The sequence below is a fragment of the Canis lupus genome, chromosome 27, assembly GCF_011100685.1.
Source record: "Canis lupus familiaris isolate Mischka breed German Shepherd chromosome 27, alternate assembly UU_Cfam_GSD_1.0, whole genome shotgun sequence".
Classification (NCBI taxonomy): domain Eukaryota; kingdom Metazoa; phylum Chordata; class Mammalia; order Carnivora; family Canidae; genus Canis; species Canis lupus.
Window position 1 is genome coordinate 30,107,558 of NC_049248.1, and position 245,487 is coordinate 30,353,044.

Consider the following 245,487-nt stretch of genomic DNA (forward strand, 5'->3'; position numbering starts at 1 on the left):
GATTTTATTTATTTATTTGACAGATGGAGAGAAAGAGAGAGAGAGAGAGAGAGAGAGAGAGTGTGTCCAAGCATGGGGAGTGGCAGGCAGAGGGAGAGGGAGACGCAGGCTCCTGGGGGGGTGGGAGGGAGGTGGGTAGCAGGGAGCCGGATGTGGAACTGGATCCCAAGACCCTGGGATCATGACCTGATCAGACACTTAACCAGCTGAGCCACCCAGGTGCCCATTAGTGAATTTTTTAAAAAGATTTTTAAATTTATTTATCCACGAGAGACACAGATAGAGAGAGAGGCAGAGACACAGGCAGAGGGAGAAGCAGGCTCCATGCAGGGAGCCTGCCTGGGACTCGATCCCGGGTCTCCAGGATCAGGCCCGGGGCTGAAGGCGGCGCTAAACGGCTGAGCCACCCGGGCGTTCCCCATTAGTGAATTTTTATTTTATTTTATTTTTTTTTAATTAAAAATTTTTTTTTAAAGATTTTATTTATTTATTTACGAGAGACACAGAGAGAGAGCAAGAGAGGCCGAGACACAGGCAGAGGGAGAAGCAGGCTTCATGCAGGGAGCCTGACGTGGGACTAGATCCCAAGACTCCAGGATCACGCCCCGGGGCGAAGGCGGGCGCTAAGCCAGCTGAGCCACTCAGAGATCCCATTAGTGAATTTTTAAATGCACATAAACAAACCAATGTAACGTGCATTTTCTTCAGTTTGCTAGTTAGCTAATGTAAAACTAAACAACGTATTAAATGGACTGTAAAGCGTATTACCAGTAAAACCCTAAATGTGTTCATGGCGATGGCGGGGAGGTGTCTGATGCTCTCCTGGAAACCTGGGGACGGCTGGCTCCACCTTTCTCCTTTACTTCCCCACATCCTTTATCTTCTCTGGTCTGATGCTTCGGGTCAGATAATTCGATTCGGTGAGATAAGGACAAGACACTGACGCAGAAACCCGAGTAGGGATTCCAGTTCTGCGGTGCTGGGCGCCCCACTTAGGAAACTTTGGTTTCCTGATGAAATACTTAATAGACCGGGTCCCCGTCGGACGTGAAGTAAGATTATCAGACGCGCGCGGCACCGCCAGCCCGGGGATACCCAGAGGGGCAGGTCCCGGGGCAGAGTCCAGGGTAGCCCGCAGGTGCGCGCGTGACCTTCGGGGCGCCCCAGGTGAGCGCTGCAGGTGCGCGCCCGCGCGACTCCGCTCGGCCAATGGGCGAGCCCGCGGGGCGGGGCGGGGCGGGGCGGGGCGGGGCCGGGCCGGCGGGGGGCGGGGGGCGGGGCCGCCCGGAGAAAACCCGCTGGCAGCGGCGGCCGGGGCGCTCGGGTGGCGCGGCGGGTCCGGGGCTGCTCCCGCTCCCTGCGCTCGGCCCTCGGGCTCGCGGGCGCCGCGCGGACGGGCCTCGCCCCGGGGAGGGATTCGCGCGGCGCGTGGCATGCAGGCGGCGCCCGCCGGGGTCCGCTCGCCCCGGAGGAGCCGGTCGAGCCCACACTTGCGGGAGGAGGAGCGTGGGAGAGAGCGCGGCGCCGCGAGCCGGCCCGGCACCATGAGCGGCGAGGGCGGCTTCAACTTCAGGCGCGTGGCTATCCGGAGGAAATCCGCCCCCTTCCACCTGCCGCTGGGGACCCCTCGGCCCTGGAGGCCCTCGTCGCCCCTGGGATGGGCCGAGGCGACCCCCCGGAGGGGCCAGGCACCTGCGGACGGCGCAGGTGAGTGCCTCGCGGGGGCGGGGCGGCGGTGTGGGGCGCGCGGCGTCCGCAGGTGCGCCCGGGAGCGCCGGGGCGGGTTTCCCGGAGGGCTGAGCCGGTCGTCCGCCCTCGCCGAGCCTGTCCCTGCCCCCAAGGGACGCCCGGGTGGCGCAGCGGTTCAGCGCCTACCTGCAGCCCAGGGCGTGATCCTGGGGGCCCGGGATCGAGTCCCGCGTCGGGCTCCCTGCGTGGAGCCTGCTTCTCCCTCTGCCTGTGTCTCTGCCCCACCCTTCCTCCCTCCCCCTCTCTGTTTCTCTCTCTCTCCCCACCCCATGAATAAATAAGTAAAATCTTTAAAAAAAAAAAAAAAGTGGGGGATCCCTAGGTGGCTCAGCGGTTTAGCACCTGCCATTGGCCCAGGGCGCGATCCTGGGGGCCCGTGGTCGAGTCCCACGTCGGGCTCCCTGCGTAGAGCCTGCTTCTCTTCTACCTGTGACTCTGCCCCTCCCTCCCTCTCCCTCTCCCTCTTTCCTTTCTCTCTCTCCCCCCCACCCCATGAATAAATAAATAAAATCTTTTTAAAAAGTGGGGGATCCCTGGGTGGCTCAGCGGTTTAGCGCCTGTCTTTGGCCCGGGGCGCGATCCTGGGGTCCTAGGGTCGACTCCCTCGTCGGGCTCCCTGCCTGGAGCCTGCTCCTCCCTCTGCCTGCGTCTCTGCGTCTCTCTCTCTCCATCTATCATGAATAAATAAATATAATCTTAAAAAAAAAAAAAAAAGTGTCCCTTCCCCCAGAGGACCTTGGGCAGGAGCCCGCAGAGGGCTGAGCTTGCCCTGGAGGTCACTTCTTAGGGAATTCCGGAAGTAAAGGTCTAACTTTAAAAGTTGGGCGAAGAATTGTTCAGGCCCGTGGTCCAGACGCTGCAGTCGAGGTGCCTTCGCCAACCTCGGGCGCCGCGGCGGGGCAGGACCCGGACCCCAAGCGGAGGCGCGGGGGAGCCTCGGACTCGCTGGGCCGCGGGGCCGGTTCTCTCTCGAAAACTACGCTTGGCTCCCACCCCAAGTGTGAAAAGCTGCTCCTCCTATCAAGAAATGGAACAATTATTGCTCTTTTCGTATAGATAAACTCAGCTCCCAGTAATGCGGTGTATATTTTGAGTTCTGAATTCTCATCGATTCTCAGTATTGGAAGAAATCCCCAAAATCGGTTCAAGCCCACAGGTTCTCCTTCGCTCTTTAACATTTCGTTCCTCGCAGGGGAGCTTGAAACCGTGCGGAGCTCTAGGGATTGTTCTCATGATTTTTTTTTTCTCTTGATTTGTAAAACTTGTTTTCACCCCTTTTGTGCTCCTGTCATTCTATAGCCGGAAATGTCTTCTATGAGGACCAGTTAAGAGGCAAAACCCTTATTTAACCAGTAGAAATACAAATACTTTTATTCACTTTCATTTTGTTGTGATTAAGCAAAGCTGTTAGGATGATTTAAGTGTGGAAAGTATTGGAGTTTTAAAATTTCTATCTCAAAAAAAATTAATATTTCTGTCTTAACCGTGTCATGACGTAGTTGTTTGTTTGTTTTAAGATTTTATTTATTTATTCATGAGAGACACACAGAGAGGCAGAGAGACACAGGCAGAGGGAGAAGCAGGCTCCATGCAGGGAGCCCGACGTGGGACTGGATCCTGGGCCTCCAGGGATCCCACCCTGGGCCGAAGGCCGCGCTAAACCGCTGACCCAGGGATCCCCATGAAGTCGTAATTAGTAGTCATAGGGTAGAAAAACATGATGGGTGTTTTACATATTTATAGCCACATCAGATAAGGGCAGATATAGTGATAAGAGAAGATATGTAATCAAGTAACTGGATTATATGTCTTTACCTCTCCATTTCCTCTTTTGCAAAATGAGGACACTGGTGAAATCATCTCTTCTAGATTTAGGTGTAATTCACTCTAAAATGAATGGAAGAGTGTTTTTCTTTTTTAGTGAAAATGTATTGCTTTGTTTTGAAGTTATTATGAATTTTTGAATTAAGCTACCAAATTTCTTTTTTTTTTTTCTTTTAAGTAATCTCTACATCCAACATGGGGCTCGACCTCATGACCCCAAGATGAAGAGTCTCCCATTCTTCCAACTAAGCCAACCAGTGCCCTGAACTACCAAATTTCTTAATCATCGGCTGTTTTCAGTTTTGAGGGCAATAAGATTCGAGTTCTTTCTTTACATCATCATTTTACTTAAAAATCACATGCTTGTTTCCAAACTGAGTAGGTGAACAAAAGATGAAGTGACTTCCTTAAAAGTGGAAGTGAATGGAGTTCTTTTCTGCAAAGCAGCTGTGCTTATAGTTCTTTTTTTCTTTGTTCAGAGAAAATCCACAATACTTTTTTTTTTTTTTTTTTTAAGATTTCTTTTAGAGAGACAGTGTGGGGAGGGAGGAGCAGAGGACGAAGAGAGTCTCGAGCAGACTCCATGCTGAGGATGGGCTTGATCTCAGGACTTAAGATCAGGACCTGAACTGAAACCAAGAGTCAGTTACTTAACAGACTGTGTTACCCGGACACCCCCACAACACTTTTTCTTTCTTTTTTCTTTTTTAAAAATTTTATTTATTTATTCATGAGAGACACAGGGAGAGAGAGACACAGGCAGAGCACGAAACAGGCTCCATGTAGGGAGCCCGATGTGGGACTTGATCCCGGGACTGCAGGATCATGACCCAAGCCAAAGGCAGACGCTCAACTGCTGAGCCACCCAGGTGTCACAATGCTTTTTCTCTTTAAAAATTTTTTTCAAAAGATTTTAGAGCAAGCAGTGGGTGAGGAGAGGGAGGCGTTGAGGGAGGGAGAATCTCAAGCAGACTCCCCACTGAGTGCAGAGACCATCTTGGGCTGGATCTGATGACCCTGAGATCATGACCTGAGCTGAAACCAGGAGTCAGACACTCAACTGTCACCCAGGCACCTCTTTTCTTTTTTTTCTTTTTAAAGTGATATGTAGGGGCACCTGGCTGCCTTAGGCAGTAGGGCATCCAACTCTTGGTCTCCAGGTTGTAAGTTTAAGCTCCATGTTGGATGTAGCGATTACTTAAAAGTAAAATCTTTAAAATAAATAAAAATGATATGTAGCATGTAACAATAAGGAATGCCTGGGTGGCTCAGCAGTTGGTTGTCTGCCTTTGGCTCAGGGCATGATCATGACATCCGGGATGAGTCCTGCATCAGGCTCTTTGCATGGAGCCTGCTTCTCCCTCTGCCTCTCTCTCTCTCTCTTTGTGTCTCTCATGAATAAATAAAATCTTAAAAAAAAAAAAAGAATGTAGCAATAAATTTTCTAGGTCTATTACATTGTCTTAATTTTGTTTACAAGACCTCAGAGTTCCTGCTGCTATTTTCAGAGTTGAAAAGTGAAAAATCACTGTATCTTCCTAGCTAAGGGCGTTCCTCTTTACCATGATATAATCTATAGTATCTACTGGAGAGTGATCCAAGGTTCTGACAGGTAGTCTTAACCTATTGAGTGACCACACCCTATTCAATTAGGTAGTGTAAAAACATTTTAGAAAGTGCTTCTTTCTTTGAATCAAATCTGCCTCCCTATTTAGTCTTATGCAACTGTCATTGTATAAGTAAGATCCTCTCCAAAGCAAAACGGAAACCAGGTTTAAATTTGCAAGAAGTGTTGGTTTCATTGCAGCACCTAGGAAAGTATTTATATAATGAAACCACAACATTTAGACCCATTACATGCAGAGTGGACATTACTCATAATTGAAATATTTCCCTCTTAAAGAAGGAACAAAAACTGAGAGGTCAAGAACTTAACAGAAAGTTGAGTTTAGTGGTATTGTGTTCTATCTGTGATTGTGAAACCCACTAATTTTAGAGTTTTCTGATTTTTGGCCAAAAACAAAAAAGCCTACCAGCTGCATCTGCTGTACATACCTGGATGTGAATCTTTGTCTAGGTGAAGCAGAGAGGTGAGGTGGTTAAGATACAGGCTTTGGGGTCATATAGGACCCAAGTTCTAATTCCTCTTCTATTAACTAGCTGTGTGAATTGGATCAAGTCTTTTAATTTCTCAGTTTCTTCATCTGGAGAATGGAGAGAATAGTACTTTATAAGATTATACAAGTAAATGACACAAAACAAACATTCCAGACAGTATCGTAACAAGAAATCTTGATCCCTTTGTGTCTCAAAGAGTCTGGCCTTATGACACTCTAAATACTTGTTGAATGAATGAATACCCTCCTCCTATAATGTTTATAAAGCATTGAATGAATGCTCTGAATAAGTTCACATTTACTTATTTGCTTGCTTTGTATCTCTAGTGATAAAAACTTAGGTTCATGGATCCAACTGGTGGCAGAAGTGGATGCGGAACTTTTGGGGAAGGGATTAGGGGTCTGCCCAAAGCCCTGGACTTCCAAGGCACTAGATTCACTCCTGGTATAGTCAGGTTTTACTGAAATTCTTCTCTACATGTGTGTGCTGAAAAGTTGTTTGAAAAAGGAGTCAAGGGATCCCTGGGTGGCGCAGCGGTTTAGCGCCTGCCTTTGGCCCAGGGCGCGATCCTGGAGACCCGGGATCGAATCCCGCGTCGGGCTCCTGGTGCATGGAGCCTGCTTCTCCCTCTGCCTGTGTCTCTGCCTCTCTCTCTCTCTCTCTCTCATAAATAAATAAAAATTAAAAAAAAAAAAAAGAAAAAAAAGAGTCAAACAGGATGCATCTAATCTTGTGAGTGTAGTGTGAGATTCGTTAGATTTGGACAGGAGCTCGTGAACCTGAACTTAAAAAGAAAAAAAAAGTACATCAGCTAATTCTCATGATCTGCTTGGTTTCTAAATGTCCTCCTGCTGGCTGCATCAGAATTACCTGGACTGCTAATTAGAAGTTCCCAGCCACACCCTAAGTATGATGAGTCAGAAACTCCAGGGGTAGGGTTAGAGAAGCTGTTTTGTTTTTTTTTTTTTTTTTAAGATTTTATTTATTTGACAGAGCATGCATATAAGCAGGGGGAGGGGCAGAGAGAGGAAGAAACAGACTCCCCGCTAAGCAGGGAGCCCAATGCGAGGCTCCATCCCAGGACCCTGGGATCATGACCTGAGCTGAAGGCAGATGTTTAACCGACTGAGCCATCCAGATGCCCTGAGAAGGCGTATTTTTAACCTGTGCCCCAGAGGATTCTGATGTATAACCAGCTTTATGAACTACTGTGCATTCCCAGACATGGGTAAGACCTCCCTTCAGTCATGAGCACAGGCAACCAAAATTTGCAGGTGCAAAGCAAAGAATGATCTAGATAGCCCCTCACATAGCACATCATCTGAGCCCTCTGTACTTTTCGGCAAACTTTCTGCTCCTATCTGGCTGATTCTTACTTGCAATTTTTTCTTTTTTTTAAGATTTTATTTATTTGACAGAGAGCAGAAGCAGGTGGGCTGACAGAGGGAGAGGGAGAAGCAGTCTCCCTGTTGAGCAGGGAGCCCAATGTGAGGCTCGATCCCAGGATGCCAATCACGACCTGAGCCAAAGGCAGATAGATGCTCAATGGACTGAACCACCCAGGCGCCCCGCTTAATTACATTTTTTAACATCTGTTATAGGTCTTTTCTACTTTGCTCTTATTTCTCAGCTCCATTCCCACTTCAAGTTGACTTTAATTTATGCAGATATCCAATTTATATCTGACTAGATTATCTGATGTGAACTCAAGTGCCTTCCTTTCACTTCAGAACTGGCTTCTAATCTACTCAATAGCCAACCTCTTTCTTATTCTAGTGGTTTTCTCCTCTGTTACCTTCCCTGGGCTGCATGCATTTTTTTTTTTTTTTAAGATTTTATTTATTCATGAGAGACACAGAGAGGCAGAGACATAGGCAGAGGGACCAGGATCATGTCCTGAGCTGAAGGCAGATGCTCAACTGCTGAGCCACCCATGCATCCATGCATGCATCTTTATTATCACTTCTCAGGCTTGTCCCACACCCTCTTTTCCCTTCAAATGAGGTGTGCTCACACTTTACACCTGGTTGTTCTTTGAAGCTATGGCCCAACAGCTTTCTTCCTTAAACTACTCTGTTCTTCCCTTGCTGTCTCCACTTCTTTATCCCTGTCACCCTGTCCTTCTCCCCACTTCATTTGCTTCTTGGCAGCTTCTCTTCCCAACACTGCATCAGTAGGTAATCTTAGGTCAGCAGTGGATTCTCAAGTACCATCCAATAGACTGTTTCTGGACCGTTTTCTTAATTTCTCTGTGGTGCTTGCTTCCTTTTAAAACCCTTCTTGGTCCTGATTATTGGCAATCTGATTTTCCTATTGCACCAGTCTCCAGGTTTCTTGCTCTGGCTAGCCCATTTTTCTTCTTTCTTCCCCTTATTTCCTGCCATCTCCATTCTTTGGTGGTGTCATCCACCCTCTGGACTTCTTTAGCTTACCTACGCTGCTCTGCATTTTCATGAACAGGCTTTTAGCAACTGTTAATGTTACTAAGGGCACAGAAGTGTGACTTCTTTTTCTGCTGCAGTGCAGCTCCTCCTCCTGACTTGGCTTGGAGGTATTACTAATGACCTTTGGGCTTCAATGTTGAAGTCTGCTTTTCTATCATCTACTTGCCAGCGGGTCATCTGCCATTTCTTACTGACTCACCTTCATTTCCTGATGGTAGCCTAGGTCTTATTTCAGACCCGCTTCTCATCAATGGTAGTGTTATCCACCGCAGTCCCTCCTACCCCGTTAATTTTCTTAAATCTGGGTCTTGATCATAATCCTTGCATTGTCAGAAGCCTTCTGTGGCTCCCCAACTGCCTGTTACTGGTATTTATAATGGGATATTCTAAAATGGTCACTTTAGTGACTATCGGTCAGACTCTACCTGTAACCTCTCATTGTGGAGATGGACCTTTTAAAATTTGTGCAAATATTTACTCTTATTTGAACTATGAAAGTTGGACTAGTCGTGCATTGATCACACTTTAGGAACTGTGTTTATTTTCAGGAATAAATTTGGTATGATTTGTAGAACATTGTCTAGAATTAGTTCTCTGTTCCTGGAGTGTAGTTGACAGTATGGACATCACCAACAAGTGTTCTGGCACCTGTAATCAATTTTGTGTCCCCCCACTTATGCAGAAATAGAGTGAAGAAGACAAACCCAACTGCCATGCCCCTCATACCTACCCATACACTGAAACTCTCCACTTCAGCTGTAGCATCTGCAGAAACTAGGGAGCTGCCACCATTCTGGGGTGTACATTGAGCCACAATGCAGTCCTGCTGCAGACCAATACCCCACCTCCTCTACAAGGCTGAGTGGGTCTCTGGGGCCTCTAGGAAGATTTTATGTGTTAGGCCATGTGTTAATTGTAACCCTAAAAATTGCAATGACTTTACAAAAAGGTTATGTATATTTTTTAAATGTATGCTAGTTGAGTATATTTAGAAGGTGAAAAGTCAGTATGTACAACCATATAAGATGCCCTAACTGAAGGATACAGAGGGGTCATGCTTATGGTTTCAAATACAATGCAATATGAGGTGTGCAGGGTTATGAAATTATAGCCAAATTCTGTTAAAAATTTTTCTATCAAGGATTTTTATAAACAAAGTGATCTTCATTTTCCCTGCAGAAAGTTGAGTAACCTATACTTCCCCCCCCCAAACTATGCCACTTAATGATATCCTATTGATGACATACCATATTGATAAATGGTATTGGGGGTTCTAAGATGAATGAGAAAAATGCCTTGCCCTATAGTTATTTCCATCTTAGAAGGAGGGATATGATCTATAATAAACATCACAGTATAAGATAGCATTGTGTATAAGAACAATAACCAGAGTGCTTGTAGTTCAGAGGAAGGAAATCTATAGCAGGTTGGAAAAACAATTTCACCTCCTAGTTCTATTCAGAGCCCTATATTGTTATCTCCATCTATATCTGTTCTCTTTTCAAATCTCTGTATCCTTCATTATGGAGTTTTCCTCCTATAATCCCACTAAAGCTAGGGATCCTTTAGTCCTTCAACAGATGTTTCAGTGGTTACTGTGGATCAGGCATTGTGGCAAGGTATAGAAATCAAGGTGAGAAGAATCCATGTTAAGAGCTGAGTGTGGGCTTTGGAGGTAGACTGGTTGGGTTTGATTCCTCTTCTAGTAATTAGCTGGCTGATTTGGAGCTATTTTTGGCTCTCCTCATCTATAGAATGGGAATATTAATATTACCTACACCATAGAATTATTGGAAGAATAAAAATGGATATTCTTAAAGGGTTTAGAACAGTGCTTTCAAAGTGTTCAGATAACTGTCAGTATTTTTGTTGGGATTAACACGGGTGCTAGCCTCAGTCTGGCTTTCTCTTCTCATTTTATGTATCCCTCTGATCTAGTGCTGTCTCAGAAGATGGTGAGTGGTTGCTTCCATTTGTACCTGTGGAGTGAGTGCAGGCTCCTGCCCAAGGTGCAAGCTGTGCTGGGCACATGTCTTTCTGTCCCTTTATCTCCCCTTTCTGCTTAGATCTCTCCCCCACCTGAGTTGCTGCTGACAGTGCCTCTCACTGCTGGCCTCTGTCCTTGGTCTTCCCACTTGTGCTGTCGTGAGCCCCGCTTTCATGGCCGACTTCCCTAAAGCCTGGATTGCATCACGGAACTATGACCCTCTACCTCTGTTTCCTAATTGCAGCCCTGCCTTCTCCTCTTCACACTGATTCTCTGGTGACTCAAGTGGCAGTTGGTCATCTTGCATGATCCACAGGGAACACAGAGTTGGTCATCTTGCATAATCCTTGTCAAGATGTGAGGCCAGCCCTCCCTTAACTTTCCCTATTTGTCTACTTTGTTCCTAGAAGAAAATCTTCCTGTACTCAGTCTTACCAGCCAACTCAAGTTCTTTACGTTTGTCTGCTGTACCTGCCTACCAGTCCCTACCTTGAGTCATCCATTGCCATCACTCCTCAGGGGCCCTTCAAAAGCCCATTGAGGGCTCGGGAGATATTAAGTAAACAGAAGAACCCAAAACTAGTTTGTTGGTTGGACATAAGAGTTTTCTGGCAATACTGCCAGAAAATGGAATTGGGTTCCTTTGGTGGTTGTGAGCTCCTTATTAATGAGGTTACTCAAGGAGAGGCTAGGTGACTTAGTGGCAATGCTGTAGAGGAGATGGGATGTCTTGCCGGCCTGTGCACCCAGCGCACAGACTATTCTCACATCAGTGCTTCTCTGCTTTTCCTTCTGAGTCTACATGGTTCATATGGTCCTATCAGCAACATGTAGCAGTTTGTGCAGCGGTGTGTTAGGGAGCACGTGGGAGTGGTATACTTCAGTCTTGTTGAGAATTCGTGGACACGGTGTCCTTTTTAGTTTACCGATTGTGCTCATTCCTGGACTTCTTTCCAGTGTTGTGCTATGTCTTGACTAAAGAGAGCATTGGAGTTTGGAGGATCAGGGTTATTCCTACACTGGAAGACCCAGGGTGCTTTGTTGTTAGAAGTTTTGTTCTCTTCCAGCTTTCTCCCATTTCCCATTCCTGCTGTCCTCCTTCCACAGTGTTTTTCTTCTTTGTGTACTAGGTTTCTCACTATGAGGACTTGGCTTTTAAGGTCAGAACTTTTCGTAAAATTTGTCTTTCTGCCCAGATCTTAATGGGCTTGCTTTAAAGAACAATTAGAGTGGTAGATACTAGGGGTGATCAGAAGTAAGGTTTTAGTTTCCAGCTCTCACAGCAAAAGATGAGCTGTGGAGCAATTGATACCTGAATTATCTCCATATTGTTTTCCAGATCTTCATGTATTATCTCCATATTGTTTTCCAGATCTTCATGTATTTCCAGTACAGATCTAAAATGTGTACTTATTTACATTTTAACATCTCTGAAATTGGGATGCTTTCCATTGATGGCATTTTAAAAAAGATGTTGAAATGTAGATTGGCTTGAATTTTAAAATGTAACTGTACAATATTTACTGCCTCTGAATAACAGTAAAGATTATGAAATATATTCCTGGATTATATACCTTGAGAACATCGACTAACAACTTCTCTCTTCCCCTCCTCTAAACCTAGAACATACCGTGCATTGTTATCTCTGTATTTCTACTTCTTCAATCCCTTAACTGTAATTACTATAATAACAGTTACCATTTATCGAGTACTTGTTCCTAAGTCCTTTCTGTGCATAAACTCAATCATCATAAGTAGGACCGGTAATCCCCACTGTTCAAAAGTAGAACCAAAAGCCCAGACAGATTAAATGATTTGTTGAATTTCATATGACTGGGGGAGCCAGAATATAAACCTCTGCTCTTAACCCCTGGACTCTTCTTCTTCTTCTTTTTTTTTTTTTTTTAAACCCCTGGACTTTTCTATCTCCCATTAATTTCTAATTCCCAGTTTTTAACATCATTGAATATAAAGACATTAATTGTTAATCTTGAGAAATGGAGGAAACATTTTTCCCTAATACTTTTATCTGTTTTATCCATAGCATTAAAAACAAAAGCAAGGCTCTGGTCCACTGTAGCTAGCAAGGAAAAAAAAAAAAAGAAATTTGCAAGGAGAAAGAAAACCATAAACATATTCTTAGAAAAGACTCTGGAGGGATGCCTGGGTGGCTCAGTGGTTGAGCATCTGCCTTCGGCTCAGGGCCTGATCTGGGATCCGCATTTGAATCCTGTATTGGGCTCCTTGTGGGGAGTCTGCTTCTCCCTCTGCCTGTGTCTCTGCCTCTCTCTCTTTCTGTCTCTCATGAATGAATAAATAAATCTTAAAAAAAAAAAAAAAATTCTGGAAATGGAAACAAAAAGTGGCTTACTGGTCTTTGCTGTGCAACCAGACTCAGAAATACTCACTTAATACAAAAAAAAAAAAAAAAAAAAAAAAAAATACAAGTCCTCTACTGCTTTCTTTCTAGGAAATTTTGACGAGATTATATCCTATCTTTAGCAGGGTGATAGTTACCTACTAACCTTTGAGGTTATGTGAACGAGATTACCTTCCAAGAATCCTGTTATTTGTAGCTGTTCTGTGAACAGGCAAAACTTCATTTCTCTTACCTAATTAAAGAAATAGAACTATAATATATGCCTATATAGTAGGATATGTCTACTATATATGATGGATGTGTATATCTAATGTTAGTGTATCAATAACATGGGCCTATTTGGTATTTGCCAGCAATTCACTTTAATTTTTTGAAGAGAATTATGGATAGTTTCCTCTCCCTTACTCTTAACATCTTCGTGAATAAAAAACTGGGTGTGAGTAGTCACCCTCAGATGCCCGCTACTGTGAAAGAAGTAGGGAACTGACAAGGGTGCTAATTAGAGCCCCTCTGTAGTCCTTTTATAGAAAGTGGTAAACTCAGGCCACTGGTTATGAAAACAGTGAAAAGAAGGGAAGAGAAGGATTCAGGAGGAAGCAAGGAAGAAACTGCCAATGATGGCAATCATTGTTCTGAAGTCAATGTGGTGCCCAGCATAAGCTCCTTTTCAATTGAGAACTAATGCCCGTTTCCAAGTTTTGGAACGGAATGACCAACTTGCATGTTTTTGTTAACCTGGGAGCTTTGCTTTAACCACATTGTGGGCACTGGGGAGATTTTGAAAATTGAAAGATATTTATATAATCCCCACCTTCAGTGGGTAGCTGTCATTATATAATGTCATGAAAGCTTCTCACAGCTAGCAGGGGTGCATTTGGTGCTTCTTTTCCTCATGGTCTTGATGGATGCTCATTTCTGCAAACTTGAGGAAGATTATATTGCAATCACATGTATCATTGATGCATTAAAGGTCCTTATTCCGGAATTCCTGCAGATCTTTTGTTAATTATCCATTTCTGGCATAGATTCCTGAATCCCACTATTTATATTTTTTTCATTTGGGAAAGGTCTCAAAGCCAGTTTCTTACCATAATCCCTACAAGTGTTATAGTGCTCATTCAGAAAATAGGCTTTTGTTGTGGATTTTTGGAAAAGCTTAATAGTTTATATCTGCTTATTTTCCTTTATCCAAAAATACCCCTGCAAGAATAGATGATGAAAATCATTTCCCTTTGGTTTTTTTCTTCTAATATTTTCTCCTTGCTCTTGTGTTAATGACCAACTTATTGTAGACCTGAAAGTCTTGACTAATAGGGACTTGTCACTTGAAACATTATTTTTAATGCTTAAAAAGTGTTGAGTTCATCAGTTTCACATTTTGACTTAAATTCTCCTTTTCACTGAGGTCACTCCCTGGCCCATCTTTATCATTGGAAGCCCTGCTCCCATACACCTCTCCTTGTTGTTGTTTTTCCTAACACTTGCCACTATCTCTATTTTTAAATCTTATTTTCTGTCCCTCCTCTCCCACCCTGGTACATATACCGAAATCCATGAGAACAGGAAGTTTTGTCTGTTACATTCTTTTTTCCCCAAAGGCGGAGTACAGTCAGGGTCCTCATTATGGAGACTGCCCAGCCTAACTCTGAGGACTCATAAGTCAGGGAGATAGGTGGTGGGTGTGTGTTAGGATTGGGTTGTGGAAGTGAGCATTGGCCAGATCTGAGAGGTAAGGTGGCAGGCCTGGGCCCTTTGCACCAGTACACCAGTGGCCACAGCAACTGAGACACTGTTGGCTACAGTTTTGACAGTAACAGGTGGAGGCAGAGTGTGGGGTCAAACTGATTTTAAGAATAAGGTGGAGGGCAACCTGGGTGGCTCAGCGGTTTAGCGCTTGCCTTCGGCCCAGGCGTGATCCTGGAGTCCCCGGATCGAGTCTCGCGTCGGGCTCTCTGTGTGCTTCTCCCTCTGCCTGTCTCTGCCTCTCTGTGTCTCTCATGAATAAATAAAATCTTTTTTAAAAAAAGAAAAAGAATAAGGTAGAGACAGGACTTGGCCTAAGGCCTTCAGCTGGTCGAGTTGAGACTGTGTACACAGAGAAGCTTTCCTCATCACTTCTTTTAGTAATTAATGTATTGAATCACTTTAAGGTGAAGAATCTTTGTTAGCGTAAGAGCAGGGACTATATTGGTTGGTCTTGTTCCTTGTTATCTCTCTAGCACCTAGAAGCATTCCCGGTTCACTGAGTTTTTGTGAAATTGTGTGAGTGAGAGGATAAAAAATGTAGCACTCAACATAGTATTTCAAAGTACGTATTTTATGCCAGCTCAGTATTTAGAAATCTAGTTAATGCACAAGCTTAAAAATAAAATGAAAAAAAACCCCAAGCTTTATCACCTCTTACCTTAATTGTTTTCTTTCCTCAGTTTCTTTATTGTTCCAAAATAGAGTTCCTTTAAATAAGTTTTCTTGGTGCTGTTGAGAGAGGATTCAATTTAAAAGTGTGTAACTATAACTTTTAAAAGTATATTTGTTTGATGTACAAAGTATCCTTTAATTATAGCTATTGAAGTCACATCTCTGAATTGTTTTTTTGAGACAGAGTTATATCTTTGAAAATCTCCCATGGGTCGTGGTGGGATGTAAGGGAAAAAGTCCATTGGCGAAGCAAAGGGATTAGCTATCTGATAATGTACATTTAACCTGAACTATGTAACCAGCTGAGCCTTTTCCCTTGGTTTTCTAAAGTTTCTCAAAGGACCTAGAAAGGTTTCTCCCTCTTTAGCTCTCTAATTTAGTAGTACATTCTAAAACTTTCCATTTACATTTATATGATGGAGAAAGACCTTAAACCACACTAATTTGTTCTGTGTTAGCTTGTAGTATGTCTTCTTAGCCATGGAAAAGTTGGTTTTTCTTAACTAAAAAATGAGGTGCGGGTGAGCAGTTAATAGTTTGAGTACAAAACCCTTTATAGCTGGAATACTTAAAACAGTTTTATTCTCCTCCCATAAGTTTCATGCACGTGAAAATAATTTTAAATTCATAGGCTAAATTCATTTCTTAGCCCCTTTATATTAGTCTGGCCTTTTCAAAGAAGAAAGCTGTAATTATACTGTCTACTTCCTTCATGTAAATTAGAATTGTTGTGTATCTGGGCCCACTCTGGTTTCTTTATAGGTATAATTAACTTAATTGCCTTCTCAGTGCTTTATGCTAGCGAAATGAGAACTGCTTTAAATTTCTATAGATATTGACATTTAGGAAATGATTAACTTGTGAACAGGGTTCAGATTTATTCTAATGAAAATATACAATATGATGAGGCATCATTTGGTGGTGTTGATCAAATTTTGTGTGTGCACCGTATATAAGTCATGGAGTAGTGGATAAGATTAAAGAAAAATTCAGTGCAATGATGAATGATAGAGTTTCTTTTCTAAGAGGAGTAGCTTCATTTCTAGGATATATATATATATATATATAATTTTATGGATTCCTTGTTGCTTTTTTGAATGTTTAGTCTTTGAGCTGTCTCTTTTTTTAGCACAAGTAAAATATCTTCTGTAGATCCACAATCTTATTACTATTGCACATTATTTCACTTACTTTACATTCTTCTGTTCATTCTATATACTACTGATGTCACCATGAAAATTATTTTTCACAATGTTGCTCTCCAGAGTTGTGGGTAGGAGTATGCAGAAAATGCTCATTTTTCTTCATCTTTTTTGTTGAATGAGGAAAGAACTGCCTGTGTTTGGATTTGTTTCCTACTTGTTTTATGTTGTCATTATTGTGACTTTAAAGTATTGAAAAAGACTCCTATGGCTCATAGAGGGAAGTATACATCATTGTTTTAGCTTTTCATTATCGAAACTTCTAGACTTTTTTTGGTGGGGCATATAATTCTTAGTAGAATGCTAAGTGCTGGTTGAGGAGGAGAGTAGTTGGAACTTGTCTCATTTGTAGCTGGTGCCCTATAACACCTGGCACCCTGAAAACCAATCTCTGTGGATAAGCGGATCTTCATTAACAAAGTGGGGCAGAGTGCCAGAGAATCTACCAGGGAGATGAATGTTCAAGCCTTTGCTCCCTGCCAGCCAGACAGGGTGCTGAGGGCCTGGCTTTCTCATTTTTTTCTTCTTTCTCCTTATTCCATCAAGAGTTCTATCATTTTTATTTTGGTTTCACAGAGACATGAATTGGAGAAGGGGATGGGCAGAAGAACCAGAGAAGGCTGGGGCTGCTGGGAGTGCTTTGAAGGAGAGTTTTGAATAGACCCAGGAACAAGTACAGAGTGTAAGAAGCACATGGGAGATCACAGATGGTTTTAAGAGCTGTTGCTCTGGAGTGAACATTATATTCGTAGCACTTGAATGTCTTCTATGAGCCAGGCATTGAGCAGAGAGCTTTATATATGCAACTTCACTGAATCCTTCCTCCAATTTGCTGAGGCGTGCACTATTCACTTATTTTATAGATCGGGAAATCATGGTCTTAGAAAGGTGACTGGCTTGCTCAAAGTCTCACAGCTATTGAATGGTAGAACCAGGACACACATCTAGGTTAGGCCTTGTTTAAAACCCACAATCAACCGCAGCATTATTTAATACGCTGCAAGATATTACATTTCTATTTTGTGGATTTAGAGGTATGGAACAGTAGAAAATAATTTTTTATTCTAATTAAGCAAAAGACCTAAAGTTACTCTGGACCACTTGGAAGAGGAGAGCTAGAGTGCTTCCTGGCCTGCGTGAGAGCTAGCACAGAACGGCTTACTCCTTTCTTCTTGTCTTCCGGGCATGTGCACTTAGCTTCCTGGTGTGGGTCAGTCATTCGTTAGTCTAGGTGAATGTTTAAGTAGATTATTCCTTTCTTATTTTGGTTGGTATTTATAAGGATAGGGAGGAGATTACATGCATGGTAACTGTTGCGTTTTGGTTAAATAAATGTATAAATTACCCAGACATGTCTCAAACCATTGTTTCTGCCCATTGCCATCTTCATAAATCTCTGGATCAGTACTTAGAGAATTACTTCTGGTGATTATCAGGTAATGAGCTAGTAGCTCTCTGGTTTTATGAACTGTTCTATGATAAATTCCTCTGTTCCTCCTACTTAAAGTTCAATGAACTGTCAGCCCTAGGTCCTGGTCACAGCAGCTCAGCTCATTTCTGGCCCCAGCTAATTCTCAACCAAAAGCTTTATCTTCAGAGCACCACCCTTGTTTGTAAATTGTCATGTTCCTCAGTGTTCTTGCCTTATGACTAAGGAAAGGGTTTGTGAGAAATAGAATGTCCAGTCAAAAAACAAATCTTTTAGAAGTGCTGTAGTACTTGATGGAGGAAAGATGTTAGGGTTCAGAGCCAACGGCTGAGAAAGAATTCTTGAAATGTCTTTGGTGCAAAAAGGTGGCTTTATTAAAGCATGGTGACAGGAAGCATGGGCAGGAAGAGCTGCACTGGGGTCATGAGGAGAGGCCCATTATACACTTTCAAGTTGGGAGGGGGTTAGGGATAGCATAAATCTCTAAGGAATTTTGGAAGAAAGGTTCCCAGGACCTTGAGGGGTCTAGCTATTGTTAGGAAAAGATCATTTATTATCATCTAATAAAACCTTAGTCATGAGACCCTTTAGATGGGCCATATGCTTGGGGAATGGTTGCCAACATGTATCTTGGGGAGTGGAGACAAAGGAAGTTTCCAAAGGAATTTTTACACGTTAAAGTAGATTTATAGGATCCTGGGGGTCAGGCTAAGATTTTTTTTTTTGCCCTTAGCAAAGTATTAACACTGAGGCAGTTGGGTCGCTAGAGGAATGTCACTCTGCCTGTTTCAACGACTTGCCTGGGGGCTGTAGGTAGTAAGGAAACTTAAGTTTTCTTTTGCCTTTGTTTCCACATTAGTACTGGTAGTCATCAAAAAGAATGAAAATGAACCACAATCTTGAAGTTCAGTCTTTTGCATTTGATTGTGGTGGCTGTTTTGAAGGAGGATCAGAATTTGAAAGGGCCTAAAGCCAAATTGAAGTTATACATTGTGAGGTAGTATTTTTGTTTATTCAGTTTTTGTTTTTAGAAAATTGACAACAACAACAACAACAACAAAAAAGAAAATTGACAGACTCTTTTTAAACACTAGCCTTATTGAGATGTAATTAAAATACTGTATACTTTACCCATTTAAAGTGGATAGGTGGGCAGCCTGGGGGGCTCAGTGGTTTGGCGCCTGCCTTCAGCCCAGGGCATGATCCTGGGGTCTGAGGATCAAGCCCCACATTGGGCTCCTGCATGGAGCCTGCTTCTCCCTCTGCCTGTGTCTCTGCCTCTCTCTGTGTGTGTGTCTCATGAATAAATAAATAAAATCTTAATAAAGTGGATAGGCTGACTTCTGAGGTGGAAAAACTGGATTATTTCAATATAGTTCCATAGAGATCTGAATTAGGGAATGATTTCTGACAGGAATTTTCTCTCTTCAAAAGTGATTAATTATGGCAAAGTAAGAGCTAAGGCAAAGATCAAACAAAAAAAATGGATGGCATTTCTTCAGAGTTCAGCAGAAAGTTTTGGCAACCTTTAAGAAGACACTCTGTCCCAAATTTTGTAATGATTTAAGTGCTTTCTTCCAAATTGCATAACATTTGAAATGGTGATTGATAATGTATATAGACATGGTTGGCTTATTAGAATATGTTTTGCAGAAGCTTAGCAAGTTGAGATAAAAAAGCAAAGGTCATTGATGAATAAGTTCCTATGCAAATACGTGCTTTCTTTTACACTTCCCAGTTTAAGACTTTGGGGTGTGTACATGAATTGGCCATAAAAGAATGTGAGACAAATGAAGTATGAAGCTGGTTCCAAGGTTCTTAAAGAGATAGGAGAACCTGCACTTGGCATAATGAGATTTATTAGAAGAAGTTGATGTCCAGTGAAGTGAAATCTATCTAGTCCTTAACAAGAAAAAAATCCTTTAAAAGAATTTAGTCTTCATCATACGGCTCTTTAAAAGTAAGTTTTTATATACTTATTATTTGTAAAAGTCTATATTGAGGTTTTCTTTTCAATTTATTTTGCTATTTCTGTGATATAAAATAGGTATTTAGGAAATTGAACTTTGACTTACATGATTCTTACCCTTTCACCATTGCTTAGGAATGATTAGGTTGCAAATTGGGGGTTGCCTCTAGTACAATGGCTTTTTATATGGGTAAGGACTGAAGGAAACAGCTAGCTCATGATTTCTGTGGGCGCTGAAAATTGGCAGAGAACCTATTTATTGTATTTCATCAGTAGGTCTTTATGGATTAGTTATTTTGGGACTGAACTTAGACGTTTCACGTAAGCAATCACTGAAAATGAGGTATAAGTTGAGACTGGGAGCCAGGCTATACTGTGAATTGTGAATAGATACATATTCTTTCCAAGAGTTTAACATTTCTTTGGGAAACATGGTTTAAAAAACAAAAACAAAAACAAAACACCTCTTTAAGGACCTCCTCCTGTGGAACTTAAGTTTTTCTACAGAAGATCAGAGGCTGGATAGAATTTTATGTAAAATTTTCTCAGTGATTGCAAGTAATTAAAAAAAAAAATGTTACTTTGGGGGCTCCTGGGTGGCTCAGTCAGTTAAGCGTCTGCTTTCAGTTCAGGTCATGATCTCAGGGTTCTGAGTTGAGCCCCATATCAGGCTCCCTGCTCAGTGGGGAAATTGCCTCACTCTTTCTCTGCTTGCTGCTTCCCTTGCTTGTGTTCTCTCTCTCTCTCTTTGTGTCAAATCAAATCTTTAAAAAAAAAAAAATTTCTTGTTCTGTGGGCCAAACTGACATGCTGTTTTTAGCTGTGTGCACTCTCCGGCCTAGGCGGTGTGGGCATGATTCTGTCCTCCATAGAGAGACGGAACAGCAATCCCTGTACACAAACTGGAAGGGTGATGAGCCTGGAGCACACGGACGTGCCAAAGTCCTGCAGAGGGGCAACGAGGAATGGCCCAGAGAGGAAGTGGTATGATCTAGGCCCTGCCAGAGCACAGGTAGGATTTAGAGGTGGCTCAGTGAGGGGGCCACATCCTGCCCAGAAGGGGAACGCACAGGCCGATTATGGGTTATCAGAGTAGCAGTTAGCTCAGTGCGCTGCCAGCCTTCTGCTGTGGAGATGCCCCAGGAAGGGAAGGATAAAACAACGCCCTTCCCGTAATCCATAATCCGTGTGAAGCCCCCAAACCCCCAGCCTTTCAAAATGAATCATATAGTGAAAGTTAAAAGAGAATGTGAAAATTTGAAAATAAGAAAAATCAGCTTTAAGACAGGTCCCCTAGCCTGACCAGATTGTTGATCCTTTTTTTTTTTTTTAAATTTTTATTTATTTATGATAGTCACACAGAGAGAGAGAGAGAGAGAGAGGGAGAGAGAGGGAGGGGCAGAGAGGCAGAGACATAGGCAGAGGGAGAAGCAGGCTCCATGCACCAGGAGCCCGATGTGGGATTTGATCCCAGGTTTCCAGGATCGTGCTCTGGGCCAAAGGCAGGCAGTAAACCGCTGCACCACCCAGGGATCCCAGATTGTTGATCCTTAAAGCCCCTTCTGTGTATTAGAGCTGTTGCTCTTCCATGAATAGTCACCCATTTCTCATCTGGGAAGTCACTGCCTGAAAAGAAAACCACCACACATTTTACTTTTTAAGTAAAGAGGATATTGGCTCAGTACTGGAAGAATTAAAGGCTTTGGTCCTTCACATTTTGTTTTTCCTTCCCTAGACTTTCATATTTTAGAACCACCTTTATATTTCTCAGTAGTTTCCTGAGGTGTGGTTGAATGACTCAAGGTTAATAAAGTTACCCTTTGACTTTCCTGGACTTGAAGTTTATTGTCTTTACTGTTAAGGGTTAGATTTCTGATTTAAGGTGATTCCAGTATGCTATATGAACCTATTGTATTGTATTAAATGAGATTGTCTGTTCTGTTAGCAATATGGGAAATAATCTAACACAACTAGAATTAAATGTACAACTGCAAGGCTTTGTCTTTCTAGTCCTGGGTCATCCATTAACTTAGTGACATAGGGCAAGTCACTTAACCTTGAATGACTTGTGATGTTTTTCATCTGTTATATAGAGATGTGTAGCCCGGTTAAACACTTGTTAGGGCAAGATTTGGACACACACACATAAATGCTGTCCCTCCCCCCAGTATACTGTTTGATTTATTCACCTTAGAATCCTAGTATGATGCCTCACACATAGCAGGTTTTCAAATATTTGTTGGATGAGATCAAAGTAAAAGAGAAAGCTCCCTCCCTCTTGCCCCCACCCCATGATACTAGACTAGAAGAGGAAGAGATATATATATATCGTCATCATTTGTTTTGATGAGTGTGTGTGTGTGTGTGTGTGTGTGTGTGTGTAAAACTCAAAGCCAAACACTTAATAAGAGGGGGAGGGCATAGGTACAAGACAGAACTGTGTGGCAAAAATGAAAAGTGAATACCTCCGGATCTTTTCCTAAATCTTTAGGTGCTGCAAATTGTAACCTTGGCCCTTTTTTTGCTTTCACCTGCTCATTCACTTTGGTTGATTCACTTATTCAGAACTCCTTTATAAGCATCTACTAGGTCTTGAGTCCTGGCTTATGCATGATGGTGCCTAAGATGAATTCAGTTTCATGGCAGCAGTAGACCATCATCTTAATAGAGAAATGAACAGAAGCAGATCTCAGTGCTATATGATGTGTATTATGGTGAATGTATATAGAGGGTATAGTGGAAATGCAAGTAAGAGAGCCATTGTCTTTGAGTGGATGGAACAGAGTCATATGGGCTCTCAGAAAAAGGTGTATTTGAGCTTGGCCTTGAAATGTGAATGTGTGTTGAGTAGGAGGAAGAACAAGGAAGGAAGGAATGGGTAGGGTCCTGGGGATCACTTCCTGTAAGCTGAATTCTGGGGAGAAGGATGTATGGGAGGGATGCAAGGAAAAACCAGGGAAAACCTGTAACCATAAGGTCTCTCCTGACAAGTTTTCTAATGTATGGTCATAAATTTATGTATGTTTATGTTAAAATCTTACTTCCAATATACTGAACTTTGTATTTTTATGTAATTAAATTTTTTTTTTTTTTTTATTCATGAGAGACACAAAACGAGAGAGAGGCAGAGACACAGGCAAAGGGAGAAGCAGGCTCCATGCAGGGAGCCCGACATGGGACTCGATCCGGGTCTCCAGGATCATGCCCTGGGCTGAAGGTGGCGCTAAACTGCTGAGCCACCCGGGCTGCCCTGTAATTTAATTTTCATAATACTCCTGGAAGAGTAGGTAGTATTGTTTCTATTTATAGACTGAGAAACTGAGGTAATCAAAATCAAATGATGTGTTTAGGGTAATTACTAAGTATGAATTCTGTGTCTTTTTAAAATTTATAACAGTATCAAATTTGCAAAAAACTTTATAATATATAGAACTTTCCCCCTCATTGATAGGGAGTCGTCTACCTAAGAGCCCATCATCCCTGAATATTTAACACATAGATATATCTTAAACTAAGGACACTCACCTACATATTCATAATACAACCATCAAAATCAGGATGTGATTTTAATCCTCAGGCCCCGTTCAAATTTCACCAGTGGCCCCAGTAATACCCTCTGTGGCAGAAGGATCCAGTTCAGAATTGCCCCTTGCTTTTACCTGTCCCCTCTAGTTTTCTTTAGTCTGGAACAGAACCTTACTTTTTTCCTTGTCTTTCATGACCTTGACACTGCTGAAGATCGAAGGCCAGCTGTTGAGTGGAATGGCTTTCAATTTGGGTTTGTCTGAGGTGTCCTCGTGACGTGACGAGATTGATGTCTTTGACAGGCGTATCGCAAGACGGATACTGCTTTTCTTCTCATTGAATCAGCAGTCCTAAGATGACTGATTTCACTCTGTCTCATTACTGATGCTGTTCACTTTGATCACCTGATTAAGGTGGTTTCTGCCAGAATTCTCTACTGCTAATTTCTTTGTAATTAATTACACAGTATTTTAGGTCTAATACTTCAAGACTATGTAAATACCTCCTTTCTCATCAAACTTTAGATTTATTTGGTTACAGTAGTGTGTATGCATCATTTCCTCGTAGGTTTTTATCTGTTTCGTTCCTTTCAAGTTGGCTTTTGTTCTTTTTTGACAAGTTCCCATAATTCTTTGGGCACTTCTGGTGGGCGTACGATGTTCCAAGGTCCTCTTGTTCTCTTTCCCCTCAGTACTGGAATTGGTACTGGAATCAGTGATTCTCCAAGGAGACCTGATTCTCTTAATGGAGAATGGTATACAGAAACCAAGATCATTGACTATTGGGATGTCAACTACTCCCAGACCTTCTCAGCTAGGGGAATATTTGCACTTAGGTATGTGTGTGCACGTGCGCACGCATACACACACATTTATACATGCTCAGTCTAAAAATTATGGGCTGTTCATAATGGAGATAACTAGTTCTAATCTGACACCACAGGATTCATTCCAGTTTTCTCCCTTGCCATATTTGCAGCTTCTCTTCAGAAAGTGGGTATTCTGACCCGTTATCCTAAATGTATTTACTTATTTTGTCAGTCCTGCTTTACATACCCAGTCTCTTGTTGCTTCTGACACCTCTCCCTCTGTGCTGTTATCCTCACACCACTTGGGCTCTGATACACTATGCCATGTTGACTCTGACATTTGGATACCCTCTTGACTGAACTTGGGTTTGACTCTATTTTTAAGTGTGGCAAGTCTGGAGGCACTAGGTTTACCTCTCCTGCACTTGAGATAAAGCTTTGTGAAGGGGTAATTGAGATCTTTCCTATATTCTCCTATCTTAAATCATATATTTTTTGGTAAGTTTTTTCATGTAATTAGGTTTCTTTTGTGTTGTACTTTGTACGAAAGCAATGTATGTATTTACATGTGGATGATTCTTGTGTAATGCTTACATAACATTATTATTGGACAGCTTGTGGCATATAATACATAAATGTTGTACCTAAAATATATACAAGTAGTGAAGCCATGTGTTTGTATAGTAACATAAAATGCAAAGATGTTAGAACCAGTTTCATCTATAGTCCTCATTATCATGGATTGCAGTATAAATTAGAATATTGCACAAATTTGTGATCCTCTTTTTAAAAAAGATTTATCTTAGAGAATGTATGAGTGGGGGAGGGGCAGAGAGAGAGAGAGAGAGAGAGGAGATAATCTCAAGTAGAGTCCCCTTTGAGCATGGAGCCCAGCTCTGGGCTTGATCCCATGACCCTGAGATCATGATCTCAGCTGAAATCAAGAGTCTGATGCTTGACCAACTGAGTCACCCAGATGCCCTGTGATCCTCTAATTTTAAAATTATAGCAAAGACATTATTTTTTTTAAAAGATTTTATTTATTTATTCATGAGACACACAGAGAGAGAGGCAGGGACATAGGCAGAGGGAGATGCAGGTTCCCCGCAGGGAGCCCGATGTGGGACTCAATCCTAGGACTCCAGGATCATGCCCTGAGCCGAAGGCAGATGCCCAACCGCTGAGCCACCCAGGCATCCCACAAAGACATTATCATTGGTGTCATTAGTTTCTTTTGAATTATATTTGTGTTATTCCTTAGTTTTTTTTTCTTTTAAACATGCATTTGGAGGAAATTAATAATTAAAGTCATGCCTATGTTTTAAAGATGAGAACAACAAGGTTTCTTACATTCCTGAACTGCATGCCTTTGGAAATCCTTCACAAACAAGTTAATTTGTTGGAAAATAGACTTCCTGGATGTTCCTGTCTTGTGTGCACTTAAGTGTTTTGTAGGAAGCTGTGTAAATGTGGGTACTCTGAAAGTTGACTGATCACCTGATTAAAGAGCATGCTGACATTGAAGTTCTTTTAAATTCTTGCTCCTTAACATTTTCCATTCTTACGTCTATCCTGAAATAACACTTCTGAGAAGACTTCCTTTCTCATTATTCTTCAGTGATTTGGGGAACAATTTTATAGGAAAAGGTTTTGTATCTATGCTCATGGTGCATGGTAATTGCTTGAGGAGTTTGGAGTGTCAGTATGTAACAGACTCTATTCAGATCTCATCTTTCTTTCTTGGTGAATCTAGAGATCACTGTTCATCCGAAAACAAGTTTACAAATTCATCTAACAATGGCATATTGGTAAAAAGAAAGAAAAAAGTGAGAAGCTGTAGATGTTATAAATATAAATGTAGGTATATCAGTTTGTGAGGTATAGTTATACCACAAAGTAATCAGCTGGATTGTTTGGATTTGCTACTTTTGGAAGTTGGATCCTGAAGCAAAAGGTAGAGAACTTCAAGGATCATATTGTGGGTGAACCATTTGAGTATTCTCCTTGCTCTGAATTCCAACCTATTATTGCCCTTATGGAACTATGTGACCCTTAAGAGCTGAAAGTGTATTAACACCTTGTGCGCTAAATGAACAATGTAACTTTTTTTTTAAAGATTTATTTATTTATTCAGAGAGAGAGAGAGAGAGAGAGGTAGAGACACAGGCAGAGGGAGAAGCAGGCTCCATGCAGGGAGCCCGATGTGGGACTAGATCCCAGATCTCCAGGATCAGGCCCTTGGCTGAAGGTGGCGCCAAACCGCTGAGCCACCTGGGCTGCCCCTCTTCATCTTTTATAAAATTGAAACTCTATACTCATTAAACACCAGCTCCCATTCTCTACCCCCACTCTCCCATCACCACTATACTTTGTCTCTATGGTTTTGAATACTCTAAGTACTTCATATAAATGGAATCATATATGGGTTATTTCACTTAGCATAATGTTCTCAAGTTTCATCCACATTGTATCATATGGGAGAATTTATTTTCTAATGCAGAGTAATATTCCATTGTATATATACACCACATATTGCTTACTGATTCATCTTTCAGTGGATGCTTGGCTTGCTTCCATGTTAAAGCTACTAGGAATAATGCTGCTATGAAAATCAGCATCCAAGTATCTCTTTGTGACTCTGCTTTAAATTCTTTGGGTATATACCCAGGAGTGGAATTGCTGGTTCATAGGGTAGTTCTATTTTTAACTTTATTTTATTTTTTATTTTTAAAGATTTTATTTATTTATTCATAGACACGGAGAGAGAGGCAGAGACACAGGCAGAGGGAGAAGCAGGCTCCATGTAGGAAGCCCGATGTGGGACTCCATCCCAGGTCTCCAGGATCACACCCCAGGCTGCAGGCGGTGCCAAACCACTGCACCACCGGGGCTGCCCTAACTTTTTTTTTTTTTTTTAAAACTGCTATGCTATTTTCTGTGTTTCACATTGCTACATTTTCTACATTTCACACTCCAAAAGTACACGAGGATTCCAGTTTCTTTAGACCCTCACTGACACTTGTTTTCTGTTTTGTTTTGTTTGGATAGTAGCAATCCAAATGGATGTGAGGTGTAATATCTTATTGTATTTCTGATTTGCATTTCCTTAATGATTAGTGATGTTGATCATCTTTTCATATGCTTATTGGCCATTTGTCTATTTTTTTTTGAGAAAGTCTATTGAAGCCCTTTGCCAATTATTGAATTAGGTTGGGTTTTTTTTTGTTGAGTTTTGGAAATTCTGTATATATTCTAGATATTAATTCCTTATCAGATTTGTAAATATTTTCTCCCATTATGTGGGTTGCCTTTTTACACTCTTTTGATAGTGTCCTTTATGCACAAAAATATTTGCATGAAGTCAAATTTGTCCATTTTTTTCTGTTACTTGTCCCTTGGCTTTGCTGTAAAGAAATTGTTGTGAATTCAATGTTGTGAACTTTTTGTCCCGTGTTTTCTTCTAAGACTTTTATCGTTTTAGGTCTCAAACTTAAGTTCTTAACCCATTTGAATTTTTGCATGTGGTGTTAGGTAAAGGTCCAAAGTAATTATTTTGCATGTAAATACTTAGTTTTCCCAGCACCTTTTGTTGGAAAGACCATTTTTTCCCCATTAAAGGGTCTCGAGATCCTTGTCAAACATCATTTAACCATATATGTGAGGGTTTATTTTTTTAGTTCTCTGTTCAATTCCATTGGTCTAATGTTTATGACAGTACTACACTATTTTGATTATTGTAGCTTTATAGTAAATTTCAAAATTAGGAAGTGGGAGTTATCCAGTTTTTTGTTCTTCAAAATTATAGCAGCTCTTCAGAATTCTCTGAGATTCCATATAAATTTTAGGATGAGTTTTTCTAATTCTGCAAAAAATGTCATTGGGATTTTGATAAAGTTTTGCATTGAGTCTGTAGATTGATTTGGATAGTACTGACATTTTAACAATAAGTTTTTTTTAAGATCTTATTTACTTGAGAGAGAGAATGAGCAGGGGAGGAGCAGAAGCAGACTTCTTACTGAGCACAGAGTCTGATGTGGGGCCTGATCCTACAACCCCAAGATCATGAGCTGAGCCAAAACCAAGAGTGCTCAACTGACTGAGCCATCCAGGTGCCCCCCATTTGTCTTTTAAAATTTCTTTAAGCAATATTTTATAGTTTTCACTGTACAAGTATTGCTAAGTATTCTATTTGTTGCTGTTGCAAATGTATTTTCAGAATTTTCTTTTCAGTTCATTGTTTACAGAAATGCAACTGAGTTTTGTGTTGTTGATTTTGATGAATTTATTTTTCGGTTATAGCAAGTGTGTGTGTGTGTGTGTGTGTGTCTTTAGGATTTTCTAAATGGCCAATAGGATCATCATCTGCAAACCTAATTTTACTTCTTCCCTCAATTTAGATGCCTTTTATTTCTTTTTCATGCCTAATGGCTCTGGCTAGCACTTCCAATACTGTGTTGAATAGAAGTGATGAAAGCAGGCATGTTTGCCTTGTTCCTAATCATAGAGGAAATGCTTTTAGTCTTTCTTAAATGAGTATGGTGTTTATTATGGCTTTTTAATATATGGCTTTCATTATGTTGAAGCTGTTTCTATTTTTAGTTCATTAAGAATCATCACGGAAATGTATTGAATTTTATCAAATGCTTTTTCTGCATTAGTTGAAATGGTTATATGCTTTTGTTCACCCTTTCATTCTGTTGATGACGTTTTTCATGTTTTGGACCATCCTTGAATTCTAGGAATAAATTTGACATGGTCATGATAGAATTATTTTATTATATTGCTGATCTGTTTGCTAGTATTTCGTTAAGAATTCTCTGTCTGTGTTCATAAGGGTATTGGCATGTAGTTTTATCTTTTTGTAATGTCTCTGGTTTTGGTATTAGAGTAATGCTGATCTCCTAAAATGAGTTAGGAATTATTCCATCTTTGATTTTTTTTTTTTTTTTTTTTTAAAGTTTGAGAAGGGGGCAGCCTGGGTGGCTCAGCGGTTTAGCACCTGCCTTCAGCCCAGGGCATGATCCTGGAGACCCAGGATCGAGTACCACATCGGACTCCCTGCATGGAGCCTGCTTCTCCCTCTGCCTGTGTCTCTGCCTCTCTTTCTCTCTCTTGGTGTCTCTCATGAATAAATAAATAAAATCTTAAAAAAAAATAAAATAAATTTTGAGAAGGATTGGTAGTATTTCTTTAAATGTTTGGTAGAATTCTCCAGTGAAGCCATCTTTTCTTTGTTAGGAGATTTTTGATTAATGATTCAATCTCCTTAGTAGTTATAGGCTTAGTCAGATTTTGTTTCTTTGTGATTTAGTTTTGGTAGGTTTTGTGTTTCTAGCCTTTTGTGCCTTTCATCTAGGCTATCCAGTTTGTTGGTGTAGAATCATTCATAGTACTCTGATTCTTATGTTTGTAGTATTGATAGTAATGTCCCTACTTTAATTTCTGATTTTAGTACTTCAAGTGTTCTTTTCTTCTTAGTTCATCTAGCTAAAGGTTTGTCAATTTTATCCATTTTTGAAGAACCAGCTTTTGGTTTCACTGATTTTTCTCTATTACTTTTCTAGTCTCTAATTTAGCCTGTTCTATATTATATTTCCTGCTTTCAATTCATTTTGTTCTTCTAGCTGATTATGTTGTAAAGTTAGGTTGTTGATTTGAGATCATTCTTGTTTTTTAATGTAAGCAGTTACAGCTATAAATTTCTACCTTAGCATTGCTTTTACTGCATTCCCATAAATTTTAGAGTTTTACTTTCATTTTCATTTTTAAGTATTTTCTGATTTTATGATTTCTTCTGTGATTCTTTAAAAGTGTTTAATTTCCACAATTTCATGAATTTTCTGATTTTCCTTGTGTTGTTTCTAACCTCGTCCATTGTGGTCAGAGAATATACTTTGATATTTACAAATCTTTTGAGACTGTTCTAACATATGGTCTATCCTAGAAAATGTCCCATGTGCAGTTGAAGAATATGTATTCTATTGTCAGAGAGTGTTCTGTATATGCCTAAGTCTAGTTATTGTGTTAAGTCCTTGATTTCCTTACATCCGACTGGTGGTTCCAACTTTTTTTTTTTTTTTTTAAGATTTTATTGTTTTGACACAGAGCACAGGTACCCAAGAGGGCAGGGGAAATGGCAGGCAGAGGGAGTGGCAGGCACAGACTCCCCACTGAGCAGGGAGCCTAATGCAGTACTGGACCCCAGGACTTGAGCCAAAGGCAGACACTTAACCAACTGAGCCACCCAGGTACCTTGGTGGCTCCAACTTTTATTGTAGAACATTTTGTTTCTTCCTTCAAGTCTATCAGCAGTTGTTCCATATATTTTGATGGTCTATCCTTAGGTACATAAATGTTTATAATTGTTATCCATGTTTTGTGATATTGGTATAGTCACCTCTACTTATTTTTGGTTACTATTTGCATGGAATAGATCATGAAGTTTGGAGGATGGGGTCATTTTTGCCCACCATGATTCCTATAAGCTATATGTAAACTACTGCCTGTCACATGGCTGGGCTTGGGGAATAGGTTGCTGTTGCTGTTCTAAGAGCTGAAGTTGACCGATATTGACTGCACTTGACCACCCAAGTCTTCCCTGGAAGTTGCAAGCCTTCAACAGACTCCAGAGTTCCAAAATAGTTAACATCAGAGAAATTCTGCAGAATTGTTGTCTAGGTGGGAAGACAAGATTCCTGGTGCTTCCTACTCTACCATCATCCCAGATCCTCTCCACAGAGAACCTTTTGAAGAGCACAAGATCTTACCATTGGAGCATAAATGGAATACAGCCATACAAGTGGTCAATTCTGTTTGACTTGGTTTATTTTTTATTTTTATTTTTTTAATTTTTATTTATTTATGATAGTCACAGAGAGAGAGAGAGAGAGGCAGAGACACAGGCAGAGGGAGAAGCAGGCTCCATGCACCGGGAGCCTGATGTGGGATTCGATCCTGGGTCTCCAGGATCGCGCCCTGGGCCAAAGGCAGGCGCCAAACCGCTGCGCCACCCAGGGATCCCTTGACTTGGTTTATAATTTGCTTCTCCTTTTCCCTTTTGGATCAGTTCATTTGCAAGTCTAATATTTCAGCTCATATTGCCTTTTGGCCATTTGGCTGTTAGATTTGGAATGTAGCAGAAGACTTCATTAAAATGAAGATATCAAAACGGTGTTTGAGCTTAATTTTGAAAGATTGGTAAAATTTAGTTTGGGGAAGGTGGGATAGGAGTTGGGAAGGATATACTCTAAATCTCTGGAAAGTAAAGAACTATATCCAATTATGATAAAAATAGATGCCTTTTTATGTAATAAGTACTCTGTTATATCTTATAAAATATTGTTTACAACAACTTTAAGGGATAGATATTATTATCCCCATTTTTGGTATAATACTAGTCTTTCTGAGACTCCCATGCTTACTGTATTGGCATCTCTTCCTGATTAGCATTAGTCCTGGATAAATGTTCTAGTTTGGCTGATAAGTCCTATGCTTATCCTATACAGAAGTAAAATGGTATTCAGACTGATTAATCAACTTGCCCAACCTACTTGGAAAGAGCCTGATTTGGGCTCATTATTTCAAATGATAACAAATGGTATCTTCAGAAACTGTTCTTTTTCCCATGATAGTAGTACACTTTATTTTTTATATATTTGCTTATACGCTTATCATCTCCTTTGTTCTCTAAACAGTAAGATCCAGGAGAGCAGGATTACATCTATCGTATTGACTACTGCATACCCAGTACTTAGGATAATATCTGCTATATAATGTTTGTTGAACAAATGAATTACTTTAAAAAAATTTTTAAGATTTTACTTTTAAGTAATCTTTGCACCCAGTGTGGGGCTCAAATTTATAACCCTAAGATAATTGCATGCTCTACTGACTGAGCCAGCCAGGCTCCCCTCAATTATGTTTATGGTAGGAGTTTTGGACTTGAATTCTAAAAACATTTTTTTAAAAGATTTTATTTATTTATTCATGAGAATACACAGAGAGGAAAGTGATAAAGAGAGAGAGAGAGACAGAGACAGAGACACAGGCAGAGGGAGAAGCAGGCTCCATGCAGGGAGTCCGACGTGGGACTTGATCCCGGGTCTCCAGGATCACGCCCTGGGTTGAAGGCGGCGCTAAATTGCTGAGCCACCCGGGCTGCCCTCTAAAAACATTTTAAGTGTCATTAATTAATTTCCTTTCCATAAAACACAATTCCCCATTTTTCTTCATAACAGACTTTTTTTTTTTTTTAAAGATTTTATTTATTTATTCATGACAGAGAGTGAGGCAGAGACACAGGCAGAGGGAGAAGCAGGCTCCATGCAGGGAGCCTGACGTGGGACTTGATCCTGGGTCTCCAGGATCACACCCTAGAAGGTGGCACTAAACCGCTGGGCCACCGGGGCTACCCTCTTCATAACAGACTATTGCCACTAGGGAGGGAGTAGACTTGATTACTGTGGGTGTGTGTCTTTAATAAAAAGAACCTACTAAAGGTGAAATATGAAGGGACTAAAAAATTTTATTTTTTCAGTCTATCAGCCAGTTGCTGACTTAGCATTAACAACCATTGAGGAGAAATAGGCACACTGGTAATGAGAAGTGAAAGATTAGCTCTCCCATGTTCCAAGAACAGAACTATGTAGTATGTATGTTCTTTTCTCTTTAACATAATCACAATGTGAATGAATCATGTGGGAGTGACTTGAGGGAATAAGTGAGTATATGTACTCTGCGCAGGTGTCTTTGCATTTTACCTTATTAAAGCATTAGTGTCACATACTTTGAAATGCAAAATGCCCAAACAGCAAAGAGTGGAAAAGAGCAGTCTTTTCCACTTTGTTCCTTGAGAGAAGTACTTTTTCTTTTAATTGTCAAGTTAGTCTATACTCAAAGACTTTTTTTTCATAGTAAAGAATTGCATAGCAACTTTTTGTTATTGGTTAAAAAAATATTTTTTAATGTGTTTAGTTGCACAGAGGCAACCCAAAGTAGGCACATGTGCCTATTTTCACTTTGAAGTTCATTATTAAATTTAATCCAGGGTATCACAGAAAATGCCGAGTCAGCATAATCCTTAGGGATTTTTTTTCTAGTTAGTTTTGTTAAATCATCAGGAATTGTTAAGTCACTCAATTGTTTCATAATAAAAAAGCATATTCTGAGCTTAATACCTAGAAACAACCTGACCTTTATTTTTAAAATTTTTTTATTTTTTAAAAAAGTTATTTATTCACGAGAGACACAGAGAGAGGGAGAGGCAGAAGTAGGCAGAGAGAGAAGCAGGCTTGCTCCATGCAGGGAGCCCAATGTGGGACCTGATCCTGGGATTCCAGGATCACGCCCTAGGCCGAAGGCAGACACTCAATTGCTGAGCCACCCAGGCATCCTCAAACTGACCTTTATATTATCTAAATGAATGTATCTGAGCAATAACATTCAATATTTCTGAAAATGTTGTCAGCAAATTGCTAAAACTACCACACTAATCATGAGTATAGAGTACTGTTAGGTCAAGTAGCATGAGCCCTAAATGTAATCTCGGATATGGAATTTCCTGTCAAAGGCAGCTTTGTAGATGAAATTAGGAAATCACAAAATCATAATATAAAATTCCAGATTTTGTTTATATTCCCCTTTGGATTGATGTTTCAAATCTTAGTGTCTCCCCTGACCTCTAGATGTATTTATTCCTGTGTGCTTGTCTTCTTTCAGGACTTTATAATACCTAGCTAGCTTATTGATATGCATAATGATTTGTAGAAACTGAATCTGTTCTCTGCTTATGCTTTTATTGTAAAATTTTAACATACATTGTGTTTGAGTGCAGTTAGCAATATTAGAGGTTTCTGTGTTAATTTGGATTCCATTAATTTGAAATCTACAGTGAGTTAGTGTATCTCAAGTCAGGAGGACAGAATTGGCAGCTTTTTGGTCATCTAAGATACTGACATTCAACAGATAAATCCTAAGAAGAAAATAAAAAGCCAAGATATTCAGAGAATAGTGTACTTTCCTTAGCAAGTAATAATAATTTGAAATTAAATTTCTGCATTGAATTTTATCTTTACCATATTTATTTTTAAAAGGAAATGTAGGGAGTCAAAACAGTAACAATTTATTGGACATTGTAGTCTACATAAATGTGAAGGGGGAACTTTTCAGGTACTTAACATTTCTTATTGCTATTTTTATCAGTTTAGTAGATGATGAAATAAGGCAATTATTGGTTATTTCATTTACAGTTTGAATAAGATATTTTTAAAACTAGGCTTTGAAATTTCTATTTTGACAAGATTTCTTAGCTCTTCAATGCACCCTATACTTTTTTAAAAATTGAAATGTAAGGATGCTTGGGTGGCTCCGAGGTTGGGTATCTACCTTTGGCTTAGGGCATGATCCTGCAGTCCTGGTATCGAATCCCATATTGGGCTCCCTGCATGGAGCCTGCCTCTCCTCCTTCTGCCTGTGTCTCTGCCTCTCTCTCTGTGTGTCTCATGAATAAATAAATAAAGTCTTTTTAAAAAATTGAAATGTAGTTGGTACACAATATTAAGTCCATTTCAGGTATATAACCTAGTGATTCAACAAGTCTATACATCTTGCTGTACTTGCCACAAGTGTAGTTACCATCTATCTCCATATGATGCTAGTAATATCACTGACTATATTCCCTGTGCTGTACTTTCCATCCATGTGACTTCTTCATTCCATAGCTAGAAACCTGTACCTCCCATTTCCCTTCACCCATTTTGCCCCTTCCCCACCCCGCTATATTTACTACATAGTCTTAGTTTCTGAGGTTTGATTCATTTCAGGACCCTATATTATGTGATCATCTGTCACATCCCAGATTACCTGTGAACTACTGTTTGTTTAGTGTCTGTCTTCTCTATAGAATTCTAAGCTGCACAAAGAAGAAGTCAAACTCTCCCTCTTCGCAGATGACATGATACTCTACATAGAAAACCCAAAAGCCTCCACCCCAAGATTGCTAGAACTCATACAGCAATTTGGCAGTGTGGCAGGATACAATATCAATGCCCAGAAGTCAGTGGCATTTCTATACACTAACAATGAGACTGAAGAAGGAGAAATTAAGGAGTCAATCCCATTTACAGTTGCACCCGAAAGTGTAAGATACCTAGGAATAAACCTAACCAAATAGGTAAAGGATCTATACCCTAAAAACTACAGAACACTTCTGAAAGAAATTGAGGAAGACACAGAGATGGAAAAATATTCCATGCTCATGGATTGGAAGAATTAATATTGTGAAAATGTCAATGTTACCTAGGGCAATTTACATGTTTAATGTAATCCCTATCAAAATACCATGGACCTTCTTCAGAGAGTTGGAACAAATTATTTTAAGATTTGTGTGGAATCAGAAAAGACCCCAAATAGCCAGGAGCCAGGTTTGGCACCTGCCTTTGGCCCAGGGTGCAATCCTGGAGACCCGGGATCGAATCCCACGTCGGGCTCCCGGTGCATGGAGCCTGCTTCTCCCTCTGCCTATGTCTCTGCCTCTCTCTCTCTCTCTCTCTCTCTCTGTGTGTGACTATCATAAATAAATAAAAATTAAAATTAAAAAATAAATAAAATAAATAAACCATATCTGGGGGCATCACAATGCCAGATTTCAGGTTGTACTACAAAACTGTGGTCATAAAGACAGTGTGGTCCTGGCACAAAAACAGACACATAGATCAATGGAACAGAATAGAGAATCCAGAAGTGGACCCTCAACTTTATGGTCAACTAATATTCGACAAAGGAGGAAAGACAATCCACTGGAAAAAAGTCTCTTGAATAAATGGTGCTGGGAAAATTGGACATCCACATGCAGAAGAATGAAACTAAACCACTCTCTTGCACCATACACAAAGATGAACTCAAAATGGATGAAAGATCTAAATGTGAGACAAGATTCCACCAAAATCCTAGAGGAGAACACAGGCAACACCCTTTTTGAACTCGGCCGCAGTATCTTCTTGCAAGATACATCCATGAAGGTAAGAGAAACAAAAGCAAAAATGAACTATTGGGATTTGGGCAGCCCTGGTGGCGCAGCGGTTTGGCGCCGCCTGCAGCCTGGGGTGTGATCCTGGAGACCTGGGATCAAGTCCCACATTGGGCTCCCTGCATGTAGCCTGCTTCTCCCTCTGCCTGTGTCTCTGCCTCTCTCTCTCTGTGTCTATGAATAAATAAATAAAATAAATAAATAAATAAATAAAGTTAAATAAAACCTTTAAAAAAAAAGAACTATTGGGACTTCATCAAGATAAGAAGCTTTTGCACAACAAAGGATACGGTCAACAAAACTAAAAGACAACCTACGGAATGGGAGAAGATAGTTGCAAATGACGTATCAGATAAAGGGCTAGTTTCCAAGATCTATAAGGAACTTATTAAACTCAACACCAAAGAAACAAACAATCCAATCATGAAATGGGCAAAAGACATGAAGTGAAATCTCACAGAGGAAGACATAGACATGGCCAACATGCACATGAGAAAATGCTCTGCATCACTGGCCATCAGGGAAATACAAATCAAAACCACAGTGAGATACCACCTCACACCAGTGAGAATGGGGAAAATTAGCAAGGCAGGAAACCACAAATGTTGGAGAGGATGCGGAGAAAGGGGAACCCTCCTGCACTGTTGGTGGGAATGTGAACTGGTGCAGCCACTCTGGTAAACTGTGTGGAGGTTCCTTCAAGAGTTAAAAATAGAGCTACCCTATGACCCAGCAATTGCACTGCTGGGGATTTACCCCAAAGATACAGATGCAATGAAACGCCAGGACACCTGCACCCCGATGTTAATAGCAGCCATGTCCAAAATAGCCAAACTGTGGAAGGAGCCTCGGTGTCCATCGAAAGATGAATGGATAAAGAAGATGTGGTTTATGTATACAATGGAATATTCCTCAGCCATTAGAAATGACAAATACCCACCATTTGCTTCAACGTGGATGGAACTGGAGGGTGTTATGCTGAGTGAAGTAAGTCAATCGGAGAAGGACAAACATTGTATAGTCTCATTCATTTGGGGAATATAAAGGATAGTGAAAGGGAATAAAGGGGAAAGGAGAAAAAATGAGTGGGAAATATCAGAAAGGGTGACAGAACATGAGAGACTCCTAACTCTGGGAAACGAACTAGGGGTGGTGGAAGGGGAAGTGGATGGGGAGTGGGGTGACTGGGTGACGGGCTGAGGAGAGCTCTTGACGGGATGAGCACTGGGTGTTATTCTATATGTTGGCATACTGAACACCAATAAAAAATAAATTTATAAAAAAATAAGCTGCAGAACGACAGAAACCACTTTTTCTTCACTTGTATATCCTGATTATCTGGAATATATTAGCTACTTAATATTTGTTTAAAAAACAGTAAATGTCAAATATGACTGGCATGATTTGATAGAATTCATGTGCTCTTGAGTATTCTTTATTATAGAATTCATGCAGTATAGATAGTTTTGGGGATATCTGCCAGTCGCTGAATTGTTTCTTCTCTCCCTCTCTGAATGGATAGATTTGAACTTCTGCTTCTGCCTAAGATGGGATAACTGAATTTACTCTCCCATCTAAAACAAAGCAAAAATAACCAACCAACAAACAAAACAGACAGAAGACATGGCATAAGGTAACAGCAGTGAGCCTGAGAAATGTTATCCCCAGAAGGTGGGAAATAGATGGGGCAAGCCCTAAGATCTCCCAAGTTTTATTTTTTTTAAACTGTTTTTTTTTTTTTTTTTTAAGATTTTATTTATTCACTCATGAGAGACACAGAGAGAAAGAGAGAGAGGCAGAGACACGGGCAGAGGGAGAAACAGGCTCCATGCAGGAAGCCTGATGTGGGACTCGATCCCGGGTCTCCAGGATCACGCCCTGGGCTGAAGGCGGCGCTAAACCACTGAGCCACCCAGGCTGCCCGATTTCCCAAGTTTTAATGCCTTGAGAGTGCCTCTAGTCCACAGCTCAGGGAAGGAGATCCCAGGAGGAGCCCAGAGGACTCTGAGTTGAGAAATCAGGGAGATAATTGTGGTTAGGATTTGTAGGACAGAGTATCACAGAGCAGAGAGCTGCAAAGGGAAATCCTCAGAGATCTGCAGATCCTTTATAGAATATCGATCAGTGCTTGCATATAAGGAAACTACCCAAAGCCTAGGATAAGCCACCCAATATAAGTTATAAGAAGTAATGCCCAGTGCTCAAAAGGAATAGTACTTTTTCTGGGTCATGGGACCTTGGGGAGAATATTGAGAATGACTTTTGCCTTAATAATGCAGAATAAGTAGCCCTAGACTGTGCAATGCCTTGGACATACCTAACAAATCATAAAAGTAAGACCTGAAAGACGGTTTTCAAGTAATTTCTAACTGCACCTTGGAACAAAACTTAAGAATACTTAGAGGAATATAAAAATATCCAATATCCAGCAGAATAACATTAACAATATCTGGCATTCAATCAAAGATTACTAGGCATGCAAAGAAATAGGAACACAATCCTTAATGAGGGGCAGCCTGGGTGGCCCAGCGGTTTAGCACCACCTTCAGCCCGGGGCATGATTCTGGAGTCCCTTGATCAAATCCCACGTCAGGCTCCCTGCATGGAGCCTGCTTCTCCCCCTGCCTATGTGTCTCTGCCTCTCTATCGGTGTCTCTCATGAATAAATAAATCTTAAAAAAAAAAAAGTGTCTGAAAGTAAGGATGGGAGATAAGACTGAGAAAAAGTGAAAAGAGAATGAGTGAACCACGGACAGCTTTAAGTGGCCTGATATAGTGTACTTGTAATTCTTGAAAGGGGTGGGAGACAAAAACATTTTGAAGAAATAGCCAAAAAATTCCAAATTTGATGGAAACAATAAATCCATAAATCCAATAAGGTCAGTGAAGTCCAAGCACAAACACTAAGAAAGTAACAAGCACATCATAATCACATTGCTCAAAATCTGTGATGATGAGAACATCTTAAAAGCAACAAGACGGCCTGGCTGGCTCAGTGGGTAGAGCATGTAACTTTTGATTTTGGGCCTGTAAGTTCAAGCCCCATGTTATGCATGGAGGCTACTTAAATTAAAAAACACAACAAAAAAACAGAGGGTAAAGGATACTATACGTATAAAGGAATAACGATAATAAGACTCTTTGACAGTAGCTTTCATCTGAAACAATGCAGTGAGAAAACAAAGGTGCGACATCTTTAAAATACCAAAAAAAAACAAAAAACAAAAAAACCCACCCCACAAGAATTCTGTATCACCAAGAATATCTTTCAAAAATAAAGGTGAAGTAAAAACATCTTAGACATTTTCAGATGTACAAAAGCCAAAAGAATTCATCATCAATAGATGGGCTTCCCTATATCCTATTTGGGCACAGATGACTTAATCATAAATAGGCAGACCTTATCTGGGCCAATCAGAATATTCTTCTAGGACCAATATTATACTGTATGTTGACTAACTGGAATTTAAATAAAAATTTAAATATATTCTTCTAGGAATGTGAAATTTGAACTGAGAAAAATCATGTTAATATGTGAAATTGGGGATTATGTATAGTAACCCAGGGGACTGAATAAAGAAAGTTTTAGCCCAGAAATAACAGCTCATGAAAAGAAACAGAGGTGAGAAGCAGACATTCCCGTGGTTTTTGATGGTCTTCCAGTTCCCAGTTCTAGTCTTTCTTGAGACTGAGTTGCAGACCTGCATTTCGAGTCTGTGAGAAACCATTTCATCTTTAGAATAAATTTGCATCTTTTTAGTATATTCTTGGATACTTGTCACCAAAAAAATTCCAAATTTTGTTTATTTTGTGTAAATTACACTAGAGTTGTCACATTTAGGCATAAGAACAAAGAAAAGTTAGTTGTGAGGACTTAGCATTTTTAGGCCAGTCATCTATTTAGGATACTCATCATGGTGTTCTGAACTATAAGGCCTTAGATTTCTGTTGAGTCATGTGAGAAAAAAGATGCTATAGCTTTTATTTATTTTTATTTATTTATTTTTTAATTATTTTTTTTAATTTTTATTTATTTATGATAGTTACAGAGAGAGAGAGAGAGAGGCAGAGACACAGGCAGAGGGAGAAGCAGGCTCCATGCACCCGGAGCCTGATGTGGGATTCGATCCCGGGTCTCCAGGATCGCGCCCTGGGCCGAAGGCAGGCGCCAAACCACTGCGCCACCCAGGGATCCCAATGCTATAGCTTTTAAAGTTGTGGTTTCTCACCAGAGTGCTCTGGCAGCCAGAAATTGTTGAAGAAATGAGGAAAAGAGTGACAAGAGCTTCGGAGTGTTAGTGTAAGAAGTCCTAGAGAAATTAGGGTTTTCTATATATACTACTTGCTTTTCTAGGAGCCTCCACAAGATGCCCCTATGCTCTGGTTGTTATTAGATAGAATTTTTGACTTTTGTCTTTTCATTAAATCCTAGACTTAAAAAAAAAAGTTATTTTAATCCCAGTTAACATACAATGTAATATCAATTTCAGGTGTACAATATAGTAATTCACCACTTCCATATATCACCTGGTGCTTCTCACAAGTGCCCTTCTTAATACCCAATGCCTAATTCACCCATCCTTCTACCCCACTATCCTCTGCTAACATCAGTTTGTTCTCTGTCTGGGTTTTTTGTTTTGTTTTGTTTTTCTTCTTTTTTCCCCTTCACTCATTTGTTTCTTGAATTCCACATATGAGTGAAATCATATGGAATTTGTTTTTCTGACTTATTCTGCTTAGCATTATACTACCTATAAGACCATATCATTGCAAATGGCAAGGTTTCATTTTTTTTAATGGCTGAATAATATTCAGTGTGTGTGTGTGTGTATATGTGTGTATGACCTCTTCTTTATCCATTCAAAAATCAGTGGACACTTGGGCTGCTTCCACATCTTGGCTATTGTAAATAATGCTGCTAGAAACATAGGGATGTGTGTATCCCTTTGAATTAGTGTTTTTGTATTTAAATCCTTACCCTTTTATAAGCCTTTTAAGTGTCTACTTCTAGTCATTGGGTTTATTTTCTTTAACTCAATAGGATCATAAGAATGAAAAAAAAAAAAGATCATAAGCATGCTTTTCACCAAGTATTTTGCTGTTAAATATCTTAAACTGACTAGACTTCCAATTTAGAATCTTAGAAAATTTAAATCTTTAAACAATTGCTCTTTTGGGACGCCTGGGTGGCTCAGTGGTTGAGCGTCTGCCTTTGGCTTAGGGCATGATCCTGGAGTCCCAGGATCAAGTTCCGCATCAGGCTCCTTGCGTGGTGCCTGCTTCTCCCTCTGCCTGTGTCTCTACCTGTCTTTCTGTGTCTCTCATGAATAAATAAATAAAATCTTTAAAAAAAACAACCAATTGCTCTTTTTATAATCTTCAATGTTCTTGTTTCTAACAATGTATCTTGTGATATTTTTTGTGTGTTTTTCTTCCCTTTTGGGTAATGTGACATTATTAAAGTCTTTTATGAAGGTCCTGGTGATCCTAAATATTGTTTTGGGCTGTTTTGACCTACTTAGAATGGCCCTTTGTGCTAGAGAGCATGTTTATCCCCAGGGTAACTCTGCTCCAGAATTGCCCCATGTGAATGCATTGAAACTTCCCACTTGCCAGATCTTTTATTATATGAACACACTGAAGCAGCATGAAGCCAAAAAGCCGTGAGGAAGATTGCATTGTTCTTGACTTCCTTGAATTAAGACATTTTATTCATCCAATGTTTTTTTATAGATTGTCAGTAATATCCTGAACAAGGATTTTGCAACAACAGTTGCTTGCACGTGTGTTCATTCTCAGCAAGTTTGCTGTGGTGAGAAATACTTTAATCATTTTAACAAGACATTATACTTTCAGATAAAATTTTACTTTATGCTTCAGCCTTCTTAGGTGTATGGCTCTATTAAATATAGCAGTGTAGTCCTTTTTGATGTTTAAAGATGAGCTATTAGATCATTGTATTTAAGCTTATAGTATACATTTTCAATGTATTAATACTCCATTTTTGTGATTGACAGCAGAATATTTGTCATTTGCACCTAACCAATTCATTTTTTTAAAGATTTATTTTAGAGCGCAAGGAGAGGGAAAGGCAGAGAGAGAGACTCTGAGCTGATCCGGGGAGCCCAACTTGGGGTAGAGCCAAAACCAAGAGTCGAAGCTTAACTGACTGTACCACCCAGGCTCCCCTCCATTTAAGTTTTTTTTAAAGAATGCCAGTATATATTTACACAGAAATGCGAAATAGTCACTTAAAGTAAAAAATGAGCAGGGCATGTTCTGGTTTGGTGGCTGTCAACACTTGAATTTCAGGCTATGTGTTGTTTGTTGAAACTAGACAATTGTGAGGAGTGTAGTATTTTTATGTACCTTGGCCTCTAGGAGGCAGCATAATATAGTAAAATTTCTTCATCCTCAATAAGGAAACTTGGCCTTTGTCACTTTAAGAACTTTTCAGTATGAAAGTGTTTGCCCTCTGATTCATATGGTTACACTGGGAACAAATAGCAACTGAGAATCACAAACTCCTAGAGGAGGAGATTTTGTGATTGTGTTCTCTTTTGTATTTAGAAAGGAAAAAGAATTATTGTGATTTCAATAGCAATAGCCGAATGATTGGGAAAGTAAAGGGATTAATAATTGTAATAGACAAGTACTTTTCCATTTGCAGATCAGTTTTGTTATGTAAATGTTCTGTGAGCACTACTATCGTTAATAGTTTAGGACTCCTTTCTAGCTGGTGTTTTTGCTAAAATACTATGTTAAGTGTTTAAGTATAATTTGAATAAAATTATTGGCAAATGGTATGGCTCTCATAGTTATTAAATGCTATCTAAAATTGGCTGAAATTCAAGAGCTACATTATGTCAATATTTTCATTGTAATTATATACTTTTGGGGGTGATCAAAATGTACTCATGACATACAACTATTGCTGGCTTTAGGAGAACAGGAATTGTGAATGTGCTGTCAGGGGACAATGGGTGAACAACCATCCTTTATCTATTTTGCTTTCCTGTTTTCATGGCCTCTGAATAATTACTGTTTAGTGACTCGGATGAGAATAATATAGTAAAAGAATAATGCCCCTTGGTTTTCCTGGAATTGCTACTTTTAGGAGAATGTATTCTCAAAGCTCAAAAGTTGGCAAAGGAACCGGTGGGAAGATTTATTTATAACCGTATTTATGAGAGACTGATATTGTTATTTTCATGAATTTAATTTTGGATCTGTTTCAACTCATGAAGTTCAAGTCATGTTCTTTTGACCTCGAATGTACTTAATCCAGAAAGAATTAACCAAATACTGAAAGAACTGATGAATGTGAAGGGAAATTAGAGTACCATATATTTTAAAGAAGTCTGGTAGTTCTTTTTGCACAAAAAGATGCAGTCTTTTAAAAATGGAAATCAAAAAAATTTTTTAATTAAAAAAAATGGAAGTCTGAACACAAAATCTGGCATTTTTCTTTTTTGAATGGTCTGAGGCTTCTACCTCCCCTTGTATATTTGAGACACAAAGGTCTTCAGGTATCTATGAGCTGAGCTTCTTTTGCATTTTTTTTAAAAAAAAAGTTCATTTAAAAGTTTATTGTTTCTGGGATGCCTGGGTGGCTGCATGGTTGAGTGTCTGCCTTTGGCTCAGGGTGTGATCCTGGAGTTCTGGGATCGAGTCCTGCTTCGGGCTCCTGCAGGGAGCCTGCTTCTCCCTCTGCCTAAGTCTCTGCCTGTCTCTCTCTCTGTGTCTCTCATGAATAAATAAATCTTAAAGAAATGTTTATTGTTTCTACATTCACAGGGTGATACTTGGGACAAAATGGAAATGGGAGAATTTGAACTGGTATAACCAGTTCTGACTTCTGTAATGAGTAGGCATGTACTTGAAGGAATTAAAGTATCTGGAAATCTTTAGATTTTAAGAAGCAAGCTAGAGCTTCTATCCTCAACTTTTCGTGTATTCTACACTATGTTACTAGAAAGTTTCTTATAAGAAAACATTGTTTCTACCAAGAAAAACAGTGTCTCTTAATGTATTCTATTTCAACATTGCTTAGTTTGTTTTTCTTTTAACTAGAAATCAGTTATATGGAGAAGAATCTTTGTGAAACATTTTATATTTTAGCCTAAGTGTCTCTACAGTTCCATCCTCCATCTCTGCTCCCAGCACCTGGGGTGAAGACTTCCCCTTTTAAAACTGAATAATCAAATGATTAATAATTAAATTCAGTAAGAACAGCATTGCTTTCCTTTCTGTTAGATAATGAATAGCATTTCCTCATTAATTTTTCTTAACTCAAAATTTCTTTTAACCTTTATCACTTCTTGCCATTTACCTGCTTGGGAGTACTAACTGAATTCAGGGTGAAATCTTTGTAGGTATATATGAATGCAAGTTAATGGGGAAAATGCAAACAACACCCCCCCCCCCTTTTATTTGTGGCCTTGTTTCCTCGTGGCTGTAATTTTCTTTTTTAATTCTTTTTCTAATAGGTATAATATATTACATTTTCTGGTAATAAGAGTCCCCTGTGTGTGATAGAACTGAACTTAATTGATAAATCAGTATTTTATCCACAGGAATAATGCTCTACAAAGAGCATCTTGAATTTCAAGTGCTCCATAACCCAGACAATTATTATAGCCAGTGATCTGGTCTTGTGTGTGTTCTTACCAATGAAGCCCAGAGAGATTTAATGACTACATTAAGGTCATCCAACAAAGATGGGTAGGGTTAGGGCTCTAAACATATGGCTTCTGACTTTATGTTCATTATTCTAGATTTAACAGCAGTACTTCACAGGCATAACTTAATTTGGAGGTAGCTTTTTAGTTTGGGAAGTATTCACCTATTTGGTAATATAATCCCCATGTTTACAGATGAGGAAACAGGCTCAGAGTTGGAGAGATTTGCCTAACATTTTCTAAACTTTACTAGTTAGTGAAAAAGCCAAGTCTTCTGCTGAAATTACTGTTCCTTTATTCCTACACCTCCCTCTTGGTAGGAGGGAAATGATCAACAGGAATGATGATGCCTTCAGAAATCTCTTGAGTCACCAATTCATTACAGTTAAGTTTTCAAGGCTTTAGATGCAAAAAGTTCTGGGTCAGCCAATAGCTATTTGTAAGAGATTTGATTAGTAAATTGTCATTATTTGGGGGATTTTGACTATTGCTATTATAAGGACGCCAAAAAAAAAAAAAAAGTTTTTTTTTTAATGTTTTACCTTAGTTTTTAGAAAAGATTTTGTTCTAGAGAAACAGAGCAGGAAGAGGGGAAGAGGGGGAGGAAGAAAGGGAGAGAATCCCAAGCAGACTCTCCACTGAGCACAGATCCCCACGTGGGGCTTGATCTCACAACCCTGAGATTGTGACCTGAGCTGAAATCAAATGGCACGCTTAACCGACTGAGCCACCCCAGGCACCCTGCTTTTATCTTAATTTTTAAATTTTATGCTTGGAAAAATAAACCTTGGAAAAAGCCAGCATGCATTTAAAAATCTAAAAGTATTTTCAAGGAAAAGTTTTGAAACAGAGTATCAGATCAATATGAAAAATTAAAAGATTGATTGTACAGCTGACTCGATTTAAAGTGTCTTATTTGTTCCTAAAATATTTTTCTGCTGTGATTTTTCTATTCTTTGAAGTTATCAATTTGATATTTAAGAGTTGATTTTTGAAAAAAGTTCTGCTTAAAAACTAGATTATTGCTCCTATAGTGTCTGAGTACAGATGTTCAGATTATTGCTAGGCCTTCAAAAGCCTAAGGCTAGGTACTGGTTCTGGACTCTGTCCATTGAAAATTCATTGAGCATGGTATGTGTACTTTCCCCTGTGTATATACATTTCCATAGGTGTTTTATTTATCCACATTTTTAAAAAGATTTTATTTATTTATTCATGAGAGGCACAAACACAGGCAGAGGGAGAAGCAGGCTCCATGCAGGAAGCCCCACGTGGGACTTGATCCCAGGTCTCCAGGATCATGCCCTGGGCTGAAGGCAGCGCTAAACTACTGAGCCACCCGGGCTGCCCTATTTAACCATATTTTTAATGGAACAAATACATTTCTTGAGTGGCTAATCTTAACTTTAAAAATTTAATAGTTGTCATCAGATGAAATAATGATTTTACAGCTTTGCCCAACTCTCTTTGTAACATTTGAAGATTTACCTTTCTACAAAACCTGTATTGAAAATGTCATAACAATATAGCAGTGTTATTTACAGCAGTATGATACAGTGATATAGGAGCTGCTGGGAAGAAGCTACAAAATCTTTACAGGTTAGTTTATAAAGTGAAAATGGACATTTGAACCAAATTTGTGAAGGATTAGTAAGAGGTTATCAAACAAGGAATAAGGGAGGTAAGTATACTCTGGGCGAGGGAGGTAATACCTACCTGATACAAGGAGCTAAAAAGTGTTCTGATCCCAGGTTTTCATAATATTTTGTATAAATTTCTGTTAGAGTATTTTTCACATTATACTGTAATCTTATTTATTTGATTAATGTGCTGGGAGTCTGGATGTTCACAGGCAATGGGTGACTGGGTCTTCTTTATCTTCCCCAATGTCTGGTATATAATAGCCAATAAATGCTTGCTGAACGAGTGAAGGTATGCAAGACCGTGTGTTAGAAACATATAATTTGGTGGGGCTCCAGAATAAGGCTTAGTGTGGATATTGGTAAGAGATAAAGCTGGATATAGATAATATCCTTATCCATATTATAGGCTTTTAATGCAAGGCTAAAGGGTTTGTATTTACCCTGTAAGGAGTTGTAGTGCCACTGAGGATATCTGAGAAGGGAGTGGGTAACATGATCGACTTATAATTTAAAAAGGTAACAGTTTTAAGCCATGTAGAACATAGCCTGGAGGAGGCTGTATTAAAAGTTTAAGGCCAAGTAGGGTATAGGGTGTGTGTGTACTTGAAGGTATGTAAGGCAGTCTAAGTATTGGGAGAAAATATTGGAACTTCTGTTTTTAAAAAATCCTTACCAGCATTTATTATGTATGCTGAAAAATTACCTTAGTTATTACATCTGTTGATGGTGACTTCCTAATCTGAACGTTACATTAGCACATCCCAAGTGTTAGCTAAAACTTCCTGAAAGGAGAAAGGCAGCTCTGTGACTTGAGGATGACAGGGCTTGTCTTTGCTTTTAGTATTTTGCTAAATGTTATAATTCGTATGTGCTTGGTTCAGTGGATTTACAGAATATATTGGCTAGCTTTAAATTCTCACAAAATGCTACAGGAGTGCAAAAATACTCTGAAGGAAACCACAGTTTGAAGATAAGCCTAACAAAATGAGAGTGAACACTAAGTAAATAGTAGATCTTATACTTCTGGTAGCTCTGAGTCACATTACGATGCAAAAACAATGACTGTTTAACCTGATAGGACAAGAAGGTGATCAAAAACCTCAAAATAGGATTATTACAAAGATTCTTTGAAGTCTGGATCTACATCCACTGTGAAGAATGAACTTTGGCTTAGGCTTTTTCAGGCTTTGACATATTAAGTAATAAATACTATGAAGCCAATATTTAAAACTGCTTTTCATCTTTATATCCTCTTCTTATAGCTTCTATATTTGTGTATTTTGTAACATATTAGTGTAGTCGTACGTGTGTAATTTATAAATGCTTATGTCCTGGGGTGCAGGGTCAGACGTTTTAATGGGTTATAAGAAAAAACTTTAGAGGAATCCCTGGGTGACTCAGCCGTTTAGCACCTGCCTTCAGCCCAGGGCATGATCCCGGAGACCGGGGATCGAGTCCCACATCAGGCTCCTTACATGGAGCCTGCTTCTCCCTCTGTCTGTGTCTCTGCCTCTCCCGCTCACCGCCCTCCCATGTCTATCATGAATAAATGAAATCTTAAAAAAAAAAAAAGAAAAAGACAAAACTTTAGAGAGAGGTGCTGGAAAACTAGGGCAAAGACAGGTTGGTTATCTGAGGATCTACTTAGATTCTTACTAGGTACTATAGACCTGATGGTTTCTTTTGTATATATTCTGTGGTAAGTTAACATTACTCCTGTGAAATAGATACTATCATTTTATAGACAGCAAAACTGAGGCTCAGAGAAATGAAATAACTTGCCCAAGATCACAATTACTGTATTACAAATTGAGTATTTCAGCCTCAGTCTCTTAAAAATTCATGGACTTTCTACATATTGTTTCTACTGAATAACTGTTGATTTTAAAATGCTATTGAGATGAAAAAAATACAAGTAACTCATTTTCTCCAGTATAGATTACTAATGAATTTTTTATAAAGTTGTATTTGTAGAAACCCCACTTGAGACGTCTAAACCATATATGAAGTGTTCCTGTCCCTGAGGGTTCAATGTTTATTTATCATGTTCGAAGTTAATATTGATTTTTTTTTCTAAGTTTTTGCGTGATAATAGAATACCCAGTTAGGAAAAATACTTTTTCTTTGGAAAGTCAGTCTTGTTTTGAGTCAAGAACATTATGCAGAAAAAACATAACTGCTATTCAAGCAGCTAAAAGTGATGTAAACACATAATTACTGATGTGTTTAATTAAGCTCTTGTCAGATGAAGGTTTTCGTGGCTCTTTATGTACCTCTAGGCTTGTAATAAAAGTTTTCAAATGATTTCTTCAGTCTTAGAAGCTAACAAGGTGAAAAAACTCGCTCAGAGCTTGAGAGGCTTTTACTTGGTGAGTTTAGTAGTAATATTTCACTTTATTTATCTGTTTCTCCAGTTCTTTTGATGTCTTTTTGTCAGGTACTTTATTTGCTGTGAATTTATACAATGAGCAGAAGTGGAATTTGAGTTCACATATTTGCACAGAACACTGAGAAATACTATACAGCAAACAGAAACCTTCCTGGGGGAATCTCGAGAATGTTGTGTATTTTTAAATGGAAGTATCTACTTGTTCCCAGTTTATGCCCTCTGGCCTGAGACTATTATTATCTTTGTTTTTTTAAAGGTTTTTAACTAGGACCTTTTTGTTATGGGTTTGGTTTGGTTTCTGCATAATGTCAGGTGGCTAATAACAAGTAAACACTGTCAGAGGAAAAGTTGTTACAAAAATTGTTTTTTTTCTCCATGTGGCAGCCTTAAATGCCCTCAAGATTTATGATTTGCCTTTTCTGGTAATTGTTAAAAAGGATAATGCATTACTTCATTTTCTGCATTTTTTTTTTTTTCATTTATGAGGAAGCCCCTATATACTTGTATTTAAAATGAAACTCAGGGCAGCCCTGAGTGGTTTAGCGCCGCCTGCAGCCCAGGGCCTGATCCTGGAGACCTGGGATCGAGTCCCATGTTGGGCTCCCTGCATGGAGCCTGCTTCTCCCTCTGCCTGTGTCTCTGCCTCTCTCTCTCTCTGTGTCTCTCATCAATGAATAAATAAAATATTTTAAATAAAATAAAATGAAACTCATTTTCATCTAAATAGGTTTCCACGTATTTTTAAAAATAGACAAAAGGCTGGAGGCAGTTTGTAAGTACAGAAATGCTTGGGACTCAACTTTGCTCCCTAAAGTCCCCCCCCACACACACACACTTCCAGGTGTTTCAAGAAAGTATAACCAGGGTCCTGATAAGGAAGAGAATCCAACAAACACGGGCCAGGTACAGTGCATAGTTGTTTAGTGCCGTTAAGGCATATATTCTTTCCATTTTACACCAGAGGGAACTAAAATGTGAGAACCTAAATGTGTTTTCAAGGTTATACCCCTCGTAGCTGACAAAGTGGGGATTGATTTCTGTGGTGCCATTGGTTTAATTTTTCTTGAGAAAGATAACCTATGTATAAAAAAGCCTTAGCTTGGTGTCTGTCACGTGGTAGGTTCTTAATAAGTATAGATTCTCCTTTATCGTTTTCTGAACTTTTCTGCCTCTCTGAAACAATAAACAACAACAAAAAGACCCCAAGGAGATTAGCTGCTGTTTCCCCTCTTTGGGGGAAGGGGCAACTTGATTAAAAGAAAGGAGACTTGCTACATAGCTCTATGCTGCTTTATCTCTTTGTGGCTCAGCAAGAGGGGACGTTCACAGAGGGTTTTTCTTGACTTTCTAACTCTTGTTACTGAAGTACAGTTGACCTACAATGTTACATTAGTTTCAGGTGTACAATATAATGATTTGACAACTCTGTTACTCAGTGCTCCCCATAAGTGGAGTTACCATCTGTTACCATACAATGTGATTACAATATTATTGACTGTATTCCCTTTGCTATACTTTTCATCTCCGTGACTTATTTTATAACTGTAAATTGGTACCTCTTAATCCTCTTCACCTACTTGCCTACCCCCCACAGAGACTTCTTCTATTTTGAATATAAGTGGGAGCTAACAGAGTTATATAAAGCTTAGAGGCCACCTGACCCCTTAATAATAAGGATTATTAAAGGTTTATTTGAAGATCTTTTTATTAAAAATTTTTAAAGATTTTATTTATTCATGAGAGGAACAGAGAGGCAGAGACATAGGCAGAGAGAGAAGCAGTCCCTCCCTCCCGATGCGGAACTTGATCCCAAGACACCAGGATCACAACCTGAGCCAAAGGCAGATGCTCAACCACTGAGCCACTCAGGTGCCCCTTGAAGATTTTTTTTTTTAAATAAGCGTTTCTGGAGCTTAGCTTTGCATATAAGGCCAGGCAGCTCCTGATGCAAAGAAGACGTGGGAGTTCTGACAAGTTTTGGTTAGCAAATTTAGATTTTCAAGTAGTGGTGAGTGTCATCAAGGCCCTTGGGCATATGGGAATGGTCCCTGCAGTGCAGTTCCTATATGCTAGGTTGTGAGTGCCCCCTTCAGGCCCCCCAGAGTTGTGCAGCACAGTGGCCTTGAATCTAAGGGATAATTTCTGAGAAGAGATCATTTTCTACTTGTACGGGTCTTTAAATCTCTTTAAAATCCCATCTATATGTTTTACCATTTAAACACATGATAGCAGGGACACCTGCACCCCGATGTTTCTAGCAGCAATGTCCACAATAGCCAAACTGTGGAAGGAGCCTCGGTGTCCATCGAAAGATGAATGGATGAAGAAGATGTGGTTTATGTATACAATGGAATATTCCTCAGCCATTAGAAACGACAAATACCCACCATTTGCTTCAATGTGGATGGAACTGGAGTGTATTATGCTGAGTGAAACAAGTCAATCGGAGAAGGACAAACATATGTTCTCATTCATTTGGGGAATATAAATAATAGTGAAAGGGAATAGAAGGGAAGGGAGAAGAAATGGGTAGGAAATATCAGAAAGGGAGACAGAACATAAAGACTCCTAACTCTGGGAAACGAATTAGGGGTGATGGAAGGGGAGGAGGGTGGGGGGTGGGGGTGAATGGGTGACCACTGAGGGGGGCACTTGACAGGATGAGCACTGAGTGTTATTCTGTATGTTGGTAAATTGAACACCAATAAAAATAAATTTATTATTAAAAAAATAAATAAATAAATACATGATAGCAGGGTGTGCTCCTGGAGTCCCAGGATCGAGTCCTACATCCAGCTCCCTGCAGGGAGTCTGCTTCTCCCTGTGCCTGTATCTCTGCCTCTCTGTGTCTCTCATGAATAAATAAATAAAATGTTAAAAAAAAAAATACATCCCCTAAACACATGATAGCAAACATAGTGGCTTCTCAATTGATGGCTCCTCTGGAAGTGAAGTTTGTCTTAATGAAGACAGGCTTTGTGAGGTAGGAGGCATCTCAAGGCATGAATCCAAGGGGAAAGTCCGTCTCAGCAGGTGCCTGAGGAAAAAACTTGGTTGGCTGAGGGAATGGCTCTTGGACACAAGGAGTCAATATTTGCTCAGGTCCTGTGAATCCTTGCCGCCACTAGGTGGCAGGACAGGCAAGAATCCTAGGCCTACCTATAAGGTTAGGAAGCCAGGTCAGCAAAACCTGCAAGGGTGGGAGAGAGTGCAGTAGCCAATCAAGATGCCACAGAGAAAGAATCTGTGGCCTAGAATTTATGTCTCTGTTACTTATTTTAATTATTTACTTTAATTCTGATGAAGTTTCTGGTGATGGAATTTATTACTTATGTGTCCTATTAAAGACATGGATCATAAAATCTTAGCTGTCAAGCCCTTGCAAAATTCTGCCATCAGGGAGGTAAGACACTGTTATACTTACTATATAGATGCACAAATAGAGTTCTGTGGAGAAGTTGGCTTTCCCAAGATTTTACTGCAAGTCCCTGGCTGTTCTTGCTCTTTGAGTTCTAGTTCTGTGCCAACTAAGCTATTGTTTTAAGTGCAGTTTATTTATGGAGATTGGAGGGTGTTCTAAATTGTACCTTCTGGGGCAGCCCGCGTGGCTCAGCAGTTTAGCACCACCTTCGGTCCAGACCATGATCCTGGGGACCTGGGATTGAGTCCCACATTGGGCTCCCTGCATGGAGCCTGCTTCTCCCTCTGCCTGTGTCTCTACCTCTCTCTCTCTCTCCCCCTCTCCCTCTCTCTGTCTCTCTCTTTCTCTGTGTGTGTGTGCGTCTCTCATTAAATAAATAAATAAATAAATAAATAAATAAATAAATAAATAAATATCTTAAAAGAAAATAAATTGTACCTTCTGGTTACCCATAATCCTGAAGGTAGGCCCTATACTACCCAAACCAGGCACTGCTGGTCAACAGGTGGTAATGACTAAACTTGCCAGTCCTGTGACTATAAGAAATGACCTTCATTAGGTCATTACTTAAAATGCAGAACTCTGAAATGTAGCCACCACATTGTGATACTTACAGGATTGAGTGGATTAAAGAGTGCCCAGCATATAATCTAACACCACCTGGAATTAATAAAATGTGTTTTCCTCTGGACCTGCCCTCTCCCTAGTGATTCTTTTTTTTTTTTCTTTTAAGATTTTGTTTATTTATTCATGAGAGAGAGGCAGACACAGGCAGAGGGAGAAGCAGGCTCCATGCAGGGAGCCTGACGCAGGACTCAATCCTGGGTCTCCAGGATCAGGCCCGGGGCTGAAGACAGGCGCCAAACCACTGAGCCACCCGGGCTGCCCTCCCTAATAATTCTTTTCCTATCTGTCTCTTGACTAGAGGATATATGTTATTTGGGCATATTAATGATCAGTTGGACCAAAATGCTAAAACAGGAGAGAGAACTTTCTTTTTTTTAATTTTTATTTATTTATGATAGTTACAGAGAGAGAGAGAGGCAGAGACACAGGCAGAGGGAGAAGCAGGCTCCATGCACCGGGAGCCCGACGTGGGATTCGATCCCTGGTCTCCAGGATTGCGCCCCGGGCCAAAGGCAGGCGCTAAACCGCTGCGCCACCCAGGGATCCTGAGAGAGAACTTTCTTAAAACTGTCTTATGATAACAATGATCTTTTAAAAACTGTTACCATGAGTTACTTATTTTCAAAAGGAGAGCAGTCAGTAAGTGTGCTTTTGAATAGTGGTTTTTGATCTTATTAACCACAATCCAGGATAACACTGTGTGTACATGTACTTGCATGTGTGTGTCTGGAATAAAACTTACCCTTTCTGTGTGCATATATATTCTGTTTTCTGTCAGACCCACTAATGGGATGAGACCACAGTTTGAAAAATCTTACGCCTTAGAGAAAAATGTGATAAGAAAACATTCTTTTTTGGCAGATTGGCAACATCCAGGGCCAAATTCAAAATGAGAAATTTTAGAAGGTGGGAGAGAGACCGTGAAGTGTCTCTCAAACTGAGAGGGCCCATTGAGACCTGAAAATGAAGCAGGGAATTCCATATAGTTTACACAGAATTTTATTCAGGTAGCTGACACAGGGGGGATTGGGTGGAGGACCATCCATCGCAGCTGCATAGTTATTCTCCACAAAATCCAGACCTTAGTCTACAGGTTGTTTTTTTTTTTTAAGATTTTATTTATTTATTCATGAGACACACAGAGAGAGAGAGAGAGGCAGAGATACAGGCAGAGGGAGAAGCAGGCTCCATGCAGGGAGCCTGACTGGGACTCGATCCCCGGTCTCCAGGATCAGGCCTTGGGCTGAAGGTGGTGCTAAACCGCTGAGCCACCCAGGCTGCCCAGCCCACAGATTTTATAGAGGGAGGGACACACAGAAGGGCACTGCAGTGAGACCAAAATGTTCATGTGTATGTACCTCAAAGGGCTTATGGGCACCTAATTGACAGCTACTCTTTAGTCAGATCTTGTGGCACTATCTGTGTATCAGGAAGGATGGAGGATTGTATTATCTCTAACAGATTCATGGGAGGCCAAAACAAGCTTTCCCCCATCCTGGCCTTGGTGGGCATCTCTAAGGGATGTATACGAATCTCCAAAGGACTGAGGCCACGTAGTGCTAAGAGAGGTCATTGAGTGAATAAGAACAAGTTGGAGGGCCAAGACGGAGTCGGTATTGTCAGCACTTCTACAGAAGAAGAACTTGAAACATGCAAGTTTGGGTCGTAGACCCAACGTGCTTCGGTTGGGGCATTGTCATTTTTATCAGCTCTCTCTACACTTACTTGTGCCAGAGCTATGATTAAAGGCAGTGAGAACAGAAAGAAAATGTAACATAGGTACTGTGAATCACAGCTAACAGTCTTGCTAAAACTTTTACTCACCCTGTATTTCTTCTGCGGGTAGTAGGTTTTAGACTTATTTCTTGCAATTCCTGGATCGATGGGCTTGTGATAATTCACATCACCTAGCAAATCCACTTGAGACAGCTTTGGAAATTCAGGTGTGAATGAGCAGACTGCTGCCTCCCTGGTGCTGGAGCAAGGAGCAGTGTCGACTGGTGCTGCCCTGTTCATAACTTGGTATCTGTGACCTTGTTTGCTCCTCCAAACCCTGTGAGAGAAAAGAGGAAATTGTTTTTGTTCAATATGGCCACCAGTAACCAAAAAAGCAAACAAAACCCAGGGATCTGAAAGGTTACCTGGCTTGCTCACAGTCACATAGCACGTAGAGGAGATGCTAGGTCTGCCTTACTACTAAAAATCTTGATACCAAAACCTTTTATAATACGAAATTGAAAATGTCAACGTCAAGAGTATTTTTATAGTGGGTTAAATACAAATTAAAATACCAATTCTTTGGAAATCAAGTTCAAGAGCATAGCACAAGAAAGTATCCTTCATCTATCATTGTTTAAAGGCAAATAACCCATTCTTACAAACTTTGTCCCTCAGGTATTGAAGATGCCTTCATTGGTAGAACATTGATCCTGTCCCCACAGATGATTTATTTTTTTTACTCTGTGCAGCAAACCTGGAAGCCTGTGCCTGTGTTTTATGATTTGTCTTGACTGTCTTTGTTCTCAAAAACCTGTGCCATAGCAGGGCAGGTGGTATCATTGTTGGCAGTATTGAGGTCTGAAAAGGGTGTGAGAATTTAAATGAGAGCTTGGATCTTATGATCACCTGCCCACTTCTTTGCAGAAGCATTAAACCATGAGGGCAGAGTAACTGAAACTTTTGGGTAAAAACCCAAGGTCTAAGCAGCCAACTCAACATGCAGAAATGTTATTTGAATTGTGATTTTTTTTCCTTTCTGTCCGAATTTTGTTTTTTCTCTTTACTCTCTTCTCTTCTCACTCCATGCCCAGCATGGAGCCTGGGACAGGGCTATGACCTCATGACCCTGAGATCAAGACCTGAGCTGAGATCAAGAGTCAGACACTTAACCAGCTGAGGCACCCATGGACCCCCCAACTTTCTTTTAAAGTTTTGCCTAAGCACATCTTTTCATATGACCCAATAAAGCATGTTATGTAAATAAACACTGGATTTATCAGTGGCTTTTAATTGTAGTTGGCCTTATCCAGCTGAACTTCATGATTCTACAAAAGATTAAAGAAAAAGGATAAGTGTAAGTAGGACATTTAGATCATAACCATTGAAAGACTGATTCAATTATTTAAAAAAATGAGGGCAGCCCTGGTGGCCCAGCGGTTTAGCGCCGCCTTTGGCCCGGGGTGTGATCCTGGAGACCCAGGATCGAGTCCCACGTTGGGCTCCCTGCATGGAGCCTGCTTCTCCCTCTGCCTGTGTCTCTGCCTCTCTCTCTCTCTCTCTGTGTCTGTCATGAATAAATAAATTAAGTCTTTTTAAAAAAATGAGGAGAATAAAGTTTATTAATAGTTTCCTATGTGTCAGACAGTGTTCAAAGTATTTTACCCATTTTATCTTATGAAATCTCCTTAAAATCCAATTGAAGGTCAGTATATTCGGATTTTTACAGATGAGGAAACCAAGCTATTAACAGTTTAGGTTAATAAATTAATGTCTCATAAACTTGAGGGTCATATTGTTGTGATAAGTGGTAGAGCCAAGTATAATCTGACTTGTGATCTTAAACTTTTGGTAACTGTTATATAGCCTCCCCCTGTGAAAGAAATTAAACTCATAGAAAAATGGGTCCTTATTGTAGTTTTATTAATTTACAGGTTGAACTTGTACACCTCACTTCATCTCTTTTTACCTTTGTGTCCTTAGCTCTAAATTGTGCATAATATCTATTCTGCCTACAACTTCCATTTGCAATAGAGATTAAAAGCTAGAATAGTATAGTGACCCTAGGGCAGGACACATTGTAGAAATTAGAGGTGATACAGAAGAGGTAAAGGCAGTAGAAAGTGCTAGAAAGTAAAGGTTTTTAAAGCTTGTATGTAAAATGTTGGTTTTTCTCTCAACGTGGAAACTGTCAGGGTAGCCTTGCAGGTACCATCTTCATGGGAAGATGAGTGGGAGGGGGCTGTAAGTAGAGTGTGGGGAAGTAGCACTGTTAGCGATCAGAGGACAGATGTAGAGGGATGTCCTGTGGGTGCTACTGCTCAGTGGAGGCAAGCCACATTAGACAGCAGCAAGACAAGAGAAGGCTGCAGTGGTGGGGGAAGTTAGGATGAAGCATAACCACAGGTAGTATATTTACAGTGAGTAGCCATTTGCTTAACCAGGCAAATGTTGGTAGAAGAGGTGAGAACTGGGTAGAGGAATTCCATAACTCTTTAGGTTGATATTTGGTAAAACCAAGGTATTTTGAGGCAGGAATGGATAATTCAGTCATTTGTGATGGAGAAGAATGTGTGTGATGCTCTGAATCAGTGGTCGGTGTACTTTCTACCACTGTCTTATTGTCTCCATGTCCACAATGGCCTCAGCAATGATGCGCTGAGGCCAGTTTATCTAATTACGTGATTTTTATATTTGTGTTCTTAAGCTTTGAACAGAGTATAAATTGCCTTCAGGACTCTTTCTCAGGAATCTCTCTCTCTCTCTCTCTCTCTCTCTCTTTTTAAGATTTTATTTATTTGACAGAGTGAACACACAATAGGGGGAGTGGCAGGCAGAGTGAGAGGGAGAAGCAGACTCCCCACTGAGCAGGGAGCCTGATGCACGGCTCCATCCCAGTTTGTGACCTGAGCTGAAGGCAGACGGTGTACCTAGCTGTATCCTATTCCAGGCATATTCATGTATTCCTCAACAGTGTGATGTGCTGGAGAGCACCATGATTGGAAGAACAGCTAGGCATGTCCCAGTCAGGAGAGGCCTTTTTTTTTTCCCCATTGAACGACTCTTCCTGTGTAGATCTTAAACTGCTGGTAGCCAGGCTATGATGTCCCCAAACCAATATGTGTATGTGTGCACATGTATTATAAGGAATTGGCTTGTGTGTTTATGGAGTCTGGCAAGTACAGATCAGCAGTGTGGTCTAACAGGCTTGAGACCCGGGAGAGCCAGAGATGTAGATGAAGTCTGAAAGCAGTCTGCTGGAGACTTCTCTTTTGGGAAGGCTGGTTTTTATTGTTGTTGTTGTTCTGAGTTGTCAACTGATTGAAAGAGGCCTACCACGTTATGGAGGGCAGTCTGTTTAGTCAGAATTCACTCATTTAAATGTTAATCTTATCCAAAAACACTTTCCAAGTGGACACATAGAATTAACCATCACACCCCTCTATTATAAGCAAGGCCTTAATAGGACATTAGAGCCCTTACCACCTCATCCTCCGAACATCTCTTAATTGCCACCATTTTTTGTTCAGTGTGTTTGGTAGAAATCCTACTACCTGTTTGAATCGAATTAATGGATAAGAAGGTACTTTTAAAATTGCTTAATAGTTTACAAATGCCAGGAATTTAGGGAAGTGGTAAGTGGAGAGGGTGTGGGTAGAGTTTAGTGTAAATGGGTGTTTGGCCACCTGTCATGAGGAGTAAGTACAGTTTGGCAAGAGAACAATAAACCTTTGTTTTTGTGACTGGACTTTGCAGTACCATACACAGTGTGTGTGTCAGAGGGGTTCTTTTTAGAAACTTCTCTTAGATCTGCAGGAAAAATCCCATCTTCATTCTGGGGCAGGGAGTCCCATCTTGGTGTGGGGCCTTTAGAACTTTGGTTCTGCTACCTAACCACTGAATTCATAACTGCCAGCCCTGCTGCTGGCTGTCTGAGAGACTCCTTAGTGGTTCTGTGGCTCATGGGTTGAAGAATTGCATAGATAAACACAACTTGATTACATAGCAGCTATCTTCTGGGCCATATTGTCTCATAACCTTCGGAGAATCTAATGATTTGGAGGTCGTGATTTTGTTGCTAATATACTTACATGTAGAGCAACCACAATTTTAATTCTAACAGTTAATATAGAATGGTATTTTGCACCCACTTGCTCAGTAAATATTTGGAAAACTTTATTCTTTTTTCTCTCACTTCTGATGTTCCCTGCAGCTCACATGTAAGTGCCTGTGGAATGAAGAATGCCATATTACTTTTTGTCCTAGGAGAGATGAAGTAAATAGAACTTTTAGATTCCCTTGAGAGAAATTTTAAATGAGATTAATCTTAGTATCACAGTGGAAATAAAGTGCTTAGTACTCAATATTACATACCACCTTTTAGAATGTTTTTATAACTGAAATCTTTCATTTTACTGTAGAGAGTCTTTCTTTCATTTGACTTGCAGAAACGGTGGTAGTTTTATTTTCCAGTGAACTCTTACAACAAAATGTTCATTAATTAAAAATAGCTGCCCATACAGGAAACAGCTCATATAGCAGCTCCTGACACTGTTCTAAAAACAGACATGGGCTGCTCTGAGTGCTAAAGAGGAATGAATGCTGAAGACCATGTGAACAAATTCAGGTAAAAGCATGCTATTTTTTAAGAAGGATCTGTGTGCTTTTCTATTCATGTTTTTCTGGTTATTAGAGTCATGTGCTTACTATTAAAAAAATTTATAGCAATGTATTCTGTAGAAAGTGAAATTTCCACCCAAATTGTGGTGTCTAGTTAGTTTGGTTTCTACCAATTTTTTTTTCCTGTGCGTATACAGACAGTATAGACTTATTTTTTAAATGGGATTATACATTCTTTCAACTTGGTTTTTCATTTATATGTATTGGAAATTTTCCACTTCAAATTTTTCAAAATCCTCTTTCTTTATGTTTTTTTTTTTTAATGAGTTTTATTATTTATTTATTTATTCATGAGAGACAGAGAGAGAGAGACAAAGACACAGAGGGAGAAGTAGGCTCCATGCAGGGAGCCTGATGCAGGACTCGATCCTGGGACTCCAGGATCACGTCCTGAGCTGAAGTCAGGCACTAAACCACTGAGCCACCCAGGCATCCCCCTCTTCCTTTTTTTTAATTTAAGTTAGTATAGTATTTCACTGTATAGCTGTACTACAATTTGCTTAAACCTGTTCTCTATTAATAGACTTGTGAGTTTATTATTCTTTTTCCTTTAAAGTCAATGTTTTTAGGGCAGATGCACTTGCAATTGAACAAAGTTAAACGAAATATTGATAGTATTATATATTGAGACTTTATATTATGTGTGTCTGGAACTTTACTAAGCATTATACTGTAAAAATTAGAATAATTCTGTGTTATGAGAGATTTTTTACTGTCTGCAATCTCGAGTTGCAGAAAGCCTGCAGGATCCTTGGGTGCCATCATGACCATTCCTAAGATGAACTGAAAAACAAGGGTAAAAAGGGGTGACAGGTAGACACGTGAGAACCCTTTAAATCCAGGGGAGCTAAGCACAAGAACAGTAGATGTATCAGCATAAGGGAAAGCAGAGTTGAGAAACTCTTACTGGTGTTACTGGTGTTAAAAATCTTTGCTGGTTGCCATAACAACTGGCTTCAGAAGACCTGCCATCTTAACCTTTGTGACTGTGCTTTGAGGATTTCCTGGCTATCGGCACAGACTGCTTGGTATTTGTGTCCTCTGCCTCTCTTCCAAATTCCTGTTGTGATTTCTGTCTGATACGCAGGGCCTTTGCTCAGATTTGTCTGTACTCCTGGTGTGTCTTGCTGAGCACCGAGAGATGTCAGCTAATGTTGAGATTCCCATCCCTGGCCAGTCCTCTCTGATGGCTTGTATAGCTGCACGTTGCTTTCTACTGAAAGTGGAAACTTTTCAGTTTTTGTCTCTATTAGTGACTTGGACTCTAAGAAAAGTCTCCTGAGACTTAGAAGGTATATTTCATTTGCTTAAATGGCTGTTGCATAGATCCTAGGTATGATAGGTGATAGGTTAAAATTTTAGAGGGGGGAAAAAGTTTATTGCGTACTATAGTTCTTCATAATTAAGTAGTTTAGTGTGACTAGAGAGAAGCTCTAAAGCTTAAAATACCATTGAAAGCAACTTGTTGGGTTATTTATGGCCCTGTGATAAACCACTCTGAAACTTGATAGTCTAATAAAACAGTTTATCTCATGATTCAGTGAGTTGACCAGGAGGTTCTGTTCTCTGTGGTGTCAGCTGGGTGCTGGGATGGCAGTGGTCCTCTGAGGCTTGCTTGGGAGGTGAATGCCCACAAGTGTGGTTCATTGGAGGTGATCGCCAGAATGACGACTTACCACAGTGTGCTCTCTGGCCCCTCACACATGCAGACTAGACTCGCCCCCACACAAGAGTGCCACAAGTCTCACTCCGCTGCTAGGTTAGCTTGAGTCCAGGAGCTCGTCTAAATCAGGTCCAGGTGCAGATGAGGCTCTTTGGGTACAACTAGTCTCAAACCAAATACCTATGAACTAAAGGCACAAGTTATTTGCTCTCCTCCCCCAACCCAACATGCAATGACAAGGTAGGGACAGGAGAATTATGAGAGACACTCCCCTTCAAAAAGGCATTAGACAGAAGAAGTCACAATGCTGATATGCTGCTGGTGGGAAGGTAAAATGGTGCCATCGCTTTAGAAACAGTCTGGTAGGGGCACCTGGGTGGCTCAGTGGTTAAGCGCCTGCCTTAGGCTTAGGTCATGATCCTGGGGTCCTGGGATTGAGTCCCGCAGTGGGCTCCCCTCAGGGAACCTGGAAATATGCTGGGTGTAAGAAGCTAGTCACAGAGCACATAGTAGGAGTCCATTTATATGAAATGTCCTATATAGGCAGATCTATAGAGACAAAGTAGATTAGCAGCTTCTTAGAGCCAGTGGGATTGGGTATATAGGGGATGAAAACTAAGGGTACAGGTTTCCTCTTGAGGTGATGAAAATGTTTTAAAGGTATCTGGTTGACCCCCCGCGTCCCCGGTGTGGCGTGGGGCGGGGCAGGTGGGAACCCCCTGGGCGCCTGTGGGGTTGTAAAAAAAAAAAAATAAATAAAATAAATAAATAAAGGTATCTGGTTGTATCTGTGGATATACTAAAAACCTCTGAATTGCAAACTTTAAGTAAATCGTAAGGTGAGTGAATTATGTCTCAGTAAAGCTGTTACTTAAAAACAAATCAAAAACAGAAGGGGGAAGTGGGAGACACCTAGCAGTCCCTGTTCCACAGCAGTTCTAAAATCCAGTTAGGTAAATGTCAGTGGTTTCTTGTTTAGGGACTAGTTTTTTGTTTGTTTTTTTGGTTTTGGGTAGGGGGAGAAAAGAGGGGCAAAGAGCAGAGGCAGAGGGGGAGTGGGAGAAGGAATTTCAGTCTCACAACTCCGAGATCATTACCTGAACTGAAATCGAGAGTTGGATGTCCAACTGACTGAGCGACCTGGCACCCCAGGACTGGTTTATAATCTGGGTAGTTCTTCATGGCTCTTGTCTGTCTACTCTCTAGGCTCTTGGTTATGTCCTCTGAATCTTACATTTCCATAAGAAATGACTTACGTTTGTAGGCTTTTGCTATCTGAATAAAGGCCCTGGTATTTCTCATTTTGAACTATGTCTTTTTAGTCACACTGATGGTGTTTTTCCATTGATAGGTTTTAGAGTTTTTAGGAGTTATTCCCATGGATTTCTTTGGGTACAACTAGTCTCAAACCAAATACCTGTGAACTAAAGGCACAAGTTATTTGCTCTCCTCCTCCAACCCAACATGCAATGACAAGGTAGGGACAGGAGAATTATGAGAGACACTCCCCTTCAAAAAGGCATTAGACAGAAGAAGTCACAATGCTGATATGCTGCTGGTGGGAAGGTAAAATGGTGCCATCGCTTTAGATTTCTTTGGGGTTTGCAAGTTTAGATTAAAGCCATTCCCACAAATTTCTTTGAGACAGGGGTCTACCTTGAATTGCCTTTAAGTCAGGGCATTGTGTGAAAATACCATTAAGATTCTTACAAGCTCAGGGCACCTGGGTGGCTCAGTTGGTTAAGTGTCTACTTTTGGCTCAGTTCATGATCCTGGGACCTGGGATCGAGCTCCACGTTTGGTTCAGTGCTCAGTGGAGAGTCAGCTTCTTCCTCTCACTATGGCCCCCACCCCGTTTGTGCTCTCTCTCTCTCTCAAATAAATAAAATCTTTATTTTTTAAAATTTATTTATGTATTTTAAAGATTTTATTTATTTATTTATTATTTATTCATGAGAGACACACAGAGAGAGAAAGAGAGAGAGGCAGAGGGAGAAGCAGGCTCCATGCAGGGAGCCCGATGTGGGACTCGATCCCGGGTCTCCAGGATCACGTCCTGGGCGGAAGACAGGTGCCCAACCACTGAGTCACCCAGGCGTCCCGTGGATATATCTTTTAAAAGCAACTCAATGACCTAGAAATAGCTTATATATGTCACCAAAATAAAATGCGGCTCCTTTTTATTTCCTCTAAATTCTTTTTTTAACTCTTTTTTTTTCCTAAATATTTTATTTATTATTCATGAGATGCACACACAGAGAGAGAGAGAGAGAGAGGCAGAGACACAAGCAGAGGAAGAAGCAGGCTCCATGCAGGAAGCCTGACGTGGGACTCGATCCCAGGACTCTGGGATCACACCCTGAGCCAAAGGCAGACGCTTGACCACCGAGCCACCCAGGTGTCCCATATTTCCTCTAAATTCTGCTTGAAAAGGAACCAAATAGTTCCCCTTTTGTTCATTTCACTACTCTCATATTTTATCATAGGCGGCTAACGTGAACCAGTTGGTACTTTCAATATTCTTCCTGAAATTCTTGGATCCATGCGTTCATTAGGTGCCCTGTTTCTGTTTTTGTTAAAGATTTTATTTACTTATTTTTGAAAGAGAGAAAAAGAACAAGCACAAGCCAGAGGGGAGGGACAGAGGGAGAAGCAAACTCCCCATTGAGCTGTAGTCTGATGCCACACTGAATCCCAGGGCACTGGGATCATGCCTTGGGCAGAAGGCAGCTGCTTAACCGACTGAGCCACCCAGGTGTCCCCATTGGGTACCCTTTCTGTTTCCATGTTACTGCATGCTTTGGGTTTGCTAATTATTCTGCTAGCACGTGATGTAGTTTCCCTTTCTTCAGCCACCAGTAACATTTCTTCACTATTTCAGATCTTTATTAACTGTCTCCTCGAGATTCTTCTAACTTCTGACCCCCGCCTGGACCCAAAGCCAGTATATACTTTGAGTTTTTGTTCCAGCCCCTCTTTTTGAACCAAACTTTATTTTGATTATCTATTGCTGCAGAACAAATCGCCCCTAAATTTAGTGGCTTAGGACAGCAACTATTCTTTTGCTCATAACTTTAGGATCTGGCTGGGGTTTGGTAAGGATGGCTCATTTCTGGTCTGCGTGCTGTCTGCTGGGATAGCTTGACTGGGGTTTTAAGATTTATTTCCAAGATGGCGCACTTGTAGGGATGGCAACTTAGTGTTGTCAGCTGTGATTTTAGCTGGAGTTGTCAGCTGGGCCTTCATTCTTTTCCATGTAGGACTTTCTCATGCATGTAGCTATTTGTACCTTTTCATAACATGACAGCTGGACTCTGAAAAGGAAATAGAAATTGCCAGGATTCTTAAATATTTAGCTCAGAACTAGTGCAATGTCATTTCTGCTCTTTTTTTTTTTTTAAGATTTTATTTTTTAAAATTTTTATCTATTTATGATAGTCACACACACAGAGAGAGAGAGAGAGGCAGAGACACAGGCAGAGGGAGAAGCAGGCTCCATGCAGGGAGCCCGACGTGGGATTTGATCCCGGGTCTCCAGGATCGCGCCCTGGGCCAAAGGCAGGCGCTAAACCGCTGCGCCACCCAGGGATCCCATTTCTGCTCTTTTCTGTTGGATAGTCATTCAAGGAGGTGGAGAGAGACCTCTTGGTGTGGGAATAGTAGCTAAGAATTTGTGGCTGTCATTAACTCACTGTAATCTGTTAGGGCTATTTTTCGGTTTTGTTTTTAGTGTTTTTTGTTTTGTTTTGTTTTGTTTTTGTAGTACTGAAAAGACATTCTTTAAGTTACAAGTTGGTGAAAAGTAGTTGTTTATTGGATAAAGGTTCAAGCTCTGGAAGGAGGTTAAAAGAAACATTTACATATAAAGAACCTCTCAATATCTGTTTGTGGAAATTTTAAATGTATTTCACTGTTAGGGCTATTTTTCGGTTTTGTTTTTAGTGTTTTTTGTTTTGTTTTTGTTTTGTTTTGTTTTTGTAGTACTGAAAAGACACTCTTTAAGTTACAAGTTGGTGAAAAGTAGTTGTTTATTGGATAAAGGTTCAAGCTCTGGAAGGAGGTTAAAAGAAACATTTACATATAAAGAACCTCTCAATATCTGTTTGTGGAAATTTTAAATGTATTTCACAGGTGGACCAAAGTCATTTTTTTCAGGTAGAATTAAATTTCTCATTAGCAGAATGTAGTCTTTAGCACCTTTGTTGTAGCAAGATTTGGATGTGACAGGGATGTCTGAATGCATTTATAATTTTAATTGGTCTAAAAACTGAACTGGTTATTTTTAGCAAAGGTTGCCTTATATATTATCAAAGGTAGAGAAATAACCCCCTTCTACAGACTTTCCTTCTTCTGATAGGGACTAAATGCTGTTTAGGAACTGTGGACGATGAAAGGCAGACTGGGTGCATTGTAGGAATGTTTGTGGTAAAGGCAGAAGTGTATAATGAGGTGGAAGGATCCCAAGGTTTTCTACCATTTGGAGCTTTTGTGCGCAGCTGTTTCCAGATTGGTAAGAGAGGACAGAACAAACGGCAGAAGTGGCCTCTGGGTGTGTTTATTCACCCGAGTCTCGTATTAGGTTTGCTCATACAGGCTAGTGAATGGCTTCCTGAACTTGTAAAACACTTAGGTTAGTAGATTTTTCCCTATCCAAATTGGAGGTGTGCTTAAAAAAAAAAAAAAAAATCAAACAGTACTTTATTACAGTAGTGATTCAAGAGTTTAAATATAACTTGTAACTTTACCAAAAGAATCTAGTGTGAAATCTTTGGTCTCTGGTTCCTGTTTTTAGCTTAGAATCATTTGATTGAAAGCTTTTGGTTTTGGTTATACATTATCTGATAGTACTGATAAGATGTTGTTAAAGATAAAATAATTTGAATATTTTTCTTTAATGTGATCATTTGTAAAAATGTTTAGGGTAGCACTAGTTTCCCTTTCTTTTAATTTTTACTCCCCTACATCTAAGTAGTTGTCAGGCTGACTAATAATGCACTTCCTCCTGTTTCTCCCCCTCTCTCCTTGGTTCCTTCTATTTGTTTTTCTTCTTTATTCTCCTCCTACCCTACCAAGTCTGGTGCAGTGACCTATTCAGGAGTGAGATTGTGGATAGTGTGGCTAAGATGACCATGATACATGTATTTTATTCTGTAGAAGAATCCTTCCAGCTGCCAATGTCAAACTTCCCTGGCATAATAATCATCACGACCATGAGGGACGCCTGGATGGCTCAGCAGTTAAGCATCTGCCTTCAGCTCAGGGCGTGATCCTGGAGTCCTGAGGTCGAATCCCTCATTGGGCTCCCTGCAGGGAGCTTGCTTCTCCCTCTGCCTTTGTCTCTGTGCCTCTGTCTCTGTCTCTCTTTCTCTGTCTCTCATGAATAAAGAAGTAAAATCTTAAAGTCACGAACCATCAATTTAGCAAATGATGCTCATGCTCTTGATTTTCAGAAATTGTCTTCCTCTGTTTCTCCATTAAAATTCCTTTTGCTTTGGGATATCCTAGGTACTCATCAATCTATCAAGCAATTATTGTATGTGAACTGATAAAGCATTCTAGGAGACATGGAGGTAAGCAGGAAATGGTCACTGTTAATTGCTCCCCAGTTTCTAGTCTTCAGATTCTTCTTTCTCAGTCAGATTTGAAAGCTAGGCATAGTTTTTTGAAGACTTGGATCATACACTTTTAGAGTGTTGATAGTCTCTGAATTATTTTGGTACTCTTCTACCTTCACAGCTATACTCATCATTAATAGGACCTTACTTATTTTAGGGTTTGTACAACTTACTGTGGTCTCACGATTTTGAACTCCGGTTGTTAAGAATGTATTCTTGTGTATTTTTAAAAGTTGTTCATTTCCCTGGGTGGGTACATAACTTCCTAGTTACCTTAAAGGTATTTTCACTGAATTCTTATTTCTAGGCTAAGTAATTTTAATCTCTTCAAGATTTTCTTATATCTCGCTTTTCCCTGCAGCGTTCATAGATTGTCCAAATAGTACATTTACTATTCGACAGAATTTTTTCCATTTGACCTGCCCTCTCTAGATATCTAAGCAGCAACATTCAAAAAGTTGTAGAAAAGACTACAACTTAATTTTCAAAAATATAATTCATAAAATAATGTAGGACTTGGAGAGGACCTTTGAAAATATATCATTTAGAGTCCTCCTCTTATTCTTATTGCACATGTAATGCACAGGTTTGATACACAGAAAAAATATAATCAAGAAAGGGAAGAAGTGCTCCATGTAACAGGAGGGTATGTACTCTATCCTTTAAATTTCCAATGTGTCCTGTTTACTGTTTTAATTGCAGAATTACCTGTAATGTCCTTTTATTTCTTTGTAAATAATGGGAAGCCAGTCTTCCAGCAAAATCTGCTTATTTGTCCCAAATGAATATACTTGTGTTTGTGCAACTCTTGATTTTTAATTTTAGTTAGCCCAGAACATTTGATTTCCTAAACCTGTTTAGACAATTGCATTTTATTTTGGTGACATATATAAGCTATTTCTAGGTCATTGAGTTGCTTTTAAAAGATATATCCACGGGACGCCTGGGTGACTCAGTGGTTGGGCACCTGTCTTCCGCCCAGGACGTGATCCTGGAGACCCGGGATCGAGTCCCACATCGAGCTCTCTGCATGGAGCCTGCTTCTCCCTCTGCCTGTGTCTCTGCCTCTCTCTCTCGGTCTCTCCTGAATAAATAAAATATTTAAAAAATAAATAAAAGATATATGCATAAAAAGTACAAAGTGCTGATGAAAGAACTAAAAATAATAAATGGAGAGACATACTGTGTTCATGGATTGAAGACTTTTGATACAATAAAGATGACAGTTCATACCTGTTAAAATTCTAGTAAGATTTTTATAGGTATAGATAAGATGATTATAAAATTTACATGGTAAGGCAAAGCAACCAAAACAGCTGAAAAAGTTTTGTAAAAGAAGCATAATGTGGGGAGAATCACTCTAATTTTAAGACGTTATGTAGCTATGGTAATCAAGACTATCGTATTGCCAGAGTGACAAATAGGTCAGTGCAACAGAATTAAGAACCTAGAATTAGCCCCACACAAGCAAAGCCGATTGAATCTTGACAAAGGTGCAAATACAATGTGTCCTTTTTAACAAATGGTGTTAAAGCAATTAGATATCTATGGACCAAAAAAAATAAATAAATAAAATGAACTTCACCTAAACCTTAGACTATATCCATGAATTAATTCAAAATAGGTCATCAATTTAAATATAAAACATAAAACTGTAAAACTTTTTAAAGAAAACCTATAACAGGTGTGCCTGGATAGCTCAGTTGGTTAAGCGTCTACCTTTGGCTTAGGTCATGATTCCAGGGTCCTGGAATTGAGCTGCATGTTAGGCTTCCTGCTTCTCCTTCTCCCTCTACCTGCCCCTCCCCCTGCTTGTGCTCTCTCTCCCTCTCTCTCTGTCAAATGGATAAATACAATCTTAAAAAAAAGAGGAAAACCTATGAGAAAATCTTTTAGACCTAGGACTTATCAAAAAGTTGAGCCATGACACCAAAAAGCATAAAAACCATAAAAGAAAAAAAACTGATAATGGGACCTCATCAAAGTTTAAATCTTTTGGCTGTGTGACTGTTAAAAGAGCAAAAAGACAAGCTGTAGACTGGGAAAAAAATATTTGAGAACTGTATATTTGACAACAGACTCTATTTAGAATATATAAAGGACTCTCAAAACTGAACAGTTAAAAAAAAAGAAAAACCTTAACAACCTAATTTAAAAATGAGCAAGCATCATAAAGATATACAGATAACAAAAATAAGTCCATGTGGACACTCATCATCTAATCTAGCAGTCATACTTCTTGCATTCATCCCAGAGAAATGAAAATTCAGATCCCACACTAAGACCTGTACACAAATGTTCATAGCAGTTTTATTTGTAATTGCCAGAAACTGTAAACAATTTAATGTTCATTAACCTATGAATAGCTGAACTCACTGTAGTACAACCACACTATGGAACTCTACGTAGCAATAGAAAAGGAAGGGACAAAAAAAAAAAAAAAAAAAAAGGAAGGGACCGTTGATACATAACAAGCACTTGAAAAGGCCTCAAGGGCATTATGCTGAGTGAAAAAAGCCAATCTCAGAGTCATGGGTCACATATTGTGTGATACCACTTTTAGAGTGTTCTGTAAATGACAACATGATAGAAATAGAGAACAGAGTAATGGCTTCCAGGGATTAGGGACAGTGAAGAGAAAAGTATTGATGCCTAGAAATGAGTAGCATGAGGGAGTTCTTACTGATGCTGGAATCCTTCAGTGTCATGACTGGTTGTGTTTACACAGGTCTATACAAGTGATAAAATGGCATAGAACTAAACACACACATTGTGCCAATGTCAATTTCCTGGTTTTGATATTGTACTGTAGTTACATAATATGATGTAATCAATCATTTGGGGAAACTGGACCCCTCTGTACTATTTTTGCAATTTCCTGAGTCTATAATTAATTCAGAATAAAAAATTTTTTAAAAAGACACCCGAGGGGATCCTTGGGTGGCTCAGTGTTTTAGCACCTGCCTTCGGCTGGCCAAATGGCATGATGCTGGAGTCCTGGGATGGAGTCCCACATCAGGCTCCCTGCTTGGAGCCTGCTTCTCCCTCTGCCTGTGTCTCTGCCTCTCTCTCTGTCTCTCATGAATAAATAAATAAAATCTAAAAAAAAAAAAAAAAAAAAAAAAGACACCCAAACCTGAGACCTATGTCCATTAGCCACTAGTTCCTTTTAAAGTTTAGATTAACTAAAATAAAATGAATTTTAGTTCCCTGGCCACACAAGCCATGTTTCAAGTGCTCGTGTGAATGCACAAATGGAGAACATTTTCATCACCATAGAAATTCAACTGACAGTGCCAGTTTAGACAAGCTCCTTAGCAGTGCTGATTGCCATATGTGTGGGTACCAACACATTTCTTAGAGAACTGTCTTAAATTTATAAATCAAAAGCTAATGGTCTGTACCAATAAAATTTAAATAGAAGAAATGGATTTAACATGACACTTTTTGTTATACTTTTTGAGGCTGTCTTCCATATCTTTTTTTTTTTTTGTCTTCCATATCTTAATAAGAAAAGGAAAAGAAACTTTCTTCATGTTCGAAATAGGAGTAACTTTTTTTCCCCTTATCTGCCAAGCAGTTATAGTTTCTTTCCATAATCGCAATACAGAATATATAGGAAATGAGCAAATTAGAGGGGAGGGACAAGTAGGGAAAAGAGATTGCCAAAAAAAGTATTTTGAATATCCCATACTTCGTTATTTTTTGTTTCTTAATGTCCAGCTTACCAATGGTAGCTTTACCATTGCAGAGGAAGCGTGGTTTAGCAACCAGACCTTAGACCAGAATTATATTTCTGGCTCAAAGTGACCTTGAGCAAGTGACAATTGTGTACTCTTCTCATTCTCATAACCAACAAGCAACCTAAGCTAAATCAGCTATTGCTGATTGCAGCTATGGGGGGGAATATACAAAAGTAGGATCATTTGTCCTACTTGCAAATACATTTGCAAGCTATTGGCTTACAAGTAGATTAAATACAAAGTTTTGAGGAATCAAAAGGTCATGTGGAGTAGAAAGCAGAAGTTTACCAGGTATATACAGTTTTAGGTTTTGAGTTTGGAGTTAAATACAAGAAAACTCAAGGTGAAAGTTTTTCTTCTCCCATCCAAGGTTAATAACTTTGAGAAAGCTTTGAGAGACAAAGCAGATATTTTGGATTTTAGAGACCAGGTTTTGAAGTTCCATAGTGCAGGGTTTGAATCACAGCTCTGCCTCTTAGTCTCTGAGAAAGCTGCCAAACTTGAGTTCTCACTTTCACCGACAATAAAATGGGAGCTATAATGATGCCTCTTTGTAAGGGTTGTCATGAGAAGGATACAGAAGTAAATAGCTATAGTTACTAATAATTTTATCAAGTCATGGAACAGACTGATGATGTTAGGAACAGAAAAATAGCTTTGTTTACTTTCCTTTTCTAACAGTTTTTAGCCCCATAACGTTTTGAGGATAGGGTCCTAATTTTAGCTTTGTAACAGACTGGTTAATATCATGGTTTATAAAGCTATTCCCAAATGTAATTAATGTATATAGTAGTATGACTAAATTCATTAGATCACTTATTTGGAGCCAAGACAAATAAATCTGTTTATATAAAATCTAGGAGCCTAAACTCTAAGTAGCAAACTGAAAAAAAAAAAAAAACTCATAAATTAAAAAAAAACTCATAAATTTATGAGAGAAATGTTATTTCAGTGTAATTTTTGCAACCCATTTCTGCAACCATAGCCACATAGTATCTGAATGAACAGTGATGAAGAAGCTTAATTATAAGGACAAAAATCTACAATGTACAGAGTCACGTTAGAAAATATTTTATTATGAATTTTCTTTGCTTGCTACACTGCATAAAACAGTGAAAAAGAGGTCAAGAATGTAAGCCAACATGCTCATTAAGGTCCTTCTGGTCCTAGTACTCTGTAGCAGAGAAGGACAGTTGCAATTTTAGCTAATAGTTTACTGGCATGTGATCAGTTTGAAGGGAACCAAAAATGCTGACATCCTCATCTGACTTCATCACTGAAGCCTGAGTACATATAGCAGCACTTCCTGTGTAAAACTTACCCTGACTCTGCCGAGGACACCCCAGCCCTCAGCTGTTGTGGGTTGGAATGGTGGCTTGGATTGGTGAAGCCCTCAGTTAGGTGGATACCTCCGCACTATGTGAACATGCCATGACTGTTTACTATACCTTTCACTTCATAGAGTTCAGCTTTCAAAGTTGATAATAACATTCATCAATAGCAAGAAATTGTTGGCAGGTGGATTACTAGCTCTTAAAATCACCACTCCTTGAAAATCTTATACAAGATAACAGCATGTTTAAGAACTAATTTAGAAATATAATGCTATGGCAATGTCCACAATAGCCAAACTGTGAAAGGAGCCTCGGTGTCCAACGAAAGATGAATGGATAAAGAAGATGTGGTTTATGTATACAATGGAATATTACTCAGCCATTAGAAATGACAAATACCCACCATTTGCTTCGATATGGATGGAACTGGAGGGTATTATGCTGAGTGAAATAAGTCAATCGGAGAAGCACAAACGTTGTATGGTCTCATTCATTTGGGGAATATAAAAAATAGTGAAAGGGGGGGATCCCTGGGTGGCGCAGCGGTTTAGCGCCTGCCTTTGGCCCAGGGCGCGATCCTGGAGACCCGGGATCGAATCCCACGTCGGGCTCCCGGTGCACGAGCCTGCTTCTCTCTCTGCCTGTGTCTCTGCCTCTCTCTCTCTCTCTCTCTGTGTGACTATCTAAAAAAAAAAAAAAAAAAATAGTGAAAGGGAATAAAGGGGAAAGGAGAGAAAATGAGTGGGAAATATTAGAGAGGGGGACAGAACATGAGAGACTCCTAACTCTGGGAAACGAACTAGGTAGGGGTGGTGGAAGGGGAGGTGGGTGGGGGGTGGGGGTGACTGGGTGAAGGGCACTGAGGGGGACACTTGATGGGATGAACGCTGGGTGTTATTCTATATGTTGGCAAATTGAACACCAATAAAATATAAATTTATAAAAAATATGCTATGGAAATTATACTGAAAAAAATCTATCAGAAGATCTGGAATGTATAAACCTTGTCTTCCATATATACTAATATATGTATGGCCTGTTTCCTCATCCATACAATGGGAGGATTTCTAAATTTCTAAGACTTTATGCTTTTAGTGAGTTTCTCCAAGTAGCTCCCTCCATACTTCCACTGGTTGATTCATAAGCTACATTAAATACGTTTTCTATCCATCAAAATTTCCTCAAGTATTGTCAAATTCTTTAAGGTAATGTACTATTTGTCATTCAGTAACATAATAATTTGAAGAAGTAATATAGCAAAAGTGAACTGAATCTCAGTATTAGAGTTTGATTCTGAATATCACATGAAAGTTAGCCTTTGGATTATTATGTAAATGCTGAGTCCACGTGATGATAAAGCATTAGGTGCTTTGAAAAGTCTGTGACTAAAGCACTAACTTTAATCAGTAATTTTCTTTGATAAGCATGGCAAGGATGAGAAATTTGCTCATTGGTACCTTTCCTCCTTTAAAATCCTGATGTCGGGATTCCTGGGTGGCGCAGTGGTTTAGTGCCTGCCTTTGGCCCAGGGCGTGATCCTGGAGACCCAGGATCGAATCCCACGTTGGGCTCCTGGTGCATGGAGCCTGCTTCTCCCTCAGCCTGTGTCTCTGCCTCTCCCTCTCTCTCTCTATGTGACTATCATAAATAAATAAAATTAAAAAAAAAAAAATAAAATTCTGATGTCTTTATAAAGTTATTTGGCATTGTTAGGTAACCTAGGAAGGAAATAGAAGGTCCTTTTGCTTGGGAGACAGAAAGTGTAAACACTATTTCACTGCATTTCGCTATTTAACATTTCTTATGACTATCTGGTCATATATGGTGCAAAAAATCCTAAACCCCTTTAAAAACTATTTTTAAAAGATAGTTTGTTATAAATCTAAAGGCTGTAATTATAGTAAAATCACATGCAACTGACCCCATCCTTCCTATTCCACCCTAGTATTAGAGCTTTCTCACTGCATTTTGAAATACCTTCATGGAATTTTGAAATGCTATGCTTGCGTAGATCTTTGAGGCTGCATCAGTGCTAGAAGAGTTACAAAACCTAGCTCTGCACTTCCCATTAGTTACTCACCATGTCCAACAGAGATGTATGCGTGTCTGGTGTCTAAGTGCAGACTTGTAGGTTTTACCCATAAATCAGAGATCCAAATAATTTCTCCACAAGCAGGAAATAAGTATGATTAATCAGAAGAGTAAAAGGCACTGCTGGATGTTGTTGGAGAGAAATCCTCTATGGGGGGCTGTGAGTATTGTTATTTTTGCAATTTCTATTTCTGAAATATCTCAGGTTAAGGACATTTGAAACTTGTGAATATACAAAGTATATGGGCAGATGAAGTAACTGCCACTTGTCTTTTTGATTACTACTAAATGATAAGTAATTTCTATCACTACTGAAATTATCATGGCTCTTGTTTAGAATGATTTCGTGGTGTGGTTTTATTTTTTTTAATTTTTAATTTTTTAAAGATTTTATTTATTTATTCATGACACAGAGAGAGAGAGAGAGAGAGAGAGAGAGAGGCAGAGGGAGAAGCAGGCCCTATGGAGGGAGCCCAATGAGGGACTCGATCCCAGGACTCCAGGATCACGCCCTGGGCTGAAGGCGGCGCTAAACCGCAGGGCCACCGGGGTTGCCCATCTTGGTGTGGTTTTGGGATGAAGGTGTACTTTTTCTTTTTTTTATGGTCCATGTATGATACCTTGAGGTAATGGCTTTCTCCCTGGGATTCATAGCAAGCATAGCAGTGTTCTCTGAGAGTGGTGAACATGAGCTGTGCTTTTAGTGAAACTGTTCACCTTTCTCATCAGACTTTTTATTATAACCTCTTACCATCTACTTCTAATTTACATTTCTTTCTTTTTTCTGTTTCTGATACATAAAAGCTATCCTCTAATCAATTTCTTAGAACGTGTTTGTATACTTAATATTCTCTTAGTCATCAGTTATTTGGGGATAAAATTCCCTCTACTTCTAAAACATTAGCAAGATACATTGGTAATGGACAGTGTAAGGATTTCTTGAAATTGCATACTAGAATCTGAAGTCTAGTTGACTAGACCTCTGTCATTGTGGCTATAATGTTCTCATGGTCTTCTGTATTTAACTGTAAAGCCTACTGAATGTCTTTATTCAGAAAAACAATTTTAAACAGATTTTTCTTGATTAGTAAGGAGAAAGAAAATAAACATCAAGGTGTAACTAACATTTTGATATATATTTCCTCTTTGTTGAGATCCTATTTTATGTGGATTTTTTTTATCATGCTTCTCCTCTTCCGCATAGCATTAAATTATTTCTTGTTACTAAAAATTCTTAGTGAAAATTCAATAGCTATATGATTCTGTTAAACAGTAGTACTTTAATTTAGTTAACATGTCCTCTATTATTGGATATTTAAATTTTTTTAAGATTTTGGATTAAAAGTAACTATGAGAACACTATTATTTTAAAGACTATCTTGCAAAGTACCTGGGAAGGGGGAAAATCCCATTGTATTTACATTCTTGATTTATCATATAGCCTGATCTTAGAATTTTAAGGACAAACATTGAATTAGGATTTTTAACAAATGGGTGCTATATTGGTTTAGATATATGGATCTCACATTTTTTAAAACTTTTGCTTCTGTGTGGCAGACAGCCTATGTGCTAGCTTTTCAAATGTGGATGAAATTGCTTTCCTTAGAAAGACAAACTGGAGTGGAATCTGTAGAACTTTTGGAAATAAATGGATCATTGAAGAAAACTGAAAGAGGACTTCCCTAAGATTGGTTCTTCTATGCACAACCTCATGTGAATGGAAAACTAGATCCATGCAACAAAATAAATCAAGCACGGGCTGTGAAAATATAGTGCTTGCAAAACAGATTCACAAGGCTTTGGCCAAAGTTTTTCTTTGTTTCATTAGGTTAAAAATGGCCTAGGATTCTCCCAGTAATTCAACCATTAAAGAAAGAAAAAGTTTCTTGTTCTTCATTCCTATTGTATAGAGCCCCTGTGTTGCTGACTTGCACCAAGGTGGAGACTGACCTTTCTTATGGATTAAATGGAACTGAGTTTAGAGTACTTTGAATTATTCATATTCTTAAGTGTATCTTATTTTTTAAATGAGATAGGCCAAGGGATGCCTGGGTGGCTCAGTGGTTGAGTGTCTGCCTTCGGTTCAGGGTGTGATCCCAGGGTTCTGGGATCAAGACCTGCATCAGGTCTCCCTCTGCCTATGTCTCTGCCTCTTTCTGTGTGTCTCTCATGAATAAATGAATAAAATTATTAAAAAAATAAGAATAAAATGTGATAGGCCTGATAAGTGTTAATAGAATAGAACTAGCTAGAGTAATAGGTGTATACAGTCAAAATACGAAATATTGGAGCCTTACTCTTCAAAGAACTATTTTGGATCAGTGAACTTGATTTCAAGATTTCAGGAGATTTATTTTTTTTCTTTGCCCTGCCTCTGCCTTCCCTTTACTAGTTTAGATGGCAATATAAGTTAATATCCTGACTTTCCTTTATAAATGAATAAAAATTTTAATGAATGTGTATTATACTTAGTCATTTCTCCTAATATTTATTATAACTTTAAAATTTGGGATCTGTTGCTACTAAATACCAGATCTTACACACACGCACACACACACACACACATTTTACATTAAAAAGAAGTCAAAGTAAGGGACGCCTGGGTGGCTCAGTGGTTGAGCATCGGTCTTTGGCTTAGGTCGTGATCCTGGAGTCCTGAGATCCAATCCTGCATTAGGCTCCCCACGGGGAGCCTGCTTCTCCCTCTGCCTGTATCTCTGTCTCTTTCTCTGTGTCTCTCATGAATAAATAAATATAATCTTTAAAAAATAATTTAAAAAAATAAATAATAATAAATAAATAATAAATGAAAAATAATAAAGTCAAAGTGAGATTTATTGTTTTATTCTTCAATGACAGGTATGAATAGATTTATTTTTAAGACTAAAGGAGGCTCAGAATTAGGCCAGAAACCACGATAGGACTAAGGGATGTTTGTCCCTATTTTCATTCTTTTGTTTTTCAGGCATCCTAACCTGTATATGCTTCTCTTCAGAGTATGCATAGTGTTTTAAGGATCAACTTTGTAACTGAACCAGTTAGACTCCTGACCAGTTTATGCACTTGTTGGCATTTCTCCTGCCTATTTGTTTGATCTTTCCAACTCGTTTGATCCTCTGGCATTAGAGCTGACAGCTGCAATTGCATATGGGTTTGTAAAGTAGCTGAGTAATAAAATGCCATGACCTGGTTCCTGTATAGTTTCACTGATGACTGAACTGGCAACTTAGAAATGCTACAGATTGTTTTGTTAGGTCAGGTGGAACATTATCTTCACAGAGAGTTTATGTATAAAAAAAGACTGGTATTGATCCTGAGTGGTAGAAGTTCCAGCTCCTAAATCCTAGTCTTACTGTTTACTGAGCACCTATTAGACATAGTGCTTTGTGCTATATGCATATTACTTCTTGTCCTTAGAATAATCTTGTAAGAGAGGTGACATGACCCTATTTTTCAGATGGAGAAAGCAGATTTTTGGGGTTATATACTCATATCTATATATTTAGTATTACATGGTAAATAGCAGAACTGAAACTCATGTCCAAGATCATTCATTTCCAAAGCTTGTGGCCAATCCATTATGCACTGTAGCAGTAATTTTGTTCATTGTGAATAGTAGTTTATTTCCATGTTGCCATTGATGGACATTGGCCATTATTGCTGAAAGGTGCTATGGACATTTTGTACATGTCTTTGGTAGAATTATTAGGTCATAGGGTATGCATTTGTTCAGCTTTAGGAGGTATTAGCCTAAAAGTTTTCCATAATGGTGTAATGTGTGAAAATTCTAGTTATTTCATTTCCTTGCCAATACTTTCTGCTAGTTTAAAAAATTTTTAGCTATGTGGCAGGTGTCTAGCGGTGTTACTTTGTGATTTTAATTTACATATCTGATGAGTAATGATTTTTATGTGCTTTTTTTTTAATTTTTATGTGCTTATTGGGAATCTTCTTTTGTAAAGTTCCCAATCAAGACTTTTGCCCATTAAAAAAAATCAAATTGTCTTTTTTTGTCTCAGTTTTTTATGTATTCTGGATACTAGTTCTTTGAAGTAATGATTTGTTTTTCCTGTAATGCTTTCTTTTTTATATTTAGTGATATCCTTTCATGAACAATGTCCAATTTCAGTGTAATCCTTTAAAGTTAGGTCTCTGTGTTCTTTTTTAAAAACTTTGCCTATCTCAAGGTGGTAAAGATGTTTTCATATAGTATTTCTAGAAACTTATTATTTATAATTTTTTTATCCTTAGGTCTATAATTAATCTAAAATTGGGATTTTGTAAAAGATGTATAATAGGGGTCAAGATTTATTTTTAGTGCCACATGGATCTCATATGGATTTAGTACCATTTACTGAAAAGATTGTTCTTTGCCCACTGTATCTCAGTGGCATTTTTGTTGTACAGTTTTAACTGAGAATTCTGACATTTCCAGAATCCAAACCATCTCAAATTCTTTTCGTTGTTTTCCTTAAATTGCCTCGTGTATGGACCATGTTTTCCATTTCATCATATCTCACCTAATATAGTGGTCTATACACATTGTAGGAAATAGTAGAATTTAACAGTCATGGAAAGGTTTTTATTAATGGAATGGAAGCCACTAGAGTATACATTACTGCAGGGAAAGGAAAAGGAAGTGGCTTTGCATTGCTGGGTGGGAGCAGTATATGTATTTTTGAGGCAAAGTCTTCATAGCTCCACTTTTCCCATAAATTTCTTTACACTGAAAATAATGGAGATTTGGATGATAGTTTTCACTGAATCAAAAGCAAGTATCAAAGGAATCACTCATTGAAGACTCAATTCTTTAGCTGTACTCTCTAATGGGTTCCATATGTACTCAATAAACCTACATGTTCAGCGTAATGGGGAACTTTTCCTCCCTCATTTGTTTTGTTTCATTGCTTTTTAATTTGATTTTTAAGTAAGCACAGCAAGCATTCCATTAAAGACTTTTGGTTCTGGCCATGATGGAATAATTGGGATTGGGATACTTTTCTGCCATAAAAAACTATAAAACTGGAAAAATATATGCAGCTTTATATGCTCATATTAGAAAAGAAGTTTTAGAATCAGTGATCTGAGCTTCTATTTGAATAATTTAGAAAATGAAATTAAACTGAAGGTAAATAGAAGGAAAGGCATAATAGACATAGAAGTGAAAAATATGCAATAGAGAACAGACAATAGAGAAAATGTTTACTTGAAGTATAAGATTGATAAATGCCTGTTGAGACTGATCAAGAATGAAAAACTTCTAATATCAGGATTCTTACAAATATTTTTTTAAATATTTTACTTATTGATTCATGAGAATAGACAGAGAGGAGAGAGAGAAGCAGAGACACAGGCAGAGGGAGAAGCAGGCTCCATGCAGGGAGCCCGATGCGGGACTCTATCCCGGGTCTCCAGGATCACACCCTGGGCTGCAGGCAGCCCTAAACTGCTGAGCCACCAGGGCTGCCCAAACAGCTGAGCCACGAGGGCTGCCCGATTCTTACAAATATTAAAATGATAATGAGTGGTTATTATGAACAACTTAAATGTAATAGACAAATTTCTCTGAAGACAAACTGGCAGGGGCCAGGGGGGCACCTGGGTGGCTCAGTCAGTTGAGCAACTCTTGATTTCTATTCAGGTTATGATCTCAAGGTCCTGGGATTGAGCCCTGTATTGGGCTCTTTCCTCACCAAGGAGTTTGCTTGAGATTCTCTTTCTCTCCGCTGCCTCCCTCCCCCCCCACTCTTTTGCTCTCAGTCTCTCTCTAAAATAGATAGATCTTTTTTAAAAATGGAAAATAGAGGGGATCCCTGGGTAGCTCAGTGGTTTGGCGCCTGCCTTCAGCCCAGGGCGTGATCCTGGAGTCCCGGGATCAAGCTCCTTGCGTGGAGCCTGCTTCTCCCTCTGCCTGTTTCTCTGCCTCTCATTCTTTCTCTCTCTCTCTCTCTCTCTCATGAATAAATGAATAAAATCTTTTTTAAAAAATGGAAATTAGAAAATACTTTAAAAAAAAAAAAAACAAAGACAAGCTAAGGAAACAAATTGTGAAGAAGTAGAAATTTGAGTAGTCCTACAATCTACTAAGGAAATTGAATGGGCAATTGAAAATTTTCTACCAAAGAATGCCATGATTCTGCTGGACACAGGAACCACCGTGTTAGGCTGTGAGATCTATGAGGGCAAGGAATAACTTCCAAAGCTCTTTGTTATTTGCATGTGACATAACATTCTTGGTAAATATTTGTTAAATAGCATTGATTGTATAACCTGGTACTAAGTAGAGAAGTTTCTTCCCTTGAGAAACCTAACAATTTTTTACCTTCTTTCTTTGGTAAGGAATCTTTGATCTTCTAGTTCATTTCAGAAAATGTATACACCCTACTGAAATGAGAGCACTTTAATTTCTCGTTTTTGTGAAACTATATGCAATTAGAAAGGCCTCCTTGGCTAAATATATAAATCATGGGGGGGTATAAGTGTGGGCTTATATTGCTCCCTGACATGGTGCTTTAACGTAAACCATAAATCTTGCGGTCTTATGAGTTAAACCAAAAGTAACATTGATCCTCTTCCTAGCAATGGCAATTTGGAATGTGACAGGGGAGGGGGGAGGTGCAAGGACAATGTGTGTGTGTTTCCTGGCATTACAGTTCTGTTAACACTGTGTTAGTCATTTTTTAAAAAGACTTTATTTACTTATTTGAAGAATAAGGGAGAGGGACAGATGGGGAGAAAGAATCAGTGAGGAGCCTCATGTGGGGCTCCATCTCATGACCCTGAGATCATGACCTGAGCAGAGATTAAGAGCTGGAGGTTTAACCTACTGAGCCACCCAGGTGCCCCTGTGTTGCTCATTTTAAAAAAAAATTTATTTATTTATTCATGAGAGATACACACAGAAAGAGAGGCAGAGACACAGGCAGAGGGAGAAGCAGGCTCCATGCAGGGAGCCCGACATGGGACTCGATCCTGGGTCTCTAGGATCACACCCTGAGCTGAAGGCAGGCACTAAACCGCTGAGCCACCCATGGATCCCTGTGTTGCCCATTTTTAAAGAAAGAATCAAATTGTAACACTCCAATTGCTGCTTAAAATTCATGAGTTTTACCTCGCATGGGGCATTATTCAGCTAACATTTGAAAAATCCTCCAAAGCGAACAGCATTTAGGAGGCTATTAGAAACCTTATTAAAAAGTCAGATAGCAACTCTGCACAATAAATTAGCTTAACCTGCAGGAGAAAATGGTACATCAGCTGAAAATAAGTCTCCTTTGAGTCAGGTGACAACTCTTCTTCAGTGGAAAGTTTTGCTTATTTAAAGAAACTTGAAATGACTGTACTGATATTTATTGGACTGTCACAGAAATGATGCTCCTTAGCAGAACCAACCACTGTAATATGTTAAATAGCTTAATTACATATCAAAGTCACCTCTTTTTTAAAGATTTTATTTATTTATTTATTTGAGAGAGGGCACAAGAGAGGTAGGGAGGAGAGAGAATCTCTGGCAGACTCTGCACTGAGCACAGAGCCCAATCTGGGGCTCAGTCCCACAACCCTGCGATCATGACCTGAGTGGAAATCAAGAGTTAGAGGCTTAACCAACTGAACCACTCAAGTGCCCCATAAAGTCGCCTTTTAAACCCCATCAACCTTGACATAATTGAGAAAAAAATGAAGCAAACTATTCTTTTGAAATTAGTTCATAAAATTTCTTAAAGAGCTCAATATTTAGAAAAATCCCAATCCTGATATATATTATGCAAAAATTTTAAAGAAAATGCATCAAAATATTGATCATGATTATATCTACATGATTGCTTTATATGTGATTTTAACTTTCCTTTATTTATATAATTTCTTAGTTTGTAAAAACGTGTGCTTTTTAGTCATTAAGATATTTTTATTGTTTAGTAGAAACATTTGCAAAAGTTAACTCAGAGATTTTCTCAGAGTATAGCAATTTAAATTAGCTCTACTTCAGGGGAGGAGGGGTTGCCTGGCTCAGTCATAAAGCAGGCAACACTTTTTTTAAAAGATTTTTTTAAAAATTTTTATTTATTTATGATAGTCACAGAGAGAGAGAGAGAGAGAGAGAGGCAGAGACACAGGCAGAGGGAGAAGCAGGCTCCATGCACCGGGAGCCCGACGTGGGATTCGATCCCGGGTCTCTAGGATTGCGCCCTGGGCCAAAGGCAGGTGCCAAACCGCTGCGCCACCCAGGGTTCCCTAAAAGATTTTATTTATTTATTTGACAGAGAGAGAGAAAGAGAGAGCGCGCTTGCATGGGCAGAGAGAGGGAAAAGGAGAGGGAGAAGCAGACTCTCTCCGTTGAGCAGGGAGCCAGATGACGCAGGGCCCCATCCTAGGACCCAGGGATCATGATCTGAGCTGAAGGCAGAAGCTGAACAAACTGAGCTACCCAGGCACCCTGAGCGTGTGCCTCTTGATCTCAAGGTCTTGAGTTCAAGCCTCATATTGGGTATGAGCCTACTTTAAAAAATAGTTGTACTTCCTATTGCAATATACTTATAAGTAGGTTAACATAGTATATATCTGAAATTGCTGTGGTTTGTAGTAAGTAAAGATAAAGCAGGGTATATAATACACTGTTTATGTAAAAATAAGGCATTTGTGATGTATACGTCTATATAGGTATATGAATGTGTAGGCAAGAGTTTGGAACAAATACTCCCAAGATCTTAATCAGTGGTTATCCCCAGGTAGTAGGAGTAAGCTGCTTAATTGCCTTTTGCTTATTTCTCTTATAATCTTTTTATTTATTAATACTTTTGGAACAGACATTCATTACTAGTTCATAAAGTTTGTTAAAATGCAAGCATAAAACTGCTGTTGCCCTAAGCACAGGTAGCCCTGCTCTCCAGTGACAAGGCAGTGAAGGTGGAGACCTATGAAGAGAATATAACTGGATGCCTATGAACTGACCAACTGTTTTAGACTCCCACATTGGCTGCCTCTACTGTTTTCAAGAGGAAAACCCCGTAGTGTGGTCACACTGGAATGGTGTTAGGGTTTAGAAGACTGCCAGGTTTAGGTCGTGAGGTAAAGTCTGGGTCCTAGCCAGAGAGAATGGAGATCTGGTATCAAAGTCACCAGGCACTGTCCAGCCACCCTGTAGGAGAGCAAAGAAATAGGAAAGTGCCAGAAGAAAGTTAAAAAACATTTCACTTGATTTACAGTTTTGCTAAGGCAGATATCTCTTTGTTGCCTTTCCCTCGGAAAGCATCTAGAATATTTGTGACCCCTGTAGGATCCCATATTATCTCCTGGGCTGCCAGCCTTCTTCCCTTTGAGCCCTACTCTCTTGTCATAGAGAAAGTGTGGTGTCCAGATGAGTCAAGTTCATTAGTCCTAGACACAGGCTTCCTGCCTGCTTGTTCAAGACTTGCGAACATACTTGCTGCTTGACTTGCTTCAGAAACTTGTCACTTCCACTCGCATTCGCTCAGATGTGTCGGTGACCTGGCTCCATGGTCACTTCCCGCAGAGGTTACAGTGGTGTAGCCCATGTTTACATTGTCTTCATTCATTCCCTACCATTTTTTTCTTTTTATTAGTTCTTTCAACAGATTTAATGAGCACCTACTTTGGACCAGACATTGGGGATTCCGTAGTAAGCAAGGCAAAGCTCCCTTATTCATGGAGCCCACCTTCTAGGGTGGGAGCCAGAAAATAAGTGGAAAGAACAACATTTAATGTTGGGCAGTGATAAGTGCCATTAAATAACAAAGACACCAAGGTGCTAGGATAGGAGGAAAGTCAAAAAAGATGGGGTTGTGAGGAAGCAAAGAGTCACCTGAAGAAGTGGCACCTAAGTGCAGACTTTTTGAAGTATATATTGAAGCAAGAGGAAAATCTGTAGAAATGTTCTAGGCAGAGGGAACTGCAAGTGCAGAAGACCTGAAACAGGGGTGAGGTTTGGCACCAGAACTTGGTAGGGAAGTATTTAAATTCCTCTGCATCTGTTCAGCAGACTAGCTTATGAGGGCTGGGAAGATCTTTACTTTGACCCACCTCCAGCTATATGCTCAGTACGATATCATTTTCCTTCTTCTCTTACAGCTAGAGATTAAAAGCTTCTAATCTGTCAGTGGAGTTCCATGTTTGAACTGATAACTACATATTTTGCCAATGAATTGCTGTGTAATATCTAAACATTTACTCGTGATGTGTTTTGTGGATGTTTAGTCATTGAACATTTATTGATCTTACCTGATTACTTACACGTGACAGAGGAGGGAGAAGATAGAGAAGGAGTGGCTGGAGAAAGTCTTAGAGAACCAGGAAAGTTGATTGGGAGGCGGCACAAGAGGAAGGAATGTCAAAGGAGCACAAGGTCAGCAGAGTCAGAGGCGCCCGGGGAAATCCAGGGATACAGGAACTGCAGTGAACTGTGGGTTTGGCAACTGGAATGTCCCTGTCCCTGCTAGTCTATGGGAGCAGTGTCAGGTGTGTGTTGGTCAGACAGGTGAGCTGAGGAGGTGGAGGCAGTGATCATATAGTTCCCACCTTGGGAGAAGGATAAATGAGAAAGGAAGGAACAAGATTAGAGAGCTTGACAAGAATATGAATGGAGCAAAGAGGGGTTTTGTTTTTTTACCTTAAAGGAAACTTCAGTGTTTCATTTATTTTTTTATTTATTTTTTTTCCATGACAGTAAGTCATCCTTTGCTATTCTTGGCCCACAAAGTAAACAGTTGTTTGTGCATGTGTGTGGCCCTCCACCACACTTTTAAACATGTTTAAGACTTCTGACAGCTGTATAGTTTTCCAGGTATTCAAAGAGAGTTCACCTATGTGATCTTGATCTTCTTGAGAGGAAGGTACCAAATATTACGCCTGTTTCTTAGATGCAAGTCACAAAACTCAGGTTGTAGCTCAGAAGTCACCCCACTAATAAATTTTGGGGGCAAGAGATTTTATCAGTATATCCCATCCTGCCCAGAGTTTAGTAGTATATATTCACAGCATTCGCTAACCATGATTTGCCCCTCTCTTCAACCAGTTATTCTCTGGTTACCTCAGAAAAGAACCCAGGGCATTTAGATACAATTTACAGCGCAGATGAAGAAGCTTTTCAGAATACACCATTATGTCCCTCTTGCCACACACCATTCTTGCCCACGTGTGCATCCTCATAGCGCCCCCCCCATACACACACCCTCCTGCCACATACAGAACAAACATGCACCTTCAAATGTTCACAACTGAGTATACCTCAGTCCTCGTCTTAAAAGTTCTTGCTCACAAAGCCTGGCTACTCTCTTCAATACTTTCCTCTACCTCGGGTTTGGACCTAGGGTAAAAAGATAAAGTTAAGTTGAGAGAATTGATTTTATAAGACCAGATGAGAGGCCGTAAATAAATTCCCAGGTTTTAACACTAAGGGTTCAGTTGATTGTTATTTTTCTCTCCTAACAAAGGAAACCCTTTACCACTTAAATTCGTTTTTATAACTTTGATCTAAAGTATTAGTGGTTTACATGCATTGGTCCTTCAGGATATTTATTTTTTGAGCTACAAGGATTAACTGTTGAGCATTGAGTTTTATGAGCACAAAACCTGGGTTGTCATTTTCACTCTGGCCTAATCTCAGCCTCTTAAAATAAAAAAAAATGTTCATAATGTTGCTATTTTAATAATTTTTATGGAATGACATTGTGTGTATTATCTTTGCTGCTTACCTAGTCCCATACCTCTATCACTGTTTTATCTTGTTAGCACCTTACCTGCCCCCACCCCTGCACCAGAGGTAAAAGTCTTTGCTTCTTAAAGATAATAAAGCCTCCTCCAGAGGACCCATTGTCTCCTTTTTCTTGTTTATAGAGTTTAGGTTGAGACTTTGCAAATTGCAGAAGCCCAGCATCATGTTTACATGACATTCTTTGTTCTTACCCTGTTTTCTACTTGTTGCACTCTCTTAAACATTTAACTTAAATATATTTACTAATTAATGTAATTAATACATTAGCAGAGATGTTTATTAAGTTATATATATGTATTCCTTGTAAAGAGTCTTCAACTTTCATATATTTTTGGAATTTTCCTTTTTTTAAAACTTTTTTTAAAGATTTATTTATTTGACAGAGAAAGAGCACAAGCAGAGAGAGTGGCAGGCAGAGGGAGAGGGAGAGGGCTCTATACCAGGACTCTATGATCATGACCTGAGCCAAAGGCAGATGCCTAACCCACTGAGCAACCAGGCACCCCTGGAATTTTTTTTAAAGTAATAAGAATTTAAAACATTTAGGTTCCAATTTAAATGAGTAACTTCTTTTAAAAATGTGAGTACAAATGAAGAATGTGGAGAGCAACAGGCTAGGACACAGATGCTTGTATAATTTCCTCCCACCTTTGTTTTAGAGTTAATGTTAAGGATTTGGAAGAAGAGGGAATATTACCCTAAGGAAGACAGCAACAAATAATCTAATGATGTGAAAAATTGGATCCCATTATTCTCATTGGACTATGACATTATTCTTCTGACTTTAATTAAAATACCCCTGGGAGGTGCTTGGCTGGCTCAGTCGGTAGAGCATGTAACTCTAGATCTCAGGGTTGTCAGTTCAAGCCCCAGGTTGCGTGTGGAGCCTACTTAAAAAAAAAAAAAAAAAAATCACTGAGGGATTGTTAGACCTGAGTCTACTTGATGGTTGGTCTTTCATGAAAAATGGCTATTATATGAGACCCCACCCACCCCCACCCCCGACATAGACTTTGCCTCCTTAACATTGTTTTCTTTATAATATGGTACCTGGGCAGGTTCCCAGAAAGTAGTCTGAAATGCTAACCACAATGGAGGAATGATGGGCAATTAAAAAAAAAAAAAATGCTTCTGGGGCACCTGGGTGGCTCCGACAGTTAAACATCTGGCTTTAGCTCAGGCTGTGATCTCAGGGTCCTGGGATGAAGCCCCATGTCAGACTCCCTGCTCAGCAGGGAATCTGCTTCTCCCTCTCCCTCCCCTTCCTCCCTCCCTCCCTCTCTCTCTCAATTTAATCTCTCTCAAATAAATAAATCCTTTAAAAATTTTTTTTAATTGCTTCCATCAAATCAGGCTAGACTTGTTACTGTATCATTTTAACCCCTTGAAAACTGGGCAAAAAAGTTCCACTTATTTCACTGCTTTCTTCTGCTTGTAAAGTACTTTTTACCCTGCAAATACATTTTTTGTTCTAAATCATACTTTTAAAACTAATTACAAAGAAAAATCAAATTAAACACCTTATAGAATGTTAAGTAAGAATACAAAATTCTCGGTAACGCACTACAAAAATCTGAGAAAATACCACCTTTCGACAAGTGTGTTTTGTGTTTCAGTATCCGTGCCTGATTAGCAGTGTTGTTTAATCTGGTGCTTGTTAGATGGACATTATAAATTTAATCTCTAATCAGGATAGATGATTTGAATCTGTTTCATTGTCAGACTCCACCCTGACAATATCCAGTCACTTCATACAAACCAATTGTCCAGGAGTTTTTTCCAAGAGTAGAAAGAGCACAGAAGGAGCGGTGCTGGTGACAAGATCACTTAAAGTATACCCTACATGGGATGTATTTGCCATCTCACATTTAAACCTTTCATCATAGCACACCTAAATTTTAGTATGGGTTTCCTTCTGGAAAATAAATAATTGTCCTGGCTGCCCTAGCCCTTTCTCCTTTTCCTCTGAAGCCAGTAAAAATGAGGAAGAACCTTCCTTCCTCTAACATTCATTCTTATTGTTTTAGAGTGGAAGAGAACTTCAGAGATGATCTAACTTAGCTCCCTCATTTTGTGGCTGAAGCACACAGGATGGAGAGGCCAAAATGGCCTGCCCATGTCATACCAGTAGCTAAACAGAAAGTCCAGTCTTTCTGTCATCAGGCACTACAAAATCTAAGAGCTTAGGGATGCCTGGGTGGCTTAGCAGTTGAGCTCAGGGTGTAATCCTGGAGTCCCGGGATCGAGTCCTGCATTGGGCTCCCTACATGGAGCCTGCTTCTCTCTCTGCCTGTGTCTCTGCCTCTCTCTTCGTGTCTCTCATGAATAAGTAAAAACAAAATTAAAAAAAAAAAATCTAAGAGCTTAAAAACATCATGCCAAAAGATGTGCCTATGCCTAGGTGCTCTGGGGCATAACTACAGCTCACCTGCGCCCTGCAGGATATCTTAAAATTTCAAGAGAAACGCAGTGACATCTGTCAAACACTGTGGGAACTGTTAGCACTAGGCGGTTCTGTCTGAGTATTAGATTGAACTGTATTTCTTCCGATGATGTCACAGTTTTGCAGGGCTGGGCTTTTGGCATTCTTGTGATAGCAAGCAAGTAACTTGTAAAAATCAATGTGAAGCAGGAATGAGGGTGGCAGGGTCTATTATGATCTGTGGCGTAAGAGGTTTTGCAGGGCCCCAAACCCAACAAGCACCCACGTGCCATTAGTAAGTAGTAGTTGTCATTTAAGAGTGGAATAAGAATATTAATTTTTCAGGGTACCTGGGAGACTTAGTCAGTTGAGCATCTAACTCTTGGTTTCCCTCAATTGTAGTCTTGGGATCAAGCCCCAGTCAGGATCCACGTTCAGTGTGGAGTCTGCTTGTCCCTCTTCCTCTGCTTCTGCTTCTTTTCCCATGGGCATGCACACTCTCTTTCTCAAATAAAATCTTAGAAAAATTAAATTTTTTTTGGTAACTGTTTTGTAGGACATTTTCAAATGGCGCTAAGTTCCTGGCTTAGAAGTAGTTATTAAGATGTTTATACCTAACCACTAAGTAAATGATCCTTTTAGGGGTTTCTGTTGGCCTGGAGTCCCATGACAGGCTAAGGGTGCCATAATTCAAAAGAGTTTGGGAATAAAACATCATACTAAGAAAAAGAGAAAGGTCATATAAGGGTGAATGAAGCCAGGTACATTCAGTAGCGAAAGGAGGTTGAACAGTCCTCGCAAGGTTATTTGATCACTTAGCCGCACACTGGCTACTAGAGCAGATTCTACGTGGTGTTGCTGCCTGCCCAGGATATGGAGAAGATAAACAACCGGGCCTCTCTGCTTCCAATGCTTTTTCACCTTGAGAACCTTTCTGGGGATTGTTGGCTCTTTGTCACGTGCCCTACAGCTTACATTTGGAGGCCCTGTTATCAGATCCTGGGCAGTCAGCTGGAGGTGCTGTCATTGTGGACAATGTCAGAATGCCTAGAGGTGACCGTGGCGCTGAAGAGGACACTATTGTTTACGTGCCTTTCTTGCATCTGCCATTGTATTTTCTTTCTCACTTGTTCCTATAGAATCAATTCTCTAGGGATCCCTGGGTGGCGCAGCGGTTTGGCGCCTGCCTTTGGCCCAGGGTGCGATCCTGGAGACCCGGGATCGAATCCCACGTCGGGCTCCCGGTGCATGGAGCCTGCTTCTCCCTCTGCCTGTGTCTCTGCCTCTCTCTCTCTCTCTCTGTGAGACTATCATAATAAATAAAAATTTATAAAAAAAAAAAAAGAATCAATTCTCTAGAAATGGTGAGTCATGTTCTTTTTAGATTTTTTTTATTGTGTCTTGCTACTTAGTAGATCCAAGAACATAGTAGAGTGAACATTGAAAAATATATGTAGTAGGAATATTATTTTTAGAAAATAATCATTCTTGACATTAGGAATTTCGGAAAACAGAGGAACGGAAAATAGTATCAATATTTCTTCCTCACAACTGCTTTATGATTTGGAGGTAGGTATGCCTAAGAATCTTTTCTTTTTTATGTAGTTGTTCATAGTATTCAGGTATGTATGTACTTTCCCCTTTACTTCCAGGAGCTAGTATAGCAATAATTTTTTTCCTCTTTACTTCCCCCCCCCCTTTTTTTTTTTTAGTTCCAGGAGCTAGCATAGCAATAATGACTTAGACCCAAATGAGGTTCAAATCTTACAGTGAGACATAGGACACAGAGCTGAATTTCTAAATCTCTGTTTGAACACCTAAAAAAATGAGGATGGTAACATCTACTTTATAGTCCTTGTGAAGTTTAAGTAAAATATTTGTGAAGTGTTTATTATAATGCCTGGCACATACTATGGGCTCAGTAAATAGTATGTTGTTATTAATATGCCATCAACATTTTCCTTATGCCACATCATTTTTGTGACCCTATTTTTAATAATTGCATGATATTCTATCAAGTTGCACACATTCTTATGTAATCATTCATCTATTATTTTTTTAAAGATTTTATTTATTTATTCATGAGAGACACAGAGAGAGAGAGAGAGAGACCTATGCAGAGAGAGAGGCAGGCTCCATGCAGAGAGCCCTATGTGGGACTGAATCCTGGGACTCCAGGATCACACCCCGGGCCAAAGGCAGGTGCCCAACTGCTGAGCCACCCAGGCATCCCTCATTCATCTATTATTAGATTCTTAGGTTGTCTCTAAACTTGCACTAGAATAAAGAATTCTGCAGCAAGTGGTTACTCATTGCAGACTTAGTTAAGTGCTCACTATACACAAGGACCTTTGCTTGGCATTGGGAGCACAGGGTCCAGAGTTGTAGTCCCTGGCCTTGAGGGGGTTCACAGTCTGGTGGGGATCAGGGGGGAAATAACTGGCCTGTGGTAAACACCATCACAGTCCCCGTTACTGAGAAAGTACAGAGAAGAGGACAAAGTGTCAGACTGCCTGGAGAGCTTGGAGAAGTCAGGAGAGGTTTGTAGAAAAGGAGTTAAGTGAGTTAATGGGATGGGACCCAGGTTATTAAGAGCTTTTTAAGCCATCACACAGAATTAGTGCAATGGGAACGTCAGTTTTGAGAAGAGAATTGGCATTATCCGTTTAGGTTTTATAGCCTGTAGGGGATAAGATGGAAGCAGAGTTTAATTAGGAAGTTATTAAGGAGACCAAGTGGTAAGAAGTGGCCAGATTGGAAGAAATAGCTCATGACAGGAGCTGTCAGGTTGGTTGTGAAGGTGTCAGAGAAGGCTTGGAGGTGGTCTCTTGGGCATTAGATTGAATGATTGCCAACAATGGGGTTGCCATTTCCAAAAACGAGGAATGATGCAGGAGGAGCAGGTTTGGGGAGAAAATCCGAAGTTGAATTTTGGGGGCTTATGTTTGAGATATTTATTAAACACCCAGGCAGAGATGTTCAATAGATAATTAGATGTAGGAATTTGGAATTCAATGAGAAAGAGGTTTTTCTGGATACGGGAGGTATCAGTATATTATATATATAGCATGTTTTACAAACTTGGTATAGTTTTTTTTTTTTTTTTGAAGATTTTATTTATTTATTCATGAGAGACATAGAGAGGCAGAGACACAGGCAGAGGGAGAAGCAGGCCCCATGCAGGGAGCCCGACGTGGGACTCGATCCCGGGTCTCCAGGAACACGCCCTGGACTGAAGGCAGTGCTAAACCGCTGAGTCACCCAGGCTGCCCCAAACATGGTATAGTTTTTTTTACCCATTGTTACTCCTCTCATATAGAATTTTCTTTGGTATTTTCACCTTTTAAACATCCAAATAAACTTCAGAGTCACTTTGTTACGTTTATTTTCTAAGGTATGTTGGAAATTTTACTACTAACTATATGATAATTTTGGAAGACTTGGCATCTTTAAAATACATCTTTGTATTCAGTAACATATTACATGTCTTCATTTCATTTTCCTTCAACCCTTCTGGTAAGAGTTCATTTTTTTCCCCCCAAATAGTTCACACACAGTTCCTGATACTATTCCCAAGAATTGTATACTTTTCATTGCCCTTGTTAGTAATTCCTCTCATTGGTATTCTGATAGTTTTTGCCCTTATAAAGGAATTATATTGATATCTTTGGCCATCTCACTGAGCTTCTGGTACTACAAATAATATCCTAATTATTATCCCTGATTTTTTTTTTCCCAGAGAGAATCATATCATCTGCAAATTATTTTTGTCTTTTTCCTTGCAATACTTGTCTCATTTATGTTCTTGCCAGGAAAAGAACTCTTAAATTTAAGATAAGAGGTAACTGTGGAGGCAATTAATACCTGCTTCTAGTCCTAGCTTACAAGTTTTGCTTTGTTTTCACCTTAAGCTTATCCTAATTATTTCTTTGCTCTTTTAAAAATTTATTTCTGATGGATTTTTGGAGTGTCTGGAGTTTATCTGTTTTAGATTTGTGCATTACTTCTAATAGTTGGTCATGGTGTAAAATAGTATTTGGTTTTCAGCCTTTTTGCTTCTTCAAGGACTTACTCTGATTCCTTGAGCAACATGGGTTGAGGGAAAGCTGTTTTCCTGCTGAATCAGCATTTAAGTTTCATGATTGCAGAAACAAACCTATAGAGAGTATGTAACAGAGATTTCAATCCCATAATTGGGTAGGGCTCTAATGAAAAATTTAAATTCAGTATCCCTCCCCTAGCCTCAAAATCCATAAACACAGTAAAAATGAATGTATATGTTATTTTTAAATGATTATAAACACATTTATAAAATGGTTGGTTTTGAAAACTTAATTTCAAACTAAAGCAGTTTTGCAAATTTAAAAGTTCTATTTGTCAAAAAGAATCTTTCTAAATACAAAGCCAGGTTCACTTCTTATGCGGATTGCAAATCAGAAAATGATTTGCTAGTGCAGCTTAGATTTCTAGGATGCTTTATTTTGAATTTTCAAGTTAACTTTCAAGTTTTATTTTCCATTTGTCAAGTTAAGCCTCTTGTGACCTTTCTTCCTGAATGAGCAGTGGACACTATCTGAAATGTAAGGACTTTGAACCACCAAGGGTAGATTCGCTGAAAAGCTTTTAATTGGCTTGCATTGCCTTGTTTAAATAGCCAAACACCTGCTAGGCAAGCCCTTGCGCATGTGAGTGGCTATATGTTGCTTCCTTTAGGATTTGCAAGGCTGGAGCACAAAGACAGTGATTGTTACCCAATAAGCTGTAGTCACACACTTCTACCAATCGCCTTAGGAGGGCTGGTTACCATGGAATCCACCATCTGTTCACTCCCCGCTGGAATGTGATTATCCTTGCTGGGCTGGGAACTGGGAAGCGTGTGCTGTGTGAAATTATCTGCAATGGACTGGGTTAATGGGAAGCTAGATTTGGCTCGCTGGAAGAACAAATGAAGGGAGTTTTGCTTAAACCATTTGTGACTTCTAATCAAGAGGAAAACATTCAGCCTCTATAAGGTAAGTGACCCTAGTACTGTGTACCCAGTTTGTACTACATTTGGTGTGGGGCACTATCTCCATGTGGTCCAAGGAAAGGGAGCTATAAGCTCTTCTGGAACAAATCTCCAGCATTACACACTTGTGTTGTATTGAATTTAAGCAGCTCAGTTATGCCTGTACAATGACATGTTGGTAGAAAAATAAAAGAATTATTTTTTAATTATTTTAATTTTTTTGTGCCTGTGAAATTGTGTTATGACCTCTGAAAGTGGCAAAGAGACAATCATTTTTAATGGTTTCTAAGAGTGAGTTATACCGATAGTCTTTGAAATACGCCCATGGCCACAACGTGTTCTCATGCCTGTTCGTCCAATAAGAAAATGTCTCAGGTCAGGGACATTTGTAGGTTATGATTTAATTAATAATTATCCTAGCCCACACGGCTGACCTACCATTACTAGCTCATGTTTTGAAATGCGATGCTTATACAGTTTTATTTTGCAATGCTTTTGCACAAGTTTCAAGGGCCCTGAGCATGTGGAAACAATGTGACGGGGCTCTAACGGCAGGCATGCAGGCACGGTGATAAGGGCAGGGGCAGAGCTAGGGAGACCGGTTTCTTTTTCAAGGGCTTCCTTTGTTTTTCTGGTTCAACAGCCCCTTAAAATGTGTGGTGCATATTGTAAGCAGTCGAAGGAGATTTTGGTGCTAACAAATGGATGACTGACATTTTTCTGTGTGGCTAAGAGGTTGGTAGCTCAAACAAGGGACTACTATGTCCTTTGTAAAGCAGCATTGTATCCCCTTCCCCAAAACAGTGCCCTAAAATATAAAAGTGAAAAACAAAAAGAGTGCTGTCTATACTCTAGATACTCCTTTTGTGTTTTTCTATCATTTAGACCATAGTACCAGGGCTCTGTGAGTCTGGCTAGGTCTGCCATTTTTATTTGATATAGGAAGGGTTGCAAAGAAAAGCTTTGCTTATGCAGCTTGAGTCCTAATTATGCTGTTTTGCTGTCATCTTAGACATTCATGTCAGTAGGTCATTGGCTTCCTGGAGAGCTAGAAAAGGTCATTGCTAATAGGCTGTACCTGGCTCAATTTTCTTTTCTTTTTTTTTTTTTAATGATAGTATAAAATTAGATAACCTTGTGTTGGTCAAGGACTTATGGTCTACTTCAAGAACAGGATTTGGGGCCTGACTGCTAGTTGTGGGTTCTTGGTATTAATTGTAGTTTACTTTAAAATTCTTACCTGCTTTTACACTTACTGGCCTAAATACATCATTATTATTTGAAGTGTTTTTACTATGAAGAAACATACTGGCTCCAAAAAGAATCTTTTTCAATAATAATAGATGTCTGTCTGCTTGAAATTTTCCTTAGCATCTGTAAAAAAATTCTAGGACAATCTTGTATTATTGGGATGAAATTTTCACCTATAAAAACACAAGCAATGTAAGTTTGGGGAGGAAAAGAAATAATTTAAGAGTATCTCTATTTAGAGTGTTCATGTTGCTTTAGTTACCTTGTATCTTAACCTGAACAAGCCTTTGAGTAAATGAGTGTGAAATGTGTGAGCATCCATGTGCCTGGGGTGTGGCTACTTCAGCAGTTGAGGAAGGCTGCATATAGCTGTATACTTCTCAAGTTCTCTAGTGTTTGTGAACTTCTTTACTATTTTTATTGTTACTAAATTAAAGTTAGAAGATTGTGTTTTCTTTAGAGTAGGTATTCATGTTAGAATTTCTCAGCATTTTGTGAATATGGACACTTAGTCATTCATTTTCACTTGTAAGCATATTTATTAATATCACCCCTGACTCAGTTTTCAGAGTAATAAATAGTAAAGCCACGAGCATTGTTCGAATGTGGTGGAAAAACCTCTTCTGTCAACCACTGACCAGAAGCTAAGGGCTGCTCTTTCAGAAATTAGTAAAGAGGACTGAAAAGCTGGCGTACTCTTGGAGCACTTGAGATCCCTGCCAGCATACCTGAGGGACAGGAGTGCATGGTCCGAGAACGTGAGTTCACCTGAGGGCATGTGGTTTTTGGACCTGGTGGTTCTTATTGCAGGTGGCCAGGCATTTGCTTCCATTCACAAACATTGTCAGAAGTAAGACTCTCCATCACGTCCGTGATCTTGTAGTAACGAGTTCAGACTGTATTCTGTTCTTGGGTCTGCTGCCAAGCATTACTTTCTGGTGCTCACCGTCTTTACCTGCAAGGGTAGGGAGATGCCTAGATTTCCATGATTTCTCAGGCTTCTTCCAACTTTTCAAACTGATGGCACAGTATTTTTCAGTCCTTCAGTACAGCTAAAGATTTTACTAAATGGCAAGTTTATAATGTTAACCCTTATTCAGAGTTATTTCTTATAAAAGTATTACGTAGATGATGAATCGGAAACTCTGAATAAATTGCTTGTACTGATTCAAACCCATAGCAGTCTGAGTAGACAGCAAAATCAGCTCACACTAGTTCAGGGCAGGCAAGTCTTTCTGTTGCTTCCTTTCACACATGATGCTGGGCTACTGCCTGACTTGACTTACATTCAGACAGGTAAGGTACAGAGCTAATAGGTAGCACTTAAATACTTAGATTTTTTTCTTCCTATATTTTATTGCCACATTCTTTCTAACTATTTATTTATTTATTTATTTATTTATTTATTTATTTATTTTTCATGAGAGACGTAGACGGAGAAGCAGGCTCTTCACAGGGAGCCCAATGCAGGACTCAATCTTTGGACCCAGGATCATGCCCCAAGCTGAAGACAGATGTTCAACCGCTGAGCCACCCAGACGTCCCTCTTTCTTTCTTTCTTTCTTTCTTTTTTTTTTTTTTTAAGATTTATTTATTTATTTATTTATTTATTTATTTATGAGAGAGAGAGAGAGAGGCAGAGACACAGGCAGAGGGAGAAGCAGGCTCCACGCCAGGAGCCTGACGTGGGACTCGATCCCGGGACTCCAGGATCGCACCCTGGGCCAAAGGCAGGCGCCAAACCACTGAGCCACGCAGGGATCCCTGACGTCCCTCTTTCTAACTTCTAAACTAAGTCTGTCTCTTTGCTTTTGGAGTACAGATTTTAAATCCATTTTTTGTGGTTTATTCTTTTGGGCTGTGTGGCCCATTTGGCCCTTGAGCTGTTAGAGATGATGGAACACTAGGGATGTGGAGAAGAAACTGCGGATGCTATTGTTGCTGATGCTGTATTCACATGTCCTTGGTGTTGAAGTTGTTTGCATGTTACATGACATTTAAAAATAGATATGCTAAAAGTTGCCTTCTTTTCCCCATCCAACAATTCCATATTGCTGTGGTTTCAAGAAATGCTTAGAATGAATTGATTTTATGCACCAGTAAAATTTTCTATTTGTGTTAAATATAGAACTACAGGATGGGAAGCCTTTAAAGTGTGTAGGAGAATGATGCAAGTTCACCAAAAGCTAGGGCTCAAATGTGCATTTGGCAGGATGTTTCCCTGTATGAGTGTGCCATAGTTTTGATTATCAGCGGCTATTTCTTCTAAGATGCTTCCTCTTCTATGTTTGTAACTGCTTCTATGCTTCTGTAGAATAATAAGGCAAACTTTGTATAAATTGGCAGTGAACGGGTCTATGGAAGCAACAGCATGTTCTTGGAATGGTTTTGTGTAACATGCACACCTTCTCATTCAGTTGCCACCACTTCAGGTGTAGGAGTGGCTTGATGGAGTTGTGGTGAGGGTGTCTAGCAATACCTTACTCTTAGAAAAGTTCCATATTTTACAAATAACCCCTACTCTGAGGCTAATTGTTCTTTTGTAACAAATGTGTTCAGTTGCTGACTTCCCTGCAAGGAGTTGTTTTCTTTCCTTCCTTCCTTTGCTTCCTCCTTCTCTGCTTAAATCCTGTGTTCTTTTTCTTTTTTTCTTTCTTTTTTTTTTTTCTTACCAATTTTGTGGTCCTGAATTCAGATTAATAAAGTCATGAGACAAGGTGTGTTTTCATAAGGCAAATAGATGGAATCTACTGGATTTTTTTTTTTTTAAGATTTATTTATTCACGAGAAATAGAGAGAGGCAGAGACATAGGCAGAGGGAGAAGCAGACTCCCTGAGGGGAGCCTGATACGGGACTCAATCCCCGGACCCCAGGATCACGCCCTGAGTCAAAGGCAAATGCTCAACCCTGAGTCAAAGGCAGGTGCCCCTATTGGATTTTTTAAATCTCTATTATGTTTGGCTAGATGTTTATTTTCACATAATTTTCACATATTGTCACCTATTTTGAAGATTTGTCAGGATAATCTTGTTTTACAGCTCTCATTTTACAGAGAAGAATCTGAGACCCATAAAGATTAAGCAGCATATCCAAGGTCACAAAATTTGAGTTGCAGAAACAGCTAATTTTGAATATTCCATAATGAATGCAAAGATACAAGGTAAAGTCAACTGACTTCCTACATTGTTAGCCTTATGAGGAGCAGAACATTGGAGTGTCACCCTAAAGTCTCACAGATGTGATTTTCGGTATGCCTAGAGGAGGAGCAGCTTTGAAAGATGGTTCCTCAATAACCAAGGTGATAAACAGTTTTTAAAAAAGTTTAGACATTTTTAGAAAATATTTATTTATTATTTTAGAGACAGAAAGCACATGGGGGAGGGGCAGAGGGAGAGAATCACTGGGCTTGATCTCACTACCTGGAGATCATGACCAGAGCGGAAACCAAGAAGCAGATGCTTAACTGACTGAGCCACTCAGGTGCCCCAGAATTATAGGCATTTAAATGAGAATTGTAATTTTCAAGCCAACTAGATGTTTGTGTTTTTTAGTTTGCATATTTTCTTCCTTGCAGAAGTAAAATGATGATCAGAATGTTTCTTGGTGATTGTAGAGCCCAGAGCAGAATGTTTCTTGGTGATTGTAGACCCCAGAGCAGGTGGGGTGGAACCATGGGGAAGGACAGCTGAAGGACAAATATAGTTCCACTTGACGGCACATTTGTCATCTGGCTAGTATATTTCTGATGTGGGCTAATGCATCCTCTTTGAACATTGTTGGGGATATACAACCTGGCCTCCCTTTTCTCAGCTTCCCACCATGCCACCCTCCTGCTTATTGAGACCTTCTTTTGGTACGTTACTGTCATCAGTGTTAACCGTGCGTTCACTTAACAAATATTTATTGAGCATTTACTCTCTGCTGGGCAGTATTGTGGAAGAGGGGCCACAGAACACAAGGGGCAAGGACTTCAGTGAAGAGTATATAGTAGAAGGGGAAGACAGATAATACACCAATGAACAGTGTTAATTTCAAATAGTGGCAAGTATGTGAAGAAAAAAACCATCATGTGTTGAGGGATTTTAGGGCAACAAACTTCAGACTGGTTAATCAAGAAACTCTTATCTGGAGTGGTTTCATAAAGCTGAGACACAAGTGATAAGAAGCCAGCATGATCCAGTGGAGTTAGCAGGGTGGGGCGATGGTGTTATCCCCACTTCACTCAGAAGGAAATTGAGGAAAGCCTATTAGGATCATACCATCTTCAGTATCCATATTACTGAATATATGCTCTTTTTCAAAGCCAGAGTTTAATGGGCCAGCATGGGAAGGCAGTCAGTACAGTAGTTTACAGCACAAGCAGTCTAGATTTAATTCCATCTCTCATACTGGCTACCTGGAAGTCTCTAGCCAAATTACTTAACCTCTCTGAACCTGTTTCCCCATTTGTTGGAACTTATAGGGTTATTATAGATATCAAAGGAGGTAGTATTCAAAAGCCTATTTCGTGCTAGAGATGTTGGTATCTTGGGGGCATCAGTGATAATCTCATAAATAGTGAAATATTTCCTCTGTTTCACTGTTTGGCAGTGAAAGCCTGGAAGTACTATTATCCTTCTCTCTATAGGGCAAATTTGTCTTTGATTTCTCCCATCATTCCCACCCCTCGCATTCATTCATTCATCTCTCACATTCATTTATTCAACAAACAATTTTGTTGTTTTAAAAACTATTTTGAGGTATGATTGACACACAGAAAACCATACATATTTAACATATACGACCTGTTGAGGTTTGGAGATAAGTATACACTTGTGAAATCATCACCACAATCTATGCCATAAACCTGTCCATCATCTCCAGAACAGTTTTTGCGCGTTCATCTGCCTTTGCCAGATTCTGGTTGAAGAACATGATTAGACATGCCCAGTTAACAATCTGTTAACAAATCAGTGTGCATTCAGTGTCCTCCGTGATTTGAGGAGGTTCAGGGGACAGAGGAGTAGGTAATTGTGACCATACAGGTGAAGTAAGCTGGGAATTCTAGTCTGAGGCAGCAAAAGCAGGGAGGCATGAGAGGCCTGGCAAGTGCCAGGAGCTGAGTGCAGAACTTCAGTGCTGGTACGGTTGGGATTTGAGAGTGGAGATCTTAGCTTGCATAGAAGTTTTTACTGTATCCTGTAAAGAATGAGGAACTTTTGAATAGTTTTAAATATTCTGAGAATAGATCTTCAGTTCTGTAGTCTACAAAGGTAGCTGGCTCCTTAAATGATGGAACCACTGGAAAGAATAATATCCAAATTATTCTTTTGCATCTTTATCTTCTTCTTCTTCACCATAATCTTCATCCACAGCAGGCAGAAATTTTCTTATCACCACTACCACCACAATACAGTTGTTCTACCTTACTCTTGATATTTAGATTCTTACTATTATTTAGATACTTATTAGCACATAAGTAAAATTTGCATCGAACAACAACAAAAAAAAATCCTTAAGAATTTCCTTAGGAAGGCATTGCTTTGGAGATCAACTCTTTCATTGAGTTTAACCTAGTGTGTGTGGCTTTTTTGTTTTTTTGTTGTTTGTTTTTGTTCCCAGGGTTGGAAGAGAGATTGCCACTGCTTTACTTCGGGCATGGGATGAAATAATTACTTTGCTTGCATTTAAGGGTCATTCTGCATGAAATATGGGGGAACAGCAGGTTTTGATCTCTATCTCATGCCTATGAACAGGGCATATGAGCATTGAGGTCAAGTTGCCTAAATACAACTCAAGCTATAGCATCTGTGTTGGTGCTGCTCGTTCGTGTACAGCTGTTTTCTATACCTGCAAAGCACATGAGTTCAAGCAAGTTTAAATGCACTTATAGTACAATTACTGTTATTGCATTAGTTACCAACTTTTAGTGTTTTCTCTGTCAAACAATTCAAAGTGTATTTATCATCTCATTTAATGTTTAACAAGTAGTTGAGATGAGTGGAATTTATCCTCATTGAACAAATATAACTTGCTATGAGATATATACTATTTTCTTTTTTTCTTTTTTTTTTAAATTTTTTTATTTATTTATGATAGTCACACAGAGAGAGAGAGAGAGAGAGAGAGGCAGAGACATAGGCAGAGGGAGAAGCAGGCTCCATGCACCAGGAGTCCGACGTGGGATTCGATCCCGGGTCTCCAGGATCGCGCCCTGGGCCAAAGACAGGCGCTAAACCGCTGCGCCACCCAGGGATCCCAGATATATACTATTTTCAAATTTACTAATAATTAAATGGTAAACCGGGATTAAAACTTCCATTCATTCTGATTTCAATTCTATATTCATTCTCAGCTTTTATGCTCAATGTTCTTTCATTAGAAAACTATTGTATTAACATAGGCAAAAAGCAAAAAAAAACTCCTCCCAAACCTGGGAAACTGCAGTAGCTAAGGGAATAGAAAAGTAAGATTACAAAGAGATGAAGAGAGAATTAATGAGTTTTATTGTCTTTAAGAATCCCATAGGTAGTTAGTAATTGTCAAAGAACATGAAAAGTTATTTGAAGAGAGAATTAATGAGTTTTACTGTCTTTAAGAAGCCCGTAGGTAGTTAGTAATTGTCAAAGAACATGAAAAGTTATTTCAAAAAGGAAGAAACATAAATTACTCATACATGAGAATAAAGTTTTATATAACTAGCTATCAAAGAAATATACAAAATATTCCTTTATTACACTGGCAAAAATTTTCTGAATGGGTATATTTTAGATTGGCACCCTTGCTTGCTTCGGAGGTCAGTGAAAATTTATATAATTTTTTGGAAAGCAATTCAGTAATATGTATTATCTTAATTAGAGAATATTTTGTTGTAAGGGAAAGAATACCCTATAACTTAAGGGAAAAAGAAGGACATATGGAAACAATAAAAAAAGTTACATTCGGGAGCCAAGGACAGTACACTCATCCAGGCCTCACAGGCGCCTGGAGCTAAGACAGTTACACTCTCTCTCCCTCAGATGGGCCTTTTCTGAATTTCCGAGTGGATGGTGGAAAACAAGGCCACCTCAGATCTCATTCACACCGCTTTCTAGTCCCAGTGCCCAGCAGAAACAAAGTACAACTGCTGATGCCTTGGAGAGAGATTCTGATGGTGAAGCATTGGTCATCACATCAGATGTGGCCATGGAACACAGAGGTCATTTGACTTATCTGCCAACTCAGAAGGTCCTGTGAAGCAGAAACTCTTTGAAAGGGGAGTAAAGCAAGCAAATATGAGAATACACCTGGTACATGTATCATTAGCACTAAAAATGTTCGTGTCTTTTGATCCCACAGTCTGAATTTTAGAAATCTACCCGTAGTAAGTTACCTAGTGATCCAGTAAATGATTTATCAGATCACATCAGATGCTCCAGTGGAATGGAGAGAAACAGGAAACTACCGATATGTTCTGTAGGGAAATGGCTACATGAATTATGGCTTAGTCATGAGATTATGTGTTATACAAATATTAAAGAATTTTTCCAAAAAAATATAGAAAAATGCTCACAATGAAACGAAATATGCATACATGTTGTTTACACTGTACTAAGTTACATTTTATATATAATACACAGAAAAAATGCTAGAGGGAATTAATGCCAAATACCAGTAACTACTAGATTTTATTGATTTTTACTTACTAATTTTTGAAATATTTATTTATTTATTTATTCATGAGAGAAGCAGAGACATAGGCAGAGGGAGAATCAGGCTTCCTGCAAGGAACCCAATGTGGGACTTGATCCCGGGCCCTGGGATCATGCCCTGAGCTGAAGGCAGACGCTCAATGGCTGAGCCACCCAGGTGTCCTGACTACTAGATTTTAGAATCACTTTTGTTATTTACAACTTGTCTGTAGATTTTATTTTCTTATTTTTTTTTTATAAGATTTTATTTTTAAGTAGTCTCTACACCCAGGGTGGGATTCAGATTCCCAACCGCAAGATCAAGAGTTGTATGCTCTACCTACTTAGCCAGCCAGGCACCTCTTGTCTGTCGATTTTAAATGATTGACAATGGCCTTACAGTAATCTTAAAATTTGAAAACATAGGGATCCCTGGGTGGCGCAGCGGTTTGGCGCCTGCCTCTGGCCCAGGGCGCGATCCTGGAGACCCGGGATCGAATCCCACGTCGGGCTCCCTGCATGGAGCCTGCTTCTCCCTCTGCCTGTGTCTCTGCCTCTCTGTCTCTCTCTGTGTGACTATCATGAATAAATAAATAAAATCTTTAAAAAAAAAAAAAATTGAAAACATAATATAAAATGACTCATTAAAATCTGGTAGAGAAGATAAACCCATCTTAAGTAAAGCGATAGTAACTGACATAACGTAGTATGTGTTTTTGTGTTATGGATTGTGTAATAAAAACTTAAGAATGGATTTCCTAATAATTAGACTCTTTGTGAGTGGCATGGTGTTTTCAAGAGCTATTTTCCTATCACTGATGATACTCAAATAGAAATCAGACAAGCACTTAGAAGAATTATGGAGATTCATCTGTCACATACAAACAGATGGCATCTAAAGTCCTTTTTAACCCCAATGTTCTGTTAGAGAAACAGGTTTACTATGGAGTGATTATTAAAAAAAAAAAAAAAAAAGGTATATAATTCGATGTTAGGGGAAGATACACAAGGGTAAGTAGCTTTTGTGAAAGAGATGTGAAATTCTTATATCGGAGATGTCACAATCTATAGGACTAAGCAGGAGGCAGTGAATTTTAAAATTGTCAGACTTTGAAGGATGTGATAGTTGGGGATTGGATTATGTGATGGAAGTCATTTTAAGGTCTGCTAATGATTGATGCTAAGGCAAGTTTTAGATTTGTCCATTTATGGATAAAGGATAGTAACATAATTGGCTTGCCAAATGGGAAAAACATTTCCCTTGTTCATCTTCTAGTGACATGAGTGAAATTATACAAAACTTAAATTGAACAAGAGCAGAGTCAAGCTAGTCTGCTTGTTGGTGGGTTTAACTGTATTCTGAGAAGAAAACTTCAGGGTGTCCAGCCATGATTTTTATGTTTTGGTGGTTATGTTAAATTATGGCAGTAATATATTTACAGCTATGCTACCAATTCAACCTGCTTGTTAAACTCTCAAACATTTAAATTTTTTGAAGCTATTCACAACGGCACAGGAACCAAGGACCTTTAATTTTACGTGTGTGTGTGTGTGTGTGTGCGTGTGTGGTAGGGAAAGGGTCATCTTTTTGCCAAAGTAAAGAACGTTTCTGTTCATTAGAAAAAAGGTACAACTTCTTAAAGAGTAAGCTGATCTCACGGTTGACACTTAGTGTACCATTTTCTGTAAAGCTGATTTCCCCTCTTTAAAAAATTGGAATAAAATTATTATTGTAAAATGATCAATAATCTAGCTCTTTTTTTTTTTTTAAGATTTTATTTATTTATTCATGAGAGACACAGGCAGAGACATAGGCAGAGGGAGAAGCAGACTCCCCGTGGGGACCCTGATGAGGGACTCCATCCCAGGACCCCGGGATCACAACCTGAGCCAAAGACGGATGCTCAACCACTGAGCCACCCAGGTGCCCCAATAATCTAGCTCTTCTTGATTATTTTTCTGCTTTTTGTTTATTGTATACATTGAGTCTGTTCTGTGATGATTAACAATTTCTAGACCATTTCTGAAAAGTACATCTTCAACTCTTGGTCATAACCACTTCGAGGGCTCTAAGGAGTAGAGTGTTTATGACTTTGAGCTCACTTAGCACCCAGTCCCTATTACAGTTTGTCACTGCCTTTTTGTCATAGAAAATTGTCAAAATAATTTATTTTCTCAGAAGAACCAGCTCCTACCTGGTATACTAGCCACTAGCTAATTCAATAGTTTAACAAACTAAAATGCGCAACAGCTTTTAAAAAGGCTCTCTTAATATCTGTATTTATGTAAAATGTTTAAAATCTATCCAAACATGAAATTAGTTCGTTACATATATTTCAGTAATAAAATACTGAAGCAGTGTGAATGCTGAGGCATGAAATGGCTATAAGTTGTACGGTTTGGGTTTTTAAACAAACAAAAAAGTGTTAAATTGTGCTCCTTTAAGACACTGCTCAACTATCAGTCTTCCAGTACACCTTTCTTTTCAGTTGCATTCCTCTCTGAGCTCCTGAAGCACTCTGTGGTTATATCTGTCATCAGCATATTTTGCAATTGACTGTTATCTTGTGTCTTTACCCAACTTGATTGATTTCCTGAGGCCAGGAACTGTTTTACTCATCTTAAATCCCCAGCTTTTGGCTCCGCACAGAACTCATGCTTAGATTGTTGAACTGAACTAAAACTAATGAAAAAATGTCAAGGAACTTAACCCAAATTGCCAGCGATAGTTATATGCTGCCATTTCAATGACTGGAAGATAAGGAAGGTATCACCCCATAAGATAGCAACTACCTCACCTACCTCCTGGAAAGAGCCCTACCCCAAAAAGAGAATTAAACAAATCCTCCTCAAACCTCTGATGGTTCTAGATTCATTCTTGTCTCTTCGTGACTAAATTGGGTGCTGCTGGAGGTCATGGATTTTGTTGATCAAATTTACTCACGGGTGGTTAAAGCCCAACAAATGGAAAGTGCTAGATAAAGCTTTCTAATGGAAGGAATGAGGAGAAGAATGAGTATTGCCCAGAGGTCTTCAGAGTGTTTGAAGAATTACTGGTTTTTCTACTCATGGAATTTTAGGCTTGGTTGGTTAAAAAAAAAAACAAGATTACTTTATCTTATGTCATTATGATAATCACATATCTTAGATATAATGTACTGGAATTCTGGCAATACTTGGTGACAAGTCATCATAAACATCAGACTTGTAGGTTATATAATGGCATAATACTTAAATGAGTTGTCAGACCAAAATCCTTTATATTTTTTTCTTTTACAAAAAACACAAGTGTTCCACATTTGTGGAACTTCTCCATGTGAAGAGAAGTCTGTCAGTACATATTTAAGAGGTTCTTACCTAGCAGATATATTGAAAAAACAAGCAAAACGTGTCTTTTTGAAGTAAAGGTAACATTTTAATGAGTGAGAAAGTAACTGCAATCAGCAGAGAGAAAAAGTGCATTATGAACAAAGCATTTTTGAGATACTGTTTGGAAATATTTCCATTATTGTGTCATCACTGAAATAGATATAAGTGTATCTTTCATTTTTAAAAATTTCCTTTAAAAAACCATTTCTGCATACACATTTAAACTTAAATACAAGATCTTTTTTAGCTTGCTTTAAAATCTTTGAGATAGTTATAGTAGGTTTTAGACCAAATTTTAAAAAAATGTAACACTTTCTAAGACGTCAAGGCAGATGGAAGTATACTAGAAGAATTTCAAGGAAAACTTTTGCATAATTGAGATGGGATTTAAAAATGTGTGTCATGATTTAGTAAGTGTGGCCAATGATGTACTTCTTCCCCGTAGAATAATGAAATGTTCCTCAACTAGGGGCAGTCATTAAAACCAATTATGGAAGTAAACCAACTTAGATCTGCTCTTTCAGATGGTTATATCATTAAATATTTAACCAATATTTAAAAAAACAAAACCTGGATGCTTGGGTGGCTCAGTGGTTGAGCGTCTGCTTGATCCCCGGGTTCCTGGGATCAAGTCCCCCATCGGGCTCCCTGCAGGGATCCTGCTTCTTCCTCTCCCTATGTCTCTTCATATGTCTCTGCTTTACTCTCTGTGACTCTCAGGAATAAATAAATAAAATCTTTTTAAAAATAAATAAAAAAACAAAGATTGAATCACACAAATCCCTCAAAAATAGTACTTTATCTTTACCTCATCCTACTTTAAGTTCTTTTTTTACAGTATGTATTTTAGTGCAGTAATATTTGTATTACTTACAGTGATACCTGTATTACATAAACACATTAATATATTTAGTTATGCATTTATCCATACACACTTGGAGATGGAATGTCCAGTTTTCACACTGAGAGGGATGTGCCATCAAAAAATTTTGGAGCATTGTTCTAGCAAGCCCTCCTTTACCTCCCTACACCCATGGTAGTAACAGGCCCCATCCAGACTTGTCAGTCACCATTCTACTTATCTGCTCTCTCTTTGACTCCTTGGAAGGGACCTTCTAATGAGATAGTATTAAGCACCTGATACAGTGTGCAGAGGGCCTATAGAAATGATTGGGACAGTTATGGTCCTTGTTCTCCAGAAACTTTGAGAATAGCAGGAAAGACAAATGCTGAACAAGGACATTGCATGAACTTTCATTTAATTGCAGTTGTAAATAAGTGTTGAAAGGAAACCTACGTGGGATAGTGAGACCTAATCATATGAAAGATCTTAAGGCCGCAGGAACTGAGAAGAATAGTGTGGTTGAAGGAAAATGAGATGCCATTGAAAGTGATGGTGCAGATTAAAAAAAAAAAAATTCCCGGGTTCTTAGTAGTGAGCCAGGTTAAGCTTACTAGGTAGAAGCTCAAAAATACCTTGTGAATAAACGGATAAAACTATTTCAGAACAAACGTCAAATTGATGGATCACAGTCTTATTTCCACACAATGGTTTTGAGTTTTGAAATTTAAAAAAAATCCTTTCTCCAGGTTGCCACAAGTAACTCTAATTCATACTGTTTTAGACTGGTATCCTTACCCATTTGTATTATGTATCTAGATGCTGAATACATTTGCCTTTGCTGCTCTGTGTAGAGGATAAAGGTTATGTCATACTCTACAGTGAGCTATTGACTAATAGGAGATTGAGTTCTAGAGATTAATGTACAGTGTTAATGTCTTAAAGACTATATGGATATTTTATCGTCTTTAGTATTATACTGAAATCTGGTTCACCATTATTGGTAAAGTTCACAATACATAAATTGCTAGGATAATAATTTGAAAGTTTCTAGCAGGTAAATTGATAATTTCTCATGCATCCATTCATCAATTTAAGACCCATATGATGGAAGTTGGCTGTTTTCTTTCTTTCTTTTTCTTTCTTTCTTTCTTTCTTTCTTTCTTTCTTTCTTTCTTTCTTTCTTTCTTTCTTTCTTTCTTTCTGGTTCTCTTATTTTAAAAGAGAAGTGACAAAGAAAAATTTTTTTAAGATTATTTGACATAGAACACGAGCATGCACACACACGAGCATGCATACACACAAGCAGGCACAAGCAGAGGGTGAGGGAGAAGCAGAAGCAGATTCCCTGCCAAGCAGAGAGCCCAATGTGGGGCTCCATCCCAGGACTGTGGGATCACAACCTGAGCAGAAGGCAGATGCCTAACTGACTGAGCCACCCAGATGCCCCTTAAGTTCTTTTTTTATCTTTGATCTTCTTTCCTACCACTTACTGAACTTTGGAATGACTAATACTCTATTTTTCTTTCTTTGCAGTTTTCTTTATTTCTGTAATATATTCCTGAGATTCATCCAAAAGGAAACTACATGTTTAAGTGTTATTATCTGTGAGATAAAAGGGAAGAAATAAGTAGAATGGGTGATTTGCAGACAGGACAGTGCTGGTTATATTTAGTTTATCTTTTCATATTCTGAGTTTGTCCTTTAAGAATATAAGGCCTAAAAAAAAAAAAAAAAAAAAAGGAATATAAGGCCCAACACAAAAGGCTAAGCAGCTGCTGTTACACCAGCAAGCTGTGCATTATTAGGGTCTTGAGGAAAGGAAGACAAATAATTAAATGAAATCTGGATGAGGCAGCTGATCAAAAAGAGAGAGAGAAACAAAAGTCTTCCCTCTTTTCTCCCAAATTAGTAGCAAGTAACTGGCTGTACTTTACCCTTTATCTGACCTGCCAAGGGCAAAGCCTAAGTTTTATTTTCTTAAAGCCTCAAAGGACTCTTTTCTGGACGCTGCATGGCTATTTCAAAGTTGGAAAAAATAATAGGTTCCTGTGGAAATTTATGAAAAGAAAACATTTTTCTTGATTTCCTTCTCAAAACCGGTGATTGATAGAGGGAACACGGTTTGGGAACATATTTTGAAAGCAAAGTGGCAAGAAATGAAGCTAGAAAGGTAAGCAGGGGACAGAGACTTAAGGCCTGTGTGGAGTTTGGATTCATTCTGAGTGCAGTAAGCAGCCACTGAGGATCTCAGCTGGCAAGTGATGAACAGCTCTGCAAGCAGCAGCAAAGTTTGCAAATCTGCCACAGATTTCCTCACCATACAGCCTGAAATAAGGTGCTTTCCCTCCCACTGCTGCCTAACAAAACCTCACTAAACCCTTCAAGATAAAGTTTAGTCTTCTCTTCTCCAGTGAAGGAGGTAGCTTTCAGATAAATGGAAATGAGAGCATAAAGCTGAAAGAGAGAGGTTGCTGTTGGAAATAGATGGTTTAGAATCTTCTGCATAGTGGAAGAGTTGCAGCCTTCAAGTGAGTCAGTTTCCCAGAGTAGATACTGAAGAAAGAAGAATGCAAAGGAATAGTATAGGCAGTAGAGAGTCTGTGATAGGGAATTCATAAGCATGAACAGATAGATTGGCCATAGGTTGGCTGAGGTTGGGTATCATAAATTCATGGTAGAAAATGTTTTAGTCGCAATAATTTTTTATTGTGGCAAAATATAACATAAAATTGACCATTTTTGCTGTTTTTAAGTATGTAATTGTGTGGCATTAATATAGTCATCCTGTTCTACCACCGTCCCCACCAGCCGTCTCTAGAACTTTTTCATCTTCCACAACTGAAATTTTATATCCATTAAAATAGTTGCAACGGTATTTTGTTCACACAAAATGGCAACCTCAGCACCAGAAGCCTGTGGGATATTGCTGTGGTGTGCACAGGGGAAAGGGCCACAGTGAAGGACAAGAAACTGCCAGAGAAGGCATTTGTAAAGAATGACTGTTGTGAGGTGGCTGAGGCAGAAGGACTGTGATAAGGGATTGACCAGTGAAGAGAAACAGTTATCTAGTGTGTGTCCAGCATCATATTAAGTGCTGTATTTATGTTGTTTGATGAAGAGCTATTATGAGAGCTGTTATGAGAGCTAATAAGAATAGATTCATTCAAGAGTTTAGGAAAGGAAGGAATCCAGGTGGTGGCAAGATGAGTGTAGAATTTGAAATCTCAGAATTAACTTCTTGCTGAAGTGAATGTGATTTCCTAAAGGAAACACACAGCTCTTCCAGTGTAGGGTAGTCACTTGGCACTGATGAAGTGGAACCCAAGGAAGCTGTGCAAAAATAATAATCATAATTAAAGAAGAAACACTGTATTTAACAATTTGTTTCTCCTTTGAATATAGATCATGCCAATTACCTGGGATTAGTACAAAGGCTAAATGAGATAAAAAGGGGGCACCTGGGTCATGAGGCTGGTTAAGGGTCTGGCTCTTAGTTTCTTTTTTTTTTTTTTTTTTTAATTTATTTATGATAGTCACAGAGAGAGAAAGAGAGAGAGGCAGAGACACAGGCAGAGGGAGAAGCAGGCTCCATGCACCGGGAGCCCGACGTGGGATTCGATCCCGGGTCTCCAGGATCGCGCCCTGGGCCAAAGGCAGGCGTCAAACCGCTGCGCCACCCAGGGATCCCCTGGCTCTTGGTTTCTGCTCAGGTCATGATCTCGGGATCATAACCTTGAGCCCCACTTGAACTCTGTGCTCAGCAGGGAGTCTGCTTGAGATTCTCTCTCCCTCTCCTTTCCCACTCATACTTGCGTGCCCACGTGTTCTCTCTCAAATAAACAAATCTTTTTAAAAAACCAAACTTGCCAGATGTGAAGGTGGACCATAATGGGGCAAAGGGGAAATGCCAAAAGAGAGACAGATCACCAATTTAAAGTGCATTTACTCCTGGGCTATATGTGTGAACATGTGAAATGAGTTGTGTGATGCAGGAAATCCATACAGGTAAAATCAAACAGCCTATAATTGGGGTATAGAGATCAATTCCATATTTTAGGTTGGAGAAAGTGTTTATTCTCTAGGATTATGTATTTTTATTAGAGAAATATTAAAGTCAGATGACATTTCAGGTACAATATTTCTTCTATATACCTAAAATACACAAGCTATCTCCATCTACATGTCATAAGAAAGATGTGTAGCTTTCTGTGGCTTTCCAAAGTACAAAAGTAATGGAATTGAATTAGAACCCAGAATGGACAGCAGTGTAATCTAGGATTATAGTATCATCTATCCATAAACTCTGGTCTGAGGGGTACTGTCTACTTTAACACTGCTCTGTGTGGTTGGGACTTTAACTGAGCATCTAACTGTGCAATTAATATAAAACTTTTATATTAAGTATTTTTAAAAGAATAAAGATTCAGGGATAGTAACTTGCTTTGGAGATCTGTATGAAAATAATTTGGTACAAAAATATTTAAGCGATAGCATTTACCTGGCATGTATTCAAAAATTTTAGATCTTCATTAAGGCTCACAGACATGCAAAATGGAAATTATGCATCAGTCGGTTGGCTTTTTAAATTAAAAAGTGTTTTTTTGGGCAGCCCAGGTGGCTCAGCAGTTTAGCGCCGCCTTCAGCCCAGGGTGTGATCTTGAAGACCCGGGATCGAGTCCTACATCAGGCTCCCTGCATGAAATCTGCTTCTCCCTCTACCTGTGTCTCCGCCTCTCTCTCTCTCTCTCATCTCTCATGAGTGAATAAATAAAACCTTTAAAAAAAAGGTGTTTTTTAGGCCAACAAGGGGATCATTTTAATATCAAATTGTTTGATTTTATTAGATTGTTATCAGAAGACTAAAGAGTGCAAAATGGGTTAAGATTTAGATTAGTTTTGTTCTGTGAAAATGGAGATTGTCTCTCAGTTAAATAACATTGGAGAATGAATATAAGGATTTTACTCCTTAGTTAATAATTGAAAGTCACAGGTATTTATTTTTTTCCCCTATTCCTGTCCTATCTGAACAAAGTGGCATTCACTTGGTATAACTCTCTTGTTATTTATTGCCAAAATGTTTATTAGTAAATAATAAACCACCTTTGCCATTAGTACATGGAACTCTTCAGTTATGACAGATGATGTGTTGGGTAGCCTTGAGTAAAAATGCTACGTCAGACAACTTAATCCACACCATTTTTTAAAACGTTGTAGATTAATGTTAATTTCAGGAAGCACAAGTTTCATGGCAAAATTTTTGTGTTCCATCATCTCCATTAGAAATGGTAAGCTATTGGGGCGCCTGGGTGGCTGAGTCGGTTAAGTGTCTGCCTTCGCTGAGGTCATGATCCCCAGTTGAGATCCCTGCTCAGTGGGGAGTCTGCTTCTCCCTCTGCCCACCATTCCCCCTGCTTGTGTGTCTGCACACACTCTGTCAGATAAATAAATAAAATCTTGATAAAAGAATACCATGTGAATGTTGGGCAGAACTTTCTCTGTCCCTTATCAACTGTGAAGGATAACCTCTCTCAAAGGAGGAAGGAAGAGATGCCTAAGAGCAGAGTGCCAGCCCATTAGGTCCTCAGTGCACAGGCTATTTTGTGAATAGCTGTGAATTGTTGAGCATTGACTATAGGTATTTTCAGGGCTGATATCTGTGACAAATAATCTTACAAAATCAACAAAATTGCCATACATTTACTTGAAAGGTCCTTTTAAATATACTACCATAAATTTCAGTGTTCCCAAATGGACTCTATGTGGAGAACTAATTAGGTCACTTCTGAAGTTAAGATTTTTAAAAATCGGGATCCCTGGGTGGCGCAGCGGTTTAGCGCCTGCCTTTGGCCCAGGGCGCGATCCTGGAGACCCGGGATCGAATCCCACGTCGGGCTCCCGGTGCATGGAGCCTGCTTCTCCCTCTGCCTGTGTCTCTGCCTCTCTCTCTCTCTCTCTGTGACTATCATAAATAAATAAAAATTTATTTTAAAAAAAGAAGATTTTTAAAAATCACAGGAAACATAAAATGAACCAGTGATTATCTTTACTATGATGAGAAAGGCAATGAACATAACCAAAAATCATAGTTTTGGGTTTACACTAAGACAAACCATCCATTTCATGGCCATTTCATGGCCATTTCATGGCCTGTTGCTTTTATTTGCTCCATAATTTTTAAAATTCAGGGATAATTTATTAACAACAAAATTCTCCCTCCTTAGGATAGAATTCTGAGTTTTGACAATTGTATATGGTCATATCATATAGAATCATATATATATGTATCCTATGATTCTATATGTCATTCTGGAAAAGGGAGCCCATAGGGACATAAATCTGAAGTAGGATGTAGTGTGGGGAGAGACTGATTCATTACAAAAGGACATAGTAAATAAAAATTTTTTAAAAAGGTTATGGTGGACTATTTGAAGGAGATAGAACTATTCTAGATCCTCATTGTGGTGGTGGTTACATGACTAAATGCGATTGTCATAAATGTCCAGTTAATTAACATATAGTCTAATATTAGACTATAGAGTTTAGTGAGTCCTCACTTACATATAACACCCAGTGCTCATCACAAGTGCTCTCCTTAATATCCATCACCCATTGAGCCCAGCCCCTACCCACCTCCCCCCCCAGCAACCCTCAGTTTGTTCTCTATAATTAAATCTTGTGGTTTGGCTTCCTTTCCTCCCCCAACCCCCCCTTCCCCCCCCTTTTTTATCCCCCTTCCCCTATAATCATCTGTTTTGTTTCTTAAATTCCACATATAAGTGCAATCATATGGTATTTGTCTTTCTCTGACTTATTTTGCTTAGCATAATACACACTAGCTCCATCCACATTGTTGCAAATGTCAAGATTTCATTCCTTTTGATGGCTGAGTAACATTCCACACACACATATATTTACACACACCATGTCTTTTGGGGGGCAATTCAGGGAGGGGCACAGGGAGAGAAAGAAAGCAGGCTCCATGTCCAGTGCAGAGCCTGAGGTGAGGCTGGATCTCATAACTCTGACATCATGACCTGAACTGAAATCAAAGAATTGGACACTTAACCACGAGCCCCATACCACATCTTCTTTATCCATTCATCAGTTGTTGGATATTTGGGCTCCTTCCATAATTTGGCTATTGTTGATAACTCTGCTAATAAACATTGTGATGCATGTGCCCCTTTGAATCAGTATTTTTGTATCCTTTGGGTAAATACCTAGTAGTGCAATTGCTGGCTCATAGGGTAGTTCTGTTTTTGAAAGTTGATTTCTTTCTAATGTATATGTGAGTGTCCTTAGTTCATTCCTTCTTAGTGCTCAGTGTTATGCCATTGCATGGATTTACCACAGTTTGCTTATCCATTCACTAATTCAAGGTTGATTGGATGTTTCCAGCTTTTGGTGACTATGAATAAAGCCCCTGTAAACATTCCTGTACAGGTTTTTGTGTGGATGTGAGTATTCATTTCACTTGGTTAAATACTTAGGAATGTGATTGCTGAGTCATATGGAAGTGCATGTTTAACTTTGTAGAAACTTCCCTGGCTACTATTGGGTAGCTTAGAATTTAGTTACAAGTTTGTGGTAGATGCTGAACATAATCACAGATTACCACTTGTGGACAATGAGCGTCAATGTTAATAGTTATATTTTAATTATCACTTGCTGCAAATCATGTTTTGGTTTTCTGGCTTTCATCTATAAAAATTCAAAAGTAGGCTCCATTATATCTTAATTTATTGTACAAAAGTGAATTTAATTTCTTAAAGGTTGTCATTTACTAGTGTTATTGGCCAAAATATTTAACCTCTTAAACCTCATTTTCTCTTCTACAAAATGGTAATTGCTATTTCTTACCTTACTTGTATTATTCCTTTAACAGAAAATTCTGTAAAATAGTGATAAATTAATACCTTACAGTGAGGATTTAATGAAATGCTACATGTAAAGTGCCTAACAGCACCTGGCACAAAGTAAATGTTAACTATAAAAAAAAAAGAAAAGGTATTTATTTGTTTGAAAACCAAACCTGAGTTTATAATTTAAACATTGCTATCAAAGCTCAGAAAGCACTGAAGTTGGGGCATTTTTATGACAGGAAAATGTTCTGTTTTTTACATTACTGAAATTTGCCAAGGTTAAGTGGTCTTGGAATCAAATATAGACAGTTTTCCTGCCACAGTGAAATTCAAACACTTGGGTGGAGTTTGCAAAGGAAATAAAAGACAATTTACATTTCTTCTTTCTTTGACTCCTTTTCTCCATGTTTCTTTTTTTTTTTTAAGATTTTGTTTATTCATGAGAGACACACAGAGAGAGAGGCAGAGACACAGGCAGAGAGAGAAGCAGGCTCCATGAGGGAGCCCAGTGTGGGGCTTGATCCCAGGACCCCAGGATTACACCGTGTGCCGAAGGCAGGCACTAAACCACTGAGCCACCCAGGGATCCCCTTCTCCATGTTTCTAATTATTCTTTTTAGATTTGTTGTAAAACCTATTCATGCCTAGTATGTAAACAGATTTCTTTTATTAAGAATTAAGCTGGGATCCCTGGGTGGCGCAGCGGTTTAGCGCCTGCTTTTGGCCCAGGGCGCGATCCTGGAGACCTGGGATCGAATCCCACGTCGGACTCCCGGTGCATGGAGCCTGCTTCTCCCTCTGCCTGTGTGTGTCTCTGCCTCTCTCTCTGTGTGTGTGACTATCATAAATAAATAAAAATTAAAAAAAAAAAGAATTAAGCTGATAACCCCCCTACTTCCTGATGAGCATGTGGAAGTTATTGTGAGTCTCAAGTGAATGAATACACAGCCCCACACACTTCGACCTGAACATTGCCCTCCTCCCCTGAGATTGAGCAAGTCCTAAGCAGGTGCACATGAGCCAGAGCTTTAGGCCATCAATAAGTGAGTTAAGACTCCAAACCAGGCAAGGCTCTGCCCCAGTAGTTCTCCAAGTGTGGTCCCTGACATGTGGTCCCAGAACAGCAGTGTCAGTGTCACTTGCGAACTTTATTTTTTTTATTTTATTTTTTAAGATTCATTTATTTATTTATGATAGAGAGAGAGAGAGAGGCAGAGACAAAGGAGGAGGGAGAAGCAGGCTCCATGCCCGGAGCCCGACGCGGGACTCGATCCCGGGACCCCAGGATCACGCCCTGGGCCAAAGACAGGTGCCAAACCCCTGAGCCACCCAGGGATCCCCACTTGGGAGCTTTAGAAATGTAAAATCCAGAGCACCCCCACAGACTGATTGAATTCAACTCTGGAGATGGGATTAGGCAATGTATGCTTTGAAATGCCATCCAGGTGATATGATGCAACTGGAGTGTGACAACCATTGCATGTGGACACCCTGAAGAGGGGATTGGAGAGGTTATTTCCAACCATGAGAGTGATGTCTGTATAGCCTGTTACTTCATTGTGATTTTAGAAGTATTTTAATTGACATTTTCTAATATTTCAGGGTATCAGGAATTTTTAGAGTACTTATTGAATGATACAGACTTATAAAGGTATATAAAAATGAGAAATATTATACCAGTTAAAAAGTGTTCTGAAATAACATATAAAGCTTGGTTTCCTTAGGAAATCTATGGGTGGTGTTTATTCAGTGAACTGTGCTAAAAATGAAAGGTTCAAGGGGCAAAATAGCTTTTGTGATCATTCAGAACGACATTTTAACATCTTAAGCCTGTGAATCCTGGATCTGTAACCTCTTCGGTCCAGGGCATGGACCCAGTTAAAGTGGAAACAAACTGTTTTCGTGTTGGCTTTTTTAGAGCATTACTAATAGTTAAGGAATTAGTCAGTTTATAAACCATCCTATTCCCAAAAGTATTTCTAGCTCACTTGAAGCTTCCATGTGCCTCCGCTGTTGTTTATTTTACCATAATAAATAGAAGTCTCTCCATCATCAGATACTTGGTCTCATGAAAAACACTGCAGCAGCCCTTCCTCTGGGGAGGTGTGGCATATTATGCATGAGGTTGTCTTTGAGCAGTTGGGTCTAAGAATGCCCTGAAGTAAACAGTGCCCTGGTGCGGGCTCCTGGCGGGTCTGTGTGATCTCCAGTCTACCAGAGGCTTTAAAGCCAGGAGTGAGATTTTATCACATGATCATTAAAAGAGTAAAGCCAAATATTTCATTATCAAAGCAAGTTAGACTAATTATCAGTATATGTGAAGTCATGTCCACTGATCAAGGTAAGTAGTTTCATTTTCTAGTGTATCTTTCTTATTTATTTATTTATTTATTTTTTTGGTAGTGTTTGGGGTCAGTTGATAAAATAGCATGCCGAGGGACCTGCAAGTGATAGAATGTGGTTTTAACATTAAGAAAAAGGTTTACATTATTTTTCAACTTCAGCATTAAAATCTGTACTATATTCAAGATTTTTGGCTTTTTCAGGAGGCTGCTGCTTGGTTAGCAGAGTACAAATTTGTTTAAGTTCTGTTTCTCTGACTCATTCCTACTAACATTAGAACAGTTTGAAAATTCGGTAAGGAGAGGAATGCAGAGAAGGAAAGCAAGAATTTTTTTTTTTTTCTTCCGTTTCTGGTGTGAATAAAGCTAAGAAATGTTTACCACTAATCCTTTTCTAGTGCTCCTGCATGGAGCACCATTCTTTTCAAACAACCCCCACAATCCCAGTCATGTTTTAGTAAAGTTCAGGGGACTGAGTGTTCTGGGTTTTACATATTAGATAACATTGTAGAAATAGGCATAGGCTTGATTTCTTTTTTTTTTTTTTTTTTTAATGTTAGTGGTATTGAGCCACTGTTTCCTCCAGGATTCCAGAGAGCATATAAATGAGAAATTTCAAAGAGGAATGAAATTCTACTGTGTGGTAGAAATATAATCATGTGACAGGAAATGTCTGCTAAAAATATTTTTTAAGGCTGAAATGGGCTCAATCTGTATAGCTATTGTCCCATTGTTTCTTCATGGATAAAAACCCTCCTGAAGAATGTCTGCATTGCTAAAGGAGATAGATAAACTGCACCTTACAGCAGCAGGTCGTCTTCATAGTTACCAAGACTCTCTTCCTTCCGACGTCACTCCTTCCTTCTTGTGGCCTCGGTGGGGCTTGCACTGAGTGTAGAAGCCCAGGGGTGGGGTTGGTCAGAGTGCTGCAGCAGGGAAGCCAAGGCTCCTTTCTGGAGCTGCACAGCCTTGGCTGGCTTTGCTCCTAGTCCCCAGTAGAGATTGCGTAGCCTAGTCCATGCCTGCCCTTCTTTTGCCATTGTCTAAGGTGGAAGCCTTGATTCCTTGGGGGGGGGGGGGGGGCTCTACTGTTCTTGCATAAATAAGTTTAAGGTTTGTGTCATCTCTCCATGGTTTACCATCACATTCTAAATATGAAAATAGTTTTTGAAGCGGCAAAGGGGAAGTATTTTCTTTTTCCATTACTGAAGTTCTCTTCTTTGCTTGAAATAGCTTCTGTCCCTTCTCATTCCATCCTCAAACAGTTAGGGATGATTGGAGGGAATTCATGTTCCCTCCTGGAAGGCAGCTCTTAAATGGAGAGAGAACTAGAATTTTTCTGGTCTGATGGGCATCTTCCTATACTGAGTGGCCACTACTGTAATGTGGGCTTCAAAGGTTCCTTTTAAGGTTTTTAAACGGAAAGGAGAGTAATAGAGCACTTCCTGCTCACACCAGTGGTTTATTTTGTTGCTATTAAGTTGTCTCAGAAAACATTTTACAATTTTGTAAAAGTTTTATCTTCTTTTAGTGACTTGAAGAAATTGTCCTTTTTATTTTTTTATTTTTTTTAAGTTTTTTTTTCTTTTAGTGACTTGAAGAAATTGTCCTTTTTATTTTTTTTTTTTTAGTTTTTTTTTTTTTTTTTTTTTATGATAGTCACAGAGAGAGAGAGAGAGAGAGAGAGAGAGAGAGGCAGAGACATAGGCAGAGGGAGAAGCAGGCTCCATGCACCGGGAGCCCAACGTGGGACTCGATCCCCGGCCTCCAGGATCGTGCCCTGGGCCAGAGGCAGGTGCTAAACCGCTGCACCACCCAGGGATCCCAGAAATTGTCCTTTTTAAAACCTATACTTACAGCAAATTTACATGGAACTTGAAAAGTGAAAAATTGTGTGATAACGGACTCAGTACGAAGTATTATTTAATGCTTTCAGGGATGATAATATGGTCTTCATTTCATAGTCATCCAAATTATATGTAACTTACATTGTAATCCAAGAGTAAGATTTAAACTTAACCAGTTCTCCTTAGACACTAGAACACTGTTCATTCAAAAAATAAAATGGCCTTTTCCTAGGTGCCTGTAGACATTCTCCCTACCCCCTTTCTGATCTACCCTCTGATAATCATCACCTTTACTCTCTGTGTTGTTTGTTGTTTATAAAATAGGGAGCCAATTTTTACTCGCTTGAAATATATATATATATTTCAATTTAATTTATTTATGAGAGACAGACAGAGGCAGAGACATAGGTAGAGGGAAAAGCAGGCTTCCTTTGGGGAGCCCGATGTGGGACTCGATCCCCAGACCCAGAATCACGCTCAACTGCTGAGCTACCCAGGTGTCCCAGGCATCCCCTGAAATATATTTTTAAAGGGCTTTACCTAGATTTACATATATTCTCTAAGTTGTTCCCTACCACAGTACCTCTGAGCCCTGTTTAGGTCAGATCCTTCTAAGATTTTTTTCCCTGTGCTAATTGACCAAGGATCTGTAGTTGGCTGGTCCTATGTTGAAGCAGCAGAAGGAAAATGCCTATGAGGAGAAAAATAGTGTTAGCCATGGAAGTTGGTCATTCTACATGGTGATTATTAAAACCTGGCCTAGGGAAGACCACTCATTTTCCTCTTAGAGAATGAATGGTTGAAAGACTTTTTTTTTTCTTTTTTCTTTTTTTTTTGAGAGAGAGAGAGCGAGTGTGTGTGAGCATGAAGGAGCTGGGGGGCGGAGGGAGAGGGAGAAACAGATTCTCCATCGAGTAGGGAGCCCCATGCAGAGCTCGATTCCAGGACCCTGCAATCATGATCTGAGCCAAAGTCAGACGCTTAACTGACTTGGCCACCCTGGTGCCCCCAAGGCTTTTTGTTGTTGTTGTTTTTACTTAAAAAAAAAACAACCAAAAACCTACTAAGTCATTGTGGCCTTCTCCATTGTCATTGTATAGCAACTGTTATTTCTTAGGTTCTGGCCAAACACCTTATTCTTTGTTGAATCTTTTTCCCCTTACATCCAATCCAATCAATAAATCTTGCTCTAAGAGACCTCAAATTGACCACATTTTAACAAATCCTCTGCTGCTACATAAGTTCAAGCCACATTCAAGTTTTTCTCAGAATATTCCAGTAACTTCCTATCTGCCCTTGACCTCCTCGAGTCTGTTCTGCACCGAGGAGCCTGAGTGCTCCTTTAAAAATGGAAAATAGACCATGGTCTCTCTTGTGATTGTAGCCCTTCAGTGGATTCACAGTTCTGTCAGAGGAAAAGCCTCTGTCCTCTCAGGGATAGACCAGGTCCTGCCTGTCCCGACTCCAGCCTCTACCTTGTTTTGTTAACTCTGACCTCAAAACCATATGTGCTCCCTGCTCATTCTTTTAAAAAAAATTTATCTATCTATCTATCTATCATCTATCTATCTATCTATCTATCTATCTATCTATCTATCTATCTATTTATGAGAGACACACAGAGAGGCAGAGGTAGAGGGAAAAGCAGGCTACCTGAGTGGAGCCCAATGCAGGACTCAATCCTGGAACCCCGGGATCACACTCCAAGCCTAAGGTAGAGGCTCAATCACCAACCAAGCCACCCAGGCATCCCTCTCTACTCAGTCTTACCATCCATGTTGTCTCCGCCTACACCCATGTTGTCTCATTTCTTTCTGAACGTGTCTACTACGCTCCTACATTAGGACTTTTGTAGTTTTATACTTTGCTTGAAGGTTAATCCTCCAAATATTTGTGTGCTTCACTCTTCAGGTGCACTCAACTGTCACCAGTTGGGGACGCTTTCCTTGACCTGCCCCACCCAACATCCCTCTGTCTCTTATACTCAATCTGTTTTCCTTTAGCTCTTTATGCCATCTAGCATTTATACAGTGTATTTTTTTGTTATGTGATTCACTGCTCTATCTCTAGGGTCTAAAAGAGTGACTGATATATACTGGGTGCTTTGTTAATATTTGTTATATGAATGAGTACATTTCTAATACTCATGATCTTTTCTGTTAGGAAATGTAAAGCTAAATGAGCAGGAATATAGAGAAGTTTAGTAAATTATACATATTTGTAGTGTTCTCCATTTCTTCCTTCAATTTTCTTTCATAGAGTAAATATCCTGCTTATTAGTTTCTGGTCTTTCTTGTTGAGCAGAATCCGAGTAATGAGTGTCTTTCCATTGGAACTCCGGAGGCCAAGTTGATCACTGTTATAAAGAACAGAGAAAAAGAGCGATACTGAAGTCATGAACGGGCTCAATAAATGGTTTTGGATTATGGAATTACAGGGCTCTGTAGAAAAAAATAGATGGGAGAAGTTTTAGGGAGTGAGACCAAGAAATTTGGGAAACTGCATGGAAAAAATTGTGGCAAGATGATAATAAAATGTTTAAGATATTTTGTTACATATTCAGAATGTACTTTTTCCCCCTTTTTCTTTTTTTTTCTCTTCCTGCAATTAAGGCATTTAACTTTGAATTTCTCCCATAGGAAGAAAATAGAAAAAAAAGAGAAGATAAAATGTAACAATCTAGAAATGTTTCTTCTTAATAAGTTCTTGAAAAGCTTGATTTAAAGGGAGTAGAAAACCAATGCATGGATTAAAGTGTGAGAATTATTTATGCGTTTATATTTCATCCACTTTCTTTTTCCAAATTCATCTGGATAATTAGAAATCGACCGGCATTTTAAAATTTATAACCAGCAATTAAATTCTATGAACTATTATTTGCTATATGATCATATATATGAGTAATAACAATGATATAATTATTAGATCCCATGACTTCTTAGAAATATGAAATCTATTTTGAGTATAATAGAAAGTATACTAAGCTTAAAAATGATTATTTGAAAAAAAAAAAGATTATTTGTGTGACTTGGCAAATGTAAGCCCCCTAATGACTATTAAACTGAAGAAGTTACCAATTTATATAGCATATCAGTTTTTCTGTTTTAACACTGCCCAATACAGTATTTTTCTTTATTTACTTCTATCAGAGTTGCTAATTTAGAGTGGAAAATAGCAAAATAGTGAATGAAAATATTAAGCAAAGATTTTTTTTTTTTTATACTTCTTTAGTCTAAAATTCATGAACTTATTTAGGTACGGGACAATGGTAAGGAGACATGGTTAGAGTTAGGGAATGTAACTACAGTAGTCCCCCTTCATCCACGGTTTTGCAAGCAGATGATCCTTCTTATGGGTCCTCAGAAGGTCAGTGATAGCCCACAATACCTCTGCCATTCACCTCACATCATCTCATCATGCAGCAGGCATTTTATTATCCCACATCATCACAAGAAGAAGGGTGAATATGGAACAATAAGGTATTTTGAGAGACAGAGCGAGTACATTCACATAACTAAGTAAAGTATGCTACAATTTTCCATCTTATTGTTAATCTCTTACTGTGCCTAATGTACAAAATAAACTTTATCATAGGTAGGTATGTATGTACAGGAAAAGTAATAAATACAGAATTCAGTACCATTTGCAGTTTCAGGCACCCACTAGTGGTCTTAGCACATCCCCCGTGGCTAAGGGGGGAAGGAGAACTACTGTCTTGACTAGACTCAATTCTAAAAACCTTTTAATATTCCTGCCTTCAAGGAAATTTAAGTCTGTCTCCACCATAAACACAGATAAAAGCAGTGACTATACCTGACAAATGTAATAGTATAGATGTGTTTGGAGAACAGAAAAAGAGGAACAACTGACTGATTCAAGGAAATTTCCTCCAAAAAAAGCGACATTGAAACCAGATTAATATGTCTGATAAAAGACTCAAGCCAAAGGAACCAACATACGCAGAAACAGAGACATGGGAAAAGAGTATAATTATTTTCCAGGAATGGAGAATATGATCAGAATGTAGTTGTGAGTAGATAGACATGAAACCTTTACAGGTAGATTGACGTCTGATGCTGAGATGTCTGATGGTGAAGTCTTCTATGCAAAGTAGGGTTCCCCCCCCCCCCCCCCTGTGGTTCTTACAGTTCCATTAAAGGATTTAAGCCAGTGGAGTAATAAAATTGGTCATATCAAAGAATGAATAAAATAAACTTTCTTTGTAGGAGCAATCCTTTTGGACATAACTAAACATGACATATAATGCAATTTTAAAATTCAGAATTAGAAAGGTGGTTATATTTGGTGAATTGGCTTATTTTCTTCCTTCCTTTGCCAGCCAGAAAAAAAAAAAAAGGAAATAATAGAAAAGCTAGATGGAATATTTGCTTTTTAAGTTTTCCATGACTGAAACAATCCCCTACACTGTTAGAAGCTGAACACACAATGCTATTGTGCTCCTGCTCTAGAACCCAGCCAGGAAAAAATACGAGGCCGCGAGGCCTGCTTGTCTGATTATACAGCAGGAAATAAGGAAAGCAAGTATCTAACTTGGTAAGCTGTTAAATATTAAATTTTTAGTAAAATAGGATTTATATTAATGTTGTCTTAAAGGGTACAAAATTTTTAAAAAGTAGATTGGGATAGATTAGAGACTGTCTCCAAACCTCTTTGTAGAAAGTCACCTACCTTGTCTGATTTTTTTAAAAAATTCCCACACTTTCAATAGAAGTATTGAGGTCCACATACTACCTACCTGTGACCCATACCTAAGCAATGACACTAGAGCAGTAGAAATTTCCCTAACTTATAAAGATAAATAACTTTCTCACAAAGTAAATAATCATGTCAAAACTTTGGCCTTTTACTAATGTACTTTCTTTTCTCTTAGGAAAAAAATGCACTCCCCAGATAAACATTAGCCTTGTTTCCCATACCAGGTCTGGCTGGTCCTGGGCTTTAGTGATTGTATTGGTGTGTTTAAATAAGACGCTTTCAGGGTGAAGGGCTTACTGGCCCTGAGGAGCTTTTCCCACTTGGTAGAGTTCATTTTACCATGATTTCTATGAAGCTAAATTTAGGTTTGAAAAGCAAATGAACAGTGTCAATACCTGCAAAACAAAGTGTAGGAAGACAGTGGGCTGAGAAGTAGAAGTCTGCTAGTAATTTTAAGTAGGCAATATGAAGTAGACAGAAGCTTTCAGACACTAGTTAATAGTGTTAGGCTGGAATGGTTTAACTGCTGGGAATCAGGTTTAGAAAAATCAAGTTCAGGGATCCCTGGGTGGCGCAGCGGTTTAGCGCCTGCCTTTGGCCCAGGGCACGATCCTGGAGATCCGGGATCGAATCCCACGTCAGGCTCCCGGTGCATGGAGCCTGCTTCTCCCTCTGCCTATGTCTCTGCCTCTCTCTCTCTCTCTGTGTGACTATCATAAATAAATGAAAAAAAAAAATTTAAAAAAAAAAATCAAGTTCAGAAAAGCAGATACAAAATTAGTGAAAATCAAAGTCAGGAAGGATTAGGTTTTGAAAAGGATGTAGTGTGCGTGTGTGTGAAGAGAAACAGTAGTCAGCTCTTGGTTGCTTGTGATTAAGATAATTAACAATTCTACTTGGTCTTAGCAACATCCCTGTCAAACCTTATGAAACATTGGCCAGTTTGATTTTCTTCTTTTCCCTGGATCTGCAGATAAATTTATTGTGAATAAATGGAAAATAGTTTGGCAGTGGGTAGGAGGAAGAGGAAAAGCCAACATTCTGGTTAATTTATAAACCAGACATCTTGAATAAATGAGTTGGCTATAGCTCTTAGAAAAAAAAACAACTTTATTTTGCCCTTCAAGTTCTTTTCTTACATCTGTTTTTATTTCTTTTAGAGTTTGTGAAGTCAATAAAAATTTTTAATTTTATTGTTTTAGAAGTCTTCTTATTCATAGAAGAGTTTTCCATACCCAGCCAGAAATAATCTCCCTCTTTTGAATCCTTAAGGCTTCTAATCAGTAGCTTTTCATATATATCATGGGATGTCTATGTTTCTGGGTTGTTGTTTTTTTTAAGTAATGGATTTTGTTTTTTAAAGATTCATTTTAGAGAGAGCACACTATGTGTGCTCATGAGGTGGGGAGAGCAAAGGGAGAGGGAGAGACTCTCAAGCAGACTCTACACTGAGTGCAAAGCCCAACTCAGAGCTCGATCCCATGACCCTGAGATTATGCCCCAAGCTGAAACAAAGAAGCAGATGCTCAACTGACTATACCACCCAGGATCCCTCAACAATAGGTTCTAAAATCATATAATTTTACTTTATCTACCACATGACAAAGAAGGCCTCATTCTTGAGATATTTTGGGTGAGCCAATTGATGCTATGAACCTAAATCGTTTCTATTTAAATTTCACTAAATCTTCATGGTATCCTCATTTTATGATATAACTTTGGTAGAACTTTAGTTTAACAGCTTAAATTTTTAAAAATTTATTTCATACAACTTCCACTGCAAATACTAATTTGATCCATGCCAATTACAACACGAGAAACAGTGGTTCTCAACCTTGACTGCACCTTGTAATCACTTTAAAACAGGTACTTGCATCCCACGCACTAGAGATTGTGACCTCAGTGACTTGGGATTCAATGCAGGTATTGCAGTTTTCATTTTTAAAACTCCACAGATGATTCATGTTGAACACTACTGACCAAGAGCATAACCTATTGGCTTATTGGTTCACATACAATAGATAGCTGGGGTAGATAATTGTTACTAAAAATATTAGGAGGGTAGGGCACCTGGGTGGCTCAGTGGTTGAGTGTCTGCCTTTGGCTCAGGTCATGATCCCGGGGTCTTGGGAATGAGTCCCGTATCAGGCTCCCAGCAGGGAGCCTGCTTCTCCCTCTGCCTATGTTTTTGCCCGTCTCTCTGTCTCTTGTGAATAAACAAATAAAATCTTTATAAAGTATTAGGAAGGCAACTGAATTAATAGCATAGTAGGTTTGTGGGATTTGGATCAGTAAGAAAGTAGAGATCTGGGGATCCCTTGGTGGCTTAGCAGTTTGGCGCCTGCCTTCGGCCCAGGGTGTGATCCTGGAGTCCCGGGATCGAGTCCCACACCAGGCTTCCTGCATGGAGCCTGCTTCTCCCTCTGCCTGTGTCTCTGCCTGTCTCTCTCTCCCTGTCTTTCTCTCTGTCTCTCTCTCTCCCTCTCTCTGTCTCTCATGAATAAATAAATAAAATCTTAAAAAAAAAAAATAAAGATCATACCCTATAACACTGTTAGTTTACCCCCAGAGTCATCTGTAGCCCAGATGTGGTAGATAAACTATGTTAGATCAACTGTGCCATGATGCTGTTGATGAATTTCCTGAAACCTAGAAGTTTTTACTTGAAGAGGTCACATTGCTAGTTAGGGACAGAACCGAGACTGGTTCTGGAAAATTACAGTACTAACATAACATAGTCCTATAGTAATAATAGTATTGTCATAGCACTTACACCACTAATCCATGGTTTGTTGATTTGATTATTTAGGTCAAGGTCTGCGAACCTTTCAGCAAAGGGCCAGGTCATATATATTTTAGCCTTTTTGGGACACAGGATTTCTGTCACAGCTACTCACTTCTGCCAATTTAGTGAGAAAGGCTCGTACACAATATGTAAAAGAATGACACTCTTTCAATACAACTTTCTTGACAAAAATAAGTGATGGAATGGATTTGCCCTGTGAGCTATGGATTGCAGACCTTGAGTGCAGGTATATTTTAATCTTCCCACAGAGAGACTCGTGGGCTGAAGCTTGTAGTCCCCTGATTCAGGGGCATTTTAAACTTCCTACTTGAGAGCAGGTGAGGATCTTAGCAATCCTAAACCCTAATCACTACACTGGCACTTATCCGTGATTTGGTGCCCTCTCTTGCAGAATGCTAAGTACTTATTGAATTAATGTATACATGAAACTTTTTAATCTTTTTCTATTATCTTCAACCAATCTTCCAGTAGGGGAAAAAGTGCTCAGCAGAGCACATATGCCAGCTATGGAGAAGAAATGCACTTCAGTTCTTTGAAGCCTGTGGCAGGCTGTAATTGCTGACTTTGGTAGAATCCTCGAAGTGAATAGAAATCTGGTTTGCTCTGAAGACATTTATTCTAATTTCTTAGAGTAGATTCTAAGACTTTATTTCTAATATTTCTAAAATATTTCTTTAAATTCAAGTTAGTTAACATATAGTGTATTATTAGTTTCAGGGTAGAATTTAGTGATTCATGAGTCTTCTAGAACACCGAGTGCTCATTACATCTTGTGCCCTCCTTAATGCCCATCACCCAGTTACTCCATCCCCCCCACCTCACTTCCAGCACCCCTCAGTTTGTTCCTTATAGTTAAGTGTCTTCTTCTGGTTTGTCTCTCACTCTTTTTACCTTATTTTTCCTTCCCTTCCCCTATGTTCATCAGTTTTGTTTCTTAAATTCCACGTATGAGTGAAATCATATGGTATTTGTCTTTCTCTTTATTTTGCTTATTAGCATAATACTCTTAAAGAGGTATTATTTCTTAAACTTGGTTTCATAATAACTAGGGTGTTGTTAGTGATTAAAAAGTTATGTTTAGTTTCTCAAAACAGTATTTCCATTTATTTGGATTTAAGATCACTATAGTGCTTGTATGTGGTGAGTGGAGTCTTTGACAAAACAGAGCAAATCCTGGAAATAGCGTTTCAGATCATGAGTCCATTTGCAGTGCAAAAGACAACTGGGCCTGACCCTTGTAGTGGGAAGAGCACTGCCCTTGGAATCCCAAGTGCTGGTGTGACTCTTGGCTTTACCACTATTTACCAACCTTACTAGAACATGGAGATCTCTGTCCTGCATACTTCTGTCAATGCCAAAGGTGAAATGTGGTATGATATACGTGAAACTGCGTCATGAGGTCTTTCTTGGCCTCTCCTTGGAGAGTCTGGGTCAAGTGTAGGAGGAACCACAGTGCAGCCCTTAGCTGACTAGGACAGGACTGTCATGGAGAGACCTGAAGGATATGCCCACTGGTCTCCAAAGAAAATGTTTAAGAGTATATAATGGAGAGGCTTTATTGATCTCAGCAGAGCAAAAAGATGAGAAATCTCAAAAATTGAAGGGTAAGTGAGAAGGTCAAAGCAGTGAAGAGACAGAGAAGTCTGGAACTCTATCTTGATCTGTTTCATTACCCCAAATCAAAATTCACATCCTTAACCTCGTATTTCTTACATGGGATTTTTGAAGCTCCTGGCTACACAGTGTTGGCTGAAATAGAGGCATAGGATCAAGGCAAATGGCTGGAGTATAGCAGATGTAATAATCATCTGAGTATCCGCTGAGTGAAAGCCAAAGAATTATGAGCTGGAGTCCTTGTCCAGAGGGTACTTATAAAATCTATATAGATGTGCCCTCTAACATCAGCCTAGTTACTTACCACCACCTCCATTTACCACCTTTGTAATGGACACAACAGTGCCTGCCTTCATCTCATAGGATGCTTGAGAGGAGCAAATGAAATAATGCATATTAATTGTCACATATTCTACATGCTTGGCTCAGAATAAACAATATTATATTACTACTTTTGCTAATAGAAGTAAGAATAATATTTACAAGCAAATTTGTTTCATACTGTATATGTTTTAAAGCATTATGAAATCCCAAGTTAAATGATTGTCAATATTTTTCTGTCATTCAGGAAAAAGTGTGCACGTTATGAAGGATAGGTCTCAGCATCAGGGTGTCTCTCTCTGAAGCTATGCATTGTTCTGCACTTATACAAATGCCTCTTCATGTCTAGAGAATAAATCAGTTGAGAAAAGGCCATTCTGAAAACTAGTTTTTTTTCCAGGGAGCATAAGCCAATCTAATTCCCTATTGGTATATGGGTTATAAGTCTTCAGGAAGCAGTCAAACTTCCTATCAAATGCTTTGTTTTGCCTGATCTTGGGGTTTAAACCCCAGGAAGTTTAGAAAACAAAGGAGCAGTTGGATCTGTTTGTGACTCAGCAGAATTAAAGGCTAATGCTGTGCTTTTACCTTCTGGGATCTTTTGGTATTTTTCTCTGTGAAATAAGACTGTCCACAGTACTCTACATCCTGCTTTTCTCCGAGTGGTTAATTATTATAATACTTCACATCCTATTTTATAACCACTTTGAAGGAGAAAAGAAAGTCCTGTTGGAGATTTTTCTGTGTTTGCTAAGTTTCAAGTCTGCGAGGCTGTGGGATTTTGCAGGTGAGAGGAGGAGGTTAGTGGAGAGAAAGTGGACAAGCAGAATTATGGAATTGTGATCTCACTTAGCCTCAGCCAGGGGGCTACTCCGGTTTTAGATTCCACACGCAGAACTCAAACATTCTAGTGCTGCTTTTTTGGTCAGCACCTTGTGAGATAATGTGGCTTCGAAGCTGGGGGGCAGCAGCACCACCTCCAAAAGCCAGGGGCTGGTTAGCATTTCATAATGCTCAGTTTGAGTCAGGGTCATGACTGCAGCCAACATGATGGTGAAGTCAGGAACAGATGCCAGTAATGGAGATGAGGAAGTGTGGGGCAACAGCCAAGGCTATAGCTGTCAGAAGGCAGGAAGGACCCTACGGCCACTTTTCCCAAAACGTGTTCCAAGACACATTAGCTCCATGGGATGTTGACTTGTAATCTGTGATGGCAGATTTTCCTGGATGTCTACTGGGTTCAAAGTCAAACAGGCTTTTCTACCGTAGGGCTTTTTGTTGCCTATAATAAGCCCACTGGTATCATGAGAATATAAGGTAAAGCTGTAAAACTTGGCAGGTCATTAATATTTCACCCAGAATTGTTGTTTGTTTTTGGTGGGGGTCCTGGGGGATGGAATAGATGAGGGAGTGGGGTGTGGGATGGGGATGAGAAATCCTGTTGGCAGAGGAGAGTTTCCCCGAACACACTTTGGGAGAAGCTGTCCTAGGGCATGTGGCTTGTGCTACGGGAGATTGCTGTAGATTTTCGTCCGGGCTCTTGATTGGAGTGTGTGAACCCTGTGGCGTCCTGAAGGAACTGGCAAATACCCAAAAACATTCTCCAGGCTCTCAGTAAGTGCCTTCTTTTCCCCCTCCCTCTAGCCTAATCACTTGACTGATATTTGTTACTGCTATTAATAAAATTAAGGAAATTAGTCCTTCTTATATAAAAAAGGTTAAGTGATTTAACCCATAATTACTGAGACCAAAAACAACAACAGAAAAATGGGTCAGAGCTTCTGTACAGTTGGCCCTGCCTCAGGCAAACAAGGCCTCTTCCCGGCCATCCCCCCTCTTCCTTAAAAGACAACAGATTTTTTTTTTTTTTAAGGTATCAGAACACCGTTTGAGAAATTTAACTGTGAGTTTGAAAAATGAGGCAGATGTAGTGTTTAGGAATGGCTGAACTTAATGACTATCAGGGCAATGCTGTTCATTGTGGAGACTCTCACAGGCTCCAGAAACTTAACTGTGTTCTTCCATTCTTACTTAAAATGTCACATCAGCCAGGAACCTAAGCAAGTATCATCTTCTGCTCCTCTCTTCCTCAGCCCGTTCCCTACCTATGCTGTCCTCAGGATGTCTCACCAGGTGCTCCTCTCCCCCTCAGCCACGGCCATAGGGCCACAGCACAGCGCAGTTAGCAAGGGGATGAGGGAAATGGGGGAAGGCGAGCATTCCAGATCCCTATGTAATTGAACAACCTCTTTTCTCTTTTAAATCATGAATCACATGGGTAGGGATTATGGCCTTTTTATCCTTCCTGTCCCAAGTAGTTAGCAGAGCCCTGGAGCACTTTTAATTAAGGATTAATATGTACATTTAAGTAGAGACAGAGGGACACCTGGGTGGCTCAGTGGTTGGGTGTCTGGCTCAGGGCGTGATCCCCAGGTTACGGGATTGGGTCCCACATCGGGCTTCTAGCATGGAGCCTGCTTCTCCCTCTGCCTGTGTCTCTGCCTCTCTCTCTCTCTCTCTCTCATGAATAAATAAATAAAATCTTTAAAAAAAGTAAGTAGAGACAGAAAAAAACAATGAAAGTAGAGACTTGATAGGTATTAGGTATTTTCATTGCTGACAGAACAGTTTGTATTTTGGAGGGATTAAGATGAGACCTGTTAAAATTAAATACTGAATTTCTATAAGTGGTCATGAGTACTTAAATGTGCTTTTCAGAAAATTGTCAGATTCGTTGTCAGTTTTTCAGATTTATTGTCAAAACAGTAATTATGATTAATGTCAAATGGAAGAAAATTAAGAAAGGTTTATGGAGTCCAGGACACATATTTACAATCATGGTAAAGGGTGAAGGATAATGATTAAATCATTTGGGATTAAAATTATCTGTAGAAAATTATAACAAATGTCAGACATCATTTTATCATTACTAATACTATTATCTTTATTGAATAAAGATTCATGTTTGTAGCAGGCCATGTACTTATTGTATTAATTTGCAAAGGAGTCATTATTTGGCCTAAATTAATCTAAAATGGTTTTATTGGGGGGGGGATGCCTGGGTGGCTCAGTGGTTAAGCATCTGCCTTTGGCTCAAGGCATGATCCCTGGGGTCCTGGGATCGAGTTCTGCTTCGGGCTCCCCATAGGGAGCTTGCTTCTCCCTCTGCCTATGTCTCTGCCTCTCTCTCTCTTTCTGTGTGTGACTATCATAAATAAATTTAAAAAAAATTAAAAAAAAAAAGAAAGGAAATCAGTATGAGCACCTGCCGGGTGGTAAATCAAAAGTTAGGCAGCAGTCAGGGTAAATTCAGGCAGGGAATGCAGAGAAGGAGGCAAGTGATGAGAGCCTTAGGAAGCTGGCGGAGGAAGGAGGGGCAAAGGATCTAGTGCCCTGACCCACCACCCTGACATCCTATAGCACTGAATATAGAGGGAAAAATTTTCCTCTGCCCAAGGTTCTTCTAGCTGAACTAAGAATTCCATTTACAGGAGACAGATTAACAAGAGAAAAAAGCCAAGCTTTTTAATACGTGTGTACAATAATAAAGTTGAGACCTAAAGAAATGACCCAGGCAGGCAGTTTTTATACTTTTTAGAAAAAGAGACAATAGATCTGGGAGGAGTTGACAGGACAAAGAAAACTTTAGAATTCCTTACTAATTGAAGCTCCCAAACAGAAGTTGGGTTAAGGTGGCAAATTAGTAAGAAGTAACCAGGGTTGTTCACGCAGCCTCTTGGCTCTAAATTCCCTATATCTGTAATTAGATCGCTCTACCTTCTGGTGCAGACAGAGGTACCTTCCACATGGAAGATACATCTTTTGCTTTCAAGAGGACAGAGGAGGATCTGAGTGTCCTTGCACAAGCAAGTAATTTTTATTTGAAATAGTGAGTATGCCACAGCTCTGGCACAGCTAATGCAGGGTGTTTAGAGAAATCTAGGGCCCAGTTTAACCCACCTGGTTACGCTTCGCAGTAAAAAGAAGGAAGAAATGGGTGTTATTATAAACTGAAAACAATTTATCAGAAAAAGCACAGCAGGCTGTGGCCTCTTCCAGCCCTGGATGTGTCAACAAGAACCACCCTTTGCAAGTAGGCAAAAAGAATCACATGTAATCGATTGTGGTTTCTGTTTACTCCCACCTTCCGCTCTAGTCACAGGCTGCGGACGCAGAATGATCTTTGTGCTTTAAATAGCCAGAGCTCTCCGTAGTCTTAACCAACATTCTGAGTTGACTAGCATCAGAGAGCGAACCTCCACCAGTACATGGCTTTTAGGGGTGGAAGAACTACCTCCAGCTCCCTTCCTGACTCGGGGATGCTGGAGGAAGTTGGGTCTCTAGGATCATGCCACGCCAAGGTACAGCAGAACTGTCCCAGCACCAATACAGAAGTCATCGTGGAATGTGTACTTTCAACACTTCTATGTGGGAATTCACGGGACCTAACAAGTGGTCACACTGAAAGGGGGGACTACAGATTCAGATTTCTAGAGCCAACATTTAAATGGTAGTGATAAAATGTAATTAGCTATGTGTAACAGGCACTCTGGCCGTGGGCCTCAGCTGTGATCTCCTACACAAAACTGGAATTTTGACAAGCTTAGTGTGGTTCGTTTCCGTTCACGGAACAGAATCCTGACTTTTAAGTTAAGGGAGCACAAACAATAAAAATGGTATCCTTTTCATTCCTTATGCATAGCAACAACAACAACAACAAATCAGTAAATAATTATGGAATGTATTTCAGGAATGTAAAAATGTCTTTTTCAAAATATTTTTCAAATATGTTGAAAGCAAATTATTTTTGTGTTTTTAGAGGCTGTACGTTCCTTTGATCTCGTTGCATGCATGCAATGTTGTATTTACTTAAGGAAAATATAGTAGATCACGGTTACCTTTTTATACATTTTATTTGTGCTAGTCGAGCTAAGGGACCTTGAAAAATGTTGGCTATCTACAGTTACCTCCCTTCAAGGCTTATTTTGAATTCATATTACTTTCGAACTTTAAAGACCCTCAAGCAATCTGCTTCTTCTGACAGTATAAAATTCTGTAATTTTAGGTAGCATCATCTGATGAGGTCTGAAACATTGGCAGCCTCTATTGCATTTTAGAGACTCTAGTAAATGTAAATAAAATTACACATTATGATGGATGGAAACATTTGAGTCCGTTGCTGGCATTTTTAGCAGCTGCTGTTTTTATCAAGACATCTGGATAGTTACACAATTCCAGATGTTTAGAAATCTGTGGGGTTGTGAGAAAGATTACTTGGGTAAAAGGTTTTTCCTAGATATTTAGAGTTTGTGTACAAATGATCTTGAATGTTTAAAATTAGATTAGAATGGAAATGTTTGAAATTTTATATAAAATTGGGCTCTCAAATAGCTACATCTCTACTTAATGTTGAAATTTAGAAAACATCTCTCATGAAATAGAAACTAAGAAGGTAGGCAAATGAAGAGAAACTTGCCTAACATCTCTAAAGTTCATCTGTTCAAAACTATTTCTTGAGCATCTACTGTGTGACAGGTCATGTTCCTGGAATACATCTGAATAAAGGTCACTGCCTTCTCAGAGCTTACACTAACCAGGAGACACAGATAAGAAATAAATATATTGATTTCATTTTATTGAAGTATAATTGATGCGCAATATATTAGTTTCAGGTGTACAACACAAAGACCCAGTATTTGTATACATTGCAAAATGATCACCACAGTAAGTCTGGTTACCTACCATACCTCACCAAAATTTTGATTTTTTTTTCCCCCCTGTGGTAAGAACCTTTAAGATTTTACTTTCTTATCTTTTAAGTTTGCAGTACATCATTGCCTGTAGTCTCCGTGCTGTACATTACGATCCCATGACTCATTTTAGAGCTAGAAGTTTGTACCTTTTGAATCTCTTCACCCTTTTAGTTCACCACTCTATTCCTTTTCCCTCTGGCAACCACCAGAATGTTTTTTTTTTTGTTTGTTTTTTACTTTCATTGCCATTGCCTTTGGTGTCAGATGCGCCCCACTTCCCTCCCGCCCCAAAAACAACCAAAAAAAACAAAAACATTGCTAAGACCAATGTCAAGGAGCTTACCACCTTTATTTTCCTTTAGGAATTTTATGGTTTCAGGTCTTTAATCCATTCTGAGTTAATTTTAGTGTATGTTATAAGAAAGTAGTCCAGTTTCATTTTATTGCATGTAGCAATAGTAGTCCAGTTTCCCGGCACCATTTATTGAAGAGTCCGTCCTTTCCTCATTGTATATTTTTGGTTCCTTTGTCATAAATTAATAACAGTATATATATGAATTTCTGGGCTCTGTTTAATTCTGTTCTGTTGATCTGTGTCTTGTTTTTATGCCAATACCATGCTGTTATGATTCCTATAGCTTTGTTCCTCTTTTTCAAGATGGCTTTGACTCTTCAGGATCTCTAGGATTGATTGTTCTAATTCTGTGAGAAATACCATTGGAAATTTTGATAGGAATTGCATTGAATCTGTAGATTATTTGGGGTGTGTGCTCACTTTATTAATTTTATTAATCCATGAACACAGTAACTTTCCATTTCTTTGTCTTTTTCAGTTTCTTTCATCAGTGTGTTATAGTGTTCAGTAAACAAATCTTTCACCTCCTTGATTAAGCTTATGACTATTTTTTTCTCTTTCTTTTTCAAAAGATTTTAATTATCTATTTGACAGAGACAGCACAAGCAGAGGGAGAGGAACCAGAGCCGAAGGCAGACACTTAACCAACTGAGCCACCCAGGCACCCCTATTTTATTCTTTTTCATGCAATTGTAAATAGGATTGTCGTTTCAATCTCTCTAATAGTTTAGTGTTACAATATAAAAATATAACAGATTTTTGTGTATTAACTTGTTAGAATAAACAGTTTTTTGGAAGTCTTCAGGGCTTTGTATATATAAAATCATGTTTCCACACAGTGATAGTTTTACTTCTTCCTTTCCAATTTTGATGTCTCATTACTTTTTCCTGCCTAATTGCTGGCAAGAGTAGACATTTGTATCATGTACCTGACCTTCAAGAAAAGCTTTTAGTTTTTCTCCATTGAGTATGATATAAGCTGTGGGTTTGTCATATGCAGTATTTATTATATTGAGACACATTCTATCTATACCCACTTTGTTGACAGTGTTTATCATAAATAGATGTTGAATTTTGTTAAATGCTTTTTCGTCATCTCTTAAGATTATCAAGTGACTTTAACATTCATTTTGTTAACATGCTGTATCATATTGATTGGTTTGCAAATGTTGAACCATCCTTGCATCCCTGGATAAATCTCACTTGATCATGGTGTATGTTCATTTTAACCTATTGTTGAATTCAGTTTGCTAATATTTTTGTTGGGGATTTTTGCATCTATGTTCATCAGGGATATTGGCTGGTGGTATTGTATGTGTGTGTTGTCATTGTCTGATTTTGGTGTCAGGGTAATGCTGGCCTTACAAAGGGTTTGGGAATATTTTCTCTTTGGTTTTTTTTGAAACGTGTGAGAACAGGAATTAAGTCTTATTTGTGAATGTTTGATAGAATTCACACTGACACTGTCTTGTCCTGAACTTTTGTTGAGAGTTTATTTAATTACTGATTCAGTCTCCCTACTAGTGATTGGCTTATTCAGAATTTCTATTTCTTCATCATTCAGTCTTAGAAGATTGTATATTTTTGGAATTATCCATTTTTTCTAGATTGTACTATTTTGGGTATATAATTATTCATAGTAGTCTCAGGATCTTTTGTACTTCTTTGATATCAGTTATAATTTCTCTTTTATTTATGGTTTTATTTATATGAGCCTTCTCTTTCTTCGTCTAGCTAAAGGTTTGTCTTTTTTTTTTTTTTGATACAGCCTTTAGTTTAATTGATTTTTATTTTAGCTCCTGTTTCATTTGTTTTCACTCTGACCTTTATTACTCTCTTCCTTCTACCATGGAAATTTATTCTTCATTTTCTAGTTCCTTTAGGTACAAAGTTAGATTGTTTATTTGAGATATTTCTTGTTTCTTGAGGTAGGCCTGTATCACTATAACCTGTCTTAAAACTGTTTATGCTGTATCCCATTGACTTTGGTATGTTATATTTCCATTTACATTTGTCTCGTGGTATTTTTTTAAATTTCTCCTTTGATTTCTTTGTTGACTCATTGGTTGTTTATTATCCTGTTGCTTAATCTCCACATATTTGTGATTTTTCCAGTTTTCCTCTTCTAATTCATTTTGTTTCATGCTATTATAGTTGGAAAAGATGTTTGATCTGACTTCAGTGTTCTTAAATTTATTGAGACTTATTTTGTGGCTTCACATGTGATCTATCCTGAGGAATGTTCTATGTGCATTTGAAAAGAATGTGTATTCTGTTTTTGGATGGAATATTCTGTATATATCTGTTAAGTCCATCTGGTGTAATGTACTGTATAAGGCCGATGTTTCCTTATTGATTTTCTGTCTAGATGATTTATTCGTTGATCTAAGTGGGGTATTAAAGTCCTCTACTGTTATTGTTTTGCTGTCAATCTCTCCCTGTATGTCTGCTAATATCTGCTTTATATATTTAGGTGCTCTTGTGTTGAGTGCAGGGGTATTTACAGGTATTACATCCTCTTACTGGATTGACCCCTTTACTGTTATGTAATACCCATCTTTGTCTTTTTTATAGTCTTTATTTTAAAATCTGTTTTGTCTGCTCTAAGTATAGTTACCCAGCTTTCTTCTGGTTTACACTTACATGGAATGTCTTTTTCCATTCTTTCACTTTTAGTCTGTGTAACCTTGTATCTGAAGTGAATGTCTTATAGGCAGCATATAGATGAGTCTTGTATTTTTAATCCAGTCAGCCATGGAACTTAGTCCATGTACATTGAACATAACTATTGATAGGTACGCCCTTATAGTCATTTTGTTCATTGTTTTCTGGCTGTGTTGTAGTTCTTCTCTGTTTCTTTCTTCTCTTGCTTTCTTCCCTTTTGGTTTTATAACTTGCTATAGTATTAGGTTTAGATTCCTTCTTCATTATCTTTTGTGTATCTACTATAGGTTTTGGCTTTGTGGTTACCATGAGGCTCACATGTAGCAGTCTACATATATGTCTATATGTATGATGTATGTATGTTATATCTATATATGTATGTATGTTATATATATATATATATATATATATAATAGTCTTTTAAATCAAAAGGAAGTTAGGTTTGTCAATGCATTCTAAAACTTCACATTTTTACTCCCTACCCTCCATGGTTATATATATTTTTTAAAGATTTTATTTATTTATTCATGAGAGACACAGAGAAAGAGAGAGAGAGAGAGAGACAGGCAGAGGGAGAAGTAGGCTCCATGCAAGGAGCCCGATGCGGGACTCGATCCCGGGTCTCCAGGATCACAACCTGGGCTGCAAGTATCACTTAACCACTGCGCCACCAGGGCTGCCCCATGGTTATATTTTTAATGTCCCATTTTACATCTCTTTATTTTGTGTATCCCTTAACTATTTTTTTAAGACTTATTTATTTATTTTAGAAAGAGAGAGCACAAGTGGGAGGGGCAGAGAGCGAGAGAAAGACTCTCAAGCGGACTCCACAAGCGTCAAGCTGGGCATGGGGGCTGAATCTCACAGTCCTGAGATCAGGACCTGCCCCAAAACCAAGGGTCAGATGCTCAACCAACCTTGCCACCCAGGAACCCCTCCCTTATAGTTACTGTTATTTTTACTACTTTTGCTTTTAAAATTTTTATACTAGTATTGTTAAGTGATTAATCCATTACCGTACATTTACCTGTACCCGTGAGGTTTTACTTTGTTGTTTTCTTACTAATTAGTGTACTCTTTTCAGCCTAAAGGAATCTCTTTAACATTTTTCATAGGGCCAAGTTAGTGGTGTTGAACTCTGTTAGCTTTTGTTTCTCTGAAAAGCTCTTTATTTCTCCTTCAAACTCGAGTGATAACCTTGCTGGATATCAGGATATAGTTTTCCTGTTTGGAAGTTTTTTCCCTTCAGCACTTTAAGGATTCCAGGCCTCTCCCTTATGGCCTGTAAAGTAACTGCTGAGAAATCTGCTAATAATCTTGTAGATGTTCCCTTATATATAACAAGTTATTTTTTTCTCTTACTGCTTTTAAGATTCTTTAACTTTTGACATTTTAATTATAATGTGTTTTGGTGTGAGTCTCTTTGGGCTCCTTTTTTGGGGGGAATTTTTTGTGCTTTCTAGATCTAGATATCTGTTTTCTTCCCTAGGTTAGGGAGCTTTTCAATCATAATTTCTTCAGATGAGTTTTCTAAGCCTTTCTCCTCTAGAACTTTATGATAAGAAACTAACTATCTTCACTTTTTAAAGTTCTTTTCTTTTTGCTACTTTGTAGGGGTGAGTTTCACTGCTCTGTCTTCCAGAACACTGATACTTTCTTAATTTTTTTTTAATTTTTATTTATTTATTTATTTTTTTATTTATGATAGTCACAGAGAGAGAGAGAGAGAGAGAGAGAGAGAGAGAGGCAGAGACACAGGCAGAGGGAGAAGCAGGCTCCATGCACTGGGAGCCCGACGTGGGATTCGATCCCGGGTCTCCAGGATCGCGCCCTGGGCCAAAGGCAGGCGCCAAACCGCTGCGCCACTCAGGGATCCCCTGATACTTTCTTTTGTTTCATCTACTTTGCTGTTGAACCTCTCTATTATATTTTTCAGTTTAGTCATTATTTTCTTCAGCTGTATGACTTCTGTTTGCTACTTACATTTCTAACTCTCTTTTGAAGCTGTTTTGAGCTTATACACTTTTCTGGAGACCCAGTCTTTCTGACTGTCACCAAGGGAATACTTCCATATTGCCTATTCTGGAGGCCAGCAGGGTTTACAATTGTGGTCCTACAACACTGTATATATTTGTATATCTTAAAAGCTCCTGCCTAAGAGTTAAGCTTCCAGTTATCCTAAAGCTAGGGGCTGACTGAGATCCTACCTTCTGGAAGACTCAAGGGGCTAGCCACTCCCTCAATAAGCAATCGGCAATAAGTCACATTGCTTAGACAATCACAAAGGTTCAAGAGATAACAAAGGGCAAGCTTAGTAATAAGATTCATCATTTATACAAGGCCACTCATCCAAGATTGATAGAGAGAGCTATTTCACCTAATACATAGAAACGAGAAGAGAGTCAGGCAAAATAGGAAGGTAGAGGAATATGTTCCAGATGAAAGAACAAGACACACCCCTTCCCCACAAAACACTTAGTAAAACAGAGGTAAGTCCAAAGTAATGGCCATGAAGATGCCCAATGAACTCAAAGAATGAATAAACACACTACAACTTCTCTGATCCTGTTTGAAAATATGGTCTGTACTGGGAATAAGAGTAGGAACCGGGAGACAAGGCTGGAGGGTCTTTCTCTAATTCAGTTAAAGTTTATGGTCATTTAGGCCAGAATAACTGCAGTGGAGTGGTTGTGGTGAAGCTGGCAAGAAAGCTTATTCTTGGTGGATAAGCTGTGGAGTGTGAGAGGAAAAAAAAGAACTTGAGGTTGCTTCCAGGCTCTTTGGCCTAAGCATAGGTGAAGTCATTAGCTGAGATGGAGAGACTATATAGACAGTGGTTGGGGTGAGGTGTCAGATTTGGGTATGTTGAGTGTGAGACAGCTAGACAAACTAGAAGAGCTGCTAAGTAGGCAACTTGAATATATTAATATTTCTTGACCTTTTCTTCTTTAAGCAAGTGATATGCTTTTTATTTTTTTCCCTCCTTCCTCCCCGCCCCTCCTCTTCCCCTCCCTCCCTTCTCAACCTCCCTTCTTCTCTCCCCCCTCCCTTCCTTCCTCCTTCCAGTAGCCCAATTGAGGGCTTGAATTTACAACCCTGAGAACACAACCTGAGCTGAGATTATGAGTCCAAAATTTGGGATGCCTGGAGGGCTCAGTGGTTGAGTGTCTGCCTTTGGCTCACAGTGTGATCCTGGAGTCCTGGGATCGAGTCCCGCATTGGGCTTCCTGCATGGAGCCTGCTTCTGCCTCTGCCTTTCTCTGTCTCTTATGAATAAATAAATTAAATCTTAAAAAAAAAAAAAAAAAAAAGTCTAACACTCAACAAACTGACCCACCTAGGTGCCTATTATTTTTTTCTAGGAATATTTTTATTACAAAATTCATTTCAAGAGATATAGTTTTACTCAGTATTTTTTCAACATTTTACTTTATTTAATCATATCCTTTAACCAGTTTTTATAGACTACCAATTTTGAGAAAACTATTGCAAATATATTTACATCTAAAAGTTGGATTGTCAAATCCACTTTATGTTAGGAAATGTTTTTTTCCAAATTTTTTAAAATTTGAACTCAATTAACATATAGTATATTATTAGTTTCAGAGATAGAGTTCAGTGATTCATCAGTCTTATAAAACACCCAATGCCCATTATATCCTGTGCCTTCCTTAACGTCCATCATGCAGTTACCCCATCTCCCTACTGCTTCTCCTCCAGCAACCCTCAATTTGTTAACTATGATCAAGAGTCTCTTATTGTTTGCCTCCTTCTCTGATTTTGTCTTGCTTTATTTTTCCCTCCCTTCCCCTATGATCCTCTGCTTTGTTTCTTAAATTCCACATATTAGTGAAACCATATGATAATTGCCTTTCTCTGACTGACTTATTTCTCTTAGCATAATAGCCTCTAGTTCTATCCATGTCATTGCAAATGGCATGATTTAATTATTTTTGATGGCTGAGTAATATTCTATTGGAGATATATTCCACATCTTCTTTATCCATTCATCTATCAATAGGCATCTGGACTCTTTTCATACTTTGGTTATTGTGGACATTGCTACTATAAACATTGGGATGCAGTGCCCCCTTTAGATCACTACATTTGTGTTTTTGGGTAAATACCTCATAGTGTAATTTCTGGGTTGTAGGGTAGCTCTATTTCCAACTTCTTGAGGTACCTCCAGCTCTTTTCCAGAGTGACTGCACCAGCATGCATTCCCACCAACAGTGTGAGAGGGTTCATAGGTGCCTCTTTAAATTAAATTAAAATTATTAAATTTCTTTTTTTTTTAAATATACAAAATTTATCATCTTAACCATTATAAGTGTATAGTTCATTGGCATTAATTACACTGACATTGTTGTGATACCATGACCACCATCTATCCATAGAACCCTTCATCTTGTAAAACTGAAATGCTGTACTCATTAAACAATAATTTTCCATTCTCTTATCTCCTTGGCCCCTAGCAACTACCGTGCTACTTTCTGATTTTGACTACTCTGTGTAGCTGGTATAAGTGGAATCAAAGTATTTATGTTTTTTTAACTGGTTTATTTCACTTAGCAAATGGCCTCATGGTCATCCATGTTGTAGGATGTATCAGGATTTTCTTCACTTTTGAGGCTGAATGATATTCTATTGTATGTATATTCCAGGTTTTGTTTATCTCTTCATCTGTTAATGGATAGTTGGGTTGCTTCCATGTTTTAACTATTTTGAATAATGAATAATGCTTCCATGTTTTAACTATTTTGAATAATGCTGCTGTCAACACAGGCATGCAAACATAAAGGATATGTTTTTTAAAAATCTTTAATACACATACGACTTTTACAGATTTTCTTTTACATAAGCAATTTTTAAGCACATTTTCATTATTAAAGATTTAGATGATATACCCAAATAGACAGCAAAACATGAAAATTCCCATTCATCCTCTTCTCCTATTCCTGATTCCTCCAGTTAAGTTTGCCCTGTTACTCACATCCCTTTCTGATGCCTTTATGCACATTTGTATGCATCTTCCTTTTTTAAATGGGATCCTACTGCACACATTTTTCTATAGTTTTTTGTCTTTTATTTAATAAGGTCTTGGAGATCTTCCCAATTTTATTTTTGTTTTTTCTCTTTTAACAACGGTTCACATGTTCCATAATGTTGCATCAATTCTTCATGTATATATACTTTTACACACAAGAGTCTTTCTGTACATTCCTAGCAATAGAATTCCTAGGTCCAAGAAAACTTCTAAAACTCTTAATCATATCTTCTTTTCTATGATCTTTTATGGTTTGCTTGTAATTTTTCTGGAAAATTTATTATGGAACTCTAGAAGTTTGGGAAATAGTTTTCTAAAATAAATTTCCTGGCTGTGGATTTGGTCCCCTTTGCAAAAGATTTTTAAACCATGAATTTTATAACTTGCTGGGTTTATTTAAGAAAAAAAAAAAAACAGTTGATCTCTTAATCTAGGCACTTTAGGTAACACATGGAAGACACTGCCCTTATTTGAGTTTATGGGACAAATAGGGAGTTTTTGAAGGGATGATAAGAAAACATTGTTGAAAAATGGCTTTTAATATTTTCAGTGAAGAAACCTGGCATATCATGTTATTCAGGAACCACAATTAATATCACATTGTCATAATCACATTGATAACATGCAGTAATATAGTGAGATGGGCATATTGTCTCTGTGATGTCCAGCCCTCAAACCCATAAACCCTATTTAATCATGAGACAACATGAGAGAAACTCAATTTTGAGTCTACAAAATACCTGACTGTGACTCTTCAAAAAGTACCAACATCATACAAAACAAGCAAAGACTGAAGGGTGCCTAGGCGGCTCATTTGGTTGAGCATCTGCCTTCAGCTCAGGTCATGATCCCAGGGTCCTGGGATCGAGTTCTGCATTGGGCTGCCTGCTCAGTGGGGAGCTTGCTTCTCCTTCTCCCTCTGCCCCTCCCTCTGCTTGTGCTCTCTTGCTATCTCTGTCAAATAAATAAACAAAATAGCAAAGATTATAACTCTCAGGTTGGGGTGAAGTAAGGAGACAATGAGAACTAAATGCAATGTGATATTTTAGATTGGATTCTGTAACAGAAAATGAATGTTAGTGGAAAAATTGAAATCTAAACTAAATCTGTGTATCAATATTAAGTTCTTAGTTTTGATAAATATGCCATGGTTATTATATAAGCTGCTAATTTTAGAAACCTAGGTGCAGCTCTCTCTAAATCTAAAAATATTTCAAAGTAAGTTGTTGAGGTGGGAGTGCAACTAGGTGGCTCAGTTGGTTGAGCATCCAACTCTTGGTTTCCGCTTAGGTCATGATCTCATGGGTTATGAGATTGAGCCCTGCATCAAGCTCCACACTCAGCAGGGAATCTGCTTGAAGATTCTCTCCCTCTGCCCCTCCCTACATGCGTGCTCACTTGCATGTATTCTCTCTCTCTCTCTCCTCTCTCTCTCAAATAAAAAATATTTTTTAAAAAAAGTAAGGTTTTTTTTGTTGTTGTTTTTTATGGTATCTCTTTACTCTGGACAATGTACTCCTAAAAAGTTTGTCTTCCCTACAAAATTATGTTTGTCCTCTTAAATCCAAGAGATCCCCTTGTCTCAAAGTTGGGGAGTCCATTGAGCTTTTACGTACTAGAGACCAGGTACATTTGGAAGAGATGTTATGAATGGTTGAGACAGTATAGACATGGCCATAGCAAGGCCAAAAAGATGTGATCTGGAGGAATAGATGCTATGGCAAGAGAGCAGGCCTGAAGAATCAAAGAGTAAGTGGACTTTGCTTTGGAATGGATGGCCAAAGAGTGTGAAAGAGCTATTTGAGAATGATTTGGCAAAATATAATAATAGCCCAACACAAAGTTTTGCAAATAGGAGACAAAGTCACTGTAACCAGTAAGAAGGATTATCTGCCACTCACAAGTGATACAAAAGAAGACAGATAAGTGAAAATGAAGTCATAGTGGAAACCTCTCCAGTTGCAATAAGAGATGAGGCTGAATTGATTGAGAATATCTGAGGCCTTTTGCATTTAGCATATGTCTAGACATTCCTTACAGGAGATGCAACTCAGCAAGTGTAAATGAATAACCCAAATACAGAGGAATGCACAATGGGTAGGACCAGCGGCTAATAAGATTTTCAGACCTCAGTAAGAGACATTATTTAAATAGGACCCTTCCCACACCAACATAATGTGACTGTACTTATATCTGTGCCTAACATTAACTGTTTAATCACTCTTCTTGGTAAGTTGGAATCTAAAAGTTAATATTAAATTTCTTGAATGGGTGGACCATCTGGTTCTAATTTTGGTTTCAGTTCCCTGTTATGCAATTGGCACCCAAATAAGAACTGTCTCCAAATGTGAGTAGGCTGAGTCAGTCATAAACACTCAAAAAAAAAAAAGTTTTACTTTGTATTGCTATTCCAAGATGTTAGAAGATGAAGTATTTAATGAAATGATCCTTTTTTTTTTTTAATAGCGCATTTCTTTACCATGATGTGTTTGTGGGTTTTTTTGTGTGTTTTTTACCATGGTGTGTTTGACCTAGAGTGGTGGTCAGCAAACTTTTCCTGTAAAGGGCCAGATAGTAAATATTTTTGGGTTTGCAGCCACAAATGGTCTCTTTTGCCTATTTGTCATTGCTTTCCCCTCCTCCCCCCTTTAACCCTTTGAAAATGTGTTTTTTATGTCCTTCACTGTATCTTCATACTTTGTGGTAGTGCCTAAAGTTTGCAGACTAGTATTAAACAATGATCTAAAATCAAGTTTCTGGCTGCAAGTTTATTGCCACTGACAAAAAAAAGAAAATCGTAAGCATGACTTTAATGGATTTATAAGAAAATGGATATGTAGTTGATCTCTTGCTATGGGCATTTTGGCACAGTCATGGAACATATTCTCTAATAAATATGACACTTGCATAAAACCCATCATACCCTCAAACAAAGTTTGCTATCCAGAGATAAAGTGCCTAGTTTTTAACTTCCAGTTATTTGTTCAAGACATATTTTGTTTTTAAATAGGCTAATTGTTAAAGTAATTTCATCTTTTAATATGTAATGGTGATCTATTTTTCAAAGTTTCAGTATAATCTCTTTTCTCATTTAACCATTAGCTGTTTCATTTTTATAGTTTTATTGCTATAAATCATATTTATGCTTTCAGTGCTTCATTTTACAATCATGTTCTAGTTTCTGCCTCTGATTTAGAGCTAAGCTCTGGCTTTTCCCTGTTTCTGTCCCAACACCTTACTTCCAGACCCAGCTGGTGCCCTTTAGGACCATGAAGCCATCCTGGATTCACTGTGGAACAAACATCCTAATGCTCCCAAAAGTTTGAGTGGTTGGATGTCATGCTACATATTTTAGAGATCTACTTTGCTTGCTTCACATAGTTTTTCTAAAAAGGTAGATAGGATCACACATTTAAAGATTTGAGCTTTTATTTCTTCTGTTTGCAATTGTTGTAGAAAATATCTAATGATCTATAAATAACCTATAAATCTTGTATTATAAGCCTTTGTTCTTTTTGGCTAAACAGTGCTTAATCCATGGCAGCCCGTTTTAGCAGAAGGGTGTCTGATGAAAACCCATTTAATTTGTTGGGGCATAGGTCTTTCAAGCTTGTCGACAATACTCACAACTGTTAATATCTTCTAAAATTTGTTTTACCAAGATAAATTTCAAGGACACAGAAGATAAAGCAGTAGCATGTGCAGTTTTTAATCAATACTGTTTAATCATCAGTTGAAATAAAAGGGAATTTTTTTACTTAGTAAAATGTTGATTGGGTTTTATTAGCTTTTCTTGTTTTGAATAATTAAGGCTTTTTTTCATAATTCTCTTTATAGATTTGGATTCTATGAAAATGAAACTCTGTTTTTTAAACAATGATAGTTTCTTAAATGGAATACTTTTATTTAGTGATCATAATATTCCTGCTAGAAATTTTATTTTCTCCAAAGCAGGGTCCAGTCTATTGTTACTATCACTGTGCCAACTAGAAGAAAGGGAAATTTAATATGAGTAGTATAAAGAGAAAACATTGGCCTATGATTTCTTAAAAAGTCTCTGAAATCCAACAATTAACTTCTTAAATTAGGAATAGTACAGAAAAAAAAGATCTATTTTCCTACATATATACCTTATGTATTTCAGTATCTTAACATTTTAGACTTTTGAGCTATAGATAGGATAGTATAACCTTTTATAATCCTTTTTTTTTTAAATGTGGGTATTAGCTCATATATGTAGATCTGAAGTCTTAGTAGTGAGTGAGAGGGGTATGTGTGTATTTGTTCGTTTCTCACTGAGCCATTCTTCTAGAGTCTTTAGGTCAGCTGTCATGTCGGTGCTTTCCTGCTTTGTTCTTTTGAGTCACTCAATGGCTGATGACTGACTGGCTGCTGGAAAGGAACGCTTGCAACAGATGAATGCTGGGGCCCTTCTGTCCTCTCCTCCCCTGTAGCAGCTGCACTCTGCCCTTTCTTTGGCCCTGCTAGGAAAGGAGGGAGTGAGGGAGAGGGCGGGTGTGCGCCTGCGTGCCTGGGGGCTGATTTCTGTCAGTATGTGATACAAGGTTTCTCAAGCACATGGAATGAGATCTTTCCCAAGAAATTCTGTCAAGGCCAGCACACACGGGAAATGTATTTCTATGCTTAGCCTTGTAACTGTGATTGTTTTTTGTTTTATGGGGTAAGAAGAAATTTAGCTCCTGTGACGTAGCTGTGCTCCACCTCTGTATTTACCTGCCCTTTCTTTTTTGAACTCTTCCAGGCAGCAGTATCTGTCCAAAGATCACTATAGTTCCACCTTATGTGAAAAACAGCAGGACCCCACTGGTTGATCAGAATGTATCTAATGAAGAGGCTCAGGGAATAAATGGAAAAACGCCAGCGAAACACTCAGCTGCAAGTCCAAAGCCACAAGGTATGTTTGTTGTTTTAATCAGGCTGGTTGGTTTATTATTGATGAAGACTGTCCAAAAGAATAATGACTAAGAAAGAGTTTTAAGCTCTAAATGAGAGATATTGGATGAGTGCGTTTATCTATCTATTTATTTATGGGAAAAAAATCAGTCTCATGCAGAGTTGGGTATTTGTTCTCCTAAAACACCTTATACATTTTTCTAATATGGTTCTTTTCTCATTGCTGAAATTTACATGTCCCCTAAAGGGGACTGTGATCGCTTCATGCATTATGCCTGACCTGGTGCATGGCCTGACTTACTGTTTGTATAATAAATGTTTGACAAATGAATGACTACTATCAGAAAGTCAGTATGACTTGCTAGGTGTCAGAGGATCTGTGAAACAGATAATTGTAAAACCGTGCTTAACATTCTTAGTAAGAACATGATTTTATCCTATTCAGGAACTGGGGCTTGAAAAGGCTTCTTAGTAAAGTCATCCACAGAAATTAAAATAAATGAAAGTACAACATTGAACTTTTAAATTTTAACTCCTCCATTCAAGAATTGAGCAGCCAACAAGGGGAAAACAGTTATAATGGTGGAAATCTTTTTTTTTTTTTTTTTTTTTTATGAGAGAGAGAGAGAGAGAGAGCGAGCACAGGCAGAGGGAGAAGCAGGCTCCATGCACCGGGAGCCCAACGTGGGATTCGATCCCGGGTCTCCAGGATCGCACCCTGGGCCAAAGGCAGGCGCCAAACCGCTGTACCACCCAGGGATCCCAATGGTGGAAATCTTTGAATGTTTTGATTGGGGACCATTTCCTTTTAGCAATAAATCTCTAGTGAACTGGGTATTAGTTTTGAGGAGCACAAAACTACAATTTTGATGATAGTAAGGCCTTTGGAAACATGAACACAAAGCTAATAAACCCTACTGTGATTTAATGTGTAGTTCCTTCCTAGTAGATTTTTATTTATACTAAATGCTGAACATTCAGCCAAGAAACAATATTGGGCATTTGGGGGGAAAATTTGTTTGATTTTTGTTGTATTTACTTAAGTCTTATTCTTTGAAAGAAAAGTTGTTACAGAGAGCACATCATGAAAGAACAAGTGTTACTCTTTAAAGTTCTTACAAAATAAATAAATAAAGTTCTTACATTTTTTAGGATTCTCTGAAAGAGTCTTAAAGGCACTTAAATAGAAAGGAGCTTAAAATAGAATCTTCCAGATGTAGGACATTTTTCTTTTTGTTCTCACTAGTAGCTATATTTGTAGCGGTATGGGGTATGGCTATCAAGTGAGGTCAAATCATTGGTAATTCAAATGAATGGCCCATTCATGAGTTTATAATCTTTTCTTTTGACCATAATTCCTCCCTATATAATTGATATGAATATGAACATAGAATTTTTTTATCATGATTGAAGCTGTTTTACTTGTAAAATACAAAATTCCATCTTGCTCATTAGACCTGAGCTGACAGAGATCAAATGAGGTAAAAATATAAAAAAATTAATATAATTCAGTTTTATGTAATTGCCCAGATCACAAACAGGAATTTTGTTATTTAGATAGCCTCTTTTGGGGAAGATGCATTACTTCATTGTTTTTCATAGTTCATCAAGATAAATTACACTAATGTCCTTCCTGAGCTGCTATGTGCCAAAATAATCATATTCTTTAGGGAGATAACACTTGATTTTGCTTTTGCTGTTTGTAGTTGTATTAACGTCAATATATTGGTATTTACATACACATTTACTTCCTGTTCTGAATATGGATTAAAATATATAATTTTACATAACTATAGGGGCTATTTCCAGGTATTAAATAAATGACTTAGAGAACATTGTACTTTTAAAGTGCTCCACTCATTGTTTGGGCCCTTCTCTGATTTCCCAGCTAAAATTTTAAACCCCCTGTGACCTTTGACATTTCATATTTCCTCATACCTACTTTATTTTTTCTCATCCGTTACAATCTGACCTACCATATATTTCACTCATCCACCTTAGTTTTTTTCTGCCTTTGTACTGCCAATCCCCACAGCATAGCAGGCCTTCAGTAGTACTTGTTGACTGACTCCCTGCTCCATCATCACATTTCCTCCACTTTGTTTCTGCCGTTATTTGTTTGAAATTTGGAAGAATGTGTGCCATATAGAGAAAAACATTCAGGAAATGAGGCTACATCTTGGTATTGTCAGATCAGCTGCCAAATAAATTGGGCACTGCTTACTTATTGATCAAATAAAAGTTCCCCACCCTCTAGTGGAGAGAAGCTTACTTTTAATTTCTCCAAACCCTTAAGAATATTTGGGGGGGGGGGGGCGGTGACTGGGTGGTGGGCACTGAGGGGGGCACTTGACGGGATGAGCACTGGGTGTTATTCTGTATGTTGGCAAATTGAACACCAATAAAAAATAAATTTATTATTAAAAAAAAGAATATTTGGGGGACTGAGACAAAGGAAGGGTTATTAATGGTTACTTCCTACACAGATCAAGGGATTATCACACTGATACCTTTATTTTCACTTCATTGCAAATCCCTTACAAATTATGAATGGTGAGCCTACTGAGGCTTCAAGATCCATTATGTAATTTTAATTGAATTGAAGATTCTTATTTTAGGTAAGTGTTCTCAACTGGAGATAATTTTGCAGCACCCTCACCCATCCCCACCCCATGCCTTGCACTTGATATTGTCTAAAGACATTTTTTTTTTTTTTTTTAAAGACATTTTTGCTTGACACCACTGGTGACAGTTTCTAATGGCACCTAGTGGGTAAAAGCTAGGGATGTTGTTCAGCATCCTACAATGCACAGACCAACCCTTCCTAAACAAATAATTATCTGACCTGAAATGTCAGTAGTTTGAGAAATTCTGATCTGGATCCTCAATAGAGCTCATAATTAAATCTTTTCTTTTTTTCCCCCTCATGTGGAGTGCTAATAATATCATAGCTATAACTTGTTTTAGTGATATCTAGGAGGAGGGCCAATATTAAATATTTATTGGTGGTGATTATGTAGTAATATGTGGAATAACATCAGCTTTATATTTTTGTGTTTATTAATAAGTTATAGGGATATAGTGTACAGCTTGGTGACTATAGTTAATAATACTGTATTGTGTATTTGAAAATTGCTGAGAAGAGATCCTAAAAGTTCTCATCACATGAAAAAAATTGTAAGATGGATTTTAATTAGACTTTGGTGATCATTTCACAATACATCCAGATACCAAATCCTATTCTATACCTGTAATTAATATATAATGTCATATGTCCATTTTATCAATTAAAAAACACCAACAAGTATTTTTGAACAATTATAGTTTTTAAAACAATGAGAGAGCTAAATTGTAGATTAGATAAGCTTCCATTTGAATCCAAGTAAGAGCCTGTAGCTTTTTAAATGGATTCCTTCAATAGTTAGGGCTTGTTTTGCTTCAGCCTCAGAAAATACCCTAAAGCCTTGGAAAACAATGGTTTATTCACTTCATACCAATCCTACCCGTCAAACAAATAAATTACTGAGCAACTTCCAACATAAGTCTTTCTTCTTGTTCACCACTTTTAATATTGGCCTATTTCCTGCCATGCAAGACATAACTCAAAATAACTTCCTTAGCAATTAAAGCTAATAGTTCTTTTTCTCTCAGGAGCTTTGATCCATAGCATTCTCCATAGTTGATTATTTTTGATAGAGCGTGTTTATTATCACTTATCAATCATTAAACTTTAATGTTTAAAAAAGTTTCATGAACTTTGAAAGCCACACTATTGTTTGAATAATTTAAATATATGTGAGGTACTCAAACCTATTTCATTTGCTTCTAAAGTAAAGCATCCCATGTGTAATGTTACATTCTTAAAGTATAATATGTTATACATTTATAATGTATTAAAAATAACCAGCTATGTAGGATACCTTGCTGCCTCAGTCAGTAGAGCATGCAACTCTTGAACTCAGGGTTGTGAGTTCGAACCCAATGTTGGACACAGAGTTTACTTAAACATGAAATAAAGTAAAGTAAAATAAATTAATATAATAAAATAAAATAGCCAGCCATTGTTTTTCATAGTAAGTAAAATGAGAGCAATCAAAATCCACTGGTCATCTCCAAATTTAAGCTGACAATTTGTTTTTTTCATGCTCAGTAATTATTTTGGATGGTTGGAAATTTTTTGATAAATTGCTTTGTTCTACTTATGGTCTGTAAAATTGGCTGTAATAGAACCCATTTTACTTACAGTCAACTAGATATCTCAAATTTAGCATGTCCATAACTGTTCTACTGATCTCCTCCCCCAAAATTGCTTTACCTGTTGTGTCCATTGATGACAATTCTATCCTTCCAGTGGTTCAGGCCAAAGGTCTCCAGAGTCATCCTTGACTCCTCTCTCTTTCTCACATACCTCACATTTATTCTATCAGAAATCTACTTTTAAAACAGACCTGGAATCTAGCCGTTTCTCACTACCTCCTTCAAAGTACCATTATCTCTTGCCTGAATTTTTGCAGTACTCTCCTGACTCTTCTCCCTATTTCTGCCCTGTTTCCCAACATTCTCAACAAAGCAGCCAGAGAGACATAGTTGGATAGAAGTGCCTGTCATGTTACTCTTTTGCACAGAACTCTGCAATGACTTCTCATTTCACTCAAAGTCACTCTGCTTACAGTGCAGCACCAGGTCCTAAGTTATCAGGCCCTCTCTCTGACCTCAGTACCTACTCTTGCCTGCTTGCTGCTTTGGTGTCAGTCTCATCGTCTTCCATTGTCTCTAGCTTGGTCTCTACTAGATGGAATACTCTTCCCAAAATAACTCCTCTCAACTTCTTCAAGTCTTCTTCAAATCTGAACTTTTCAAAGAAGCCCACTTTGAATACTTTAATATAATACTGCAATCTGCCCTTCCCCTCCATTCCCTATACTCCAGATCCAAATTATCTTGTTTTTTATTAGCCCTCCCCTCTTTTCTTAGCTTTCACCACCTTTTCATATATGGTTTACTTAATAGGTTTTTTTGTTTCTTTTATTTTGTTCAGATAAGATCAAGTACATAGAACTTAATAAGTATTTCATAAATACTGAGTTAATGAAAAATTAAAATTTAAAGAGACCTTGTATAAATATGGAAAATTTTCTGTAGCTTATATATTTTGAAAATGTCCAGTTCCTAATGTTCTGTTAATTTATACTTATTTTCTAAATGTATGAGATTTCATATTGCTCGATATCCTCACTGACACTTGGTATTGTCAGATTTAAAATTTTTGGTTAAACTGATGGGGCTGAAGTAGAATCCTATTTTAGATTTAATTTTCATTTCCCTGATTATTAGTAAGGTTGAACAGTTTTTCCTATTTACAACCTTTGGGCTGCAGGGGGAAGAAATAGTAAGTTGAGTTTCAGACATTTTCAACTGGAGGTGCTGATAGAACACCTAGGAGATGTCCAGAGAGCATTTGGAAATGTTGACCTCCATAGGGTAATAGAAAGATCAGAAATGATGAGAGACAGGGTGAAGGAAGGGAAGACAAGAGGTTTTATTTTACTTATCAATTCTCTTTTTTTCACCAAAATACAAATTATATTCCCCTAAGGCAGTGTTTCTGACACTTTAGCCATTCATGTATCATCTTGAGATTTTTGTCATATACGTGTAACATTTGTGCTCTTTTATTTAAAATGTGCATTATTTATTTTCCATTTGTGTTGTCTCCCTTGATGAGTTCCCCCCTTTTTGCTTCTAAAATAATGGTACCCAATGCCCACTTTTATAACCCTCGTTAAAGTGTCTCCTCATGAGGGGACACCTGGGTGGCTCAGCGTTTGGGCATCTGCCTTTGGCTCAGGGCGTGATCCCAGGGTCCCAGGATCGAGTCCCACATCGGGCTCCCTGCATGGAGCCTGTTTCTCCCTCTGCCTAGGTCTCTGCCTCTCTCTCTCTCTCTCTCTCTCTCGAATAAATAAATAAATAAATAAATAATTTTTTTAAAAAGGGTCTCCTCACGAGACTACAAACTCCTTGATAACATTAATTTGTTCCTTCATGTATTCCACATGCCAAGCACTGTGTGCATGGTTACTATGAATATATTTGTGATCAAAATAAACTTGTTTGTTACTCTCACAGAATTCCAGCATCGTAGAAGAGAAAAGATTTACATATAAATATTTTATTTCTGGTTTATTTAATACTATTTATGACTACTTAATCATACTAATTTATTGTAAGCACTTTGGAGAAAAAGTACACAATGCTATGAAACAGTTTGAGATAGACATAATTGAGATGGGAAAAGTCAGTGGAGTTATCTCTGAGAAACTGGCTGATACATATCTTATTTGAGTCTTCTAAGCATCTAAAGGTATCTGATATATAATAAATAATGTTCACTGAGTAAACTCTAGATGGATAAATTATAACAGTTTTTACAGTATTATAAAGAACATATTAACTTCCTGTTTTGAATATTTTAATTAGGAATGTTGACATTATCTCTAATATGTAAACTGGCTTTTTTTGATGAGGTATTGTCCTAGTTTGCTATTTTGGTATATATTCTACACAGGAAAGTTTTCCTTAAAATTAACAAATATCACACTTATATAAGTCCCTTCTTTCTCAATGGATACTATATTTAACCATTCCCCCTGAGCATTTCTTGGAAAATAACACCATTTCCATAAAAAGAAGCATGACATTTTCTAATTGGGATTTTCTTGTGTTGAAAGGGAATGAGGTGAATCAATTGTTATACCTCTAGTTTATTGTGATACTTTTTTTCCCTTCTTTGTAAGAATTGATAACTCACATTGAAATGATGACATCTAGGCCAGTGAGCATCAGGCAACTGTCAGCTGAGTTTATAGAAGAAATGAGATGACTGAAAGCCAGAGCAACCAGCTGGGGGAAATTGGGGCATGTAATTAGAAGGAGATATGATTCCCGACCCTTCCTCTGGAAGTCAGGGCAAGGATTTAAAAAAAGAAAGGAGATCATTTTATTTGATTTGTTAGAACCAGTTATAGAAAAATGCATACACGTTACATAATCCTTTACTCAGAATGTTAATCTTAGAGGAAAATTATATTGGTTTTCAAAATTCAAGTAATTACTGTACTGATGAAGCAAGCACTTATGGCATATTTCTCATCTATAGGATTTCTCCTCTGTTAGAGAAATTCTGTAGATTTTATTTAATATTTCAGGAAATGATCCATTAACTAAGTGAAGGACTTGAAGGACTTACTACTAACAAATAATTTGTGGTATATTAATGCAAGCCAACTATTAATATAGCAGACAATAATAATAAAACTCCTATAATCCCCTTTTGCTGGTTTTATGATAGGGAGCAATGCTGGTAGAGGAAGTAGAGTCTGGGTATGAGTCATAAAATCAGATCTGCCTTATTCCTCCAGGGCAATCACTTGACCACTCTGAATCTTCCTAGACATAAGAGGTGAATAATGCTACCTACCTCAAAGAACTGTAAAGTGAAAATTTTCACCTAAGATCGAATGAGATCTAGTGCTTTTGTTAAATGGGAAGATAGTGTAGTAATTACTGTTGTTTGATATTGTTTTGTTGACTTTTATATATAATTTACTAGCTCTTGATTCTGTTATATTAGTTATTACTCCTATAATTAGAAAAACGAACCACTTGAATCTTGGAGATGGGATTTCAGTAGGGCACAGCAAATGTCCAAGACAGGTAGAGATGCCTTGGTTAAGATTCAGTACAAACTTGACAGACCCCTTTACAAAAATTTGATAACGCTAAAGACTTTTGCACCCAGGTCACCAGAGTTTCATTTGTTATGGAATACCTATCACTGAAATACTGAATTCTTTGAATTCTTTTTCTACAGTGCCTCCAAAGCCATTATATCTGCGGAATTCACCTTCTTCCAAAATACACCAAACCCCCAGGCATAAAGCTTTATCTAGTGCAGAACCAAGGATGGAGAAGGAAGTTAAACCTGCCTCTGCTTCTTGTGTTTCAAAAGAAAAACCCAGTAAGGTATCAGATCTCATCAGTCGCTTTGAAGGAGGCAGGTAAGAGCTCATTTACAATGCGAGAAGGAAGAGGGGAGAAGAAAGTGGGGGGGGCGGGGGGGTGTTTTTTTTTTTTTAAAGATGATAGAGTAATAGATTTTCGTTTTTTCTTTTCTTTCTTTTTTATTTTTATTTTTTTAAGTAATAGATTTTCTAAATCAAGTATTTTATCCTACTAGGTTTGGGAGGCTTTTAGAAAGACTAAATTTTAAAAATATTTAATCTTGCCCTAATATGAATTGTCATTTACTATATATTACCTATGTGTAGCACTCTCTGTTGCCAGCTTTTTCATCACATTGTGTGCTGTATAGATCAATAGATACACACTCTCATTTCCTTTGTATCTGCCTATGTCACTTAGTGTTATTCCTTGGGGTCATGTTCTTGGCAGCTAGATGTCTGGGTTGGGAAGGCAGAGCTTGTTTCTCCTTTTCTCACTTTATATGTTTGTGGCTATAATTTCTGCAGGCCTGTGCTATCTCTGTGGCCTTCTTTCTGACCCACTTTTATTTATCGTGAATCTTCAGTATCCATTCAGCTCCCATCCTCCTCTCCCTACTCCATTGTATCATACTAGGTGTTGTGAGGAGATACTGCCAATAGCAAAATTCATGCTGAATTTCAGTTTTGTATTTATTAGATACAATTTTATATTCTTTAGCCCTAAGGTTTCAAAAAAGGTAGGTAAGATGTGTATTTCTCACTTAAAGATAAAAATAAACTCACATAAGTTGCTCTTCTCCTATATGACCTCAATTGCTTTTTCTTAAAATTCCAATCACTGACATAAATAGAATAAAAAAAATTTATCAGAAGGATATTATCTGTCACCAAAAGTCTGTATTTAATTAAACAATGTATATAACCTCCCTTTCATCCTTGAAGCCAAATATTTCCATTCATTCCAATGTAAATGGGAATGGTTTCCCACTAAGTGATTTCATTATTTATTTGCAAGATTTATTGTTATTTAAATAGTGGATCATAGCTTGGAAATACTTCAAAAATCTTCTGAAAATTGTGACCAAGTACAAAACTGCAATGTCCTTCACTTAAAATGAGACTATATTTAGTAACAAGTTCTTGAGAAGAAAAAGTCGTTCAGAAGCCTGTCTTCATTTCCATTCCCAATCAATTGTGAGAACTTGAGTCATAAATATTTAAACTTCAACATCTCTTCCTCTGAAGTAGGAATTTTAATACCTTTGCTATCTAAAATCACAGGAATCTTTACTGGAATGATTTAATTCTACTTTAAAATTTTTTGTTTCTCAGGGCAAGTTGAGTAGCACAGAGAGTGACCCTTGGTGTTTGCAGATTCTCAGGGCCATATTCGATGACTACATAATATCAGGAAGGGCTGGAGCCCTGACCCCTCTCTATAGTGCAAACCAGATTTGGGAGGAGTTGTGGGAAGCCCTTAAGGGGTCAGTATTGAAAGGTTGAGCCTTCTGATTTCTCACCATTTTGGTAACCGACTATTTGCATTCTTGTCTATACACAAAACATACATAGTTTTTCTAGCTAGTACCACTTTCCTTTAACTCTTTCAGACTTCACAGATTCAAACACATTTTTTGATGCAAAGTTTGAAGGTTTTTTTCCTAAGGAGAGATGTGTTGTAACTTAGAACATTTTGAACACACTTATTCCAAGTTGCAGGTAGAATGTAATGTGAGCGTTTTGGCAAATCTGGGGCAAATCTGGTAAATGGGTGTTACTGTGAGAGAGTCTCCTGCCAATATGAAAAATGATTATATGTTCTTAGTTTTATTACCAGTAGGAACCAGCCCTAAAAGTGTACGAGTGAGTTAATGTTGCATTGAGTCTATAGGACTTGAATGGGAAGTTGTATTTCCTGTTGAGTGATGTCCATGTGCCTACAGTAGGTGTAGCCTTCAGATTTTACCCCAGTTGTTACAGCTTTACACTAGCATTTGGTGGAATAGAGATCCAGCAGGCCAAGTTACCACGAAGAAACGGAGACCACGTGTAAATGGACATGAAGAGTGGGGCTGTAGATTACCACACTGGAAGACTTTACCTATATATCAATATTTTACTTTTTGCAGTAATGCAAATAACTAATATTTATATGAGTGATTTGGAGTATGTATTTGGAGCACATGAATTTTATTTATTATCTATGCATGTCTGTATTACTATGGTTTCTTTCTTTCTGTCTTTCAAGTGTAAGAGAAACTAGTCTTGGGGCAGCCCAGGTGGCTCAGTGGTTTAGCGCTGCCTTCGGCCCAGGTTGTGATCCTGGAGACCCAGGATCGAGTCCCATGTCAAGCTCCTTGCATGGAGCCTGCTTCTCCTTCTGCCTGTGTCTCTGCCTTTCTCTCTCTCGCGCGCGCGCATAAATAAATAAATAAAATCTTAAAAAAAGAAAAAAAAAAAAAGAAGCTAGTCTTTTTAACCTATGAAAGATTGCAGGATTTTAGAAAGAAATAACATTTTGTACAAAACTGAACACTGGTTTTTCCTAAGGATGCTTCAAGGCCAACTGTTTTTCTCCCATGGTGGCATCCACAAAACAGCAGGAATATATATATTGGTTCAACCACTGCTTTTACTGACCTATCGCCACCATATCTCTATCCCACCTCCATGTGAATATCTCCTGGATATCACTTATACAGCAAATTCTTGCCCTTCATCCAAAACAGTCCATTCCAAAAATCCTAAGCAAGCCTAAAGTTGGTTCAGAGGACCTGCTGAAGATCTTTCTGCTGGGTTTCTGGACACTGACGTAGGCAGGAAAAGGAAGGCCATACCACTCAAATCTCCAAGGACCATTTGAGAAATCATCTAGGCCAAGGATATACTTCCCTAGAAGGCAAATATGAACGGTGGAGTATGTGACACTTATTTACATTGACGGCCACCAACTTTTATATATATGGTATTTTCCCTTGCCAAATTTTTCCTTCCCTTCCTGTGATGCTGAGCTTACCATGGCTTTTATTACTTTCTTGCCGTCTATGGTTATTCTCTGTTGCATTCTCCAGTCCAGATCATCAGTATCTGGGAAGAGTAGAAAGAATGAAAGGAGAAGATAACACATATCTGAGCATTGTTCATGGACCATGCTGCTGTGTCCTCTAGCCCATAACTTCTATCTGCACTGGAGAAGAGGACAGACCTGGATTTTCTTCTCATGTTTTTTAGCCTGTAACTTCTATCCACAATGGGGAAGAGGCCAGACTTAGACTTTCTTCCCATGTTTTGTGTGCAGGCTATTTACCTGCTCCTTATTCTCTCCTTCATGTTCTGGTATACTAAAATGTGGGGTGAAGACCAGGGATTTAGAGTCAGACTTCATGGTTCAGACTCTAGCTGTATCATTTCTTAGCAATGTGACATCACTGCCTTATGCAAGTTTCTAAGGTTCAATTTCTCTATTTTGGGGTCCTGTATTAGAATTATTACGAGGTTGAAACAAATCATGTGAAGAATACCATGTACTTTCCAGCACTTAATAAATGCTAGCTACTGTTATTGAGTGACTGCCATGATCACCGTTACAATCCCCGTTACTCATTGTTGAGCACTGAGCACTTTCCATATGCCCAGCACTGTGCTACAAGGTGGGAAGAAAACAGAGAATGAGGTAGGCATGATCTGCACCCTCACAGAGTAGAAGTCTGTGTTCATTTTATCTCCTTATTAGGTCATAGGAATCTCTCCAAGACTGCAGCCCAGAGATTTATGTTTTTCCTCCCTGGAATCCTAGATTAAAATTTTATGCAAATATTTGTATATTGGCAGTTAGGTTCTATTTACTATTAGGGTTATATACAATATCAAATAATAAGGGCTTTATGGAAAATTAAAATGAAATATGTAGTTTATGGTAGAGTGCACTTAAAATATAATAATCCAAGAAAACCTCTTTGAGGTGACATCTGAACAGAATCCTGAATGATGGGAAGGAGTCAGCCACACTGATGTCTTGGGGCAGGTCATCCTGAGCAGAGAGCACAACAGCTGCAGAGACCCTTAGATGTGCACTTTGGCTTGTTGGGAGTGTGGGAACAGCAGGAAGGCAGGAGTGGCAAGAGCTCAGTGAGTGAGTACAAAGGGAATTGAACAAGGCCAGGGCCAGTGGAGGGCTCATGTGTACAGAATCCTCGGTGGGGGGGGTCAGGATCCCAGATTTACCTTCTAAGTGTACAGGGTGCCACAGTTCAACCTCTGTGGTTGACTCAGGGAGACTGGATTTGAGAGGATCGAGACTGGAAACAGAGAAGTCAGTTAGGTTATGGCAGCAGAGGTAAAGTTCTGAGAATGTGTTCTGCTTTCTAAACAGAAGTAACCTTTGATTTCTAACCTATTCATCAATTGGGGTCTGACTGTACTTGTTTTAATCTGTACAAAAGCGGGGCACCTGGTTCAATAAGTTAAGCCTTCGGCTCAGGGTCATAATCTTGGGGTCTTGGGATCCAGCCCCAAGCAGGGTGCCTGCTTATCCCTCTCCCCCTGCTCATGCTCTCTCTCCCTCTCAAATAAATAAATAGATAGATAGATAGATAGATAGATAGATAGATAGATAGATAGATAGATAATCTTTAAAAATATATGAAAGTGAAAATCTTGGGAAAAGATGGCTTTAAAAAAAAAAAAGATGGCTTTAACTATAAATATTTCTCACATCTCAGTCCTTACTGGCGAGCCATGTTGATAAACAACACGAGGAAATGTTCCAGACCCTATAGCAAATGCTCAGTCTTATCTTTTTACTTAAATATTTATTTGTGTGTGGCATCCAGAAGAATGAGAACTATACTCAGCTATGCTAATCAATGTTTCTAAAACCATCAAAGGAAAAAGTCTTCACTTTTCCTTTCAGTTGGAATAAGCTGGTCTGTCTTCTAGAACTTTGCCAGTGTTTTCATGCTTCTTTTGTATTATATCTTTTAGCACATTATCAACTTACAGTGATTTGAAGAAAGATTCTGGTGTGAACCTGAATGTTCCCAGAACCCCAGGAAGGCATGGACTGACAACCACCCCTCAGCGAAAGCTTGTCTCCCAGCAACCACCACAGAAGCAGGAAAATGACACAGATCCAACTCAGGGTGTACAGACTGATGTGGCTAATGGTGTTATGGCAGCACAAAACCAGATGGAATGTGAGGAGGATAAAGTGGTCACTGTTAGCCCAGAGACTCCTGTTCAAACTTCTGAACCCTTGCTTGCTGTGAATTTAGTGAACGGAGAAGGAGAGGAGGAAGCAACCACACGCCCTGCAACCCCCACAGCAAATGACTATGATGGAAATGCTTCTGACAGTAGCTGCAGGACTCCCAGGGTCAGCCAGGTGCTCCCCCCGGAAGAAGGAAGGGCAGACATGGAAGCCAAGGTGCAAGAGCAGGAAGATGGAGAAAGCCCTCTGGAACCAGAGCAGCTGGACCAGCACCCGGAGATGAAGGTAAAGCATGAGCCTAGCTCATAAGTAGGAGGAAGCACCAACTGTTCCACTACTGTTTTTAAAAACTCTACTTAATAGCACCCGTGAAATGAATGAGTCAGATCACCCACACCACCAGTTAAATAATTTTTAAGCTTTAGCTGCTAATGTTTGCTTCCCCTAACTCTATGAGGAAATATTTCACTTTTTCTGGTATAGTTTCTGTTGATCTTCCTATTATGATTTGAAAAGTCCAATCATTCTGAAGACTTTATTATAGGAAAACCGTAAGCTTATTGTTTTCACTTACAGAGGAAGAAGACGTTCTTTGTTGCTCTAGATATTAGGGAATATCTATGGGCTAATATTTATGAGCTAAGCAAGAGGAAGTTGTATAGTTTTTGCTTTTCAGATGTTTCTAGTCTGAAAGAGTAACTTGGACTAGCAAATATTTCATTAAAGGACACAAATATGGAATATTCAAAAACTGTTCAACAGATTGTAAACATTACTCATTCCAGGCTTGTAAATTTTTTTACATATTTCTAGCTAATATAGTTTTAAAAAAATTGGCTTACTCTTGGATTTAGAAGCCTCTTTAAAGATCATCTTAATTAAGCAATTAAGTTCCAGAAAGCTGAAATGATTTTTCAGGTCACAGCAGTAGCCTGGACACTTGGTGCCCTGATTCACAGGCCAGTATTGTGTCCCTGATGCAAAAAGAATACCAAACTTAAGTGCCTAAATGCAGGAATTATCAGTGATTACAGCATCCACGAGTAATGTACTAGAGAGAGGTGAGGCTGTGGCAAACTAGAAGTTCAAATAGTTTCTAAAGAGGGCTACAGTTCAGTGAACCGCTTAAATGACATATCTGCCTGTATGCAAAATCTAAGCTCATAACATAAGGACTGATTTGCTGGTGGGATATATCCATGATTTACCTGTACTACAGCAGAAACTTTGATACAATTCTAGTAGCAACACCATTGCATTTGTGTTCTTTATTCATGTCAGTATGGTGGAAGGATTAATAAATTTGGCTTTTATAAAGTACCTGGAAGTTCTCAGATCAAAGATGCAATAAAAGCATCATATAGTTCCCTGGAATATAAAAGAGCTCCCATTACTCAGTCTCTCTTTTTGATTATAAATAACAATGTGTGTAGGAGAGTTAAGAATTGAAAATTTGGCAATTATAGGAAAATCTGTAAATGACAAATCCAAGTCCTAAATCTATTTAGGGTTTTTTTATGGTGCCGTGCCATAAGTGGCATTGATATAGGAAGAAATCCAAAAGGACTGATACTGAAATATCAGAGTAAAAAGTGATTGTTTGATGTCTTTAGAACTCTAAGTAAAATAAAATCCACGTTATGGTACAGTTTCACTGACCCTGAAAACAAACCCAAAGAGACAAAAAGCCAGGGATTTATTTTCTTCCAGTTAGTGAATTAATTTTAAGTGCTGACTCTCAAGCGGGGAAGGTTTAAATAAGGAAGTGGGTGGGAGAAAAGTGAGTCACACTTGGTGACATTATCTGAAACGTTAAAGAAACAGGACATTGCAAAGTGAATCTCTTCACTACATCTTGATGTAGTGGTATATTTTAGTGCTGCTGTGCTTAAACCATGGTGAACAGAAGAGAAGGTTAGAAGTAAGAAGCTCAAGACTCCTACATTTGTCCTTTTATAGTTGGGATGATGCCACCAGCGAGTATTTATAAAACAGTAAGAGCTATTCTTATTAATATTTTCATTGGCAATCCCTGTAGTTGCTAGGTAGTACTTTTTTTTTTTTTCCTGTCTTGTATTATTATCTGTACATTCTCATGGATGAGCCTTATTTGGTTTGGGAGAGGCTTAAATAGGGGCTTTCTTATTAAACTGGTGAAATGAAATAGTATAGCCGGCCTTTCTCCTAAATGGGAATGTAAGTAGTGGATGGCACATGCTATATGTGGGAAGAAAAATGCAATTTTCTCTGCGGAGCTGTTGATAGAAAAATACCACGTGTGTATCTCATCTAAAAGGGAGTATTAGGATTTAATTTCTACATGGTGAGAATATGTTCTGCTTTGCTGCTGTGGTGTCTGTTACATTGTCTTTGTTCAAATAACATTTCTAACACTTATGTTAGAATGGTAAATTTTATGGTATATGTATTTTGTCAAAGTTAGAAACGAAAAATGAGATTTTTAAAAAGTTAGTGTAGTATATGGTAGAATGATTGGAACCAGGAAGTTTTGGTGCTGCTTCTGGCTTGTCCACTAACTATTAGTATGACCTTAAAGTAATCAATTAAATTATTTGTGCCTTTAGTTAAAGGATATAAACCGGGTATGATCATAAAGCCCTTTATAGTGATATTGTAATAATAATTCTCTGCTGTTGTTCATGGGTATCTTCCTTTGTTAGCATAGCCCCCCATATTGTCAGCTGCTTCTTGAACAGTCTAATGTGTTGAACCTCTAAGATACAGTGGAATATCTGAGTTTCACTATGCAGACAACTGAAAAAAATTACTTCAATCTTTATATAATCTGATATAGAGACTTATATCAGACTTAGCTACATTTAAACCAGTATTAAATGTAATGGCTATTTCTTAAATGCCTGCCATGAATGGGAAAAGGAGGGATCAGGGGGTGAAGGAATAGGAGCAGAGTAGAGTCACAAAGATAGTTTGGAAGGCAGGCACACATTAAAATAAATCTTGAACAGTCATTAATGAGAACTGACTTGAAAATCATCTCAGCTTGAGCTTGTGTAATTTTCACTGCTATCTAGTGTATTTTGATCAAGAATCACTTCAATGGGGGATCCCTGGGTGGCACAGCGGTTTGGTGCCTGCCTTTGGCCCAGGGCGCGATCCTGGAGACCCGGGATCGAATCCCACGTCGGGCTCCCGGTGCATGGAGCCTGCTTCTTCCTCTGCCTGCATCTCTGCCTCTCTCTCTCTCTCTCTCTCTGTGACTATCATAAATAAATAAAAATTTTAAAAAAAATCACTTCAATGGTGAATACAGAATATTGTTACTTTTACTATGTAAGAGATAAAGAATACCTACTTCATTGAAACTATTGTCCTTACTGCACTTTAGCAAAGCTACACTCCTCCAATATTTAAACTGTTTGCAACATCAGTGATCTAGAATATAGCCAGACACCTCTAGCTAAGCAGATAGTTTTTTTTTTTTTTAAACCTCTGAACTAAATGAAAATTGTGAGTACTTGGTGACACCTTTAGCTCTTACCCGTAAGGTGTTATCAGTATTTTCAAATTAAAGTTAATTATGTATTACAAGAGATTAAAAGACTGAAGTCTACTAAGGAGGAGATGTCGTTATAAGGAACATTAAAACCCATAAATGACAGGGGGCAGAAGAATGTCACATGTGCAAACAGAGCTGCATACTTGAGGGCATCAGGGGTAACAGTGTTATAATCCTGTTTGGCATCACGAATTTGGGTTATCATAAATAGCTTAACTATATTAAGAGACTCAGGTAAATGGGTCAGGACATTTTAGAATGAATTTCATTTAAAAATGTTTTTTTATTTTCTCAGATTTATGTGCTTCAGTGGGTAAGCTTCATTAGAAATGCATTAATGCAGAATGCATTCATTGATTATGCCATCTAATAAACACTTCTTTTTATAGTTTTCATGAGCCTTTTAATATCCAAGATATATTTTAGCAGGTTGTATTTGTAGATCTTTCTAAGATTTATTCACTGTTTCCTTCTTCTGTATTTCATATTGTATAAGCCAGATATAAATATGCAGATGTGCAGTTTCTAAGACTAAAGTTGATATAAATTACAAATCTGCTATTGGCAACATAAGCTCAGGAAGCAGTTTTATCAAGAATATTTTACATTTTAAGTTAATCATTTTGCCAAAAATGAAAAAATTATATAATAAAGTGAGGAATTGATGAAGATAGAAATTTGGTAGAACTGATAGAGAATTGATAATTTTTTAAAAACCTAGATTTTGAGGCATTGGGTGGCTCAGTCAGTTAAGTGTCTGCTTTGGCTCAGGTCATGATCCCAGCCAGGGTCCTGGGATAGAGCCCTGCCGCATCAAGCTCTCTGCTCAGCCAGGAGTCTGCTTTCTCTACCTCTCCCTTCTCCCCATGCTTGTTCTGTGTCTCAAATAAATAAAATCTTTTAAAAAAGAAAAACTTAAGTTTTTTTTCTAGTTGTTTTTTAATTATCATTTTACTTATATTTTAATATGAACCTAGAGAGTTTATAACCTTTGAACATACTCAAAAATTTAAAAGATTATCATCTCTTAAGGAAAAGAATAACAGAATCAAATTCAGAAGTATTGCAAATTGAAAACCAGTGCTGTAATCCAGGTTAACTCACTTTTCCTTTTTTTCCTTTAATTTCACTTAATTGTAAAGCTTAACACTGTTGATTTTACAGGATGTAATATGAGGTATCAGAATTTTCTGGGAGTTCAAACATAATGCTGACCTTGGTTGTCCTTTTTAATGATGGGCTACAAGTTCTTTCTTTGTGAGGCTTTAAATTTCTTTACCTTCACTTCTTGAAAAATAAAGGGGGACAGCTGTTGAGATCATGTTAGACTTGAAGACAAATAGTAAGTTACTCCTTAGCTATTTCTTCTCTTGCCAACTCAGCTTCCATTCCAAGAATGTGAAAGACAGCAGGAGCAATGGCATTATCCAGCTTCACTAACCAGTCTTTGTTGTTGCTAGCATTACAGTGAAAGTTCTCACTGAAACTGTAAGAGTTTTAAAGCAATGTGTTGAATAACAGAAAAGTCCCACTAACCATATGGTTGGTTCATAAAAGTCTTAAAGATAGCTTTTCTCTGTTCACTTAGAAATAAATGGTGGATTTAGAAAGTTCTTTATTTTGTGGAGGCTCCATTTAGTATATTGGAAAGGTGTAAGAAAGCAAATTGAGACAAAAATGAACTTCAAAGAACCTGTACCTGAAAAACAAAACAAAACAAAAAAAGCCCACACACACCTGTTCCATTTGCAGATTCAGTGTGTGGGACTGAATGTGTTAGGTGCTAGAAACAAATGAACAAGACATGCCCTGCCTCTAAAGCCTCGGTGTACCCAGTAGAGAGACATAGTCAGTCACCATACTATGGTGCAATCCATGCTTTGCAAACATAGATGAGGAATGGTCTGCGCCTGGAGGAGGGCTGGTTAAGGGGCAGGCTGCTGAGAAGCAGTTTGTTTGAGCTTGAAGCAAAGTTGTGGGGGTAGGGAGGTTGCTGGGTGGTTAAGAATCAGTGGGGATGGGGTGAGGTAGGGAGGAATGGCTATATCTAGGCAGAGGCAAAGCATAAGAAACGAGCAGAGGCAAGTGGAGAGATGCCATATTTGTGGGTGTTTCTGGCCCTATAATGAGGCCAGAGGGCTAGAGAATTGAGTGAGGGGTAGAAGGATAGGCTTAAAAAGAAAATATAAGCTGTGGACAAATTGCAGTGGGTTTGTATGCCTGTGCTGTATCATTTCCCCCTGAAAACAATGCATTTTTTAAATTGTGGATAAAAATTAATACCCATAGAAAAATCAAGACAATGGAGCAAAGCATAGAGAATACAAAAATCACCCATAGTTCTGCCACTCAAAGAGAGCTCCTTTAGTATTTAACATTCCAGCTTGTTTTTCTGAGCTGACTTTTGAAAAAAAAATTTTTTTTTCAGTAGTCTAATGTATAGTCATTGTGCATCCTGTTTTGTAGGATTAAACATAGGTGTTTTCCTGTGATATTTCAAACTTTCCATAAGCCTAATACTATCTGGCTTCAGAGGCACTTAATTAAAGTATGGAAGTGGCATGATTATACATTGGTGGATTTTAGAAAAATGAGTCAGATAAAAGGAAAACAGATGGAGCAGTTGTAAGGAACTGCAGTAATCCAGGTGTGAGAGGATGCAGTTCTGGACGGATGCAGCCCTGCCCGGATGCGGCAGAGGGTTAGGACAAGGAAGAGAGATTTCTGAGGGCCTCCTGATGGAGGTAGAGAATGAGTCATGTTCAACTCCTAGCTTGGATGAAGTGGCAGATGGTATATCACCTTCTGAACTACAAGAGAATAGTAGTTTTGTTTTTTGGTTTTTGGTTTTGGTTTTACCCAAGGAGTTTATTTAAGCAGACCTGGGCACCAGCAGGCTCTGCATCTAAAAGAAGGTGTTGGGCCTCTTGATGGTGAAGCATGGCTTGTGCTGATGACAGAAGACCCGATGGGGCAGTGGGAACTTGATCTTGGAGTCGTGGACCTGCTTGACGGCTGGCTGGTGGCACTTGATGGCTGCAATCTCCTCCACCTTCATGATTTGGATAGAGTAGACCCGGGCATGCATCGGGCACCCATGTCTCGGTAGCACTGGGTGACTGCACCTGCAGTGGTCAGATCCCAGTATTCCTGGTACATATTATGGGTGCCACTGCATGAATCATAGTGCAGCCAGATGCCAAAGTTCTTCACCCGCAAGGGAGATTTCTTGAACACCTGTCCACAGTAGACAATTTCTCCAGAAGACTTCTTCATCTTCTTCAGTTGAGACATATTTGGAGGGCAGAAAAATTGAGTTTAGACGTACTGAATTTGAGGGACTTGTGGATGTCCTCATGACGATGTCTAAAACAAAAATGGAATACTCTAAGACATTATGGTCTGTGATTCAGGATGAAGACTTTAGAATAAAAGAGATGAGTTCAAACCCCAGCTTTGTCACTTACCAACTAGGTGACCTCAGACATGGTACTTGAACCTGATTTGGCAGGCCTTGGTTTCTTGACATGTTAATGAAATAATTGAGGTGGCAGGCAGGAAGGAAAGTAATTGTGTATGGAATGATGGCAGGGAGTAGAGTTTCTAATTAGGTTAGTTTTGTACTACTCGTTGATGGCACCTGTAGGACATCCACTAGGAGATATTAATTAAGCAAGTGGAAATACAGATCTCGAGCTCAGGAAAGAGGATAAGCCTGTAAGAGGATGTACATAAGGGTGTGATTAATATTGCCAAAATAGAATGTGCAGGAACAGGAAGAAGGGCAAGGACTGAGCCCTAGAGAGCACAGAAATAATCAAAAGGGGAACATAGTGAGTTGTGTGAGAGGAAAGAGAGAGCAATGTCATGAGAACTGTAGGATTTGGGGGAGGGGACACAGGATTACTGGTGAGCCAATGAAGATGGTCATCATTTAGAATATGGAACTAGGATTGATCTGGAGGCTTTGGTCTTACTGGGACATTATAGCCAACTAGCTCAGAGAACCTGGGTAATCAAATTAAATGCAGTACCAGTTATATTGCATACACTTTTTGCAAAGCACTGCAGAAAATACAAAGAGGAAACAGCTGAAATGGAGGATTGAGATAAATAACCATTACTAAAATATCTTGAGGTAAAGGGGAAAAGAGAACTCAAAGATAAAGTCAAGGTTCAGAGCATGGTTTAGAGCATGGCTGAGAGGGTGACTTCTTCCCTGTTAGCATAAATCAAGAAGTAGGGAGAGTCGGGAACTCTGTGCACAAGGTACTAAGACTGCAGTGCAGAGGTGACTAGGTATGGTGCTGAATGTGTCGGTTTGGGATGTGCCCCCATAGAAGCCAGTGAGATAGCCTCAAGGGGTTGAGGACAGTGAAGGAGGTTAGCTCTTGTTGGGGACTTGCGACTAAGGTTCTGAGGGCCAAGGTCAAAGGTAGTGGGCGCAATCAGCAGTCTCCCCAGCATTTGCTGAGTGACCTGAAACTCAAGAAAGAGAAGATCAAACTTACAGTGGGAGTGGGGCAAGGTCTGCAAGTCAGCAGTCCCAAGAGAACAATGACATAATGGAATCAAGGATAGGGTTTCACAGAATGTTGACATGAACCAGGAGGTTTGGGAAAGCGAGGTGTTTGGAGATCACAATGCATATAAAGATGCTATTTAGTATGGGTAGGAGAGAAATGGAAAATCCAGATCTTAAAATCATAGCAGTTGTTTGTGGCTACAAAACAAAACGGGCACCGGGGTGGCTCAGTGGTTGAGTGTTTGCCTTCAGCTCAGGATGTGATCCCTGGGTCCTGGGATCGAGTCCCACCCACATCAGTCTCCATACAGGGAGCCTGCTTCTCCCTCTGCCTGTGTCTCTGCCTCTCTGTGTATGTCTCATGAATAAATAAATAAAATCTTTAAAAAAAAAAAAGCAATATACTAAAACCTGGTGGTCAGGAAGACAGACTCAAGAGCCAGATTCTCAAGGTTTGCAACCCAGCTCAGTCACTTAGAAGTTGTATGACCTCGAGCAGCTCAGTTAAACCTACCTGTACCTAAGTTTCTTCATGTGCTACATGGAAAGAACAAGGTCATAAGGTTATTATGAGGCATGGATCATTGAGTCATTGTAAAGGATTAGAACAGTGCCTTAAAACATAATGTGAGCTGTTAAATAAACATAAAATAGGGACACCTGGGTGGCTCAACCGTTGAGCATCTGCCTTTGGCTCAGGGCCTGATCCCGGATTTCCAGGATCGAGTCCTTCATCAGGCTCCTTGCATGGAGCCTGCTTCTCCTGCCTCTGCCTGTGTCTGTGCCTCTCTCTGTGTGTCTCTCATGAATAAATAAATAAATAATAAACATAAAATAAAATCCTGTTTCCTTATTTGTAAATCAAGATGAACAGACTCATGGCCAGAGATGTCCCTTGATAGTTCCAAGGTTCAGCATATCCTGCCCGGTGAGTATCCCAGCAGCTGTCGGTTCCATTTAAAGCTGGCATGCCCCTTTGTGGGATGCACAGAGATAATTTTGCATGCCACTTCCTTTTTTAACCCTGGCTTCCTATATTTTGTGTGTTTCTCTTGCATGAAGACCATAGGTTTTTTCCACATAGTGCACTCATTTCTATGCACGAGGTTTTAACTCTAGGGAATTATCAGAAATACTTGTAAGTGACCCAATTACTTTGATGTTCTGTGTAGATTTGGGATAGGTTAACTTAGTCATTGATTGTAGGTATGTATTCAATTCTTCTTTGTGCCTGGTCTTTTATTTCTGTAAGAGGCAAAGGACAATATAGTCTAATGTATACTAAATTGAGTATGAGAAGAACAAAGTTCTCTCTTTGCTACCACTTCCTGTCTCATCTTGTGCAAGTAACTAAATTGTCCTTCTCAGTGCAAGCTCTCTTGTCCTTCTCCCCACCCTATCTCAAAAAGCACAGAATGTAAACCTTCTGATTAAAAGTTCTCACTTGCCTATTCTCCGGTCTTGAAATGAATAAATAGTGTAGAGGACATCAGATTGGAAAAATATTGCTGCTGGGTGGAAAGTAGGCTTGGACTTTGCTCCTAAAACTTCCTGAAGGATCATGCAAAAGTAATAAACTATTTTTGTGGTACTATATAATGAAGCCCTGGGAAAAGAATAATGTGTGTGCATCATAGTGAGTATTCTTTTTCGTGTAATGTGAGCCTGGTGATAAATTTCTTGCTTGATTACAAATCTTCCCTGAGACCACATGACCGTCCTTATGGCATTATTACATGATCTTAATTGAACACAAAATCTGTAAATTATTCCCTTATCTTCTCTCTTCTTGTCCCACACATCCATAGAGACTTCTCTTCCTTAAAGATATGTAACAGAGCGAGAACTTCATTTTCACAGACCTCAGTTTGAATCCTGGCTCAGTCTCTTTCTAGCTGATTTGGGGGCAGCTTACCCATCCCTCATTAAGACACTGCTTCCTGGGACGCCTCCAAGCCCTGCCTTCGGCTCAGTGTGATCTTGGGATTCTGGGATCAATTCCCACTTTGGGCTCTCTGCAGGGAACCTGCTTCTCCCTCTGCCTATGTCTCTGCCTCTCTCTGTGTGTCTCTTATGAATAAATCAATAAAACCTTAAAAAGAAAAAAAGATACTGCTTCCTCATCTATAAAATGAGAGGTTAGCAATACCTGCTTCCCAGGAGTATTAGGAGGATTCCACTGGATAATTTGTGTGAAGCACATGCAGTAGTGCCTAGCACAGTAAGTGCCCTCTAACTAGTGGGGGCTGTCACTGTCTCTCACTTGGGATACCCTCCCTTGATTTCTCTGTTCCTTAATAGAATGAGAACAAATCTGTAGAATTCTGGAATATGGGAATGAAGGTGTCGAGACAAGTTAGAGATTTAAAGGTGCTTTTTGGGATGATAGGCCAATTATGTGACATTCAAATATCATTGTGATCTCATTTTAAATTATCCACCTGGGGGATCCCTGGGTGGCTCAGCGATTTAGCACCTGCCTTTGGTCCAGGGCACGATCCTGGAGTCCCGGGATCGAGTCCCACATCAGGCTCCCGGCATGGAGCCTGCTTCTCCCTCCTCCTGTGTCTCTGCCTCTCTCTCTCTCTCATATAAATAAATAAATAAATAAATAAATAAATAAATAAATCTTTAAAAATAAATAAATAAATAAATTATCCACCTGGACCCGCATAAAAGACCTTAATATCTAGGAAGACATTAAAAATGACCTATCAAAATGTGGATGTCAAGTGTTTATTCCCTAAGTTTACTCATCTTTTTATGAAAGAATGGACCCCAGGGAAAGCAGAAACACATGTATTCATACAAAGACACATCTGCCTTCTCCATGGACGAATTTAATTCATTAGGGAGAAACTTGAAGCATTCATTCTGGTCCTATAAAACCCAATCACTTGCATACATATTATTTTAGGTATAACCTGCCTGTAATGAATATATGGAACAAGCAATAAGAACTTTTAGTAGTTTAGGTTTAATGTTTTTAGAAAAAAAAATTTTTTCCTGCTTAAAATGAAGTCGTGAGAACATGTACTGAAAAGTTAAAAAAGCATAACTGAAGAGTGGCAAAGCATGATATCAACCTCTGATTCTTTTTTATGTAATTGAAGGCTTTGCCCTTAAAGCCTCTTTTAGGAAACTCTGATTGTCAATTAACCTTTGTGAAGTTCGTTCCAAAATATCTGCTCCCCTGCTTGGTGGTTCTGAGGCATGTGGCAGTGCATATGGCACGGCGATCTTGAAGAATGAATCACCAGCTCTACCCAAGCATTTTCCGCCTGTCCAATAAGTGAGGCCTGTGAGCTGCAGCGGGGGCACTTTGTCTGGGCTCCTGCCATAGGGAAGAGTCATGCCAAAAGGTCTGAAAAGAGCTGCAGGAGCTGGTGACATCTGTAAATAAGGAGGCAGAACTGACTCTGCAGCATATTCATCAGCCAGCGGGCACAGTGACTAGCAACCAGGCTGAACCTGACCTATGAGAATGGAGCAGATATCTGCCAAAAGGTTACTGGAGGCGTGAAAGTGCACAGCCCTCGCCCAGGAAGTGCACCGTGCAAGAGAACTACAAGAGAAGCAGAGGAAAGTAAACTGTGTAATCTTTTACTGGAGGAGGCGTGCTTCTTCCCTTTCCAATTTGGATAGTTTAGACATACTCTGCTGTATTTTTGTTTGAGGCAATACTCTGAGAATCAGCTTTCAAGATGGGGATATAGTTTCATTTGCAAGTGAAAAAATACTTTATAGAGGAATATGGAAAATAAGATGCTTTTTTAATAGCATATTTATGATTATTTTAAAAAAAAGTGAAGTCTGCGTATTAGGTTCCAATAGAGACAAATAGGATTTTTTATCAAATATTTTATAGCCATTACTATTTTCCAAAGAATCACGAGTATATATGACTTCTTAGTAAAGTGCTAAGCACAAAGTAGGGGTTATATAGTTTTGAAATAGCAAATAATGGGCAGCCCGGGTGGCTCAGCAGTTTAGCGCTGCCTTCAGCCCAGGGCGTGATCCTGGAGACCTGGGATCGAGTCCCACGTCGGGCTCCCTGCATGGAGCCTGCTTCACCCTCTGCCTGTCTCTCTCTCTCTCTCTCTCTCTCTCTCTCTCTCTCTGTGTGTGTCTCTCATGAATAAATAAAATCTTCTTAAAAATGGCAAATAATAAGAGACAATATTATATAACTTGACCTATTTAACTGTCTATTAAAAAAAAATACCAGACTATAATCCCAGTGTATGGGCAATTTTAAAACAACTGTGTTATTTAAGCATAAGTCTGATAGAGTAGTAGAGACCCATGCATGCAGACAGATCATGTATTTCTCTGTAAATGTACCCACAGATGAGTTTCAGTAACAAATTCAACATTAGAAGCCATCATATCATTACATCAAACATGACTGAATTTTTAATACATGATAATTCTTACTAAAATGTTGAAAAGTCTGCTATAAATAGAATGTATATTAGAGAAAGAATATAAATTAAAATGCCTAGTAGAGGGGATCCCTGCGTGGCTCAGCGGTTTGGCGCCTGCCTTCGGCCCAGGGTGTGATTCTGGAGTTCCGGGATCAAGTCCCACATCAGGCTCCCTGCATGGGGCCTGCTTCTCCCTCTGCCTCTCATTCTCTCTGTGTGTTTCATGAATAAATACATAAAAAATCTTTTTAAAAAATGCCTAGTAGATACTGCTTTTAATTTACAAGTAGACAGTTTGTATAGTGTTAGTCTGTTCCCTTGCAGGTACTTACTATAGCCTTGTTTCTTGTTGCAGAGAAGAGTTAGAGTGAGCGCCAATGATTTACTGACCATGATATAAAATCCCATACTCTCTTATATGACTGGAATCTGATTCAATTACCTTTTAACTGTGACTGGGGGCAAGTCACCTGGCCTTTCTGAGTCTTTGAATTCTGTCTTGTTACATGTGTGTGCTGCCTATAAACAGGAATAATGTATCTATTTATAGATTAGATTTTTGGAGTTATATGGATTAGTCAATTTATATATGTATAGGTGCTGCAGAAGCAAGCACAGGATTAGTCAATTTATGTAAAATATAACAGTGTCTGCTGCATAACAAGTAATCAGTGGGTAAATGTTAGCTGTTCTGGTGAAATTGTTTGAGTCTGTGATTTCCTTTAACTCCACCACAAAAATCCCTAGTAACTTCTCACAAAGTGAAAGTGTGTGAGTGATTAAACTGAATGTCAGCAAGTTTACTTTTGCTTATCTTTGTGTTGGTTTTGGCAAGGTCAGGGACCTAACATTAGAAAAGCATCTGTGTGGAAGGACACAGCTTTTGCTAATAACTGCTGGTGTCTCCTTTGGATTTTGCAAATTGTGACCAGGATACCTACCATTTGCCGAGTTCAGCCAAAGTATGATTTAGAGTCAGCAAAAGATAGTTTATTATAAGCTTCCTATTTAAGATCCTGTAGGATGTAGAAGACCTCAGGAGTGACTTCACTGCATAGCAATAACAGACAGTATGACCTGTTGGTTAATTAATTCTCTGACTCATAAGAGGTGTATTTTTTTTTATTATTATTATGGCACAAACTTTGCTGAGTGGTTTTTCTTAAAGGTATTTGTCAAAACCAGGATCAGAACATATGAAAATGTGTGAATGAGTCAAAAAGATAAAGTAGTAGTAGTACTGCTATTAGAATAAAACTAAGAGCTTGGAAAGAACAAGCCACTAGTACTAATGGCAACATGGATGTATCTCAAATGTATTTTAAGAAGTGGAAGAAGCAAGACTCAAGGCATGCACGTACTGTGTGATTCCATTTACCCAACATTCTGAAAAAGGGCAGATCTGTTAACAGGAGCTGATGATAGGAGAGGAGGTGTATAGTGTTGATGCAGGTCAGTATTTCTTGTATGTTGAATAGCATAGTGACCTCTGAAATGATTTATTTCTTATATATTTACTATGTATTTGTATTCACTTATTATAGGTTTGAAAGTCACATTTCTAGTACATTAATTATTTTCTCCTCTATAAATAGTAATTGCTTAAAATTATTTGAGAGCTTTTCAATTTCACAGAATACACCCCATGTGTTTCATAATATTTCAGTTTTCCATGCTAATCAGGATGCTTCTAACTACAAATAACACCAGTAATATTCAACCTAGCTTAAATAATAAGGCAGTTTACTAGCTTCATTTCTGTGGTTATAGGGTGGTTGCTCATGGCACTCAAGCCTACAAGTATCCTCATTTACATAAAGCATCAAAGAGATTTATTTTTCTATTGCTCCTTCTTAAGAGCAGGGAGCCCCAGTGCATATTCTTGCATGTTTCATAGGCTCCTGAAACAATCACCCATGTATTCTTGATTCTTACACCAATCAGAGCCATCTTTTTGATCTGGGAAATGAGGATAGTTTCTCCAAAGGAAAGGCTACATAGTAAAAAGGTAGATGCCCTGACCAAATCTGGTTATCATTAAGAAGTGGAGGGAAAGGGCAGCCTGGGTGGCTCAGTGGTTTAGCACCTGCCTTTGGCCCAGGGCCTGATCCTGAAGCCTGGGATAGAGTCCCACGTCAGGCTCCCTGCATGGAGCCTGCTTCTCCCTCCGCCTGTGTCTCTGCCTCTCTCTCTATCTCTGTCTCTCATGAATGAATAAATAAAATCTTTAAAAAAAAAAAAAAGTGGAGGGAAAAGATGTCAAACAGGCAAACAATAATGCTTGTACTTTACCCTGAATTTATTGTTTAACCAAAACTTTGTCTAATTGTGGGATTTAATGACTACACAATTCTTATTTCAGAGTTTTTGAGGCCACAGATTAAACAGTACTATGTTACACTACCTAAAGACTTAACATAAAAATACCTCACTTCAGTACTCCTGTAAAAGACACTGGTTTAAAATATACTTTGTTCTGCTTTGGTGTTAGAGTTTTTACTAAATTCTGACTGCTTCATACTTGCCTAGAATGAAAAGGGTACTTCAGCCAAGTAGCTAGGTAGAAATTTCTTACAAAAAGATGTTAAAGAAAAAAAAAAAAAAGATGTTAAAGTATAAAATAGACAGTAAGTTCTAATAGGACCAAGGCCAAGAGCTTTGTATAGTTGAAGAAGGCTCCATGGATAAGGAATGGAAATTAAGCAGGCCAACCCCCCAAAAAACAGTCTTAAACACCTAGAAAGATGAAACAAGAATATATACCATGCAGAGAGGATCAAAAGAAGTAAGTTTTGGGAATGGGCATGGACATGTTTGGATAATGATGGATGAGATTGGTGTGTTTGGAGGGAAGTGTGCCTGCAGCAATAAAATTGGGAAAAAGTCTGAGGAAGTGAGTAAAGATGAGACTTGAGTAACCTGAATGATACACAGAGTCTGGATTTTATCCTGCTGGTGAAAAGAGGACTGTTAGAAGTTTTCTGTCTATGGAAAGTAAAATGATCTTGGCAAAGCAGAATTAGAAAGATTGCTCATAAAACAGCATAGAAGGTGAATCTAACTAGCCAAAAAATAGTAGAATCAGATCTACTGGGCTGATTGGATTGGGCTTGGGATATGGTATGAGCAAAACCAGGTGGCAGTGATGAAAACTTAAAGGATAGATACTAACAGTATGAGTAGGAGCTCATAGCCAGGTGGATTTTGTTGTAGGGAACCTAATTTAGAGTGATTCAAGATGCAAAGACAGATTAACTGGAAAGGAATGGAACGCTTGCCAGGCTGGTAAAGTTCTGGTGGGAGGGGGTAGGAGGTGGTAGGATAGAGGTTTTCCTGAAAAGATGAGTTTGGTCTTACATTGGCAGCATACCAAAGTGGTAGTAAATGTCCAACAATAGTTAGGTTTGTGTGATTGCCACTCATTCATTCATTTATTCAGCAATATTTTATTGAATGCCAGTATTTTATTGAAGCATTGTAGTAGACAAGAGAGAGCTATCAAGTTATCAAGAAAAAAATATTCCCATTCTCATAGAACTAGCAAAGCTTTACAAATATATTTAAAGGCTAAGTAGACATATACTGAGGAAATAAAATGTTTGTGTTTAAAATAATATGGGTAAAGAGAGGAGAGGGGAACATAGATGAAATAAGATTAACAATGACTTGATAGTTGTTGTATCTCAGTAATGGATACGTGCTGGTTCATTTTACTGTTTACTCATGTGGTTGAAATTTTCCCTAACATTTTTTTGAAAGGCAAAAAAGTTAGATACATAGAGCTAATAATTAGACAAGATATCTGACAGAGTGATGAAATCATGTGTAAAGAGTGGCCTAAAAGAGGCAGAGAGAAAATGAGCCAAATACAGTGTCTGAGAAAGATAAAAGGTATTTCAAGGACAAAGATGATAGTCTTAATTTTGACAGAGGCTAAGGATGTTGTAAGTTAAATCTAGAGGATTGCTTATTTTTAATTTTGTTCATTTCTGGTTGGCTGACCCTTTGTGGCTAAAAGGAATTGGGTACATGAGAAGCTTGAGAAAACTGTTTTGACCATTTGCTAAGGTGTTTATTACTTGAAAAATATGTCCAAGCTTTATTTCCTAATATGTGAACATCTATTCTACTTTTAGGAAACTAATGAGGAAAAACTTCACAAAATAGCCAATGAACTTTTGCTTACAGAAAGAGCTTATGTCAACCGACTTGACCTCTTAGATCAGGTAAGATTTTCCTTTTCAGGGTTGTTTTTTGACATTTGTACATCATTTTTAGCAACTATATGAGGGGCATGACTGTTTTTGGCCAGTGAAAGCTTTTTCTTCAAGGAAATCTTTAGGATTTTTAGCTTTGTCAGTGAATTCACTAGACACAAAAGGTTTTCAATGCATAAAGAGCAGATTCAAGGACTCTATGAGTCATGAAATGCCTGTATCTTTCAACACTAAACACTGGTATGTTTCTTGACCATTTATTATGATCCTAGAGCCATGTTACCATTATCATTTAAATAAGAGAGGAAAAAATAAAATAAGATGAAATCAGAGAGGGAGACATAGAGACTCTTAATCATAGAAAACAAACTGAGGGTTGCTGGTGGGGAAGGAGTTGGGGAGATGGGGTAACTGGGTGATGGACAGTAAGCAGGGTATGTGACAGTAAGCAGAGCATTGGGTATTATATAAGACTGAACTGCTGAACTCTACCTCTGAAAGCATTGATACATTATATGTTAATTAACTGAATTTAAATTTTAAAAAAATTTTAGAAATATAAATAGATTGGTGATTTGAATTCCTATGTGATTATGTCACTGATTCTATTTGCCTCGTGTGCTCTTCAGCCCCATGTGAGTCATCTGAATTAATAGGGCCAGGAGAAATTTTGAGCATTCACTCATTCCAGGTTATAGGAGACATCTAATACAGTGCCTGGTGTAAAGTTGCATACTCAATATTTGTTGGAAATGACATTTACTTTACTTTTCCCAATTTTGTACTTTCATCATGGTGGAGCCTTGAGTATCATTTCAAATATATGTTTGCGAAGAAAGTTTTAAAATGCATCATAATTTTAAAAAATTAAATGCATCATAAGAATCACTTGAAAACTAAGGCATCTTAATATTATTTTAATGATAAAAGAACAAGATAATTGGTAGATTGCTAATATAGACTCCTCTTATTAAATGAGAAAGTTGCCGTGTTTGAGTGTTAATTATAAGAAGCATTGTCCCACTTCTGCCTTTGGAAAACTAGAACTTCGTGGCAACAGGCCTCCTTATCATCAGTTCCTAGAGTAAACTATGGCCCTGTTAGAGTGAGCCTTAAGGGGCCAGATTAAGGGTTCTGTTCTTTGAAATAATGAGTTTGTGACTTAAAACACTCACTTTCTGAAGAAATTCATTGTTAAGTCCATCAATTCATGTTGAGTTTGTACCTTTGAAAGAATTTTTCTCCTCGTGAGGATTACAGACCTGAAATGTTGGATATTCCCATCATGGAAATGTGTCTTGTCCTCTTACCAGGTTTTGCGGGTTTTTGTTTTTTCTTTTTTGTTCTTTTTTGTCAGCTGCTATTGCTGACCTTTTAGAATTTAGAGTCTTAATTACTTAAAATATCCTATCTATTGGAGTCTCCAAGGACATAATTTTGTGTTCTTTTTGCCTCCCAAGAAAATGCAGTGGAGGTGAATTTAGAAAATTAACAACCATCTGGACATTATGAAGGAACAGACCTCCTTCTGCCTACATTTAACAGAATGGCAATTAAGAGGTATAGTAGCCCTAGTGGAGTATAGCTAAGACTGCAATTTTTTTAAATTGTTTTTAAGATACTCATTATTTTGTACAGGAGAAGATCTTTTTATCCTCGTATAATTGTTCAAATTATCATGCATTATTACTTACTTAAAAGCAAGAAAACATCTGTGAACTGAAATACTCTTTTATTTATCCATTGACCAGATATTTATTAAGCATTCTACTGTGGGAACTAAATTATGATAGCCTCCCTCCCTAAGGAGGCATATAGTTTTCATAGGGAAAATGATATTTATGCCAACAAATTACAATAAAGGGCATTATGATATACGTGCCATCGAAGCCATTCAAAACAAAGAAGAGTGAAAATTACCACAATTACTGTTGTATATAAAGCTTTCCACCTCTCTTAACTCTACTTACAGATAGGAGTAAATTTACTCCTTTACCTCAATTGGAAATTCTCTGGCATAGGAAAGGTTAACCCACCCCAAATAGAGGCATAGCCTAGGTTAGAGTCAAGTTTTCTAATTCTAATTCCTGGTTCTTCTCAATCAAAACATATATTCGGACATTTTGAAAATGATTGATTTCTTGAACCATGAACCTTATTTCATTGATTCAACAAAAGTTACTGAGAGCCTACTATATGCCTAGCACAGTGTTAGGTGGTAACCAATAAATTTGAACTAATGTTTGCTTTATTCTCTTATTCAGGTATTTTACTGCAAATTATTAGAAGAAGCAAATCGAGGCTCATTTCAAGCAGAGATGGTGAATAAAATCTTTTCTAATATCTCATCAATAAATGCCTTCCATAGTAAATTCCTATTGCCAGAGCTGGAAAAACGAATGCAAGAATGGTAAGAGGAGTAAACAGCAAATGATATACCTAAGGAAGTCACGTTAGATGCTGTGTTATTTGCTTTTGAATTGAAACAATAACGCTACACAGAGAGCTATAGCCAAACATTTGTGTTAAGTTTTTATGGTAAAGACCACTGATAGAAGTTGTGGTACATTTTTAGCTTTGGTTGAAAAGGATTTCATATCTGCTCTCCAAACTATCTTTTAATTAGTGGAGATGAGATATCAGGGGTAATCCGGAGTTTTAAAAAGGTGCTGCTTCGTTTTCTACCCATCTCACAGCAAGGTGGGTCTGATAAAGCACAGAGCATGTGTAGATCACTTTATCTAAAGTGATCACTTCATTTGGAGTCCTATTAATTCACTCTATAAGAAATCTTAATGACCTGTTTTTCTATTTTGTACAGGGAAACCACCCCTAGAATTGGTGACATCCTTCAGAAATTGGCACCATTCCTTAAGATGTATGGAGAATACGTGAAGGGATTTGATAATGCAATGGAACTGGTTAAAAACATGACCGAGCGTATTCCTCAGTTCAAAGCAGTAGTAGAAGAAATTCAGGTGATTGGACTCTTTTGTTCAAGGCTATGAATTAGTTTTTCTGCAGAAATCATAATGCCGTCTAGATCTAAAGTTTAGATTGACACATCTTGTGAAACCCTGCATCTCTGGGATTACAGCATTGGTCTGTAAATTGAGACCTATTTCTGAGACCGCCAAATTCCATGCTATTCTGAATTATGCAAAGATGATCTCTGCAAATTTAACATGTTTATTGAGCACGTGCCATGTGCTGAGCAGTAAATTCTCTGCTTTTGAGTCTAGCTTTTATAAAAATACACATAAAATTATAAGGTGAGCTCCCATTCAGGTCTCTGCCTTTCTTCCTTTCAGAGGTTGAGATAATGGAAGGAATATAGAAATGAATATAAAGAATGAGTGCCATAAACCCTAACATTCTGCAAACATTATTATTCTGGATTGTGTGTGTGTGTGTGTGTGTGTATCACTTTATATATGTGTTCTGATTTTTTTTTTTCAATTTCACCAAATCTGGATAATATACTTTAATAACACCATGGTAATTTCTATTTGATTCTCTAGTCAAAGTGGTTAGTAACTTATTATTTTGTAAAGTTTAAGTATCAAAAAGGAATTCTTTTGATCACATAAGGTTCTTGGGGTGGGGATTCTACTGCTCCTTTTTTGCTTTCTTTTGTGCTATCTAAATACTTTATATTTTACCATTTTAATTCCTCTAAATTTTAATCAGTTTCTCATTTAGTTTTCCTACTGTTTGTTGGAGAAATTATAAAATAAAAACTAATTTATCACAGTCTACTTCAGATTAATACTAACCTGGGCAGTCCAGGTGGCTCAGCGGTTTAGCGTGATCAGCCCAAGGCGTGATCCGAGAGACCCGGGATCGGCATGGAGCCCTCTTCTTCCTCTGCCTGTGTCTCTGCCTCTCTCTCTCTCTCTCTGTGTGTCTCTCATGAATAAATAAATAAAATCTTTTTTAAAAAAGATTAATACTAACTTTAATTCTGGTCGACTCTAGGCATTTTGCTCTATTGCAGCTCTGTTCTCCCATCATCTGTGCTTTTAGTTCCTATAGATTACCGCTGTATATGTTTCATCTTATAATTACAGTGATGTAATTGTTATTTTATACAATTTTATGTCTTTGAAAGAAGGGAGAAAAAAAAGAAGGGAGGATAAAGACAAAATATATCTATAAATATATTTATTAACCCATATATTTATCATTTCTGAAGTAAGTTCCTTTCTACATAAAGTGGTAAGTCTTTCTTGTAAGGCAGAGATTAGAGATTAGATAGCAACAAATTTTCTTGGTCTTTGTTTAGTTGGGAATATCCCTCTTTTTCCTATACTGTTGAATTGTGTTGCTGGATACAGAATTCTTGGTTAATAGTTTTTTTTTTTCTTTCAGCAAAATGAATGCCGTTTCACTGTACTCTGTCCTCTGTTGTTTTATATGGGAAGTTACGAATTGTATTGATATTTTCTGTATGTGCTGAATTGTTTTTCTCTTGTTTTCAGATTTATCTTTTTGCTTTTGTCTTTCAACCGTTTGAATATGATGTGTCTTTTTTTTTTTTTGAATATGATGTGTCTAATGTGAATCTTTCTATATTTAGGTTTGAATTTCTTAGATGTGTACTTTTTTAAAAATCAATTTGAGAAGTTTTCAGCCATTATTTCTTGAAATAATTTATTTCAATTACATATATATTGGTATTCTTGTTGTTCTACAAGTTTCTGAGACTGTTCATTTTTCTTCAATCTTTTTTCTGTTCTTCAGATTGTATAATTTCTATTAATATTTCTTTGAGTTCATTGACGTTTTCTTCTGCTGTTGAGTCTCTGCGGTGCATTTTTTATCTCAGCTCTTGTCCTTTTCAACTCCAGAACTACCATTGGTTCTTTTTATAATGCCTGTTTCCTCCTTGGAAATTGCTATTTATGCATTCATTATTGTTATGCTTTTCATGTTTTTCAAATACAATTTCATTTCTTTGATCATTTTTATAATAGCTCCAATTGAAGTCTTTGCTGGCTACATCCAGTATCTGTGTTCAGAGACAATTTCTTTTGATTGCCTTTTTTCAGTTTAGTAAGTAGTAACAGTTTACTGTTTCTCATATATTTTGCTGAATATAGGGCATTTTAGATAGTCTGTTGTAGCAACTCTAGGTTTTGATTTCCCCCACTGAAAGTGGCTTTGGTTAGTTTTGTTTGTTTATTTAGTAATTTGCTTAGGCTAAATCTATAAAAGCTGTCTTCTGTCTTTGCTGATCATTCACACAACCTCAGCGAAGAAAATTATTATCTAACCTCCCCCACTCCCTCCACCTCCAACCACAGCTTCAGGCTAGTGGTGACATTGGTCTTCCCCACTAGCCCACCTCAAGACATTTCCACTGACAGTGTCGCTAGGTGTGTGCATTGCCCACCACTCCAGATCTAATAATGAGCTCTCTTCAACTTTAGCAGAGATGTGCCAGTCCTCACAGCCAGTCCCACCCAAAATGAACCTTCTAGTCACTGAACCTTCTTTAGCTGAGGGAGGAGTGGGTGTTCACCCCAGGCCAGAGTGCCACAAATTCTCACTCTTCTTACCCAAAGGTCTACAGTTTTTAAAGCATAAATGCTTTTCAGATTGTTCTGTGCCTTTGGTCAGTTTCCAGATTGCTAAAATGATGGTTTTATCAATCTTGTCCAGCTTTCTAGTTGCATTTCCCAGGGAGGATTTTGCCAGTCTCCTTCCTCAGCCAAAAGTCCTGCTTCTTTCCATTCACTTTTTATTTCTCTTCTCTCATGATTAAGCACTCATCTACCTTCTGAATGCTGGCTCCTTTCATTCTTTTACTAGCCCCTTTTGCTTATACTGAAATGTGGACAGAGTCCAGGGTTGACCCTTCACAGTCTTCTTGGCCTTCACACCCTCATGTTCCTGAGCCTTTAACCATCATGTCCTACAGATGCCCCTAGGGTCATCGTTTCGAGTCATTTCCTACTTCTAAACTGTCTTAGTGGATTGGGAACCAACCAACTAAGTTTAGAATTCAACCACTTAGTCACTGGACCTTAGAAGACTCTTAACTTCTCTGAGCCACAGTTTCTTTGTGTAAAAATGTGGGGATCAGTAATATTTTCCTATGTTTCATATACATATAATATGTAATAATATATATATTTCCAATACACATATGTAATAGGTTTGTTGGAGAAAATCAAATGAGATGGCTGAACCTATAACATTACAATTTTATACTTTATTAAGGAAAGCTGTTGTTTCTTCAGCTTCCATGTTGATTTCAGGCTCTTTTTTCCTGGTCTACAACAATAGCTTCCAAACTAATTTTCCCACATCTCCCCTAAAGACACACTGCAGTAGATTAATGTTAATACATCTCAGATCTAATGAGATTGCTCTCCTGCAGGAAATTCTGCGTTAGATGAAGCAAGTCTAAACTAAGCTTATCTTAATACCCCAGATTACCTTTTCTTCTTCATCCTATGTTTCCATATGTATATACACACATATATATCTTATTTTCCAACAAAACTTAACATGTTTCATATCCCACTGCCGTGGGCCTATTCTTCAAGGTCCTTCTTCATGCTCTTGTCCCCTAGTCTTCTTCACTTTCCTTTCCACCAGAGGCTGCGCTCATCAGAGTTCATGTTGAATGCCCTCTTTGAAGGCTTTAGTTTCTTGTTTGCTTGAATGCAAACATCATGTCTTAGTAAACCTTCATTCCCCGCAGTGCCTTTATCATGGTATGAGTTCAATGAATATTTTAATAGGATTCCTGCTTTGTTTAATATGAATAAGAATACATCTTATTTTTCAAATAATCTTTTCCCTGTCTTATATTAACAGCTTATTGAAAGCAAGGGCTATAGACTCAATTTTGCTGTAAGAAAAGGAGATCTATTTCCAGAGTTCAGTTTCTAATGGAAAAGACTGTCGTGGCCTATGAAAAATTAAAATTTTGTGAGAGATAATAAGATGCTCGATCTTGTCATTCTTCTATGTGGAGTCTTTTTTAAGTTTAAAGGAAGTGATATTTATGGTAGCCTTATTATTAAATAGTTTCTGCTGAGTCTAAAGTCATTTAATACGGTTGTACTTAGTGAACCTCATTAAATATATGCATCTTTTAAAAATCTCTGGAGTATGATTCAATACTGTGGCCACAGAAACTCTTCTAGTGACTAATTGAAGCGGTTGCCAGCAATCTGGAATCTTCCTTAAAATTCTGCTTGATTTTTCTTTCTGTTCTTATACTAGATTAGTGGGTCTCAGACTTTAATGTTGTAAGAATCTGGGGTATTGAAAAATGCATATTTGCAGGCCTCAGAGATTGTGGTTTCATAGATTGGGGTGGAGTTCCTAATTTGCATTTTTAATGGTGCCTTTGGTCTATCTGAGGCAAGTGATTCACACACCACCCTTTGTAAGGAAACACTGTCCTTGATAATACTGAAAATACAGAAAAATACTGTACAACAGTGAGTTTTTAGATTGGCCAACTTCATTTTATCTCTCTTTAAAACCTTTCTCATTATAGAAACAGAAGATCTGTGGGAGCTTGACTTTGCAGCATCACATGCTAGAACCTGTTCAGCGGATTCCCCGGTATGAGATGCTCCTGAAGGACTACCTAAGGAAATTGCCCCCTGATTCTCCGGACTGGAATGATGCTAAAAGTAAATATTTCTCTCCCACTCCCTTTCTATTATGGGGTAACCAGTGGCCAGGCAGCCTTGTGATTTAAAGAGCAAGATGTGTCTCACAGCCAATTTAGTAAAATATTGCTGCCAAAAAATAACCTCACTGGAAATTGTCATCAACATCTCAATTAGGCAAGCACTTCTGAGCCCAAATCACAGGTTTAGAGCAATGCAAATCACATTTATCATGCTGATTTCACGTTAATCATTAACTTGGAAATCTGAAACTATAGTCTTAGAGACATCTGGAATAGCAATACACAATTACCTTCTCACAGGAAGAATACAACCATTCAGAATTACGGGTGCTGCTGGTTAATTAGATAGGCTGATGCATCCAAGAAAGCTAAAATGACACTTACTATGTAAAAATAACCCTAGCAAAGTTGGCTCTACCAACCCTAAAAGAAAAGAGAAAATGATGCTTTTTAGTGTCAGTTAACATTTTCCCAGGAAAACCTTATTCTTCCAGTTATCTTCTATTTTTTCATTAGATACTAACAAATGGATTCTTTTTAAGGTTCAGGAGTTACGATACTTTACTTTCTCGTGCCTTTTTATTTTTATTTTTATTTTATTTCATTTTTCTCTCGTGCCTTTTTAAAAAATCAAAGCAGGGGAGCCTAGGTGGCTCAAATGGTTAAGCATCTGCCTTCAGTTCAGGTCATGATCTCTGGGTCCTGGGATGGTGGCTCCCTCCCTCCCTCCTGGCCCAACAGGGAGCCTACTTCTGCCTCTCCCCCTGCTCTCAGGCTTGCTCTGGCTCTCTCTGTCTCTGTCTCAAATGAATATATAAAATCTTTAAAAATAACTAAAAAAATCAAAAGCATATGACTCTTGATCTAGGGGTCATAAGTTCAAGTCCCACTTTCAGTGTATAGCTTACTTTAAAATTTTTCTTTTATTAAAAAATAAGTAACTGAAAGGCAGGATACAAATTTAAGAGATAGAAATGACTTAATGTCAATTACTAACAATGTTGTACAATCTTAAAACATTGGTACCTTGCTAATAATTTCTTGTCATTATTTTAAGTGAACCCTGTTGAGAGAGGAGGAACACAGAATATAAACTTTGGTCTTGGCAGCCTGGGTCTTTTTTTTGAACAGAGGCTTTCTCTGATAGATTTTTCCCACCCCCAAGTGAGTCAATGACCACAGGAACTTCTCTTCTTCCCTTTCCCTCTTTATAGTTTAGAATTATCCTGACTTGACTTCTTCCACTTTCCACTTCATGCCCACTTCCCACTCATCTGGGCTGAGTGGTTGGTTTTGGTGGCCGACCTAGTGGTAGGATTAAAGGTGGGATCATCACTGCTACTCCTCAAACTGCTGATTCCAGGTTATTTTATTTTGTCTCCCTCTACCTTCAATCCTGCAGGGAATGCACAGAATTGCCCCAATCAGGATAGTCCTCCAAAATTTAAATAAAAATTCAGCGTCAAAAAATGAGAAAGTTAGCAACACTATAGGGTATTTTAGAACTCTCTTTGCTCTTTCCCATTTCCCTTTGCTTCCCATTGCTCTTTAAACTAAAATTGTAAGGAAATCACAGAAGTGCTTTTAAAGACCCAAAGGAGGGGAGAAAGCAACCAAAGTGCATTCTGTTCAGCCATGGAACAAAGAAGACAGAGAGAATTTGGTCCAGAAGTAATGAGGTTGTTGCAGTAACAGAATTAATCAGGCTGGTATTCATAAGATAGAAAAGAAAGAGCAGGACATGATTTAGGATTGAGGGCATTCCCTGGGGTTGATCCAGCAGGAGGCTTCAGCCTGCACAGCTTTTCATGAGCAGTGAGTGCCAGAGCTCCTATCTTGCCCATACCAGGCAGTTCCCATTCCCATCTCTCACACCACCTGCTCAGCAAAAGAAATTTCCATTAGCATTGGCATCAGAGGATTCCCCTTCATCCAACCAAAACTAGAACTGTGTACGTTTTCCCAAAGAAAGTTGGTTATGGTTGGTGGTTAATTTGCTTATAAAACTCCTAAAATAGTATTACTGCTGTAGTGTTGTAACTTTGAAACAGAAGATGTAGGTTCCAGTGTGGCCCCACAGTATCATAGTTGTGTGACCTTAACCAAGCCACATCACTTGCCATTTGTTTCATCTGCCAAGAGGAGCTAGCTAACAGACTCTCCATTCAAGGTTGAATAAGAATGAAGGGACATAAAATATATATGAAAGCATCTGGCAAAGTGCCTTGTGCCAGTCTGGTGTACATGGTATTTATTAATTTTGAAGGTCCGTTATATAGGTTATATGTATAGTTGTGTATGACTATTTACAAGGAAATGTCCTTCAAGTTCCAAGTAATCTGCTTGCAAATGAACTTCTGAAAAGTATCCATATTATAAATAGAAATTGCCCCAACTTTTGGTGTCAGATTTGGTCAGCGGTGTCAGATTTTCTTCTTCTTGCTGTATATGTTACTCAACTATCTAATAGCATAGAAACAACAAAATATATTTATTTAATTTTCTTTTTTTCCCTATCTAGAATCACTTGAAATCATATCTACAGCAGCAAGCCATTCTAATAGTGCAATAAGAAAAATGGTAAGTGATTTACAAAGGAAATGGGAATCTTGTAGTTAGAGAATTGTCAATAATATAGCCTCATGTTATCTGCAGGTGTGAACCAAAACGAGTTGATACAGGTCAACAAAAAAGATTCTTTATAAGGCAGCTTGGGTGGCTCTGGGGTTTAGTACCTGCCTTCAGCCCGGGGCATGGTCCTGGAGACCCAGGATCGAGTCCCACGTTGGGCTCCCTGCATGGAGCCTGCTTCTCCCTCTCCCTGTGCCTCTGCCTCTCTCTCTCTCTGTGTCTCTCATGATTAAATAAATAAAATCTTTAAAAAAAAAAAACCTTAACTACTGGGGTCTATTCTTAAAAAAGATTCTTTATAAAATGTTTAGTGTTGTGTGGAATAATCCTCTCCTCTCTTCTCCCAGTTTTCATTTTGCCCATAACTGACACATTTTATACCAAATTTATGCTTAGTCCCATTCCCTTCTGAATTATCCAAATTTTTGTTAAGGTCATTGTATTATTAAAGCCACTAAGATAAAACTTCCTTTTATTTGGTCTTGCTGTGTTTTGTTTTAATTTCCTAGGAGAACCTGAAAAAACTCTTAGAGATTTATGAAATGTTGGGAGAGGAAGAAGACATTGTAAATCCTTCAAATGAACTCATAAAAGAGGGACAGATCCTCAAGCTAGCTGCTCGGAACACATCAGCACAAGAACGCTACCTTTTCTTGGTGAGTATTCTGGTGTGAGCTGGTCACATACAAATAATTCATAAATATGGTTCTGGACCTCTTGGAAAAGCAGGATGCTTGCTTGCTTACCAAAGCAGTTCTGTCTAAACTGGTTTAGTCGGCACTGCCAGGGTTCCACAGAAGGGACTGTCCTTAGTAACTAAACCTTGTTCTTTCAAGGACACCAATCCTAAGGTATTTTAAAAATAATTTTTCTGTGTCCTTACCTACCACGTGTCAGTTACATTAGTAACACACAGCTGAACACACAACCTGTGATGATCTTAGCTATCAGTGTGGGGGGCGGGGTTGCGGGGACTGATAGATTTTCTCACATTTTCCTTGTTTCAGAGCCACTCTTTCCTTTCATTCTTAGAGGCTGACAGGTACCATTTTCTGACCAGAGTTCTCTTCTTAACCCGCTCTGATCACTACTTTTGATCTTTCCAGTCTGAGAAAATGTATTCTCAAGGTTGTGAAGCTCGTGCCTAAAATCTCTCTGTGAAAAGTGTGTGAATTTGCCAGAGAGTTCCTTTTTACCGCAGTGGGTCCCGGTCCCTTCCTTTACTTCCTGGAAATGACAGTTAGTCTGGGGCTTATCTCAAATGTAAGAGCTCTTCTTGGGGCATCCAGGCCATTATGTTTTTAGTCTCCTAAATCTAGTTCTTTTCTGTATCTATTGATATAATAATAATTACACTAATAGCTAACATGGAGTAACAATAAGCTACGTAAATGTTAGTTATTGTTAGGATTGTTATTCTAGTCACAGAAACAGAGATACATTGGTCATGAGGCTGCCCAGTACCAGGTACATGATAAATTCTCAGCATATTACTCACGTCTGACTTTGTGCTGCAAGGCAGTCATCTCATCAGCCATAGTACGAGTTTAATTGGGGGCTTACAGGTTTTTGCTTTCTGGTTACAGCCTCCTTTGAAAGGAAAATGTACAAGAACTAAATATCATGCACAGGGGTGGTCAGTATCTCTCATTTTTCGAAAAGAACATTAAGTCACCATATTGCCTAGCTGTTTTCCCAAGTTTGTGTAACTCAAGAAAATTGAAAACATACATCTACACAAAACATGTTTATGAATGTTTACAGCAGAATTGTTCACAATAGCCAAAATATTTGGAGATATGGATATAGTAGGATGTCTATGCAATGGAATACTATATGGCAAAAAAGAACAGAATATTGGTACATGCTACATGAATGAACTTTGAAAGCACTGTGACAAGTGAAGGAAGCCATTCACAAAAGCGCACACTCTATGATTTCATTAAGTACAATGTCCAGAATAGGCAAATGTGGAGAGGCAGGATATAAGTAGTGGTTGCCTGGGACAGGTGGGGAAGAGGAAATGGACACAGGGTTTCCATTTGGAGTCATGAAATATTCTGGAATTAGATAGTAATGATGGTTGCACAATTTACAACTATGTTAAAAACCATGAATTGTACGTTTTAAAAGGGTTTTATGTTATGTGAATTACATCTCAGTAACTTTAAAAAGTTGATAGATGTTGTCCAAATTAACTGTAAAAATCTTCATTTGAGCTCAACAAAAGTACTTCACCTCTCAGAAGTTACAAAGAGAGCTAAAAATGTATAAAGGAAGGATTGTGATGTCCTTGAGGGTTCAGAGGTCTATTTATTTTGAAATGTAGGTTTTGTGATTCAGGTATGATGAGACCACCAGATCAGGAGACGATTGCATGAGAAAGATCATTATACTCACAGATTCCCAAAAGGAGGGGCATGCTTTACCATGGGGATTACATGAGAAAGCACTGGGGTCCATACGGAGGCAGAGGGAGCAAGGAGAAAATGTGAGCAAGAGCCTTTATTGTGGGTTCAGTGAGAAGGGAAGGGCAAGGCAGCATAAACAGATTTAGGATTTGCTAGTTTAAATAATTCCATCAGGCTCTGGAGCATACAGGGGCTGTTGTCTGGTACCTGGCGCTGGGGGTTTAGAGCAAGGGAATACTGGCCCAGTGTAGAAGAGCTCAAGAAAGGAGGCAATGGAATTTGGCCTTTGGATTGGTTGCTTTCCATATGAAAGACATGCTTACAGGTGAGTCATTTACTACTTCTAGGAAGTGGGCAACCCTGAGAGGGACAGGTCCCTCCATTGTCAGCAAAACCCCAAGATGTCAGAGCATCAAAAATACAGAATAAAAAGACATGCTTAATACACTCTTTTGGGCAAAATGCATGGGAGTTAATGTGTTCCCTTTGCCTTCACCCTTCCTTTATGGGCTTAGGCAATTCTCCTTTCCCTCTTCTGTATTACAGTTTCAGTAGTTAAGCTTCTAGCTCTGTGTCTAACCAATTGCCTTGGTTTAATTTTCACATTTGAGAATTATCTGGAAATAGTTTAAGGTTGAATACCTTGTTGCAGAGCCAAATTAAGCAGCTCTTTGGAGGACAGATGGCAAAGAGCCTTGGGGGAATACAGCTGTAGTGACTTTGAAGAAAGGACCCATCTTGTTCCAGTTATTATAAGCTATCAAACTTCTCTTGCCATTGCCTCCCAGGAAAATGGAGTCATAAAGCAGGAGTTACTGGAAAGCATTTTCGTCTTGTGAAGACCATCTTAGAAGCATTTCTGTAGGTCCATTCTATTAATCCCTGCACGCCACCCACCTCCACCCCCTGCACTGTTCTTGTCACACACACTCCTCTTGCCAACACGCTTTTCTTCCCATAGAACATCTTGGTTTTTTGTATGTAGAAACTTCAGAAGTACCATTCTTACTTTTCTTTGTCTCTAGGAAGAAAATGAGGGCTAGTCTTCTGTATCCTACTCTGGTTATGTTACATTTCTCTAAAAAGCCAAATTGCATGCAGAATCTGATTTCAACTTTCAGCTCAGCTTCACACGTTTGCACATTTGCTTGCCTCCACTCCATGCTTTTTTATATTACTGCAGGATACCTGTTGACTAAATTAAATAACCACACCTGACATATGAAAGTTTTTTTTAAAACTCACCAAATTATCCCATAGAATGACCCAAGAGATTTTATTCTTGGCTCTTTGTTGTTTTCATCTTTATTTCCTTGTTGCTTCACAGGTTTCACTTTTTTTCCCCTTAACTCATTTAAGCTTTGAATACACAGCAGACACTGGAAATTTTCTCCAACAATGTACTTTTACAAACTCTAGAACAAGCTTTAATGAAACTGTTTCTGGTGAAACATGAAATTGAACTGTTTCACTCAAATACTTCAAGACACTTGAAAAAAGTAGTTGAGGAACACTGATGATCAGGAAGGGGGACTGTCCCTGTGCTTTTAGTAAAATTGAGACTGGCTTCTAGCCTAGCACTTTAAAAGCTTGCTCCTCCCCTCCCTGCCACCAGCCAGGGATCACTTGTCCATAACCACTTCTAAGCTACCCCCCAGGTGAAAAGGAATCTCCTGCACTGAAAGGAAAAGCCATCTACTTGGTGCTGCAGTTGTTCTGACTTCCTCTTTGAGTCTACCAGCAGAAACCCAGAGGGAGGGTGATGGTGGCTTAGGTCACAGGCTCAAGATTCACAGAGGGAACAAAGGGCATCTTCTGCTTTATGTCCTCTAGGAGCTCTTACTTTTCACCTCTAGGAAGAAGAAAAGGGGTATTTATTGACTAGCATTAGATTGTGATATGAGTTATATAAGGTTAATAAATAATTATTGACAGTTTATAATGTAAAGTCCCACTTAGGAAGCATATGTAATAGGGGAAGCATAATCCTGCAAGCATAAAATAGAAAGAGAAACATACCATTTATAAAATAGTCTGTCATCTTATATGAGTGTCACCACTAAAAACAAAAAAACAAATACCTGGAACTTCCACATTCATGGACTGTGTTCCTATAAAATAAGACTTTGCTGAACTTTATGAAGTGAACTTGAGTACAAGTATCAGATAACTCAGATGACATTACATTTGTCACTTACTTTGCAGAAAAATGAGATGGCGGTTGCACCTGGGTGGCATAGTTAAGTGTCCGACTCTTGATTTCAGCTCAGCTCAGGATCTCAAAGTCGTGAGATTGAACCCTATGTTGGGCTCCATGATGGGCAGGGAGCTTGCTTGGGATTCTCTCTCTGCCTCTGCCCCTGCCCGCTCTTTCTCTCAAATAAATAAATTTTAAAAGAAAGAAAGGAAAGGAAAAGAAAAAAGGAAGAAAGAAAAAAAAAGTTAAGCCTTCTGCATGTTGGTGGCTGCTCTGTAGCTCTTGCACTACAGGTCATAGCCTTGACCAAATTTCCTTTTGAGAAGGCCTTCATACAGGATAGGGAAAAAAAGTGTTCACAGGAACAGTTAGCAGCAAGCTGTTACCTTAATCAAGCTGGGATGGTGATGAGAGCCTTTCAGAGTGTTTTCAAATCTCCAAATCCTATATCCTGCAGTGAGGCTGGGGATTGCCATGCTTAGAATACAGTGGACCATTAATGATAGGTTATGGTTCTCTTCTAGAATGTAAATGTGAAATGTGATGCTGAGGTGCATCTGTTAAAAGGGTATTTAGTGTCCTTTTATCTCTACGTTATCCAGTGTGGAAATGAAATTTATGACGCTGGTTATAGGAACTTGTAAAATAATGTATAAGGAACAACTGATAAGAAATTTGCTTTCAGAATGACTACAATGGGCAACGTCACATAAGCCGGTTGAAATGTTTTAAAAGTCCTTCAACATCTCTTGCCTTGATGGCTGTGTGGAGCCAAACGGAACCTGGCAACACAGGATGCTTTTCTTCATTTAATCCTCCAAACAACCTGTGACTTTTATAGATAATAATCCTGAGACATGAGAGATTTCATAGTGCACAGAGTTTAAGTCCCCAGTAGTTCTTGTCTTTGAAAAATATATGTAAGTCTAGAAGCAGTTTTAGAAACAATTAATATGAAGGAGGAAGAAGTATGGCTCTTCTTTAGGAATCTGCCTACCAATTAACCTGAGTATTTAGCCTTTCCTTCTTTTGTGTGTTTGAATATATTCAAAAGTGAATTAAGTGCCTCCCAAACCTACTGTTTGGTCCTGGTTAGCAAGGGTTGTTCATTGTTGACTAGAAATGAGGCATAATACATAATCTGATTATTTCAAAACAAAGTGTTCCTTTTAAAAGAAGATCTAGTAAAGAAGACCTTTAAAAACTTCTTGCGAGGGCAGCCTGGTGGCTCAGCGGTTTAGTGCCGCCTGCAGCCCAGGGTGTGATCCTGGGGACCCCGGATCGAGTCCCACATCAGGCTCCTTGCATGGGGCCTGCTTCTCCCTCTGCCTGTGTCTCTGCCTCTCTCTCTGTCTCCATGTCTCTCATGAATAAATAAATAAGAAATCTTTAAAAAATAAAAAAAAATAAAAACTTCTTGCGAAAATAGATGACATTTCTATTCATACATAACAAATTCTTCAGATGTAGGCCAATATAAAACAGTAACTTAGTTTTTTACATAGAGTTAAGTGTGCTAGCCCCACGTGTTCTAAACTAATAACTTGGGGTTTTTTTAACTTAATATTAAACATACCAGCAAAAATATTTTAAGTATTACTGGTTTCCTCTAGTAGCTTTTGTAAACTTGCTTTGTAAGATACAACAAGTAGAAATTTTGTTGCCTACGGGCTTTAGCTTTTGCAACAAATGGTTGAGAACTTTAGGTCCTGATATATGGAAAGTCCTTAATAAATTGTTGCTGAATTTAATTGAACTAATGTTCTTAATAGTAAAAATTTACTTAAATATCAACAAAATATTATGAACCAATAAAGGGAAATATAACTGCTAAAATAAGGTAATTTTGATACAAGCGTAAAATCTCAATATAGTATTTAGGTAACTTTGCTCATGTAGAGGGTATGATATTCCCCTGGGAATTCCTTGGAGTTTTTTTCTAGGGCTACTTTTAATATTGGTTGTTTTCTTCTTTCTTCTTTGTTTTCCTTTTTATTGATGTGTGTGCTGTCTCCTTGCAGTTCAACAACATGTTGCTGTACTGTGTCCCAAGATTCAGCTTGGTAGGCTCTAAATTCACAGTTCGAACCAGGGTCGGCATCGATGGAATGAAAATCGTAGAGACTCACAATGAGGAATATCCACATACTTTCCAGGTGTCTGGGAAAGAGAGAACACTGGAACTGCAAGCCAGGTGAGAGAAACCTTCCAACACACAGCCTTCCAACAGCATTAGAATGAGTTGTATGATAGGATCATTCTGAGAATCGTTCCCAAGTGAATACTGCAGATCTCTGGGAGTCTGGTTGGACATAAGCAAAGAAACAGAATCTCTTAAAACAGAACCATGTTATCCCTTTTGATATTATTCACAGTGTCTACATAGTGGTTTTCAAGACAACAAGAATTCAGTAAATTTAATTGACTCTTCAGATTTGCAAGGTGCTCAGAGAATGAAGTTATTTCATTCAAGCTGGACTTTTGAGTCTTGTAGGAAAGGGTTCTCTCCTAACCCTTCCTCCCTGCACCCTTCCTTTTGGTGCATGATGTTTATTGATGCTAAATGTTGAAGCATTAACTGTATGACTCTGTAACTCATTGAGACTTTAATGGAGAGGATTTTCAGAGGAGGCAGAGTGGAAAAGGCCATGATTCTCCTGCTACAGTTGGAGGATACACCAAGGAGGCCATGTGTGGCTGTAGTGGCCTCCTGGAACCAGAACTTCTGGAAGGGGTCGTTCTTTTATATAAGCTTCGTTGAGTTGGAAAGAAAGGCTGGGGTTCTGACATCCATCTGCCTAACACAACCATGTTTAGGAGGAAAAAAGTGTGAGAACCACTAGAGTGGCTCTTAGCTACCTCATGTGTGAACCTCTGGAAGATAGAGTGCTGTCAGGTTTTTAAATACCTGCCTTGGGCAGCCCGGGTGGCTCAGTGGTTTAGTGCCACCTTCGGCCCGGGGCATGATCCTGGAGACCCGGGATCGAGACCAACATCGGGCTCCCTGCATGGAGCCTGCTTCTCCCTCTGCCTCTCTCTCTGTGTGTCTCTCATGAATAAATAAGTACCATCTTTAAAAAAAAAAAAAAAAAAAAAAAAAAAAAAAGAATGGTGAAATTTGGGAACCTTCAGAAGGTAACAGATGGGAGGGTTAAGTACCAATCCTGACTCTGATGGTTCTGATATTTGAGAATCTAGAGACTCAGCACTTCCCGTTCCTTTTATTCTCTTGCACCAATAGCATGTGGTTCTGGCTCCTCAGATGAATTCACCCTGGATATTTATACTTAGTAACTTCATAAGCGTTTGAAGTTCAGACTTTCAGAAGGGAATAAATAATTTTTCCGGAAATCTCTGCCCAGAGAATTGGTGGAAACTGGTGAAATTACAGTTAAAGGAGATACGGCAGGCTGGCACAATTTGAAGAAATAGCCAGTTCTTAGATTTCCGAAGAAAATCTATACTGAACCCGGCATTACTTAGGGAGCTGCCAGGGGACTGCTCTAAGGATTACAAGGTGGCATTTCAAGCATAAGTTGAAAGTATAGAGGACTTGGCTTTGAATAGTACAATTTCTCTACATTCTAGTGGGGTTTGGGGATCAGCCACCAAACCCAAGGGAAGAATGTATCATGCTCTGCTTGGAGGCTCCTGACCTGAGTCCTCAGTGTTTGACTCACTGAGCGATTGGTTCTGGCAACAGGGAGGACTCCTCAGTAGTTCTGATCACCAAAGAAGTTTTTATTGCAGAAGAATGAAGGCACTCACTGCTGCTCTGAAATCCAGCGTACTTACAAATGTGTGAACCCGAGAGAGGTGTCTAAACAGTGAAAGAGAGATTATCAAGGTTTTGTGGGTTGCCTAAATGGGAAAGATTTAGGAATCTTTGGCCTCTTTTCTCTTCAGGCTATGGCTGATGCATGAGGAATATTCTTACATACTGGCAGTAATCATTGTAGAGTTCCAATATGCACTATTGGATACATTTCAATATCCAATTGGTATTGAAAACACGGTCATTTTTCCTTAAATGTCTTATTCCCCAACTCTCATTGCTGCAATTGTATTTATGATTATATGGTGAATTGGAGAGCTAAATTAAGTGATTACTTTTCATCTAGCCTATGATTCTTTCAAGAATAAGGACAAACACTGAAAGTCTCAGAACATCAGAATGTCACAGGGATTACTTGGAGCCCAAAATTGGGTGTATGTTTGGAGATGTTTATTAAAGATCATTCAGTTCCGAAGTCACCTGGGAAAAAAAGAGTTCTGCTTTTCTTGCTAAATGAGTCAGTCTTAAGACTGACCTCTGACCCTCTGCTTCCTCTTTCATATTTAAAAGAATATAAACTATTCTGTGTATACAGTTTTTATTTAATGGTTTTATACTTTTAAATGAGTATAAAAACATACTAAGGAGTAGAGGAGTAAAAAATCCGCCAGATTTGAGACAAGTAAAACAAAAAGCATTGAAGACTCGTCAATGCATTTAAACATTGAAGCATTGAAGACTTCTTTGCATTTAAAAGGCTAGAAGCATGGGGCAGCCCTGGTGGCTCTGCAGTTTAGCAACACCTTCAGCCCAGGGCCTGATCCTGGAGACCCGGGATCGAGTCCCGAGTCCCGTGTCGGGCTCCCTGCATGGAGCCTGCTTCTCCCTCTGCCTCTGACTCTCTCTCTCTGTGTCTCTCATGAATAAATAAATAAAATCTTAAAAAAAAAAAAAAAAAAAAAAGGCTAGAAGCAGCTAGGAAATAACTGTCATTCCAGGCAATAGAACTGCTTTTATCCAGGCAGGGCACTGCAGTAGGGAGAAATCTCTTTTTAGGGGCAAGATTGAGCACCCCCCCACACACACACACACACGCACACTAAGGGTCTACATCTAAGGATCCCCAAGTGAACAATAGCAGAATCTTCCATTTGACAGGCACAGATTCCAGCAGCATTCCTGGCACATCATGATGCTGAGGAATAAATTTGCTGGCAAGATAGATGGTATCACCGGAGCAAAGCTCCTGCCAGATTCCTGCGTATGGGATACCTGTGGGAGCGAGGCGTGTAACGGTCAGACTGGAACTCAAACTTAGCCTTAGCCTACCAAACGTATGCCAACAGAGCCCACTCTTTTGGCATTCTTCAAAATGCTCCGTTTGGAGATCTAACTGTCCAGTCTACTAATGGGGACTTTTCTAATATACTCTGTGACAGCAGCCGGTGTAAGCTACCTGCAAGGGTGATGAAATAAAGAAAATTTGCCTCAATAGGAAAATAGAAGACCATAATCAAGGAAATTTTTTTCCCCAACAGAAAATTATTAAATACTGGAGTAAGTCCATTAATCTGTGGAACCCTTCCTACAAGCATCTAAAATATTTGCTTTGCTTTATAAGTTAAGTACAATATTGCCGAAAGCTTTCTTTTGAAATTGTTTGTCAAAGGAAATGTTAAATAACTTCCTAAGGCCTTACAAAGATATTTTAGATCCCAGAGGATAACTGTAATCTTTTCTAAGATGGGCTGTGACTAGTAGCCTTTGAAAGCCTCCTGTGTTTTCTTAAAGGTGAATTGGAAGATTAGTTGTATATCTGGTATGATGCTAAATCTGCAGTTACCTAGTATATTGAGCTAGGTGATGGTTGTTTAAACTTAACATCAGGGCAGTATATCAATGGAAGCTAAATGTAACTCTCCCAGTCGAAAATTGTGGATACCAAAGTGGATGGCCTAAAACTCTGTTTAAGGGGTACCTGGGTGGCTCAGTTGGTTAAGCATCTGCCTTCAGCTCAGGTTGTGATCTCCATGTCCTGGGATCGAGCCCCACATTGAGGTCTCTACTTAGGGAGGAGTTCACTTTTCCCTTTCCCTCCCCCTTCTCCTCTCCCTGCCACCACTACACCCGAACCCTCTGCTCATGCTTTCTCTCTTTCAAATGAATAAATAAAATTTTTTAAAAAATAAAACTCTTTTTAAGAATTTGTTTTAAAAAAAAAATAAAGAGAATTTACTTGTTCAGGGGGGTGCCCAAGTAGCTCAGTTGGTTAAGCATCTGACCCTTGATTTCAGCTCAGGTCATGATCTCAGAGTCGTGAGACTGAGCCCTGTATCAGGCTCCACACTGGGCGTGGAGCCTGCTTAAGATTATCCCTCTCCCTCTGCCCCTCCACCCCCTTTCTTTCTTTTCTTTTCTTTTCTTTTTTTTTTTTTTTTTAAGGAGATGCTACTTTTTTTTTAAGATTTTATTTATTTATTCATGAGAGACACAGAGAGAGAGGCAGAGACGCAGGGAGCCCAATGTGGGACTCGATCCCGGGACTCCAGGACCATGCCCTGGGCCGAAGGCAGGTGCTAAACCACGGAGCCACCCAGAATCCCCTCCACCCCCTTTCTTAAAAAAAAATTAAAAAGTATTTGTTAAATTGCCAGTGATTCTGTTTTATTTTTATTGTAACTCCTTCCTGGACATCCCTGGATTTTCCAGAAAGTTGTAACAGCATTAAATCATAGTTTTATTCATGAGATGTAACTCATTAATGTTCTCTGTATTCACTTGAATTTTGTTTTGTTTTAGTTCTGAGCAAGACAAAGAAGAATGGATCAAGGTAAACCATATTTCTCTTTTCATTTTTGCTTTTTGGTAACCTTTGTATGTGTCCATAAATGTGCCCATATAGTATACACATATCAACATCAGAACAAGGTCATTTAATTTTTAAGATCATTCCTACATCACAGATGTTTATTTAATATAGCATTTTCATTAATTTGCATGTGAAATTTTACTATGTGCTTTGAATCTCACTTATATTTTAGGCTCTTCAAGAGACCATTGATGCTTTCCATCAGAGGCATGAAACCTTCAGAAATGCAATTGCAAAGGATAATGACATGCACTCAGAGGTTTCTGTAAGTTGGAATAAATCTTTAAGTTCTTTTCTCTTTGCAATGCCAGAACTGGCTATTTAGACAGAATCTCACTCTTTCTTACATTAATACAATAGTGAGTACCTTTTTATGCTAGTTAAATTTCTTTAAACCTTTTATATCTTTTCCTAGGTGTTGAGTTTCAAAGCATGATATGAACAGTGTTGTCAAACGTGCTTTTTAAATAAATAAGTAAATAGATGGAAATAACCATTTTTTTCTATTAAAATTGAACCTTTCCTTTTTAGACTGCTGAGCTAGGGAAAAGAGCTCCAAGATGGATCCGAGATAATGAAGTAACGATGTGTATGAAATGCAAAGAGTCTTTCAATGCACTGACAAGAAGAAGGCATCATTGTCGAGCATGTGGACATGTAAGTGAGATTTCTTAATGGTCTGAAGGTTGCTGGTAACTAGATAAGTGTAAAATCACCAAGTTTGAAAAGGCAAAAAAAAATTTTTTTTTTCAGTAAATAAATCATTTAGTTGATAAACTAATTTTGATGACAGCTACATACAAAAAACTGTGCTGGGTCCTAGAGAAGACATGGTAAGCAAAATGATACCCAGCTTCACATAACTTACATTCTAATGGAGAAAATAACAAAAATCAAACAGATGAATAGGCATTTCAAATTATTATAAGGACAATAAGGAGACAATCAAGAAATTAAAATGGAGAATAATGCTAATCAAGGATGACTTGGAACCAGTTTTACTTAGAAAAATGAAGACCTGGCCCCTGGACTGCTCAGTCAGTTAAATGTTCGACTCTTGGTTTTGGCTTGGGTCATGATCTCAGAGTGGTGAGACAGAGCCCTGTATCAGGCTCCGTACTCACTCAGCACAGAGTCTGCTTGGGATTCTGTCTTCCTCTCTATCTGCCTCTCCTTCCCCCTCTGAAAGAAAGAAGAAAGAAAGAAAGAAAGAAAGAAAGAAAGAAAGAAAGAAAGAAAGAAAGAAAGAAAGAAGAAAGAAAGAAAGAAAGAAAAAAGAAAGAAAAGGAAAAAGGGAAAGGAAAAGAGAGGGGGGGCGGAGGGAGGGAGGAGAGAAAAGAAAGAAGAAAGAACACTCCCGACAGAACAACCCCAACGAATCCATAAAACACCCTCCCGCCCTACGCCAAAGCAATCCGACCATACTAACGCAAACAAGAGACAAAAAGAAAAGAAAGAAGGGGAGAGGGAGAGGGAGACCCATCTGAAGGGTTGATATTTAAGCTGATGTCTAAAGATGAGGAAGAGTTAACCATGCCAAGGGAAGTGGGAAAGGTGTTTAGTGGGTCTGTATGTCAGAAGCCCTGAGATAGGAGAAAGTTAGATCTGCTCTTGAGATGCCAGAGGTCATGAGGCTGGAACCCAATGAGTAAGCGGGAACTGTGGCATAAGAAATAGAAGGGGCAGCCCAGGTGGCTCGGCGGTTTAGCACCACCTTCAGCCCAGGGCGTGATCCTGGAGACCCGGGATCGAGTCCCATGTCAGGCTCCCTGCATGGAACCTGCTTCTCCCTCTGCCTGTGTCTCTGCCTCTCTCTCTCTCTCTCTCTCTCTCTGTGTGTGTGTGTGTCGTGAATAAATAAATAGAATCTTAAAGAAAAAAGAAATAGAGGTAAATAATAACTAAAGGAGTTCATGTCTTTGAGAAAAAAAAGAAAGGAACATATAGCATAAGAAGAAGTTCAGGCTTTTGATGAGAGAGGGAAACTTCTCGCCATTATAACGAAAAGGGAAAAGGAAATGATGGGTGCAGATGTGGGTGTGTTTTTGATTTTGTGGTAGAAAATTTTCAGTATGATATCATGTTGTCATTGAAGTATGAGGAAGAGTCATAGCTGAACAAAAGAAGAAAGAGGAATGAGGGGAGATTCAAGAAAGAGGGCTCAGTATGAAATAGTTGTCTCTGGGCAGGGGTGTGAGCCTCCATGAAGAATAGTTGTGGACTGCTCTGTGCCCGTTAGAGGAGATTTATGGTTATGTGTGTAAAGGGACACACAGTCCATTTACTGGCAAAGATTTGAGTTGTTTCATATAGAAAGCATGAGGAGAAACAAGGCATGAAATGAAGCAGGAAAGCTATAACAGGTTTTGGATGGCCTTGTAAACCAAGTTGAAGGTGATATACTTTCTTCTTAAAAAGTAACAAGTAGGGATCCCTGGGTGGCGCAGCGGTTTGGCGCCTGCCTTTGGCCCAGGGTGCGATCCTGGAGACCCGGGATCGAGTCCCACATCGGGCTCCCGGTGCATGGAGCCTGCTTCTCCCTCTGCCTGTGTCTCTGCGCCTCTCTCTCTCTCTTTCTGTGACTATCATAAATAAATAAAAATTTAAAAAAAAAAAAAGTAACAAGTAAACCGAGAAGGGTAGTCATTGCAATGCTGTGATTTAATATAATATTGGGATGCCGAAGTGCAACAATTCTTATTGATAGTTCTTTTAGATTATTCTCTTACTGCAGATCTCTTCCATTTTAGTCCTAAGTTTTCTCTCAGTGAAACAGTTTTGTAATTAAATTTGAGAGTGACCAACTTTTTTTTCCCTTCAGGGTAAGACTTTTTGTTGTCTGTCACTGAGTTTGCTTGAAATGATTTCAGGTATTGACTGATAGACTTACCTTTAGTAAACAAAAATGTGTTTGAATGTGGATTACCAAATAATATGACTTGAAAATAAATAAGATAGTACCTGATATGAATGTACCGATGCAGGCATGCCTAATACCAAATTCTATAGTAATTTCATTGTAATTATGAGAAAGCAATGAATAGTTCTTTATCATGAATTTACATGCTGTGAACCTAAACTAAAAGTTTTACTATCATTTATATGTCTGTAAATAGTTGGTCTACTACAAATTGGAGAACAATATGCTTCTAGAAGTAAGAAGATAATTTTTTTTAAAGATTTTATCTTACATACAGTGTAATATTAGTTTCAGGTGTACAATATTGTGATTCAGCACCTCCATACAACACCCGGTGCTTATTACAGCAAGGGACTCCTTGATCCCCATCACCTATTTAACCCTTCCCCCCCACCTCCCCTTCGGTAATCATCAGTTCTCTATAGCTAAGAAACTGTTTCTTGGTGTGGCCCTCGCTCTTATGTTTTCCCTATGCTCATCTGTTTTGTTTCTTAGATTCCACATATGAGTTAAATCATATGGTATTGGTTATTCTTTGACTCATTTTGCCTAGCATAATATGCTCTAGCCCCATCCATGTTATTGCAATTGGCAAGATTTCATTCTTTTTGATGGCTAATATTCCATTGCGTATATAAACATCTTCTTTATCCATTTATCAGTCAATGAAAAATTGGGCACTTTGCATAGTTTGGTTACTGTAGATAATGATCCCTATAAACATTGGATGCATGTATCCCTTTGAATTAGTATTTTTGTATTCTTTGGGTAAATACCTAGTAGTGCAGTGGTGGTTCATAGGGTAGTTCTATTTTTAACTTTTTGAGAAACCTCCATACTGTTTTCTAGAGTTTGCATTCCCACCAGTAGTGCAAGAGAGTTCCTTTCTCACATCCTCGCCAACACCTGTTGTCAGAATGGCTAAACGTAACAATACAAGAAACAAGAGTAAGGTGGAATCTCATCACAGTTTTGATTTACATTTCCCTGATGATGAGTGATATCGAGCATCTTTTCATGAGTCTGTTGGCCATCTGTATGTCTTCCTTGGAAAAATGACTATTCATGTCTCTGCCCATTTTTAAGTTGGATTATTCATTTTTGGGGTGTTGAGTTTTAGAAGTTTTATACATTTTGGATATGTCAGATATGTCTTTAACAGATATGTCATTTGCAAATATTTTTTCCCTTTCAGTAGGTTGCGTTTAGTTTTGTTGATTGTTTCCTTCACTGTACAGAAGGTTTTTATTTTGATGAATTCCTGATGGTTTATTTTTGCTTTTGTTTCCTTTGCCTCAGGAGACATCTAGTAAGAAGTTACTATGGCCAAAAAGATAATTTTTTAAACTGGAAGGGTTTTTTTTTTTTTTTTAACAATTATTTTATAATAATCAGAAAAAAATGCCACTCATTAAGAAATAGCATGCATTTGCATTATACTCATTCATTCATTGGCATTCTATAAATGTTCATTGGGTGCTTTATGAGCAAAATATACAAGGACAATCTCTCATAGAGCTTACAGCCCAGTGAGGGTTACACACATAAGCCGAATAATCACACAAGTGTATGATTAAAAACTAATCAGTGCATCAAGAAAAGTAAGGGAACTTCAGTAGCATAGTGACAAGAGACGGTGCTCTATTCTGGAAGTTGGAGGAGTCTTCTTTGAAGAAGTGGAATTTGAGTTAACATCTGAAGGATGAACAAGAGTTAATTCACTGAAGCAGAGATGAGAGGAAAGGAGTATAGTATTTCAGGGGCTCTGTGAAGCCAGTGTTACAGGGAATACAGAGAGGAAGAGGGGCAGATTATATAGATGTCGTGGGCCATGGGGAAGAATCTGTTCTTTATCCAAGAGAAAAAGGAAAACTTTAAGGATTTTATATAGAGGAGAAACCTATCAGATTAGCATGTTTAAGACAGCATCTGGTGCTGTTTGAAATATATCTCGGAGGGAAGTAAAAATAGAGGCTGGAGAATGCTCCAGTAAGAATTCCAGTAAGAATACTACAAGGACCAGTCATGAGACTGTAATAGTCCAAAGTACAAAACTGATAGCCCGGACTTGGAAGGAAGATGTAGAAAAATGAACAGATTAAAAAAAAATATCCAGGAGATAAAATCAGCAGGACTTTGTAATGAGGTGACTCTTTGGGGGGTAAAATAGAAGGAGGTGTTGAGGATGATGACTCCTAGATTCCTAACTTATCTTGACTGGTTAGATGGCTGTGCTATTTTCTGCAATAGGGAGCACTAGAAGGGAACAGGTTGGGAAGGGTGGGATGGAATCAGGAGAAATCTGAGGGCAGAGAAGATCGAGATCATGAGTTAATTTTGGGAGCATATTGAAACATCTAGAGGTATGAAAGGTAAAAGTCTGAACCAAGTCTTTGAAGACCTCCTGCCTTTAGAGCGAGGACAAGGGTGAACAAGCAGAGCCCATCACCAAGAGTATGAAATACCATGACATATACTCCTAATGTTCACAGAGTATTCTTAGTCTAGTAGAAGTTTGTGTTAAATATTTAACTCTTATTTATTACTATAAGTGATGATTGCTCAAATCTTTATGATTATTTACTCTTTTTTTTTTTTTAATTTAAGGTGGTTTGTTGGAAGTGTTCTGATTACAAAGCTCAACTTGAGTATGATGGTGGAAAATTGAACAAAGTTTGTAAAGACTGTTATCAAATAATAAGTGGATTCACAGATAGTGAAGAAAAAAAAAGAAAAGGAATTTTAGAGGTATGCAATATTAAATGCTTGATAACTTTTAAATTTTTATGGAAGGAATGTAGAATTGTCTTTTAACCCTGAATAATACAAATAGCATATTTTCTGATTTCTCTTAATATTTAACAAATTTGAAGAACAAGCAAGATTCATACATTTGTCCTGTCAGGCTGAATTTTGGGATTATATTCAGTTGTGTAGAGCAACAGTGCTATATTAAATCAACATGCATTTGAGAGTGAAATACATTGGTTTTCCTGAAGGTGGCTATAGTCGAATATTAGAGTATTGTCTCTTCTAATGCCCAGCTTATATTTTTTAATAGGAAAGCTTTTCTGTCAGTTTTACCTTACTGGCTTCAAAAACTACTGTCTTAAAATTCATATTAAAGTATTACTTTGGGGCAGCCCTAGTGGCACAGCGGTTTAGCGCCGCCTGCAGCCCAGGGTTTGATCCTGGGGACCCTGGATCAAGTCCCGCGTCGGGCTCCCTGCATGGAGCCTGCTTCTCCCTCTGCCTGTGCCTCTGCCTCTCTCTCCCTCTCTCTCTGTGTCTCTATGAATAAATAAGTAAAATCTTTAAAAAAATAAAAAATAAAGTATTACTTTGTTACCTGAAAAAGTCTACCAACTTACTGCATTAAAAGCATCATTTAATAGCCAGTGACAATAATCTGGTAACTGCATTAAAATATCATTGATACATCTTGCAAATGAATTTGACCCATGTTTTTAGACTAAAGTCAGGACCTCCCAAGCCCAGGAACTATAATGCAGCTTGTATCTGAATGAGTTTTACACTGAAAGATATTAACATAAAGAATAAATTATGTAATAAGGCCTTTATCTCAGAAAGTTCAACATAGCCTGGAAAGTCTTTGAAGAATGGGCTCATGACCAGAATTCTATGTATCTAAAGTCAGAGACATACTTTGTTTATTAAGAATTTCCATGGTTTGGGATGCCTGGGTGGCTCAGGGCATGATCCTGGAGTCCCTGGATCTAGTCCCACACTGGGCTCCCTGCATGGAGCCTGCTTCTCCCTCTGCCTGTGTCTCTGCCTCTCTCTCTGTGTCTCTCATGAATAGGTAAATAGAATCTTTTTTTAAATAAATAAACAAATATTAAAGAATTTCCATGGTTTATTAAGAATACACATTTATTGAGCATCTACACAGTGTAAGCATACAAAGATCATTTCTGTTAACTGAAAAAGAATCATAAACTTCAGCATCCATTTAAGGTTAAAGTATAGGCTGACAAGCTAAAAGTATAACTCTGAATTCTTCTAGGGTATATGTTGCTTTTGTAGGCAGACCAAAAAGGGGCTTTCTCTGGCAGGGAAGGTGGAAAGACATGCTTACATTTCACTGGCTCCCAGGAATACAGCCTCAAGACTTAACACAAGCAAGTGATGAAACTGGCATAATATAATGAGTCAAATAACTTGTTTTAAGGGAAGAGTTTCAGGCTATATCTATGAAATAAAAAACCCTAGGTAGTTTTCTCAAAAAAATCTATACTCGGGGGACAAATTACCAGGTTAACACATTTATATCATGAAGTCCATAAATAGAAAATGATATGTATATGAGTACATGTACATACATATGCATACATACTTGAAACTGGCTTTATGCCAACTAGTTTGTTACGTGCTCTAGACCAAGAGTCAAAAAGGTTTTCTGATAAAGGGTCAGAGAGAGGGCAGCCCTGGTGGCTCAGCAGTTTAGTGCTGCCTTCACCCAGGGCTTGATCCTGGAGACCCGGGATCGAGTCCCACATCGGGCTCCCTGCATGGAGCCTGCTTCTCCCTCTGCCTGTGTCTCTGCCTCTCTCTCCGTCTCTCTCTCTCTCTCTCTCTCTCTCTGATGAATAAATAAACTCTTTAAAAACAAAAAGGGTCAGAGAGAAACTATTTTAGTCTGTGCAGGCCAAGAGTAAAAACTGAGAATATTACTTTTCTAACAAGAAAGAAAACATTTTCAGTCTTTGACAAAATTCAATAATAAGCTTAGTATAATTTTTTATAATATGGTAATAAGACTGGAATTCTTGGTGGATGGGGGAGATAACATTTTCTTTAATTGGAGTCCAAAGTTAGTGTTCCCTGTCATCAGGTCAATTTTAAATGTTCATCTATAAAAACTATTCTTAACTCATAGGCCATGCAAAAACAGGCTGGTGGGCCATAGTTTGCCAGACAGTGCTTCTTAAACTATCTGTGAGGAAGGGCCAGTTTTATTTCCAAACCACCACAGCTCAATACTTTTGTAAGATACATAATCATGTTGCTTGTGTGTCATCACAAAGCCAGATTGCTCTAAAAGTTTCTAAGTGCTTGCTCTTATTCTCTGTGCTTTATCTTGAATGGGTAGCAAACAAGTCTGAACCAGCACTGTTTGGTGGATGGCATTAAGTAGCAGTACCCTGAGGATTTGAGCCATGGAGAACAGAAGCAGACCACTTGCTTCCCATAATGTATATAATGTCTATATTATAATGTGTATAATAAATCTACCATTTAGTCGAGTGGTTTTGTCCCCTTTTTAGCCAATTATATATATATAAACATAAATATGATACATACATACATGTATATATTAATATTGTATTGATATACATTGATATATATATATATACACACATACATATGTATATGATACATGTATCATATACATTTGCTACTGCACTGTTACCCAGTTGAAGCCTAGAATGCTGGTTCCTAAATGTATGATCTAGAGAAAGTTATTTCATCTCTGAATCTCATAGATAATGAAAGTGGTACCTTCCTAGTATTGGTATGAGAAGTAAATGAAATAATAACACAATAGTGGACTAAGAAAAGCACCTGCATAGCAAGCAGCCACTAAATGTTTAACTTGCAGTCTGGTAATAGTTAAAATTCACTCATATTTTCCTTTTCTCATGGAAGATCTAGATGAGTATTTAAATAATAAATTGCAGGGATCCCTGGGTGGCGCAGCGGTTTGGCGCCTGCCTTTGGCTCAGGGCACGATCCTGGAGACCTGGGATCAAATACCACGTCGGGCTCCCGGTGCATGGAGCCTGCTTCTCTCTCTGCCTGTGTCTCTGCCTCTCTCTCTCTCTCTCTCTCTCTGTGTGACTATCGTAAATAAATAAATTTTTTTAAAAATGTTAATTAATAAATAAATAAATAAATAAATAAATAAATAAATAAATAATAAATTGCAGATGGCCCCTTTGGGGGCATTCCCAAGAGACATTTTATATGAATATATTGTGCTTTATGAATGTTCCCTAGGGTGAATCACTTCTCTACCTGCTTCGTTTTGTATTCTTTCTCTCACGCCCTTTCCATTATATTTTTCTAGATTGAATCAGCAGAAGTATCTGGGAACAGCATAGTGTGCAGCTTTCTTCAATATATGGAGAAGTCAAAACCTTGGCAGAAAGCTTGGTGTGTGATCCCCAAACAAGACCCTCTTGTGCTGTACATGTACGGTGCCCCGCAGGTATCTACACTGTATCTTTCTGAGGGGAAAGAGGGAGGCCAATAGACATGAACTCAGGGATACCTGAATGGCTCAGTGGTTGAGCATCTGCCTTTGGCTCTGGGTGTGATCCTGGGGTTCAGGGATCAAGTCCCACGTCGGGCTTCCTGCAGGGAGCCTGCTTCTCCCTCTGCCTGTGTCTTTGCCTCTCTCTCTGTGTCTCTCACGAATAAATAAATAAAATATTTTTTTAAAAAAAAAGAAAAGAGGGCAGCCCAGGTGGCTCAGCGGTTTAGCGCCGCCTTCAGCCCAGGGCCTGATCTTGGAGACCCAGGATCGAGTCCCACTTTGGGCTCCCTGCATGGAGCCTGCCTCTCCCTCTATCTCTCTCTGTGTGTGTGTGTGTGTGTGCCTCTCTTGAATGAATGAATAAAATCTTTAAAAGAAAAAAAAAAAAAAAGACACGAACTCAGAATCCTTCTATTATTCCTCTCCAGAACAAGAGAGCTCAGACAGTTGCATTGTCTTTCACTACAATTGAAAAAAAATTAGTAAAACAAATAATAATAATAATTAGTGGGATCCCTGGATGGCGCAGCGGTTTAGCGCCTGCCTTTGGCCCAGGGCACGATCCTGGAGACCCGGGATCGAATCCCACGTCGGGCTCCCGGTGCATGGAGCCTGCTTCTCCCTCTGCCTGTGTCTCTGCCTCTCTCTGTGACTATCATAAATAAATAAAAACTTTAAAAATAATAATAATAATTAGTAACTAAAATTCAAGTTTATTTAAATTGATTTTTTAAACCGTTTTTAAAATTTTTTTTAAGCCTTTATTTATTTGAGAGAGAGAGAAGAGCATGAGCAGGGGGAGAGGGAAAATCAGACTCCTCACTGAATTCATTCATTCGTTCAGCCAGCATCTGCAGTGGCCTCGTATCCAGGCAGTACGCTCAGCACTGGATCGCTGTCTCTGTCCACAGAGAGCTCACAGTGTGAGACTGTGTGGAGCAGTGGTAGGGAACAAGGTTTAGTGGGAGCCAGGTCACAGGGGCCACGGGTAGCAAGCTCATACATCTCACACTCCTGTGTTCCATGTTTTTTTCCTTAGGACGTCCGAGCGCAGGCCACCATTCCACTCCTGGGCTATGTCGTGGACGATATGCCAAGGAGTGCAGACCTGCCACACAGTTTCAAACTGACCCAGTCCAAGTCTGTACACAGCTTTGCTGCAGACAGTGAGGAACTGAAACAGAAGTGGCTGAAAATCATCTTTTTAGCTGTCACAGGTGAGACACCAGACGGTCCCAACAAGCATCCTGCCACCTTGGATGATCATCCTGAATCTAAGAAAAAATCAGAATGCTGAACTCCAGGACCACCCATGATGTGGGGTCTCAAGATTTACAGCTTAAGACATTCCCAGCCCTCCTTATTCATCTCTTAGCACTTTATGTTGAAAAACATAGGCTCATAAATGCATCTTTTGGGGGACTATTTTCCTATGTTTCTGTACTCTTAAGTGAAACTGATGTGCAGAGCCATTCTACCGATAAAAGTTTGAAATAATGTGAAAATGGAGCATTTTTTAATGAGCTATTCCTTGCATATGTACTTTTGTCTTGAAGAAAACGGTATCAATGGATTCTATCATGATCAGGTTAGAATGGGCCACATCCATCTAAGGTCCTTCTATGTCTTCTCCTTCACAGGTAGGACTTGTACAGTTTTAAAGATATACCTCCATGTTGCCAAAATAGATCCATGGTAAAATAAAAAAATAAAAAAATACAGGGACAGTTTAGGCTATTGTATTAACTTATTTAATTTAGTTTATAAAGCTCAAGCTGCATAAATAATATATGTTCTTTTAAAACAAAAAGGACAAATTGTTGGTGTTCAGACTTTCAACTTATTAGGAAAAGATACTTGTTTTTGTAGAAATATTCCTAAGAATAAAATATCTCAAGTATATAGGAAGTATGTATATATAGTATTAAATATGAATATAATTATATTATACATGCTTTTCTCTTCAGCTTTAGGTTCATATTTGTCTCTAATTTATTTTTTAAATATAAAGCATGTTTTATCTTGGAATTGAACATTGTTCTAAACTTCAGAAATGTTTTTGGTGATTTCTGTTTAATTGATTGACATCTAAAGGTATTGATATTTTTATAATAAGAAAAAGCAGTAATTTATGTGGCATGGGATATTAGTTCCAACAGTATTTTTAAAGTACTATTTTTTCGTTCTGTGCCTATTTAAAACAGTGCCTCTCTTTGAAGGTGCTAATAATACCTATTTAAATATATAATGAGGGTTTAATTAATGCTTCAGTCTTGATTATCCTGAGATAAAGTACATTTTGGCCACTGGGATGGTCGAAGTCACACAAGTTATTTTACCTTTCACAATCCTGCAGTTGTCGCAGCATTTAATATGAGCATGTGCAAAAACATTCACAGAAACCTAAACTGTACAAGATACCTGACGTTATACAGAACTGGGATGTATGGAAACTACATTTATTGTAATGTTTTTCTTTTCCATAAGACTGTTAAGCATAGTTAAATGAGGACTATATCTAATTAACACTTAAGATAACTGTGTGGGCCTATTCCTTCGTCAGATGGGAAACGAAATTCACATGTGATAAACTGTGTTTGAGGGGCAGGTAAATAGCTATTAGAGGAACTTTATGCTCAACTCTTTACACCACCTCAGTGAAGAAGAGGAGGGGAAACACAATAATGAAAAGCAATATCTTCATGGCAGGTTTGGGAGGTATGAGATGTTTAAAGAGAGTCTGAGCATTTTTCCCCCTGTCATCTGGGGAATGTTTAATAGTCAAAATATGGTTTCTTGTCCCAGGGCTGCTCTTCATTATATGGTGGTTGTGATTAAAATCTCACATTAAGTTGACTATTTAACCTCATCTTTTTCTCAAATTAGATTTTTTTTCCCCATTTTACCCTGCTATACCCCAAACATTGTCACTTTTAAATGCCTAAGTTTGCTAGAAATCCACAAGAACAACCTCACTATCTTGGCCTTTGAGAACTATACCTTAAATGTAGAATGGATTAGCTCAGAATTTGAGACCGCCACACATTCATTCAGGCCTGTTATTTTAAGAAATATTTGAAGTCTCTCCTTTTTTTCCCCCCACTCCAAATGAGAAGGTAAACTAATTATGGCTGACACAATTAGATTGCCTTCCTCTGTAAAAGGAATGCCAGCCATGATCATTAATATTAAACCAAATATTTGGAGTCAGATAAAGGTGTAGCTTCTTAGGCCCTATCAAATCAGGGATAGACTGAAAGAAATGTTACATTACTTCTCTTTTCTAGTTGCCAGTGGTTTGAGGGGTGGTGTGTATGTATGTACAACATATATATTCAGGGTGGCTTTTGAGATGGTTACACTATAGCTATAGATGATGCATTAGTGTCTTAATCACAAGAAAAGAGGAGCAATAAAAATGTAGAATGACTTTTGTACATATGGATAGAGCAGTGGGCCAGTTTAGAAGATTTACGGGCCGGATTATTTTTTAAAATTCTTTGGAAGAGTGAGAAGACTACACTTTCCTGATCGTAAATTGTTCTCCAGAAACGGGAGTAACATGGATACACTCAAGTTTTGGCTCAATAAATATCAATGTCATTTAATTTAGATTATCAAAAGAATACATAAAAAGAATATTTTCATGCTTTTATCATGTTTAATTAAAAAAAAAAAAAGAAATACTAGTACTAGAAGAGGCTTTGTGGTTATCCAGGTACCATCTTCATGGTCCACCCCTTATTCTTTAGACAAGCACAAAGAGAAGCAATGAAGCAGCCTTACCTGTTTCTCTTAAAGAATCACTAATGCTTTTATTTGGAGAAAGGCAAGAGAATACTCTTAGGCATTTAGTAAAAATATCCAACTAAACCAAAAGACCTCAAAGTGTGATTGGTTTCAAGAGCCCTAGTATTTTGTGGTATCTGAGACATCTGAGCACTCAAGACAAATTGAACATTAAAAAAAATTTTTGATTCCTTTCCTATTAAAACCAACATTCCATATAGATTTCATTTTTTATTTTCCCTAATTTGGTGCTTTCCAAGTCATCTTTAAAGTGCCCTTCCTCCAAACTTAAAAAAAGAAAAAATTATTTGATAAAAACTGCTACTCATTACAAAACATTCCAATTTTTTAAGCTTAAATTTAGCTTTTATTGAAAGTCTACCATTCGGTATGTTAAGTATGAAATGTAGTGCAGACTTATCTCCAGGTTTTAAGTGGGACTCAATAATGAAAAATGCCACCAGCCACTTTTGTAATAATGGCATCGACAATGCCATCATGTATGCAAGCAATAAAAATTCTTCAGGGTATGTTTTTATACTGAAATTTTAATATGAATGCCCCTAGCCACAAGGATATAGAGAATTAACTTTTAGAAGTGATACTATAACTCAAATTGCTGAGTACAGGGAAGAGAAGAGGGGCGTTATTCCTTGGATTCAAATAACTGTCAAAAGCATTTTTCCTTTTGCAAAGGGTATGGATGATGAGAGAATAAGCACATCTGCACTACTTTATCAAGCTGCATTTCATTTTCCATGAAGCTTAGTACAACAAACAGGTTGGTGTACTTACCTTCACTGGGTGACCTATCCCAATAAAAAAATTAAAAAACAAAAACAAAAAAAAAAAAAAACTCCAACCTAAGAAATTACTAAACTTTTTACAAGAACTAATCTTTTAAGTGTACCCTGTCCCCATATATAGGTACACATTTGGATTTTTTAAAAGAGTACTTGTCGTAGTCATAAGTAGATAAACTACAAACTTCATAGTACTGCAGGGTTGGTAAAGATTCTTTGATGCCTTTTAAAACCCTTATATCAAAAATACTTTTGCGAGTTCCCAATTCTGTTTTACTCTTTGTTGTCTACTTTGTGGAAACAGGGTGGGTTTTTTTTTTTCCCCTTCAAATTTTAGATCCCATTTCTGATTATATTTAAAGCCTTAAGTTCTTATTCTGAGAATATTGTCTGTGCTAACTCAAATAATGATCTTTCTGGACTAGATATATCCAGATGAAAAGGCACCAACAGAAGCAAATAAACTCTAAGGAACAAAGGTTTTTGTTTTTTGTTTTTTGTTTTTTGTTTTCGGGTATCCTTGCTATAATGCAGAACAAAAAATTAAAATTTCCTACATCATATGATGTTCATGTTAGCGGGTCTAAGATTAAGCACATGGTATTTATAAGCTAAAATTAATTCAAAAGGCAAGAATGTCTTAATGTCTTCGTTCTTCAATTTTGTATTCTTCAAGAATGTATTAATATAAAAACTGTGGCTAACCAGTTCTTATTCTATAGAACTGTATTGACACCTGTAGTGGATCGTGTTACTTCTTCATTCTCATCCAATTTTAGTAGAATCAAATTGCTTTTTATTTTCATATTACTATCTACTATAGATTCTTCAGATTTAGAAAATATGAGTATGATATATAAAGACCACTAGACTTTTAAAACCCTTTCTGTGAATTTATGCATATATGTAGATATGTAAAAACATTGTTGATTTCCAATTCTGTTTTTCCATAGGAATGAAATTTTTATAGACACTGTTCTTTTTAACTTAAATATTTTAACATAAATTATTTACATGGATTTTTAGTACAATTCATTCTTATGTGTGCCCCGTAATCATGTTTTTGTGAGAAGATTACTTTCTTACTGATACAGTAAAGAGGAATAAAAAAATTAGGAACTGAAATAAACAAGGGTAAACAGAAGGAGACTGCTGATCTTGAGATCAGAACAGTATATGTTAAGACAAGAGAAAAAAACTTAAACTGAAGAAGGAATATGAACTATAAAATAGAAATCTTTGTAATTGTAAACTGATGGGAAAGGCACCCAGGCCTTTCTCCATTAGTTACTTTTTCCTTTAGGCTTAAAATCTTTCATTCTAATGGGCCATTTTCTGCACTGTTTACTGAGGTAAAAAATTCCTCTAAAGTCAATCATTGTTTTCCACTTTTTGGACTGTGCATTTGGCAGAATGCAGTACCTTTTCTGTGTTTTGAGATGAACTAGCACATGGCTTCTACAAGATAGTTTTTAACTCGTTGGGGTCACTAAGAATTACATGATGGTATACTTCTTCCTAAAATTTGTTATGGTAGATTTAGTGAGAAATTAAATCAAGAAATCTCATTGTAGCATATTTTAATAAGTGAATACCAAATACATAAAGTAAGATATATATATATATATTAATATATATGTATATCAGTTTGGAAAGAAATAGTCTGTGGGGACCATTACGGTAACAGAATTGCATTATATATTACACATTACGTGGATGTTGGAATGTATCACCTGGGGGTCTCCATTCATTAGCAATCATGTCTGTATATAAAACTGTTTTTTTTTTTTTTTTAACCAAACTAGCATTTTATTTTGTGAGTGACAATTGACTGATATTTTTGAATAAGTGTTATCTGGGTTTTGGAATTGTTCACTGATCAGTTTGAGAAGGTATGTTACCAGAATTTTAGAGTTAACTCCAATGTGAAAAAGTGTACACAAAAAGTAATTCTTTTCTAGCTATAAGAATGTAAAATACTTGCATATAGTGTATATATTGTGTAACATATGTATATTTGGTCATAAAGGCATAGAATTGGAAACATTGTAAAATTAAGCACTTTAATTCCTATTAAATATTAAGCATTTGTATCTTGTAAATAAATACATCCTTAAATGAATTCTAAAGACTGAAATGTTATTTCAGCTGGGATTGTAGATGTTCGCAATGATTTTGGTTGTCTCAGAGAGAAGTTACTCCAGTAGAGTGCCAATGCTCCTTCCCACCCCCAGTCCCCACCGAAACCTGTGAAACCTCTTGAACCTCTTTCAAGAATAAAGCAATGACAGACACCAGGGTTCCCCAGGAGTAGAATCTCCCTTTGTTAACTCCAGGGCTAGATCTGCAGGAACCGTGAAAACAGTGCTGCTCTATTCTCCAAGAAATGACTGCTTTGCTATGCTATGGTGTTTGCCTCCATTGTTCAGTCTTATGCAGTGATACTGATATGGAAATGGAAGGCAAAGGAACCGTATTTGAGTCTTAATTCTGCTAATATCTATTAATGTGACCTTAGACAATTTACCTGAGTCCCAATAATAAACTCTTATGGTCATTCCAAGAAATATGAAAAATGCACTTGGTGACTATAAAACACTATATAGGTAAATATATCTTATGGAATATGTCACTGGGTTTCATACAGTTACCTTCTTGGCTTTTGATTTAAAATATAAAAGATACCCCAAAAAGGAATGTGTGAATAGTATGATTTCAGAGAGAAATATTTCCACAGCTAATCCTTTTTAGAAGGTAATAGCCTCCTTCAAGCCTTAATGAATTAATTAATTGGTTCTTCAAAACAATTAGCATCAGCTGAAGAATCCCTTAAAAATAAAGGTTGTCCTGGGATCCCTGGGCGGCGCAGCGGTTTAGCACCTGCCTTTGGCCCAGGGTGCGATCCTGGAGACCCGGGATCGAATCCCACGTCGGGCTCCTGGTGCATGGAGCCTGCTTCTCCCTCTGCCTATGTCTCTGCCTCTCTCTCTCTCTCTGTGTCTATGAATAAATAAAATCTGGGATCCCTGGGTGGCGCAGCAGTTTGGCGCCTGCCTTTGGCCCAGGGCGCGATCCTGGAGACCCGGGATCGAATCCCACGTCAGGCTCCCGGTGCATGGAGCCTGCTTCTCCCTCTGCCTATGTCTCTGCCTCTCTCTCTCTCTCTGTGTGACTATCATAAATAAATAAAAAAAAAATTTTTTTTAAATAATAAAGGTTGTCCTTGGCTCGTCAACATGACATGTTTGAGTCCACCTCATGTACCAGAGTAGAAATATGGTGGAGAAAGCCAGTGTGGCAGAACTCAGAGCTGCTCAAACTAATGTATATAGGAATCATGCAGGGATTGTGTTAAAATACAGCTTCTGATTTAGCCTGTCTGTGATGATACGGGGTCTCGGGTAATGTTGATATTCCAAACCATTCTTTGAAGTAGCAGCTTATACTGAGAACTGTAGACAACTGGCTAGAAGTCCCTGACTCTGCCACTTTTTGTGACTTTAGACACTAACTCTTGAAATGTTGTGGTACTTAGATGATATTTTAGTATATTGCCTGGCCCATATGAGGCATTCACATAATGTTTTATTTTTAATTGAACCATAGTTGACAAATAATATTGCTTTGAGGTTTACAATATAATGATTCAACAATTTTATATGTTACAAAATGTTTACCAGGATAAGTGGAGTTACCATCTGCCATCATACAAAATTATTACATTATTATTAACTATATTCCCTATGCTGTACTTTTTAAAGATTTTATTTATGTATTTGACAGAAAGCAAGCACAAGCTAGGGGAGCAGCAGAGAGAGAGAGAGAGAAGCAGACTCTCTGCTGAACAGGGAGCCCAATGTGGGGCTCAATCCCAAGCAGACTCTTCACTAAGCACAGAGCCCAATGTGGGGCTCCATCTCATGACCCTGAGATCAGGACCTGAGCTGAAATCAAGACTTGGACACTTAACCAACTGAGCCACCGAGGCACCCCAAGGTTTATCTTTTATGGCAAAATACATTTTATTATATTTATATATGCCACATCTTTATTGATAGACACTTAGCCTCTTCCATATCTTGGCTATTGTAAATACTGCAATAAACAACATACATCTCTTAAAATTACTGTTTTATTTTTCTTTGGGTAAATGCCCAGAAATAGAATTAATGGGTGGTATGATTTTTAATTTTTTTTAAAGATTTTATTTATTTATTCATGACAGAGAGAGAGGCAGAGACACAGGCAGAGAGAGAAGCAGGCTCCATGTAGGGAGCCCGACGTGAAACTCGATCCTGGTTCTCCAGGATCACGCCCTGGGCTGAAGGCAGCACTAAACCACTGAGCCACCCGGGGCTGCCCCTCACCAGTGTTTTATAGTTTTCAGAGTACAGGTCTTTTACAACCTTGGTTAGGTTTATTCCTAAGTATCTTACGGGTTTTGGTGCAATTGTAAATGGGATCAATTCCTTGATTTCTTTTTCTACTGCTTCATTATTGTATAGGAGTGTTACAGATTTCTGTACATTGGTTTTATATTCTGCAGCTTTACTGAATTTGTGTATTCTAGCAATGTTTTGGTGTGGAGTCTTTTCTACATAGAGTATCATGTCATTTGAATAGTGGAAGTTTGATTTCTTCCTTGCTGATCTGAATGTCTTTTCTTTCTTTTTGTTGTCTGATTGCTGAGGATAGGACTTCCAGTACTATGTTAAAAAAGAGTGGTGAAAGTGGGCATCCCTGTCTTGGCCTGGAATAAGACTATAGAGGAAAGACTCTGTTTTCCACCATTGAGGATATTAGCTGTGGGTCTTTTGATACATGGCCTTTATGATGTTGAGGTATGTTCCATCTGTCCCTACTTTGTTGAGAGTTTTTATCATGAATGGATGCTGTACTTTGTCAAATGTTTTTTCTACATCTATTGAAAGGATCATATGGTTCTAATCCTTTTTCTTATTAATGTCCTGTATCACAATGATTTGTGAATATTGAACCACACTTGCAGTCCTGGAATAAATCCCACTTGATTGGTGAGTGGTGAGTGATTCTTTTACTGTACTATTGAGTTCAATTTGCTAGTATTTTGTTGAGAATTTTTGCACCCATGTGCATTAAGGATATTGGCCTGTAATTATCTTTTCTTTTTTTTAGTGGAATCTTTATCTGGTTTTGGAATCAGAGGAAGGCTGGCCCCATAGAATGAGTTTGGAAGTTTTCCTTCCATTTCTATTTTTTGGAACAGTTTGAGAAGAGGTATTAACTCTTCTCTAAATGTTTGGTAGGATTCCTCTAGGAAGCCATCTGGCCCTGGACTTTTGTTTTTTGGGAGATATTTGATTACTGATTCCATTTCTTTGCTGGTTATTAATTTGTTCAAATTTTCTATTTCTTCCTGTTTCAGTTTTGGTAGTTCATACATTTGTAGAAACATATCCATTTCTTTCTCAGTTGTCCAGTTTGTTGGCATATAGTTTTTCATAATATTCTCTCATAATTGTATTTCTGTGGTGTTATTTCTTCTCTTTTTTATTTTTTTAAGATTTTATCTATTTATTAGAGAGTGAACAAGAGAGAAAGTATGAGTGGGGAAAGGGGCAGAGGGAGAGGAAGAAGCAGACTCCCCACTTATCAGGGAGCTTGATGTGGAACTTGATGCCAGGACCCTGGGATCATGACCTGAGCCAAAGGCAGATGCTTAACTGACTGAACTACCCAGGTGCACCCTATTTCTTCTCCCTTTTATTTTTTATTGCATTTGTTTGGGACCCTTATCTTTTCCTTTTTTTTTTTTTTAAAGATTTTATTTATTTATTCATAGAGACACAGAGAGAGAGAGGCAGAGACACAGGCAGAGGGAGAAGCAGGTGCCATGCAGAGAGCCTGACGTGGGACTCAATCCAGGGTCTCCAGGATCACGCCCTGGGCTGCAGGAGGCACTAAACTGCTGCACCACCCGGGCTGCCCCCCTTATCTTTTCCTTTTGATAAGTCTGGCTAGAGATTTATTGATTTTATTATTTTTTTCAAAGAACCAGCTCCTGGTTTCATTGATCTGTTGCATTGTTTTTTTGTTGTTGTTTTCTTGTTTTTTTAAGTTTCTGTATCATTTATTTCTGCTCCGATCTTTATTATTCCCTTCATTCTGGCTTCAGGTTTCATTTGTTGTTCTTTCTCTAGTTCCTTTAGGTATAACGCTAGGTGGTTTATTTGAAATTTTTCTTGTTTCTTGAGGTAGGCCTGTTTTGCTATACATTTCTTTCCCTTTGCTGTATCCCAAAGGTTTTGGACTATTGTGTTTTCATTTGTTTCCATGTATGTTTTTAATTTCTTCTTTGATTTCTTGGCTGATCCATATATTGTTGTGTTTTTTTTTTAAAGATTTTATTTATTTATTCATTCACGAGGGACAGAGAGAGGGGGGTGGGGCAGAGACAGAAGCAGGTTCCACACAGGGAGCCTGATGTGGGACTCGATCCTGGGACTCCAGGATCATGCCCTGGGCCAAAGGCGGCGCTAAACCACTGAGCCATCCAGGGATCCCCATTTATTGTTGTTTAGCCTCCGTGTATTTGTAGTCTTCGCAAATTTTTTCTTGTGGTTGACTTCTAGTTTCATAGTGTATGGTCAGAAAAGGTGCATGGTATGATTTCAGTCTTTTTGTATTTGTTGAGGCTTGTTTTGTGACCTAATATGTGATCTATTCTGGAGAATGTCCTATGTCTACTTGAATGTATATTCTGCTGTTTTAGGATGGAATGTTCTGAATATATTTGTTAAGTCCATTTGGTCCAGTGTGTCCTTCAAAGCCATTGTTTCCTTGTTATCCTGCTTAGATGATCTGTCCATTTGTGTGACAAACGTTTCTTCATCCCTTCACTTTCAATCTGCAGGTGTCTTTAGGTCTAAAATGAATCTCTTGTGGTGCCTGGGTGGCTCACTCAGTTAAGCGTCTGCCTTCAGCTCAGGTCATGACCCCAGAGTCCCAGGATGGAGCCCACATCAGGCTCCCTGCTCAGCAGGGCGTCTGCTTCTCCCTCTTACCCTCCCCCCTCTCATGCTCTCTCTCTCTCTCTCTCTCAAATAAATTAATAAAATCTTTAAAATAAAATAGTCTCTCATAGGCAGCATATAGATGGGTCTTGTTTTTCTTTTCTTTTCTTTTTTTTTTTTTATCCATTCTGACATCCTATCTCTTTTGTTTGGTGCATTTAGTCTACCTTCATTCAAAGTAATTTTTTTTAAAGATTTTTAAGTAATCCTCACACCAAACATGGGGCTCAAACCTACAACCCCCAAATCAAGAGTTGCATCTCCACCTACTGAGCCAGCCAGGTGCCCCTCAAAGTAATTGTTGATAGATATGTATTTATCACCATTTTATTACTTGTTTGTTGTTTCCAAAGATTTTCTCTGATCCTTTGTCACTTTTAGTTTCTCTTTTGCACTCTTTTGCAAAAGTCCGCTCTTTTCTTTCAGGGCTGGTTTAGCAGTCACAAACTCCTTTAGTTGTTGTTGTTGTTTTTAAGTAGACTCCATGCCCAGTGTGAAGCCCAATGTAGTGCTTGAATTCACGACCCTGAGATCAAGACCTGAGCTGAGATTAAGAGTTAGACGCTTAACCAACTGAGCCACCCAGGTGCCCCAATTCCTTTAGATTTTGTCTGAGAGACTTCTTATCTCTGCTTCTATTCTGAATGAAAGCGTTGCTGGATAGAGGATTCTTGGCTGCAGCTTTTTCCTGCTCAGCACTTTGACTGTATCATGCCAGTCCCTTCTGTCTTGCCAAGTTTCTGTTGAAAAATCTCCAGTTAGCTTTATGGGTCTTCCCTTGTAAGTTAAGGATTTCTTTTGTCTTGCTGCTTGTAAGATTTTTTTCTTTATCACTGAATTTTGCAATATTAATTACAGTATGTCTTAGTTTGGCCTGCTTTTGTTGCTATTAATGGGAGTTTTCTGTGCCTCATGCATCTGTCTTTCTGTTTCCTTACCCATTTAAGGGAAGTTTTCTGCTATTTCTTGAAATAAATTTTCTGCCCCCTTTTCTCTTTCTTCTTCTGGGACTCCTATAATACAAATGTTTTATGTTTGATGGAGTCACTGATTTCCTTAAGTCTATTCTTGTGTCCCCTAATTCTTCTTTCTTTTTTAATTTTTTTTTTTTAAGATTTATTTATTCATGAGAGACACAGAGAGGAGAGAGACAGAGACACAGGCAGAGGGAGAAGCAGGCTCCATGCAGGAAGCCCGACGTGGGACTCTATCTTGGGTCCCCAGGATCATGCCCTGGGCTGAAGGTGGCATTAAACCATGAGCCACCTGTGCCGCCTGTAATTCTTCTTTCTCTTTGTTATTCAGCTTCATTATTTTCCACCATTTTGTCTTCAGTAGACTTATTCAGTCCTCTGCTTCTTCCAACATCAAGTCTATTTTCTCTCCTTTTTTTTTAAGATTTTATTTATTCATGAGAGACCCACAGAGAGAGGCAGAGACATAGGCAGAGGGAGAGGAAAGCTCCCTGTGGGAAGCCTGATGTTCCACTCAATCCCAGGATCCTGGGATCACGACCTGAGCCAAAGGCAGATGCTAAACCACTAAGCCACCCAGGTGCCCATCAAGCCTATTTTCTAATCTCATTTACTGCATTCCTCACTTCTGACTCTTCTTTATCTCTGTGGTGAGGATCTCTTCTGATATCTTCCACTCTTTTCTCAAGCCCCGTGAGTATCTTCATTGTTGCTTCAAATTCTCCATCAGGCATATTACTTCTATCTGTTTCACTTAGATCTCTGGCCATAGCCTTATCTTGTTCTTTCATTTGGGAAAAATGCCTCCATCTTTGCATTTTGTCTAAGTCTCTACCTTCTTCTTGTGTTAGAAAAGCCAGTTTTGTCTCCCGCTCCTGGAAATAATGGCCTTATGAAGAAGAGGTCATGTAGTGCCCAGGGCCTGTGCTTCAAGGAATGTCTCTGGTGTGTGTTGCATGCCCTGTGCTTTTGTGTTGCAGCTGCCCTATCCTTAAGGATCATGATCCGCGGAGGCTCGTCTTGCCTGCTGTGGCCAGTTTTTGGTTCCTGGCCTGCATATGGCAACTTTTAACTAGGTGTGCTCTGATCTGGCCAGATGTGGTGTGGGCATGGGGTTATTCTGGTCTCCTGGGGGAGGGGCCCTCCATTCTGGGACTGAGGGCAGTTCTTCCAGAACACAAGGGAGTGGGGCTTGCTGGAAGTTAGGCAGCCAGCGTGGGTGCTGAGCTGCTTCCCTTGGGTGGCTCTGTGTTTATGCCGAGGGGCGGAGGAGGGAAATGGCACCAGCCAGCTCCTTTGTTCCAAGGGGTGTCTCCATGAATGCTGCCTCTCAGGGAAGTGCCCTGAGAAGAATGAGTAATCGTCCCCCACTCCCCCATGGGTCCCAGGCATTTTTCAGATACTGTTTCCATGCTGACTGCCTCTGGGTTTTTTGCCTGCCTTCTCTCCAGAGGCAGAGCACTGCCCTCCTAGCCAAGCCTGCTGACCTTTAAAACTCCAGGCTTTAGGGGCACCTGGGTGGCTCCATGGTTGGGCACCTGCCTTTGGCCCGGGACATGATCCTGGAGTCCTGGGATCGAGTCCCACATCCGGCTCCCTGCATGGAGCCTGCTTCTCTCTCTGCCTATGCCTCTGCCTCTCTCTGTCTCTCGTGAATAAATAAATAAAATATTTAAAAATAAAATAAAATAAAACTCCAGGCTTTAGGGGCAGCTGGGTGGCTCAGTCAGTTAAGCATCCAACTCTTGATCTTAGTTCAGGTCTTGATCTCAGGGTGGTGAGTTCAAGCCCTGTGTTGGGCTTCTCATTGGGCGTAGAGCTTACCTAAAAATTAATTAATTTTTAGAAAAACCCTTCCAGGCATTAAAGACATGGTAGGAGGAGGAGCCTGCCAAGCTGGGGCTGAGGCAAGCTTGCCTCAGAGCAGAGGTGGCGCTTGGTATGAGCAGGGTAGGCAGCTGGTGTTGGTGCTGCGCTGCTTCCCTCAGGTTGCTCTATTGATGCTGAGGGATGGGGGAAGGAAATGGTGCTGGCCAGTGGTGTCTCCGTGAATGCTGCTTCTCAGGGATGTGCTCCAAAAAGAATGAATAATCTCACTATGGTGTGCCCCAAGTGTCTTTTAGGCCGCTATTTCCATGCTGTCTGCCTCTGTGTTGTTTGCCTGCCTTTTCTTCAGAAGCAAGGCAGTGCCCTCAGGTCTCTATCTCGACTACACCTACTGACCCTTATTTGTTTTTTTAATTTTCTAAATTCAAATTCAATTAATTAACATATAATGTATTGTAAATTTCAGAGGTAGAGTTCAGTGATTCATCAGTCTCATATAACCCCCAGTGCTCATTATATCCCGTTCCCTCCTTAATGTCCATCACCCAGTTACCCCGACCTCCCCATCCCTCTCCCCTCCAGCGACCCTCAGTTTCTTTCCTGGGATTATGGTTTGTCTCCCTCTCTGATTTCATCTTGTTTTATTTTTCCCTCCCTTTCCCTGTGTTCCTGCTTTATTTCTTAAATTTCACATAAGAGTGAAATCGTAGAATAATTATCTTTCTCTAATTGACTTATTTCACTTAACAGAACGACATTTCTCCAAAGAAGACATACACATGGCCAACAGACACATGAAAAAAATGTTCAACATCACTATCAGGGAAATACAAATCAAAGCCACAATGAGATACCACCTCACACCAGTGAGAATGGGGAAAATTAACAAGGCAGGAAACCACAAATGTTGGAGAGGATGTGGAGAAAGGGGACCCTCTTACGACTGGTGGGAATGCAAGCTGGTGCAGCTGCTCTGTAAAACAGTATGGAGATTCCTCAGAAAGTTGAAAATAGAGCTACCCTATGACCTGGCAATTGCACTACTAGGCATTTACCCCAAAGATACAGATGTAGTGAAACGACAGGGCACCTGCATCCCGATGTTCACAGTAACTATGTCTACAATAGCCAAAGTATGGAAAGAGCCCAGATGTCCATTGACAGATGAATGGATAAAGAAGTGGTATGGAATACTATTCAGCCATCAAAAAAAATGAAATCTTGCCATTTGCAATAACATGGATGGAGCCTGCTGACCTTTAGAACTCCAGGCTTTTTTTTTTTTTTTTTTTAAGATTTATTTATTCATTCATTCAGAGAGAGTGAGAGAGAGGCAGAGACACAGGCAGAGGGAGAAGCAGGCTCCATGCAGGAAGCCTGATGTGGGACTCGATCCCGGGTCTCCAGGATCACACCCCGGGCTGCAGGCAGCGCTAAACCGCTGCGCCACCAGGGCTACCCTAGAACTCCAGGCTTTAAGCCCCACTGGTTGTAAGAACTCTTGAAATTCAGTACCTCTCGTTTTCCAAACCAGTGGTTTTCAGGAAATTGTCTCCTTGTTCATTCCCCTGTGCATCTTTCTCTCTCTCGTCGTCTCTGTCTCTGTCTCTCTCCCCTGCACAACCGATGCTTCCTCCCCTCTGCAGTACATAAGATCTGTTTCTCCCCCAAGCCACGTCTCTTTAATTCCGACCTTTGATGTGGCCTCTTCTCTCCCTTTAGTTGTGGAGTTTGTTCTGTCAGTCTTCAGGTCAATTTCTGGGATATTTAGAATGATTTGAGAGTTACCCGGTTGTGTTTGTGGGATAAGGCAAACCTAGAGTCCTTCTTCTCAGCTGCCATGTTCTTCTCTCCAGTTGTAGGTTTTTTTTTTTTTTTTAGTTGAAAGGCCTTGTTTCCTTTTGGCACTTTGAGTACATCATGCCACTTTCTTCTGTCTTGCAAAGTTTCTGCTGAAACATTAGCTGATAGCCTTCCTTATGGAGTCTCCCGAGTACATAATGATGTGCCTTTCTCTTGATGCTTTAAAGATTCTGTCTTTATTTTTTTGTCATTTTAATTTTTATGTGTCTAGGTGTGAATCTCCTTGAGTTCATTTTCTCTGGGGCTCTCTGTGCTTCCTGGACCTGAATGCCTGTATCTTTCCCCTAGTTAGGGAAGTCTTTGGCTATTATTTTTTCCCATAGGTTTTCTCCCCCTTACTCTCTCCTCCTTCTGGGATTTATATAATGCAAATGTTCGTCCATTTGATGTTGACACAGTGTTCCCTTAACTTATCCTTGTTTTTTTAATTATCTTTTTTTTTTTCCTGCTCTTTGGCATGTCTACTTCCCACTAGCTGCCCTCCAGATCACTGAACTATTCTGCATCCAATGATCTGCTGCTGATTCCCCCTAGTGTATTTTTTCATTTCAGTTATTCTTCAGCTCTGACTGGTTCTTTTAAATATTTTCTTTCTCTTTGCTGACGTTCTCACTGAGTCCTCCACCCTTCTCTCAATTCCAGTGAGCATCTTTATTACCATTACTTTGAACTCTTTATGAACTAGGTTGCTCATCCATTTTTATTTAGCTCTTTTCTGAGGTTTTTAGAACTTATTCTTCTGTTTCCTTTTGTCTTGACTTTCTATGTTTGTTTCTATGTCTTAGGTAGGTCGGTGACATTTCCTGGTCTTGAAGGTAGTGGGCATTTGTAGAAAGTGTCCTGTTGTCCCATTAGCACAATCTCTCCTGGTCACTAGAACCAGATGCTCCAGGGTATCTCCTGTGCCCTCCTATTATGTCTGAGTCACAACTGCTGGAGGCATACTGGTGAGCAGAGCTGCCCTTCAGCCTACTTGTCAGCAATGACTGCCCAGGACTACAGGGCTTATGGTGGGCAGGGCTTGTCCCCATGGTGGCTGGCTGAGAGATGTGGCTGGTGGATGGAACTAGCTACCCCATCCCTAGTACTCTGGAGAGGTATTGGGCCCCACTAGGTATGACAGGGCAGTAGTCACTCTGGAAAGCATGTCAGTCCTGACAGGCTGCCTGCCAGGTCTGGTGGAGCAGGAGCCCCTTTGGAAGGCTGCCTCCTGGGGTAAATGGGTAGATTAGGGGGGCAGGTCTGCAGGGGAATACTGGAGTGCTAGCAAGATAAATGGACAGAGTCTGAACTTGCACCTATACTTGTCTGTTTAGGCTGAAGGAGGACAAGAAAAATGGTGCCCACCAGCACTTGCATTCCCAGAGAAAGCTCCTCCAGTTCTGTCCCTCCAGCACACATCCTAAAATTGGTCAATAAATCTTCACATATAGGCACTTTTCAAACTCTGAATCTCAGAGTAGGTGGCATAGCACACTGGCTCTTTAAGAGCAGGGACTCTGTTTCCTATTACCCTCCTGCTTTCCCAGTTAAGCTCTCCTGATTTTCAAAGCCAGGTGTTATGGAGGCTTGTCTTCCTGGTATAGGTATAGGGCTGAGGATGCCCGGTGTGGGGCTTGATCCCCTTGTTCCTGAGTGCTTGTAACATAACTAACCCCTTCTTGTAGACAGCCACACTGGGGCTTGGTTTCCTACCATGTGCCTGCCCTTCCTACTCTTCTTTTAGAAAAATTATTTTTTTAGATAGTGTGTGCACCAGCTGGGGAGAGGAGAGGAGAGGGGCAGAGGGAGGGGAGTAGAATCCTTAAGCAGACTCCCTGCTGAGTTTGGAGGCCCACTTGGGGCCCAATCCCAGGACTCCAAGATCATGACCTGAGCCAAAACCAAGAGTCAGATACTCAACCAACTGAGCCACCCAGGTGCCCCCCATTCTTTCTGGTGCAGATTTCTCTACGATTTCAGCAGTGAGAGAGCTGTTTTGGAAGTCTTCAGATTTTTTTCAGAGTGAGTTGCAGTGCATATAATAGTTCCCTCAGAGTATCCATGGGAAGACGTGAACTCAGGATCCTTATGCACTGCCATATTCCCTCCAGTCTATCTAATTGCTAATCTTAATAGAGATTGTTTGGTTAATTCCTTTTTTTTTTTTAAGATTTTATTTATTTATTCACGCGAGACAGAGAGAGAGAGAGAGAGAGAGAGAGGCAGAGACACAAGCAGGCTCCGTGCAGAGAGCCCAACGTGGGACTCGATCCTGGGTCTCCAGGATCACGCCCTGGGCTGAAGGCAGGTGCTAAACCACTGAGCCACCCAGGATCCCCTTGTTTGGTTAATTCAAAAGTTTGCAGCCTGTCTACACATTAGAATCCCCTGAGAAGGGATCCCTGGGTGGCTCAGTGGTTTAGCACCTGCCTTCAGCCCAGGGCGTGATCCTGGAGACCCAGGATTGAATCCCACATCGGGCTCCTTGCATGGAGCCTGCTTCTCCCTCTTCCTATGTCTCTGCCTCTCTCTGTGTGTCTCTCATGAATAAATAAATAAAATCTTTAAAAAAAAAAAAAAAAAAGAATCCCCTGAGAAATAAACAGTGATGACCTGGCCGTACCCTCAGAAATCCAGTTTGCCTGGATTGGGCTCTGGGTATTCGTTTTTAAAATTACAAAATAAAAAAAAAATAAAAAATAAAAAAAAAAAAATAAATAAAATTACAAAATAAATAAATAAAATAAATAAAATAAAATAAAATAAAATAAAATAAAATAAAATAATAAAATAAAATAAAATAAAATAAAATAAAATAAAATAAAATAAAATAAAATAAAATAAAATAAAATTCCCCAGGTGATCTTGATGGAAAACTCATTTGAGAAACACTGAATATCTATTCAGTGCTTGGTCCTTTGAGTGTTCTATATATACATCATCTCACATAAGCCTCACAATGGCACACACAGATTTTCAGGTAAGAAATAGGTTTAGTGAGGTACCTGGGTAGCATCAGATGCTTGATTTTGGCTCAGGTCGTGATCTCATGGGTTGTGGGATCCAGCCCACTGGGCTCCACACTCAGTGGGATACTTGAAGATTCTCTTCCTTTCCCTCTGCCTCTCTGATTGCTCACATTCTCTCTCTCTCTTTCTCTCTCTCTCTCTCTCCCCCAAATAAATACTTTTAAAAATAAGAAGAAAAAACATGTTTAGAGAGGCTAAGTAATTTGTTACTAAGCTCTCGATGTCCTCCTCTCTTCCCCCTTCACCCAGTTTAAATACCATGTTCAATCACTATAATCACTCCTTGGCATTCATTCAGCTTCCTTGCTCCTTTCTAGCTTTGTCTTACTTGCTTGGCAAAACTAAAACTTGATTTGGAATGCCTGGGTGGCTCAGTCAGTTAAGTGTCTGACTTTGGCTCAGGTCATGATCCCAGGATTGTAGGCTCTCTGAGGAATTCATTATCAGTCCTAGTGTTTGCAGCTGCTCAGCGGGGAGTCTGCTTTTCCCTCTCCCTTCACCCCTCCCCCTGCTTGTGCATGTACTCTCTTGCTCTCTAGTTCTCTCTCTCTCAAATAAATAAAATCTTTAAAAAGAAAATCCAAAAAACTAAAAACTGATTTATTCATCTCTGTCTTCTCCATGCCAATGCCTTTGCAATTGTCCAAAACAACTACATGGATTGGTCTAACTTTTAATTTATTATTAGATTAATATTTCACATCTCCTTTTTCTTCAAATCTCCATCACCTTCTCCCTCCTCCTGGGTCCCCATTGATGACCTTCTTTCCTACTTTACTGAGAAAACTAATCACAGGGGACTTCCACAATCTCTCACAACCTCATTGAGGCATCTATCAAATTTGGGCATCCTCCATTTTCTCTTCCCTTTGGAGCGGTACTTGAAAGAGTTTTCTATATTTACCATCTCCAATTCCTCTTTTCCCATTCTTTCCTGAATGTATTTCAATTAGGCTTTTGCTCCTGTCCACCATTTAAATAAAATTGCTCTTGGGGCACCTGGGTGGCTTAGTGGTTGAGCTTCTGCCTTTGGCTCAGGTCTTAATCCCAGGGTCCTAGGTCCCTGCAGGGAGCCTGCTTCTCCCTTTGCCTCTGCTTGGGGAAAAAAGAACTGCAAGAAATACATACATACATAATACATACATACATACATACATACATACTGCTCTTCTCAACATGACCAAATGATTTCCATAATGCTAAATCCAATGGTCAACTCTAAGTTTTTAACTTATTAGTATAGTAGCATTTGACAAACTAATTATACTCCCCTCCTTAATCCACCTTCTTCACTTAGTTTTCAGGACCCCCAACCCTTGGTTTTCTTTCTACTCCTCTAAACACTCTTTCTTGATCTCCTTTCTACATTTCTTCTAGACTTCTTAGGGGTACCCAGGGCTGGGTTCTCTTCTTTATCCACACTCATTCCAGTGGTGATCACATATAAATTTCTAGCTGCCAACTCCTAATTTTACATATTCAGCTCCTACTATTCTTCTGCATGCCAGAAACATTTATCTAACCAACAAAGTCATCTCCACTTGGATATCTAGTAGACATCTCAAATGTCTAACCCTCAGATTTAACTCTCAAATTTAAACTGAATTCCTGATGTTTCCCCATTAAACTTGTTCCATCCATAATCTTTTTCCTTTCTTTCTCAGGCTACACATCCAGTACGTCAGGAAATTCTATTAGTTCACCCAAATATACAATCAGATTCTTTCTCACCAATTTCACTGCTACCATTCTGGCCTGAAAACCACCATCATCTTTTGCCTACATTATTGCAGTAGCTTTCTACTTAGTCTCAAAGCTTCCATTCCACCCCAGCCATTGTCAAATATTCAGCCAGGGCAGTCAGTTAAAGCACAAGTCAGATTGGGTTACTTTTCCACCCAGTCCCTTCAGGAACTCCCCATTTCAGTCAGAATAAAAGTCCAGGGCTTTGAATGAACTCCTAGACCCTCTATGTCTCACCACCACTAGCAGCCTGTACCATACATCTTGCTTTTCGTTAAAGAAGCCAAGTACACTTCAGCCTTATAGTACATACACTGGCCGTACCCTCTTCCTGCAATGCTCCTTCCCGATACCTGCTCCTACCCTCACCAATTTCAAGTCTTTGTTCAGATCTCACCATCTCAATCTCTCTTGACCATGTTATTTTAGATTACAACTGCCTTCACTACCAATGTAACTCCCATTTCTCCTTAATCTGATCTATTTTTCCCATAACACTTAGTATCTTATAGCAAAATAATTAGCCATTTTTAGATTTATTTTTAATGTCTGTTTCTACCTATTAGAAAATAAGTTCCAAATAAACTCCATTTGTCGTTTTGATCACTGATGTCCCAAATCTACAATACAGTGCCTGGCACATTTTAAGAACTCCATTAATATTTATTCAGTGCACAAGCTAGGTTATGTAAAAGGGGAAAAAAATGAACAGAATCTTTCTTCAAAAATACCAAATTGTTGTGGAATAGAGGCTGAGAGGAAAGAAAATCAACATTTTATATAGCTAAACTGTTTTAATAACAAAACCAGATTTCTGATTAAGTGTTTAAAACGTAGTCAAGGACTTCAAAATACGGTGACGACAATCTTAATTTTTTCATAATGGATATTTGCTTTCAAAGATAGGTCTAAACCCACTATCACCACCATCACCACAACACCTGGACTCAGGAAATTAGAGGCAGCTGGTCACTGTTCTAAAAGGAGCCAGAGGCCCTGAAAGACACATGTCCTGAGGAAGTGGGGCTGGCAGAGTGGACCTGGTCCAGGGTTTGGATAATGAGGGCCTAGTCTGCAGTCACTTCATAGAGGAAGTGATTCATGGATTGTTTTGGTCCTGCATTTAAGTAAAAACAAAGCCAGGTTGCTTTGTCTTAGTAAAGGAAACTCTGCTTTATACAGTAAGATTGGACCTTATAGTCCATTATGGTATTTTCACAAGAAACAATATTTTAAATCACTAAGTATATTGTTATCGAAAAAATTATGAATATTGTTTCTATAGACAATCATGTCCAACGGTGGAAGAAACAAATCTTATCCTAAAGATCATCTTGGGGGCAGCCTGGGTGGCTCAGTGGTTTAGCACTGCCTTTGGTCGAGGGCCTGGTCCTGGAGACCCGGGATCGAGTCCCGCGTCGGGCTCCCTGATGGAGCCTGCTTCTCCCTCTGCCTCTCTCTTTCTCTCTCTCTCTCTCTGTCTCTCATGAATAAATAAATAAAAATATTAAAAAAAAATAAAGATCATCTTGTAGTTTTTCACTATCTTCTCCACAGTATGTGCTTATGTATGCTTGAGGAGTGGAGAGCAAGCAGACATGGGATATAAGGAGAATGAATCAAAGGCCCAGGCTCAGTTATACATATAGGAGAAGGAACCTCCAATAAAGAAAAGATTTGTGGGGCACCTCAGTGGCTCAGTCAGTTAAGCATCTGCCTTCAGCTCAGGTCATGATCGCATGGTCCTGAGATTAATCCCTGCGTTGTTGTTGTCAGATCAGGCATTGTCAGACTCCCCGCTCAGTGGGAAATCTACTTTTCCCTCTCCTTCTCCCTCCAACTTGTGCTAGCTTGCATTCTCCTTCTCATAAAAATAAAATATTTTTTAAAAGAAAAATTATTTGCTAAAGCAGTCATGATGCTTTTCTAAATATACCTTTTTTGTTGGGTTTTGACTTTTGAACCATCTTAATGTTCTATATACACATGCATAATAAAACTAAGATTGTGAAATAAAACCTAAAATGGAATACAAATGCAAACAAGTGAACCTATCTATATATATCAAATAATACCAAATGAATAACACAGCCAAACTGAAGATAAAAATTAGAATTAATGCACGCTTTTAACTATAGAATATTGACTATATATTCTTAAGCTAAAGACAAATAGATGTACAAACAAATATTGAATTCTAGGTCTTCGGTTTGTTTTTCCCCGTGGTATGGCTTCACATTTCTAACATTACTTTTGCTGAGTTTTAGAACTGAGCAAATAAGTAGTATGTTGAGGATAATGGAAGCCAAATTTGTCAGAGAAGGCAGCATGGAAAGGGGGAACATGTTAATAAATCCTGTTTTTGGACTAGAATTCAGGAATCAGTAGGAATACGTGGTTTTATAAAGTTATCTAGCTAGATGGGTATAGTGATATAGATATAAATACAGATATAGGTATGTGTATAGATATATAGATGTGTTTGTATATTTCCTAGCTATTGGCTGTGAATAATACCCCAGTAATAATGAGCATATCTATGGTTCCTAAATACCACTTGCTACTAAAAGAAACCAACTCTCCTTGGAAAACTAGCTGATAACAGGGCTGGGGCAGAGAATATTCAAAGTAAGGCTGGAATATCATATTGTGCCAGAGAGTGGGAAAGTGCCCAAAGAATGATGAGGACATGTCAGAAGAACCAGGATTCAGCTTGAAGAGACTCCCACTGGCAAAATCTGGGATAGTCAAACATGAAAATAAAAATGGATGGTGGTAGTTATATGTCAATTTTTTTTTTTTTAAGTCGTGGAGCCCAACTGAACTCATTGATCCTGAGATCAAGACCTGAACTGAGATCAAGAGTCAGATGCTCAACCGACTGAGTCACTCAGACTCCCCAGTAGTATGTCAATCATACCTCAGTAAGCCTAGGGGTGACAGGAAATTATGGTAATGGATTAAATCCATTCAATAAAATAGGAACACATGAATTCAAACTGATATGAATGAGTGAATAAATGAATGAAGAAGGAAAAGGAAAATGTCTTCCCTATGTAAAATGCAAACAAATATAGAAGGAATAATGAAGTTTAAAAAATAGCATTTGGGGTGCCCAGGTGGAAGAGTTATTTGAACACCAGACTCTTGATCTCACCTGAGGTCTTTTTTTTTTTTTTTTCACCTGAGGTCTTGATCTCAGGGTCGTTGAGTTCAAGCTCAGCATTGGGTTCTATGTGGGGTGTGGAGCCTACTTAAACAATAAAAAGTATTTGACAAAACATAGTAATAATTCAGGTAAGAATTATCAATGAACACTATAACTAATGGGTAAAAAAATTCTTGAGGACAAGTATATCTATACAGTCTCAAAGTTGTAACCATAAAGTTCTTACTAATTACAAAAAGAAAAAAATAACTTTACAATGGAAAAAACTGGGGACAGTGCCCTAATCAAATTAGCCTCACCAGTGAAGACAAACTATTATCATCGGCCTATTGATTTAAGGCATTCAAAAGGGTACAACATCATTTCTGTGGTATTCCTATCTAATCATGAGGAAATATCAGACAAACACAAATTGAGGAATATTCTATAGAATGCCTGGTCTGTATTTTTAAAAAGGTTAGGGTCATAAAATACAAAGACAGACTGAGGAACTTTTCCAGAATAAAAGACTAAAGAGTTAGGACAACTAAATACAAGATGTATGTAATCCTGGATTAGACCAAGGCCAGAATACTTTTTTCTTTCCTTAAAGGATATTATTGAGATAATGGGTGAGAAATTAACATTTGTATATTAGATAATCATACTGTATGTGCTAATTTTCCCATTTCAGTTATTGCAATGTGGTTATGTAAGAGAATATCCTTATTCTTCAACATACACACTCAAATATTTGAAAGTAAAGAGGCATCATGTATGCAACATACTAACAAATGGCTCGTTGACAAAAAAGTCAGAGAGATTAAGCCAATGAAAAAATGCTACTTGAGAATCTGGGTGAAGGATAATTCGTTCTTGTAATTTGTCTCTAACTTTTCTGTAAGTCTACATATATTTCAAAATAAATTTTTAAGGGATCCCTGGGTGGCGCAGCGGTTTGGCGCCTGCCTTTGGCCCAGGGCGCGATCCTGGAGACCCGGGATCGAATCCCACGTCAGGCTCCCGGTGCATGGAGCCTGCTTCTCCCTCTGCCTGTGTCTCTGCCTCTCTCTCTCTCTCTGTGACTATCATAAATAAATAAAATAAATAAATAAATAAAATAAATAAATAAAAAATTTTTAATGTTCTTATGGAGTTTAACCTAATCCTGTATTTTCCTAGTTGTTTGTAAGCCTATGCTTTGCAATCTTCCTTTTTTTTTTCTTTTTAAAGATTTTATTTATTTATTCATGAGAGACACAGAGAGAGGCAGAGACAACAGGCAGAGAGAGAAGCAGGCTCCCTGCAGGGAGCCCGATGTGAGACTCCATCCCAGGATCCTGGGATCATTCTCTAAATTGAAGGCAGACGCTCAATCACTCAGCCACCCAGGCCTCCCGCAACCTTCCTTTTCTTTATCTCTTGTAACACACAAAAAATTGTTGCATAAAGATATATAAAGAAAAACAATTTCAAATTGTTCCAGGAAAAAGTCTTCAAGAAATAATTTATCTTGGGGCGCCTGGGTGGCTCAGTTAGCTAAGCCGCTGCATTCGGCTCAGGTCATGATCTCAGGGTCCTGGGATAGAGCCAGCCCTGAGTTGGGCTCCCTGCTCAGTGGGGAATCTGCTTCTCCCTCTTCCCCTCCCCAACCCTTGTTTATGCTCTTTCTCTCAAATAAATAAAATCTTAAAAAGAAGAAATAGGGATGCCTGGGTGGCCCAGCGGTTGAGTGCCTTTGGCTCAGGTTGTGATCCTGCAGTCCCCGGATTGAGTCCCACATCAGGCTCCCCGCCTTGGGGATCATGCTCTCCCTCTGCCAGTGTCTCTGCCTCTTTCTGTGTGTCTCTCATGAATAAATAAATAAAATCTTTAAAAAAGAAGAAGAAGAAGAAATAGTTTGAGTCATTAATTCGACATTTAAATACTAATTGAATGCTTTCTATATGCTGGTTGGTTATTGTATCCATACTTAAGGTCTAGGATTACTCTGAATATACTGACAGTAGGCTTCTTTTTAAATTTCTCTAAGCCCATAAAGAACTATCCCTATATTTTGTAATTCCTCTAATCAGAAGATGTTTTCTTTGTAAACAAAATGCCTTGGATGTTTTTTTTTTTTTAATACATAAGCTGTAGTGTCACAAAATGTGTATATGTCAACAAGGAAAAGTTTTAAACCGTACTTTCTGCTGTGGTTCAACCTAATGTAATATCTATAAAATGAAATAAAAACAGGGGAAGCATTCTATTTTACCTGCAGTGGAAATATGTACTAACCAATATCTGGAATGTTAGAAAATTACACATTATTTCTTTTTTCCTTTTTAAAGTAGACTCCACAGTAGGCTCAACATGGGGCTTGAACTCATGACCCTGAGATCAAGACCAGAGCCAAAATCAAGAGTGGGATGCCTAACCAACTGAGCCATGCAGGCACCCCAAATTGCACATTATTTCAAATAAAAGCAACTGGGGTTGATTACTAAAAAAAGTATCTCTTTGCTATATATTAATGATTGGCTTATTTATGAGACCCAAGAAATGGTAACAGAATTTTGGAAGGAAAAACTGTGAGAGTGAAAGAGTAACACGCTGAGTAAATCTGTGACCTTTCTAACTTGCTGTGTGCATTTGGGCTTTTCACAGACACCAAGGGGCTGCATAAATGACATTCATTAATGTATTTCATTTACTTTTAAAATGCCAAATCCAGAGGATTCGGGCTTCTATTGTTTTCAAATGACATTAGAAAAAGTGCAATAGGACAAGTTGTACATTTCAGGATTCAGAAACCAAAGCAAGAAAAACCATGAAACCAATATGGGATTAGAGCACAAAGTTGACTTCCAAGGAGCCAACATAACGATCAATGTAAGTTTAAAGCCATGGGATCCTGGGTAATTTCATCTTAACTTTTCTTCTCTGTGTCTTCCATTTTTATTCTCAATTCTAAAAATATATTCAGAAATTAAGAAGAAACATGCCATTATTAAGGACCTGCTGACAGCCACCTAAGAACACACTACCACTAGTAGCAGTCACCTGCCAGCGTTTGCCAACAGTGGTGGCAGCCAGGCAGATCCAAGCTACCTCTCACTTCAGGGTCTTATCTGGCAGTAACTTCGACTCAAAACAGAAGAGAGAGTCCCCAGCTCCAATACTTTGCATTAGTGTTTGTCACCTCAGCCCCAGTAATAGGATAGGAGTTGCTCAGATCTTAGTATGCAACAGATTCCTTGGCCAACATAACAACCGAAATGCAACAAATAAAAATTCTTCAGCTTCTGCCAATAATTCTGTTCTTTACAAGCTCTGAAGAAGGCCAGAGGGACTGGCCTGGGATCAGGGCCAGACCGGACATGCAGGCTCCAGGGAAAGTAATAATTTGGTGCCTTTTAAAACTAATACTATTTAAATACTTGCTTACCACTGATTTAGAGAAACAAGGAAGGCAGAGAAGTAAGACTTCTGGGGGCAGCTGGCAATCTCTTTTATTGTATTCTGGGTTCTCCAATTTGGCAAGAGAGTTGCATTACTTACTATTCAGAAAATGAAAAGATGAGAATCAGCTGGACCCAGTTTTCCACCAGAAAGCGGTGGAGGGATCATCTACTCACGAGTGCCTCCTGGGGGTTTCAAACTGTGACAAGTGACTTTAACCACATTCTATACTCTGAGAGTTCTGGTAAATACAATTTTTTCCAAAACACTGTTTTCCACCACAGCCAGTGCTCACTGATACTGTAGCATCCCCTGTTCAGTGGCAACATGGATGGCTCACCTGCTTGCCCATCCCTTAGTCCAGCTCTGCTGGGAAGGACAGTCCGTAACACAGCTGCTTTGTGAGCCTCCCAGCTAGTTGTCTTCACCCCCTCCACTCTGTTCTCTTATCCTATTTAACACCAGAGGAAACTCCTCATGCATGTCTCCCCACCAGTCATAATGATATCCTAGGGATAGACTGTCTCAGCTCAGTCTTGAGCTGAGATCCCCAACTTATAGGCATCTCTTTATAAAATAGGGACTTGTAGCCTGGGGTCTTATGCCTTGCATTCAGTATCATACCCTAAGCACTTCTCTACCTCCAAAAGTAGTTTTCATAGTAGTAGCATTTGAGGTCTCATTGTTTTCTCAGAACTTTATATGAATTATTTCATTTATATTCCACAACTGGTTTAGCAAATCTCCTATTTCCAATTTTTCACTAGTTTAGATAACTTTTTTAAAGTTTATCTTTTTAAAAAAAAGATTTTATTTATTTATTCATGAAAGACACAGAGAGGCAGAGACACAGGCAGAGGGAGAAGCAGGCTCCCTGCAGGAGCCTGATGTGGGACTCGATCCTGGGAATCTGGGATCACATCCTGGGCAGAAAGCAGATGCTCAACTGCTGAGCCACCCAGGGGTACCAAGTCTATCTTTTTTAAAGTTTATTAATTTATTTTAGTAATCTTTATACCCAAAGTGGGCGGGAACTCAAATCCCAAGATCAAGCATTGCAGCTCTTCCAACTGAGGTAGCCAGACGCCCCCAAGGAATATCTTTAACTTACTACTGAGAGCCCACCTGTGACTGAGGTTATACCAGGGTTTTTAGGGAGGAGAGAATGGGAAGAAGTAACACCTGAGAACCGCATGGGACGTGTTCAAAACATACATACCCAGCCCATGGGCACCCATTGAGCTTGCTGCGAGTTTGATGGGCCTCACGCTACAGGCCTGCAGGTGGCCACGGTTGTGTCATTTTCTCCCAGATGATTCTGATTCATACCCTTCTTCCTCCACTTGCTGACCCCCATTTTTATGAACCACAGTGATAGTAAAAAATTGAGGTAAGATGGGATCCCTGGGTGGCTCAGCGGTTTAGAGCCTGCCTTCGGCCCAGAGTGTGATCCCAGATTCCCGGGATCGGGTCCCACATTGGACTCCCTGCATGGTGCCTGCTTCTCCCCCTGCCTGTGTCTCTGCCATAAATAAATAAATAAATAAATAAATAAATAAATAAATAAATAAATAAATAAATAAATAAATAAATAAATAAATAAAATCTTAACAAACAAAATTGAGGTAAGAATGTTAGTGTTCAGTGTTGCGATCATGCCCAATACCACAAACCGTGTCCTGAGACCTTGACGCTCCGACCTGTGCCCCGTGCCCTGAAGCCCTCCTGCTCTCCTCCCAGATGCCTGAGGGCTTCATCAACGGTCTCTTGAGTAAGTCACAACTGGTTGTGGGGGGACTAGGATGAAAACAGAGCTAGCTCTCCAGCTGAAAGAGATCCATAGAGGGCCTCTTAAGGCACCCATAAAAAGCCTTTCTAAAAAGGCCAAAACATTTATAAAAGAGAAAGGACATTTTTATAAAAGGAGAAAGAGGGGAGGCAGATGTCCAGGGTATGTTCCTTTTTTTGTTTGTTTCCTCACACCCAAGAACAATGGCTCTCAGCCTGGTTTTCATCTCCATTTTCCCTCGTCAGGGACATTTGGCAGAGTCTGGAGACCTTTTTGGTCTGTCACAACTGGGAGGCGAATGGTGCTACTGGCATCTAATGCATAGAGGCCAGCGATGCCGCTATATATATATCCTGCAATGCACAGGACAGACCACACTCCACAACAATTATTCTCCAATCCAAAATGTCAATAGTGCCGAAGCTGAGAAGCCCTGCTCAAGAGCCTTTACTTCCCTGCAACCCTCTTCTCCTTTCTTCTGTCCCCCTGTCCAAGGCTCTACTTTCTTTGGGTCCAAATGGAAAGATGGGATCTAACCAGAATGCTTTAGGGGCCTCAAGCAGTTTCCTTATGTCCTCAGTCTGTAGGTGGTATTGAGCAATAAGGTTCTTTTTTTTTTTTTTTTTAAGATTTTATTTATTTATGACAGAGAGAGAGAGGCAGAGACACAGGCAGAGGGAGAAGCAGGCTCCATGCAGGGAGCCCGACGTGGGACTCGATCCCAGGTCTCCAGGATCCGGCCCCGGGGTGGAGGCCACGCTAAACTGCTGAGCCACCGGGGCTGCCCAGAGCAATAAGGTTCTTTTTTCAATTCCTTATCTCATCTATGGAAACTGGGAACTCATGGAGACACATGAATAGTCTAAATCCTAGTGGGCTGGGAAGGTGATCTATGACCAGCAGAATTTGAAAATTACTGTCCTTAAGTGGCCTTTAACTGTGATTGCTAAACTTTTCTTTTTCAGAGCTATCTTTAGTTCTCTACCTTCACATCTTTTTAGGATGTTTCTCAGCTTTGCATTCTTTGGGCTATGATGTAGTCACTTATAATCACTCCCCACCCCCACATGTTGTTATAGTTTGTGTTTCTATTGAACTTGTAAATTCAACAGAGAAATAGAGTTGGGATTAGTTGTTATTTGATAACTTAAGAAATTAAGTTGCTGAGAAAATGTATGCCTTGAAGGAAAAAGAATCCTCTGTGGAATTTTTTGTTTGTTTTTGTTTTTGCTTAAATGATTAACATTCTGATTGAATACATTTTATCGCTATTCACTACATCTCATTACATTTCTTTTGAGCTGTTGGGGAACACTCAGCCCAGTGTTTTATAAAAAGCCCAGTCTTTATACAAAGGGCTTTAAACAATTTAAAGGACTTTAACAATTACAAAAGGGTACAGGAGTTTTACCTTTAAAAGTCATCTTCAACACAGCTACCCTAGAGGGTTTTTTTTTTTTTTAATTTTTAAAAGATTTTATTTACTTATTCATGAGACAGAGACTTAGGCAGAGGGAGAAGCAGGCTCCCTGTGAGGAGCCCAAGGCAGGACTCGATCCCAGGACCGCAGGATTCTGCCCTGAACTGAAGGCAGACACTCAACCACTGAGCCACCCAGGTGTCCCTACCCTAGAGTTTAAATACATTTCATCTGGGGGCACCTGGCTGGCTCAGTTGTAAGTCTCAGGGTTGTGAGTTCAAGCCCCATGTTGGGTATGGAGCCTACTTAAAAATAAACAAGTATACTTCACTTGTGTGAGACAGTGAAGGGAAGGACCTGAACACAAGTGCTAAGTGCTGGTATGTACCATGTTTTGGGAATGATGCTAAGCATCTTATTTCATCCTCACAATCCTATAAGATAGGATGAGAAAAGTAAGGCTCAGAAACTTTAAGAGAACTCCTCATGAACACAGATCTAAGGAATGCCAGAGGTGGACTTTAAGTCTAGAATTATCTAGCTTCAGCAGTCACACTTAACAGTAATTGAGCACATTTAATGAAAAAGACACTCTGTTAAGCCCTTTATCTGCATTGTTATGTTTTGAATCACACAGCTATTTTTCATGTATTTTTTAAAAGATTTTATTTATCTGAGAGTAAGCATGGGGAGGGGAAGCAGCAGGGAGAGGGAGAAGTAGAGTCCCCACTGAGCAGGGAGCCAGATGTGGGGCTCCATCCCAGACCCTGGGATTATGACCTGAGCCAAGGCAGCCGCTTAACCAACGGAACTACCAAGATGCCCCTATTTTTCACATATTTTGTTGATGAGCAAATCAGCTCAGAGAGTGTACATCACTCATTCCAGGTTAGAACTAGTAAACAGAACTGGGCTTCAAGCATGTTGTGTCTGCCTATAAAACCCATGCTTTGGGACACCTGCGTGGCTCAGTTGGTTGAGTGTCTGCCTTTGGTTCAGGTCCTGATCCCTGGGTCCTGGGATGGAGTCCAGCATGGGGCTCCCCACAGGGAGCCTGCTTCTCCCTTTGCATATGTTTCTGCCTCTCTGGGTCTCTCGTGAATAAATAAATAAAATCTAAAACGAAAACAAAAACATGCTTTAAAGCATACAGTACTGCCCCCCAAAACACTTTCCCCCTCACCAAGTTGCACTATGTGCATTATCTCATCAATGCTACCATTACCCTCTTGGCAAGGAACGGTCTGTTTATGCAGATGGAAAAATTGAAGTTCAGAAACATAGGTAACCTATCTAAGGCCACACATCTTTCCCCGTACATGGATTATATTAGGCAAGGAACATTTACTAGTACTCATTCCACCAATAATTTTCAAATCTTCTCATTGTGGGTGCCTTTAAGGCACCAGTGCAATTTTAAAAAAACAACCTAAATCATAAACAAATTGTGTTCCACATATATACATACATTTAAATATGTTAAAAAGAATGAGATGATGCTACATACATTGATTTGGAAAGATACCTACGAGATAGGGATCCCTGGGTGGTGCAGCGGTTTGGCGCCTGCCTTTGGCCCAGGGGCGATCCTGGAGACGCAGGATCGAATCCCACATCGGGCTCCCGGTGCATGGAGCCTGCTTCTCCCTCTGCCTGTGTCTCTGCCTCTCTCTCTCTCTCTCTCTCTCTCTCTCTCTCTCTCTCTCTCTCTGTGACTATCATGAATAAATAAATAAAATCTTAAAAAAAAAAAAAAGATACCTACGAGATAGCAAGTAAAAACTAAAACAATTGTTTTTTTAAACTTAATTATAAAACAGTGTGACTCTACTCCCCCATGTGTGGAAAGTTTCTGAAAGCACACACCAGAAACCTTTAATGGTGGTTATCTCTAGAGTAAGGGATTTGATGAGGTACCAAAAGAGTTTAGGTGACTTTTACCTTCCCCTTTATACCCTTCATTATTATTTTAAAAAGTATTACCATCCTTTCTTTGTGAGGTGCGGAAAAAAATCAAATCTAAAACAGCCTTTAGGGATCGCTGGGTGGTGCAGAGGTTTGGCGCCTGCCTGTGGCCCAGGGCGCGATCCTGGAGACCCGGGATCGAATCCCACGTCGGGCTCCCGGTGCAGGGAGCCTGCTTCTCCCTCTGCCTGTGTCTCTGCCTCTCTCTCTCTCTCTCTCTGTGTGACTATCATAAATAAATAAAAATTAAAAAAATAAAATAAAATCAGGTTGTTTATAAATAAATAAATAAATAAATAAATAAATAAATAAATAAATAAATAAAACAGCCTTTAGGGGCAGCCCGGGTGGCTCAGCGGTTTAGCACCACCTTCAGCAGCGGTTTAGCACCGCCTTCAACCCAGGGCCTGATCCTGGAGACCTAGGATCGAGTCCCACGTCGGGCTCCCTGGGCTCCCTGCGTGGAGCCTGCTTCTCCCTCTGCCTGTGTCTCTGCCTCTCTCTCTCTCTCTGTGTCTCTCATGAATAAATAAATAAAATCTTAAAAAAAATAAAAATAAAACAGCCTTTAGAGTATCTCCTAGCTTGAGAATGTACTCTAGTTTGGGCGTGATAAAAATATTCCAAAGTTTGTCAACATGCTAGTGTTTCATAACAGGATCTGAAGACTGACACGTGCCAACACAGTTGGCAAGATGGGTAAGAGGAGGGCAGGAAAGTGGTTTTTAGAGAACCTAGAGATTAGGTACCAGGCCACAGTTGCTGATCCTAGGAGTTGATTGTCAAGAATGCTACTTCTTGAGGCTTTGAGTTGGCTTCAGGGCTTGGATTTACCATCTACCAAACAGTGCAGCTAGGTGTTAGATGGGATCATAAAACATTTATGAAAGCCTGATAAGTAACTTATCAAATTTTAATTCTGCAAAAAGTCACGTTTTAAAATGTATGAGGTTTGCCATTGTCTGGTTTTAAATCCAGAAATATAAGAACTCCTTAATTAGGGAGGTTTTTTCAAATTGAGGGCCAAGAGAACTGAATTCTAATCCTGTCTTTGCTAGTAACTAGAGCCGTGAACCTGGGCACATCATTTTACCTCTTTGAGCCTTGCTTTTCTTATTTGTAAAATACTAAAGTTGAACTAAAATTTAAAATGATGAAAATTGCTGGGGCACCTGGGTGGCTTAGCTGGTTAAGTGTCTGCCTTTGGCTCAAGTCATGATCTCAGGGTCTTGGGAGCAAGTCCCCACAATGGGCTGTCTGCTCAGTGGGGAGTCTGCTTCCTCTTCTCCCTCTGTTCTCTCTCTCATTCTTGCTCCTGCTCTCACCAGGTAACTAAAATATTAAAACAAATAAAATGATGAAAATTACTAATGTTCCTTTAGATTCTAGTACCCTAAGTTCTTTTCAAAGTCAGTTTTTAATTTTTTAAGGTTATTAATTAATTAATGAAATTCCAGTATAATTAGCATACAATTTTGTATTGGTTTCAGGTGTACAATACAGTGATTCAAATTCTGTACATTACTCCGTGCTCATCATGGTAAGTGTATTCTTTTTTTTCTTCCCTAAGATTTTTACTTACTTATTCATGAGAGAGACAGAGACATAGGCAGAGGGAGAAGCAGGCTTCCTGTGGAAAGCCGGATGCAGGACTCAATCCTAGGACCTCAGGATCCTTGAACAAAGAAGCCTGCTTCTTCTGCCCTGCCCCACCTCCACCCCCTCCACCCTGCTCATTCTCTCTCACACTGTCACTCTCTTAAATAAATTTAAAAAAATAAAAATAAAAATAAAATAAATAAATAAATAAATAAATAAATAAAACCTTAAAAAAATCAATGTAATGGAAAAAGTGGACAAAGAATATGAATAATAACTCACAGCAAAAGAAATACAAAGGACTAATATGTGCAAAAATTCACTAATAATTACAAATAAAATGACTGCTTTTTTACCTATTAAATTGTCGAAACTAGAAATATTGATACCGCCCTAGGGTGGATATGGGGAAATGCTTTACTACATATGCTTTACTACATTTATAAACTAGTGTACAATACCTCCCATTTAAATTTTGAAGGTATATAGCTGGGCAGCCCCGGTGGCTCAGTGGTTTAGCGCCGCCTTTGGCCCAGGGCATGATCCTGGAGACCCGGGATCGAGTTCTACGTCGGGCTCCCTGCATGGAGCCTGCTTTTCCTCTTGGAAATCCACACATTAATTTTGACTCCTGGGCAGCCCTGGTGGCTCAGCGGTTTAGTGCCACCTTCAGCCCGGAGACCCGGGATCGGGTTCCACATTGGGCTCCCTGCATGGAGCCTGCTTCTCCCTCTGCCTGTGTGTGTGTGTGTGTGTGTGTGTGTGTGACTCATGAATAAATAAATAAAATCTAAAAAATAAATAAAAATAAAAATAAATAAATAAATAAATAAATAAATTTTGACTCCCCAAAACTTGACTATTAATAGCCACTCTTGACCAAAGCCTTACCAATAAATAAATAACATATTTTGTTATATATATATATTATATAATGTATTATATAATGAATTCTTACAATGATACCTAAAGTTTTCTTATTTTTTTCAGTATTTCTAGGCTATGTGGTTCATCTGTGAGTTTTTTTAAATTATCACAAATTTTCTGCAGCACTGTCTATAATAAGAAATTTGAATTGATCTATCATCTATCAAGAAAAAAAACCTATGTAAATTATCACAATCTTTTTTTTTAAAGATTTATTCATTTATTCATGATAGACATAGAGAGAGAGAGGCAGAGACACAGGAGGAGGGAGAAGCAGGATCCATGCTGGGAGCCTGACGCAGGACTTGATCCTGAGACCCCAGGATTGCACCCTGGGCCAAAGGCAGGCGCCAAACCACTGAGCCACCCAGGGATCCCCGATTATCACAATCTTTATGAGAGAATACTATGCAGCTGTTTGAAAGAATATTTTGGGATTTCTATGTACTGATATGGACAATATCTATAATATAGCAGTGGGTGAAGAAAACTCAGAAGCTTCTTTCAGTGAAAGTAAAAAAATAACTATAGGTATAGAGTGATCTAATTTATATTATGTTTGTGTCTAAACAGTAAAAAGTACGAAGAACAGAAAGAAGCTATTCATTCTCCCATCTAGAGAGTATGATCAGAGGTGAAGAGCTCTTCATAGTTTATATTATTCATTCAATAATATTATTATGCACTGAACTGTGTCCCCAACTGCTCCATATTCATATGTTAAGTCCTAACCCCCAATATGACTGTATTTAGAGATAGGGCCTGTAAAAGACAAACAGACCTTTAAATCTTAGTGTCTCTAAACCACAAAGATTTATTTCTTCCTTATGTTACGTGTCTAATACATTTTGGCAGAGGACTCTATTCTACATCAACACTCAGGGACCCAGGCTGACTAAAGGTTGACCATTTCAGTAAACCACTCTTTCAACATTTGTCTTCAGAGATTGCCAAATCAGAAGAAGGGAGCTAGAGGGCTGGACAAGGCTTTTCACTGACCCATGCCAGTGGGTTCAGAAGAAACACATGCCACTTTTATTCACAGTGATTTGGAGAAGTAGTCACATGCCCCCAACCATACTGCGAAGGAGGCTGGGAAATATAAGAACTATTAAATATTTTTTTAACAGATTTTATTTATTTATTTATTCATGAGAGACACAAAGAGGGAGAAACAAAGGCAGAGGGAGAAGCAGGCTCCATACAGGGAGCCCGACATGGGACTCGATCCCGGGTCTCCAGGTTCAGGCCCTGGGCGGAAGGCAGTGCCAAACCGCTGAGCCACCGGGCTGCCTAGAACTATTGAATATTTAATGAATATCAAATGTTCCTGTCATATCCCTTGTTATGGATTGAACTGCATTCCCCCAAAAAGGTGTATTCAAGTCCTAACTTGAGTACCTCAGAATATGATCTAATTTGGAAATAGGGTCTTTATTGAGGTAATCAAATTAAAATTTCTTTGAGTTAAAAATCCTTCCTCTGTCTTCTCTCTCTCTCTCTCTTTTTAAGATTTTATTTATTTATTCATGAGAGACACACAGAGAGAGAGAGAGGCAGAGACCCAGGCAGAGGGAGAAGCAGGCTCCATGCAGGGAGCCCGTCGTGGGACTCGATCCTGGGTCTCCAGGATCACACCCTAGGCTGCAGGCGGCGCTAAACCGCTGAGCCACCGGGGCTGCCCCTAAAGATTTTATTTTATTTTATTTTATTTTATTTTATTTTATTTTATTTTATTTTATTTTAATTTTTTAAAATTTATTTTATGATAGTCACAGAGAGAGAGAGAGAGAGAGAGAGAGAGGCAGACACAGGCAGAGGGAGAAGCAGGCTCCATGCACCGGGAACCCGATGTGGGATTCGATCCCAGGTCTCCAGGATCGCGCCCTGGGCCTAAGGCAGGCTTCAAACCGCTGCGCCATCCAGGGATCCCTAAAGATTTTATTTTTAAGTAATCTCTACACCCAGCATGGGGTTCGAACCTACAACCCCAAGATCAAGAGTCTCATGTTCCACCAACTGAGCCAGCCAGGCACCTCCTTCAGCCTTCTCTTAATATGAGATCATTAGAGTGAGACCTAATCCAACAATGACCGACGTCTTCATAAAAGGAGGACATATGGACACAGAGACAGACATGCACGGAAGAGGGATGGTGTGAATATATGCAGGGAGCAGACTGCCATGTGATCGTGAAGGCTGAGATCAGAATAATATTGCCATAATTACTTGCGGTCACTGAAAGCCAGAAAAGAGGCATGGAACAGATTCTCCTCATGGCCCTCAAAAGGAATCAATCCTGCTGACAACTGGATTTTGGATTTCTAGCTTCTAGAATTTTAACAATACATTTCTATTTTTCTTTCTTTTTTTAGAAGTAGCCTCTACACCCAACATGGGGCTCAAACTTATGACTCTGAAATCAAGAGTCACACAGTCTACCAACTGAGCCAGCCAGGCACTTTAAATTTCTATTTTTCTAAACCAATGGGTTGGTGGTACTTTGCTACAGCAGCCCTAGGAAATGAATACACTCCTCTATCAAGTCTCTGCAGAAAGAGATTTAATGCATGGAATTACATGTTTAAGAATCTGCTAGAATGACTTGAAAATGAGCTCTAGGTTATATATCCAGGAATTACTCCCAGAAAAATTGGGGCACCAAGAGTTCCCGAGACATTCACCATAATTAGAAGTTGGTTCTCAGGCTCTCCTCATCTTAGTCACTATCTGAGAATCAGAGGTATCATCAGAACTATTAGCTCTAGAACCACATCATGCCTCCTATATCTGCACAAGCAAAATGGATGTCTTGTGTAACTCGTCCATCTTCTCATAATTTAAAGATTCATTTACTTATTTATTTATTTATTTATTTATTTATTTATTTGAGAGAGAGAGCGTGCGTCAGATAGTGTGCATAAACAGGAGGGAGAGGGACAGACTCCCCGCTGAGCAGGGAGCTTGATGTGGGACTTGATCCTAGGACCCTGGGATCATGACCTGAGCTGAAGGCAGATGCTAAATGGACTGAGCCACCAGGTGCCCCCATCTTCTCATAATTTAGATCAAAATTTAAGCCTTGAATGAATGCACCTGTGTTACGGAACTAAAATTATATATGGAACATTTAGTCGTAAAGATATTGAGAAATGTAGTTTTTAGCTTCTGAAGCAAAGAAAAGCCCAGAAGAAGTAGGTTAAAATACATTTTGAACAAGCCATTCTTTTTTATTTTTCCTTTTATGTTTTTTTGGTCACTATTTTATGGTTTCTTACTTTAACATCCTCCTTTCTCTTCTCAGATGTTCCTATTGCCCATTCTGCCCATGGCCATTTTTTTCTTTATATTATCTGGACAAGTTCTTCTATTCCAAATTTTTCCAGTTCCACCCATCTCTCTCCATTATTACCACCCTGGGATACATTACCATTGTCTCTGACTTGGATTACTGTTAACACTCCCTCTTTGGTT

The 245,487-nt window shown here is 38.9% G+C and overlaps 1 protein-coding gene and 1 pseudogene across 9 annotated transcripts; one reads left to right on the plus strand and one right to left on the minus strand.

The window, feature by feature from the left end:
- Positions 1–1,516: 1,516 nt before the first annotated feature.
- FGD4 (FYVE, RhoGEF and PH domain containing 4) lies at positions 1,517–216,134 on the plus strand. Of its 9 annotated transcripts, none has more exons than XM_038577224.1 (18): positions 1,517–1,707; positions 145,843–145,995; positions 153,868–154,054; positions 158,984–159,494; positions 175,836–175,925; positions 178,181–178,326; positions 178,738–178,894; positions 183,436–183,574; positions 186,098–186,156; positions 186,717–186,863; positions 192,837–193,009; positions 197,390–197,420; positions 197,632–197,724; positions 197,991–198,116; positions 202,987–203,127; positions 206,471–206,611; positions 207,699–207,876; positions 215,947–216,134. In XM_038577224.1, exons 1-18 carry the CDS (start codon positions 1,545–1,547, stop codon positions 215,964–215,966), a joined length of 2,655 nt encoding a protein of 884 aa, XP_038433152.1. In that variant the 5' UTR covers positions 1,517–1,544; the 3' UTR covers positions 215,967–216,134. The 9 variants fall into 9 exon arrangements, with proteins under 9 accessions (XP_038433152.1, XP_038433151.1, XP_038433158.1 ...); XM_038577227.1 differs by lacking the exons at positions 1,517–1,707; positions 215,947–216,134 and adding exons at positions 92,437–92,643; positions 96,930–97,051 and having other exon boundaries at positions 207,699–213,373; XM_038577223.1 differs by lacking the exon at positions 215,947–216,134 and having other exon boundaries at positions 1,518–1,707; positions 207,699–213,373.
- LOC119866404 lies at positions 165,652–166,058 on the minus strand (annotated as a pseudogene).
- Positions 216,135–245,487: the final 29,353 nt, after the last annotated feature.

Bases quoted from the DNA above. Each gene is read 5' to 3' on its own strand.
- FGD4 (XM_038577223.1), top strand. From the start codon at position 1,545: ATGAGCGGCGAGGGCGGCTTCAACTTCAGGCGCGTGGCTATCCGGAGG. The intron at 154,055-158,983 runs GTAAGAGCTCAT...TATATCTTTTAG, and splicing joins AGTCGCTTTGAAGGAGGCAG to CACATTATCAACTTACAGTG. The intron at 197,421-197,631 runs GTAAACCATATT...CTTATATTTTAG, and splicing joins ACAAAGAAGAATGGATCAAG to GCTCTTCAAGAGACCATTGA.